The sequence below is a fragment of the Protomyctophum bolini genome (assembly GCF_963924005.1).
Source record: "Protomyctophum bolini genome assembly, chromosome: 17".
Classification (NCBI taxonomy): domain Eukaryota; kingdom Metazoa; phylum Chordata; class Actinopteri; order Myctophiformes; family Myctophidae; genus Protomyctophum; species Protomyctophum bolini.
Genome location: NC_137878.1, coordinates 8,332,936 through 8,621,293, shown reverse-complemented (window position 1 = coordinate 8,621,293; position 288,358 = coordinate 8,332,936). Strand labels below are relative to the sequence as shown.

At 43.2% G+C, this 288,358-nt stretch overlaps 12 protein-coding genes across 20 annotated transcripts in view; 6 read left to right on the top strand and 6 right to left on the bottom strand.

Moving 5' to 3' along the window:
- pals2b (protein associated with LIN7 2, MAGUK p55 family member b) overlaps positions 1-7,831 on the bottom strand; it is a 51,409-nt gene extending 43,578 nt beyond the window's left edge. Inside the window, exon 1 of the mRNA XM_080786891.1 lies at positions 7,633-7,831. The gene's annotated coding sequence lies outside the window, so the exon portion shown is untranslated. The remainder of the gene's footprint in view (positions 1-7,632) is intronic.
- Positions 7,832-11,229: 3,398 nt separating this feature from the next.
- npy (neuropeptide Y) lies at positions 11,230-15,266 on the bottom strand. The gene is made up of 4 exons (XM_080788364.1): positions 15,210-15,266; positions 14,259-14,443; positions 11,569-11,658; positions 11,230-11,390 (listed from the first exon to the last, which is right to left on the bottom strand). Exons 2-4 carry the CDS (start codon positions 14,441-14,443, stop codon positions 11,366-11,368), a joined length of 300 nt encoding a protein of 99 aa, XP_080644490.1. The 5' UTR covers positions 15,210-15,266; the 3' UTR covers positions 11,230-11,365.
- An 11,334-nt stretch (positions 15,267-26,600) lies between these two features.
- Positions 26,601-34,309, bottom strand: fam221a (family with sequence similarity 221 member A; the record flags this gene model as incomplete). The annotated part of the gene is made up of 8 exons (XM_080787064.1): positions 34,122-34,309; positions 32,498-32,671; positions 31,612-31,805; positions 30,735-30,808; positions 29,638-29,770; positions 28,683-28,772; positions 27,889-27,980; positions 26,601-26,696 (listed from the first exon to the last, which is right to left on the bottom strand). The coding sequence occupies exons 1-8, from the start codon at positions 34,184-34,186 to the stop codon at positions 26,601-26,603; spliced, it is 918 nt and encodes a 305-aa protein (XP_080643190.1). The 5' UTR covers positions 34,187-34,309.
- Positions 34,310-34,721: 412 nt separating this feature from the next.
- On the top strand, positions 34,722-44,455 carry ccdc126 (coiled-coil domain containing 126). 2 transcript variants are annotated; one of them, XM_080788089.1, is made up of 3 exons: positions 34,722-34,816; positions 41,004-41,527; positions 43,620-44,455. In XM_080788089.1, exons 2-3 carry the CDS (start codon positions 41,287-41,289, stop codon positions 43,880-43,882), a joined length of 504 nt encoding a protein of 167 aa, XP_080644215.1. In that variant the 5' UTR covers positions 34,722-34,816; positions 41,004-41,286; the 3' UTR covers positions 43,883-44,455. The 2 variants fall into 2 exon arrangements, with proteins under 2 accessions (XP_080644215.1, XP_080644216.1); XM_080788090.1 differs by lacking the exon at positions 34,722-34,816 and adding an exon at positions 35,006-35,024.
- A 3,111-nt stretch (positions 44,456-47,566) lies between these two features.
- Positions 47,567-57,320, top strand: tra2a (transformer 2 alpha homolog; the record flags this gene model as incomplete). The annotated part of the gene is given in 18 exon segments (XM_080787063.1): positions 47,567-47,602; positions 49,420-49,464; positions 49,467-49,511; positions 49,513-49,546; positions 50,075-50,127; positions 50,681-50,749; positions 50,751-50,849; positions 53,167-53,178; positions 53,180-53,206; positions 53,208-53,279; positions 53,281-53,313; positions 53,315-53,362; positions 54,800-54,823; positions 54,825-54,907; positions 55,616-55,691; positions 55,695-55,708; positions 57,052-57,102; positions 57,290-57,320. Coding segments are annotated over 18 exon segments (852 nt in total).
- A 9,581-nt stretch (positions 57,321-66,901) lies between these two features.
- Positions 66,902-99,183, top strand: igf2bp3 (insulin-like growth factor 2 mRNA binding protein 3). Of its 4 annotated transcripts, XM_080787541.1 has the most exons (16): positions 66,902-67,414; positions 68,377-68,437; positions 75,178-75,226; positions 78,701-78,752; positions 79,415-79,478; positions 81,418-81,696; positions 84,080-84,214; positions 84,677-84,799; positions 86,239-86,374; positions 87,564-87,701; positions 91,115-91,183; positions 93,136-93,258; positions 93,902-93,976; positions 96,411-96,542; positions 97,623-97,736; positions 98,245-99,183. In XM_080787541.1, the coding sequence occupies exons 1-16, from the start codon at positions 67,240-67,242 to the stop codon at positions 98,416-98,418; spliced, it is 1,899 nt and encodes a 632-aa protein (XP_080643667.1). In that variant the 5' UTR covers positions 66,902-67,239; the 3' UTR covers positions 98,419-99,183. The 4 variants fall into 4 exon arrangements, with proteins under 4 accessions (XP_080643667.1, XP_080643666.1, XP_080643665.1 ...); XM_080787540.1 differs by lacking the exon at positions 91,115-91,183 and having other exon boundaries at positions 79,424-79,478; XM_080787539.1 differs by lacking the exon at positions 91,115-91,183 and having other exon boundaries at positions 93,139-93,258.
- Positions 99,184-104,186: 5,003 nt separating this feature from the next.
- Positions 104,187-122,126, bottom strand: gpnmb (glycoprotein (transmembrane) nmb; the record flags this gene model as incomplete). Its single annotated transcript, XM_080787062.1, has 12 exons — positions 104,187-105,485; positions 106,361-106,454; positions 108,494-108,717; positions 109,223-109,337; positions 109,971-110,213; positions 111,379-111,438; positions 112,425-112,650; positions 113,803-113,900; positions 114,549-114,710; positions 116,757-116,942; positions 119,843-119,983; positions 121,115-122,126. 12 exons carry the CDS (start codon positions 122,124-122,126, stop codon positions 105,329-105,331), a joined length of 2,718 nt encoding a protein of 905 aa, XP_080643188.1. The 3' UTR covers positions 104,187-105,328.
- A 14,529-nt stretch (positions 122,127-136,655) lies between these two features.
- On the top strand, positions 136,656-152,171 carry LOC308332049 (polypeptide N-acetylgalactosaminyltransferase 15-like). 4 transcript variants are annotated; one of them, XM_080787661.1, is made up of 10 exons: positions 136,656-137,316; positions 138,338-138,504; positions 140,343-140,547; positions 142,767-142,937; positions 144,233-144,350; positions 145,881-146,078; positions 146,211-146,342; positions 147,670-147,771; positions 149,132-149,278; positions 150,611-152,171. In XM_080787661.1, the coding sequence occupies exons 1-10, from the start codon at positions 136,658-136,660 to the stop codon at positions 150,818-150,820; spliced, it is 2,109 nt and encodes a 702-aa protein (XP_080643787.1). In that variant the 5' UTR covers positions 136,656-136,657; the 3' UTR covers positions 150,821-152,171. The 4 variants fall into 4 exon arrangements, with proteins under 4 accessions (XP_080643787.1, XP_080643788.1, XP_080643790.1 ...); XM_080787662.1 differs by having other exon boundaries at positions 149,132-149,303; XM_080787664.1 differs by having other exon boundaries at positions 149,132-149,268; positions 150,611-150,643.
- A 361-nt stretch (positions 152,172-152,532) lies between these two features.
- On the top strand, positions 152,533-172,237 carry oxnad1 (oxidoreductase NAD-binding domain containing 1). The gene is made up of 8 exons (XM_080787360.1): positions 152,533-152,613; positions 153,034-153,177; positions 156,910-156,973; positions 157,134-157,237; positions 162,027-162,168; positions 163,498-163,758; positions 168,312-168,420; positions 169,549-172,237. The coding sequence occupies exons 2-8, from the start codon at positions 153,050-153,052 to the stop codon at positions 169,704-169,706; spliced, it is 966 nt and encodes a 321-aa protein (XP_080643486.1). The 5' UTR covers positions 152,533-152,613; positions 153,034-153,049; the 3' UTR covers positions 169,707-172,237.
- A 2,414-nt stretch (positions 172,238-174,651) lies between these two features.
- rftn1a (raftlin, lipid raft linker 1a) lies at positions 174,652-243,308 on the bottom strand. 2 transcript variants are annotated; one of them, XR_013965697.1, is made up of 11 exons: positions 242,970-243,308; positions 234,895-235,048; positions 206,924-207,107; positions 194,904-195,012; positions 189,483-190,287; positions 188,708-188,911; positions 184,260-184,369; positions 182,838-182,941; positions 176,945-177,020; positions 175,015-176,603; positions 174,652-174,943 (listed from the first exon to the last, which is right to left on the bottom strand). XR_013965697.1 is itself a non-coding variant. In XM_080788168.1 (10 exons), the coding sequence occupies exons 2-10, from the start codon at positions 235,040-235,042 to the stop codon at positions 176,148-176,150; spliced, it is 2,196 nt and encodes a 731-aa protein (XP_080644294.1). In that variant the 5' UTR covers positions 235,043-235,048; positions 242,970-243,308; the 3' UTR covers positions 174,652-176,147. The 2 variants fall into 2 exon arrangements, 1 of the variants encoding a protein (XP_080644294.1); XM_080788168.1 differs by having other exon boundaries at positions 174,652-176,603.
- A 2,782-nt stretch (positions 243,309-246,090) lies between these two features.
- Positions 246,091-253,925, bottom strand: dazl (deleted in azoospermia-like; the record flags this gene model as incomplete). The annotated part of the gene is made up of 7 exons (XM_080787061.1): positions 246,091-246,135; positions 248,732-248,824; positions 250,635-250,774; positions 251,603-251,669; positions 251,775-251,826; positions 252,004-252,095; positions 253,836-253,925. The coding sequence occupies 7 exons, from the start codon at positions 253,923-253,925 to the stop codon at positions 246,091-246,093; spliced, it is 579 nt and encodes a 192-aa protein (XP_080643187.1).
- A 22,286-nt stretch (positions 253,926-276,211) lies between these two features.
- LOC308331576 (inactive phospholipase C-like protein 2) overlaps positions 276,212-288,358 on the top strand; it is a 79,963-nt gene continuing 67,816 nt past the window's right edge. Inside the window, exon 1 of the mRNA XM_080787060.1 lies at positions 276,212-276,343. Within this exon, the coding sequence (XP_080643186.1) occupies positions 276,224-276,343 (120 nt within the window). The 5' untranslated portion in view covers positions 276,212-276,223. The remainder of the gene's footprint in view (positions 276,344-288,358) is intronic.

Sequence of the window (288,358 nt, the reverse complement as noted above, 5' to 3'; positions counted from 1 at the left end):
CTGAATAAGAAGATTGAATGCCAAGATAGACATCTTAGCAGAAGAACAACAACACTATAGTAATAATCATACATTTGCTATTGCTGTCATCGACGTTGCATTTGTTTGCCTGTAACCTGGTAGTTAAAGGACCACTTCACTACTTTTCAACCTATCTTCATATAATAGGTCCTCACTAATAATAATCAGGATAAAATGGCACACTTTTTTTTACTCTGTCTGTGTCTCATATAGGAGGGTTGTGGGCAGTTCAGAAACCCGTCCACCAGTGACATCATCGTTAGGCAGAATTTTTGTAAAAACAAGAAGTTTTTTACAATTATCGTGAGAACGATGCAGGATTCAGAGAAAAGAAAATCGTTTTAAGATGGCGGTCATTACAGGAGTCTATGCCATCTTGGTCGAGGCACCTAGCCCAGCCAGACATTTGTCTATAGCGATGGGACGCAGGACGCAGGACAGTGGATATCAGCGATTCCATTCTGAATCAATAACACATCAAAAGACGATCTTGGCGCTGAGCGCCATTGGGGAAAAAAAGACGTCAAAAGATGATCTTGGCGGCGAGTTAGTTTTTAATGTCTACTTGTGAACACTAGTTTGAAATATCCCAATAATATAATCCACCCATTATAATAAGATATTGTAACAAGAGTTAGCAGCACACATGTCTCTAACCAACGTTAATCTGACCATTCATATATTTGAATACCAACGGAGTCGCCCTTTTACCAACTCGTACCGGGCGTACAGCCGGCGGAACTGCTCAGCCTGGTATTCCTAAAGTAACTTTAGTACATTATGCTTAAACGGTTAAACCTAACCTTATTCCTATAACCTTAACCTCAGTAAAAACTGTTCCAAAACCTAACCCTATTCCTAAACGTAACCCCAGTAAAACTATGCCTAACCCTAAACTTATTCCTAACCTTATTCTCAGTAAAACAAAATAAAGAGAACCGGAAAAACCTGGGAAAAAAAGAAGGCAAGATGGATTATACTCCATTGTAGCCATTATACTCCATTGTACGGCGGTGCCGAAAGTGGGCCCGGTCCACAAGCTTGCCCGCTTGCCGCCGTATAGCTTTTAAATTGCCTATTCTCGGCGCGGCTACACTGCCGTGAACTGTTGTGCCATTGGTCTTATGTCAACACCAGTCAGCCTCAATACTATTTTCTTGTACAGTAATGCTGTGAGCTGCTGTGGAAGAGACAGCGTTCTATAAGCCTCTAGTCCTCCTCAGCCCATCAGCTGCAAGGCCATGCCGCGTAACGAGCAGCGATCCTAATGAGCGCATGTGAAGACACACCTCATTACATCACATCAGCAGTACGACGCGTGCTTCTCTCTGACCCCGTTACTGCTGACTGTGTTCTGTTAACCCATTTTGGGCGAGAACCCACCTTTTGGTGTTATAGCTATTGAAAAATAGCAGATCTACAAGCTCATAGGTCTGCTATTTTTGAAAGATCGTGAAAATGTGCCTCAAATCTTTGCATAATATATTATTACAGACTTACAGAGTGAACATTTTAACTCAAATCTTTGGGGTTCTTGACATGAAATATTGAGAACCTGCACCGATGCAGAAACATGAGGTTTTTCAGAAAACTGTCAGGATTTTGAAGACATTTTTTTTTTTATATTCGACGTCAGGCCTAACTGTGTTAATGAAGACATACAGATAGAGGTATGACAGGAGATAGAATTTGCTGTTGTTGTTATGAATGACTAAACGCAACATGTAAAATAATGTAAGCTAACATAACCTAGCAAGAATAGCAGAGCACATAGCAGAACTCAAACACATGGATCGGGGAAAAAAAGATCAAACCTATAAGTTAATTATATTACTTTTGATATGAATTATTATTAATATTAAATAATAACGGTGTCCTATAACTCTCTTTTCCTACATCTCTCCGTTCTTGTCACCTTGACGGTGACCTTGACCTTTTTTTCCCCCTATATAGTATACTGATCAGTGCCATCAACTTTAATCAAAAAGCCCATCTGTTCTCTATTTTGACCTTGGCCGTGACTTTTAAACTCTTCAACCCAAACAACCCCCCCCCCCCCCCATACACACACACACAGTCTCACACACACACACACACACACACATACACATGCACGCGCGCACGCAGTACCCTGCAATGCACAGATGGAGGCAGGATTATACAAAAGTGAAAAAAATTAGCATGCTGCTGGAGGAGGGGGGACAGGCAGCCAGGGGTGAATGAGGTGAAAGTGAAAGGCAGATCTATCTCTCCTCCAGACTGCTGTGTTACATAAGAAACAGAAGGGTGAAACCAGGCCAGCCAGTCGGCAGCAGCAGCCACAGTGCATGAAGCCATGGGCATCATTACCAGAATGTTCCAAGCCTTCTTCCAAGGACACCGTCCTCAGCACAGCAGGGTTAAAGCCTACAGTTCAGTGGTTGGTTCCCAGACCTTTTCATGTCAAGGACCCCCAAATTGACACTAATTAGCACTAATTAGACCCACCATTTATGAAAAAGATATGCCAGCGACCCTCCCAATGAGAGAAGATTTGTATGGCTCTATAGCAGAGATTCTAAACCGGTTTCATTTCAACGATGCCCCAGTTTGACATGCATTAGCCTACGGACCCCCCATTTAATGGCATTTCTATCTCTGGGACTGGGTGGGACCCCCAATTTATATTGTAACATCAATGTTAATTTAACTCTGAGAGTGTACAAATGGACCGTGTGGTTCCATTTGGTCCAGTTGGTTTCATTTGGTTCCATTTTGGTTCCATTTGTATACACTCTCAGAGTTACAGACCCATAAGGGTCCAATTTGGTTCCAAACTATATCATTTATCAGTGGGACCCCCTGGAACTCACTCACTCAAGGACCCCTGGGGGGGGTCCCCGGACCCCCCTTTGGGAACCACTGGCCTAGTTCACACAGTCATTCTCAGCGAGCCAACATGGTCATATGACAATGACTAGTATTACCCATGTCCTCCGGTTAGAGGTCATGTTCTCTATACTCACATAGAATCCAGCTACACGCCATTTTTGTGATTTTCCGTAAGCTGGCTGTCAAGCAGCTGCTCCGGTTATTATTTGTCAATGTCAATATGTGTTGTTTCTATATGGAATCAAGTCTGGGGGTCCTTGACGCGAAAAAGGTTGAGCACCGCTGATATAGAAACATAGGTTTTTCAGGAAACTGTTTGCCCATGAGCGATAAGACACAATATGACACATCAGCTCTGGTCTGACTGGGGGCAAAAACAAACAATAATATATAGCATAAGTCAAGAAACACTATTGATCTTGACAAGCTATGAATAATGACACCGCTCATTTGAATGAATGCTTCCCCACTGAATGGTCTGGAATCATTCTGTGGTTCCCAATTTTCATGTCAAGGACCCCCAAATTGACACTAATTAGCCCCGCGGATCCCTCATTTGAAAGGATATGCCGGGACCCCCATAAGAGAAGATTTCTACGGCTCTTGCAGTGATTCTCAACCCGTTTAATTTCAAGGACCCCCCCAGTTTGACATGCATTAGTCTACGGACCCCCATTTAATAGCATTTATATCTCTCTGGGACAATTTATATTGTAAAATCAATGTTAATTTAACTCTGAGAGTGTACAAATGGAACCAAATGGACCCGTTACAGACCATTTGGTCCATTTGGTTACAAACTATCATGTAGCTGGGGACCCCCTGGAACTCCCTCAGGTAACCCTGGGGGTCCCCGGACCCCACTTTGGGAACCACTGGTCTGAATCAATCATTGGTGCGTTCTCCTGGCCGCACAGCAAGGGTATGGTTAGTTAGTTAGTTATAGGTTAGTTATGGTTAGTTGCGGCAGTGGCTCAGGAGGAAGAGCGGCCGCTTGGGAGTCGCAAGGTTCAATCCCAGGCTCCCTCTGGGTTCCTGCCAAAGTGTCCTTGAGCAAGACACTGAACCCCTAACTCACTGGTCCCGATGAGCAGTGTTTTAGATTTTAGTTTTAGTCATAGTCTCTTGAATAGTTATTATGTTTAGTTTAAGTCACATTTTAGTTACATGGAACAGTCTAGTCTAGTTTTAGTCGACTAGATGTCATAAGACTTTAGTCGACTAAATCTACAGTTGATTTAGTGGACTAAAGTGCATTTTGGCGGGCCTTGATGCCGCCGTAATGACTGTTTTTGCTGAAAATAGCAGATCTACAAGCTCACAACGCGACGCGCTGCGACACGTTGTGAGCTTGTAGATCGGCTATTTTCAGCATGCAACCAAGTGTAAAATGACTTCCACTGGATCTCTTGTGCACTATAGTCCCTTCCTAACATTTTAGTCTAGTTTTTTATCTATTGACGTAATTGTCAATATATTTAGTCTTTGTTTTAGTCATCATAGCTTAGTTTTCATTTAGTTTTCGTCAGTGAAAAAAGGTAGTCATTTTACCACTTAGTTTTAGTTGACAAAAACAACACTAACATTAAATGCACCATTGACTCTTTATAACAAGTCCTCTCGAAGGAACAGACTTAGTTGGGAGAGTTGATTATGGGTGTGTGTGTGTGTGTGTGTGTGTGTGTGTGTGTGTGTGTGGTTAACAGCAGACATGACCAATTGACCATTGCCCTATGACACGTCTCCTGCTCATCACACACACACACACACACACACACACACACACACACACACACACACACACACACACACACACACACAGTGTCTGTGTGTGCCTATGTGTATTTATTGTCTTTCTGCGTATGTGTGTGTGCTGTGGCTTATCTCTCATTCCCTCACTCTCTGTCTCTCTCTCTCTCTCTCTCTATCATGCCACCATCGAGTTATCATTCGTTCCGCATAATATTATTCTAGCTGCGTAGTGCGTACTATTAAAAATGGAGGACGGTGTTGTAGGACATTTCACGTTAGGCCTGCACTAGAAGTGACTCACTGTCTGACCGCATTGGAACAATAGACGACATTCTGTCTAATGTTCCATACTGGGTGGAAGTAACAAGTAAGCTCCTTCTAAACTAGTAGTTCAAGTTTTAATTTCCTCCCACCTACTTGGTACCTTACACACATGAGGGTGGAAACACTCTTATTGTAAAAGGCTCTCTGTCGAACTCAACTCAACTCACAAGGTTCACAAACACATTATGGCATGACCCTTAAAACACTTGCCTATCCATAAGATAAACAATTCTATATTATTATGACCCCTGAGGAATGTCATGCTTGCTTACATTATCAGCATATACTGCAGATATCCGCTTTAGGATACACTTTTGAAGCGAACCCTTTTTCGTCGCATATACAACCTTATTTTTTTTTGCCACACTGTAACCTGACCTCGAACCTAATATTCCACTGACACAAGCACAATAACAAAGGTCACTATGGAAGTCAAAGTCACGTCTGAGCCTGGGCCGTGGCTCAGCGGTCCAGGCACCTTGGCTGGTAATCCAGTCTGGCAGTGTACCACGGGTTCGACTCCCGATTCCGACGGCCTTTATGTATCTCACCCCCCCCCCCATCTCTCTCCCCATTTCCTGTCGGCCTACTGTGTCTATCCCTCCATAAAGAATCACACCTGTGTGAAGTGAGGGGCGCTAATATATGAAAGTCTAACTCATGTTGATCAGGCGACGTGATGGTGATGTGAAACAAACGGTGCCAACACAAACATCAAACGCCATTAACAATAAAGAGACAATATGACGTGAACGACACATTATGACGTACATTTTCCCTTAATTGTCAATGCGTTTACTACACAAACGTTGAACTAAAGACAAACATTAAACCTGTGTATAGCGCCCCTCAAAAATATAAAATATAGGTGAAAACCACAAAAGAAACATTAAAAAAGTCACGTCTGAGTGACGCCCAAGCACCTTGACCAATATTCCCGTCGGAGAATCGCCGGTTTGCTGTAATGGGCCTCTGTCTCATTTCCTTCCTCCCGTTAATCTGTTCAAATCTAATTGCATCCGATTATCATGGTAAAAACGAAGACCGATAAACGACAGCTCAATCGCGAACGGATCTAGGACAGCCTTCTCAGGTAACAGGATGCGGTGCAGGCCTCTCCTATAAAACGTAGGCCCTTCCTTTCAAAGGATCCCCCCAAGGATGTTACGTAAGTAAGTGCACAGGCTCTTCCTCCCCCCCCCCCCCCCCCCCCCCCATCACCTGGAGCAGTTTGAAGTAGACTTTCTCACTATAATAAAATAAAACCTTTCATTCTATATGCGTTCAACTTGATTCAAAGTCCACAGGCGTTCCATCAATGGCCAGAAGGTCTTGATGGACGGTCTATTGCGCTATAAGTGTATAGTCTGATTAGGGTACTTTTATAAATTGGTTTTGCTATTGTGTAAGTGCATTGTCATTTCACGGGGCACTCATGCATCTCGTGCACGCACGTGTGTGTGTGTGTGTGTGTGTGTGTGTGTGTGTGTGTGTGTGTGTGTGTGTGTGTGTGTGTGTGTGTGTGTCGGGGGCTTTCAGAGGATGTGAGAAGCAGTGTGGAAGGGGGGCCAAAAAATCAATATCATAGACAGACTGTGCCAGGCAACTGGTTATCCGATCCCTTCTCCATCAGTTCAATATTACAAACAATGCTTTGCTGTTATTGTTGTTGTCGTCGCTGCTGCTATAGTGCATGCTGCTGCCTGAAAACAAACACATAATATGATAGACCCCCCCCCCCCCCCCATAGCATTACTATGTAAAGGAGGAGGTAAATCAATAATTTCATATCCGAGATATTTTTAAAGTCTATACCCTGCAGGAGTGCAGGTCCATGCATGGCGTGTCGCAGCACGCACGCATGCTATTCATTTCATTTTTGGGGACAGTCGACTGCGCTGGTCTGTCGACTGACTCCCTGCTGTCGTCCCGTCCCGTCCCGAACCGAACCGTCCCGGCAGCGGCGGAACAGCCAAGTCCACCACCAAAGATCATCCCCCCCCCCCCTCCCCCTCCCCCCGGGTAGAGTCCAGTCCAGGCAATTGTATGAATTAAAATTAAACACAATATAGATGCGGCCAACACACGTGCGGCCATTTTTGTTACCTATTACTCACAGCCATTGTGTGTGTGTGTGTGTGTGTGTGTGTGTGTGTGCGTGCGTGCGTGCGTAGCTACCCCCCCAAATAAATAAATAAAAAACGGTACCCTGCTCCTCCTCCAGTCCACAAAGCAGGAAAAGGAAGAGGGAAGCACCGTCCGTCCGTCCAGTTGGTTGGTGTCTGGCTGGCTGACTGCTGCTGCTAAAAGTAGCTCTCAAACAAATAAAGCCGCTGTGGTAAAAACCCCCGATGTGTTCGTCGCTCGCCGAAAATAGCCGATCTACAAGCTCACACAGCGTTGGTTGTGTGAGCTGATCTATCAGTTGTGAGCTGATCTATATCTACGGCTGTTTATTTATTTTTTTCCCCCCCGATTATTGAGGAATAACGGGGCTCCCCCTCCCTCCCTGCATCTCCTGTTGCAGTGTCTTGTCTAATTGAATCTCTCAAGCTAATGCGAGTGGTGGTAGAGATCAGAGAGAGGGAGAGAGAGAGCGACCTTGTAGCCTATAATTGTATTTATTTATAATAAATAAATGAAAACATGGACAGACTTACTTACCCCGTTAAACGTTTACCGTGCTGCGTCCGTTGAGTTCTTCCCGGTGGGTCCTCCACTCCTCCACACTGGCTGTCTATCTAGAGTCTAGACTGTCCCGGGTTGAATATTCGAACTGTGGAATCAAAGCCCCCTCCTCACTCAGCCCTCTCTCACTCACTTCACTCACTCACTCTCTCACTCTCTCAGCTGTATGTATGTCGCTCGCCTCCGTGGGACAACTGAACTAACTACCACGGAATATAACACGGTGCCAATCAATGCGGCATGCCCCGCCTCTGCTCCGTGACGTCAGGCACCAAAGACCAATGGCACTTATGGCAGTGACGAGATCCTACACCCCCCCCTCCCTTGTGTGTGTGCGCGCGTGTGTGTGTGCGTGCGTACGTGCGTGTGTGTGCCTTTTGATTGATAGAATTGTAAAACGCGGCCGTTCGACTGATAGAATTGTAAGGGGCGAGTTCTAAAATTGGCGTGCCAAATGCCACTTTTAGAGCTCACCCCTTATGGAATAAAGTGTGCAGTGCACACACATATGTTCACTAGGTTGGGCTTACATACTGTGGCACCGTATAGAACCTCTGTACTGTAAACCAGTGGTTCCCAAAGTGGGGTCCGGGGACCCCTATAGCCGGGGTACTTGAGGGAGTTTCAGGGGGTATCTATATAGCTCAATTAGAGATAGTTAGCAACCAAATGGACCCTTATGGGTCTGTAACTCAGAGAGTGTACACTCACTACACTGTCAGAGTGTGTCCATGAAATGAATATGTTTTGGAATCACTGCTAGAGCTGTAAAATTCCTCCCTTATCGGGTCACTGGCATAATGTTTTCAAATGGGGGGTCCGTGGCCTAATAAATGTTGATTTGGGGGTCCTTGACACGAAGAACTTTGGGAACCAGTGCTGTAAGCAACTGTGTGCACGTTCAAATAAATTGACAAAAAGACAGTTCTTGCTTCATATTGCTTTTTTCTCATGTTAGGGGAGGAAAAATATCTGGATTTTGGGTGTTGAGCTACTCTCCAGTTTAAAGCTGACATGTTTTTTGTGTTGAGTTTAGCCTGCCAACTGCAGTTTGTAACTTTCATGTTGTTTCTTTCAGGATACATTTTTTTTAAAGTGTTCAATATTTTTGCAATATTAAAATGGTTATCTATTCCAAGTGTACTTGGAATATAATATTGTAATCAAATAGTATTTTGTTGCCAAAACTGGAAAAAGAATATTCAGGAATAAATGGAAAGAAATATTTTTTTCCAAATTAACTCTATACAATTAATATTACAAGTGAAAATGTGCCAGTCAATAAAAACACAAAGTGTCAAAAAAAGGTTTCTAACCAGCTGATTGAGGACCAACTCAGCTGGTTAGAATTTGTTTTTGTCTCAGATTATCTATTCTAAGGCAGTGTATGGGGTAATGGCGCCTCCTAGCGTCTGGAATTACTATTACTACCTGTACATAATAATACTGTACTATTGTCAGAGTTGCTTGCTACACTAAGTGCATCTGCAACACTGTGGTCAGCCTGTCTGGGGTTGCCGTGGTCGGCGCGTCTATCATGCGCTGTATATTGACTGGCTGTTTGATTGCAAACTGTTTTGTGGTGCCTGTGCCCGCACTCTTCACAGTGAATGCCCTGCGTTCTACAATTACGCGCGACATGCCTGCCTAACAGACATACAACAGACATACTCTCCTATCCTCCACTAGGAGGATAGGAGAGTGTGTGATGTTTGGCAAAATGTTTAGGAGTAATTTAAACATGTTTGTGTGTGTGTGTGTGTGTGTGTGTGTGTGTGTGTGTGTGTGTGTGTGTGTGTGTGTGTGTGTGTGTGTGTGTGTGTGTGTGTGTGAGAGAGAGAGAGACGCAACATGGCCTGTTGTAGTCACCATGAGGCTGATTTGAAAACTGTCCGTGCATATGCACGGCTTGTAATAATAATACTGTACTATTGTCAGAGTTGCTTGCTACACTAAGTGCATCTGCAACACTGTGGTCAGCCTGTCTGTGGTTGCCGTGGTCGGCGCGTCTATCATGCGCTGTATATTGACTGGCTGTTTGATTGCAAACTGTTTTGTGGTGCCTGTGCCCGCACTCTTCACAGTGAATGCCCTGCGTTCTAGCCTACAGTTGTATGACCCTGTAAATTGACTGAAAGTTTGAAACCTTTATTTATTCTCGAAAAGAGCATTGAGGTTCTCCCTCATTTTCAATGCTGACGAGATCACATGAAACAATTTATAAAACAAAGACGGGTATACTATAAAGATGTTTGGACATTATAGGTCTGCTATAGGACATGAATAGAGTCAGACACGGCAGAAGGTGCATGGTCTGTATACAATTACTACAGGAGATGGCCCTATTTGGATCTTCAGAGCGAGGAATTCATAATAATTTTGGCTGAGTAATGGAGTCCAAGATTGACACAGAGAAAACTGATTTGACATAGATGACCACTCCCCCTCCTCGTTTGACCTTATCAACTCTAAACACATTATAACCTGATGTGCAATGACTGTATCACTTATATGTTGTTTTTTTAGCCAAGATTCACTCACTTCTAATATTTAAATGAATTATCCCTAGGCCATTTCTATTTTTAAAAGCGTCTGGGGATAATGGGATGGATGAGGTAGGCATATAGGTTTACAATGTATGCCTTTGCCTACTTCTTAAACATCATTCAACGCCATCCACAATCACAACACCAGAGAGAGCTCCACACATTTCGTTCAACCCAGATTAGGCTCAAACAAGGGGTTGGATTCATTTCGGTCCTATACCACAGAAATGTGGAATGCCCTACCAACAGTGTAAAGGACTCAAAGGAATGTTAACTAAAGTGTGGTTATAAGTAAGCAATCGAGCGACGCTCCATAACAGCCACGAGAGGGCGACATTGTCCACCCTACTTGCTGAGGACTATTCTCTGTGGAGAGCATTCGGGCATTTACGGATGGTAGACCATTATGTGCTCTCCTAAAATATACTTCTTCCAGTGTATATTTGTCTTGCTATGCAGACGACCTTCAACAATATGTAACTCCAGCACACACAACCTCTAATTCTCAAAACGTGGCTTGAGCTAAATCCATAAGGTAGAGTAGACTACCCCATAGCAAAAGGCTATACTCACACTAATGTGAAGTGAGCGTTGCCTTTTGAGACAAGCACATGCAGTTGGTGACATACTAGAATGCACAAGTAAAAATCACACCCGTGTGAAGTGAGGGGCGCTCTTATCATCGTACGTCATTGTGACATAAAATGTCAGACACTATACGACATTATAGCTATATAGGCACCACTCAAAAAAATAAAAAGTAATGAGAGAGGGTCTTTTATTGGACAGTTAATTAAATCAACAGGCTATACCCTGTACACCTTTGTTATCATTTCACTGACTTGGAGTACAGTATTATATACAGTATGGCACATCATGTATCACGAACAACAGTGGTTGCTGGGGGTGGGGAGAACAACAGTGGTTGCTGGGGTTGGGGAGAACAACAGTGGTTGCTGGGGTTGGGGAGAACAACAGTGGTTGCTGGGGTTGGGGAGAACAACAGTGGTTGCTGGGGTTGGGGAGGACAGACTCTGGAGTGAACAGTATACGTGTACAGTATACGACCATGTATGTAGAGGTCAGTATGTTGGCTGGAGAAGATATGAGGGCCTGTTGTGGGTAGGGGGGGGGGGGGGGGGGGGGCACAGGCCGTGATGGTTTCACCACTGCGATGATGTGTCGTATCTGAGAAGAGAGAAATCACATTGAGTTAGTGAGTTATAGTGGAAAAACAATGTTTTTCTTACAATGAATGAATGAACACGAACGCACGCACGCACAGTCGCACACACACACACAGGTGCATGTATCTGACCTCAAAGTCCACACACACACACACACACACACACACACACACACACACCTAGACTGTGGCAGTGTGTCTCTGGTGTCCTTCAGCAGCCGATCTGACACCAGTGTGTCCAGACTCTCAGGACTGGACCTCTTCCCATACCTGAACCCCGGGGAGGAGGACAGAGAAAGATATAGGGAGGGGGGAGAGAGAGTGACTATATATTTAACGCAATCAGAGCTACATCTTAGTAATAAAAATCACACCCGTGTGAAGTGAGGAGCGCTTATCATCGTATATCATCATCATACATACATCATCTCTTTCCGGGAATTTCCGGCCAATCACAATTTGCGCCCTCACCTTCTTCTTCAATGTCAATGGAATTTAATGTTTGTGTTATAGGACAAACTTTGTGTGTGTGTGTGTGTGTGTACACACACACACACACGCTGGACATATAGGAGGGGCTAGCACCCCTCAAAAAAGTACAAAAATAAGAACAAAAATAACCCCCCTATAAAACCTTTCATTCAAACACATTAAAGTATATCACTCATCATACTGCTGAGACAAGTTGTCTTGTGGGATTAATCGAAGGAGACCATGATACAGCCAAGAGGTGCGTCGTATAGGTGGTTACAGTCTATGGTACAGTAGGTGGTCCCATTCTGCTCCTCAGACGATAAGCCTTGGTGTCGCGTTTGAAAAGTCCCCACATGGGCTAACGCAGCATCCAAGCCAGCAGCAGTCACATTATGAAGAGAAACCAGAACATTGCAATCATCTTCGCCTTTTGCTTGTTTGGCCTTTTGGCAACTATTGTTTTGTTTGTTTGGTCATTGTTTCCATCTCGATATATGTAACGCGTCCTTGGTTCTCTTGAAAGGTGCTATTTAAATGTCAGCTTGTTGTTGTTGTTATTAATATTGACTCATGAATCCGGTTGCTGTTGACACCAGGAGACTATTATGACTTTCTGTCAACATCTCATCAGGTGTGAAGAAAGTGAGTTCATTAATCCATATAAATATGCAGGTTGGTATTCATAGAACAACGTGATCCCTGTGATCTCTGCATCACACTGACAGACATGCAGCTCCAACATGCAACAATGGAAAGGCACATTCCTTTATATTTCCCCCCCCATTAATTATCAGTATATCAGCTGCTAATCATATATAATCTCTTAACCCATTCTGACCGGGCACCCATTTTGGTGTTAGCATCATGTTATGCTTTAGCTATTGAAAAATAGCAGATCTACAAGCTCATATCGCGCCACCGAGTGGCGCGATACGAGCTTGTAGGTCTGCTATTTTTGAAAAATCGAAGAACGACTGACATTTTTAGAATCTGATCTCAGGTCATAATGGGTTCATCAGACCAGTGTGTGTCCATAGTGGAAACCTCGTATGAATCTGATCTCAGGTCAGAATGGGTTAACAGCATCTCTAAGGCTGGAATAATAAAGTGGAAAAACGATATATAACATAATATAGGTCATTAACTTGCATGACCATATTGTGACATTTCTGCAAAGAATATAATCCAAGCTATTTTTTTTTTTTTACAGTAGCCTATTTCTATCCAAGACAATAATTTCATTCAAAGTAATGGACATATTTAAAGGGTTGCTATACTCTTCTGCACTCATGACTTAGTTATCGTTAGCTTTCATAACTATATGGGTGGAACCTTGACATGGTCTCAGAATTAACTCCTGAATTTAGACTGGCTGAAATTGCAGGAATAGGTATTGGGATATAACTGAAAATGCAGCTCTCTCTCTCTCTCTCTCTCTCTCTCTCTCTCTCTCTCTCTCTCTCTCTCTCTCACACATACACACACAGCTGCTCTAAAATAGATCAACAGATCATTACAAGTGAACAGAACAGAACAGAATTGTCTTCTGTTCCTGATGGACTCTCTTCAGGACTGAAGAGAGGGTTGGAGTGCCCAACCCTTGAGCCTTGAGTCCTGCTGGGAAAAAAAACATTGCATGGATGCACCTGGGACGTATCCTCATTCCTCAGTGATGTATCCCAAGGTCATCAGGGTTTCGGGTCTCGCAACATCATACACTTCTCACTCAGGTGAACCCAGCCGGGGTCCCAGTATAGCTATACCCACGATCAGTCCCATTAGAGAAAGACCGGGGCCACACAGTCCGCCGCCCTCCAACTATAGGCCTACTCTGCCGGGCCTGGGGAGGTCCGGCGAATCGAAGGACTATAGCAGGGGTGCCCACACTTTTTTTGACTTGAGAGCTACTTTCAAAATGATCAACTCAACAAAGATCTATACCCACTGAAAATTATAATACCATTGCTGAAAATGGCTTTGGAATTAGCGGCGCTGGCATTACATGTGAAACAAATGCAATTGGAATGGGAAGGGATAAATGGATTATAGGTTGAAGATTTTGTATTTACCTTGTAATTCTACCGTCATTTAACACTCTTGAAACAACAAAGTATTGTTGTGGGTTTGAGATGACATGAGGCTTTTTTTTTTATGTCAATGAATCAAGTCAACTTAATTCAAGTGGCAGATGCAAAAAATAGTTTATATTTAAATTAACTATATCATGGCTGAAATAGACTGTATACATATGGACAAGCAAGTCATTTCAGAATGCAACTGGTTAGCTATAGTAGTTTATTGGCAAGAGAGATTATGTTTTTGTTATTGTAGTGCAGTTTATTGATTAAAACGAGTGCCCCAGAGCCATGCAGGGCAGCATGTGCAGGGCAGCTTACCTCTGTCGTGTGATGAGGTTGATGTAGTGCCGCAGGGAGGAGTAATACTTGGCCAGGTCCTCTGCCGGCGCGTCCTCCCCCGGGTTCTCCGGTTTGACCGGGTATCCTTCCGCCAGGGCGCCTATTAGGCACATGAGTGCCCACAGACAGAACCCGGCGTGCGACGTCCCCATGTTGGCATGCATCTGCCCCCAAAACATTGACCAAATAATAATGATGTTTTTATTATGACATTAAATACATATTTATTTACATGTATACCTGCACGTGCTCGTTGCAATGCCTTTATGAAAGTATATAGTTTTATTATATGTTGTGTTCTATAATGCTCTTGATGCAATTTATTAATTTAACTATAGCCTATACTGCATTGATGCCATTTAACTATAGTTTCCAGTTTCCTAAAATGCAGTCTATATAAGTCAATATGCTACAGTTTAAAATGGGGTTATAGGTTTTACAAATAATTCTACATTTCAACATGATTTCGTTTTGTCTCAGATAAGGAATATAGCCTGTCATTTAGTATAGCCTATATAGTGGTTTTCAACCAGTGGTCCTTAATGAGGAGGTTCCAGGTGGTCCCCATGCTAAATGATGGAGAGTTGGTATAACCAAATGGACCCTTATAGATCTTTAACTCTGGAGAGTGTAAAATTACCCATTTGGTTTCATTTTATGCTCTCAAGAGTACAATTATTGTTAAACATCTGCATTACTTCATTTACAAGAAGTCTACACAATTAGAGCATGTAGATGAATTGTTATTGCCTCTGGTCTGCCTCTGCCTGTTATCTCTCCTAATGGTATACCAACGTCAATACAGCATGGATTGTGGACAAAATAGTTTAAAATAGTGTGTCTGAGAGGCAAAATGTCAGTGTTGAAAACCACTAACTTTAACAATTTATCTTCTATTTCTTAAAACGCTATAAAAAAAGCTATACTTACAATGAATGCTAGGTTGGATGTTTGTTGGATTTCCTTGTCTCTTCTTATACTCCAGACTGCGTGTGTCAGTCAGTGTTTCTGCACTCTGCAGAGTTAGTGGTTTTATATCGCCGTGCGCCAGACCAGACAGACGCGCTTGGGGAGGGCGTGCGCTCCACGAAGCGCACGTCTGTTGCGCGCGTCACCATTGACGTTGTCATCACCGTTTTTCCTCACGTGTGTGTGTGTGTGTGTGTGTGTGTGTGTGTGTGTGTGTGTGTGTGTGTGTGCGTGCGTGTGCGTGTGCGTGTGCGTGTGTGTGTGTGCGTGCGTGCGTGCGCGACTGTGTGTGGCATGTATAGACTGAAAGCTGGCCAGGCGATGTAGGTTAGTAGGCCAATTAATGAACTCATTCTTTTTTTTTTTTTTTTTTTAATACTGTTTTTATTAGGCATTTTTTGTATGACATCAGAATATTATCGACAATGATAATGAGTATAGTTCAGTTAAATAAAATGAAAAAAATAACAGGCAATGTAAATGTTCCACATACAATACATACCGGTAATAAAAAAGACATAAATGAATGAACTCATTCTTAATGAGAAACGTGTTAAAAAGTGTTAAGTGTTGTTGTAACTCTAATTTATAGAAGTGAAACACCTGCAAGTAATTAATTTGTGAGTTAGGCGCAGAGGTGGACATGGACAAAGTCTCAACCCCAGTAGTAGCCATTTGCTCCTGCAGGTTGGTCAAAATAACGCGTGTAAATTGCTCAGTCAAATTTGTAGGCCTGATTAATGTACTGGAGTATTGCTTAAAATGTATAGTATCAATAACAATGCATTATGCCTTCCACTGCAAGTTTTGAAATTAAAGTAAAAAATCACACCTGTGTGAACTTATAGCGGTGCAACTATACATTTATTGTTAGTTACCCCTTTGGCCAATGGTTGTGGGCTTAATTCGCATCCTTAACGTTTGGCATGGCCCTCTGCCATATTTCCGAGTTTCACGAAAACCGACTGCACGGTTCAGCCAGAACTGCTATTTTTGGCAGAATGAGAAGAAGGAGTCCTTTCAGGACTGCTTGGTCCTTTAATGAAAATAGTAACATACGGTATGTACAGTAGTTATAGTACATGTGCAAATACGTTTGTTTTCCCTGTAGTAGCAAAGTTAGGTAAACGTTTTTGTGAACAGCTTCACAGTGCAACTCCATGCAACACAATTAGTGTAATTTGAGGCTATGTTCAAATGGGATTTTTCCTTGAGTCGTGACCCATAAGAATTGGTCTGTGACCCACAAATGGGTCGCGACCCACTGCTGGTCTACTCTACTACACCATGGGTTTTCAGCAGGTGGTCCGTGGACCACTGGTGGTCAGAGGAGGTATTGCATGTGGTCCCTGACCATGGATTTAGTAATGTAGGATTTGTTTTAAATGTTCTTTCCCTAGTTGAGAAACCGTGAACTAGTGACCTATGATGAGTCCATCCATAGTCATTTACTGACAAGTTGGAGTTCAAGAAATGGAGAAAAAACAGAAAAATGGAGTTAGAATCTCAAGAAGGGGGAAGTGCACCGGATTGTCTGGTTGAGTCATTATTATTAGGACATTTTACCAGTAGTAGTCAACAGTTGAGAAACAGTGGGATGTATACACATGGGATGCATAGCAAAGTTTTAACTTACAAAAGCACTAATCTGGCCCATATCCCCAGTTTCCCACCCAACACAATAGTGGTCCCCGGGTTGATTCAAAGTCAGGGTGGTGGTCCCTGGTTCACAATCAGTTGAAAACCCCTGGTCTACAGTAGTACCCACATAAGGCCACATATACCTGCTATACGTAGCCAATATTAAACCGAAGCACAAATGCTTGCGAGACAACACTTATTATGAGAGATTTATGGTTTCAAACCACGAGGATGCTTCCACCAAACTATAGTGACAAGTAACAACAACCAAAAGCTATTTGCTTAAACACGTCATGTAATGTTCATATTGTTTACATGGAAGGCGTAACACAGGAATAACACATCCTCAGAGAAGAGGGAACATAGTGATCTATGATTTATTGCTTGCTCTTTTACAACGAGGGCCTGTCCCTATATACACAAATCCCCAGTGTAAATGTAACTCTGAGAGTGTAAAAAAAAAAAAGTTTTCCCCTAATAAGTCAAACATAAAATGCATAGACACTCAAACAGCATGCATGGGATTGCACGCACGCATATACACAAAAACACAGACACACACCAAGCACTGACACTGAGGATTTGTTCATACACGCTCTTGTGTGTGATATACAAATATCACACACAAGAGTTGGACTCATTATTATGATTGTATACAGCCGTGAGATGAATGTTCCCATCTGCTCCTGCATGGATAACCTGCAATGAAATAGAGAATAGGGTATAAAGTCTCGTTTGCCTGTGACGTCGGCTCTGGTGCTCATGAATCAATAGAATTCAAATAGGCTCTTATAATATGATTCAATCAGCCCACTAATTGTGTTTCACATGCAGCTCATAATCCTTTTGTGAAGAGAGAAAGCAAAAAGGATTCTGGGATAAATGTGAACAAAAGGTGTGCGCTATATCGAGAGATATACAGAGCATCACGCGGTATCTAATATGTAATATTCTCTAATAAGATTCCACAATAAAACTTCAAACACGCCTTTGAATGGCTTTCTCTGCATCATTGGTAGGTTACTTCATTTAACCCCCATTCAGAGGCATATTTGTGTGTGTGTGTGTGTGTGTGTGTGTGTGTGTGTGTGTGTGTGTGTGTGTGTGTGTGTGTGTGTGTGTGTGTGTGTGTGTGTGTGTGTGTGTGTGTGTGTGTGTGTGTGTGTGTGTGTGTGTGTGTGTGTGTGTGTGTGTGTGTTCCGCCGTGAACTTTGAATTCCTATACATTTAACCCAGAGTTCTAAATTCAGGCTGCTGTTTATTGACTCCAAGCGCAGCCCTTTCATAGCATCATAATCTCCACCAGTAGACCCCATGTTGTCATGGTGGGTGGGTGGGCACCATAGACTGTAAAATAGGGCACACTGTGGGCCGCACAGACACACTTCAAAGGCTCTCGCCCCTCAACACCGGAAACGAGGAGAGAGAGAGAGAGAGAGAGAGAGAGAGAGACGAGGAGTGACATGCAGCAAATGTGCCCAAACCCGCAGGGCACTCCTGCAGTCAGGCGTCAGAGCCTCTAAGGTCAGAGCCTATAATAATATAGGCTCTGACCTTAGAGGCTCTGACGCTCGGTGGTACAATATGTGCTATCATGGCCACTCGGTTATTGGCGCCCTCGCATAAATCTGTCGTGTTATTCATAGATAATAATGGGACTGAGGTATGAGAATAAAAGAAAAATGTATCCAAGGCCTATTTTGCAGAGATCATTATTCTTATATAGACTACAACAGCATTTGTGGTATTATTATCGCAAATGCACTGTCTGGGACTAATTCATGTGTATTATGTTCATTCTGATGGCCGTCATGCACCAATGTCGTTATTATTTATGTAATAATATATTGTTAGACATTTTTTTTTCTGTCATTAACATTCTCCCTAAACCAATCAAACTGTGACCTGTGACCGAATGAGTCACATAGAAACTTTTCCTAATTTACTGACCAACTCTTGAGAAACACATTCATGTATTATAATTAAAGTGCCCTGTGTAAAAGTGAGAGGTGCATATTTCTGTGAAACCCGATAAAGTTGTTTGTCATATACTCCGACTATAAACGCCACTTTTTATTAAACGAGGGAAAGTCCCCGATCAATACTCTTAATCCTGATAGAAGATACACACAGGTTTGTGAGTTTACCCGTGCAGGTAAAAGAGCGTAAAATGTTTAAATACCAGGAAAAATAAATGATGTGGAAAGGTCTTTCAGGGAGGTCACAGGGAAGTCACAGTTTATTTGCGAATTACAAGGGCGCTCTAAAATGGCCTATAATCCTATAATGAAATCCTAAAAATAACCAATTAACGAAAAGAAAAGCAAAACAACTCCTTTAAAATCTCATCCAAGTCACTTGTGCAAATTGCAATTCAGTTCAATGGGAATTAGCTCAGAGGGGAATATATTAAAGTGCTGAGACGTCAGGGGGGAAAGCCAGCCTGGTGCTTCTGGTCAATATACTTCTTTTACACTGTGACACACAATAGGCACGCCAGTTCAACTGTTCCACAAAAGTGTACTCTATGCTTAACGACGATTCTGAAGACCGGTATAGTAGACAGCTGCGTAGACCGACTATACTTACAGACGAAGGCAGCAAGCTTTAACATCTCACACCTGCACTAGTCAAAACATCTCACTTTTAGGCCTAAACCACACCAATGCAACTCCTTGCAACTGCCATTGGGAATAAATTAGGTTGCAAGTAGTTGCATGTTTGCAACTCTGGTGTGGTTAGGGCTTTACACCCATGTCCCTATAGTGTCAAGCTGCACTTAATGAGACACCTCAGTTATGGCTGCGCCCAGGGCACCCCTTCATGGATTCGAATAGGTGAAAGTTCCTCCGTAAAATGTATGCTTGAGTTTACCTTTTTAATGAAATTGAATTAAATTAAAAAGTACATTTTCACTGTCCCAAGAAATCTCAAAAGAGTTTCCAGACAGTTTAAAAAACTATAAATATTATTAGCTATTTCAAATGTAGTGTAATGCAACGCATTGCGAGCCTATCTGCTATTTGCTAAGTAAAATATATGTCTTGGAAATATAGTGCATAAGGAAGGAAAATGTACTTTGTTACTGTCCACAACTGTATAGTGTAGCCTACTGTGTGTATACTGTATAGCATGCAACACTGACAGTAAAATTGTACTGTAACAATGTGTTTCGTAAGCAACCACTGTTATTATTTAGCCCCTGCAGGCAGCTTTGTGGGATGCTGCCTGACAAGAAAAGCGAGTCAAATGCTCCTGCTATCACGTTCACGAAGGAAGCTTACAGCTCACTGCAGGTGTGTGACTGATAATAGTTGTAAATACATCATTAGAAATAAGGAAAATGTCACCAGTGTGGGATGTGTACTGCTTTATCTCGGAGAAGGAAGAACACATCCTCACACTAGTTTTAGAGCTCAAAGGACTTTATTTAACATCAGGCAAAAGTAATTATGCATCAGGCAATATGCTTGTTTTGCCTGCATGAAGACCTGATAGGTCGGAATTGGATGGATGCGCCGATATGAAAATTATTTAATTTTAGCCGATATCCGATATTGATACAGATATTATGTTAATTCGTTTTTGTTGTTGTTTTTATTTACCCCTTTTGTGCCAGGGAAACTGTACATCTTCAACACAAGAAATACATGTTCAGAATCTACAGCTTGGTAGACTACAGATAACCAACACACCAACATAGAATCTGCAGTTTGGTAGACTACAGATAACCAACACACCAACATAGAATCTATATACAGCTATAGACTATACAGATAACCAACATAGAATCTGCAGCTTGGTAGACAGATAACCAACACACCAACATAGAATCTGCAGTTTGGTAGACTACAGATGTATGCTTATCAACAACAGATAATCATCGGCTACTGCCATCGGTTAATGTCAGTTTTATTTACCGATACCGATATTGACTGATAACAGGAAATATATATTGGCCGATATACCGATATGTGGACCGATACACATCGGTGCGTCACTGGTCCAAATGTTGCGGCTTTTTCCCATTTAAATAAAGTAAGTCCTTAATTGGCGCTCTAAATTATAGTGTGCGGATGTTTCTGCCTTCTCCTTGATTCTCGCCTTGAGGCCCAGCATGCACCTGGCCTAAATGCAGGCATAAGATGTGCATCATGTGCAACACAATGTGTACTGATTTATCTTTGGCACTCGATGTCCTTGAATGTGTTTTGTCCTGCGTTAGTGCAGGCTATTATAGAGGGCTGTATACTATTGCTCATTATGTGACGTTTTACGTTTTAAGTATCTTACAGTTTCCAAACTGGGGGTCCGGGGACCCCTAGGGGTCCTTGAGGGAGTTCCAGGGGGTCCTCAGCTAAATTATAGTGGATATGGGTCTGTAACTCTGCACTCTGAGTTAAATGAATTTAGATTCAATTAATTTAGATTAACTTAGATTATTAATATACATTGGGGTCCCAGAGATAGAAATGCCATTAAATAGGGGAAATAGGTCAAACCGGGGACCCTTGAAATGAAAATGACTGTTATAATCACTGCTAGAGCCGCAAAAATCTTCTCTTATGGGGGTCCTTATTGGCTATATATTTTCAAAGGGGGGGTCCCGACTCCCCAGGCTAATGAGTATCATTTTGGGGCTCCTTGACATGGAAGAAGTTTGGGAACCCCACTGTCTTTGAAGTACTCTTAAAGGAGCACTTCAACCTTATCTTCATATTAGTGCCTCACTAATGCTCATTGTATGATGGCCCATTTTCTGTATGTTCACATCAGTGTCTCAGGTGGACGCAGAGTGAGTGTATGTTCTCTCTCTCTCTCTCTCTCTCTCTCTCTCTCTCTGTCAGGTCGAGTATTCACATGCGTGGGGGATTGTGTGCGGTTAACCTGCGTACTTGTGGGATTTAAATATCTCACACGTCAATGTCACAAGTTCAAGTGCAGCTAGATCTAGAACAACATGATTGACGGGTGCAGAGTTGAGCGGCGTGGTTGCGTCCGAGCTGTGGCGCACCTGTGTCGGTCTCAGTTGTGAGCCTAGAAGGTCACAGGATCCATGACCTTTGGTCGTATCAGTATAACGATAATAAAAGTTGTCAGGCCGCAACCATGCCTTAGTTTAATTATGTCGCAAGCATGGTGTCTATATTAGTCTGTGTGAAGGACATGTGAGTTATTTTTCGTTAGTTTTTTCATTTCCGGACCAGAGTCGAAACAGTTGTTATAGTTGTCCCATCTGCACAGCAATATATTTCACAGATGTCCTGATTTCATAGTCAAATGCAAACTGCACCAGGAGCCACTGTGCTAAACTAGTCATATATGTATTCTAGTTTGACAGCGTTTTCCATTTTGACCTCTCTGAATATAGGGCCCTATATAAGGGTCCACTTGTACACTCTCAGAATTAAATGAACACCTGGGATTTCCATGTGCATATGAGCTCTGTGGTGATCACTTCAAAATGTTGCCTAATATACCCAATCCAGCCGTGTGCATTGCCAAAGAGCACTGGGTAGTGAAGGAGTGCTCAAGGTGCTTATAAGTGGGCCTATGAACTCATTAAAACCCACTCAAAGGCATTTAGAACTCAAGGGTGTGATACTCCATACCTGCACCTTCTCACCCTGCAAATTACGGACATTTTAAAGGTCAGTCTGAATTGGAACGCAGGGGCAAAGAAATAGGCTTCAGATATTTACGGCTTAAAAGAGCCGTCCTCTTATAATGACAATTGAAGCACTTAAAGCCAAATATGTTCCAGATTTAATTTATATGAATGAACACAATTGTCTATCTCTCTTGTAACATAGCTGACCTGCAATCTCATAGTTTAGGGCGGCTATTTGCCCCTTTGCTGAACTGGTTATAACGTACATATTTATATGATTAATAACAACAAACTATTTGAATTTGACCTCTCTCTTTTTCTTTCTTAGTACTCTAGTCTTATCATGCTCTGTTGTTGTACTTTACAGCTGACAGAAACATTACATTTTAGGTTTGATTATCAAAAGTTGTCCTGGCTGTCAGAAAATTGAAAGCAAGACTGGAAAAAGTTCCATTCTATAATAGCCAATCTACTATATGTAAGAAATGTAATTATCTTCAAATAAATGTTTTTACTGAAACAAGAACCTAAAACAAGGAAAGCATATATCCAGGCATGCTACAAAAATCTAGATATAGTACTGTATGTGAAAACTAGTCTCTCCACGGTAACAAGTGATGATGTACTAAAAATGCTCAGTGCACTCCAACCAACCAAGGTCACAGCTGGTGATGACCATATACCAACCAAATTCAAAACGAACCTAAAATAATTACTTTGGTCAAAATACAATTGAACTTAGACCTCATGTTTCTATCTCAGTGGTGCTCTATATTTCATGTCAAGGACCCCAGAAATTATATGTATTTGGCCGCCGACCCCCATCTGAAAATATGTTGCCCCAGGAACACACTTGCTTTTAATATTTATATTTTTCCACCCTTTCCCCCTTCTCTCAATGCCTCTTATTCTATTTTCGCGCCTCTGTTTCTTTGTGCCATTTCTCTCTCCAGTTATGTCAGTGTGTGCTTTTCACTAACTGTCGCTGTGGTAATTGAGTATTTACTTGCGCGGCATAATTGCCACTCTATAATCCTCATGTGTATAGTGGCAGATGTGTCAGTCAAGATATAGTTATGGTTCCTATGGCAGTGGGTGATCCATTTCAACTGGAGGACTAAAGCTGGTTCTTTACGTTGCTATGGTGAAATAATGACCTTAAACACTGTCTGTAATTGTGTCAGGTTACGATGTCCTTTGGCATCTAAATGATTTACAAAATGTTTACTTTTGTCTCTGTCCTCTCAGTCGGTCTCTACATCTGTCGCAGAAAAAAGGGTGCACTACTGCACTAGGCTATTCGGTTTGAAAAGCAGTGGGTATGAGCCTACAGAGGAAATGAGTATCTATCTATCTATCTATCTATCTATCTATCTATCTATCTATCTATCTATCTATCTATCTATCTATCTATCTATCTATACCTACCTACCTACCATCATCATGTACACAGGGTGAATCTGAAGTGGCAGCTTTCAGACCAAACGCTTTACTTTTTATACCTTCACGACTTGGCTCCGTGCTGGGGACACAGGTGCATCCATGGCAGCCTGCAGGCATATCCCTGGTTGCTTTACCTTAAGACCACCTGTCACTGTCATTGTCACACACACACACACACACACACACACGCGGCACGCACGCACGTCTTTCCCCCAGGTGAGCACTGGTGGTGTAGGCGTGTAACACAGTATCTCCGATACTGTCATAATAACGATGATCCAGGGTGACAAGGCTATAGCCCAACATACTTAGAACATATAATAAGTAGGAGTGAATGTTTCATATAGGCTCTTTTAATGTGATTTCCCACTTCAATACATTACACCTATATGGCTATGGAGAAACACCGCAGTCATCGTGCAGATTAAATGGCTTTCCTTCCTCCAGTGCTGATCTGCTGTGAGGAATGAGATTAATCAATCGAGGCAGTACATCTCTCTATCCGGGTCAATTAAAACCCTGGTCTCATCACCAAGCAGTACCAGACCCAGCTGTGATCCTGATGATGCTCTTATTTTGGTATAACAAGTTGAGTGGGTGCATGAATGACGTTTGCTCCATTGAAGAACCCTCTCTCTCTCTCTCAAACATACGTTCATGGAATGGAAAACCTATTTCGGTCATGTCGTCATTGTAAAAAAAAAAAAAAAAAAAGATAAAAGCAAATAAATCCCCAATTTAAAAAAAGCTAAATAACAGATCAACAAGCTCACAACGTGTCGCAGCTATTTACTTCTACCTTTTTAAGCAATTTGCAATAAAATAAGGGGGCCGCAGCCAGAGCGTATAGCTGTTTGGTGCAGTGTTGATTTCATCGATGACAAATGTCCGTCGACTTACCTTTTTTCACCGACGAAAACTAAATGGAGACTAAATGAAAACTAAGCTATGATGCCTAAAGCCTAAAGCCTAAAGCTAACAAATGAAAACTAGACTAAAATGTAACAGGTCTACAAGCTCACAATGTGTCGAAATGAATGTTTTGTGATGTAGTGGAGTAAAAGTACAATAAGTAATAAATATTGGAAATTGGAAATAATCCAGTACAAATAATAAAGTAAAGTACAGTACAGCGTAAGTATAAATGTACTTATAGTTACTTTCCACCACTGAAAACATTTTACCAGGGTCATAGCTCGCACGACTCGCTTTTAAACACCGAGCATCTTTACCCGGGTGCGCGGTCGCGTAAGTAACCTTACAGGAACATTTCTCAAAGAGGAAAAAACCAGCACTCGAGTGCTTGAGTGCTGTTTTTTTCTCTTTGAGAAAATGTCCCTGTAAAACACCACTGAAAACATCAAAGGGCATTTGGGTATTGGGATCGAAGAAGTTGCCATTAGTCAAGAAGGAGTGAGTGCAGCGTGCTGCGTGCATGCTTGGGTGTAAAACGGTGAGTGACTAGGCTAGTGCTCTTCAGTCTGGGGATCTGAGTAGTTCAAAGTTATCTAGAAAGATCTGAGGCACTCTTTATACATGCCCTGTTGAAGCCCGTAATGGCTGAAGCGTGTTGGCGTGTTCGTAACTTTGATTAAGCCGTGACGTGTTGCAAGCTTTGCCACATGTATTGCCACAGATGCTTTTCAATCACTTTGAAGTTCATATTAGTGTTGTCTGTACTTACGGTAAACCACATAAGTGCCAAGAACTCGCCTATATAAGCTCACACTGCCAGACTGGATTACCAGCCAAGGTGCCATAGCTGGACCGCTGAGCCATGGCCCAGGCCTCCCGTGGATATTATCATGATATTTTCAGTGCAAATACAATTACCACGGCCTGGTAACTGCATGAAGCTGAACATGTTGGAGTTTGAACTAGATTTCTAGCACAAAGTATATGTATAAGTATAGGCTAGTTAGGTTGGGTATAGGCTCGCTAGTTAGTTAAAACAAAGGTGGCTGTTCTCATGTTGATGGAAGTTTTCATGTCTTCTTGTTTGAGGGGAGCTATAATTAGTGAGGCTGCCAGTGCTTAATATAGGCATACTGGCATAGCTTTCTTCAAAGATATTGTATAGACAAACTTAAGATGATGGAATCATGTCCCACAATACATTTCATAATGGTTCATGTAAACCTGTGTAAATGGGAGGGAAAGGTATCTCCGTTTGGAATCTAGTCTAGACAACATATCCCAAAATCTTGGATAATACAATTTTTATGTAAAGTTTTAATTGATTGCTCTTCCATAGCTGTCACAAAGGCTATACACACACGTGCACGCACACGCAGTCACTCACACACGCACGCACATTGATTTGCTGTTTGTAATGTCTGATGGGCAGATGATGGGTGCCAGTTTAACACAGGATTGATTTCGTTGGCGTTGTGTGCTTGTGTGCTTTTTCTGTGTACGTTCTTTGATGTTCTTCAGCGTGTGTGCTGTATATATGTCACTGTTTGTGACATATGAAAAGAGAAGGGAACCCGCACACTCGTATGCTCCAGAAAATAACTTTTATTGACAACGTTTCGAGCCATTAAGGCTCTTCATCTGGTCAAACTCGAGTTTGACCAGTTCTTTTCATATGTTATGTTACTTTTTGAACCCAGCACCTCCTTGAAGTGATTAGTGATGTGCGTATTTTTCTATAGTTACTGTTTGTGACATGCCTTCTTGCCAGGTGAAGTCCTAGATGGTTTGGTGGTGGGAGCCCGGTTGGCCCGCGATGACATTTTCTCAGCCTTCAACTGAAACAGATAACAGCAGCAGCAGTGTTAAGGGATGTCACAATTTGTATGTGAGGAAAACAAAGTCATGTAAACTACAGCTGTAGTTCTATAGGTCTATTCTACTAGCCTGGCACGGCCAGACTCGTATGATTCACTGATGTTTCCTCCGTGCAATCGTGCATATATGATCATATGTCTGCCAGGCTACTATTCCATACCACAGTCAGTTGCATTCACCTGGTGTCCCAAACCACGTCTAAATTAGTCCTGGTTGGACAGAATGAAAACCAGCAGTATACCAACACCTAGATGTATATAGATCATCGTCAATCATTATTAGATTTATAAATCACTAGAACCGTGCCCGTTGGGGGGTGATCAGGTGTGATGAGATCAATTGGCTAACAAAGGGAGAGGTCGCGAGCCTCATTGTGATGTCAGAGCATGATCTGGATTTTCATGGGCCCGGTCCGGAGCCCCGGGGCAGAGGCTTTTTTGCTGGTTCTGGACAACCGTGGGTCCGACGGACTCGACACCGGGCACTGCACTCCCTGTGGTGGCGTGGGACGCTTGTGTCAAATTTGAAGTCGGTGGGGCGAGCGGTTCTCGGGTTATGTGGATTACAGATTACAGACATATAGCGAGACATTTATAGATTAGAAATGTATAATGGCCCTTCATTGGCAGTTAATTCGGCTTTGAGTATTCCTGATTCATCCTCTGTCATAGCATCGTGAGCTTGTACATTGGCCATTTTCGGCCCACAACACCGTTGTACAAGGGAGCATACATTAAGCATAAGGGAGAAGTGGTTCCACTATTGTGCACTATTTCTTTTTACCCTGAGCACAGCTCATCGTGACACTCTTCTGCACAGTGCTGTTCACTGCTCCACTGCCCTCTGCTGCCCTCAGGTGGAAGTTTCAGCCCAAACCACACCAGTTGCAACAGGTTTTTGACTGGGCCCCCCCTGGAAATGCTTTGGCCATGTCTCCTGGCTGACCTCCTATTGGTCCTATTATTCTATTGGCGAACAGTTGACAAAGGCCTGAACCGGAAGTTTACGGAATGCATTGGAGACTGGAGTCTATAGGCTTTTCAGTGTCAGTGAACCGCGTGACCAGGCTTTTTTCCGCCCCCCCCCCTCGATGTCGTAACTCTGTCTTACTCTAATGGCTCTGGGTTTGAGCTTTTAGACAGATATCCTCACCCTCTCCTGGTAGCAGCTCTCAAAGTATGCCATGTCTTTCTCCTCTCTTGTCCTCGGGTCTGGCAAGGACTGGTTCACCTTTGACCCTGGATCTGTGTGGATCAAATGATGGATCAAATCTCTAATTCTTTGTTGTACTATAGTTTTAAGGGTGATTTAATTATTTCCTATACAGTATTTCTGGTTCACTCAAAGCATAGCACATGAGCAGAGGCAGTTCGGAGGACGCACAGCTTTCTCGGTCTCGCATGAACTGTGAGACATGAGGCAGATTTGAGCCCATTGAATTGCGGGCCAGTTCAGACTTGGCATTAAGATGTATCCATGGGTGATCTGACCACAAGTGGACAGCTTTAAGTACAGGTGTGAACACACTCAATTTGTCCTCCACGTGGCCTGGATCACATGTCCACATAGTAGGCTATAGTGCGCTAATTCAGTCAGTGTGTCCCAACATAGTTTTTTTGTGTTTAACGAATAAACATTGCCCTAACACAAACATTGAATGCCATTGAAAATGACCCACAGGAACGCACCCAGGGGGCCGGGCTGATTCTGGCGAGCCGCCATGCGTCCCATCATATATACAGTTAATATGTGCGTGTGTGTTTGTGTGTGTGCGCACAGGTGGTGAAAAACAACCATGCTGTTTTCGACGCACCCACCCACCCACACACACACACACACACACACACACACACACACACACACACACACACACATAGGTACTTAAGGGAGTGGTTGCACCACTCAAAAATAAAGAGAATGATCGACCATTGAATGTGAAGACAGACCTCTGTGGACAGATGACGAGGTAGGTCCATATGCCTTCTCAAACACATGTGGATGGAAAGACCCAGAGTGCTCTGAGAGGGGAGGTGCACCTAAATACAAAATAAATACATGCACACGCACACACACACACACACACACACACACACACACACACACACACGGGCACGCAATTAACCGCTTAAACCATATATTGCAAGGTCAAAGGTCAATGTCATAATCAAGGTGCACTTTCTCACATCTCGGAATGGTACATCTTTTTAGTTGACACAGGTTTTCCAAGGGCTCTATTACTTAGATTCACTTATTTTTTCTCACACTGTTAAGGCAGACGGCTGGTTCCACGCGCTTGTACAAGGTGCCCTTTTTTTCATACGTGCACGGCACTGACCCAGCTTGAGAGCGGGATGTCTCGTCACCCTATGTACCTGCTCCGCTGTGGTCCAGTCTGAGGTATAGCCATCTGCCAGGGAGCTGAAACCTATACTGGAATACCGGACAACTCACCCCGGTGCTTGCCCATTTTTCCTCCTGGAATTTTCACCAGTGAGGGGGATAACTTGTATTGATGTAATATGCTATTGGCTGTTTTTATTCTTTTTGGAAAAAATACAAAAAGATACTCCTGTGGAAAGGCTATATTATTTTACTTATATTGACCCTATAAACAATTTAGTATTATTTAGTATATATGTAAGGTTTTGCCCACTCAAATGGTACCTCGTCAGATAGTCCCCACATATCCTACAACAACTTCTGTGAACAGACTTCACTGTATAGTAGTTTTTCATAAATTATATTTGTACTTATGGGCTGTCTGCTGTCGTGAAAGTTTATAGTTGGAGAAATTCAAAGTCCAGCCGTCTGCTGTCCAGCCTCTCCCATACCCCTCACTGGGGAACATTCTGGGAGGAAAACAGAAACGGGGTGAATTGTCTTGTTTACCCTATGCTGTACCTGCTCCGCTGTGGTCCAGTCTGAGGTAGCCATCTGCCAGGGAGCTGAAGCCAGTGAGCCCGCCCATGGCCATGTACGGAACATCTCCGCCCACCGGTCTACCTCGCATGGCCCGCTCTTGTCTCGTCTCAACCTACACAGGTTGAATAGTAGGGAAATCATTTACGGCCCATTTTTAAGTGGCTCATTGATTTTGTCATTTTATTTAACCTTTCAATTTCAAGGACCCCCCCCCCATTACTCAGAGAGTAACCTCTCAAGACAAATCAAAGCTGGAAAGAGTAGTACGTCGCGCATCAAAAAACATAGGATGCAGCCTCCCTACACTTTCCTCACTCTATTCCACCAGAATAATTAGGAAGGCAAATAAAATCATTGCAGACAACTCCCATCCTGCTCATCACCTCTTCAATCTCCTCCCATCAGGCAGGAGATATAGAAGTATCCGAGCTCCACATGTCGCTTCAGGGATAGCACTTACCCAGTAGCCATTAGACATCTGAACTCCTAGTACAGTATATGCATATAGCACTTTAAAAAAACTGAATGTAATTTCATATGCTGCTGGTTTTTGTATTGTACTGTCCTTCTTGTTTGTGTATATGTTGAGTATGAACCAAGACAAATTCCTATCAACTTGTTGACATGGCAAATAAATTATTGAATCTTGAATTGAATCTTGAATCTTGAGTGTATAACTGGAACCACCTGACCATGGTTCCATTTGCATGGACTTACAGTTACTATTTTTCTTTGTTTTTGTATAGCTGTCTCCAGAACAGTCTGGGTCTTTATATCCACATGTAAGGCATATGGACCACATCCATATGCCTTCCATACGCATCTGTCCACAGAGGTTTGTCACAATACCCTTTTCCTAGTATACACCTATAGCCCTAGGTCTTGCGCCACCCCTTTCCCCTTATTCCTTATTTGCCAAAAAGCTAAAAAGCTCATAGCGGGGCACTCGGTGCCACGCTATGAGCTTTTTCAATAGCTATAATAACATAATGCTTGAAACACCAAAAGGGGTCTGTCTGTGTGTCTTATTCTGGTAGAAGTTGATCCTATAGATATACTGTGCATGACATTCTCACCAGCGTCTTGTGGTCGGAGCTAGGCTGGCCGCACCCACAGGTGTATGGGCTCCGGAACCCAGAGCAGGAAGAGCCTGAGAAATAAGAAGGTATAATGCAATGCTCTTATATAAGTACATGTCGGGATGAGAATGTACAGCTATACTTAAAGGGTGTGAAATTCATCTGAGTAACACCTGAGTGGGCACACCTGCAATTATTGCTAATCTGACTCATTATAGTTTTCGTTTATTTTATGTAGACATGCACCTTTGTGTTTGGCAAAGGTATATATGGGTAATCCATGAAGGCCAATTATGCCACGGTAGGATGCACCTAAACTTTTAGGGGCATTAGAGAGCGCTGACTACAGAGTCTTTCATATATGGGGGGGGATTCCACACACTGTTGATTCCGTCGACTAAAACTAAGACGAAAAATGTTTGTCGACTACCTTTTTTCACTGACGAAAACAAAATGGAAACTAAATGAAAGGCTATGAAAACTAAGACTAAATATATTGACAATTTGGCCAACAAATAAAAACTAGACTAAAATGTTAGGGAGGGACAAGTGGACAAGAGATCCACTATAAGTCATTTTACACTTAGTTGCATGCTGAAAATAGCAGATCTATATTTGCAGCTTGTATTTTCAGCAAGTGTAAAATCAGCCATTACGACGGCGTCAAGGCCCGCCACAATACATTTTAGTCGACTAAATCAACTGTAGATTTAGTCGACTAAAACCGTATGATATCTAGTCGACTAAAACTAAAATCATTCCAGGTGACTAAAATGTGACTAAAACTAAACGAAAACTATATTCAAAAGACTACTATGACCAAAACCAAAATCAAATTCTGCTGCCAAAAACAACACTGATTCCACACACTCACACTTCATGCACGTGTGCCCAGCAGTCTCGCTGTGGTCCTGAGCTGTGTGCTTGCACCCGCAGCGGACAGGCCGCGCCCCGGAGACAACGGGCAGGTACTCGTAGGAAAGACAGCGACAGCCTGGGACCCGGCACGGCAGAGCCAGCGGTCGCTCAGACGGCACCACCTCAAAGTCTGTCTTGTGTTGCTTGTATCTATGAAACATAGATTAGATATATATATGCACACAGGGGTAAAATCTCCAGTATTGTTTTAACGCTGAGATTGCACCAAATAACGTATAACCATAATAGCCGCAGAAGAGAGTGAGATGGAGAGCTCTGGTGGACGCCCTATGCCCCTCGACGGGGTAAAGAGTATTAAGTCAAGTAAGTCATAATAGCCGTATAGTCTGACCGGCTGTCAGCATTGATCAATGTTTTTTTATAGGGGTCTACTGTATATGTGACCATATACAATTAACAACCTATATAGCCTATAAGGCAAAAATGTCAATGTCAACATGTAGCATGTGACAAAAACTGGAAATGGATTCGTGCATGTACTGCATGTGCACGTATTCTGGAGATTCACCACATCAGTTCACTATGTTCTCCACTATTTGTTGTCGCGTTGTGAGCTTGTAGATCGGCTATTTTCAGCAAGCGTAGAAACAGCCATTACGACGGCATCAAGGCCCGCAAAACTGTGTAGATTTAGTCAACTAATAAAAACGCATGACTAAAACTATATAGACTAACCACTAAAGCATTTCAGATGACTAAAATGTGACTAAAACTACATTTAATTTTTATCAAAAGACTATTATGACTAAACTCAAATCAAAAAATGTGCTGCCACAATAAGCAACACTGGTCACAGGTGTATAGTCTGTGTGTTTTTATACCGGTGTGTGCAGAAGCACTGGGTCTCGGGACCAGGGAGTTTACAGTCCATTCCTCCCGGCACGCCGTAGCTCACATACAACCGGTTCGTCGTTCTCCGAGGCACCACCTCCCGCTTGTACTTCTCATATTGCTCGGGAGTGAACAGTTTGCCGCCATCGTCGTCACCCACAATCCTATGAGAAAGAAATGAAACGCAGCCATGAATTGGGTGAGGTGAGGTGAGGTGAGGTGTGAGGTGAGGCGAGGCGAGGCATATTTTGACAGCAAATTTAGATTTAAGTTTTAGTCATTGTCTTTTTAGTCATTGGTTTTTTTAGACATTTAAAGACAACAACAAGACATTACACAACAAGAACATAATAACAAACAGCATAAGAAAAGAAAGAAAATAAAAGAAAAACAGCTCAGACACAACACACCATTATAAATAAAAAGATTGATTATACAATACAAGGACATGGCAGGAACAATGAACCATAATGACAAGTGGCTTGATAGTTTTGATAGACTCCCATTCAGGAAATACAATACATCCATGCAGTATATAAATACAAAGGCAGACAATACAGTCATCACAGGCACCAAATCATTACAACAAGAGCAGACCCATGCATGCATACTCCACTCAAAGGCACCCGGAATGTTTTAGTGTTAGTCTAGTTTTAGTCGACTGAATATCAAAAGATTTTAGTGGACTAAATCTACAGTTGATTTAGTCGACTAAAATGTATTTTGGCGGGCCTTGTGGCCATCATAATGGCTGATTTTACACTTGCTGAAAATGGCCGATCTTCCAGCTCACAACGCATCGCGCTGCAATGTGTTGTAGATCTGCTATTTTTAGCATGTAACCAAGCGTAAAATGGAGGCGAAGTGATCAAGTGACATGAGGTGAAGTGATATTTGATAAGGTGATAAGGTGATATAACGTGGTGACACGTGCGGCAAGTTAAGTCGCTGCAATCTAGGATCCGTTAAGATAGACAAGTTCAACTGAATTGCCATGACTCATCGCAGGTTTACAGGTGTAGGCTATATATAGAGAAAGAACAAGAGAAACAGGTCAGATATTGGGAAACAAACAACAGGTCATTGGACTATAGGAAAACAGGTCAGACTGACTTTTTGACAGTTGGCTAAAACACAAAGCCTATAGCTTTTGTAAAGGTTTATTTGCATGGGTGAGAAGAAGCCTACTGACCTAAATTACCACTGACCAACTGATCTTACAACTAAAAGTTAAGATATTTGATTGATTGATTGATTGATTGATTATTTTATTCACAGTTTGTAGAATGGGTACATTTCAAACTAAATCAATACAGGATAAAACCATAAAAATCACTATAATGACTTGTTTACATCACATCAGGGTCTTCCATTTTCAATTCATCAGAAACATTTAGAGATGTACAAATATAGACTTATATGGAGAAAGAAAAATCATAATACAGTTAAAGGAATTAAGATTCCCCATGCCCTGTTATTGTAAGCATACATGTGTCGCCCAACTCGCCTAATTGTGCTCTTCGAGGTGTTTGACTTGACCATATCTGAGCAATCAAATTCCAAAATTAGAGAGCTGTTGTAGGCCTATAAATATAACAATTAAACAACACAAACCTTCTGTACTCCAAATAGTCATCAACAGACTGTTTGGCAGTCTCATCAAGACACAGTCTTTCCATTTATCACAACAAATGTCGCCCAAATATTCCAGTTTTTACAACAGAAAAAAATGCTCTTGTTTGTTGCTCAGCTCTGCACCAGCGTCAGCGTTGCTATGGGTTACAGGCAGTGGGTATGCATATCCCACCACCTTCCTACATTTGCAGTTATATATCTCGCGTAGCCAGACAACTATTCCACAATCTCCTAATGCTATATAGAAGCATTTGAAAATTGCGAGAGGCAAGTGGGCAACAGTCTGGCGGCCACGCGAGACTATTTTGCAGGTCAATTATGCCACTTTTACATAGTCCTGCAGTGTGCACTGTGCACACTGCACACACACACACGCGCGAAGGAAGCTGTATACAAAATATTAAACCTAACTTTTCCCCCTTACAGCAGCATAGGCCTAAATATAAACAACTAATGTAGTCCGTCACTGATTCACTGTCCATGTTTCTTTCTTATTTTTACTCCTGAGTCCTGATGTTTTTGGAAACCACCTGAACTACGTTTCCCACAATGCCCTTCCAATGACGCCGGGCGGACGTACAGTTCAGGTCAGGAAACAGTTGACAGTCACGCTCCTTTCGGGCGCTCAAAGAATTCTCGCTGCCGACTTTTGCTTCCCTGTCTCGTCTCGATGCGTAAGTACAGAAGTCCTCTATGTATGTATCTACATTATGCTGTGTAAAAGCTCTGTACGTGTAGATGATCAGTGAATGCAGACAGTAAACAAGCCACCGCATCGATCCACAGTGACTGACTGACACAGCGTCAGCGACAACAACAACATCCCTGATAAACAAGCATCATTTTGTCAGCCGGTGCAGCTGGTAGTAGGCTACGATAACGGTACCAACCGTACCATTGTTATGTTGATACCAATGTTTTGGATCCAATGTAGATATTTGTACAGAATATAGAATATATATATTATATATTTGTTCTTTTTAAAGATGAAGAGCAATTGCTGTGGAAGCTCTGTAGTGTGGGGACTGTTATAGTTGCTTTTTCTGGAGTGTGATTATGCATGTTTCTTTCAAATCCAAATGAAGGTAAAACGCAGCTTTGCTCGACCATCAATAACCACGCAAAGTTTACATTTATTTTTAAATGTGTATTTACTCATTTGGTGACGGGCAAGTCTGTTTATATTCCTGTTGTTGTTGACGACGACAATTAAGCCTCTGTAAATGTAGCCATCAGGCTACACGCTATAGCTATCTGACTTTTAGTCGTTCCATTTGACACATAATAGGGCTGCCAATTGTGAGAATCCAGGAGGTTTTTGGGAGGGGTGGAACACTAACTTGACTGGGGAGACTCCCTAGCTCTGATCCATAGCTCTAATGCGTTTCATTTACGCATTTAGAGCTATGGACCAGAGCTAGAGACTCCCCAAGCAGAGGTCTGGACTCTGGAGGTCCTCCCCCCCAGATGTTCCTGTGTTCTGATGAATTTGGGGAGTTTGATAGGCTACTTTTATCAGGCTTGCTTTACTAGCATTGGAAAATGATGGGTATACAGTTTCAGCCAAAACTAGGCGTACAGAAATTAATTTGATATGATGGTTGAAGCAATCAAAGATCGATCTTTAATAATAACCATTTCTGTATGATCATTAATTGCACGCATTGCTCACACTGCGGTAGCCTGACACTTGGTGTAAATTTTCACTTCATTATTCATAATTTTTTGAGGGCCCCTCCTATGTCCAGCTTTTCCGGGTTACAAACATTAGCCTTTCGCCTTTATTTCATATTTTTTATGGAGGGACAGACAGTATAGCTGACAGGAAATGGGGAGGAAGACATGCAGTAAAGGCCGTCGGGATTGGGAGTCGAACCCGCAGCACACTGCCAGAAGGCTGGATTTCCAGCCAAGGTGCCTGGACCACTGAGCCATGGCCCAGGCCCCAGCCATACTCATCTGCGAAGAGAAAAGCCTGGTCACAAACTCACAATATAAGGCAGAGAGCGCATAGGGATAGGCGGAAATGTTGGGACGGAACATCCGTCAGATGTATTTCTCTCGGATACAATATCTTCGTTGACCGATCCCAACACTTGTCTCATTCACGGAGAATGTAAACAGATTTGTGAAGCGTCGACGTCATTTCCTTGAGCGGTACTGATAGCTATTTCGGGACTCATTTGTAGATCTGCTATTTTGTGAATTAATTTGAATGTGCCCTGTCACCCTGTTTTCATCTCACTTCTTGCCCTGTCACCGGGTTCCACTAACTGATGTTCATATCATGGCTATCTCTGCCCCGTGAGATATCTTCTGTATGCAACATTCAGTGACGTCTTGCATTATCTGACGTCTTGCATTATTTTGACCCTGTTGTTTGAGATGTTGGTCTGTGTAATGATTACAATAATGCTATACAATATGCTATTAACCATGTCCATTCTGGACATGGTGAGAGATCATTTTGAATGCTACCATCTTCTCTCCCGGTATAATGGGTAATATATCTGGTGGAAAATCCTTCTCTATCAGGTACTTCCGCCAAATTTCAGCTATGCACTCTTTTATTGTGCCCAGGGTGCACAGACATTGGCTTGTGAATTGGCTGATCACCCCATAGCGATGATTAGATGGGCCGAGCAAAGTACAATTTCAAGGTAAAAGTGGGGGGCGGAAAAGTGAGGACGCAAATTGTGATTTAGCCAGAATGAGATGATGTATGTATGATGATATGAGAGCCCCTCACTTCACATGGGTGTGATTTTTTTTTCAAATCCTCCCTCCATGAAGGTATATATCATTTCCTGTGTTCTGGTGAATTTTGAGTGTTTGATACCAATTTGACCAAATCACATCCATGTTGGTGTATTTATTGTTGAACATCTGCAGCGCAATCCTCATTTCGTTATGACTTTCAGATGCCATATTAGCTTCTGAAAGTGTGTGTGTGTGTGTGTGTGTGTGTGTGTGTGTGTGTGTGTGTGTGTGTGAGAGACTGCGTGTGTTGCATTCTTGTAGTAACCACAAACCACAACATGTTATCCTTATCTGTGTATCACAGGACATGATCTGAAATGCACTCACACCGGACGTGATAAAAAAAAAAAAAAACGTGTTGGTCATGAGGAGCACATCAGCACATTGCACAATTTGCACTCGCTTCTTTATTATTATGCAGTTTGAGTTGCAGGTTTATTTGCTCTGCTGCTGAAACCAGAGCTGACCGGTCTGACCAGCTGTTGAATAGCCAGTAGTATCACAGATGGCAACCCTGAGTCGTAAATATTTAACCTATGGGTTTAAGGATCTTTAACACAAAAGTGAAGACTGGGCTGCATATCTTATCTCAGAGGTCTTTTCAGGCCACGGACCCCTTATATGAGAGAGAGAGAGATAGAGCAGGGCCAGGGACCCCCATGACTCTTTGACTATCATCAGTGTATGCAAACTCATTGATGGGTATTTCGGGACTCATTTGTAGATCTGCTATTTTGTGGATGGAAGTTTACAGGTTCCCAAATGACTTAAATCTTATGCCCTGCGTCCCACTGAGGTACATCTCATCATTTCTGCCCCAACGTTTAGATAGTATTATTTATGCCCCAGCCGGCGTGAAGATAAAGGATTGTTTTTTCTCCTGTTTGCCAAAACACTATTGGCCCCTCGGTAACAACATGTTATTTTAGCCTTGGTGCTTTGCCCAGAGCAGACAATAGGGATGCCAGGCTGAGGGTTAGTGTAAATCACACTATCGCACAAAGATTTGGCGGCCCTGCTGTACTGACTTCGAGGACCCCCTAAGGGTCCTGGACTCCCTGTTGAAGACCCTTGTCTTCTTTTATTGGAATTCAGACCTGCCACAGAATTCCCTGTTTTTGTTTGAACACTAAACAAGTGGAACATTCATTGTCTCATCCCTGGCCATACAGGTGTGCCTTTCCTAAGAACAATGATGAAGCCTACTGAATAACAGGGTACAATATCGGAGACTGGACAGTGGAATTGTTGTGACAGTGCAAAGTTTCAGCCATATGGCTGTTTTTAGTGTGAATTTGATCCATGAGACATTTCGTGGGGAATGAGATTTCGACACTACATTCCCACAGCAAGGCCACTAGACAAGAGTGCTCGTCACATTGAGAGTTTTCATAGAATCAAAAAATGAAGCACAGAAATAAATGTGTTTTCTTTCTGTTACTTATTTGTCAGTGTTTGTTGTTCCTTCTCTGATGTCTGTGTAGCAGGCAACGATATATATCATAAAACGGTAAATGATTCAAACTGGTGACAATATGAATTAAATCATGTTTAAATCACAATTTTAATTGTGATTAAAATGAATTGTGGCCATCTTGGATCCTAAAACACAGGGAGAGAGGTGGGGCCGAGAAAGGCCCTTTAATATTCAATTCACAGCAGCTTCCTGGAAGGCCCAACCCTCCAGTAATTTTTGCTGACTGACTGTGGCCTAATGTTCATCAAACTGGGGGTTCTTGAAGTTAACTACTGTGACAGTGCTGTGCTGCAAAAATACCCCATCTACAATACTATTTTGGAAGTGGAATACTTTTGCCTGACATGCCCAAAATAGGGCTAATTATTTTTACACGCCTCGTAAAGCCTAGTGACGACTAGTTGAATACATGAAGATGTTTTTTGGTCGCATTCGTAAGCCAATCATTTGATGACCAGCAGAGACTCAATTGAGTCTCCTATTGACCGATGTGACAACAAACAAAGAAATCTCCATGCATTTTAAGGCTTCATGGGGTGTGTAATTGATGGGCCTATTAGGCTATTAGTATCAACTTGTCCATGGGTCATAGTGAGGACATGTGGCGGGTGTCTGGGTGGGCGGGTGCATCTAGCTGGTGGGGGACAACATCACCAACCGGATTCTGTTACCTCTCTTTTCATAATTTATTCCCCTCAGTCAGTCCGTGTCCCTTTCCTGACCTCAACAGGATATGCCACTCCCACGGCCACGAGTGCTGATAAAAAAAAAGAAAAAAGACAGTGACAGGGTTTTTGGAAAACCAAGACACACACACAATCATCTAATTTCAGTAGGCTATTTTCTACCATGCCTATACCATTGGACATTTCGGAGGTGTGGTTAGTAAAAAAGAAAGGAGTACTGTGTCAGCCATCCCCACCCAGAGCTGCAAAGAGGCTCCCCAGTGATCTAAATGGGTAATCAGGTTTCTGGGCTAAGAAGCACCTAAAAAAAGAGATGTCTTTATTGTCAGAGTGACCATTGACTGGTCATCTCTCGCTTGCTGCTGTGGTACCCTGGTTCTAAGTGGAGTCTCTCCTTTAAAGGGTTGGTTCTTATTTTTGGACATGAAGCTATGAGTATGAAATGCTTACCATAAATATCGCGGTTGCAAATTTATTAATTGACTGGCCGAGTCCCCTGCTGGGAGCGCTGCTCCTGTTTGTGGCGCAGTGATACTGAACACAAAGAAAATAGTACCATGTGAACCAAAGGTTGAACGAAAGTTGGTCTATAATGGTAGATATAGGTCAACGATACGAATGACGCTAGTTTTGTAGATAATGCGTGGCCCCCAGTGAGTAAGTGACCCTGGGAACTACTTGATATTCCCATAAACGGGAGCAGCACTCCCAGCACGGGACTCAGCCAGTCAATTAATACTTTTGCAACCGCAATATTTATGGTAAGCATTTCATACAGCTTCATGTCCAAAAACCCGAACCAACCCTTTAAAGAGGAAACGGCCTGGTAAGCCTTAGCTGACTGCCTGGAGCTCTCCTATGGGTTGGGATGGGATGGAATGGAATGGGATTATTTTTATCCACCATGTGTGATGTGGTCACTGGTCAGACTGTTTCAGTTTACCTGTAAGGATGACTGTTCTATTTATTTATCTATCCACCCCACATTCCAATGTGCCTTTGGTAAACTGTATAGTGATTGTGTATGCATGTGACTTTGTGTGAGAGAAAGATATTCTAGATTTAAGCCATGGAATAAATGCCAGAAGTCCCAGTGGGGTTATAAAAACGACATGAATCCAACAACTTTGAACAAGAGGGGCTCAGGGGATTTGGGGTTTTGCTGTCACTGGCCTGACTGTATTTGATTGTTTTGAGGGTTGTTTTGAACAATTGTGGGAGTTGTTGCGCATTAATTAAATGCTATTTAATATCTAATCTTATACCCAGTGCAAAGAGCAGCACAAGTATCATGTGATGGTGTACAACCGGTGTAGTTTGTCTCGTCAGGCAAGTTTATTGGTGTATTTGCTTTGCTGCTATCTACATGTCCCATCTAACTATCAAACTGAATTATAGAAACGCCCCAAAAACACTTGCACCGTCCATGCATTTTAGACCTTGTGCCTTGTTTATGTGGTTCCAAAATGTAGGTCATCAGAATACTGTGTAGTACGGAATTCTTGTATTGGATTTTGTATAAAGTTAAGAAAATAGGCATTGTAGCAAACAAAGACGTGTAATTATTATTATTACTTATTTTATTTTATTTATTTTTTACTTTTTTGCATTTCTGCTTCATTTCTGCTTAATGACAGCGAGTGAGACAAAGGAAAGGCAGGAGAGAGAATGGATAACATGCAGCCTACAGCTCTTACCAGTTAAAGGACCACTTCACCACTTTTCTATCTACCTATCTTCATTTAAGTGGTCCTCAACCTTTTTTTCCCCCCCTACTCGGTCTGTCTCATAAGAGCGCTGTGGGCAGTTCAGAAACGTGTCCACCAGTGACATCATCGATGGGGACTACAACAAGCTAATGGAGGCTTTTGGCGGGGGATTGTTGCATAGCACTTGTTTATTACATCTCCTATTCCTGCGTTTCTTGTGTTTCTATAGCTCTCCGAGTGAGGCAGCAATGACCCCGAGGAGTTCCGGGCTTGGGTGCCTGCCCTGTTTGCACCGTCGGTTTGATGCCTGGCATTTTGCAGCCGAGCCTGTGCGGAGCCAAGCCTTGACGACGTCCAGTTCCAGCGGGTGTCGGCTATAGACGACTTCCCTCCTTTTTGTACCTCCAATCGACCTTCAACTTGAATCACATTTGAAAGCTTTCCCCCTGCCAGTGTACCTGTCCCCTCCCTCCCCTCTCCCCTCTCCCCGTCCTCCCCAGCCCCAGTGTACCATGCTGGGCGCGCTCCTCCGCAGGAACATGTCCCAGCGGTTGAGCATGCTGCTGCTGGCCTTCGGCCTGGCGTGGGGACTCATGATGCTGCGCTACGCCGTGCAGCAGCCGGCGCGCCACCAGAGCAGCACCGAGCTGCGGCAGCAGATCCTGGAGCTCAGCCGCCGCTACGTCAAGGTGCTGACCGAGGAGAACCAGAACGCGCCGGGAGGGCCGCAGGGGACCTCCATGGCCGGTTATGGTGAGGACGGAGGAGGGGCCGGCGTTGGGTTATTATAACCCCTTCTGACCTGAGATCAGATTGAAAACTGTGTCAGTCGATTTTTCAAAAATGGCAGACCTACAAGCTCGTAGCGCGCCACTCGGTGGCGCGCTATGAGCTTGTAGATCTGCTGTTTTTCAATAGCTAAAGCATAACATAATGCTGACACCGAAATGGGTTAAGCATGTCTTTTGAATTGTTTTGGTCACATTTTAGTCGCCTAGAATGGTGTTGGTGTTAGTTGGTCTGGGTTTTAGATTTTAGTCGACTAAATCTACAGTTGATTTAGTCGACTAAAATGTATTTTTGGCTCACATGCTCACACGTTGGGAGCTTTTGATCCTGCTATTTTCAAAGTGTAAAATTGACTTTGTCTTTTACGTATACTGGATCTCTTCTCCACTAGTCCCTTCCCAACACTTTAGTCTAGTTTTTATTTGATGACGAAATTGTCACTATATTTAGTCTTGGTTTTAGTCATCGTAGCTCATATCTAATTCACTAGTTTGACACAATTTCTTAAATTTGGCATTCTGTACAGTAGGGAATCTGTAGGGAATCTGTGATGTTTTAAGTGTCAAACCTCTTAGTTATGAGTGGGTTAATTAAGTGTTTTAGTATTGATTGGTGTTGTATTTCAAGATGTTCCTGGTTGTGCTAGGGCCCTTCACACCTAGAGCGTGATCACTATAGTATAAATATGTCTTTTTAAACAATGTTCTAAATCAGTGAATGCCATTAATGCCATGGCCTGTTAAATAATTTGGCATTTGAGCCACGGACCACCATTCAATGACATTTAGACCCTCTCAGACCCAAAACTGACGGATATTTTGTTGTTGGATAAGATTTAGCCCACAATAGATGACAGAGGAAAATTGATCAAAATAACCAATTCTACATTCTCTAATATCTTGTAAATTAGGTAATGAAGATGTTTAACAATAATTTAACTCTTGAGAGCGTAAACCTAAATGGACCCATAAGGTTTCCTTTTACGCTTTCAAAGAGTTAAAGGTAGAGTAAGTGATTTCACTTAATTCAAATATCACTTATTTTTGATAATCATCTCTACTATAGAGTGTGCTGACCATATAAGGAGTTCCTCCCTGTCCCCAGATAACCCCTGGGGGTAAAAAAAACCTTAGGTTTCGTTTTTGACTCTCTATCCTGATTGGACGAAGGCTTAGGTCCCACAGCCAAAAACGAAACCTAAGGTTTTTTGAGTGAAATCACTTACTCTACCTTTAAAGAATTATAGTATAATAAGGGTCCATTCGGTTACCAACTCCATCATTTAGCTGGGGACCACCTGCAGTGACGGCGGCTCCAGAAAATCGTGACTGGGGGCTAATGCGTCTTGGTTTGGCCACTTGGATGATCCACTCGTAGAACAGATGTCCAACAACACTTTCTCTCCTAAGCACTGCATTTTATTCATACTAACTCATGTCAATTATGGTCTGGGCCTCAAAAAGATGATCCAAGGGGGCACGGTGGCACAGTTGGTAGTGCTGTCGCCTCACAGCTAGAAGGTCCTGGGTTCGATTCCCGCTCGGGGCACTGTGGGTGCTGGCGGCGTGTTTCCTCCTCCGCGTCATCAGTGCCCATACCCGAAGGCGGGGTTGGCGAAAGGGCCTTTCTGTGTGGAGTTTGCATGTTCTCCCCGTGTCCCCTAGGGTAGGTACCCTCACAAAAACATGCAGTAATCCTGGTCTCTAAACTGCCTCCCCCTGGCCAGCCGGGGCGCCTGATGGAGGGGAAAGGAACTGGTTGGAATAACGTGTTCCTTCCACGCGCTATGTCCAACCAGGGAAACTCCCCCCTGTCAGGTGTAAAGGAGCAACTTGGACACTCAAGCATGAAGGAAGCATGAGTTAAGTCCGTTGCTCTCCCCAGGTTGGCGGAGGGTGTGTAGAGCCCAGGATCACAGTAGATGATTGACACAGGGGTGAAAAATGGGTTACAAAATCGTGGGATAAAAAATATATTAAAAAAAAAAAAAAAGATGAATCCAAAGAGCGCAAAGTGAAATCCATAAAATTCACGCATGTCTCCTTTTCTCGCACAGCCGATTTGAAGAGGACCATAGCCGTGCTGCTGGATGACATTCTAACGCGGCTGGTCAAACTGGAGGGGAAGATCGACGTGTCGGCCAACGCCTCCTCCGCCAACACCTCCCATGCTGCGGCGGCGGGCGGCGTCCTCTCCTCCGCTCCTGCGTCTATACAGAGAGCCTCAAAGCAGGAGACGGTGGGCCTACTAGGGCAACTAGGGACTGCGCGCCTCCACCCACACACACCTAACAGACCTAGACCGCATCAGGCACCGTAGTCCTTAGATAGATGTAGGTTTTAAGCGCACCACACGTTTTTCCCCCAAATCCCGAAATTAACATACTAGATTGATGAAAAGCAATAGCAAGAGAGGCATGGACATCCACTGACTTAGAACATGGGAATGCATCTCAGAAATGCATCCGCTACCTCCTAAGGAAAGGAGGAAGACTGCTCAAGGCTTTCTTTTCCTTTCACGCTGATATTTATTTTTTTACAAGGAGCACTCTGTCCGTGCCCCTTTTTTTGATATTTACTTCACTAACTTAATTTGGTTTGAATTTCAGATACTTTTTATGATGATGGCATAATGGAAAGAGCTCCTGTTTGGGGAAAAAAAAAAGCATAGGGGTAAACACTTGCAGTGGAACATTATACAATTATTTACTTCGTGAAAACTTCTAGGAATGCTTAAGCGCATGTGTTTCCTATGAATTTGCAATACCGCTTTGCCCACAACAAAATGCTGAACACACACATGATCCAAGTGCTTATATAGAGGAATTGGGCCTCATTCACGAAATGTGTGTATGAACAGATTAAAGCACTCGTGCAACTGTTTCCATCAAAATAGACTGGTTCATCATTCTTCATTTTTGTAATTTTTTTTAGTACAACACAAAAAAAATTCAAAACACAACAAAAACCACACTCATCCAAAAACAAAACAAAAAAACAAATATATATCATCATACAGTCCTAATACATCATTCTTCTTTGGTTTATTCGTTTGTTGTACATACAAAGCCTGAAGGCAATTACAATGTCTTATTCTTTAGTTAAAGTAGTGCCAAACCTCATTTTTCAGAAAAAAAAGAAACCATTGTTTTTTTTGGAAGCATTCAGAGATGAACACAATTATGTCTCTCACTCACTGTATTTTCCATTTCTGTCATTTTGCAGGACGTAAGTTCAACGAAAATGACTGATCACCACTGACGAGACTTTAAACATATCAAAAAAGTTGTTTGTAGGTTTAAACAAAAGGCCTCAAAGTGCAAAAAACATCAATAGTCTTGGGACTAAGTCTGTCGAGAACTTATTTTGATAAAATAGAAAAGACTATTGCTGCAGTTGGTTAGTTTAAAACCCGTCACCTCCTAAAAAGGACGGCTGTACATGCTGGATTGTCTGGGTCTGATGCAGCAGGTGAAGAGCCGTCCTCCGCTGCTCCTGTCTCTACCGCGGTGACATCCTGTTGTGCTGCAACTTTGCTCTGTTCACGAGTAATTTCTGTTGCTGCAATTGCGACGATGCAGCCTGTTGACATTTTCAGGCCTTTGAATTCAATTTCGATCGCACTTGGGCCACCCTCCAGTCCAAATGGACGCACGCAAAACGCTCAACAAATGAATTTGCACTCCCTACAACCTAACACTGGTTTGTCTTAATTGCCTTAATGAGCTGCACCTTGCGCCCCCTCCCCAGTCGCGAGCAGACCCTCCACACCAGGCAGCCGCCCGCCTACGCAAGGCCAGCCGAGAAACCTCGGTGCCCACATATCGTTTGTTTAGGCAGATGGTAGCGTCACCAGTGGCTCCTCAGCCAAGCACATCCACTGAAGTAGGGTAAAACGAAGCCGTGTGATGATGATGCGAGACAGTGGATAGAATGGGTAAGCTGGTAAAGGAGGAAAGATCTGATCCCATTCCATATCGGATAGCGGTGTTCCAGTGTTCTGCATATCGAACCACTTTTTCATTTCAGTTTTTCTTTTGTCATCTATGTTTGTTTGGGTAGAACAATATAATGGGCCAATATTACACTGCCATGCTTTACTGATATCTCTGCCATGACCTTAAACTTTTCTTCTATTAATTTAGGCCTACACATAAGAGCAATACTTACATTTCGTAAACGTTCAGCTTATACTATATCGCGCAAGGGAATCCCTCGCCAGAAATGGATAGTGAAGTGTTGAGAGCGCTGTCTTACTATGGAGAATCATTTGGCTTTCCTCTTTTTGCACATGACCCGTGGCCCCTTTATGGTGTTAAACGGGCAATGAACTATGCAAATGATTCACACAGTGAAGTGTGCACTCCGTTTACAACCAAGTGGGATTCATCATCGTATCTTTGTATGTACTCAAATCAAGGCTGTGCACACGTTTCACAAATCTGACATTGGTCTTTACTTTGCAAGAATACAGTAAAATATAATAATATAAGAAGAGTTTCGTGAATGAGGCCCATTGTCTTTTAGCTCACAGAGAGAAAGAATCTATGGATAATTTATTGACTGAACTGTACGGAAAATGACCCAAAGAATATTATTTGCACACTGAAGGATGTTTAAGTGTATTTTTTACTTCAGATGCAAGATGTTTTTTTTCGTCTTTTCTGTCAAGAACATGGTAATTGTTTCCACTACATAGACGAATACAGTCGATGTCTGCTATATGTCTCAATTGCAACCTGATGTCTGTGTTCCTTGTCTTATCTTGGTAACTGTTGTGTTTGGATTTGGAATAGATCCGTAGCTCCGTAGTGCCGACATCTGACCTATCGCTTCCATGCGTTCAGGGTTCACGTTACGCTGTGACCCAGTGGGGATTTCCTAAAAATAGTAGGGAGGCTTGACGCTCGTCCAGCCTTGACTTTTGTGATATTTTAGGTGATGATATCAGACTCTTAACATATCCATGATTACAACTTTGCTGCAGGCCCTCTGTAGATACTAGACCTGAACCAATCTGCTATTTCCACAGGTTCATACACATTTCTATATTAGAAGGCAAAAACAGACGAATTAACCATATCTGTTTTTGTTAATATATATATATATATATATATATATATATATATATATATATATATATTCTTACTACTTAAATGAAAAACATGCTTTTCCTGCATGGACTGTGCCATTGCCAACACATAGCCAATATTTAGATTATTCCCATTAGACCACGAATATACTCAAAAGACGGAACAGAACACACAAGATAGTCTTACTAAAAAATATCAAATCAAATGTCAATATAGTGATTTGAAAGCTGTTGTCCCCCGTCTTTTTTAGGCAGTGGTTGAGATGGCAACTTTCATAGGATAACAAACTTGTCTCTACCACCGGTGACGACTGGTGCTATTCAACAGAAAATGTTGAAGCAGGCTGGTAGATTTAATCAGTAAAACCTCATCCATGAAATCTGAATTTAATGTGTGACGAAGCTTTCTTTGTCCAAAGAATGCCCTTTGCCTGCTCATTGAAAATAATTGTCCCAGTATTTTCATTTTATTCCATCTTGATTTGTTTTATTTTTGAAGGCGGATTGTTCAGTGAATAAGGCTTCCTGTGAATTAAATCGCAAGAAAAAAAATGTTTTGTTCATGTCTTCATGATCTTTCTTATCCATTATATTGGCATGGGATTTGGCTTCCAGATGTTAGATCCCATAGCTTGGGAGCGAGGTCGGTCGCGATGTGGCCAACTGGTTGCCGGGCAACCGTTGACGCTAGCGACTTGTTTGTTGTTGCCCTGACAACTTACCATCCACATGCGTGAAATGAATGACCCCCCGGGCTATGGGACCGGTCCGTTAATAACAAAAACAAACCTGCTGGTCGAGTCCAGCCGTTCGCCATCTTCTAGCTAAAGCACTGTGCGGACACAAAAGGGTGCCGAAACCTCCGTAAAACAGTATTTTTCCTATTTATTCACCGCTCAGAATATTTGTAAAATGAGTGACACTGAGGACGGAAATGATGAAGGACGGGTAAGACTAAGCACGACAACATTCACATTCTCTATTGCTTTTCTGCTGTGCGGCTGTATATCATTACCACAGAGCACCGCAAGTGCAACCAATTATCGTCAATAATATATTGAAGATTAAATTCACCACTCCATGTTGTCGGTCGCGTTTAGTGTGCAGTTTAATTGCCTGCAAACCTTTAAAACATTCATGTTTTGCTGAGCTTTTGCATGGAATGCAATGCGGTTTAGGCGTTTAGCTCCATGGAAATGGCTTCACCTACACCAGACAACACCACCGCGAAGGAGCACCATTGCTGTTCACCATAGCGTCTCTCTCCACAGTTGATTTGGCCCGTAGGCCTACTTTATAATTGGCTTTAATGGCACAAGTTTCCGCACAACGCTAAGACCTATAATTAATTTCCTAACGTCTTCTTAAAAGCCACTCTTCCTTCTCTGTTTTAGCATTAGGACTCCTAATTAGTGTTATATAATGCAGTGGTTTCCAAAGTGGGGTCCGGGGAGGCAGGGACCCCTAGGGGTCCTTGAGGGAGACAGGGAGTTCCCAGCTAAATGATAGTTATACCGGTAACTATCATTAACCAAATGGACCCTTATGGGCTTGTAACTCAGAGAGTGTACAAATGCAACCTGGACACTAACGGGTCCATTTGGTTACATCTGTACACTCAGAGTTAAATTAACTTTGATTTTACAAGGGGTCCCAGAGATAGAAATGGGGGGCCGTAGCCTAATTCAGGTCAAACTGGGGGTCCTTGAAATGAAAATGGTTGAATCACTGCTAGAGTAAAAATCTTCTCTTGTGGGGGTCCTTGCCATATATCTGGCCAAATCCATTTCTGCCTGGCCAAAATCCATATACACTGAGAAAAGATCAGATCAATCTGGTACTCCAAACATAGGGACGGACAAAAGAGAGGGCAAACGGACTGTTATTCTGAAACAGGAAAACTGTTGCCATAAAATTGGAAGCTCACATGCACTAGGGCTAATTTCTAAACTATAGAATGTCATGTCACTATCTGTAACATTAATATTTCCATTCACAATCAATGCAACCATTAATTAATATTCACTTTGCACATAATGGACAACTTTGACCCATATAGATTTCTATATATTTTTTTTAAATTGTCCTGTCTTTTAGTTTACGATTACATGAATTGTATCGTCACTAAAGATCTTAACCTTTTATTTACAAACCCATGATCTTTAATTTGTTTGAATGTTCTTTTTTTACCATTTAAGATTTAATATTGATCGTGAAGAATTTGAAGAGTTTTATCCAAGAAATATAGAAAAGATATCCAAGATAAAATAATGAAAAATGAACATTTACAAGCAGAACATAATTATAAGTGGGAGGAGGGGAGAATGGTGACGGAAGAATGGTTTCAGACGAAGCTCTTGCAATTTTCAGGAATCAGAAATTTAACTGAAAAAAGAAGAACGAGGAAGGATAGAATTGCTGAGGGAAGGCAGTAAGCGTTTTAAATAATCTGGAAGAAACAATGTGTCCGTAGGTTAAGTAAATTAATGATTTACGTTTCTATCTGTTCTTTACCATTCTCCCCTTTCTGTCAAATGGACATCTTAAAGGCACAGTATCTTTGCATTTTGACACAGGGCTATTAATGACACTGTAAACCAAGATGTTTTCTTAATTTAAATGCTAGATGCTACTACTAACCCTTTCCCCCACTGTGTGTGTGTGTGTGTGTGTGTGTGTGTGTGTGTGTGTGTGTGTGTGTGTGATATTGTTAGTGTCCTTGCCTGTATTTCCATAAGAGTGTTAACATGCTCCTGTGGCAATAGGACTCCTGCTCCCCTTCTAAATCGGACCGTGGGAGTCCAGCTCGTGTCACGTGACGTCAGAGAGCAGGTCCCGCTCTCCGAGTCCCTTCCGGGGCATCTAAACGATCCAAGTCTCCATCCCGCTCACGTTCAAAGTCTAGGTAAAGTAGCCTTGCCGAGCCATGAGGCCCATAGGGGCAGGAGCCTATCTCCTGTTTCTTTAGCGTGAGGCAGCTTGATGTACAAGTACACCCCCTGGACATGACGCTAGTATGTCGCAGGGACATACCCCCAATCCAACCCTTGATGCTGAGTGTCAAGCAGGGAAGCACTGGGTCCCATTTTTAGAGTCTTTGGTATGACCCGGCCGGGGATCGAACCCCGACTCGGCTCCCAGTCTCAGGGATGACACTCTAACCACAAGGCCACTGAGCTGGTAAAGTCTAGGTAGGCCGCGACCCCCCCCCCCCCCCCCAACCCAAAAGAACAAAAACAAAATGTATATAATGGTATATAATTTGGGTCCCTCCCAACCACTGATCTAGACTTGTATTTATACTTCCCAATGTCCTACTTTAAATAAGTTAATACGTTTCTATATAAAAAAAATTATTTGTCTGAATTTGTATTTATATTCCCTACATTCTACAAAATCCTGTTTCTCTTATGTGGCCAGATGTTATCTTCCTGTTGAAGCGTGAATCTCGTTTGTGTCCGAGCATAGGCATGGTAACGCCCCGCCGGCCTGTGATTGGACTACCGACACTGCCCATCTTGACTGTCCTCCGAGGTGGATATAATGCTGGATAGTCAGATGTGATCATGTGAGGTTACTCCGTGGTGGCAAATAAGTACGGTATGATACAAGAGAACTGATGGAATAATTGATTGAACATGCACTCCGTAATATGATTTGATTATGGGTGTATTCTAAAGTGTTTGTGTTGATTATTGTGTAATTTGTTTGTACGTGTAAACTTGAAACATTATTGCACTATAAAAAGGTCTGTTTTCGCTTCATCTTTATCCTTTTTAGTGTAATAGTATTAGTTAACTATAGTTAGATTAATACACGATAATCAACACTAACACTTTATTTAGAACACACCCAAATCACATTACGGAGTGCATGTTCAATCAATTACTCAATCAAAGCAAACGGCATACACTATTTGTCTGCCTCTTCTACAAAAAATAAAACGTATAAGTTAGTTACAAGGCTGCATTCTGTCGCGTGTGCCAAGCTGTCGTTCTCCTTCCCTCTATTCTGTCTCTTTTCCAGGTCTCTCTCTCTCTCTCTCTCTCTCGGCCGCGCCCCGACCGGTGCTGTAGTCGTTCCCGCTCCCATTCCCCACAGGAACACCTCCCGCTCTCGTTGTTACAGCCCGGAATATGGCCGCAGGAGGAGCCAGAGTACATCCCCCATATCCACCGGCCCCCCCGGGAGCAGGGTGAGTGAGCACGATAACCTTGGAACACTGGTATGGTTCTCCTCAACCTTTTTTATGAGTGCTGACCATTAGCATATTTGAACTCATTGGGCGCCTCTTGACGCCCTCTGTGCCGAGACGCCTATTTTAATATCAATTAATTACGGTTCACAACTGTGTCCTGTACGCGCTCATACCGGTTTCCGCTGCCTTGGCCGTGTATAGGCTATTACACGTCCGAGGCACCCCATGGTTTTGATATAGAAGTGGTGTATGCACGTCGTCAGAGGCCAAAATTGTGTTTAAATTAATAATCCCAATAATATTTTGGGATTCCTGTTGGCACTACCAATTAGTAGCCTAGTGAAACCACTCCCCCTGCTGGACAAAATTTGCATTCTGCCAGCGGGGAGAGTCTGGGAACTCTCAGGCAGAGACGATGTACTCCGGTCCGATTCTGTCCGGAGCGACATGCGGCTGAACGAGGCCGCTAGAGGCCGGGATCAACGCGAGACTTATGACATATTGAAGCGCTGCCCCGGCGCAAAATGTAAACGCAACCTGCTTGAGAGATCCCAGATGCAGGCAAGAGGAGGAGGAGGAGGGAACTGGGGAACTCAATACTGCCGCAATCTGGCAGAGTCAGGTTAACCAATTAGTGCACTAAGAATTATTCTCCTTGCGCTGAGGACCCAGGTTCGGATCTGACTCCTCTCAATCCTTGCATGTCTCTCTCTCTCTCTCTCTCTCTCTCTCTCTCTCTCTCTCTCTCTCTGCTGTCAGTTTCCTGCCTCTAATAGAGCCAGACCGATATATCGGTTTGGTCGACATATCGGCCATTATTTGACTTGTTTGATGACATCAGTTATCAGCAAATATGCTGTCCATGTGCCCCGATTGAAACCTGGTATAGCTATTTTATATTATAGGTGACAATTTGAAAGGAAAGTTTTTTTGTGTGTGTGTGTGTACAGTATATATATAGTTTTTTTGGTGGAGCTTAAGTGGTTAAATAAAAGGTTTTAGTGTATATGTTAAATATTCTCAAATAGACACAATTATCAAAATGTTAATGTAGTATAAAATGTTGCACTTTTTGACAAAATATAATTCAATACATTGGTGGTGGTCTTTGGACCACAAACGGGACCGGCATCGGACCCCATCGGCTCTACTCTATTTATTTGGCATTTGAGCCACGGACAACCATTTAATGACATACAGGGCTGTATTTTGCGTGTCTTAAAGGACCACTTCACCACTTTTCAACCTATCTTCATATAATAGGTCCTCACTAATAATCATGAAGAAATTGTGCAATGTTTTTCTACTCGGTCTGTGTTTCATAGGAGGGCTGTGGGCAGTTCAGAAACCGTCTTCCAGTGACATCATCGATGGGGAATACAAGCTAATAAAAACTGTAGGCTTTCTAGTCCTGAAAAGTTGCAATGCGAAAATGGAAGCCATCGTTCTCACGATAATGAAAATCTAAATATTTTTGTAAAAAAATCTTGTTTTAAAAAAGATCTGCCTAATGATGATGTCACTGGAAGACGGTTTCTAAACTGCCCACAGCTGTCCTATGAGACACAGACCGAGTAGAAAATAATTGCGCCATTTTTTCATGATTATTAGTGAGGACCTATTATATGAAGCTAGGTTGAAAAGTGGTGAAGTGGTCCTTTAAGCACCAGGTCTTATTCCCTAACTTGAGTAAACTAAAGACCTGGAGGCGTGATCAATGCCATTTGGCTATTCTGAGTGGCCAAAGACCATTGATCACGCCTCCAATTGTAGATTGCTATTTTCAGCATGCAGCCTATAGTGTAAAAATGACTTGGATACTGGATCTCTTGTCCACTACTAGTCCCTTCCTAACATTTTAGTCTAGTTTTTATTTGTTGACAAAATTGTCTACGGTATATATTTAGCCTTAGTTTTAGTCATCATAGCTTAGTTTTCATTTCCATTTAGTTTTCCTCAGGGAAATAAGGTAGTCGACAAACATTTTTGGTCACAGTATTAGTCGCCAAAATCAACACTGCGCAATAGCCATGGCGGAAGATGGCGGAATTTGAGAGCCCTCACAAGCGACGTGACTGGTAAAATAATACTATCTCTCTCTCTCTCTCTCTTTCTGGCACAACAGCGCCCCTACTGGTACGGTACTCATAGTCATACTGGTGCTCATGAACCAACACATACATAGGCACACACATAGGTGAACACAGACATTTCTGTTCCTTGGAGTGGTTGCACCACTCAAAAATTGACCACAAAACGAGGTGTAATTTAAAACGGATCTCGCTGAGAACAGTCTTATTGTTGGTCCTTGCAGGCGAACCCCGACCCCCAACAACTGTCTAGGAGTATTTGGCCCTGAGCCTATACACCACGGAGGAGCGTGATCTGAGAGCGGTGTTCTCCTGCTATGGTCCGCTGGCGGCAGTTAAACGTGGTGTACGACCAATGCACCAGACGGTCCCCGAGGCTTCGCCTTTGTCTATTTTGAGAGAATGGACGATTCCAAGGAGGTATGGAGGAATGGTGAATGTAATAAAAGTTCATAATGGTTTAACCCATTTTGTTATAATTTAGCTATTGAAAAATAGCAGATCTACAAGCTCATAGCGCGCCACCGAGTGGCGCGCTATGAACTTGTAGGTCTGCTATTTTTGAAAAATCGTTCAAATGTGCCTTAAAGCTTTCCGAAAATTGTCATGATTTAGAAAACATTTGTTTAGAATTTCGACGTCGGGCCTGAATGGGTTAATAATCACGTGTACTTAGTGTGTTGTGTAGAGCAGAGGTTCGCAACCACTGGTACGTGTACCACTGGTGGTACTTGAGCCCCCCCTCTGGTGGTATGCAGAGGAGTCTCCCCAAAAAAAGGAGAAAATAGACAAAAGTGGAATGAAATATTTATATTACTACATGTATACCGGTAGTTCTTCTGACCAAGCAATTGGTTGAAATGGGCTATCCAGCCGTGCTGAAATGGGCATGACAGCTAGCTGTTAATAGAAGATTTGAGAACGCATTAATCACATTAGAAATTGCAGTTGTGCTGATTGGACAGAGTTTTGTCAGAGCAGCAGCATTATTGGCTTAGTTAGGAATGGGACAACAAGGGCAGGTACAGGGCTCCTGTATTTTAACTAAATAAATAAATGCATAATAAATGTTATTTATTGAAGTGGTACAAAATATTTTCTTATGTGGTACATCAGTATAAAATGGTTGGGAACCGTGTAGAGAGCATATTAATATTTAGAATCCTTTCAAAATGGCCATCCTACAAGCACAAATCCATCACACCCAATGCAAGTCGTGAGTTTATGGATAGGCAATTTTTTTGGAAGAGAGAGATTTGGTGCGGAGACAAACAAAGTATATTATTTTAGTTTTAGTCATAGTCTCTTGAATAGGTTTCATTTAGTTTTAGTCTCATTTTAGTCACCTGGAATGTTTTCGTGTTAGTCTGGTTTTCGTCGTAATGGCTCACTTTACACTTGCTGATAATAGCAGATCTACAAGCTCACAACGCGAGCTTGTAGATCTGCCATTTTTAGCATGCGACCCAAGTGTAAAATTACATACTGGATCTGTCAATTTGTTGACGAAATTGTCAATATATTTAGTCTTAATTGTATTCATCATAGCTTAGTTTTAATTTAGTTTCCATTTAGTTTTCGTCAGTGAAAAAAGGTAGTCGACGAACATTCTTTGTCATAGTATTAGTTGACGAAATCCTTGATTACATGAAATATATGTATTGGGGTTTGTTTTTTTTTTACATTTCTGTGTTCACCAAAACATGCCACTAGATGTCAGCATTGCAACACATTAATGTTGGACCCTAATGCGAGACATCCCTGGGGTTTACTGTTCACAATGTCAGCCTTACACCACACACCTTATCAAGACATTTTGTTTGCAGCTTGGTCTCTTCTTCCCTAATTGCGTGCCAGGCAATGGAGAGAGCCAATGGAGCCAATGGAACTGGACGGAGTGGACTTTTCCATCACCAAGCGGGCCCACACAACTACACCCGGAATCTATATGGGACGACCAACACAGTAAAGAAGAACACACTCCCCAACCCATTTAAGAACGGGAGCGCTTCTGTGTCGCTTTGGCGTTTAGCCACTCGAACCATTCTTTTAAACTTTAGCTGTTGGAAAAATAGCAGATCTACATTCACGAGCTTGCAGATCTGCTATTTTTGGAAAATAGCATGGAGAAGCAAATCTTTGAATAATATGTATTATTTCACAGTGAACATTTTTAACTCAAATATTGCTCCTATGGGGGGGGTCCCAGGGGACAACATATTTTCAGATGGTGGTCGGCGGCCAATTACAATTTAATTAATACATTTTTGGGGTCCTTGTCATGAAATAGTTTGAGAACCACTGACATAGAAACATAGGTTTTTCAGAAAACCGTCATGATTTAGAAGACAGAATCAGGTCTTGGGTCTCAACAGGTTATCAAAGTCATTTCAACACATGACATGACATGAGCAAAACATCAAATGGAGGACTCCCAAGTACGCTTCCAGACGAATTAATGATCCAGAAAGTGCTCTTCTGGAAGTGAGTTGTAGTCGTAGATACCCCCAACCAAAGTTTTTGGTGTGGGTACCTGCATTCATTTTCATGGTTGACCAAGCAAACTTTTGGATTTTACACGTGGGGAAATTGTGAGATCTACGTACAAGATGGAAGTGTGTGCCTCGGTGGTCTTGGGTGTTGCTGACTTGTTGATTTCTCCTGTATCGCCAGTGGTGGCGGGAACAGCAGCAGTGGGAACAGGCGAAGCAGAGACTCTTGCTATGATGCTGGCTACGACAGATACGAGTAGGACTACAGGTATAGGTGAGGGTGAGGGCACATCTGTGTCACCTCGTAGCTTTGAACCACTTTAACCATTATTTTAAACTTGACCTTAACATAAGAAATAGCAGATCTACGTGCTGCGCTATGAGCTTGTAGAGCTGCTTTTTGTTTGTTTTTATCGTGAAAACATGTGCAAATCTTTGAATATATATTCTTTCCTAGCGAACGTTCTTCTGGGGGTCTCTAGAACAACATATTTTGAGATGGGGGGGTCTGCGGCCAATTACATATATTTCTGGGGGTCCTCCACGTGATACAGTTTGAGCACCACAGATATCGAAACATCAGGCTTTTCAGAAAACTGAGGATTTTGAAGACATTTCATCAGTTCTCAGGTCGAAATGGGTTACCTAGTAGTATTAACTAGTAATGCATCAAAGCAGCGATGGAACAAACGTGGATGTAACCTTTTTGATAGGTTATTAATGACCAAATATCAGTGTTTTCATGTTAATGGCTGGGGATTTCTGAAATGTTCCGATTTCCTTTTTTCAATCTCTACCGGTGGAGGTGCCTGTCAAACAATGTTGTGAATAGGATTTACATACGGTATATGTTATTGAATTATACATAATATCTTTCTCTGACTGTATAGCTGCTGGTTTTGGCTACTGAAATGGGAAATTCTCCTTCTAAAAGTAATTATAATTAGGATTAATTATGTATTTCACATGCAAGCAGGTCCACAATGAATTTAGGGGTGGAAACTGGATAGTGTCCTTTTCTAAGTAATCATTTTTTATCCCACAATTTTGCAACTCATTTTGATTTTAACCCAGTGTCAATTATCTAATGTAATCCTGGGCGCTACACTCCCTCTACCAACCTGGGGACAGCGACAGACAGACCTCATGCATGAGGAGTCCAAGCCGCTTCTTTTCACCTGACAGGGGGGGAGTTTCCCCGGTTGGACGTAGCGCGCGGAAGGAACACGTTATTCCAACCAGTTCTTTTTCCCCTCCATCAGGTGCCCTGGCTGGCCGGGGGGAGGCAGTTTAGAGACCAGCATTACTGCATGTTTTTTGTGAGGGTACCTACCCTAGGGGACAGCGGGGAGAACATGCAAACTCCACGCAGAAAGGCCTTTTCGCCAACCCCACCCAGGGTATGGACAGGAGAGAACACTCCCCTCTTGAAAACAAAACAAAAAAAACAAACACTTTTATATCCTTGTGTGACAGCCAGCCACGCTGGGTCACGTGTTGTGGAAATGCAACTCACTAGTCAGGTTTTGGGAGGGAATTACTGAAGCAATCTCTTATATATGTGGTGGAACGGTGGATCCCTGTCCGGAAAGTGTCATTTTTATCGTGTTTCTGTAGTCGCAGGCACTCTCGTTCACCCTACTACAGTCGCAACAGGTCTCGTTCACGGTCCCACGTATAAGTGTAAAGATAGTTTAATATACAGTAAGCATATTAAGTATTAAGATGAACACTGGATCTATCTGCATTCCTATCACTAACTTAAAACGTTGAATTGATCTGCTGGTGTGCCTTTCTAAACACCATTTTGCCATTGCTGACTCACAAGTGTGACTTCTGTTTGACTTCTCTGCAGGACGATACTGAACTTCTTCCTCGCCTCGTAGCCTCAAGAATCCCTCTCCCTTCACTTGTCAGAGGGAAATGTTTAAAAGTGTGTTAAGCTAACAAAGGTCCATAATATCACCAGAACTCTTTAACGAGGACATGTTAAAAAGAGAGAGAAAAACTGTTTACGTGCTGTATATGTCTTCATTTGTAGGTGTTTTTTTTATACATATACATAATGAGTGAGGGCAAATGACACTTCACGCATCCTTCAGTCGTCCTTACCATTTTCTGTATTTCAGTTTCTTAATCTATTGCTAATCTATCTAGTGGTTGTAAGGAGGAAGGACAAGGCAAGTGTTTCTTGGTGTCTCAAGGAATGTTGTAGGATCATCATGAAGAAGGGTAAGTCTTTATTTTTGCAGCGTTTTATTATGTCAGTGTTGATGAGAACATGAAAACTCTGTGGGGTCTCATTTGCAAGTATTGAACATTAATTTGTTCCCTGGTTTTCCAGTTAATTAGAAGTGAGCTGTAAAACAAATTAAGTTACCGTGGATTGGTGGTGGTACTCGTACTCTAGTCCAGTGGTTCCCAAAGTGGGGTCCGGGGACCCCTAATGGGTCCTTGAGGGAGTTCCAGGGGGTCCCCAGCTAAATGATAGTTTGGTTCCATTTGGACACTCTCAAGAGTTAAATGAACATTGGTTTTACAATATAAATTGGCGTTACAGAGATAGAAATGCCATATAATGGGTGTCTGTAGCCTGTTGCATATCAAACTGGCACTGCCAGAGCCATAGAAATCTTCTCATATGGGGGTCCCTGGCATATCTTTTCAAATGGGGGTCCAACGGGTCGGATAATGAGTGATTTTTGGGGGTCCTTGACATGAAAAAGTTTGGGAACCACTGCTCTAGTCTTGGTCTAATACAGCATTTGAGTACCATACAGAGGTTTTTATTTTCTTGTGTGTGTATAATATTTATTTATTGTTGTTACTTTGTATGGAAATATAAAAGAAACAGAATTATAAAGCTCCAAAATGTGCTTTGTTTTCTGCCTCGGATGTGAATGACATTGAAGTTCCGCTTCGTTTTGTCGATGTAATTGAGTGGAGAAGACATTCAATTTCACAGAACAGTATTACTCCCAACCTTGTGCCCAGGTTCTAAATCTAGATACATAATCGAGTTCAAATCAAATCATTTTGGTCTACAATTGGAGGTTGGGGGGGGGGGAGGAAGTAAACAACAATAAACTACTATAGGTGTCTATTTTGTTTTAGTCTTTGTCCAAACCGATACATAATATGGTCTTAGAATTTCTATGTTCATTACGTTTTATGTTCATAAATGAACATAGGAGTGATACAAAGCAGTTCTAAACAGACAACTCACTCCGTTTCCTTGTGTTGACTTTTAAATAAAAAAATGATTGAGGCATGATGATGCACGTAATCGCAACCCTAACATTATTACTATAACATATCTCGCAAGAGTAGTGACATTATTATTATCATGTTTACATTTGGGTACAGAGTTTCTTTTCTCTCCTTCTTCCTCGTGAACAAGATAGTGTTATCAGTTTCTCAATGTTTGCGTTGACCAAAACTTCACACTGAATAATCCAATCAAACTAACCACTTTTAACCCTATATATACTTCCTTGACCGGAGCCCAGAGGGTCTAGCAGCAGGCCCCCCCTCGTTTTCTCTCTCTACACCAAGACACTTTGTCTGGAAAAAAAAGACAAATCTACAAGCTCACGTGTTTCAATGACCCTGCTATTTCAGTTCAGTGTTCGCCACCCCAGAATAGAGATGATAGGGGTTATTGTGGTTAAGTCATCTTGGTTCTTATCTATTGCTGTGAGTTCTTTTCAAATCCTGAAAGTCTTGAGTGGCTAATAAAAGTCAAAAAGAAACACCTATGCTGAAGCTATCGGTGGGAGCTTTTCATCTATTGACCTTAGCCCTAATAGTAAGGCGCTTCACCATGATGAGGTTAATAATCACTGCTGACATATCCAGGGGCCCCTCTCGAGTTATGCATTCATTCACACTGACTGAGATAATTCTATAGGTTCCACGGTATAAGCAGCTGCACGTTGGCATGATTCAAAGGTCAAAGTATGAGTTCTTTCTTGCTCAATAGATTCTGCAGCCACGTAGTATATATCCCATTTCTGAAAAAGCTGTTTCTATGTCAGTCTTCAAAAATAGCAGACCCACAAGCTCGTAGCACGCCACTCGGTGGCGCGCTATGAGCTTGTAGATCTGTTATTTTTCAATAGCTAAAGCATAACATAATGCTAACACCAAAAGGGGTTCCCACCCAAAATGGGATATATATATACGCTGAAGCATGGATTTATTTGTGTGCATGTTGCACACATTTACAACTAGTGAACCTCAGTCACCCTCATGAGTCATGTTACCATTATGTTTTATTCTGAGAGTGAGGAATGAGTGGCCTACAATTACAATTTAGGCATTTGTAGCAGTATTCTGATTAGTATTCTGATTAATTGAAAATGTTGGACCCAGGCTGTTGCAAATAAGTGTAATGCCTAATCACGGATCGTCCACACAGTGACAGTTTTCGTGCTTTCGTTTTGAAATGTACCCCCATTCTGCATACTGAAGTAACATTTTCAATCAATCATATTATCAAGAGTGACTTAGAAAGTGCGTAAATGACATGAATATAGAACAATAGAGGCATCACACTGGATCATACTCCCATAGTGAATAGTGAATACAATTACATACTTGCCACCGATGCTTCACGAAACATCACCTTGTTGGTAACTGAAGATTCAATATATGGGAAGCATGATGCAGTGTGTGTGGACTCTTTTGTCCAGCACCTGAGATTCTATCTTTTGGAGATACGTGCTTTTGTAAACTTTTTTGCATGAACGAAAGTCAAACAAACGACAGAGTGAATGGTCGTGTACTGTAAATACTAAACGGAGTCAAAAGAAAACAATTAAGCGCTACAAAGTAACTGTACCAAACGCCAAACCTAGGCTGTGTAGCACCTGTCTAAACAACATGCTATCTAAATAACATTTTTAGAGTGTGTGCGGGCTAGCTAGCAGACGGTATACAAAAACAAGCATAACCTTAACATAATGTATGTGGAATATACTAACATCTGTAAAAGAAAATGGGCAACTAGAAGTGAAATGGGAATGGCAAAACATTTTCATTGGGCACCCTCTGATCAAGGACTGGCCAGTGGGGACCCCCCACTGGCCCACACCCTGAAGGACTTCCAGGGTGTCCTCAGACAAATTAGTATTAGTTTATTCACTAAAGATGTATTTGCTCTTCTACAAGCTCATGTTGATGCTTGTTAAATCTGCTATTTTCTGAACATTTCTGAAAAACCTTGACGAATTGTGGCACAGAATTTTACTTATAGGGGTCCCTGGTACAAAGTATTTTTAGATAGGGGTCCGCGCCTAATACATATCAGTTTGGGGGTCCTTGACATGAAAATGTTTGTGATCCACTGCCCTGATCTGTGATCCGTTATTGTCATGGTAGAGAACAGGTGCATATATGTACACCCAAATGCACTGACGTTATAATGTTAAACACTTTTGAGCCCTCCTTGGTGGAGAAGGGGTGACGGGTCGTCTGTGGATTGGATTATCAGAAGAATCTCGTGTATACAACTTGGGAGCTTGGCTTCCAGACATTGTTTGGGAACGGAGAAAAATCATAATGTCACATGTCCACAGGCGTGGCAAATACAACATAATCATGGTTCTTTCTTTCCGAACTGTTCTATGACAGTGATTTTTGTAAAAGATGTTAGGGGCCAGGTTACATGAAACAGAAATGGTTAAAGACAATCCAAATTGATTTACACCACACATACCCTATACTATAACCCTCTGATACCCTACACAGAAATGTTCTGTTAATTCAACTCTGAAAGTGTATAACAATTGACATGTATCTCCCCAGAGTTAAAGGAACACTCACACGTTTGGTTGTGAACTCTGTGAGGAGTATTAAAAAAACCACAGGACAGTGTGTGAAAGTTAACAAGTGACAACATGCTCTTAACTCTGAGTCGATACTTGATGGAATCCAAAGACTGAAAGCCTGGCCAAGATTGTGGAATGTGCTAATTAACTAATCAGATAGAAGTTTGCATGATGTGCCGAGAGTGATCATATCCCAGGAAAACCTGCAAACAGTTATACAAACCACATGAAATGGACATATTTTGGGGTATATCCTTTTATATCTTGAAGTATTTGGAATATTTTGACCAAACCATTGTTGCGAGATGTTCATAATGATGAAAGGAAATTACAATTTAGTATTTAATGAGGGAACAAGTGAGTTATTTTCTCCTTTCAATACACACGTTTATTTGTATAGCACATTTCAACAAGGCACTTAAAAGTGCTTTACACAAAACATTTGAGACCTTAAGACAGCATTCACACAAATGCATGTATCCAAATGCAATATGAAAACAATTCTACTCTGAAGATGAGGATATTTGCATTTCAGTAAATAGAAATCCACAGACAGGGTCCTTGTTATGCATTGGACATCACTTAAACTGTGCAGATTTAGGAAACCTCTCAAATGCATACATCTTACATTTATAATTCTATAATAAAATAAAAGTATTGCCATATGAAGGGGACAGAGGTTAAATCAATGTTAGCTGAGTGTATTTACTAAACCTGGACCATGTCACTAACAACTTGTTGAAACGTTTATACCTGAAAATATACCTAAATATTCAGCCTTCTCCACATTCAGTAATCATGCAATTTTTTGGTAAACAAACATAGGCTAGCCAGTAGCTAAGAATTCAAACTTGGAAGCACAACTAATCATGTTTTGCCCCTTTTCTATAAATCATCAATGCACCCACCATGGCAAAGCAAAAAACTTTACAAAAAGTAAAATACAAAATACATCAGCCTACTTTTGAATTGTCAAAAACCAGCCTGATCTCGGATACAGTAACCAATCAATCAATTGTATTACATGAAGTTAACAAACGGCAAGAAGGGAACAACACTTTGTCCAGTATAGGCTTACATGCTAAGAGACCATTATATTTAGGCAACGACTTGAATGTGTGACAAAGACAGCTAATATAGGCCTATATGGATACGTGACCACATGTGAAAAGATCCATGTTTAGGCTAGATTTGAATAGACGTTTTATCTAACTCATTCTACTAAAATATATACAATAACAAATTAATCCAACAGTGATAATGATTAATACAATTGCTTCATTTTACACAAATGTTCAAATCCAGAATAGTTAAACATATAGCCTATATAGTTGGTAAACAGGTGGAGTTTGCAAACAAGTATTTAATGTCATTTTAAGAAATACATGTGGTCAGGCCTACTGTAAATGGATACTGAGAGTCAAGTGAGGTATTTATAGGCATGGCAGGGCCCTACTAACTATCTGTCTATCTTATCTATCTATCTATCTATATATACACACAACACTCACACAAAAAATATAGTTCTTCATTTCTTCACATTTATATTTCAATATTTGCTTGGTCCTGATTATATGAGCAATTCACAACAAAACAGAGCCCAAGAAATCAACCATATCAATCTGTCTTTGTGGATTGCCTCTTTTACAATAAACAGCAACAATTCCATTTCCATTTTAACAATTTCCCAGTCACCATATAGTCTTTATTTAGCCTATACTAGGCCTACAAAAAACAAAAAGCCTATTCCTTGCATGTTTTCAGAGGGCACAAACCCGCCATTTTATAATGAGATGTGGGGGTGCCTGTCCTGCATAAAGGAGTAGAAGAATATGTGATAAGTTTATCAAATAATCTGATTACTCATAAGGCAGGTTGTGTAGGCCTATACGATCAGTTACTGTAGCTATAAAACCTTAATAACAGCGTCTTATTAATTACATCGATATAATGGCAACGTGCACGAAAGTTTTGTGGTGTTGGTCTTAACATTTCTATTCAACATGGCGTTCCACGACAATGTTCCATACGTTCTGACCAAGGCGGTGTCAATAGATCCGGATACAACTTTAACAGTGTGAAAGACACTGCGATCCCATCCGTCTGATACGAAATAAATGAAGGAATGGATCTCACCCAAACTTTTAAGAGTTCCTTAGTTCGAATCAAAGTATAACGCGGGTGTTGCCTGAAAGGGGGAGGGGGGCAAGATGGTTCTATTCTACACTACAGCCTGGCGTTAAACAACATAACACACAACGTTGGTGTATATAATATATGCTAAGCTACATTAATCGTAAACATAGTTTTTTCCTCTTCCTATAAATATCTTCGGTTTTAGGGTAAGTAAAAACAGACCGACTTTTTGCCCGTTCTCCCTTCCCTTTCATGAAAGCCGCTGAGCCGCCTGAACGCTCTCTCCACACGCAAAGCTGCTTGTCCCAAAACTTTATGTCAGTTTTGACCCTATGGAACTTGGCTATACGGAGGAGTCCTTGGTCTGGGGGGGCGGGGAGATCTTTTTTCTGTACATTCCTCAGCGATACATTCACTCCTCCTGCGCAGTGTTGGCTGCACACACTGGGAGCCACAGAGTCTTCTATGTGCACAGGCAACAAGGCCCCTGTGTCACACAAACATACTGATCGCTTTTTATCTCTTCGGATATTCACATTTAAATCGTCAACCAAGGACAGAAAGGCGTGCACCTTTCAGGCAAAACCCTTTATGCTTGCATTTCGTTATTTACGTCGCTCCGGGGGTTAATATCGCCGGATGAAATTAGTTATATTAAATTGTATAAGCATATATATAAGCATGAAGTTTACGCTAATTCAACATTTCGGGCATCCACGTGTAAAGAAAGCTACAAATCTGCAGCTGAGCAAAAGATAAACAGTATAGGCCTACTGTTATTTATGAAAATTTTAAAACGAATTACAAAACGGATGAAAAAACACAATTTGTTGATGTAGTAAACGTGGATTTTGGAAATACCCTACTCACTTTTTGCATTAATCTATTTTAGTTATCCTCATACTGCCAGCACAAATGATCTCTATCCACTCATTAAGAGCAGCTACAAAGTGAGTCAGCGCTTCATATTTCACATCTTTGGTTGGACCTAATTGAGAAAACATGGCGAAAAAGACGCATAACTCGCGGGCTGATTCATATAGAATGGGAGAACAAGGAGAGCCAATGAATGAGCTCGTTGAGGCCGAGCCAGCACAAGTAGTACGGAGCAAATCTGAAGCCACCTGATTGGTTAGCTGTCCCAGCCAATGAAATACCACTCTGTCTCACAGCGTCTGCTCGGCTGTAAAGGGAGTACACCGACTGCAGCTCTGGTCCTAGTAGTCTGTGACACTGCAAAAGGGCCCATTGCACAAATCAAACTTACTTCTCGCTTCTGTTGTCTATGGCTATATAGAAGTGTCTTATTTGTACGTCTCTAAATTATATGATGAATTGAAAACGGTGGACCCTCTTGTAAACAACTTGTGTAATGCTTTATGGTGTCGTCCACTCACAGTTAACAGTTTTTGTATTGAGTTGTGCTTGAAATGTGTAATTCTGCAAACTGTTAATACATACTTCAATCTACTTTACATGAGCAAGTAACAGCCTATTATTCCTTTAACTTTGGGAATTGCAAGCATAACCAAGTTCAATAGTTATATGCATGTGTGCATCTTAACAAAATAGCCTATAATTTCCCCCAGGACCTAATGTAAACAAGTTAAACGACTAAGCTTTTTGTGTTATCCCTTTAACATTCATTGTAAACCACCTCTGTACAAACTGTTGCAAACTGTTCAAGTATTAAATCAATAATACATTTTCTTTTTTAAAGCTTCAGATCTTAGGTATTTTCCAATCTTAGCTATGTATTATGAATTATGCACTGTTCAAATTAGTCCCTTAAGCAGTCTCTTGAAATAGGCCTAAACTGTGTTCATATTTGGAGGTGAATCAACTGATCCGGGAAAAACAAGTAATGGATTAAATTGACAATTTTCTCCACCAAAACAAAAAAAAATAATAGTTGCACTATAAGGCATATATGTGCCTTAATGGGATACTTATGGGGAACTTATTAAGTAAAATTAGGAACTACTGTGATCATTGTTTCACTGTAAACAACACTTCCTGTTTTTGTTGTTGTTTTTTGTTCCAAGTCATGTCAATATAGGCCTACATCTATAGTGGGGTTGTGGTGTAACCCTGGGCCCATGTGCAATTGTTTATGTTTTATGTGTTGGTTTAGGAAAAACTTTGAAAACTCCTCCAATGAAACTGTATCTCAGGCTGTGACTGTTCTAAAGTGTAAATAATAGATACAGGTATGTCTTTGAAACATGATAAACCCATCCCTCTATATAGGGGTGACCTGTGACTAACCTTCAGGTCCTTGGCTGTCATTTTCACATCGTCTTAATGGCAGTTGTGCAATCTTTTTCTAAACATGGATTCTACATTTGAGTCAACACACACACACACACACACACACACACACACACACACGGCAGCGTGGCAGGCAAACCCCTCCCTCTTGGAGTGCACGCACAGACTCATGCCTGAGGTATAGCAGAGCAGGTTCGCCATATGCATTCAGTCGGCGTGGCGGCGGGGCAATGCTATTTCAGTTTGTTTAAACTCCCCGAAAGTTGTGTCAAGAAATAGGTGGGGCGGCAGCACAGCAGCCTTCTTCTCACTCCGTAAACCCCCCTTACCATCATGTAATTTTGTGTGAACGAACACGCCGCCGGACAAGTCGGGGGCGTGCGGCTGGACTTTGCATTGTGGATCATAGGAGGGAAGGGAACCTTGTTGAAGAAGATGGATGCCATCATTTGAATAGTAGTAGGTAGTAGGCTACGTGTCATTCCCATATTGACCGCGGGGCCCAAGAAGCGACGCAGGGCCCTCCCTATCGTGCATTCTCTAAAAATCCGAGCGTGTTCATGATGTGCAAGCATACAATTTAACAATATAGTGCGATATCATTTATGAATGGCCCTACCCCCTTTCCCTTCTACACTACCGTGCCATCTGTAAAGCGCTCTTATATCACCATGGACGCGCTTTGGTGGTGCGCACAGTCACTCACAAGCCCCCGCAATATCATACCAGTCCCCTGCTATGGGTGTGCGTGCGCGCACCCCCCGTTTTACTATTTCGCCACCGACCAATGAGAATCGAGTATTCGGCACAGACTAGAGAAAGGCACACGAATGTGATTCTAGTAGGAGATACACTGGGTTCTCACGGAATCCCTTTACGCACATACATAGCTAGCCAGGTCCCCCCCCCCCCCCCCCAACACCAATCCACTCTTCCACTCCTTTTCTCCACCACTCCCCTCTGCTCTGCTGTCCCCACCCCAGATTCCCGTGCAATTTTTCCCAATCCCCCCCCAAACACTTAATTGAGCAATTGGGCTCCTCACGTGTGGGGTTGATTTGTAGTTTGAACACGTGGCTCATTCAAAAAAGCCGGAATAGCCGAGGATTTTTTTTCTTCTTCCCCCCCCTCTCCCTCTCTCTCTCTCAGTCTCTCCACCACCTTCTTCTTGGTTTTGTACTCAGAGGCGGGCGCGAGCCTTACCGTGTGTGTGACATTCTCTGGTCTATGTCTATTTGCCAGGGGGGGCTTGTTGGAGGAATACAGAAAAAAGTAGTTTTTCCTCCGTTTCACACAACGTACCATCGTTTGGAGACGCGGGATTAAAACATTGAGATTTTTTTTTACGCGACAGAAAGAGAGGGGGGCCAGGGAGTGCGAGCGCAGCAGCGAGGTTGCCAGTCAAATCTCTCTGTGGCTTTACCGACCTGGAAGCACGCCGCGGACACACAACTACTCCGTACTAGTGGTGGAGGCGATCCGAGCTACACCAAACAAACACTGCACATTCTAGTGGGTAAATAGCGATTTGTCCCAGCTTAAAAGGGTGTCCCTTTCGGCGCTGAACATGAATAAGCTATACATTGGCAACCTAGTCGAAGAGACGACCGCGGAGGACTTGGAAACTCTCTTTGAGCAGTGGAAGATTCCGCACACGGGTCCGTTTCTTGTCAAAACTGGCTATGCGTTCGTGGATTGCCCAGACGACAAGAATGCAATGAAGGCCATTGATATTCTTTCAGGTGAGATGCTTTATTCTTTCTTTTTTTTAATAAAGTATTTGAACGAACGACGCAAGCACACTGCTGCAAATTGTGGAGATCGCTTTACTTCAGGCCCCTATGAGAGAGATGCATGTAGTCTTGTAGGGTGGGGGTGTTACCAAACGGATATTTCTCTCCCACAACCTCTATTTGGCCTTTGACACCGTGGACGCAGATAAAAATACATGTATATTGAAATTATGTGGCCCCCGGTGTAATGTACTGTTGATCAGGATGTACGAGCAGCGAGCATACACACACACACAATCACGGGGATATGCATCATGCATGCCAAGGCTTCTTCTTATTGTGGCTTACGCCATTCAGAGTAGTAGGGCGCATAAAGCATGCTGGCCCAGTGGCCCGTGGACACCGTGTGGAGTGCGTGCTATTCGTAAAATATAAGCCACAGATCACTTTTAAAGGCACTCTCTTTGAACTTACCGCTTGTCCTGGTTTCAAAGTGTAGGGCCCCTCAAGTGGCCTAACTTGTTACATTGTAGCACACAGTGTAGCCAGTCTGTCCGCCCATGCTTACACACCAGGTGGTTTAATTGTGCTGGTAAAATGTAGGCCAACTACAAGACCTTTTTGTCTTTAAAGTGTGTTTTGTTTGTTAGATGTACCACAACGTGAATAAACCAATCACATATCTTAACATAGTCCACGTTAACAGTTAAATTAACCTCATATGTACAGTTTTACGAATGGGCTTGATGTCGTCTTATTAATATTCCGTTGGATACTCCAGCGATGTGTAGGCTACATTAGTGTTACATGATTTGATTAGTAATGGGCTACACACTATTTGACGACTTAGTATATGGCTCAGATATTTTTGTGCAATGGCATACAAAATAGTTGGACTAGCTACTAGCAAACGTGTCTCGTAGCAGTTAAACTCTTTGAAAAAATAAAATGGCTTTTATTTCCTTTCCTAGGTAAAGTGGAACTTAATGGAAAACTTCTGGAAGTGGAGCACTCTGTCCCTAAACGTCAGAGGTAGGTCCAGGGTTTACTCGTGGGGGGCTTCCTTCCAGGTTCCTGGTGGCGACATTTTTTTTTCTTCCTTCAGCCATTTTCTACAAGTATTGTGTTTGTCAAGTGGCAATTCTGCATTTGGTAAACGCGAGCTAGCTGTGGCAATTTTGTTATTCTATGTAGATGTATACCCATTTCTATTTTTGCCCAAATTAAAGCCCGTTTTAACGAATGCTTTAATTTGGGGTCAAATCAAAGGTTGTGTGATGCACTCCTCCCCCCTCGCCATGATGACTGCGTGTGTACTGTGTCCTGAAAAACCATTGTTTTTTGTTTATGACTAATGCCTTTTTTCTTCTCTGCTGCCCCGCCAGTTGGTAAATGATGTATTAACGTCAATGCACGGTATGGTCATACGTAGGCTAGGCTACTAGGCTATCCTGTATGTACATAGTCTATTGCGGGTTTTTTTAAAAGCCAGATATTGCTGAAATGTGCAGTAGGGCTGAGTGAGGCGTAGGCCTGTGTGAACTGAAGTCGTCCATTTGAGAAGGATCTGCCCGTCAGTCTCCCTGCCTGCCCTGAGTTTCCGCCCACCCTACACAACACGACATGGACTCCCAAACGCTAATGGGATGGCAGCTTTTGGGCCCTAGTCATGGAAACACCATACAGTGTAATCCCCTGTCTTAATTTAACTTCAAATGTCCAAATGTACCAAAAAGACCCCTTATGGGTCTATCTGGAACATTTGTAGTTTCAGTTACAAATGGACAAATTAACAGATTTGTACAAATGGTCACTGAAATTGCAATACTGTAACCAATTTCCATTTTATTTTGACCCAATTTAAGTTACACATTTGGCATTTGTCATTGTGTGCCTAATTGGCACATTTGCCATAATTTAATCATTCCTTGATTTTAAATGCGGTCAGTTTTCTTGGTAATCATTCAAAGGATTTTAAACAGGCGTATGTTTCTAAGTATTAATAATCATTTTGTGTTTTGATTGGGCAACCTGTTGATGTAGTAGTCAATGTAAGTGGAATACATAAGATAATAATTAAAACTACATTGAATGTAGAGCTGAGCACTTTGTGTATAATTTGTTTTAATTAATTTATATGGCTAAATGGTTTCAGTTCACACATTGATGTGAAATGAAAATGAAAAACCTGTGTGCATTAGTGGGGGAAATTAACTTTATGATTGGTGGGCTAAAATAGTGGAGTAGTGAAGAGGTTTTTCATGGATACATTCCAGATGGAAGGTGAATTTGGGGTTTAAAATCTGAGCTGGCTCTGGCGAGGAAATTTGACGTTGCTCTATTCTTGGTGTTATACAATATTATTGGCCAATGGAATGGCCACTCAAGTTTCAGCTATATTAAAAAAAAAAATATATATATATTAAAAAAAATGATGCCCTTGTTTAAACAGAAAAAGCACAACTAGTCAATGTTAGCAGTATACTGGCCACACACACACGCAGCTCACTCGCTAGTCGGATGCGTGTACACTGAGCCCCCATTTTGCATTCCAGCCTGCTGAGTATCAGCTGTGGGCTTGGCCAATCAACATAGCTTAACCTTTGAACCCTTCAGTAAGGGGAAGTCTTGCAGCAGTGAGGCAGTCTCGCGAGTCTCACTGTAATGTAAGTGCCTCTTACAGGTCCCATACAGTGCCATAGGATAGCATGTACATTGTACACACTTGGGGATACTGTGTAAAGAAGGCTCAGGGTGTGTGGAGACGGCATAACGTTTTAAAATATTTTTGAGGGGCACTAGCCCCTCCTATGTCCAGCTTTGAGTGTTTGTGTAAACCCAAACATTACCTAAACACAAACATTGAAGACGAAGGTGACGATGCAAATTGTGATTGGCTGGAATGAGATTATGTATGATCAGAGGGCCCCTCGCGTGATTTTATTTTCTTCCTTTACTCCATTTCTCTTGACTTTGCCATGTGTCTAGGCTTAAGGATGGTCAAATTGTGTGTGTGTGTGTGTATATAAAACGAATCACACTTGTGTGAATTGAGGGGCGCTCTTATCATACATCACATTCCGTGCTCAGCCAATCAAATCATCACAAATGTCATTCGGACAATCACTTTTGGCATCTACACTTTTCTGCCTTCACTTTTATCCTCTGTCTATGTACTTTGCTCAGCCAATCAAATCATCGCTATGGGGTGATCAGCCGCTGTTTGTGTTCACACAAACCCTCAAAGCAAAAAACAATTTGTATGATTGTTAACATTTCCAGCCATTTTACTGTCATACATTGACAATTCATGTCAACATGCTTTAGAAGCACAGATTGTATAAACTTGGAGGGACAATGCTGCCCCATCTTTAAAATGTAGGGGGGAAAACATGGGTGTGAACACAATCTACGGGTGTGAACACAATCTACAGGTGTATCTGTTTACATTAAAAGTATACATTATATTACCACATAGCTTTGGAAAAAAGTGAAGAAGATTGCTTGTTAGCCTGTTAGTGTTATCCTAATCATGCTGCATAAAACTGTAGCTATAAGTTTGTCTTGGCCTGTAGTTATTCACTCGGATTTGTTCATTTGCTCATAAATATGTAAATTCATCCAACATTTAGAATAAGCCAAACTGTTGTATCAGTGTTTTTATTTGGTGTTGTCTTATACACTTTGACCTGCCTTCCATGGTTATTACGTCTGCCTGGTTCCATAAAACTAGCTAGGCCCTCCTCCCCTACATAACATGGACACACATTTCCTGTCACTAGTGTGTAGAAAGTCAGAAAACGTATTAAGAGTATTAAGGGATTTTTTTTAAATATGCGCTTGAAGTTGACAGATGCCATAGAAGGACTAACTATGATAATGGTTTGTTGGTGCGCACACACCAACAAATGAAACACGGAAACAGAGCGAGCGTGTGTGTGTGTCAGAACAGTCCATTTAAAAAAAGTGGTGTTCTATAAATAACAGTAGAAATTAGTAACAATTGTCAATGTTTAGGTGGTACCAGGCTTTGTTGTACAATAAGTATTTCCTGGCTCATATTAGAAAAATTCTATGTCACACAGGGTCACAATGGGGCCCCACCTGCAAAACGGAGATTTAGGGCTGAGACTTGAGGAAGTGGCCCCATGTTTCAGTCAATCTGCAGGTCGAGTTTCCTCAATGATCCTTCACAAAAATATCAGAAATTGACATTGAGTCATCTAGTCCGTTTTGTGGGAGCGGGGTTTGTTATTTTTTTTTTTAGATAAATGTAAAAAATTAAAAAAACTTCCAAAAAATCTAGGTACATAATGGTTGAATGTAGCTTAATGGGCATTGGAGGGCCTGTGAGAAGGCAGCAGAAACTAGGGCTGCGTGGCGGTGAGTTATTCAGAACCTCTGCATGCTGAATAGTCAAATGGGTGTTGAGAACCGTTTTTGAGTGTTTGTATCTACTGGTTAGTATTGATGGACGGAGCTACACAGCATGGTTGGATAGCTGAGAAATGGAGATGAATACGGATGTGGCAAAGTCTCGTGCTGCCTGCTCAACATGGGATTCCTCTTGTGGTTTCATGTATGCATATACATGCTTGCGTACGTGTGTGTGTGTGTGTGTGTGTTACTGTGTTGAGGGTGTTTTACATACATACACTTTTCCCTGGTGCAGGCCCATAGATCTCAGCTGTGTTGAGAGAGGGGGTGGCAATGGGGGGAGGGGGGGTGGGCTGAATGTGTAGAATGCTGGTTGAATTTAAAAGTAAATAAGGAAGCCGGCCATCTCCTGGTCACACGATGAGCCTATGCTAGTCTCTCCCGGCCCTCCCCTCCTCTACCCTTCCCCGTTTTACCCCCCCCCCCCCCTACATGTTTCTGTCAGTGGACTTGTCCTGTGTCCATGGCAACGGGGCCCCACCCCCACAGGGCAGAGAGGGCCCTTGTTACCCTTCCCTGGAACAGGGTTAGTCCTCTCCACCCCACCCCCCCTTCCCAAATCAAAGGCTGGAACTGGGGAATGCACCCCCCCCCCCTCCCCTCCCCCCCCCATTCCCGGGCTGACTTCCTCCATGTGTGGAGCTATAGGTTAATCCAACTGGAAGTGCTTGGTGCATTTGCACATTTCGCACGGCGTTCCCACCGCAATGCAGAGCATACAGAAGGGGTGGGGGGGGGGGTGTAAGGGGGCTGGATCAGCTAGGAATGGCACAGTGGGCCGGAAAGGGCTGGAATTCCTCTTGGAAGCTCATTTGGGAATTTTCTTTACGATTCACTCATTTGGAATTAAGTGGTTTCCTAATGTTTTAAATTAAATCAAATCTGTATACACGCATGCAGCACGGCTAGCTTGACATGCAGAGGGAAAACATCTTTATTTTTTTAAAATACATTTTAATTAATGGCCTAGATGCTGCTAAGCTCCTTCACACACATGTGCATGCCCCTTCATGTGGAAGTTCTTTTTGGGCCTGTGTGTGTGTGTGTGTGTGTGTGTGTGTGTGTGTGGCTGTTGCATGACCCGTTGTAAAACCTGCGTTCTAATGCTTTTCTCCCAGCTTGCGTACATTTCTTAGTGTGTTTTGGGGGCTAAAGGTGAATTTATGATGTTTAGGGAATAGGGCCAGGTGATGGATGTTATGTGGAGCCTCCCATTGCTTTTATCTACCTCAGTGACATGCATGTAGCTGCAGACCCCCCCCCCATCTGAAAATATTTTGTGCCAGAGAGAGACCCCATACAAGATTTGTGTTATTAGATATTCCCAAAATATAAAAAAATTGTCAGTTTTTCAAAGATCTACTAGCATAATCTAAAAGCGTTGAGAGCGTGTAGATTGGCTGTTTTCAAATGGCCAATGCATGGTAATAATGTGGTTAAACTTATTTGCTATTTTTTGAGCAAGGACCTTCACTTTGAAAACCAGTGATCTACGTACCTAAATTGTCACGGATTGTGTATTCAACAGTTTGCACAAGCTGATCACCTGCATTTAAATATACTGTATGTTGAACTGGATTTGATCACACTTGAGGAAGATTATTCTGGGGTAAAAGGCTTGGAAAGCCTTACTCCATAGATGAGTGACAATAAGCCTCCATGAGCTCATTAGTTGATGTCTGCTGGGTACACAACAAAATCTGTGATTTATCCATTTCTACATTCTGTGTTAAATTAACACAAATAATGCTTTTATGGTGTACACACACATCCATATAGTCTACACCTGTAGGCTATATGGATGTCTGTTTATATGGCCTGTGTAGAACTAGGTTAGGGTCAGGGTTTTCCCCTGTACGATGTTTTTTTTTTTTTTTTTTTTTTTTTAGCATGTATGTGTGAGTAAGGGTCAGAAATTCTGCGTCAGTTCTCAGCTGTATGTACATTGTGTTCCTTTTAGCTTGGTGTGTCAGCAGGCGATGGACTTTGGAGTGGCCGCACACTTTTCCTCACATTTTACATAACATCAGCCACGTTCAAAAGAACACTCGTGAAACTTGCCTAATCCTATATGACTTCCAAATCAACAAGTCATATTGTCTGCATGACCTCCAAAACATATCCCGGCTTTGTACATCTTTTCTTCACTGGTATTCCAGTGGTGCGCAACCATATATAAATTGGGAACCAAAAAAAGAAGAAGAAGAAATGGATGAATTTGAAGTTTCTCATGCTGGATGTAGTCTGCATTGCTTAGTAAATTCAGTGACTCTTTAAATGGCCGCCTTCGTTTGGCTCTGGTATGTGTGTGTGTGTGCATATGCCTGTAGTAGTTGTTCCCCCCCCCCCCCCCCCCAAACGGCCAGTGACCTGGCCAAGAGAGACTCCCATCGCCTCCTGTCCGACTCCCTCATAATTTAATTTGGTGTCACTTAAAATCCCTCTCCTCTGCTCCTTCAAATTTCCCCCAAAGTGTGTGTGTGTGCTACTGTGCACGACCATCGTGTACAATGTCATGTTGAACATGGCATGAGTACAACTTAACTCTGCCAATGAGCAACATCTCACCCCCGTACAACACACTCAATGAGTACATGTCTTGGGGGGGAAGAAAAATAAATCTCATTCAGGGTGGTGTGAGTTTTAGTCCCCCCCCCCCCCACCACAAAAACACACAGAATTTTCTCTTGGATGCCACTCTCATGTCGCTCTCTCTCTCTCTCTCTCTCTCCTCTCACGTCTCCTTCCTTCTCGTCGTCCTTGTCCTCAACCCCCCCCCCCACCCCCTGTCTATCGTCGCCTCATCTCCCAGTGCTGTGTGGTGTGAGTGAGGCGGCTGGTAGCAGGAGTGCATTGAGATTGATTTTCCATGTTGACCAGGCCCATCTTGTTTTAAGCTATCCAGCAGTGACTTGAAGCACACCCCCCCCCCCCCCCCCCCCCATGAGTCTGTCGCATATGTTCCACCTGCTGGGTATGGGGAATGGCTTGAAATGGTTGGAAAAGGGATTCATCCACAGCTTCTCCACCTGTTTGTTTGATTATCTCTCTACCACCCGGCTGGAATGGAGAACAGAGACCCACTACTGATGTCTTCGTGGTCGATGCCTTTAGTTTGTCATTTATCGCACACACACACACACACACACACACACACACACACACACCCCACCCTCGGTGATACTGATTATCCTATGACTTGACTGCATTCATTTATTTATTTTCTCTACCTTTCCTCCACCCTTACCCCCCCAACACCCCCTTCTCCTCCTTTTGCGCTCTGTCTCTCTCTCTCTCTCTCTCTCTGTCACTCTGTCTGTCTGTCCTCTCTCCAGGAGCTGTAAACTGCAGATCAGGAACATCCCGCCTCACATGCAGTGGGAGGTGAGTGCTAACAGGCTGCTAACTGCTGCCAGGGCGGGGCACGCATCGCCAGCCGGCCCCAACTGGGCTCTCATTTAGACTTATGTCTAGAGCTGCCACAGCTGCCCTGGGGGGTTGAACTGAGCACCCTCAACCTATTCGAACAGAGCAGTGGGTGCTGGGGCTGGCCAGTCTTTCTTGATGTGATGGCGTAGAGGTCAGCCTCTAATTATTAACCGTTAGATTTTTATAATGTTTTTTTTTTTTTTAGACCGTAGCAGTGAATGTACTATAGGACAGAGGGGACAATGGCATGGAGAGCATTTGTAACGACTCGCGACCGAACCCTACATGTAGAGAGCAGCATCACAGGCATGAACAAGACCTCCCCAAGCCCTTTGTGTGCGCGTGTCTGCACGCGCACACACAGTCACACACAGTCACACTTCGAACCTTTCCCGACCTTACTGGGTATTTATGATGTATTTAGTAGTTTAGTGTCCGTTAAAATACCCCAAATTTTCATTGTATGTTCCATTTGCTAATTGCCTGCACATCCCTTATGCTTTTCTGTCCGTACTGTCCAGAATTGAATGGAACACGTCCTCTGATCAGAGCTAATTAACATAATTAATAAATACATTTTGTATGGTCACTGACTTTGCACATTGGTTGTGACTAGTTGCTCATGGGTTGGGAAAACGAAACACTATTGCTGAAAAGTGTCCCATGTGAGCATTGAGCCACAGTGAATGAGACGTATTTAATTATTTTGGATTTTGCAGTGCTAAATTACAAAATGTACACTCTTTAATATTCTCATGCATTTCCCGCGTTCATTTGATTAGGAGTACATAATCCACAGCTCGGTCAAGGAGTCATTGAACTGGGAGCTAGCTGGGAACGGGTGACTGCATTTGAGTTGCTAAAGTGGACTGAAGAAGTGTTTCTGTCTTCATCTTTATATTTAATGGTTCGACATCCACAGACACCAACTAAAATCAATTTAACTGGTGTCTGTGGTACAGGTGTACTGCATTGGGGTGTAATTTCCTGTCTTGTGTCATTGCCCTATTAAGTAACGGTTAAGGGTGTGTGTGTGTTCATACATTGTATTTATCATGTTTGTTTCCTGCACAAGACAGCAGATAGATAAGCGAGTAGACAATTTATAGTACAGGAAAAAGAAGATTGTCTTTGACTAGAGACAATGGTGCAGGCCTTTATTTATTTTGTAGAAAGCTTTATATATATATATATATATATATATATATATATGTATATATATATCAAAAAAGAGAGAAAACCTTCCAGGGAAGGTTTTTCTCTCTTTTTTGATGTCTATGCCTGCTAACTAGACTTGCACCTCCTACGGGTCTTTTTGGACGTGCAGGAGTCCCTTTTTTGTCTCATATTCATAGGTATATATATATATACCTAACAAAAGCCATGAAATGGTATAATTAAAAATTGTATGTTATGTAAAACTAAAGCAATAGTTTTTTTTCCCCCTCTCCTCCCACAATAAAAATAATGATGTGGTATTGTTTTGGCTTGCCATGGGTTTTTATGTGTGTTTAATACCATGCTAGTATTCTTACAAACATGGGACACATAACACTTGATCATTTATTTATTTCTTCTGCCTCTGGAAGTTTGATCTCGTGAGACATTGGATGTATGCATAACATTAGATCCAGTAGCATTCGCTACCCTTGATGATCAAATGGCTACAGGCTCTGGTGGTCCAGCGTTTTGTAATGGTGGGCCTCGTTATGCCTACGCATGATGTCTCTAACACGCTGCAGTTCCAGATCCACCCCATGTTGCTAGTATGTGGCAAGCCTTAAGCTCTCAAAGGTGACATGGAAGGGTTTTTTTTTTTTTCAATCCCCCCCCCCCTCCTTGGGAGGGGGAAGGGTTGGAAGAATGGTGAGAATAGAATGAGATCTTTGGCCTTGCATGTAGCTTATCGGGTAGATAATGTGTCTCGTATGTATAGCCACGGAACGCCAGGCTGTAGTAGTGTGTGTGTGTGTGGTGTGTGTGTTCACCAGCCATAGTGGGGTGGGTGGGTGGCCCTGGGACTCGTCGTCTCCTTCCCCTTTCGCCTCCATGTGCTGCCCGCCCTGCCGACTCACAGAATGTGTAGCATGAACTAGCGCCCCTCCCCCAGCCAGCCACCACTTCCTGCTGGAATGCAACGACCCCACCCTTTCCTGAATGGCCTGGCTTTCCATTGGCCGCCCCCCCCCCACCCCCCCCCTGGACAGATGGGCGGCTCAGCCAGCCAGCAACCGGCAGCTCTTTGACTTCAGGGAGCTCTCATATCTGTGCAGGAGCAGCCCCCAATGATGGGAATTGGAGATGGCAGGGGGAGGCGGGAGGTAGTATCGTTGGTGGAGTAGGGGGGGTGGGGGGGGGGGGGGGGAGAGGGTGAAGCAGCCTGGTTGGCTAGGAAGGGGGGTTGAGCTGCCGGGGGTGTGGTTGTCCATTTTGACTGAGCATGGGTTGCAGGTCTTTGGCATGTAAAGCTGTTCTTGCGTCTTGGAACCTTTCCCCCGTTTTGCCCTCACTTGTGATCACATGTGAATTTGAATCCTGTCACTGCCATGTTTTGACCGGGTAATAAAATGTGATTAAACGAGACACTGTCGAGGCCCCCCACGTATGCATTAAATATTGGGATTTATATAACTAAATGCGATCCGTCATCACTTGTTCACTCGTCTGTTAAATGACTAGTTGTCCAAAATGTTCTGTTCTGTAACTAATAATTTTGTTACATTTTTATATGCGCTGTTTAGTGGCGATTCACTGACCCCAGAAAATAAAATAAAATGAACAGAAACAGAAATAAAATCCAAAATGAATTGAGCACACAGACACTAGTCCATATTCAGTGGGTAAACAGTCTGCGAAAATGGTGCAATGTGGCCCTCTGGAGTGAGTCGAAATATAATGGCCCTCTCCATTGTCAAAGTTACCCCTCCCTGCGCTGGTCAATGCAGTATGTAGGGTTAAGCGGTTTATTTTTTTGTTGGTTTTTTAAAAAGATTTTATTGATGGTGAACGGCAGACATACAGGACATGGGGCAGAGCGAGAGAGATGGGTAGTGACACGCAGCAAAGGTTGTCAGGATGTCCGCATCGGCAGCCATAGGTGCCCGGACCGCAGATACACCTGTCTGTGATTTCTAACTTTTCAAATGAGGGTTTCGGGAGTGTCTGGATGTGCTTCCTGCCAGTGAGCTGGGCTGTGGTCCCCTTGCAGATAAGCTTTTCGCTGTTGTGACAGTGCTAATGCTTACAGATGAGAGCAGCCTTGTCCAACACAAACCTCGTTTCCTGGAGCATTTCAATTTGGCCTTTTTGGATTTGACCGTGTATTTCTTGTAATGTAGGTGATGAAGCTTGTGCTTGCAGTTTCACTTCATCAACTTGATGGGCTAAATGTCTGAATGTCTAATACGGTAATGTCTTTGTTTCCTGCAGGTGTTGGATGGTATGTTGGCCCAGTACGGTGCAGTGGACAACTGTGAACAGGGTAATTATGTCTTTCTCTTCTTAACCCATTAAGACCTGAGGCCGATTCTACAAAATGCCTTCTAAATCGGTAGTTCTCACACTTTCAAGATTTGTCAAATGGCAGGTGAACAAGCTCAGAGCGTGGTACGAAGTGACAAAGCTGAGCTTTCATATCTATTTTTTTAATAGCAAACGCTAAAATCTAAAATGGGGACCGCATGTAATTCAGACGGGGCATTAGTCCGACATGCATCCGCATGTCGAACTAGCGTCTGCTCCCGTGCTTGCAGTTATGGTTGGGTTAGGAGATGAGGTGGGTTGTCATTTGTCGGACAAATGACTAGTCTGATGCTTTCCTGCTTTTACCTTCTTCACACATCTTCACTACCTTCAGATTTGTTGTGTGTGTGTACTGTAGGTTTGGGCATGTGTTAATTTTGTGTCCACCCGGTAAATCTCCTGTAGTCTAGTTTACCAGTCGGGTGGAGCAAATGAAGATAAATTGAATGACTTCAGTTATAAATTGGGTGAATGGGGGAATTAAACCCCCGTTGTCAATGGAGACCCTCCGTTTCCTATGGGAACTTCAGGTCCCGCACAACAAGCTAAAGCCCACGAGTGTGTTTTCCAACTGGTATGCCATTGGTGTTCTTGTATTGACTACTCCCTGCTCTCACGCAGTGAACACAGACACGGAGACTGCAGTGGTCAATGTTCGATACGCAGCCAAGGATCAGGCCAGACTGTGAGTCACACTCTTTCACACGCGCAAACACATGCACACTCTTGCCTCTGCCCAACTCCTAACATCCAACTGTGTTGCCTTGATGCATTTAGCCTCTTGTGGCTTTTTTTTCTGTGTATCGTCTAATATTCCCAATAGTCTTAGAATTAGCTACTTTTATGTAGTTTCTCATGTAATGCACCTGATTCCTGCTTCCGCCTCCCTCCCTAAATCTTATTTGATATGTCATGCAATAAGCAGTGACAGAAAATGCCCATTTGGTGCCCCCTGGTGTACATGCTATACACTGCAGTGGTGTGTTTCATACATATGCTGTCATGGAAGAGCTTCCATGCCTTACTGTGTAGTTATTAACCTTGACCCCGCTGTGAGAAGGCATGGCTCAAATGTCGGTCCTTGAGTCTGAGAGAGATGAGTCTGTTTAGTATTTATATATGAAACTTATATACTTTCCCTATTTTCAACTGCTTTATTATAAACTTGGCACAAAGTTTGGAAACATTACAATTTTGGTCTGTTATTTCTCCCCTTTATTGCCTTTAATAATACCCTTGTTTTGAGTTGCTTAGCAGATGTGAGAAACTACACATATTATTACGCTTATTTTTACGCTTTTATAAATTTTTTACACTGTGTGGAAGACCCATACACGGCCACAACAGCTTGGCACCTCCTCCTCTAACGCTGGTCACCAACCCTAGCCACATTTGTGGGATGTGGCATCCCATTTGTTGCAAGTCGGCCAACGGGGTTCTGTCGGTCACTAGCACGCACCGCATGCCCACGCTGATCCCACGAGTGTTCAATTGCGTCGGGATTTGGACTCGCGTGCAGGCCATTCCATCCTTTCCACTCACCAGATTCTGGAGGTACTCCTCCAGAACGATCCTGGCTGCAGCTGTGGGTGGCGAGCATTGTCATCCTTTTTAGGGTGGCGTTACGTCCCTATATCCTATATCTGAAGATATAGGATCGCTGCTGGCTTTAATATCTCATCCCGATATCTCACTGCATTGAGATTTCCTTCAATCATGACATGTTCGGTCTTGCCTGTGAGAGATACCGCCCCCCCCCCAAGCTGTTGTGGCTGCGTATGGATCTTCCAGATGCTACTGAGTTTCCTAACACTGGGTGTATAATTAATAAAGTGTAAAAATATAAAATACTTTTTATTTTTCCTTAGTACTGTGGGAGAGTGCAATCATCCAATCCGCTAAGCAACTCACAGCAAGGGTGAATGCCAACCATTGCCATTTTGGCAAATGTTTTGGAGGCGCTACCCACACGTTTAGCTCTGCTGCTCATTCCAGGAATGCCAGATCCTTACAAGCTATACCTCGTTGTAAAGATGCCTAATCAACAATAGAAACGATATAAAATACAATACCAATTGGCATTATTAAAGGGGAGAAATAGCCAACCAAAGTTATGTTTCGGAACTTTTTGTGCAGAGTTTATTTTGACACTTGCTTTGGCAATGTAAAAGCTCCTTTTGAATTGAAAGTTTAGTCTTTTTAGCTTTAAAGGATTCAGGAAGCAGTCATAATTTATAAGTGCTACACTCAGCTATACGAGGGGTTGGCTTTTATTCAGAAGCGCTTGCCTCTCAGTGTTCTGGCTCGGTTACTCGTAGCTTGTGTATTCTTTAGCCTTGACTGGTTGGACTTTAGTGTTTTCTTTCAGACGAGGTAAAGGGATGAGAGCCACATAATGAACCTTAAACTTGCTGATTGTGTGCATTGAAGCTGATCTTGTCATATGCTGTTTGCACCGATTGCTTTCCTTCTATGAAAGTCAAGCTGGTTATATATTATTTTCTCTCCTTTTGCTACCTGTGAATCTGAACATCTTACCAATATTTGCTAGAACAGGGCAGAACACTTTGCAGTGACCTCACCCTGACTGTCGATGTTAACGACCTCCTTTTTTTGCTCACCAGAGCCATGGAGAAGCTGAACGGATTCATGATGGAGAACTATGCCCTGAAAGTGTCCTACATCCCGGACGAGACGGCAGCGACAGATGCCCCTCCGATGGGGGGTAGGAGAGGATTCCCTCCCCGTGGCCCCCCGCGCGCCGGCTCCCCCGGTCTGGGCGCACGGCCCAAACTTCAGTCGGACGTGCCCCTGCGAATGCTGGTCCCCACGCAGTTTGTCGGCGCCATTATCGGCAAGGAGGGAGCCACTATCCGTAACATCACCAAACAGACTCACTCAAAGTACGTTTTGAATCGCAGGTGTCTTGTTTAGTTGCTACTTGGCAATGTAAGACTGAACAATGTTGAGCACTGGGTACCCACAGTGGTGTTGGCATAACTCTTGTGTGGTGTGAGACGAGTCCAGGAGTGCCTTGGGATATTTTGTGACTCCCACACATTATTTAGTCTTGATTTCGCAGAGAACAATCCTTGATTCTGTGGCTGACGTTGAAAAACAGCCAGTTAATCAAGCAAAAATGGATTTAGTTTTAATTATCAAGTAAAATCCTTTATGAAATGGATACTGTTCATTGTAATACCATTCTGAAACAATTTGTAACCCAGTAATTGAGTCAATGTTACTGGTTTCAACATTTTCTTTGTCCCTCTTGGGCAGATTTATTATGCAGCATAAGTTCAGGAATTGCAACAAAAACATGCCATTTATAAAAAATGTTTTGAAACATTATGCCTGTAGCTAGCTTTCATGCTGCCAGTGACTGTAGAGACTCATGCTGAGTTCGCTGTGCAAAGCCTGCCTTTAGAACCTGCCTTTTCCTAAACTTTATTCATACACACAAAGCGGCACATGCTCGCACGTTGCGCACTATCCCCATCGGACTGCGAACTGGATAAACCCCCCCCCCCCCGACAAAACAATTCTCTGCCATTCTGCTTGATTTCTGCGCTGTGCCGAGAAATCTGCATAATATTGTGTATATACATATATCGCCCCCAATTTTGGAGAAACGTAGACCACAACTGTTTGTGTGATGACAGTGGAATTAAAGTCCTAATGGTGCTCATTTGAAGAGGCTTATTCTTTAACCCATTCTGAACGGGAACCCATTTTGGTGTTAGCATCATGTTGTGCTTTAGCTATTGAAAAATAGCAGATCTACAAGCTCATAGCGCGCCACCGAGTGGCGCGCTACGAGCTTGTAGGTCTGCTATTTTTGAAAAAAATCGAAGAACGACTGACATTTTTAGAATCTGATCTCAGGTCAGAATGGTTAATCAGACCAGTGTGTGTCCAGTGGAAACCTCGTATGAATCTGATCTCAGGTCAGAATGGGTTAATGCAAAATGTACCTGATGCTGAACTACGGAAGAGCATAAGCTCATTGACATGTCCACAGACTGTCAAGAGGCACATTTATGAAACGCAGCCTCGTTGTGATGTTCTGGGTGAGTTGTCAGGCAGAATTCCCAGAGCTTACTGTAAAAGGTAAAATGTACATGGCTAGGTTGGAGATAGAAAATGAGGCTCTGTCCCTGTCTACGACTATAACCAGGAATAGTTTGACTCTGTGCAAAGCTAATCTTGGGCTTCTTTAGCCCACCAGTCGTCTCCGGGTTGATCCCTGGTCCTTGTTCACATTCGGTTGAAAATGAAAAGGGTGTTGAGTTTGCATGTTCTCATCGTGTCCCCTAGGCCTAGGGTAGGTACACAGAAAAAAACGTCTCTATACTGCCTCCCCCTGGTCACCTAGTCAAGGAACTGGTTGGAATAACCCCCCCCGTCAAGTGATAAGAAGCGGCCTGCTCACTCCTCATGCATTGACCGAAGCATAAGCTCAGTTTGCGGCACAGGTTGGTAGAGGGAGAGTAGCACCCAGGATTACAGCTTAGGCACTGGAACCGGGTGAAAACAATGCGTTACAAAAATTGTGGGGAAAAAACTAACTAATGACATCAAATGACGTCAATGAAACGAGTTAAAACACGAGCGAGTGCAACCTACTCGGGAACAACGCAAGTTGGAAATGCATGCCCCCCCCACCCAGTTATAAAATACTTGTCGTTTCTGTCGGTGTACCCGCCTGCCGCTTAAAGTCCATATATGGCTGTCAGTCTGTCTCTTTTGCCCATATATGGAGTCTAGGCAAGTCTATCATATCGATGACATCCGCATACTCCATATATGGGGATTTGTGAATTTACAGACAGACGGTGAACTACACAGACGGAAAAGTTGCATCATTTTATAGTAGGATGGTGAGGATACCGTCTCACCAATAAGGATATTTTCTCTGTGAATGCACCTGTACCTTGAGATCTTTACGTGCCCATTGGTGTGCCTTGGGGGTGCAAAGTGTGAAAACCACAATTAACCCATTCTGACCGGGCACCCATTTTGGTGTTGGCATCATGTTATGCTTTAGCTATTGAAAAATAGCAGATCTACAAGCTCATAGCGCGCCACCGAGTGGCGCGCTACGAGCTTGTAGGTCTGCTATTTTTGAAAAATTCGAAGAACGACTGACATTTTTAGAATCTGATCTCGGGTCAGAATGGGTTCATCAGACCAGTGTGTGTCCTAGTGGAAACCTCGTATGAATCTGATCTCAGGTCAGAATGGGTTAACACGGTCCTCCTCCTCCTCCCTTTTCATGCTCTCCAGGATCGACATCCACAGAAAGGAGAATGCGGGCGCAGCGGAGAAGCCCATCACAGTCCACTCCACCCCTGAAGGCTGCTCCAACGCGTGCCGAGCCATCATGGACATCATGCAGAAGGAGGCCGTCGACACAAAGTTGTGAGTTTTTAAGCACACGTGTCGCGCACATTTTCACGTTTGTGCACAATAGCAAACGGACCCAACTTGCACACACACACAACTCAAATGTTCATGATTTGCTCAACCGTCATGGAAGCAGTTTTTTTTCCCTTCTCTATATTGATGGCTTCTGTATACTTTGACCGCAGTGCTAAACCTTTTTGTTCCTGTAGTAAATGGTTCTCCAGTGGATTAATTACCTAAATAAAATGTGCTTTAGTGAGTGATGGCTCTTACCAATTACACTCCCAATAATGCAGTTGAGAGCCGCAGCAGACAGCTGTGTGTCTGTTTTTAGGCACAGTAAAGCAATCAGATTTTTTCTTCTTTTTCCCTAAACTTGACACCAATTATTCTGTCAGCCTGTTATGAATTATGCAAGAACACTGGTGAAGACGCATCATTAACTAGGAATGTTATTTGCATGTTTGGCCTTTGCAGTACGGAGGAGATCCCATTGAAGATCCTGGCACATAACAACTTTGTGGGAAGGTTGATTGGGAAGGAAGGCCGCAACCTCAAGAAGATTGAGCAGGACACGGAGACGAAGATCACCATCTCACCGTAAGATGATCTCAGACACACAAACCTCTTGGGGGAACCACTATGGCTTCTCGGAATGTTTGTACTTTTCCTTTTTACGATGAAGACTATGGTTTATATATAGACCAAGACAAAAAAGAACCAGGTAAAAACGCACTTTGGTAGGTGTGAAACCATGTAATGTGTCGTACACGTTATATACATTTCTGATATTATTATTCTTATTAACACGGCAACATAGCAAAGTTCGTCGGTATCGACACACTGTCATGCTGGATTACCAGCGACTGTGCCTGGACCGCTAGACTGCCGCTTTGACAACGGCCATTCCAGAAACTGCTGCAGTGTGGGGAGGGCTTTCAGTCTGAATAATTAAGTGAAACGAAATGGAAATTCAGACTTATCGGTCGGTAGTTTGAGGTAGGTCTAATGACAGTCGGACCAATAGTTATGTCTGTACTAAAGCCTGTACCCGTACACTAGTAGTATTAACCAATACACACGCGTACACAAACTTGGTTTGACCTCATTGAACTTGGTTTGACCCCCATAGTGGATGCATTCAACCTGCACACTAATATGCTCTTACCTCTTAAGGCAATACTCATTAAGACTATAGCAGATGTCCTGGTAACCAGTTTATACTTAATACCCACTCGGGTATGACTTAAGACTATAGCAGATGTCCTGGTAACCAGTTTATACTAAACACCCACTCGGTTATGACTTTATTTCAAGTCTCCAATTATCGCACGCTAAATTCATTTATGTTTGTCCTTGTCCATATAAACCGTGGTCTTCATTGTATTTAAATGTGTGCCCCCCAAAAAAAACCTTCCTTGAAAATTTGAGATTTTTCATCTTTTCACTTAAGACTGACCATAACCAGAAACACTGATAATGTTTTACATTCACCTAATGCTGAGATGGCGGCAGGCTGTTTATTCAGTATGCAATGCAATATTATCTAACTATGTAAACCCACTTTGGTAGGTGAAACCATTGTAATGTGTCGCACACTTTATATACATTTCTTATATTAAGTTATGTACAGTGTGGGTACAGTGATGTAATGGATCCTATTATCCCATTTTTGGGCGGGAGCCCCTTTTGGTGTTTTTAAACATTGTTATAATTTAGCTTTTGGCGTGCTATGAACTTGTCTGCTATTTTTGAAAAATTGTTCAAATGTGCCTCAAATCTTTCAGAAAATTGTCATGATTTAGAAAACTTTTTTCTTTTCTTTTTTCGACGTCGGGCCTGAATGGCTTATTGATGTATGTACTTTGACGTTTTTATTTACTGCTTTTTCATAGGCTCTATTGAATGTGAAGGAGGTACTAGGGGCTGCCATACTGTGTATAATAGTGTATACATCCCAAGCATTGAATCATCGCCAACCACTCACACTATATCACACTATCTCACCATAACCGTAATCTTTTGTCATGTGTCTCTAGTCTCCAGGACCTGACCTTGTACAACCCTGAGCGAACCATCACCGTGAAGGGCTCCATCGAGGCGTGTGCCCGGGCTGAAGAAGAGGTGATGAAGAAGATCAGGGAGTCGTACGAGAACGACGTCGCCGCCATGAACGTAAGGGTGTAAAAAGTTGGGACTGGTTTTGTTTTGAAAATCATTTCTCCTCGGGTTGGGGAAAACTCAACAACATTTTGTTCATGTGTAAAACGAAAACAATTGTCTGTATTTGTAATTCTAAGACATAAATTGCACAATATCAGATAACGCCTCGGGATCCCCAGGAGGAAGTTAATGATGTTGCTCGGGAGAGGGAGCTCTCTGGTAGAGCTGGTGCCCCTGTGACAGATAAGATGGATGGATGGATAGATCGATTTTCTTTTTTGTTAATTCTGTGTGGTTTGTGGGTGCATGCTTGAGTTGTTGTGGTGGTTTTTATTTTTTTATCCCACGATTTTGCAACCCATTTTTTTTTTCACCCAGTGTCAACTATCTAATGTAATCCTGGGTGCTACACACATGAATCCACAGAGCGTCTAGCGTCTTACTTTAAATGCTTGGTATAAAGTACAGGCGCCTTGTGTTCATACAACAGAAAGATTGGGTAAGACTGACGTTATGCGTCTTTCAGAACATTTCACTGCTTCGTCTCAACCGTTACTCTATATGGCTCTGGTCTCAGCCACCCCACCGCAGTGTATTGTTTTTGACATTCTGTTTTCTCTCCAAAGTTGAATGTTGCCCACTACTGTTGGAGCAGCCCATGAACTACACAGGTTCACCCTGATGTTCTGGGCATTTTTGTAAAGTCAGTGTTAGTAAAAAGCAGGTAAAAGAGTAACGTTTGAGGCAGACTAACATCAGTCACTTTCCCATTCAATGTAGTAGAAGAGCCGACTGTTTACGCCGCAGATATGTCGTCTCCGCCTACAGGAAATATGTTGCCTGCGACCATGGCACCCGTTTCTGAATCGGTCTTTACAGACTGTGTAGGGTCCCCCTAACTAACCCCAGCTCTTCAGTTGTGTGTTTTCAATAAGAAAAGCACAATTAAAACCGGATTCATACTTTGTTGTGAATCTGTAGCGCCACCAGAAATTGTATGATGCATGCATTTGTGTCGGGAGCTTATAGATCTGCTATTTCCAGCGTGTGGCGAGTGAATATAAAGCCCATTCTTCATTTATAGCTTCCCCCCCCCCCCCCCCCACATTGTTCTTTAAAATATATATATTTTAAATCTTTCCATAGCCCACTACTCTGCATTGTTTTTAACTATGTTTGAAACGTTCTGTCCTCTCTGCAGCTTCAGTCCAACCTGATCCCAGGTCTAAACCTAAATGCTCTGGGCCTGTTCCCTGGTGGAGCCCCGGGTATGGGTCCCTCCATGGTCAGCAGCGGCCCGCCTCCCGGACCCCCAGGTGGTGGCTACTCATCGTTTGGGGTGAGTTTCCTGGTCCTGTGCTGTTGATCATCGCCCCCTGAGTCGTCATGTCACACGTCGTTTGTCTAATTTCACATTTTGTTTATTTATTTTATGTCGTATTTCGTCACAGTCGCTGTATTTTAGTCAATTATGAGCTTGTACAGTTGCCATGTGTGCATTTGAGTCCTGTAAAGTCCGTTTTGTACGCACAACTGCAACCACACGGTGGTCATACTGTAGCTGCAAACCCAGCTGCTTGTCGGCAACAAAGTGGCACTTTCCACTCCACTAGAATGCCTCGTCTCGTGTCCCATGTTGAGGTCCGAGTGGAATAGTAAGAGTGGCGACACGCTTTGATCTCGCTGCAAAGAGGGTGCCTATGGGCTATAGTTCCAAACATTGGTAGTACCAATGTTTGGAACTATTTGGTACCAATTTGGTACTAAGAGAGAAGGAAAAAAAAAAAATGAGGAACGTCTTTTATGAAATTAAAAAGACAACTTCCCAGGTTTAATTTAATTGAATAAAGGCGTTCTTCATTTTTAACTTTGTGTGCCCCGATCCTTCTCTTTTTATCTGTCTTGATCCCGCTTTTGATTCATGTGAGCACCTTTTTTTTAAATGATTTTTACGTTTTTCTATCTCCATTGAGCACCTGGTTAGTTCCTCTTTTTTTTCTCTATTGGTCCTATCCCATTGCGATGGAATGAGCACTTCCGAATTCCATTGTTACAATGGGAGTCGACGCTACTGTCGTCACTCTCGTACCATTCCACTCGGGTTCAGATATACCCTCTGCGCCCCATAAACAATGTCGCTGTTGGTGTATTTGTTAATTGGAGAAATGCTGATTGTCAATTCAAAAGTTGTTGTCTACAAAATAACCTTTTACCAGGTTACCAATTTGTTCTAATGGAAGACTGCACCCATTTCAACCCATCTTCATATAAATGGTCCTCTCCTCACACACTGCTCATGATGATATTTTACCATTTTTCTTTACTCTGCCTGTGTCTCGGTGGGGGAGGGGGTGGCTGTGGACAGTTAAGAAACTCGCCAATGGGTAGTATCGTTGGGCAGCTAGTCAAATTTGGACACCAAATTTGGTGTCCAAAATGTGCAAGCGGGCGCTCAATGTTAAACTACAGCCGCACAGGGTTTCCTCGTCGTAAATCCATGGGTCAACCTGCAGTCCCACCTCTTGCCCATAGGGCCGAGTGCTTCAACGTTGGAGAAGCCTCACTGGGGGCGTTTGGAGTGGGCCCATTCACTTTTTTGGCTGTAAAAAAAAATACACTGGGGAACCTAAAAAACACCCAAAATCTTGAAAAATGTCAAATTCATGGTGTAGCCTTAACTGCTGTGCCGCCTCTAGGAGACTGATCCCCCCCCCCCCCCTGCGGGATAATAAAGGTATCCATGTATATTGACTAGTAGACAAAAATGGTACCATTTATTATATGTATAGCGTGTAGCTATACACCTCTTGGGTGTATAGCACCAAGAGGTGCACGCACATCCAAACATTCCGACGGGTCAAAATGGTTAAACTGTAAAGGGAAAAAAAGCTCTGCACAGCCTTTACGCTCCCAAAATAATACATTAACAGATCGGTAAAAACGAAGAAAGTTTCGGCCTCTCTGGCCTTCGTCAAGTATACCTGGAAAGTAGTATTTTTTTCCAGTCGACAAGCAAAACATTTTAAATTGTTTGACGGCACGCTTCGATGGAACCTATTCTCTTGTGGCATTTAGTCATCACCCAAATAGTTTTTTTTCCATTGACATGACTTTACCGGCCAAGTATACCTGACAAAGATCCTGTTTATTTTGGGAGCGTTAAGACGGACCTTGTATGGATCTAATCTTTATTTACACCATATTATGATGAGCATTAGTTAGAGGACCAATTATATAATGAAAATGGGTGAAGTTGTCTTTTTTTTTTTTTTTATTACTTGCCTGGTTAAATTATATACAGCTCCATCTCAAAGAATTGGAATATTCTGCGAAAGTTCATTTTCTTCCGTATTATAATTCAAAACGCTTATATTCTCAATTCAATGTGCGTAAAAAGTGAAACATTTAAAACCCTTTTGTTTTAATCTAGATGATTATGGCATGACGGCTCATGAAAAAAAAAAAATCCTATCAAAATATTAGAATATTTCATTTTGGCAATTCAGGCAGGTGCCAAATCCAGCTGGAACAGGAGAATCAGCATCTCTATATAAAGCCTGTCGACATACAGAAGCTCCAACATATCCTGATCATAAATGGCTGTGTTGACTCTGGACTTGATACAACAGTGGACCGACACCAGCAGATGACATGCAGCCAGATAGAAAGCTGGCCTGACCCATGAATAATGTGGTGTGGTGTGGCGTCGCATGCGTGCATGCAGGCCCACCCACTCCTGGGCAGGCCCACCCACTCCTGGGCAGGCCCACCCACTCCTGGGCAGGCCCACCCAGAACTTCAGTACTGGCTTTGCCACTGATGACATGGCACCCCCAAATCATCACCGACAATGAAAAACGTCACACTGGAGTCAACGCAGCCAGCCATCTATGATCTATCAGGATATTTTAGAACACTTTGTGCTTCTTTCCTTTCCAGCTCTATTTGGCACCTGCCCACAGAGCCAAAACTACTAGTAACTGGTGTTATTGACCATGGTATTCCTGTGCTTAACTGGCCTAACCAAAAACCCATGGAGAATCTATAGGTTGCATTGTCAAGAGGAAGGTCTGAGACATGAGACTCGACAATACAAATTAACTTCCGTCTGTTATCAATGCAAACCTGGGCTTTCATAACTCCTCAACAGTGCCACAGGCTGATCACCTCCATGCCACACCCCATTGATTAATAATTTGTTCAAAAGTATAGCCCAGACCAAGTATTGACTGCATACATTAATATACTTTTCAGATGGTTGACCTTTCTTACATTAAGAAAATCATTTTTTTTAGTGGTCGTAAAATATTCTATTTTGATATAGGATTTTTTTTCATCAGCTGTATGCCATAATCAAGATTAAAAAACAAACGTTTTAAATATTTCACTTTATGCGCAATTAATTGAGAATATATGAAAACCTTTTGAATTATATTACGGAAGAAAATGAACTTTTGCAGAATATTCCATTTCTTTGAGATGGAGCTGTATATAGTGTGTATCGTAAGTTTCCTTTTGTGAGGGCACATGAGGAGAATGTGCTTGCACAAAGGAGAATGAGGCGTTCGAAAACAGTGATTTTGATGCGAGTGGAGGCAAGGTCCATTCCTCCTCACAGCAGTTATATAGTGCTGGCCACCAATCTGGGCCTTTTTACCAGTCAAGTATGTCTTAACATTCATTCATCCATAATCATGGCAGCCATCTTGGGGTCCACGGAACTCAGTTTCATGTCATTCTTTTCCCTTGTAGAGCGGTCCCTTTGGCTGCGAAGGGCCATTTTGGGCCTCTCTGTTGTCTGTGAGCAGCCAGCCCCTCGCTGTAAGTCACCCGTTCCCCTCAGTGCTTTGCACGGCTTGAGGCTGCTCGCTACGGGGATTAGATGGCAGGGCTTTGCCACATCTACGCACCTCCCACTGTCCAGTAAAACCTTTGTGAGAAGGGCCCAACTCATCTTTTTATGGCCAAACGTTTAGCATCTTTTTATGGCCAAACTTTAGTCGTTGGAGGTCAAACACCACCTGTTTTTTGTTTTTTTTGGTCAAACACTTGAGAGGAATCTGCATTTCTGTTAAAATGTGCGTGGCCGCAGGGTCTTTTCGAACGATTTTTTTCCTCCCAAACAAGCCAGTTAAAACATCATCCTCATTATTGAAATCTCCATCTTCATTCGGAGCCTGCCAAAGCAAGTTATTTGTCCGCCCCCTGCTGACATATCGACTAGTTAGTACATTGGGCCTCGTCCAAAACCAACAGTGCTACTTGTTGTTCCTCTTGCACGATGCTGCCTCCCACCTCCTCTTCCAGACCTTTATAGTCCATCACGCTCGCTCCGGTAGAAGCTGCGGTTAGGCATCTCTTAACCCATTTTGGTGTTTGCATTATGTTATGCTTTAGCTATTGAAAAATAGCAGATCTACAAGCTCATACGAGCTTGTAGGTCTGCTATTTTTGAAAAATCGAAGAACGACTGACATAGAAACATAGCTTTTTCAGGACGTAGAAGACATTTCTTCGCATGGGGATTCAGAGCAGTTAGTGCAAAAAAAATTGCATCGATGCATCGTGACTGATGTAGCGATTCAACTGCATCGATTTTTGGTATATTAAAATGGATTATAGATTTTTATTATTTCTCTCCACCAAAATAAAGTTTGAGTGAGATGTTGCTTCGTGAAAATTAATACACTTGAAGCTTGCTATATAGCTTGTTTTTTGTATTCCCCTTATGCGGAGTAAATACTGTCATAGACTTGAGTGAATTCAGTGTAAAATAATCAAATTTGAGACGTCGTGCAAAGTAGTCAAACTGTCTAAATCAAATCGTTGAGATTTACCCTCCTCGGGCAGAGCATTGTCTCCATGTGTTTTATTTTTTTAATTTACTTTAAGCTGGGGGCATAAAACTCATGCATGTGGAAAGTTCTGATGTTGGCTATTGCTGTTGCTAGACTATATACACATTTACAGTAGGTACCCTTCTCCTTTTGCTAAATGTTCAAATATTTCACAGTTGCAGTGTCCATCCAAATAAATGGATGTCTAACAGAAATCAGAGCACTGCACTTCCTTTCATTGAAATATAACAAAAATAACTGCTTTTTTTTCTCCTTCTGATTGACTTGCGGTGTATTCGCATCTGCCTTTTATATTAGGAGAGCCATATTTTGATACATTGCAAGTTTGCATACTTGTGGAAACTATGAAAGACTTGTGGAGCTATAGTGGCAATCACATGATTAATTGTATGAAGTAGAACAATATTTCTTGGGATATACTGGGTCATGCTGCAGAGTAAAACTAACATCAATGTTCCCGTTTGGCAGACCGTGGATCCAGGGCGCATGCCATGGATAATCAACCATGCATCGTTGTGTATCTCATCGCTGTTAAAATGTACCGTTACACCCCTATTAGCTATTAGTACATTTGTGATTAATTGAAGTCTTTCGGTTTTAACAAATGGACACGGGGAAAAAAAAGTTTTTTAATAATTGATTTAAATCACAGCCTATTTTATGTAGTTGTGTGACCATGTCAAGCTACAATTATACACTCAAGCGTTGAGCTTGTGAGCGATTTTGAAAATTGACATTGCATCGATTCATTCGATTAACTATTGCACCCTAGCTGAATGAACTTGGTAGTAAGGCTCACTTCCTTTGCTTTCTGCATAATCTCTATTAAGATCAGCTGGTCAGTAATGGCTATACCTGCTCTTGTATGTATCTAACCATGGCCGTGTGTGTGTGTGTGTGTGTGGTTGTAACCAGCAGGGGCAGCCTGAGTCGGAGACGGTTCACCTTTTCATCCCAGCACTGGCCGTCGGAGCCATCATTGGCAAACAGGGTCAACACATCAAGCAGCTGTCGCGCTTTGCCGGGGCCTCTATCAAGGTGACTGATGGTTGACATTGAGGTTCACAACTTGACCTGGCTGTCTAGCGACCGGTGAAATGGGGCTAGATGCACGCAGAATAATTATTCCTACTTCCGGGCAGCTTCCCTACTTCCGTCACAGGTGCCAATTAAGACCCTGTTCCTTTTAGCTATTTTTTGAAAAAATCGAAGAACCACTGACATAGAAACGTAGCTTTTTCAGAATACTGTCAGGTGTGTTTCCAGTGAGCCAACATGCACAATGGCAGCACCCTGACTCTATTTGACCAGAATGGAACAGAGCCTTCATTAGTATCATTAACACTGACTCTGTTTGACCAGAATGGAACGGAGCCTTCATTAGTATCATTAACACTGACTCTGTTTGACCAGAACGGAACAGAGCCTTCGTTAGTATCATTAACACTGACTCTGTTTGACCAGAACGGAACAGAGCCTTCATTAGTATCATTAACACTGACTCCGTTTGACCAGAACGGAACAGAGCCTTCATTAGTATCATTAACACTGACTCTTGTTTGACCAGAACGGAACAGAGCCTTCATTAGTATCGGCCGTAACGCCTGCATAGTGCATATAGAGCCCATTGAGAGGTCGAGGGCTGACCTGTTTCTTATGCCGTCTGTCTGCCTTCCTCCAGATCGCCCCAGCGGAGGGAATGGATGCCAAACAGAGGATGGTCATCATCGCTGGACCACCGGAGGCTCAGTTTAAGGTATGATATGGACACAACTGCGGCTTGTTCATAGTATCGGTCTGGCTCGTATGACCTTATGGATTCAGAATGACTAGCGGTGGCCTGGGCATAATTGTCTCCTCCAGGCCAACGGTGTGGCAGAGACTATGTTGTCCATGCACACTCCATTTCTTTGTCCTAACAAACAATTAATGCCATTGCCAATGAATGGAGAATTTGCGTCGTATGTAGACGAGCACATCTGTATTTTAGTTCAATCCCATTGACAATGAATTGAGAATTTACGTCATATCTGTCCGAACAAATTGGCTATTTGATCCTAACACAAACACGCGAGGATACGGCGGAAGCATTTCCGGGGGTCCCCAGACCAACAATGTTGAGAACCCCCTGCACTTGACCGCCGCGCGCCCCCTCTGAATGTTCCATTTTAAACAGCTAGTTGTTTAACACTTTAATATTGACTACATCAATCGTCCCACACGGCAGTTCATCTCTACTTATTGCAAGTGGTGCAAAGTGCACGCCCACGACACCGGGTTATGGTGGCGAAATGGGCTGTTGTGATTGGCTGCTGGAATGTGTGCCATTCTGCGCTGTGATGGGCTGAGCGTCGCATAACGGGTGTGCTAGTTACTTGCATGAGCAGAGCACGCAAGTACCGTGGTATGCATAGTATGCGTGATTATAATTGGCTGTTGATGGTGACGTAATTAAGATATTCTCAATGTTGGGTATGTATTCATATAAGAAGGGTGGTCCCTTAGTGGCTGACGGTGGCGTAACGAAGGTACAATTCAAGATAGCTCTGGTCCATAGCCTTCTACTGCTTCTACGATTCTGCCCTGCTCAGTAAGGCTATGGGACTTTCCTTTTTAAATCTCAAATCGAAATCAGACCAGCCTCTCCTCTTTGGCGTAAATAAAAATAACATTTTAGCCACTCACCAAAACAAAGGCGGGTTGTGTCATTAGAAAGCCTACTTTCCTTAGTGGACGCACTCTGAGCCCCCCACCACACGTATAAACGGAACTTTTTGGCCGGAAAGGGATTTATTTTCACCGGAGGAAAAATATTCTCTATGAGGCAGTTCTCTGTGCAATATCAGTAGAGGGCGCAGCGGAGTAACTTAAAATATTTCTTTTACGGTGTAAACAAAATCCCCTTTTGGCCAAAAAGTACAGTTTATACGTGTGGTGGGGGGCTCAGAGTGCGTCCACCAAGGAAAGTAGGCTTTCTAATGACACAACTCTCCTTTGTTTTGGTGAGTAGCAAAAACGTTCTTTTTATTTACGCCAAAGAGTAGAGGCTGGTCTGCATTCATGCGAGCGGCGGAAGTTGAGAGTAACATAGCTCTAAATGAAACGCATTAGAGCTATGGACCAGAGCTAACTCCAAGGTAGGTATATATTTTATAGAGGGGCTGATCATAAGTTCGTAGAGGTCGGCAGTACATGGCCTACTTGTGTGCAATGTGCAAGTTGGCACCTCGACAGAGTGCATTTCTAGTTATTAATTTAAAACGTTTATTTTATTTAATATTGGTATAAATATGGAGTTTCTTCTGATCGATGATGATACATTTTCTAGTGACTGTTGGATGAATCTAGCGGATATGGGACTGAGATCAGAACCTCCTTAAAAGGACTTTAAAAGTTCTTCAACCCATTTAGGACGGTAACCCTTTTTTGTATTTTTACCCTTTTTGTTTCTTGTCTTAATAAATACGCATAAACAAATTGCAATGTTGGTGTAACCAATAGTTTTGTCTGGTTTCTCGTTTTGTTTTATTTTGCACTGGCAAACCAGCAATTACCAGCCTAACATGACCACTCTTTTGGAACATAATTGTGCCCCAGCTAACACCTGTGGTTCATTTGCTCTGCTGTTCTCTTCCACTTCACGCAACTTTGACCCTTGAGGAGTGGAGAATCTCTTCAATAAACATCGTATACATGTAAACAATACCTACTGTATTCCGCAACTAGACATTTCATTATTGTGAAATTATGTTGCTGGATTTTTGCGGGCAATATTTATTTTACGTGGATCATGTAGTCAGTGGTTGAGTGTTTCAATAGTGTGTCTTGGCCAGCAGGCCATCATGCATACTTTGGGGCATAGTATCAGCATTATTTCAATCCCTGCATCAGGTCTCTGGAACAACATATTTTCAGAGAGGGGGCCGGTGGCCAATTACATATAATCTTTGGGGTCCTTAAACTTTGTGAACACCTGACGTAGAAACAGGTTTTTCTAAAAAAATAAATTGCCTTTATTCTTTTTGGCAAATAAACACGACTACAAACACAATGTGTATGTGTCCTCTTCAAGCATCTTTTGGGCATCAAGTTGGTACTGTAGTGTACACTGTAAATAAGTCCTAAAGTCTGCATAACGTGTAAACGATGGCAAAGCATAAACAAACATCACCTCTTTTGCTCTGCTTCAGGCTCAGGGTCGTATCTTCGGGAAGCTGAAAGAGGAGAACTTCTTCGGGCCCAAGGAGGAGGTGAAACTGGAGGCTCACATCAAGGTGCCCTCCTTTGCTGCTGGACGGGTCATCGGAAAGGGTGGCAAAACGGTGGGTGCCCTCGGGGAAACAATTGCCGTTTCCCTCATAACCCCATTTGGTGTGTCGATCACTTATCGACACCGACCACATTGAAATATTCTGGGTTCACTTCAAATTGGTACTTCCCCCTCCTCTCCTCCCTGTCTAACTCCACTGCTTTATATTAAAGGGATAGTTCAGATTTTTTTAACTTAAGCTGTATGAAATACTTGCCAATAATATAGTGGTTGCAACTGTATTCATTGATTGCCCGAGTCCCGTGGTGAGAGTTCTGCTCTGGTTTTGGTGAAATATTAAGTACAGTAGTTCCGGTCATTTTGTGGGGGGCACACCTGGGGCCACGCAGTAAAAGTACATTAATTCACAAAACTAACAATTTGTATTGTTGACCTATTTCTAAAATATTAGCGCAACTTTCGTTCAACTTTGACCCACGCGGAACTATTTTTTTTATATGGACACAAAACACAGTTCTGTGTGATAGAGGTGTCAAAAATTAACGAAAGTTGCACTAATATTTTAGAAATGGGTCAACAATGCAAATTACGTTAGTTTTGTCGATTAATTTACTTTTTTACTGCGTGGCCCCCTGTGCTCCCCAGAAAATGACCGGAACTACTTAATATTTCACCAAAACCAGAGCATAACTCCCACCACGGGACTCGGGCAATCAATTAATACAGTTGCAACCACTATATTAATGGCAAGTATTTCATACAGCTTTAAGTTAAAAAAAATCACACACGTGTGAACTGAGTGGTGCAATTTCCCCCACCCCCCCTCTCTCTCTCTCTCTCTCTCTCTCTCTCATTAGAGACACAGCACTACCCCTTTCTCTGTTTCTGGCGCCCCCTGCTGGTATAAATAAGTAACATACTCGTACTCATAGACACACACACAGGTACCTACACAGGTACACGGACATTGCTGGTTGTAGGAGTGGTTGCACCACTCAAAAATCTGAACTATCCCTTTAAAGCAGAATTGTCTTCCAAAAAAAGGTTAAAAAAGCGAAGGTTTTGGAAGTCTCATTAAATGTTTTGTATTGTTATTCATCGCCACCGTCTCTCTCCCATTATTGGCTTTCAGGTGAACGAGCTTCAAAACCTCACCAGCGCCGAGGTGGTGGTTCCCCGAGAGCAGACGCCAGATGAAAACGATCAAGTGATTGTGAAGATTAGCGGACACTTCTATGCAAGCCAGGTCAGTGTCTTGTCTGTTTCACAAGCCAACACAGACCTGTTTAAACAAGCTCAAGTTTTACTTTGAGCTCCTTTGTGTGGGACCCGTTAGAATCCAACGGGCCGTTTCACCCGCGTTTGGTCGAGAGTTATCGAACCTCGACACGTTGGCTTGTAGATCTGCTCTTCTGGGCGAACGACACCGCCGTACTACAGACATATAAATTAAGGTGTAGAACTGCGACTCAGAATGTGCATCTATCTGTCTGCTGTGTCAAAGCCTTGTCTTTATCACGAGTGAACGGTCAAATTGTCTAGTCGCACGGGTCGCTACAAATTCCATTTAACAATTAGCACGGTACTATTTTTTACTAGCAAATGTGAGTAAAAAAATAGTACCGTATTACTCCTATTATAACCACGATTAGCAGCGTTTTTCCTCAATCTTTTCTCCATCCATGCCTGGATTTGAAAGAGTTCTAATGAATTATTCCGATTTTTAAAATAAAGTCATCATTTTTGTCCTCCAGCTGGCCCAGAGGAAAATCCAGGAGATCCTGTCCCAGGTCAGGAGGCAACAGCAGCCCAAGCCGGTGCACGGTGGTGGTGGTGGTGGCGGCGGCGGCGGGCCCAGCCCCGGGCCCAGCCCCGGGCCCGGCTCCGGCCCTCAGCCTGGTGGACCACCTCCTCCCCGTAGGAAGTAAAAAAGAGCCTCCCCTCCAGTGACTTGACCTGGAGGAAACGGTGACTTCTTCCCCCCCTGAAGACATGGGACGGGTGCAGCGCGAACTCAGGGGGGTGGGGGGGTGGGGGGGGGGGGGGAGAACACACAGACAGGGGGGGTCGTTGAGGGGGGTGGCGGAGGGGTGTCGGTCGTCATGCTCCCCCTCAGGGCTCGAAGGTCATCGTCGGAACATGACTGAAAAAACCTGCCCCTCCTCCCGCTCTCTCTCTCTCTCGTTGATACAGACGAGAGACCCTGATGATGCCACCCTTCTCTCTTCCCCCCCCCCCTCCCCCACACCCACCTCGCCTCGCCTCGCCTATCTGCATCTCTGTGAGAATGTACTTCTGAGGATGTCACCCGCCCTCTGAAATGTGCACACACCCCCCTTCGCCTAACCCCCTCCCCCCCCTCCCCTCCCTCCCTCACGGGTGTGTATACTTGATGATGAATTCGTTTTTTTATTTTTCCGGTTGGTTTCCCTTTTTAACACTATAGAAACACACAAAAAGAGGAGAATGACGATCCTCCCTCTCCTATCACTTGGTTGGTGCGGTTCTGTAAAAAAAAACCCACGCACGTTGACGAGATGTTCGATTTGACGTCAGTTTTAGTCGACACTTATTTTTCTTTTTTTTCTTCCTCCCTTCTTTTTAACCCCATGGAATGGCGTGTTTAACAGTTGAATTGGTTGATGAAGCTTTTTCTCTCCTTTGAGTTTTCTTTGGAAAGTGAAAAAAAGGCATTGCGATCCGAGTCCTTGGAAGGACCCCAAGAGAAAGGTTGATTTGGGGGTGGGTGGGGGGACGTTGGGCCTAGACTGGGTGGGCCGGGGGGGTTTAGGCGTATGATTCTTGTTTTGGGGACAGGACCCCCTGAAAAGGGTGGATATATGGGGGCGTCCTGCCCCTGTATCGATAGTGGCATTTTATAAATTCGGATGCATTTTATAGATATACCTATATACGTATATAAATATATATTTAGAGAGGTGAGAGAGGGCAGACGACCGGCCGGTCGGCACTTGAGAATGGTGCCTGAGCGGCCGCTCACTGCCCGGGAAAACCAATTTAATATGCATTTTACTGAACTACCTCAGGATCCTAGTACCTCAGAAGAGAAAAGAAAAATGATTATATATATATGGAGAAAAAAAAATGTTCCTTTTCTTTTTTTTTTTATTTTGCTTTTGTGGTATTTTGTATACTTTATAAAAAGCTGATAGTTCTTGAACATTTTTATTTTTTTAAGAAAAATTTAAAATTTGGTCGGCTGCCATCTGACCTTTTGCCTTCAACTCTGGTGCTTTAATTAAGGCGAGCGTTGTTGTACATGTGTATGTATGACTCTGATGATCCTACTGTACATAATGTCTTGTACATAGCAGCCCCAAACCGGAGCAGCGAGAGTTGGCGCCCTTTATCGGCTGGCGGCTGACGGGGAAATATCGAGAAAATCACCTCAGTTTTTTTTACCTGAGGGTCCACCATCATCTTCTTTAAAAAAAAAAAAAAAATTATTAAAAAAAAAAAAAAAGGAAAAAAAAAAAAAAGTATAGAGCTACACTTATTGGACATGCCGAATTAATGCCAACCGTACATAATTGCAGCAATGCCATTTAGTTTTGGGATTTACTTACATAACTTGTTGACGGTACACTTTTGATTTGTCACGTTTATTTGTACTTTGTCGCCTTCCTAGAAGGGCTGTGGGCTTCAGCGTGGCGGCCGTTCGCCCGCCAAGTTTATCTGGCCAGTGCAGTGCTTTAAAGGCTCTCCCAACCGCCTCCTTTACATTGCAGCCTTTTGGCGAGGCCCCCCCCGTACCCCCGATTTGTCGTTCTTTTTAACGGAGCGAGCTTCATCAGTTTGCCGTGGCCCTCATAGTCAGGCCACGGAGTCAATGTTAGTGCAATGGCACGTTGGTTGGTAGAGGTCTGGATTGTGTAGATGGCTTTTCGTAATGTACCTAGTCCTATAGTTGGTGAGATATCTTGCGCTGTTGCTCCATTGATTTTAGAAATTTGATAAGTCGTACCCTTCGTTTGTGCTAAAAGAGTTGACTTTGACCCCCTAACCCTACAATGTAAAGTGGATGACAACAGAGCAAGGTATCTTGCCATTTTGGTTGGAATTGTTGCATCATAACCAGTCCAGAACACAACCCAAACCTCTGACCAAAGTGTTGGAGTCACACTGATAGATGCGTTTTTTTTGTTTTGTTTTTCACTTTAGGATCTGAAACCGAAAGGACCGTTTGTGTAACCTGCAGCAGCTTTGCTATAGGTTGATTGAAGTGATGTTTTTCATTGGGTGGGGGTGGGGGGGGGGGGGGGCAAAAAAAAACGGCACAAATTTTCCGAATTAATCTTGATTGGAGAGTAATATCCAACAAATTTAGCCTAAAAAATATACCGAGTGGAGTTTATTTCCTTTTTATTTTTATTTTTCGTTTTGGTTCTTTGATGCCGAATGTAAATATGCTGATTGTGGTAAAAAAAAAAAAAAAAAAAAAAGTGCTAGTGTATCCATGCTTCCACAATATGGAACGCAGTCTACCTCAGCTGAGGTGGAGGGAGAGAGAGAGGAGAGCGAGGGTGTGTGGAGATAAGGACGTTGCGGGCGTGTGTGTGCATGTGTTACACGGTGTGACACGCCTCTCACCCCAGCCCCGCCCTCTCCACCACCCCACCCTCCACCTATAGCGCCATCAAAAAAATAGCAGACCTACAAGTTCATAGCGCGGCATGAACTAACCTGCCGCTATGAGCTTGTAGATCTTGCTATTAGCGCGGCCGCGGCGATACCTCAGTCCCTCTAGGAACACTGCTCTCCGCATGGCGGGCGCGACGTGCCTGCTCGCGCAAAAATCCAACAACCGCGCGCTTTAAACCTGAGGGGCACAAGTGATACTTAAAAAAATAATAATCCCCCTCCGCCACCTTTTCCCACCTGCCCCCCCCTTCCCCCCCCCTTCTCTCCCTACTCCTCAGTGTTTTTTGATCTACCTCTTTAGACACGTATTTGAATTAGAGGCATTCTATCGATTTAGATTTTTAGCCCCCCCCCCGCCCCCCTCTCCCCCACTCTCCCTCCCCCCCCCCACCTGATCTTCCTTATTCCCCCAGATATGAAAGAAAACTTAACTAAAAAATCATGTACTCTTTAGAAATGAAAGATTAATCAAAAAAGTTGATCAGAAATATTTCCTTTGCCAGCGTATATTTATATATATACTCTTGTAGCTCAATTGATTAAAAAAAATCATCAAACATGATGCTTTTATTTTCTTTCTGCTTTTAATTTTTTGGTGGTGTGGCTTTTTTTCTTGCGTTTTTTTTTTTTTTTTTTTTTTTTTGTGAAAAGGTTAAATCACCTTTATTTTGGATTTTGCATTCAATAGATGGAAGGATAAAAAAATACAGTAAAAAAAAATAAAAGGGCCTACCTTGTTTCTGGCATGTACGACTATAGGACACAGAGTCAACTCATTTATTTTTTTTCCTTAACCTTTTTAATGTCTTCTCACAGATGCTACATCTGCTGATTTGGTAGCCATTTGTTCTGTTAGCATTTCTTGGCTGTGTATCGTGGAACATCAGTTGGTATGGAACAGATTCGAGGGACTGGGTCTCAGTTTTTTTTTTTTTTCTTTTTCTTTTTTGAAAAGTGGTCAGATTTCAGCATGATATCCCCTCCTCTGTGACCATGCTTGTGCCCCTTCACCCCTTTCACACAGCTCCACTTGTCAAATGCCTCTGAATAAATGAAAGAAAACATGAAATGGGCTCCCATGTGTCCTGGGATTTATTTTTATTTTTTTGAGTGGTGCAACCACTCCTACAACCAGCAATGTCCGTCCGTGTACAGTACACCTATGTACCTATGTGGTCATGAGCACAAGTATATGACTATTAGTACCAGTAGGGGGCGCAAGAAACGGAGAGGGATAGTGCTGCTCTGTTGCCTGCTAATGAGAGAGAGGTGGGGGGTAGTTGCACCACTCAGTTCACACGGGTGTGATTTATTTATTTATTGCATTTGTTTTTTTTAATACCATTTTCACTCCAGTGAGTTTGGGGGTTCTATTTGGACGTGAAGCCATCGGTGGTTAACTTCATATCTGATCTCTCATCCGACAGGTGCATCTAGACTAATATATGTATTATGGAAAAGTTCATTTTCTTACATAATCTATTTCTTAAAGTGCGTGAAACTTTCATATATTCTATAGAGCAACTTTCTTTCGACTTTGACCCCCTTGTCACTTTGCTTACTGGTGTAGTGAATACTGGACACAATGGATGGTTCCATGTGACAGAGGGGTTGAACGAAAGTTGCTCTACAATCCAGTGTTTTTGGCAGCAAATTTAGATTTTAGTTTAGTCATAGCTAGTCTTTGGAATTAGTCACATTTTAGTCACCTGGAATGTTTTAGTGTCAGTCTAGTTTTAGTCGACTAGATCTACAGTTTATGATGGTGTTGGAATGGCTGATTTTGCACTTGTTGAAAATAGCCGATCTACAAGCTCACAACGCGGCGACGCGTCACACGACGTTGTGAGCTTGTAGATCGGCCATTTTCAGCATACAAGCAAGTGTAAAATGACTTGTCTTACTTTATACTGCATCTTTTGTCCACTAGGCAGGACCCCTTTTGGTGTTGGCATCATGCTATGCTTTAGCTTTTGAAAAATAGATCTACAAGCTCATAGCGCTCGCTACGAGCTTGTAGGTCTGCTATTTTTTGAAAAATCGAAGAACCACTGACGTAGAAACATAGCTTTTTCAGAAAACTGTCAGGATGTAGAAGACCTTTTTTAGAATCGGATCTCAGTTCAAATGAATGTACATCTCTCTGGATGAACAGAGTCTGCTAAATGCCTAAATTGTAAATTCTAAGGTCAAGGTTCACGGTTGTACTTTATTCTCACGAGTAAAACTTATTTTGGTTTCCAAAAAAAAGTATATAGCTTTTCCACAATATTCAAATGATTACCTACTAGTATTCTCTGCCCTAGTGCACCACATAAGGCCAGTCCCAGCCCATTAATTGACTTCAAAATGCCAGATCCTCTGCGACTATACCGAATTTGATATGGACCGTATACAAAATCGGATGCGAAGGTGGCTACACAGGGTGTGTTTGAGTCACATTTTGGAATATTTGACAATCGAGTGTCCCGGCCATCGGTAGGTGGGAACGGAGTCGGTGGTGGAAAGTAGTACATTTTTCAACTACTGTACTTTTGGGTACAATGTCATGGTACTTTTGCTTTACTTGAGCAGGTTGGATACTTCTACTCTACCTCGGGCAAATGTTGTAGGCTGTACTTATACTCTACTACAGTTATTTGACAGCTTTGGGTTACATTACAGACTGGATTATGAATGCAAAATATACTGTACATTAACTAGATGAACCCTATTCTGGTAAATGGCCAAATGGCCGGAAAATAGCTTGTATATCGGCTATTTTGGTGAATAAATGTCCAGGCGGTAACGCCCCATTAGCTTCCGCGGTCGGTAGTCTTCTTAGGTTCCACATAAAACATATAAGGTTCTTTATTTGTCTCCCGAGGAAGAAATTCGTCTTAGACAAAGGGCCCGCATGCAAGCGTATAGCTTCGTATATGTATCGTAGGTTACGCTTCCCAGCAGCACAAAGTAATTGTAATCAAGACCCACCAAGGACTACTTTTGTTGTTTATTGTAAGTAGCTATCAATCTTTATTTGTGTAGACTCATGGGTCCATTAAAAAAAAACGACCATAAAAAAACACTACGTACAGAAACACCCCTATACTATAAAAACATCAGCTATTACAGGAGACAATCGCACCAGTGTTTCCATATAAAGTATCATTTCATGCCAGTACTTGGTTTTTACTCTTACTCTTACACTTTTTTTAACAGTATTCCTACATTGTGTCAAAACAACATCGGCTTACTGCTTCCACCACATGCTTCCATGCCTTGTCGGACACAAAAGCAGTTCGTTCACAACTTTTATTAAAACTTCAGATCAATCCGGTCCGATCATGGATCGATCATCTGGTTCGATCGTGGTTTCAATCGATCCCACATGCCCTAGCATAGTTGACCCGTTCAGATGAATTAAACTTTCCGTATAAACGCATGAACACATTCAAGAGAATATTAATATGTATTAAGACATTAAATATCTATCATTCCTATTTTATATTATACTAAAAAGAGAGAGAATATATATGTTCATCCCAAATAACTTTACCATGTAGGGGTTATGGCCACAAGCCACAGTCCAAAGAGGGAACAATCTTTATAGTTATATAGACTCGTTGCATTCCCAATGCAACCACCTCACCCAAAAAGTAGTAAGACTTGACAGCTCCTTTCACCGATCCACATGCTAATTACACACTTAACTCATGCATAAATCACTCGCTCTATCATACACTGTGCCAACAACGACATTAATCGGCAGTATAAAGTAATTAGTAGTATTTAATATTTCTCGACAAGACATTAAATATGTGGTTCATGCCATTTTGTGACTCGTAAAAACCTTTGATTATTTTGCAACAGTCGTCACTTGATTTCTCGACATGGCCCCTATAGCTATTATATTTCAGCCATGCCCGAGGGAGTGAAGCGGTGGCGTTCGCGCAATAAGGACTGTCTAAAAGAGGACGAGACGCGAAGACCGTATAAGGGCGCCGCCATGTTGCTCACATGGTGCTCCATGGAAGGAAAGAAACGTGGCTTTTATGCAGCCAACACTTCCTCGTTCAGCTTCCTTGGGTCTCAACTGCTAGCATGTTTCTTTCCTTTCCATGGAGCGCCATGTTGCTCCTTATACGGTCTTCGCGTCTCGTCCTCTTTAGAAGAGTCCTTGGCGTCGCGTTGAGCCTACAGAGGCCGCGAGGAGCGGGTCAGGAGGTGACGGCTCTCCTCGCTGGTCGGGAAGAGCGTGTCTCTCAGCCGTCCCATGCGTCCTCCGCCACCAACGTGGATGGCGGCGTCCTCCACCAATGACCTGCGCACGGGCCGGTAGACTTTGTAGCGCCTGGTGGAAAGAAAGAGAGAGAGGGGGGTGTCAGGCATGGTTATAATGGTCAACGAAAACTAGAATTAAAGAAACATTTTAGTTAACTGAAACTAATAAAAACTAAACTTGGACGATAACTAAACTGAAACTGTATTGTGTGTCCTCAAAACTAACTGAAATTATAGACAAAATACCCTTGGTTTTAGTTTTTATCAATATTTATATGCCTTTCGGATATTTATAATATAATCCTTTCAAATTCATTAGATTAATTTCCTCATTTCTCCAACAAGTTTTACGGCATTTCTCAGCACCGTACGGCTGCATGTAGCCACGCTAATCCTAACCCACAAATAAACCAAAGTACGAAAAAGAAAAAAAACTAAACTAAAACTAAGCATTTTCACCAAAATAAAAACTAGCAAACCCGCTCTAAAAACGAGCTAAAACTAACTGAATTAGAAAAAAAAATGTCAAAACTAACTAAAACTAAACTATAATGAAAAAAAACAAAACCATTATAACCTTGAAGGCCGGGTGTGAGTGGAGAGAGTTGTTGTGCAATGCAAAATGAATAACATGGCGGGGAAAGGAGAAGAAATCAGACATGGGATATGGAAGATGAAAGTGAGGAATTTGCCTGGGATACCCTGAACTGAACATTTCTCCAAGAAATGCACCTTGTCTGTGGGCATGTAGCCTACTGCCAGTATGTGTGCCTGCCTCTCCCTTTTACTGTCGATGCGTTGTTCTTAAGGATACCCCTCAGGGTTCCTTGAGGGGGGGGTATTAATGGACCCTTACTAGACCTTCTGTGACTCTGAGAGTATACAAATCGCCCCTCTGGTTATGGGTCGTGCGTGTGCGTGCGCGTGCGTGAAGACTATACTCACTTGTAGACCAGGAAGGCAATGAAGGCAAAGACGGCTGCCAGGATGACGGTGGAGGTGAGAACCACCTCAGGAGTATGAACAGAAGACTTGGAACCTGCTCGGAGAGATGGGAGAAACGTTATGGAAAGTATCAATCCTGTTCTCTATCTAAAGGTTATTGGCTGTTCACAACTTGTATATTGACAGTTTCAATTTGTATCGCAACTCATTTGTATCACAACTTGTATTGACAGTTTCAAAAACTCTGTAGTCATGCGGTATGAATGAACAGAAGTATCTAGATGTCACCTGCACGTTGCATGTAAATATATACTTTCGTATATCGCAATCCGATCTTTTGCACATTGATAATTCGGCTGGATTGAGGGTGGGGGGGGGGGGGGGGGGGTAATGCCTTTAGGGCACAAACATAACACGTTTATATAAAATATAGTTTTTAGATAAAGTATGCAAATTAGGTACATCTACGTACTAGTAATCTATGCACTCTTTATAATGAACATCATGCATAGATTGAGGCCACTGTGTGCCACCCAAGTCGCGGCCTCTCCTATACTGGCCAGAAATTGCGAGTTCATCCCAACGGCTTCAGCGAGACCAGCCTACGGCAGCAACAATTCAGCATTAGGAATTTTAACTGCGGACCCCCGAGTTCTACGGGAACCTAACCAGCTGGGACCACCAGCAACGCCAGGTGGAGAAGGGTCTGTTCGATCCAACTCTGAGTCCCAGTGTTGCATCGACGCTGGACAGCGCCGGGACCGAGTGACCTTCATTTTGGACCTTTTGGATAAACGAGTACTGCTCACATTGGCCAGTCTCACTGCTCTCCATGGATTGCTCTAACTATCGCTTTTTTTGTCTGAGGGTCATATAATGTTTGGGTCTTTTTCCACGGCTAGCAGGATCATTTGAAGAGGTCTAACTTATAACCATACATCTGGAAAATGTCTGAAGCGAGATAATGGATTATCCCACACCGGAGGACAATGGCTGGCCGGCAGACAGACAATTGTCTTGTCCCAGTGTGGTTCTCCTGTTCACAGTTTCCACGAAGCCTGTGCAGAAAGTGTGGAGAGGAGGGAGCTGATGAATCGAGGTCGGAAAGTGAAAGAAGGAAACGGCTTCTACCTCCAAAAAAGAGGCAGACAAAGGAAGATGCTGTATTCTCTAATGAAAATCAGACGCAGTCGGAAACTTGGACTAAGATTTTTGTCAGTTGATTTGTCTATAAAATGACATTATCCTATTGAATTACCTTATTTTTTACCTAACTAAATTCAGGCACTAGTGCATTTTATCATAATGATGCATGTAGTCTGGGAGCCTATACTGGCTGTGTTTGGCATTGATACAACGTTCGAGTGAAAATCAACCTATAACTCCCAGTATAGGTTACTTAATACTTATCAAGCCGACCGTATCGGTCTACTGCCCATGCTGGGAGCCTACTGAAGACGACAAGCCTCCTCATACCCTCACCTAAACATAACCGCAAGCGCGTATCGGCGCGGTCCCAACCTTAATCGTCGTTTTTGTTTTATCAATGCCAATCGCAGCCAGACTATATGCAATGGGTCGATAAGATCGGCTTGATAAGTAAGTAACCTACTGGGAATTATCGGTTGATACCATTCGAAGCGGGTGCGCTTTCTTTCCATGGACTACAATTCCCATAATGCTTTGGTGCACTGCTCCTCCTTGTGGATAGGGGGAGGGCTGTCTTACTGAGACAACATGTGGTCCGGGAAGGAAGTGAGACCAGTTGACGGCAACAAGGCCCGCCAAAATACATTTTAGTCGACTAAATCAACTGTAGATTTAGTCGACTAAAATCGCATGATCTTTAGTCGACTAACGCTAAAACATTACAGGTGACTAAAACTAAAATTAAAACCATTCAAGAGACTATGGGCGCCATCTTGCACCACCCCTTACCCCTAAACTTATTTGCCATTTTTTACTAAAAATGAAAATGAATTTTCGGGGGAAGACCTCGCGCGTGCGCACTCGGCCCCCCCAGCCTGGTATACGCTAGTCAAAATATGGCCCTTGGAGGAAAATTAATTGGGGGAACCCTGCTGTATACTGTATGAGTGCAGAGCGCGTGCACACGTGGGACGGTATGTATACCAGGCGTGTCGTCCTGCGTCTTGCTGATGGTGACGGTGGTGGTGGCCAGCGCCATGCTCCCGGGGTCCACCAGGGTGATGTTGACGCAGTACGTGCCCGGCTCCCGGAAGGTCCTCTGCAGGCGCACCTCGCAGCTGGGCGCCGGCGCCACGTCGTTGCACACCACGCTGCGCACGGTGCGGCAGGTGGCGTCCGACACGATGGTGCACACGGAGGTGGGGTTCCTGGGAGGGGGCGGAGGGGACAGAGAATCCACCTTTATTGAACCCAATAAGGCCTGTCGACTATCTTAAGTCCTATAAGTCTATGCCTCCCTACTTGGCACTCAACGGTTGGATCGGGGGCAAGTCCCTGACTGTGACATACTATAGCGTCACGTCCAGGGAATGCACTTGTTGTATATACACAAAGCTGCCTCGTGCTATACAGACACAGGAGCCACATGGCCTGATGATGCTTATTTATATTGGGAAATATAGCTCATCTTACAAGCCGTTTTTTGCAGATCTGCTCTTTTCGCAAAATTTTGAAAAAAATCCTTTGGATTATTTATAGAACGTTTGCTGTAATCAGATGGGGGTGTGTGTGTGGCCCAAATGCAATCAATCTGGAGGTCCCTTGACATGTTCTAGTGCCCCTATATGGCTTAACCTTACTGAGTAAAAGCATTACTAGCACACTAGACTGGTACATACTGTTTACTGATCCAAGCGCAGCCTCGCTGCTCACCTGCCCAGGCATTTGACCACGAAGCTGACGTCGGTGTTGGTGACTTTGGCAGCAGAAACGTCCAATATCCTGTTTGTTGCCGTTTGTTGGCTGAAGAATGCGCTGTGCTTGGGCTCTGTGGAGGGCAACAGTTATACACAGCATGCAACGTTGTCTTTTTTAATAACGTTTAATTATACTATACACGAGATCTTGTTAAATATTTCATGCCTTTCATCATGCCATTGGAAAGGCAAATCTACAAGTTGTACCTGTATATATCGTCACTGTTGGGGCAGAAACCTCGTATCTCCATATTACATTAAAGGGATTGTGACATAAAATAATATTTTTGTAATTAAAAAATAATAATAATCTGAGCTCAATTGCACCCCAAAAATTGCCGCTTTTTACATTTTTGGTCTAGTGTAGTGCCGAAAAGATTTCGACTCGTCAGACATTTTCAATAGCACCGAAGAGTCGACTTTAGGGCGGTACCCCCCTCCCCCGAACCTCAAATGACGTCACATTGTAGGCTCTACAGAGCCTATTTTTATTCGGCTCTAAAATAGGAGTATGAATCGGCCCTTATAGTCTGTGTGGGTTTTATAAACATTACCCAAAAAAGAAAGGTATAACAAGCTCCTGCATGTGACTAAATAATGGAACTTTATTTTTCCCCCTGAAAACAACATCGTTTCCTCCATTCTGAAACCCTCCACCTCCCCCCCCCCCCCGCCCATGCCGCCACAACAACAACAAACCTTACCAACAATGGTGATGTTGCCCGAAAAGTAACCATAGAGGTAGTGGAAACACTCCATTTCGCCATTCTCGGCCGTCGCCACCAGGCTCCGGCGGCTTCGGACTCCGCGCAGCTGGGCGGCGGAGGGGGGCGCAGTGGGGCGGGGCCCCGGGGTCACGTCGGCCACCGTGTCGGGGAGGGGCTCGGTGGTGGGGAAGCCCGTCGTGGTGGGAGCGGTGGAGGGGCCGGGCTTGGTGGTGGTGGGGGCTGGGAGGGAGGAAGGAAGGTGTCACGATATCTGTCTGTTGTATACTTTTATTATTGTAGTCTTGTCCTATAGTGTTTCCTGTTTTCCCTAGTTACTGTTTCCTGTGTTGTCTCACCTCCCTGTGATTACTAGTTTTCTCCACCTGTGTCCCGTTAGTCTCCCAGCCTATCCCAGTGTTGATTGTTATAGTTCTGTTCACCTGTGTATTGTCATCCCTGTGTCTACTTAAACCCTCAGTTCCTTGTGTTCCCTGCTTGAATATATATATATATATATATATATATAACCTTTATTACAGGCTCGTGGCCCACAAGGTAAGACAGTACATCACAATACAGTACAATATATAGTTTATGTTATGGTGTGTCCAGCCCATGTATGTCCTGTGTTGGTGTTGGTAAATAAATCGTCATTTAAACTTCATCTGCCTGCCTTCCTTTGTGGTTCTGCATTTCGGTCCAACACCTGTCTCATACCGTGACAGGAAGGAAGGAAGGAAGGAAGGAAGGAAGGACTCACAGGTTTATGGCGTCAGAAGCCGGGGTGAACATGGTGTGTTCCTTTTATATACATTTAGACCTTTTCGTCGATTCTAAATCCTGACAGTTGTCTTCTGACGAAACCCATGTTTTCTATGTGAGCGGTTCTCAAACATTTTCATGTCATGGACCCCTAAAAAATATATGTAATTGGCCAACGACCCCCCCCCCCGTCTGAAAATATGTTGTTCCAGGGACCCCCCTCCCCCATTTAGTTAAAAATGTTCACTGTGAAAGAAAGTATTTTTTTAAAGATTTGCGCCACATTTGAACGCTTTTTCAAAAATGGCAGATCTACAAGCTCGTAGCTTGTAGATCTGCTATTTGTTTTTATTCGATAACCATGAGGTCTCTCTCGCTCTCTCTCTCTCTCTCTCTCTCTCGCTCTCTCGCTCTCTCTCTCTCTCTGATTGAATTGAATTCCAAACCTGAAAATGACTTTTACTCAAGAGCTGCGGAGATGGGGAGACGGCTGTTACTGAACAAACACTCTATCAATGATTTCTATTTAACACTTGAACACCACACACACACACACACACACACGCACGCACGCACACACGCGCACACACACACACACACACACACACACACACACACACACACACACAGTAATCTCCCTCACCCCGAGTGGTTTCCATTTGAGCAGTGATGGCGTGGGTGCCAGGCGGAGGTGTGGGGGCAGCTGGAGAGAAAGAGATTGACAATAAAACACTTGAAATTAAGACGATACAATACAGTATAGTGGACAGTTATGAGGTGCATTTAGTCGTACTTTAATCCTGTACAGTATACACTAGGAAATGTGTAAGTTGTACTTTTGAATATGAATAGGCTACTTAAGAATTTAATCAAGCATGTGCGCATTGAGATTCTTCAGTATTTCTTTAAGCAAGTATAAGCACAGATTTGACAGAGCAACTTCCACTTGTTGAGTAATATTTGAACGGCAGTATTTCTATACTTTGACTACTGGGGTTATTAATTGTCCACCACTGTACACGCATGTTGTGTCCATATAAGAGACCATTTCCAAACTTTGCCCGCACGCAAGTGGTTTAATTTCCCTTAACGCTAAATCTAATCCTATAACCCTAACCTCAGTCTTAACCAGACACTTATTCCCCCTAACCTCATATCAGTTTTAACCAGCCATGTATATCAGTTTTAACCAGAAAACGTAGTCTGTGGTTGTAGTAAAATCAGACCCATCTGAACTGAGTGGTTCAGCAGGGGTTCCAAACCTTTCTGTTGTCACGGACCGGCACACAGTTCATAAAATGTTTGCGTAACGGCACGGGGAGGCATTGTTAAATAGGCCTTAAATATAGGCTACCCGCTGTTAAATTATTATTATATCACAACATAATGTTATACCATTGACCTAAATGGCGTTATATCAACAATGATAGTATGATTAAAAAAAAAAAAGCTTAGGCTTATGTCTTATTTATTTTGTATACCTGACTTTTTACTTGTAACGAAGTAGTTCTATACATGAAGTATTGATACTTTTAAAGTATTTATTCCTATAGCCTCGTGTAGCGATACTAATATCAACAGCGCTCCGGTTTCCGGTCTCTCTATCCTTTATATAGCTCTATGACAACAACAGACACAACAACATAAGCCCCCATTGCGGCAGCAACCGTATATATATACTGTATATACCTGTGGGAGGCTGGGGCGGCACGGGCCGCGGCGTGGGGGGGGCGGCGGGGGGCGGGCACTGGACGCGGAAGGCCGCCTCCACGGTCAGCTTGACGTTGACCGTGCCCAGCGTGCTGTAGGCGTGCGTGGCCACGCGGCTGTGCGTCACCAGCTGATTGCCGTCCCGGAAGTCCCAGATGTAGTTGACGCAGGCGGCCGTCTTCAGGTAGTCGCTGGGGTCGTGCACCTGCATGCAATTATTAATTAATTTTAGTTTTTTTTCTAGTCATATAGTCTTTTGAATAGTTTTCGTTCGGTTTTAAACAGTCACATTTTAGCCACCATGGAATGTTTTAGTGTTTAGTTTAGGTTTAGGCGACCAAATGTCAGATTTTAGTCGACTAAATGTGCAGCTGATTTAGTCACCTAAAATATATTTTGCCGTTGTAATGGCCGACTTTACACTTGCTGAAAATTGCAGATCTACAAGCTCACAACGCAGCTTTTTTTCTGTGTAAAATGACTTATAGGCTATACCAGATCTCTTGTCCACTAGTGCCTTCCTAACATTCCAGTGTAGTTTTTATATTCGTATTCGTATGTATTCAGTCTTAGTTTTAGTCATCATGGCTTACTTTTCATTTTAGTTTCCATTTAGGGAAGTTGTATTTATACAAGGTATAGTTTCGGGAGAAGAGGCCTCCTTCCGCTCGACCTTAACCACTCCCCCCTCCTTATCAATCACTCCCCTCCTTATCAAACGCACCTGCCTCTCGTTATCACCTGGCCAATCCTGCCACAATCACCACAGTATAAATACACCCGTGCGCCGACATCTATACCTGTTCTCACTGCCTATACGTGATCCCTCCGTCCACCCTTTCTACCTCCACATCTCCATAATAATCACACTTCTCTCCTTCTCTTTCAGGAACCCATGGCAAGGTTCCCGGAGCAGAGATAGACGCCCCCGCTCTTCCGAGCCCGCGTACACGGCGTCCTCTCCCGAGACTACACACCCCCATTTTTCGTTGTGGTATTAGTGGACGAAATCCACCACTGACCTGCACGTTTGAAGACCACCTCCTCGCTCAACCACTGACCTGCACGTTGAAGACCACCTCCTCAACCACTGACCTGCACGTTGAAGACCACCTCCTCGCCCAACCACTGACCTGCACGTTGAAGACCACCTCCTCGCTCAACCACTGACCTGCACGTTGAAGACCACCTCCTCAACCACTGACCTGCACGTTGAAGACCACCTCCTCGCCCAACCACTGACCTGCACGTTGAAGACCACCTCCTCGCCCAACCACTGACCTGCACGTTGAAGACCACCTCCTCGCTCAACCACTGACCTGCACGTTGAAGACCACCTCCTCGCTCAACCACTGACCTGCACGTTGAAGACCACCTCCTCGCCGCGCAGGTACACGCTCTCCGTGAGGTTCACCGCCGCCTTCTGGGAGACGTTGACGTTGAACGGGATCTTGTCTTGAGTCGGAAAGATGGAGTATTTAGTAGAGTCATTTATTTACTTACACTGTCCGTATTTGTTTGTATAGTGCATTGACTATATACCAGTGGTGTCAAGTAACACCAAGTAAGTTCATGGCGTTTATATATACTTTACGTGAGTATTTCCAATTCCCAATGCGTTTACTTCTACTCCACTATACATTTCAGAGGCAAATGTTGTATACTTTTACTCCACTACAATTATAGTTGAAGACTTTAGTTTAGCAACAATAACCATGATATATTTTTTTTGTTCCGTTATTATTAAAATCTTATAGTGTTTCGCCAATTCTTTGGGGGCCCATTTGCAGTATATCCACCAGTGGATCGCCCCCCCCCCCCCGGCCCACAGGTTGAGAATCATCACTGCTCTGCCTGGGGCTCTGTGTCACTCCATCCATCATTTGGAATATCGGTGTGTCATGTGCAGCCAGGAGATTTACTGTACATAAGACCTATTCTAAAGGCCTATTCATACTGTGTTGGGGGGGGTGAGCGCTGAGTCGCTTTACCATCGCGGCGTGACGTCATGTTGTAGCTTTCGTAGGGTCACCATTATCAACCAAAAACTGGAGTATGACTGTAGTGACTAACAGTGTAATCATATATGTGTGCTTTCTCCACCTGTGACAAAGAAGACGGCGCTGTCGGTGGAGAGGGGCGTGTACTTTCGGCGCTCCTTCTTCCTGTAGACCATGACCTCCATGACCTCTGACCCCAGGGGCATGACGCTGGTGTTGAGGGTGATGCTGGAGGACGAGCCGTCGCACGTCTCGTAGTACTGACCTGCAGGGAGGAGGAGACGGGGTTAAGAGTCAAGCATGGAGTTATAGAGAATATACTAGAGAGCGGACCGAGAGGCGACAGCCCCTGCATGTTGCACGGTAAGACTATACGGTCATTATTATTAGTGTGGTTGCCCTAACAGGGCAACCAGACTCTTGTTTTACAACTCTGAATACTTTGGCATGCTACTCCTCCCACAGTTTTTGTCGCACACACTCGAGCCATATGTCAAAACGACGGGCTACATCGGGAATCGTGTGCTTGTACTTTGCTAAGACATTTGATGGATAGTTTAATTGATATGAATTAATTAGAATTTCCACATAGACATGAATGGGAAAATGGGAAAATGCAAAAACTCACTTTCAAGTATTTTTTCCTCTGAGACCGTAAGGGCTATACTTACAAGACTTGGAGAAGAGATTCATAATAATTACTAAAATTAATTACCTTAGAAGTATACCGGTCGGCCTCATGGTGGCGCTATAACAGCCAACTTTACGTTTTTGGGTATAACTATTTTTACCCTGGATTCCTTGGGTCATGACGCATCTCCCGTATAGGCCACGCCCTTTTCCGCCATGATGGATTTTCCGCCATTTAGAATTTTGTCCAAAACACACTTTTTGCTTTTCCCACTACAGATTTTGTCCAAATGTCACAGAAATCGGCACACGTGATCTCTGGACCCATCCGATTAAAAAACAGACTTCAGAATTTCGATAGTGCGTGTCGTTCGGCCGTAACCGTCGTCCGAAGTTAGTAGGAGGGGCCTATATCACGAAAAACGCCATAAATCACGCACGGAATGTCCAATCCATCCGAAATTTGAATCGCATGCCCGGGGTGGTTCGTTCGACCGAGTTCCAAAAGCAATTCCATTTTCATCCACAGGGGGCGCCGCAAACGCGATAAATGTAACCGTCTGTCGGGAAAACATGAATTTCGGGGGTCAAATCCCCTCCGAATTACTTACACGCGAACTGAGGCGTGACTCGAAACTGTAACAGGCTGGCAATATCAGCGGGAGAGGTATATATGTAAGCCGCTGCGGCAACCACACTCTGCAATTTTTTTAAATTGCGACCTTTCTAGTTATTATTGCCATCACCTGGGTGGGTCAGGCGTGTGTGTGTGTGTAACTTTCCCGACGCCAAGCCGTGTATATGTTCAACCACACAGCCATGCAAAATAATAAGTAAATAACATTGACGGCTATGATGTGGCGAAAATCGCTTTTTTTTGGGTGGGTATTTAGCGAAGGGCTAATTATATGGCGTTTATAATATATGGTGTGGCAACTCATAACATAAAACAGAAAAAACGGGAAAAAAAAAAACATCCAGCTCAAGGAGGTTTAGGTTAGGAGGTTTTTGTCGAAGCGCTTTTTAATACTTTTCATTGGTTCAATATACAATTTTTAACCAACACACAGATAAAGGGTGTTCAATAGCACTGATTTATGAAAAAACGGGTGGAGTTAGCTGGTTTGGCAGATAGTTTGAGGATCCAATGGTGTTAGGAGTGTTTTTGCAGAAGCACTTTTTAATTATTTCCATTGGTTCAATATGTTCATCCTATGTCCAGCTTTGAGGGTTTGTGTAAACACAAACATTGAATGCCGTCGACAATGAATGGCCGCGTTTGTGTAAACACAAACAAACGCAAACGAACAAACACAGACAAAAGTGAGGACGCAAATTGAATGAGGTGTTCAATAGCATTGATTTTTGAAGAAAACAAATAGACGGCTAAAACGGGTGGAGTTTGACAGATAGTTTGAGCTGGATCCAATGGAGTTTTTTTTTGCTGAAGCACTTGGTTCAATATTCTTTTAACCCATTTTGGGGTGGGAACCCCTTTTGGTGTTAGCATTATGTTACGCTTTAGCGCGCTACGAGCTTGTAGCTCTGCTATTTTTGAAAAAATCGAAGAACGACTGACATATAGAAACATGGCCTTTTCGAGAAAACTGTCAGGATGCAGAAGACATTTTTAGAAACTGACCTCGGGTCAGAATGTTCATGTCATGTGTTCTCTCTTTACCCATGGTGTGCCACACGTAGACGTAACCCTTGCGCCGCCAGTCGTTGCTCTGGGGGAAGGGCTTCCCGTCGGGGAACACGTTGCACCTCTTCAGGTCTTTGCACGGTCCGAAGCCGTAGTCGTCGAGCCAGGTCGGGTCCGCGGCGGTCTCGTTGAACACGTAGCCAGAGTGGACCTGTCCGTTGGCTGCATGGGGTCAGAACGAAATGTTTAAAGCAACAAAGATGGGTTACCAGTACCACGAAATGACAAACAAGATAAAAAGATGAACAGAATGCATGTCAAACCTTTTTTTTTTGAGTGGTGCAACCACTCCAAGGAACAGCAATGTCTGTGTCCGCCTAACTATGTGACGTTAACCCACCCATGCGCCTATGTGACTGTGAGCACGAGTATGACTATTAGTACCAGTAGGGGCGCTGTTGTGCCAGAAACAGAGAGAGAGAGATAGTGCTGCACTGCTGCCTGCTAATGAGAGAGAGAGGGAGGGGGGGTTGCACCACTCAGTTCACACGGGTGTGATTTATTTTCTTTTAGGGGACAGGAGTGGTTGGTAAGTCATTCTGGGGGCCTTAACTACTGTAGCATGTCTGAAGTGAAATCAGACACAAGTAGCATATATGTGCTTAAATTCACATTTTATTTCAGATGTCAAACATGTCTGAGATGATAGAATGGTGATAAAACGGTCAAAATGACCTCTCAGACATGCTAGTGTTAACAATATTGTCTGATGCAGACAGACAGACAGACAGACAGACATAAGGCCTGCTAATACAGAACAAGCCCCACTGCTTCAGTGTACCTTCTTGAAAGGTGGGGATTTTCGTATATAGTTTGTCTACACTGTATAATCAAGATCAAAAGATATATAAGCTCAAAGGTGCACTCTGGAATGTTGCGGCGTATACTTCGACGTCGAGCGCTTTGCAGAGTAAATCCCAACACAAACACACACATTACAAATTACAAATCCATTTTGACACTCTTAAGGCCCTTTCGGATCAGACGGGGCAGCGAGTGAAGCAGGTGCTAAACCACAATCCAGGTCGAGTCACACCCGCGGCGGGCGCACGCGTGCGGGCGCGCGCGTGCGTGCGCGCGCAACTGATTTTTCACGAGACCGCGCCCGTGAAAATACCCTTGCTTAATTATCTGCGCGTCCAAAGTAAACGAATAAAGGTGTGGTGCATGCGTGACGCGTGGTGTAAATGGGAAATGGTGCATCTATATATAGCGCCTTTATACCCAAAGCACTTCACAATGTGCAGTGTACATTCATTCACCAACACATACATTCACACACTGATGGCAGAGGAGACCATCCAAAGGCACCCAATAACCTGCCAGGGGGTTGTTGTTGGGGTTAGAACCGGCAAACCTTCCAACCTCCCGAGCCACTCGTGTGTGTGTGTGATGTGGTGGTGGGGCATTGTGAGGTGTTTGCGTGGCATTGCGTGGTGTGGTATGCCATTTTATGTGGTGTTTTGCGAGGAGCTGCATTTCATCATGTGTTTCAACCCTTTTCACATCAAGGCCCAGTATTTATTCGCCATTTGAGCCGCACGGGCCACCATCTGATGCATGACATGTTTAGCCTCTCAGACCCAAGACTTTGAATATTTGTTGTATCGTTGGATAAGATTTTGTCCACAACTGTATTGACGTTGGTATACCATAGGAGAGATAAAAGGCAAAAGTTGATCAAAATAAGAATTATTCTACATTCTCTAATTAGTGTAGACTTAGTGTAGAGTTTCATTTTACGCCCGGATTTAGTTCATAAAGTTAACATAACTGTAACTATAACTAATAAAAAGGGTTATTTTTCAGGATTCCAATAAAAAAATGGCCACATTTTTTTTCAGGATTTCACTTCAGATACCGGTATAGCAAAAAAATAGCTGATCTACAAGCTCAAAACGCGTCGCGGTGCAACGCGTTTTGAGTTTGTAGATCGGCTGTTTTTGCTGCAACAGTAATATGCAACGTGGGCCCTCTGGGGTTAGTGTGTAAATATAGTGGCCCTCTCCATGGTCAAAGTTGCGCCACCCCTGACCTGAGGCCAGTTTAGTGTGTAAATATAGTGGCCCTTCTTCTCCATGGTCAAAGTTGCCCCACCCCTGACCTGAGGCCAGTTTAGTGTGTAAATATAGTGGCCCTTCTCCATGGTCAAAGTTGCCCACCCCTGACCTGAGGCCAGTTTAGTGTGTAAATATAGTGGCCCTTCTCCATGGTCAAAGTTGCGCCACCCCTGACCTGAGGCCAGTTTAGTGTGTAAATATAGTGGCCCTTCTTCTCCATGGTCAAAGTTGCCCCACCCCTGACCTGAGGCCAGTTTAGTGTGTAAATATAGTGGCCCTTCTCCATGGTCAAAGTTGCCCACCCCTGACCTGAGGCCAGTTTAGTGTGTAAATATAGTGGCCCTTCTCCATGGTCAAAGTTGCCCCACCCCTGATCTGAGGCCAGTTTAGTGTGTAAATATAGTGGCCCTTCTTCTCCATGGTCAAAGTTGCCCACCCCTGACCTGAGGCCAGTTTAGTGTGTAAATATAGTGGCCCTTCTTCTCCATGGTCAAAGTTGCCCCACCCCTGACCTGAGGCCAGTTTAGTGTGTAAATATAGTGGCCCTTCTCCATGGTCAAAGTTGCCCCACCCCTGACCTGAGGCCAGTTTAGTGTGTAAATATAGTGGCCCTTCTTCTCCATGGTCAAAGTTGCCCCACCCCTGACCTGAGGCCAGTTTAGTGTGTAAATATAGTGGCCCTCTCCACGGCCAAAGTTGCCCCACCCCTGACCTGAGGCCAGTTTAGTGTATAAATATAGTGGCCCTTCTTCTCCATGGTCAAAGTTGCCCCACCCCTGACCTGAGGCCAGTTTAGTGTGTAAATATAGTGGCCCTTCTCCATGGTCAAAGTTGCCCCACCCCTGACCTGAGGCCAGTTTAGTGTATAAATATAGTGGCCCTTCTTCTCCATGGTCAAAGTTGCCCCACCCCTGACCTGAGGCCAGTCTAGTGTGTAAATATAGTGGCCCTTCTCCATGGCCAAAGTCGCCCGTCCCTGACCTGAGGCCTCCAGCTCCGTACCGTCTTTACAGTGCTGGTCCCAGACCAGGTCCCCGTTGGAGTCCTCCTTCGTGCACGGAGGATACTCGATCTTGGCGGTGAAGGAGATACTCGAGCCGTTGATCGCCGGGCTGTCACTCGTGAGACGAATGGTAGGTTTACCTGAGAGAGAAAAGCATAATTATACAGGGTACAACATCAACATTTAATTTGATTTAATTTGTATTTTTGTAGTGGTGCGTGCAACCACTCCAAGGAACAGCAATGTCCGTGTTCACCTATGTGTCCGCCTATGTGTTAATGAGCATGAGTATAATGAGTACCAGTAGGGGCGCTGTTTGCCAGAAACAGAGAGAGGGATAGTGCTGCACTGTTACCTGCTAATGAGAGAGAGAGAGAGAGAGAGAGAGGAAATTGCACTACTCAGTTCACACGGGTGTGATTTTTATAATATATAATGACATCATTATACGAGTTACAATTGAAATGTATGTATTCTTTCTACATTGAGTTTTGCCTTCTTTTCTCCTAAACCCTTCATTTACTTGCTTTGCACCGCTGATTGTATTGGCAATAAGCCATATAAATGAATAGCTAAATGAATTAAAATCCTATAAGCCCAAACCACACCAAAGGGTCGAGACGGGACGAGACGGTTTTAGCGGTGGTCCCAGCGGGACTGTTGCACGTCGACCACAAGTGATTCAACTGGCTCAATTCAATGGCCCTTGTTGTCACGGACACGGTCTATAGTGTTCCTTGTTCTCGGTTTGGGTTTGACTTTACACTTGTGTGCTTTTATTTTGCAGTCTGTTAGTGTTTCCTGTGTCGCTCATGTTACCTGTGTTGTCTCACTAGTTCCCTGATTACCCTATAGTGTTTCCACCTTGTCTTGTCAGTCTTTTTAGCCAATCATTGTGTTGATTATCTGTTGAGTTCACCTGTGTCTTTGTGTATTTATACTCCTAGTGAATTCCCAGGGCATTTCTAGTTCATGTTTGCAGTTTGCCTCGTGTTCCGGCTGTTCTTGGATTTTCGGTAATAAACCTTCTGCAATTCCACTACTTTGCCTCTCTGCCTCTGTCCTGCACTTGGGTCCGAAAACGTCCTGCCTCGTATTATTGTGACAGCCCGAACCACACCAATGGGTCGCCTGCATATACGTCTATACTCGCAAGCGTTTGGTTTGCAAGGAGTTGCATGGCGACCCATTGGTGTGGTTTGGGCTTAAGTGAACAAGGAAGAGAGACTAATTTCGTGATGTACAGTAGAAATGACTATGAGCCATACTACCTTTATGGTGCGTCAGTTCCTTTGGCTTTGGCTTCGGCTTCGGGAAGAATGGAAACGGCGGGTAAAGGCCGTCGTCCCAGGGATTGCTGTCGGGGAACCAGCCTGGGAACGGCGGGATGAATGGGATGGGCGGGATGGGAAAGGGAAACTTCCCCTTCCCCAGCTTGTCTGGGTGCTTCTTGTCGGGTTTTTTAGGGTCCCACTTGTCGGGGTGTTCTGGGTCCCACCCTGGGATCGGAGGGAGCGGTGGGATGGGATACGGTGACTTTTCCAGCTTGTCTGGCTTCTTGTCGGCTTTTTTAGGGGTCCACTTGTCGGGGTGTTCGGGGTCCCACCCTGGGATCGGTGGGAGCGGTGGGATGGGATACGGTGACTTCTCGAGCTTGTCAGGGTCGGGTTTTTTAGGGGTCCACTTGTCGGGGTGTTCAGGGTCCCACCCTGGGATCGGAGGGAGCGGTGGGATGGGATATGGTGACTTTTCCAGCTTGTCTGGCTTCTTGTCGGGTTTTTTAGGGGTCCACTTGTCGGGATGTTCTGGGTCCCACCCTGGGATCGGAGGGAGAGGTGGAATGGGATACGGTGACTTCTCGAGCTTGTCAGGCTTCTTGTCGGGTTTTTTAGGGGACCACTTGTCTGGGTGTTCGGGGTCCCACCCTGGGATCGGAGGGAGCGGTGGAATGGGATATGGTGACTTCTCGAGCTTGTCAGGGTCGGGTTTTTTAGGGGTCCACTTGTCTGGGTGTTCAGGGTCCCACCCTGGGATTGGAGGGAGCGGTGGAATCGGATATGGTGATTTATCGAGCTTGTCAGGCTTCTTTTTGTCGGGTTTTTTAGGGTCCCACTTGTCGGGGTGTTCAGGGTCCCACCCCGGGATCGGAGGGAGCGGCGGGATGGGATATGGCGACTTCCCGACCGGTGTCGGGATCTTGTTAGGGTCCCATCCTGGAAACGGTGGGAGCGGTGGGATGGGATATGGCGACTTCCCGGGCAATGGGTGCTTGTGAGGGAACATGTCCCTGTATGCTGCAGCGGGAGGAAAATGAATAGAGGTATATTGGGTTAGAAGGTTATAGAACACCAGAATTGGATTAGACTTGGCAAGTGATTCTCAAAGGAATCCCACAAGGAAGCAGCACACCCTTCCAGAGCTATACAGTGTATATAGTCCCCATGCAGCAACATGAAGAAGGAAAAAGAAGAAAAGAATATAATGAATTTCATTTGGAAGTACACAGTTTTAGAGAATATATATATTAATACGCAGGATTCATTTTGAGATTAAAGTCCACAAAGAAAGGACACAATGGCACACTTTATATATGTTTAGAAGCGTCTAACAAAACCTCACCAAAATAACAATTGCTTCATTCTCGCTATCGAAAATGAATTGATATAAGTTATCGTTTTAAAAGCTATTTTTAAAGCTTATTTTCGACGTTAAACCAACATATCCGTCATCCAGACCCAGCTGCAGTGCACGCGCGCCCTAATCAAGCTCATGGGACTCTGACTGGCAGACAGGCGCACGGTCACTGCCTGCATAAACTATTATAAGGCCAATATTAGGAGGAAAAGTGAGATAAAGAAAAATAGTGCAACGTAATTATATGAGCCCTAGCTATAGCTGTGTCTTGCCATATCCAAACATATTATGACCCAAATTAAATATAATAAAATTTGAATCCTTAATTTTATTTTATAATTTAAACAATGAGATGTTACACAGCATATATATATATAGGCCTGCCGCGCCTATAATGGTATAGAAACACATTTCTTCATTCAGGCTTAAACTGAAAGCTATATAGGCCTAAGTGTAAAATAGGCCTATACCGATATGATAATCAACAATTTTGAACCATATAAGAAGGACTTACTTTTCTGCGTCTTCTGCCCATCAGCCTGATAAACGAAACATGTGCATGCCAGCACAAGAATATATTGTAAACATCCCATGTCAGTCGTTAAGGATATATATTCTTTTTAAAGTCGATGAGAAAACATTGACAATGCTGGATTTCTTTTCTTTTTAAAGATTCAAAAGAAGTTTCTCTTCGCATCACCAACGTCGGTCGACCCACCAGACGAACTTGTACAATGACATCCCGCGGTGGACCAAGAACTCCTCACATCCATAATCGAATCGCGTGGCCGCGCGGCGCGCATGAGCATGTGATGTTTCTAACGAGATGCAACTCATCCCTCATTAGCTTCTATACTAAAGGTAGCCTACACACACACACACACACACACACACACACACACACACACACACACACACACACACACACACACACACAGAGAGCGTGATTCACTGTCCGTTCCATGGCGCAGGCCTATATCTTTTTACTTAATAGCGCTTTTTGTCTCAAACGCATTGAATAAAGAAATGTCTGAGTTTGGGTTTAATGAGTCCCTATTTTTAAGATGGAAATCAAGTGACTTATAGCCTAATTGCGACGTCCTAATAGGATACAGGCTATAGGTCTAAAAATCCATATCTATGCAAGCTATAATTATGTTGTATTTTAAATCAAACAATGAAATAAATCAACCAACGTATACAAGAGCTCAATGCCAAGGGCAGGGACTTGAACTCTTGAAGCAATATTTCTCAGCATTTTTGTATTGCAGAAACTTTCCAATAATTTTGTCAACTAATTTCTCTTTTCAATAAACATATCCGTGTAATTGAATTTATAAAGGGAATTGGCTATTGGCTAGCCTGTCATTCACTCAGAAATATACCTATACTCGAATTGAAACCTTGATTTTAATTGATATAGGCCTACAGAATAAGTTTCGTTCTGGATAAAGTTATTTAGCCGAAACAATTATAGCCTGACTTGCAATACATCTTTAGCCTCGCGGTTTGACATTTTATGGTTTTATATGTGCCATCAAATCTAATTGAGAATTATGAACCATGCAGAACAATCCTGCTAATTACTTATTGCCTTAGTGTTTTAGCCAACAATCCGTCCTGGAATTAAGGGACATTACAAAATGGGCAGCTGTTGAAACAGCTATAGGACATGCTGACTTTTGTACAACTTAACACGTGATATGATATGAGGCCGGCTACTGTACATGAGTTTGGACATTTGCAGCACAGGCTGCACAGCTGTGTAGCCTAATTTGAAATATCAACAATGACAATGACCATGCAGATTTCGATCTTGTTCTTCAAAACGACATATCTCTTTGGACGTCAAGTGAACTGTTGTTTTAAGTATTCCATGTGGAAATCATTTCTGGTAACATAACCGTGAAGTCCATTCAATCACCTCACAACATCTTCTCAAAAATAGGGGGGGGGGGGGGTAAATTAAATGTAGACATATCCATTTATTGCTTAGTAATTCCATGACTGATAACAATTGATTGAGACCGAGGAACACAATTAAAACACAACACAACACATTTGTAAACTATAAGCACATTACTAACCCTTAATATTATAGGAGAATATATATATCTATAAACACCTTTAAATGCTTCAAATATCTGCATGCTCCTTAAAAACGCTTTTATTTAATTTTTTATTTAACTCTTTTCCAAATCAAGGCTACTTGAGATAGCCTATAGGCTAAGTGATTTCGTTAAATAGTGCTGCATGTATTATTTACTCATAATTTCTTTATTGTTTATACAGTATATGGCATCATGTATATGCATAGATAGACTGGTTTATTTGTGAGAGTTTACGTGCATAGAGCTACACAGCGTTTCCTTATTATGAAAGAATCTCATGATGTGTGTGATTTGATAAAGCCAATTAACCTAACGAGCAACGCAAGTCAAGGCATGCAACTGACTGACTGACTGACTGACTGACTGACTGACTGACTGACTGACTTGGCTGACTTTGACTCTTGACTGACTGAGTGACCACGGCTAGGTCACATGATATCCGTTCAGTGCAGTACAGTAGGCTAAACTAAAGTATAAATAATGTGTCTTGTATTAGCGAGACAGAGAAAATGTAAACACTACTAAGCTACGTCCAGTAGAGAGCAGCACCATTCTGCAGTGTCTCTCTCTCTCTCTCTCTCTCTCTCTCTCTCTCTCTCTCTCTCTCTCTCTCTCTCTCTCTCTCTCTTTCACTTTGTCTCTGTCTGTTCTCTCCCGGGCCGTGGTGATGGAAAAAGTACTCACATGTTTTCTTAAAAGTATCAACAGGGCCTGCGGCAATGTAGAACTACTCCATAACAAGTAAAAGTAAAGGTAATCAAGAATTACTTGAGTAAAAGTATTGGTATCAAAATGTACAAAAGTAGAAAGTATACTCGTTATGCAGAATGTCCTATTTCAAGTTTTCAAATAGGAAGAAGTGGTTATAATATACTAGAATTTCGTGCGCGCTTCGCGCGCACTCATCCCAGAGCTACTTCGCCACGCACTATGGGAAGAAATAAATGGCGGGAGTTGACTCCACATGTAGTAACGGATGGGTTATTGGAAATGTACCATTGTTTTGTCCTGAATATTTCCACAGCCTAATTACTAAAGGATTGTGACTGTGGGACAGACATACAGTCTGACATACAATAGGCTACACGTGTGCACAGTGAATAAACAATGACCTATATGCCCAGAGTTCTTAAATTAACATAGTTGGATTTTAACAGAAAGACAATGCCATAAATCAGTCAAAGTAAGTGACAGACTCAACAGTAGCACACAGCATGCAAGGCAGCGATGCATGCATGCAAACATGTTTGTCCAGCTGAGATTTAGTGTCTCCATCTCTCTGTGGAAGAGGTTGCACATGACCTGTACGGCCACACTGAGGCGCTGCAACACAAACACAGACACAAAACAACACCACGCTGTTTGTCCAGTTGACCCAAATCAACACCAATACCTAGCCTGTTTGTCCAAAACACAGTATCTGCTGGCCACGTTTCTACTTCGCCACAACCTAATGTTAGTAACAAATGTAGGGGAGAGCCGCCAAGGTTGTAACGCTTCACGGTTGTAACATGGACGTTATATCTTGATTGGTCAACGCCACCATGACGCCATCGCGTCAGTATGTGTACAGCAACGTACTCTACGTGGCCAGGAAGTTTGAATTGTTTACCTTCAAAATGCGTATAATTTTACACCTGGAGTATATGTGTGCTACAATTTTTGTCTTTGGTGTTGGTGAATAAAAATCCACATGGATGTGTTCATGCTTATGTTCTTCATTAGTTTGCATCGTGTTTAGACGGAATTCACGTTCATTCTGGTCTGTAAGCAACTGCAAAGAAAACTTGCAAAAGCGGGTCATTTGTAACATGTGTTACAAATGGTCCGCTTCCATTCAATGCAATATGTAATATTTACATATTTGACATATTGGCCAATATTATATGTTCTGAAATTGTATTGTATTGTGTAGTGTATTCTAGAAGTAGTTTAGGGTTGTATAACATTGTACAACTCAATCAATCAAACGTTTGTTTAATCAATGTATTGCCCCATTGAAAAAAGAGAAAAGGCCAAACTGGTACACCCGATACTATTTAATATTTCCCTTATGTTTGATATTTTCTTATCACATCCATGGTATGAAAACAATGCTAAGGAGTTGCTTCAATGAAATATAATTGCTTTAAGCTGAAAACGGGTTATTAGTTATTATGTGTAGTGTAGTGTAGTCAACATGTTAAGGCTCATACACACAGCCCGGTATTTGCTGCGATTATGCTTTCGGGGAGCATTGTTGGCGCTGGCCGACGAAAAACCCTGATCTGACGTTAAGTGGTGCCCAAATGGTAGATCACGATCTACAAAGGCTTTGCAGGTAGACCACATGACATGGCAGTAAAAATATATATAATTTTAATATAAAAAACGTTTTTTGCATCTTCCGCTTTAGATGACCTGAGATTACTTGAGTGATTGACATAAAAAAGGGCCTGTCAGCTCAAACACACAATGCAATACTTGTTGTTGCTTACAATCATCAGTAGCAAAGTCAAATACCAACAAAAATAAAAGCCTACGATTTGCATTTCCCCCCCTCTATTTCCCATTCCATGTGCGTTTGTCTTATATGTAGCCTATATGAAAGGCCCCTCAATTACATTTTGTCACTATTTTCAGCAATGGGATGATAGTTTTATTTGGTGGGTATGTTGAGCTGGTCGTTTTGAAAGTAGCTCTCAAGTCCATAAAACAAACTAACATAGGCTACTTCTCTATAAGCAGAATCATGAATAGGCCTATTTAATTTATACAAAAGGAGAAGAGAGAGAGAGAGAGAGAGAGCAATGTGTTTGTGGCTCAAACTTTGTCTAATATTGTTTTAGAGCAGTGGTTCTCAAACATTGTCATGGCAAGAGCAAAGGAGGCCCAATATTTTTTCAATCTACAAAAATAATCCCAAAATCGCTGATAAATTAAATTACATTACTTACTAATGGCTTATTTGGCAACACTGGTCAGAAACGACCAGTTGCTTTTTGTTGCAGCTCCGTGACTGGGAGATGGGAACTTTCTGTTACAGTTAAATCAATCTAAAAGTACCACACAACTGAAAAGTATCGCGACTGTGAGCGCAAGTTAGAGACGTGTGTGGCTATAATGACGCACAGCTGTTATGTAATCGCGCATCTATAAATTCTAAGCGTGTGAGCCGGGACTGTGTGTGTGTGTGTGTGTGTGTGTGTGTATATACATTCCGTCGGTAATTCCCTGTAGGCTTCACGTGAATAATGTTGTGTGCGCGCGTGCGGAGAAATAGTTATTTAATGAATCGCATGTTGGTGTGTGTGTGTGTGGGGGGGGGGCCTTACAGGCGTGCATGTGCGTGTGTGTGCGTGCAGGCGTATGTATACATTAGGGCTGTCACGATTCGCCTAGTCCACGATTCAATTCAATTTTCGATTTGCAGCTCACGATTCGATTCGATGTTCGATTCGCTATCACGATTCGCCTAGTCCACGATTCAATTCAATTTTCGATTTGAAGCTCACGATTTGCTTCGATGTTCGATTAAATTTTTTCAATCTATTTTTTTAAAACCTTCTTTTTCAGCATTGAGGGCTATATTCATTATAATTTAGGCCAATATCTTGGTTTGTAAAGAAAAACACTTGTTTCCCAATAAGTCACATTTATTTTCTATAAATAACAAATCAGAATGAGAATAATAAAAGGTTTAACAACTTTGGGTTTTATGCCCTAACATTTTTTAAATGTTTCTTTAAGATGAGATGACTTGTAACATTCTTGTTAAGCTCTAAGTAAGTAAAAGAAAGAAAGAAAAAAAAAGACAAATAGTATATAGACCCATCTGTTGTTAGTTCAAGTATTAAATACTAATTTAAGTGTTCAATTTCACTTATACACTACCTGGTTATAAATAGCTGCAGTAGGCTACACCATTTTATGCAGTATTTTATACTATTTCTATTTAGTGTACATTTAGTGGATGTGGCTTACATCCGGTCTAAAGCCCACCCACTGTATGCGCTGATTTCCATACACAATCCGTATCCTCCCCTCACCGGATGTTGAATTAACAGTACTAACGGCCATATATTTGACGATCTTTTACACAAAACGATTTGAACGGGCAACGTTTCACATGTATTATTAGTTTTATACATTTTAGGAGTGAAAACATGTGTGACCTGCATGGCATTTTGTAACGTGGTTCTGCTGTTCTGCAACTCTCATTAAATATTGAAAGCCAGCGTTTTCCACCACTGATAGTGGTCGCATGTCTGCAGCTATGCAGACCGCAACTCCGTGCGTTAATTGTTTTGCACGGGGCGAATTAGCTGAGAGCTTTTCTCTATAAGAATATAGTTGGCTGTGTTGTTGTCTTTGTACCATCGTCGTTGGACAGATCGATTTCTTTGTGATGTCTGCTAAGATGCTGGCCCATATTTGACGTGTTGCCTTTGGGATACGTTTTCTTTTCCACACTTATTTCCGTGTATCATCGTCGTCGCTGTCTACAACAGCACTGGCCATGGTGAAACGCAACAGCCGTCTCGTTCTCTCACTTGTCAACTCCTCTCTGTGTGTGTGTGTGTGTGTGTGTGTGTGTGACTGACTGTGTGTGTGTGTGTGGCACTGCTCCGATACAGCTGGATTTTCGACTCTTTTTTTTCTCCATGCATTCGCATGGGCGGAATGGCCCGGCCGCTCGCGGAAGTAAATTGGCTGTGTGGCGAAAAGAGGCAAAGTGATCGGTGTAAGGGTGATATTTTGGCCCAATCCGATTAATGTCAAAGAACAATGTTGATGTAACTAAGGGAATCGTCGAGTCATTTATTTTGTAAATAAAGAGATTTAGATGGAATAAGCAAAATAGCGATCGTATAATCTGTCCTCTTCCTTCTTTCTCTCATCAATGTCCTGCGCGAGATCAGATTCTGTGCTGCGCGAGATGAGTTTATCTGTGGGGGCGGGCCTGGGAAGAGAGGGAAGCCTGGCTCCAGGTTGCCAGGTTAGCGAATTCTAAGCGAGTTGTAGTGTGTGTAATTGCATTGGTCCAAAGCAAACGTCAATTGAAGTAAAATAAATGGTTGTTCATTTTCAGGTCATGTACGCTTTTCATGAGACAGAAATAAATGTGAAATGCAATGTATAGGCTATTGTAAAATCCCAGGGTGATATAATACCCAATCCTGTGTGATTGTAAGCCAGTTGTAATGTATGTAAGTGGCGTGGTTAAAGGCCTTGTTTTCTGGGCGTGTTGGGCTTGTTTGTGTCCCTGTGTTTGGCAACAGCATAGGCAGCATTGATTCCGTGTTGCGTGTAGGAAAGGCTCGGGGATGTGGGTGTTTTGGTGTTTGGGCCGAGAATGTGTGTATTAAACAAATGCGTTGGCGGCGTGAGTGTGGAAGTGTGGCATTATTAGTGGCAATTCCGAGACTATTCTTTGTGGGCTGGTGCTGAGTTTTGTCGAACGACGCTTTTTGAGGAGATAGGGCAGGACCACTGCGAAGGCCTACGAAGGGTAAGTGTGTGACGTCACTGCCGTGTGAGTGTGTGTGGGTGTAGTGTGTAAGATGGTGTTGTGGGTGTTGCAATAGCGACGTAGCTGTTGTGGCTTTGGGTTTTTTTCTTCTGTATGGGTACGACTTCTCACTTGTATAAATAGATGGTTTGTAATAATAATCCAAATCTACAAAGTAACTATTTAAACTAAAGTTTCCAAATAATTGCAGTGGAGTAAAAGTACAATATCTGTCTCTGAGATGTAGTGGCATAGAAGTAAAAGTAGTAAAGTAAAGTAAAATGTCCTAAAAAGTGTACTTATAAGCATACTATAGTCTACAATGTCTACACCACTGTCGTATACTCCCTCCCCTTTGTCTCTGTGCACACATTTACTGAAAAGTGTGTGTGACTGTGTGTGTGTGTGTGTGTGTGTGTGTGTGTGTGTGTGTGTCAGTGTGTGTGTGTGTCAGTGTGTGTGTGTGTGCGTGTGCGCGCGCGTCTGCAATAATTGGCAGTCGCCAGAAGAATCAGAATCAATCTTTCTTGTCACATCACATTACAAGTGAGGCGGGTGAAAGACTTGGTTGTGCAGGTTCATATTGCAGTGAAAAAGGTAGAGAGAGAGAAGAGCATAAAGTGCCATATATGGAGAAGGCGATATGCTTCCTGTATACCCGTGATCTGTATCCTGAAGCACTTTGTTTATACAGCTTTCCAAGTTTGCGCATCCACTATTGGTGCACTTATTGGTGCATCCACTCTTTATGGGGCATGGTTTTGAGGGTCTAGGGAGTCGCTCAGTGCCTCAGTCGCATGCTTTTTGAACGCTGTTGGCAGGGCATTCATTCCACATTATGGTGGCATAAATATTGTCGAATGAGTTCATCCCCATGCATGCATGTTTCTGCCGAATCTGGGTGGAATGAGATCAGTGGAGTAACGGTTACCTTCGGTGTTGTTGTGCCCGTCTGTGTGTGGGCCTCTTCTTTCGAAGTACCGTAGTTAGTTATAGACAGCTAGGTACATGCAAGGGCACTGGTGGTCCCTTGAGTTAGTATCTTTAAGGCCCATTGCATGTTCGCAACGCGGGGCTAACCCTGAGCCACATCCCACCCAGGCCTACAGTAGCTAGCACAGGAGTTCCCAAACTGTGGTGCGTGCACACCTTGTGGTGCGTGAACGGACGCCCTCAAGGGGGTGCGTGACATGAAAAGGGTAATGTCGGTTTCATGGCGTTCACGTCATCTATATGTCAGGAGGTAACAGGGGGTGCACGGTCAAAAACAAATAATGAGCAGGGTTTATGACTAGGAGCTCTCCTATAGTCTCGAGACAGACTGTTCAATTCAATTCAAAGGAAAAGAGGCCGTTGGTGGTCGAGCGGTGGGGTCGAGCGGTGGGGTCGAACGGTGACGAAAACCCTTTTCGCAGTATATACCGTTTCCAAAAGGTTGTTATCAGAACCGAGCTACAAGATGATAAACTTAACACAGGCACGTCAGATTTTAAGTCAGTGGTGAAACAACCTTACAAAGCGGTTGTTTGTCAGCCAGTATGTACAATGTTTTCCTAATGCAATCTTACGGAAGCAGTACTGCGCATACGGACGGGGGGTCGACTGGACGAAAGTTTTATTTAAGCCTGATTTAAGCAGTTGTTTCACCCCTGACTTAAAATGTTACGTGCCTGTTGTTGTAATACTCTAAGTACTGGACCCTCATCTGGTTTGACAGACAGGTGTGGTGTGCCGGCAGGGTGGTGTGTGCCGATCCGGTTGAAGTATCCCTTGGTCCGGTGGCGGACGGACGGACGGGCCCGGGAGAACAATAACGCGACACGAGGCAGTATCACGCTAAGAGGTTCACAAGATCTTATTATACAGGACAATGAGGACATATATAGCTGTTGGATCCTAATGTCCTTAATGACGTGACTAACTGTAGACATAACAATCGGCTAGCTGCAGCAAGTTGACCTTGCTTTCCGATGATTACAGTAGTACACAATACATTATCCAAGTACACAGCCAATGGGCAGTCAGTCAGATCATATCACGTATCAACTGTATATCGGTTCTGCTATACCTCAGTGCATATACAGAGATCAGATCGACGAGGAGGAGATCCTGCCCAAAAAAATCATTTTCTTTGGTTCTTTGGTTGAACAAGCGTGTGGCGTGTGCGCGCATGTGCGTGTGTGAGAGTGCCTTAGATTAGAATGTGCAGTTGTGTTATTCTGTGTATGTGCATTCATATTGTATGCATAATATACTGTATGCACGCATGCAAGTGTACAGGCCTACCTGCCTACATGCAACATATGTGTGTGTACTAATGTATATTTGTGTGTGTGTGTGTGTGTGTGTGTGTGTGTGTGTGTGTGTGTGCTTATAGTGTATGTTATTAGGTATGCATATTATTTATATATGTGAGTACAGGATCCATGCATGCATTGTCAAGTATAGGCTATACTTGTTCTCATTTCCAGCGTTGGCCTCCACAAGAGTGAGGAATGCAGGCACACATTCCTGAGGATGCGTGGGACTGCACCGTGGTCCTGCTGTGATTGTGTGAGTGTGTGCGTATACAGTATGTGTGTGTGTGTGTGTTGGCCCGGGACCCCGGACTGTGTGTGTGCGCGCGTGCGTGCGTGTGGTAGTCTGGAAATGTGCTGGCAGTGGAAATTTCAATTCAATGTGTTTTGGCCCAGAGGACAGGCCATATGGGAGTGTTCACTGTGTGTGTGTGTGTGTGTGTGTGTGTGTGCAGTCAGGGCTGGAAATACATGTTGGCCAACTTGTCGTACTCAGAACATGTGCCCTGTAACATTAACATTCCCGGACTGTGTGTTCCCTTAAAGTGTTTATGTGTATTGTTTTAGACTCTAGTGTGTTTGTGGAGAGGGATGGAGGTGCGTGTGTGTGTGTGTGTGTGTGTGTGTGTGTGTGTGTGTTCCCTCGTGCTAAAGGCTTCCCGTGCCCCTCTGTCATTATGCTTGTTGTTTTGTTTTTGTTCACGCCATCCATGGCATCCTCTTCTTTCTTGATTGATTGATTGATTGATTGAATACTTTAGTAGTCGGAAAAGTAAACTTGTTGTTTCCATCGTGGCCCTATATGTATTCATTCAATTAATCAACATATAGCGTAAAAAAATGTCATCAACAAATATGAAAACACCATACCGGTATGTGTACAAAGGTATACAATTGTGGTCCTATATATATGTCCTTTTTCACAGTTCTTTGAGTTGGTTGTCGTTTTTTTTGGTTGTTATATATTTACATTGTGTATATTTGTCCCGATCGGATCACGTGATTGGAAATCGAGGGCCGATGGGGTGATCGGGGATGGAAAGATCGGAAATATCGGATCGGGGGACAAATCGGTATCGGCAGATTATCACAATCAAAATGACGGGAAGCGGATCGGGAGCAAAAGAACGTGATCGGGACTATCCCTAATAATATTTATATTTACTTTCCCAAATTCCCATATCTATTAGTATATTTCTCTCTCTCTCACACACACACACACACACACACACACACACACACACACACACACACACACACACACACGCACACACCCTTCCTGTCTCCTCTAGTCTTTCAACTTCAATCTCTCTCTCGTGCTCCAGGTGTCTCCGCCCCCTGTATACTGTAATCAGTGCCATCAAAAGCCACTGTTTGATCTGCCCTGTCATCTCGTGCAAAGAGAATGACACACGTGCACGCACGCACACACACACACACACGCACACGCACGTACATGCGCACGCACACACAGTCAGGGAGCCCCAGCCTAACCCCACCTCCTCCTCATTCAAGGTAGGTAATCACAGACACCAAAACAAAACAGGGGGTCTCTCTCTCGATGCAGCCAAATTGGCTTCAAAGCCATGCAGTGCTGCCAAGAGTAGCAGGCGGTGGTAGCCAGCAATGGCCTTTCACAGCTTAAGTCAACACTGACCCGAAGTCATTACAGCGGATCCCGCTGACCCATAATGTTGGCACTTAATTTCCCCCAAACTCGATGGAAATAGCACTATTAAACTCAGTGTTGATTTTGTCGACTGAAACTATGACGAAAACGTCTGTCGACTACCTTTTTTTTCCACTGATGAAAACTAAATGGAAACCAAGCTATGATATGACTAAAGCTATAAGATTAAATATATTGACAATTTCGTCAACACATCGAAACTAGACTAAAAAGGAAGGGACTAGTGGACAAGAGATCGAGCTGTATAAGACATTTACACATATTTGCATGCTGAAAATAGCAGATCTACAAGCTCACAAGTTCACAACACATCGCTGCGAATGCTGTGTGAGCTTGTAGATCGGCTATTTTCAGCAAGTGTAAAATCAGTCAATATAGGCATCAAATCAACTGCAGATTTAGTTGACTAAAACTAGACTAACACTAAACTATAGACTAACACTAAAACTTTCTGGGTGACAAAAAATTACTAAAAGAAAACAGTCTAAAACGAAATGAAAACTATTCAAGAGACTACTAAAATTTGCTGTCAAAATCAACACTGCTAACTTAGGTTTTATTCGGTGTAGTTTTTCTTTTGTCTTGAAGGGGCATGTTTTGCACAATAACATTAGTCTTTTCTGCCCACGATCTTTTTCTATGAATCTGTGACCTGCACAGTGTCAGCCGGGTCACAGATTCCGCAGATTTTGTAACAGTGTATGTGTGTCAGGCTGACACCCATACACTGTTACAAAACGAAAAGAAAAAGATTTTTGAAAAGAAAACGTTTTATTCTGTGTTCAAACTGGCTGCTTGGAGTCCAGTTCCCTGTCTCCATTCCCAGTCTATGCTCCATTCAGAGGAAAACAACAGCGGAGGCTGCCAACTCTCTCTCGGTACGAGGTCGTGGCTGCTGTTGCGGCCGCTGGTGTTACTCCGAAATGTGCGATCTATCGAATTGCGTGACTGACGACATTCTGTCAAATTAAAGTCATTACCGCGCAAGCGAGGATCAAATGCATGTGCCATTTTTTCTTCACTATGTAGGCTATATCATTATCAAGCATGAAGAAGTCAGTCCTTTTATGATGACTTCCTGTTTTTTTTTGTTATATAGAAGTGTATTTGTACGTCTCTAAATGTTCTGATTAATTGAAAATGGTGGACCCTATTGTTAAACAAGTGCAATGCTTTATGGTGTCGTCCACTAGTTAACAGTTTTTGCTTGAAATGAAATAGCCCTACTGTTTATGTTAATAAATACTTAAATCAATCAATGTTAAATTCCCTACAGTAACATATCATACATGTCACCTGCAAAGAAAACGTTCTGTATTGTTACTTGCGAGTCCGACCTCTGGGGTGACGGAATTTAATAGGTTACACATGTGGCTGTAACAGCGAGGCTTTCAGCGGCCCAAACGGTCATGGGACCGTCGAGGCCCGCCGCCAGCTGGCCACAGAGAGCATCTTGGATATGACGCGCCAGTAGGAGATCAACTCAACTCTCTCTCAAATACAATGAACAGACCCTACGAAATTAAATGTACGGTACGGTAGCTTAAATGATGCTTGCTTGGTGAGATGAATAATGGATATATGATCTCAAGGGAACGATATACTTTTTATGAACAGGAATTTAACATAATGAACTAAAAAAGCAGTGGTTTTCAACCCTTTTCATATCAAAGCCCATTATTTATTCTGCATTTGAGCCACGGACCACCAATTGATAATAGGCTACATTTAGCCACAAAACTAAATAATATTTTGTTCTCGTTGGGTAAGATTTTGTCCACCATCCATTCCGTATTGATTGGTAGCCTGCCATTATAACAGGCAAACATTGAACAAAATACTTCATTGACAATTAGTAAATTAAGTAATGCCAGATGTTTAACAACAATTTAACTCTTGAGAGCATAAAAACGAAACGGGTCCATTTGGTTTCATTTTACGCTCTCAGGAGTTAAAGATCTAATTAAGGGTCCATGATTCGGTTACCAACTCTCCATCATTTAATTAGCTGGGGACCACCTGGAACCCCCTCAAGGACCACTGGTTGAAAACCACTGAACTATATAGTCTACTCTACACACAGACAGGAACTTGTTGCTGGACATCAGGTGCTGCCTTACATCAAAGAGGCCTGCCGGGTCTTTAGGACCGCGAGGAGGCGCTCCGGATGAGAGAGACCTGGTGGTGGAGGTGGTGCACCTCTGTCATTAAACACCAAGATGAGGGTGTCTTCAGTTCAAACCACAACAACAGCAGCTTCTATCACGCGTTATAATGGAATGCTCTTCAAACGGTTAATAAATGGACGCTTGGGTGGGTTGTGAGGCTAAATCCACAGTTTATAGGATAATCTCTTCACAATGCCGTCGATATCAGTGAAAGAAAGGGACAGGTCAGCCAGCGGTCCGGAGTAACATGGTGCCCCAGCAGCAGCAGCCCCACTAACTTCTCCTGCAAGTGCTCTCTGGGAATCTTCTCTCTCTCTCTCTCTCTCTCTCTCTCTCTCTCTCTCTCTCTCTCTCTCTCTCTCTCTCTCTCTCTCTCTCTCTCTCTCTCTCCTGCTGCACTCCCATCCATTCCTACCCACAGTGATGGGGCTACTGCGGGGCAGAGTGCGAGCTCCCCGGCGACGCATGTGCTGCTTCCTCTGGCTGCTGCTGCTCGCCATCGCCCTGGCTGCCCTCGGCCTCTCCTCCGAGCTCGTCTATCGGGACCAAAATAATAGTCACCACCAGCATCATCCGCATCGTCAGAGAGCCCCGAGCCTTTATCCCGGCGGTGGCGGCGACCGTCCACACAACCAACGGATCCACCCCGAGCCGCCGGACCTCGAGGTCATCGTGGACTCTCGGGATCCGGCGGCGTCGAAGGTCCGCACGGGGCTCCTCTCGCCCCTCACTTCTCTCCGAGAGGACCAACTTTTATTCGTGCCGGCGGCTTCGGCGCAGCAGCAGCAGCAGGGCAGCAAGAACCCGCCGGTTCCACCACCACCACCGCAGAGAAAAGGGAGTTACAAGATGCTTATGCCGGGGCCAAATAAGGACACCACCACCACCACCACCGCGCCAACAACACCGTTGACGCGCGGCGCTATGGGGAAGGCGGTTCGGCTAATACAGGCGCAGGAAGCAGGCTTGGAGGAGGAGGAGGACATGATGGAGCTGGCCGCGGTTCAGAAATACGGTTTCAACGAGGTGATTAGCGAGCGGATTTCGTTGCACCGTGGACTGCCCGAAGCACGCCATCCTGCGTAAGTGACCTGACCAGTACCTACGTGTGACCACCCTGTGCAATGAATGGCCTAGCGCGCAAGACGAAGGACAAGACTGCATGCACTTTGCATTGATTTGATTGTAAACACAGGTCAACTCCTCTCCCCTTGTAGCCTACCGTGTGTAGCTTATTTATTGTTTCACTTGTGCAGAGGTGAAACGTGTTCTAGTAACAATACTAACAATAGGCTACTGTTTACTTTTACTTTTTTACAATTTTGAGTTATTTGTAGCCTACCTTACTTCAGTATAGCCTACCTAATTCCAATTTCCAATTACTTCTACTCCACTATACGTCTCGGAGACAATTATTGTAGGCTACTTTTACTCCACTACATTTATTTGAAAACTTTAGTCACTAGTTACTTTGTAGATTTTGATTATTATTACAAAACATACAGAATAAATAATACTAGAATAATACATGAACCATTTCAGTCCCATAGATATACTTTGGTCATTGGAAAATAGCTGATCTAAAGCGCACAATAGATTTTTTAATACACATTTGAAAACTTGAAATGGGAGTGGGGACATTCTGCATAATGAGTACTTTTACTTTTGGAGCTCCTGAAGTACATTTTGATGTATATATTTTGATTTCCAGACTTTTTATACTTGTAACAAAGTATTTCTATATTGCAGTATTTATTGATCATTTTACTTAAAGCAATAACACTGCACCCTTTTTGCTAAAAAAAAAATACATGTTAATGACATTTAGAAGATTTAGAACACTTTCCTGGGAGGGACATAAAGACCCCAGGAAAGTGTTCAAAAATCTTCTAAACGTCATTAACATATATCACTTTAGCCCATTTTGGGTGGGAACCCCTATTTTTGAAAAATCGAAAGAACGACTGACATAGAAACATAGCTTTTTCAGAAAACGTTCGGGATTTAGAAGACATTTTTAGAATCTGATCTCAGGTCAAAATGGGTAATCATTTGAGTGCTTTTTTTCCTCCCCCCACCACCACCACCACTGCGTGAATACAGGTGTCTGGGGGAGCAGTACAGCGAGTCTCTCCCCTCCGCCAGCGTGGTCATCTGTTTCCACGACGAGGCCTGGTCCACGCTGCTGCGCACCGTGCACAGCGTCCTGGACACCGTGCCCCGCCAGTACCTGCACGAGGTCCTGCTAGTGGACGACCTCAGCCAGCACGGTGAGTCAGGGACGTCGTGCAGAGAGCGTTATACACAGAGGCAGGGGCTATACTTTTGGATGAAAATAGCCGATCTACAAGCTCTGTCTTTGAGGCAGCGGTGGCCGCACGGTTTGCGGAGCGGTCTTGATATCGGAAGGTCGCTAGTTCGTATCCCCGTACCGGCACGTTAAAATTACCACCGCTGAAGTGCCCCCTTGGACAAGGCATTGAACCTCTACCATGAAAGGTTCTATGAGCAGGGCCTGGCTGTAAACAAGTTCTTGAGCTTAGTCCAGTTACCCTGGGTAAACATAGTACCTTTCCTTTCCTTTCCTCAACACGTCACAACAGATCGGCTATTTTCCAGGGGGGCGCAGACCCCGCCACACTCGTTGGCTATATACTGGAGATGCGATGATGATGATGACATGGATTTCTATAAACAAATTATTTCGGCGTGAAATGCTGCGTTGAACATCAGGAGAGTTCAGGGGAAAAAAAAGCAATTCTCGTGTATGGCATGGAAAGGAGAGGAGGAGGGCATTTGGCATTAGTATAAATGCTGCATTCATAGTCTGGAGAGGGCAGTTGTTTTACAGACGGGTAAAAGGGTTAGGCAGGGGCTGACGCCCCCCTTTGATGTCTATGTGTGCACGGGCCTGCTGTGAGATATATATATATATTTTCTTCTCCAAATGAGTCTAGTGCTGGGAATCTGGTGCAACGGAACGCACAGGTCCTGCAGGTGACCCTGGTGAGAGCAGGAGAGGACCTGGTGCGACATAGGATGTGACTGATCGAGGGTAGCTACTGGGACGTATGTCGGGTCTTGATCACCCCGGCTGGGTCACCCGAGTGAGGGGTATGATGTTGGAAGACCCGAAACCCCTATGACCTTGGGATACATCACTGAGGATGAGGATACGTCCCAGTTGCCTCCTAGCGATGTTTCTTAGTTCCTATACCCATCCATCCATCGATACACTCATCCATCGATCCATCCACCCACCCACCCACTAGCCTGGGCACCATTCCATTTCTGATTCATGAACTGGTCGGGAGTGCATGATATCACTACGTCATGTTAGTAGTATTGTTTTGTAGTCACCCTCAAACCGATTTTTCTCAATAAAATCTACAGGCCATACGAGAGCTTTTATTGTTATTCTTCCGGTTTGAGGGAGAAGGAAGTTCCGTTTGATTGTTCCGGCCTGATGACTACAAAACAACACTACAACATGACGTAACGATATCATCCGTTCCAGATCGGTTCACACGACACTTTTGGAACAGAGACCAGGCTTTTCTCCGAGGTGGAAAGCCTGGGGGTTACCCATCCACCCACCCACCCAGTTAGGTGATGTCTACTTTTAGTTTTTGCTTTGTTCTTAGGTAATATTTGGCCCCATGACATCATGTTTAAACAATGTAGACAAGAAGCGATCAAGAAATAAATGTAATCCTCCACGCTGGCACAAACACGTCGGTCTAAAAGTGTATTGATACCTGCCAACAAGCGCTGTCCTGGTAAACAAAAATTACGCTTTTAAAGTGACGGTACACATATTAACCAGTTAACAGTTTCTTTAATATTATTTTATTGGTAAAAAAAAAAGGTCAATTGCTTTCCGTCTGTTCTGTATTTGAATAATAATAATAATATTTGATAATTTATTGTCTCTCGTCTTTCCACAAAATAATAGAAAATGCTCGACAAGTGGGCTCGATAAGAACCCGGCTCGACAAGCCTGATTGATAAGGTGCTCGTTATCAAAAACAATTAACAACACTGAACACACCTGTCCTTTTGCTCTGGCTGTCTCTGTCCCCCGTGCTGCCCCCCCCCCCCCCCACAGGTCACCTGAAGAGTGTGCTGAGCGAATATGTGGCTCATCTGGACGGGGTGCGCTTGATTCGCAGCACCAGGCGCCTGGGCATCGCTGGCTGTCGCTTGCTGGGTGCAGCCAGGGCTGCCGGCGAGGTGCTGGTGTTCATGGACTCGCACTGCGAGTGCCACAGAGGCTGGCTGGAGCCCCTGCTGGAGAGAGTGGCACAGGACAGGTATACAATTACAATATGCAGTGTAACCTATCACTGTGCGTTGTGTTTGTAATGTTGCATAGCTGTTATGCTTAAAAGCTGTCCTGAATATTGACAAAACAAACGGATGCCAATACATATGCATGCGTTGAGCCGCAGCCCGCCCAGTATAATCCCGTTAGTCTTAACTACTATGAGCCATTGAGAGGTGATGTCTTTGCCTGGGTTCTACCTCATCATTGGCTCCCGGTGGTTTTTTTAGGGTTGATTTTAAAATTATTTTACCAAGCCCTAAACGGTCTTGCACCTTCTTACCTCCTTGACTGCCTACCTAGATATGTCCCTCAGGTCCTCCACAGCTGGTCTGCTTGAAGTGCCTAAAAAAACAAAAGTCTACTAAAACATGTGGTGAGGAAGCTTTCTTTCTGCTGGGAATAAACTCCCTTTTACAGCTCAGACACGCACCCTCTGTAGACATTTTTAAAGATCAACTCAAGACTCACCGGACCTCTTGCTTCTAGTTGGGTTTTTAAAACATGGCATTTTGCCTTTATTTTATTTTTTATTTTTTGAAGAGGGATAGAATCACAGTAGGCTGACAGGAAATGGGGAGAGAGATGGGGGGGGGGGGGAGTCGGACACTGCCAGACTGGATTACCAGACAAGGTGCCTGGACCGCTGAGCCACGGCCCAGGCTCTAGTTGAGTTTTTAATATCTGTGTTTCTACTCTGTTCTGACTGACTTGCTGCGTGTTTTTCCTTCTTCTATGCTTTTATGCTTTTATTTTATGTTTTACTGTTTTAACCGCTTGCTTGTGTTTCATTGCTATTTTTTTGTTCTGCCCTGTAAAGCATTTTGAGCTGCATTTATGTATGAATGAAAGGTGCTGTATATAAAGTATATTATTATCCAACTCCCTCAACAAGAAGATAATTAGAATATATCACTTTAACTTTACAAACATCAACTGTACAGATATCCTCTTCAAAGTATTTTACACGTACTGTAACAGCAGACAGTGAGAAGGGAGACGTGTGTATATATTCATTAGTCAGGTGGGAGAGGAGTGCGTGAACTTGTGCCTCGGGCTCACCTGATTTGGCTCAAACTGCCTGTGGACTCGTGTGGAGTGGCTCTAATTAGGTAATTAGGCGTGAAGTCTGCAACCACTCATTTCATTTTTGACCCTTTGTCTCTTTTTCTTTTCTCGTTTAACCCCTCTTCATTCTTTCCTTTCTTTCTTGCCATCATTCCGCACAGTCATTCTTGTGAAAAGAAAGAAAAAGACAAGCGCAAATTAAAACAGACCACAACAACGGATAGTGTGTTTATGTCGAACTTGGCTGCTGTATTAAAACACTTTACGCTGTGTAAACCCGAAGAGAGTGATGCGTGCAAGCATCCAGAATAGTCTCTCTCTGAGTCACTGACAGACACACAGATATCAGCTTTAATGATAAGGGGGGGGAATGCACGAAGCATGGAGAAAACCATAATGAGCTGGATAACAATGTAATTGGACAGCCGTAGATGGTTGTGAATCAGAAGGTCGCCAGTTCAACCCTCGGTCAAGTCTATAAGGGCGAAGTGTCACTGAGCAAGACACTTCACCCCAAACATTACTTGAGAGGCCTGAAGTGAATGCATGCCTTTAAAAGAAAAGTGGATTTGAGTGTTATCAACCAGTAGGTCTGACGTATTGCTAAAAGTATTTTAGCAATTTAGGCTTAGTGTTACTTTTAGTAGCAAATTCTGATTTAAGCTCAGTCTTTGAACATACCATTGGATTTTTAGGCCTGCCTAGGCTATACTTAAACTATTTAGTTTCAGTCTAGTCTTAGCCAACTAAAAATTAACACTGGCATAAAATAAACTAAAACACAATTGCCCAGACTCTTCTTCAACAAAGATGGCGAAAGCAGACATCCGTTGTTATGCACTTACTGTATACATTATACAATTGTATGGTACAAAACACTGAAGTCCTTAAACCGGAAATCTAACCCTATAACCTCAGTCTTAACCGGCCACGTAAGTAAACATAAAGCGAAGTTGTATAGCGCCGTTTCACAATGTTTTCACTTCCGTGTGACCTAATAGCAGCCATTATTATAAAGGCTCCAGTTGCATGGTCTTGATGAGTAACCTACTGGGCATTATGGGTTGACGATAGCATTCGAAGCGGGTGAAATGTGCCAGTTAAAATGCTTCTCTGTGGTGATTCTTTGTGTCTATATAGGACCCGTGTGGTTTCCCCTGTTATCGATGTGATAGACTGGCAGACCTTCCAGTACAATTTAACCCAGTGGCCAGTGAGAGGAGTGTTTGACTGGAGACTGGACTTCCGCTGGGAATCATTCCCTCGGTCTCAAAACGCAGACCAAGACGACTCGGCCATCAAACCCGTCCGGTGAGAGAAAGGTTTCACCTGTTTTCCTTAACCGAGCAGTTGTTTCCAACCCTTTTCATATCAAGGCCCGTTATTTATTTGGCCACGCACGGACCACCATTTGATGAGATTTACCCTCTCAGACTCAAAACCAAAGAATATTTTGTTATCGTTGGAATAATTTGGTACACAATTCCATGCTGTGTTGATGTCTGTACTGTTAGGAGAGATAAAAATAACAAAATAACAATTCTTCTACATGCTCTAATTGTGTAGACTTCTTGTAAATTAAATAATGCAGATGTTTAACAATAATTTAACTCTTGAGAGCGTAAAATGAAACCAAATGGACCGGTAAGGGTGCCCGTATGGGTCCATTTGGTTTCATTTTACACTCTCAAGAGTTAAAGATTTAATAAGTGGTCCATTTGGTTACCAACTCTCCATCATTTAGCTGGGGACCACCTGGAACCACTGGTGGTCCCCGGACCACTGGTTGAAAACCACTGTTACAGTATGCAATGTGATACCTTATAAATTGTTCACGGAGGTGGGAAGTAATAAAGAACAATAACCATGTTATTGTACTTGAGTATAATGTGAAGTATTTTATACTGTACGTGAGGATTTCTGTCACAGAACAGTTTATATAGATCTATTGTTCTGTCTGCATGCCTATCTGTCGATCCATTTTTTTAAATACCTTTTTTTTTTAAATCATTATTCATAATTATTATTTTCTTTTACTTGAGTAAGGCATTTGAGTCCCCTTTGCTATCCCTGGTGGGCCTCTATGACAATTTCCTTCGCTAAAGTTTTGTTCCTGACAAAACAAAGTGATTTCTGAAATTTGAATCTCATTCTGATAGGAGCCCGGCCTTAGGAGGTGGAGTCCGGCCTTAGGAGGTGGAGTCCTGGTCATTGACAGGCACTTCTTCTCATTCTGATAGGAGCCCGGCCTTAGGAGGCGGAGTCCTGGTGATTGACAGGCATTTCTTCTCATTCTGACAGGAGCCCGGCCTTAGGAGGTGGAGTCCTGGTCATTGACAGGCATTTCTTCTCATTCTGATAGGAGCCCGGCCTTAGGAGGTGGAGTCCTGGTCATTGACAGGCATTTCTTCTCATTCTGATAGGAGCCCGGCCTTAGGAGGCGGAGTCCTGGTCATTGACAGGCATTTCTTCTCATTCTGATAGGAGCCCGGCCTTAGGAGGTGGAGTCCTGGTCATTGACAGGCATTTCTTCTCATTCTGATAGGAGCCCGGCCTTAGGAGGCGGAGTCCTGGTCATTGACAGGCATTTCTTCTCATTCTGATAGGAGCCCGGCCTTAGGAGGCGGAGTACTGGTCATTGACAGGCACTTCTTCCAAAGCGTGGGAGCCTATGACCCGGGCATGCTGCTACGGGGGGCGGAGCAGATTGAACTGTCAATCAGGGTAAGGGAAAGCTGGGAAATGAGGGGTTATTTATGTACTGTATTCATGTATGTTCATGAATAATGTCCTCAATATATTGGTGGGGGGGGTTCTTAAAAACATATTGCTGGCCACGTTGGCCCAGCCACCTCACGATATAATAAGAATAATAACTATGCACAAAAAAACAATTTCACCCACTTTTGTACCTGTACTGTGATGTGACTAGAGATGACCATGTAACTAACTTTCCGCCCGGAACCCCGGTTTCCTGAGCAATTGCTGACGCATTGAGCTAATAGAGCCTGCCTGCTTGCTCAGGGGATAAAATTGAATCTTGACCATCGGGTCAAGATTTGTGTCAGATCCTGTGTAACAAATAACGTTCTTGAACCTCTTACCTTCTACATTGGGGGCGGCAGTGGCTCAGGAGGAGATTAACCTCGCCTCACCAGGCTTTCCACCACCTCGGAGGAAAGCCTGGTCTCTGTTTCAAAAGTCCGTGTGATCCGGGCTTGAGCGGATGATATGGTTACGTCATGTTTGTTTTGTAGTCGCCAGACGGGAACAACAGGCGGCGACAACTTCCTTTCCCCCCTCAATAAAAGCTCTCGTAGCCTGTAGCTTTTATTGAGAAAGGGAAAAGGAAGTTGCCGCCGCCTGTTGTACCTGTCTGGCGCCTACAAAACAATACTACAACATGACGTAACCATATCATCCGCTCCCTCCCGGATCATATACCGAAATGAAATGGTGCCCAGGCTAGGAGGACATAGATTGGCCACTTGGGAGTCGGAAGGTTCCCTATCTCTCCCTGTAGTGTCATCTCTTACAGTAGTGTCAAAGTGTCCTTGAGCAAGACATTTAACCCCTAACTGCTCCTGATGAGCAGGTTGGTGCCTTGCATGGTTTCCTCCGCTTGTCGGTGTGTGAAACTGTGCATGTAATGCTGAAGCGCTTGGGATAAAGGCTGTTCCATTTGCCAATACAAATATGCTCAAAGTGCTTTCAAAGTGCTTTACATTGAGGGAGAGGAATACAGTTCTCAGTCAAATCCTCAGCCTTATATTGTATAACAGTGGTTTTTCGATCATATTTGCAATTTATTCTGCATTTGAGCCACGGACCACCATTTGATGAGATTTAGACCAAAAACGAAAGAATATTTTGTTGTCGTTGGACAAGGTTTTGTCCACAATTCCATGCTGTATTGATGTTGGTACCATCAGGAGAGATAACGGGCAAACCTTGATCAAGATAACAATTCATCTACATTCTCTAATTGTAGTAGACTTCTTGTGAACTAAGTAATGCAGATGTTTAACAATTATTTAAGAGTCAAACATCTATAAGGGTGCAATTGGTTCCCAACGCTGCATCATTTTAGACCACCTGGAACCGCCTCAAGGACCACTGGTCGTCCCCCGGGACCACTGGTTATAAACCACTGTAGTATAATAATAATAAGCACACACAATCTCGTCTTGGTTGGTCCTTTGATATAATAACATTCATAATAATAATACACTTTATTTATAATAATGATTATAGGTGTGGCTGTGTGGGGGCTCTATGGAGGTGGTGCCCTGCTCGCGCGTGGCCCACCTGCACCACCGCCACCTGCCCCCCACGCCCCTGGCCGACCAGGAGCTGCTTCAAAAGAACAAGATCCGCGTCGCAGACACCTGGATGGACTCCTACGGCAAGATCTACTACAGGAGAGACACTCTGGCTCACTTCATTAGGCAGGTGTGTGTGTGTGTGTGTGTGTGTGTGTGTGTGTGTGTGTGTGTGTGTGTGTGTGTGTGTGTGTGTGCTTGTGCTCGCACGCATACATACATATAGGGAGATCTACAGTGAATTCTTTATTTCCCCGAGCAGTCCGAGAGCCCCAATATCACAGAGCGCGTGAGACTGAAGAGAAGGCTGGGCTGTCGTACCTTCCACTGGTTCCTGACTACCGTCTACCCTGAACTCTACATACCCCAGGACAGAACTGCACTGTCAGGAGAGGTAAACGCTCTCTCGCACGCACACACACACACAAACAGTGCCCCCCCCAGGCAGTGCCCCCCAGTGCCCCCCCAGTGTCTCCCCAGTGCCGCCCCAGACAGTGCCCCCCCAGTGAGCCCCAGTGCCTCCCCAGACAGTGCCCCCCCCAGTGCCTCCCCAGACAGTATCCCCCAATGCCCCCCTCACTGTGCCCACCCCCACCCCCCCAGTTTCCCCCCAGTGCCTCCCCAGACAGTGTCCCCCCAGTGCCTCCCCAGACAGTGTCTCCCCAGTGCCTCCCCAGACAGTATCCCCCAATGCCCCCCTCACTGTGTCCCCCCCCCCAGTTTCCCCCCAGTGCCTCCACAGACAGTGTCCCCCCCAGTGCCCCACCAGCAAAAAAGAACGAGATAGAAATTCATGAATGAGTTCAATACAAATCAAAGTTATCTAGTACCTCTAGTCTAGAACAAAAGCCAAATCAAATATGATGTAAAATCTCAAATAAAAATAAACTTTACATTTTTCTACACTTAATTTGTGTACTCATCTCATTCAGTAGTCATTCAGTTGTGAAAACAGACACTTGTAAAAGAGTATAGGCTATTTATTGATTGATTGAATACTTTATTAACACTTTGGGCCACGCAGGAGGGCCTATAGTCTTGTTTCCATTGTGGTCCTCTGTATAATCTTGGAATCGGTCAGAATCGGTATCGGCAGATATGACCCTGCAAATAATCTGAGGTCGCATATCGCTCATAATTTCATACTCTTGCACCCCTACTAAAAACCAACACATTTGCATTCCATACAGACACGCATGCATTCATGCATATACATTGCATGAATGCATGTTCACTTTTCGGTGGTCACCATCGACAGCCAGTTATATATATATATAATACGTTTCTTTAAAGGTTTATTTGTTGTTTTAGTATTTCATTTCTACTTCAAATTTCAACTTGCACGCTCTGCAAGTTGGCACTCGACAGAGTGCAGTTCTAGTTTATTTATACAGCATTTTGAGCCACGGACCACCATTTTGATCTCATTTAGCCTCTCAGACCCAAAACTAAGAATGTATTGTTGTCGTTGGATAGGACTTTGTCCACAATTCCATGCTGTATTGACGTTGGTACCATTAGGGGAGATGACAGGCAAACGTTGATCAAAATAACAATTATTCCTACAGTCTTCTTTTCACGCTCTCAAGAGTTAAAGACCTTAGAAGGGTCCATTTGTTTTACCAACTCTCCCATCATTTAGCTGGGGACCACCTGGATCCCCCTCAAGGACCACTGGTTGAAAACCACTGATCTAACGTAACGTGCTTGCGTGTTTGCAGCTCTACAACGTTGGCACCAGCTACTGTGCAGACTACCCTCGAGGGCGAGGTCTGCAGGGAGGAGGCATGAACATAGCGCCCTGCAGCGGCACTGGCAACCAGGTAACCCATCATAGGCGGCGGTTCCTTTTACCTTTGGGTAGGCTATAGAATTGCGTTGGGGATTCTGGCCGCCGTGGATTTATTTATTTATTTATTTCCAAGATGGTCTAAAAATGAGTTATTTAGCATACTTTTACCAATGAATTAGCCTATACACAGACAACGACTTTTGGGCGTCTTTTTCTCAAGTCTCGAGTCAGTCAGTGTAGATTACCCGGCGGTGTTGCTGCCCCTCCGGGAGTCGCGGCTCATGGCTCTTCACAGACGGCACAGAGACAGCAGTCACTCCGCTGAACGTGTCAGTGTTGCTGCAGTGGTGTGAACTGTGAACCGTGCGGGCATTGAGTTCTGACAGCCGACCCACAGCTTCTTCTTCTGAATTAGGCTACTTTATCTTTGCCTTGAAAAATACATTTTGCGTTTTGCTGTTTCCCAAAACAAACCAGCGCGCGCTACTCTTTGCTACAAAGCGACTGAAAGGACGAGGTTTACAGACATACCAATAGTAGTCAATCATATGCTGATTAGGCCAGTTGCTGTATAGTGTATAGCCTATCCGATCAGCGATCACCAGGGGGCAGCGACAACACACACACATATATTATATATATTTAAAAAAATACCCAGCATAATTTTTGGGAAGGCTAAGCCTTCCCTAGCCTTATGCACCCGCCGCCTATGTAACCCATCCATGACAAAGATGAGGATAATAACAAGATACTAATGGCACTCGCATACAAGTGGAGGTTAGAAAGTGCTTACGTTTTGACACACAAACAACGCGGTGAAACTATACTTTTATTGTTATAGTTACTGTGTGTGTGCGTCTGTGTGTCCCAATCACAGGGTTGTAAAGACCCTTCCTGACCCCAATCAGCATGCTGCATGCAGGGGTCAAAGGTCCTATACTCTAAACACCCATACACTCACATAAGCATCCGTAGGGACAGACGGACGGACACAGGGAGGGACACGCGTAGCCATTTTGAAGGAGCGGTGTGCACCGCTCAAAATGGAATACAAATGAAAACGTGTCTACGCATAAAGACTGATGGAGGGGAAAGGAACTGGTTGGAATAACGTGTTCCTTCCACGCGCTATACGTCCAACCAGGGAAACTCCCCCCCCTGTCAGGTGAAAAGATGCGGCTTGGACGTTCATGCATTAAAGGAAGCACGAGGTCAGTCCGTTGCTCTCCCCAGAGTTGGCGGAGGGAGTGTGGAGCCCAGGATTACATTAGATAATTGAGACTGGGTGAAAAAAATGGGGTTTTATCCAAATCGTGGGATAAAAAAAAAGAATCGGAGAATGGATACCCCAAAGATGTGTATACTGTATCTCTTTCACCATGTTGTTGCAGCACTGTGAGCTGAACTCCTTGGGAGAGGTGAGATGGGGTCCTACGGGCATCCTGTGTTTGGACGCGGACAGAGGAGACGGGGTGGTCCTGTCCCCGTGCACTGCCCCGCAGCCAAACATCAGCGCACTCCAATGGAAGTTCGTGAAGGTCAGCCTGGGGAACAAGGGTCAAGGTTTTACCATATTATAACCTTGCACGAACTCACTTATTCTATCCCTAAGGCGTACATAACATAACCCAAAGCATAAGTCTTGGAGTGAAATTTCGGGTTGATGTTTTTGGCAAACGCAGATTCATGTGTGTTGTTGTAACTCAGACCTTTCCAGACAGAAATGGTAGATGTTTGTTGAGTTGTTCCCATACTAATCAAAACAAAGAATTCAGCCTGTGCTTTTCTCTCAGACTCGGTGGCTAGGCTAGCTAGTTTCTTGGGACATTTGTGGTCGCATCTGTCATTGAAAAATTTATTTTTTTCCGGCAATTCTCTTAGTTTTAAGGGTAACTCCGAGGGTGTTCTTATCGTCATTAATGCACTTCTGCGATACCTTTCGGAACTTTCGGAGTTCCTTCCTACAGCACCGCAGACGTGCATTAATGACAATAAAGAACACCCTCTCGTGTAATATTGGTTAAGTATGCTAGCCTATGCCATTCTGATAACATAATTTATCACAGGATGATGTTTCATTTAAGGTCATATTTTGAAGGCTTCAGTTGATGTTGCACGACTATTTTATACTCTTTAGGTCCCTGCACACTGGACGCGTTTCCGAAAAACGTGTCTAGTGTGCAACCACCTTTACTGTAGCCTACTATTTACATTATTTTAATAATAACTTGTAGCAGCACTTTTAACGAAGTGGAATTTGATTGTATTGCTAGATCAGTAGTTCTCAAACCTTTACAGGAGACCTACAAGGCTCGATTTGGAACCCAGATCCTTACTTTTCCACTTTTTTTGGAAAAAGTACTCAGTTGTTTTACTTAAGTAAAAGTATCAATACTGCAATGTTGAACTACTAGTAGAAGTCCTGAATAAAAAATGTTACTTGAGTGAAAGTACAAAAGTATTGGTAGCCTATTTGGTATCAAAATGTACTTAAAGTACCAAAAGTAATAGTACTAATTGTGCAGAATGTCTCATTTCAAGTTTTCAAATGTATAACAATCTTTTGAAAATAGCAAAAAGAAAAAAAAAAATAGATCGGCTATTTTCAAATGGCCGAAATGTATAACAATCTTTTGAAAATAGCAGATCTACAAGCTGACAATGCGTCGCATCACGACGCATTGTGAGCTTGTAGATCGGCTATTTTCAAATGGACCGAAATGTATATAGGGGCTTAAGTGGTTAATGCATGTTTTGTATTATTAATCAAAATCTACAAAGTAAACTATAGTAACTATAAAGTATTCAAATAACTGGAGTGGAGTAAAAGTACAATGTTTTCCCCTCCCTCCCTCCCTCCCTCCTTCCAGCTGAGTGGACAGCTCGTGCATCTGCAGTCCCAGCTGTGTCTGGAGGCTGTGAAGAAGGAAGCCGCCCCCCAGGCCGAGAGGGGCCATGGCAGGGGAGGTATTAACGGCACCAAGACGGAGGAGACCACGGGCCTCTTCCTGCGCTCCTGCAGCCATCACTCCCGGCAACAGTGGCACTTTGAGCAGCTAGTGGCTCCCAAGTTTGCTTAAAGGACAACTTTGGGGGGGGGGGTTTTTCCAACCACGGTTCATGTTTTAGGTTATTAGAGAAAGTAAAATATAAATGGTAAAATGGTGCCTTTATCCAAGGCACTTTACATAGATTGTGCATTACATTCACACACATTCATATGCCAACGGCGGCAGAAACCATGCAAGCCACCAACCAGTAACCTGACGCTGCCAGATGAGGGCGGTATTGCGGAAACATATTCCCCAACACAACACTCATCTGGGATCTCTGACGGAGTTGAGCCCTGAGTCAGATCTGCTTCGTACCGAACCAATCAGCGTGAGCTAAAGGCGGGATGCGGATGTGACGGTATATAGACACGTCGATATGATTGGTTGTGTTTGCACGCCCACACGGTGATAGACAGACGCTCCCATCCAATCATCTACCATGTATCTTGAAAAAAAGGAACAGCCCCGTCATCGAATTTGCTTCCGCGATCCCAGATCCAAATAAGCTGTGAAACAAATTTGTGTAGCAAGCTTTTTGGATCTGGCAGCGTCAGGTTAACCAACCAGCACATCAGGAGCAATTAGGGGTTCGGACTTCAGAGTCTTGCTCAAGGATAATTCAACACTAACTCTGTGGGGAGCCCGGGTTCGAACTGGAAACCTTGCAGGTTACCATCCGGCCACTCCACCCCTGAACCACCACCGCCCCTTCACATTCAATAGATCCTGTGCGGTCTTTTTTGGCCAGATTACATTTTCTGGGGTCTAGTAGGATTATAGTAATTCATAATTAAGACATTTCCGTATTTAAAACAAAAACAAACACATTTTGCCACTTGTTCGAATGCCCCCGTCCCTTCTGTCAAAAATAGCTAAAATCGCAAAAACGAAATAAAGCAACAGTCATCTTTTACTTTCTCTAATAACAACCTAAAACATGAACCTTGGTTGAAAAAAAACCCCCAAAGTTTAAGTTGTCCCACAGGGCTCGGTGCTAGTGTACTTTCAGTTTTCTGCTGTGGGGAAAGCTTTCGCTGAAAATAGCCGATCCGCTATTTTCAGCAAAATGCTTTGACCCACAATACGGATGCTGGGATTTAAGTGGTTAATGTAGAAAGCACAGAGGGAATGGTGGATTTGTTTGTCAGACATGATGGAATCCAAGGCACATATTTTGTGGGCAAAATATGTAGCAATACTGTATATGATATCCCCATGATGAGATTGTGTGTATATATACTTTGTCATCCTCCAATTAGCCACTAATACTATATAATTCTTGTTGTTCCTGTTTTAAGGATTGCAAATGCAGACTGTGTGAGATGTTAATAAATGATGGACGATTGAATACAAACTGAATAAAATATGTTTGTGCTTATGTTATGTAATTATTATTATTATTATTGTTGTTATTATTATTATTGAACAACAATCGGGAAGCCATGACAATTTCGTAATTTAACATCCAATTTGTCAAGAAAGACCCTCCACCACATGTAATCTAATCTTGCATGGAAATTGTCCTCTCTGATATGGGGAGAAAAAAAAACGATTGGCAATACACGTCTGCATATTACACCCAAATAACATTTCAAGAGGAAAACTGAGTGATTATTAACTATGTGATAAACTACCTTTTACAAAATATGCGCTCGCAGACTGCATCTGCACATATTCTGCGCAACACATATGCGCAACACAGAGAGAGCCAGAGGCACCAATCACTTCCGGGTACAGAAGAAGTCATCCAGTCAGTATGTTATCTAATAGAGCATTAGCCATTAAACCATGAAGATCATCTGAACTTTACCCTGTTTTTGGTGAGGACAAAACAATAACATTAATAAAAACAACAGTTTAGTAACGCTATTACGCTGTTTTGGAGTGTGTACATAAACAGTCTATGAACGTAAAGGAGGCAATCATGGGAATGGCAAGTTAATTGTAACCGAGCGACAGCCTGGTCTTTGACAGCTATTTTTATTTCACATTATGCAGAATGGGTACACAACATGACAACACGAGTCAATACAAAAACGGTTACTGTGGACGACAGACACCGTGATTAAGCATGATGACATTACATTAAGCATTACCATTTTCACGTAGTCGACGTGTCACTGTAGTCATTGTCTTTCAGTTACCTTCTCGATTACGGACAATATATCCCACTCTCTCACATATAGCAGGTCATGCTTTTGTTAAGTCTTTATGTTTACGTGGTTGTTGTTGTTTACTAGCTGCTGTGTGGGACCCATGCTGCTGCCACAGGCCACGATGAGCGTCCCCTGTGTCCTGACCACAGCTGCTCGAACCTTCACCCTGGCAGCAGGTGGTCTGCTCCGTTCCCGAATATTGTGCCCCGCTTGCTACACCATCACAAGGTGGGTTACTGGGTTTTATATGAGCATCTAGAACAGTGGGTTTTTTAACCTTTTTCACGTGAAGGCCCACTATTTATTACCATTTGAGCCAACCATTTGACGAGGTTTTGACCTCGCATACCCAAAACTAAAGAATATTTTGCTGTCGTTGGATAAGCTTTTGTCCACAATTCCATGCTGTATCGATGTTGCCTACCATTAGGAGAGACAACAGGCGAACGTTGATAAAAAAGTAACAATTCCTCTACGTTCTCTAATTGTGTAGATTTCTTGAAAATTAAGTATTGCATATGTGTAACAATAATTTAAGTCTTGAGAGCGTAAAATGAAACGTGTTTCATGTTACGCGTTCAAGAGTTATATATCTATAAGGGTCTGTTAGTTTTATCAACTCTCCATCATTTAGCTGGGGACTACATAGCCGCAATTTGCAACTACAGTTGCAATACCCTCCACTGAATCCCCATTCCTCCAATTTGCATCTGCGTTCTGCTTGTTTTAAATTATGTTAAACCCACCAACATTGCAGCTGTAGTGTAGGCCAAGCTTGGAATATCCTCTTTCAATCTGCAAAGCGTTTGTTTCATAAAAATACACCATAGACATGTTATCAGCTACTTTCTGTCAAGAAATTCTCTGCCGTGATATTTCTTCTGTTGGAAGCACTAGTTTTTATTAACAGGTCTTACTGCTGACTCCATTATGTGAAAATTCAAACGTACGCAGGGGCGTTACCGTTGGTGACTTCAACGAGTGCTTCCAAACTCCAACAGAATCACCTGCACTTCAGGTTCAGGTTCAGGTTCAGGTTTATTTGTCGTGTGTATAGATACAGAGTATAAATACAATGAAAATTATTTTTGCTCAGAGAACTCTCAGTCGTACATACACAACAGGACATAAACAAACATCTATAGTGCAAGAAAAAGACAAAAAACAAGTGAAGTGACAAAACAGTGCAATACAGTTCAAGGTCAGCTGTTCAGCAGCCTGACTGCCTGGGGGTAAAAACTGTTACTGAGACGGGTGGTACGAGATTTGATGCTCTGGTAGCGTTTTCTGGAAGGGAGTAGTTTGAACAGGGTATTTGCGGGGTGGCTGGTGTCTTCAATGATTTTTATGGGCTTTTTTCATACAGCGAGTGGTGTAGATGTTATGGAGACTGGGTAATTCTGTAGTGCCGATGACTTTAGCTGCTGTTTTAATGGTCCTCTGCAACCTATTGCAATCCTGAGCGGTCGTGTTACCGTACCACACTGTGATACAGCCAGTTAAGACACTTTCAATTATACAGCGATAAAAGTTCACTAGTCCTTTTGTACTAGTGAAAGTACAGTCGCTGCTGCGCCTTCTTGAGGATGTACTCGTTGTTGAGTGACCATGTGAATGTGTCTGTGATGTGTATGCCCAGGAATTTAAAGTTATCAACTACGGTATGTCGACAGATGACCCTTTGATGGAAATGGGGGTGTGGATACCTCTGGCCTTCCTGAAGTCTACAATGATTTCTTTGGTCTTATTGGTGTTAAGTGAGAGGTTGTTGTTATCGCACCATAGAGTTAGATCCTCTTGACAGAAAGTAGCTCACAACATCGTCTACGGTGGATTTTTATGAAACAAACGCTTTGCAGTTTGAAAGAGACTAATTCAAGCTTTCCCTACAGCTGCAATGTTGGTGAGTTTAACGTTGTTTAATACAAGCGGATCGGAAATGCAATTTGGATCAATGGACTGTCAATGGAGGGTATTGCAACTCTAGATTCATCCCATTATAAAAAAAATCTAGAGTTGCAAATTGCGGCTAGGTACCACATCAAGGACCACTGGTAGGTACTGGTTGAAAACCACTGATCTAGAACATTTCCTAGCTTTGTAGCTTTGCTTTGTTCCAGTCTGGTGCACAAGTACAAGCTACGGTAGTATATTAGCTTTATTCCAGTCTAGTGCACTAATATGGTACAATGTAGTATAGTTTTTCTATTTTATTTTTAAGGTAGTATTGTAGCTTTATCCCAGTCTGTTCGCACTAGTACAAGGTAGTATAGTTGCATTGTTCCACTCTAGTATTGTATTGTATTCAATTGTACTACTAGTACAAGGTAGTAACTAAAGATTAAACTAGGGTCCCTTTTGGGACCCTAGTTTACCTTTTCTGTATTTTGGACGTTGGTAACTATGTCCCGGACTCCCGAATACAGAAAAGGTAAACGAGTGTCCCGGAAGGGGCTAATATACATGACACTACATCGCAGCAAGCAACTAATACGATTATATCGAAAGAATATCGAAACAGGTGGTACGCAGGACGTTGAGTGATTTACAGCGAGTGCTTCCAAACTCAAACACGTAGAAAATTTGCCATGGCAATCAATTGGTTGAGGCAGAGGCTGGAAATTGCACAGGTGAGGGGACTTGGCCTCATTAGGTCCACTGGCAGAGCCTGACCAGAGTGCATGCCACCGACTCAAGGCTGGGCATTGCACTCCCGGTTGTGGTGTGGAACGCTTGTGTCAAGTCGGTGGGGCAAACGGTTGTCCAGTTACGTGCAACCGTACACACACACGCGCTCACATACACACAGAGATGTGGTGCATTTATAGTTGGATAACAATAATAAAGGCGAAAGCCGCAAAAATATCTGGAAAAACAATATATTATTATTATATTTATTATTATAGTCTAGTGTATGGCAAACTGTATGTCAATGTTCTAAGCGGTCTGTCTGCTTGCCTGCCTGCTTGCCTGCCTGTGCCTGTTTGCCTGCCTGCCTGTCCATTGACAAGACTACAGCTTTTATTGTGAAGTTGAAGACCATGTGACCTAAGTGACAATGATGATGATGATGATTTGTTTGTGGGCATCCCGGGCAAAAACGAGTGATACAAACAGAAAACGGGAGCATTGTTCCTTTTTTTTTTTTTTTTTAAGAAAATATATTTTTTACGGCTCTAGCAGTAAATCTCAACCATTTTCTTTTGAAGGGCCCCCGGTTTGACCTGAATTAGGCCACGGTCCCACATGTAATGGCATTTCTATCTCTGGGACCCCAATGTACAGTATATTGTTAACTATGAGCTTGTAGATCTGCTATTTTTTGCAATAGCTAAAGCATAACATAATGCTTACACCAAAAGGGGTTCCCGCCCAAAATTAGTGTAAATCAAAGTTCATTTAACTCCAAGTTACAGACCCACGAGGGTCCATTTGGTTCCATTTGTAAACTGTCTGAGTTACAGACACAAAAAGCGTACATTTGGTTCCTAACTATCATTTATCTGGGGACCCCCCTGGAACTCCCTCAAGGACCCCTAGGGGTCCCCGGACCCCACTTTAAGAACCACTGACCTAAACTCCTACTACCTTACCTTATAAACTAGTATACTGGTAGTAAGTAGTAACTTTGTTACAGTTTGGTGCACTAGTTAAAAAATACCAGCACACTCTCGGACTCGGAGTTACACATTAAGGTTCCATTTGTTTGAGGACTGTCCTGTGCACTAGTACTAGCTATTGCACCGACCCGGAAGTACTTGCCAAGTTTGAGCATATCATTTACCTGGAGTTTGTTGGAGCAAGTTGACAGCGAGGTAAAAGTCCACTTGTTTTTTTTTTGTTTGCTGTCCGCTACGAGAGCATGTGAATCTGCTTGTCCGTTAGAGACATGTGACTCTGTTTAGATGTGTGCCAGGCCCAGCAGCAAACAACAACAACTTGTCTTTTTATATTTGGCAGGAAAATGTCATCTGAAAGACAAATGGACCATTTAGAAAGAACCGCCAACAACAACAGACAAAATGTAAGTTGATCATTTTGTCACGGGATAATGGGGGTAATTTGACAGTATCGTTAAACAAAGATGGTTATTTGTGAGGTTATCTGTTAGTTTTAATCTATTAATTCCCGTCCCTACGTGTACACTTACAGTAAGTATTGCCGGTGTGTCTTTCTACCCTCAGGCTGTGTACACGGCAAAGGTGTGTGGCATGATGAACGAGTCGGACACAGTGAAACGCTTGAGGCTGGCTGTTCACCCGGACTTCAACTTCAAAGCAGGACAATGGTGAGTATAGGCATCGACTTTTGACTGCTGACTATATCTAAAGATATAGACCACGAAATAATTAATACGGTACAAAGTCAAATAAAACTCAACGGAAAATCACTTTTAAACAAGGATTTATCATCACAGAGCCAGGACTCAAAATCATTGATTTGGTTGTACTAGACCAGGGTAGCCGCAATTTGCAACTCTAGATTTTTCTTTACAATGGGATGAATCTAGAGTTGCAATACCCTCCATTGACTCCCCCACTCATCCAATTTGGTTCGTGATCTGCTTGTCTTAAACAACGTTAAACTCACCAATATTGCAGCTTTAGTCCGAGCTTGAATTATCCTCTTTCAATCTGCCGAGCTTGTTAAGTAATATTAACAAGCTCGGTAAGACAGCCAAAGAAGAGACAGACGCAGCGCGACGCCCCGTCACGCACAGCCGTTCTATTAAACAAGCGCTCTCCCACACGTCTTGTTTTTACGGCAGGTTGAAAAAATACAAAATGGCGTCTCGGAATATCACTTGTGGATATACCAGGGGTGCCTGCACTTTTTGGACTTTCAAAATGACCAGCTCAACAAGATCTTACACACGCACAAAAGGTATTATGCCATTGCTGAAAATAGCAGCACTGGTGCAGTGGCGTCACATTATAAGACAAACGGAATGGGAAATAGAGAGAGAGAAAATAGAATTCGTATTTATTTGAATATGACTTTGTAATGCTATTATTGATGTTTGTGCGCAACACTATTGAAAGCAACTTATTGCATTGTGTTTGAGAGCTGACAGTCTCTTTTTGATGTCGAGCAATCAAGTCACCTTAATTCAAGTGGCAGATGGCAAAAAAAAGAGTACCTGCAAAGCCTTTGTAATCTACTGGTAGATCGTGATCTACCTTCTGGGCACCTCTGTACTAGAGAAACTACACTGGTAAAATACCATAGTGAAGAGCAGTATTTCTGTCTTGCCCTGGCCAGAAGCAAGAAAGCCATGTAATATAAAGTTGAGTAAAACGGTCTGTTACTCTTGCACAGTCCACTGTGATGCTTCTCTTGGCCACAAGGGGGAACCATTGTCTTGGAAAAAAATTGTATTTCCTATTCCATCAAACAAAATCAATGTCAAAGAAAGTAAACCTAAGCAGCAGCTGCAGTTCTCCTTATGACTTCTGTCTGCACTGTGGTGTCGAGTGATGAGATCTCCGTCAGTGTGCAGTATCAGATAAACAATGACACTTAGCAGACGCTCTTAGGGCCGATTCATACTCCTATTTTACCGCTGTTTCGGCGCTGTAGTACCGAAATGATTTCGGCTCGTCAGAAATTTTCAGTAGCACCGAAGAGCCGACTTTAGGACGGTACCCCCACCTCCCCCGAACCTCAAATGACGTCACATTGTCTGGTGTTGGGACTCTGGTGCAACGCACAGGTCCTCGGCTCTACTCCTGGTGAGAGCAGGAGTGGACCTGGTGAGACGTAGGAGGGGCCCCAGACAGGAGACAACCCACAGAGCCTATAGTCCCTCCATGTGCCAGAAGTGTATACCTCCCAGCCCCGGCAGAGTAGTTCTGGAGTAGTTCCTCCAACGGATTGTGTGCCCCTTGGTTTTTCCCTCAGTGGGACTGATTGAGGGTAGCTACTGGGACGTAAGTCGGGACTTGATCACTCCCGGCTGGGTCGCCTGAGTGAGGGGTATGATGTTGAGAGACCCGAAAAACCCCGTTGACCTCAGGATACATCACTGAGGATACGTCCCATGTTTTTTTATATATGTATAAGTGGCTTGCCATAAGCACATAATAATCAACTTTTAATATGTTATTTATTTAATTTATTTTGGGTCAAATATTAGATTTGACTGGCCTGTGATTGTGCTTCTAGTTTTGTCTTCATTGCTCAAACAGAACCCAAAAGAAAAGACATTATGATATAGGGCCTAGGGGTGGCACGGTATCCTAACCCATGTTGGTGTTAGCATTATGTTATGCTTTAGCTTTTGAAAAATAGCAGACCTACAAGCTCAAAAATAGCAGACCTACAAGCTCGTAGCGCGCCACAGAGTGGCGCGCTACGAGCTTGTAGGTCTGCTATTTTTGAAAAATCGAAGACACTTTTAGTTAATCTGATCTCAGGTCAGAATGGGTTAACAATGAAACTGCCAGGATGTAATAGACATTTTTAGAATCTGATCTCGGGTCAGAATGGGCAACGGCGTTTCTGTTCACTTCAGTAACGGAAAAGGTCACCCGGACGGTGGTGAGTGGCCCGGCCAGCACAGGCACATTCTGTTGGACTGCCCCTTTGGGCAGGACACCGTGCAGTCTGCCCCTTGCTCACGTATTGTAATTGGCTCAGTTTTAAATACCGAAAACTCACCCACATTACCCCACATTACTGCCAGTCAAATGAAATCGACTGCATCTCAAGTACATCGCGGGCACTCCGCCTTCACGGATGTTCGAACACACTTCCCGTTTAATTAATGAACGTACTATCCGTGTGCATCCATCCATCCATACAGAAGACCGACGTTGGTGACTTTCCAGTTTATATACGAGAGCTCTGAGGATGAGCCCCGCCGTGTTGCTCGAAACGTCACCATTCTTGCAGATTAAAATCCTTTTAACCCATTCTGACCTGAGATCAGATTCACACGAGGTTTCCACTGGACACACACTGGTCTGATTAACCCATTCTGGCCTGAGATCAGATTCTAAAATTGTCAGTCGTTCTTCGATTTTTCAAAAATAGCAGACCTACAAGCTCGTAGCGTGCCACTCGGTGGCGCGCTATGAGCTTGTAGATCTGCTGTTTTTTCAATAGCTAAAGCATAACATGACGCTAACACACAAAATGGGTTCCCGTTCAGAATGGGTTAATAGGAGCTATACTTGGCATGCAGATTTATCCGTTTTCAATTTTCGAAAAAGTACAGCAAGCCCCCATACTGTGGGTGGGCGGGTTGTGTGAGATATGCAACAGCCGGTCAGCTTGCTTGGCCCCCGCGGCAGCTGGTAATAAATGGAAATGGATGGAAATCCTAGAGTTTATCTCCGCGTCTCTGAGAAAGACGAGAGTTTTGCACTCTCCGTCTTCCAGGTGCGAGGAGGTGGGCGGAACATAATGTGAGCATTTCCCCCCCCACCCCACCCACTGCAGATCCATATTTATGATCCCTCTTGAGGGTTCTTACTGTACAATGGTGTTCATTGTGTTGGTGGTGGAGCCGTGCCTCCGAATGCTTTGCATTGTTTCTATCCCTCTGGGGGGGCTCTCTCTCTCTCTCTCTCTAAACTACGGAGAACGTTGTTTTGAACATGGTTCTTTTTTTAGCCAGTGGTTTTCAACCAGTGGTCCCTGAGGGGGTTCCAGGTGGTCCTCCTCACCTCAGCTAAATGATGGAGAGTTGGTAACCAAATGGACCCTTTTATAGATCCTTAACTCTTGAGAGCGTAACATGAAACACAAATGGACCCGGGAGAGTTAAAAACATCTCCATTATTATTTAGTCTTATACACAATTAGAGATGATGTATAATGATGTTGTCTCTTCTACGGTATCAATGCAGCATGGGCAGCATTTTGGACAAAATCCTATCCTTAAACGATAACAAAATATTCTTTAGTTTTGGGTCTGAGAGAGGGTAAATGTCATCAAATGGTGGCGCGCGTGTGGCTCAAATGCAAATAATGGTCCCTGTCCTTGATATGAAAAGGGTTGAAAACCACTGTTTTTAGCGATCAGAATCACAAATGGCAATAGAGGAATCTGCGGACACTATCACAGGTTCTTATCAGCAGGGTGGCAGTATAATTTAAAAAAAAGAGTGCATCTGGTGTTGGCATGTGGGGGACAGGGCCAATTAGGCAATAGGGGGGACACAGTGCAAGACGATACACATGGCAAGTCTCAGTGCTTAAGTGACGGATGTTTGGAGTTTGTGGAAGTAATAATACATTTTTGAGTGGTGCAACCACTCCAAGGAACAGCAATGGCCGCGTCCGCCTATCTACAGTATGTGACGTCAACTCACCCACCCACCCATGCGCCTATGTGACTGTGAGCACGAGTATGACTATTAGTACCAGTAGGGGCGCTGTTGTGCCAGAAACAGAGAGAGAGAGAGAGACAGTGCAGCACTGTTGCCTGCTAATGAGAGAGAGGGGGAGGGGGGCGGGGGAGTTGCACCACTCAGTTCACACAGGTGTGATTTATCTCTTACATCATACTTGGTGTGCTATGCAAAAGTAGCCGGAAATAGCCGATATAATATACAGGCTCACAGCGTGTATTAACAACAGCTCGTCACTAAATACAATAGCAACTACTATTTATCCGTTTCCTAAAAAAAGTAATAGTTTTAGACACACAGTGCAATGTTTCCGCCCATCAGCGGCGATATATATGAAATGGGATTATGCCGCTGACCGAAACTGACCCCTATATAAATAAAATAATTTGAATCTGTGAAATGGGATTTTGGGCCGCTGACTGACTGACCCCCATAAATAAAATAACGATATTATGAATCTGTGAAATGGGATTTTGGGCCGCTGACTGACCCCCATACATAAAATAATAATTTGAATCCATGAAATGGGATTGGGGGCTGCTCACTGACTGACTGACTGACTGACTGACTGACTGACTGACTGACTGACCGACCCCTATACATAAAAGAATGATTTGAATCTAAATGCATTTTGAAGTAAACGCACACATTATTATATAAAAACGGCTATAAAACTTTCAGTTTCAGTTCAAATGCATTGTTTTCCTCATACATGTGCAGGGTGGACTTCTTCGTCCCTGGAATGGAGACGGTGGGGGGCTTCTCCATGTGTTCCAGCCCAGGCTTGCTGCGGAGAGAAGGAGTCATTGAGCTGGCTGTCAAGTACGCCAAACACCCCCCAGCACACTGGATCCACACCCAGGTAAACAAACACCCCCGCCACGTAGAAATACATAGTAAGTAGCCTTGCCGAGCCATGAGCCTATCTCCTGTTTCTGTAGCGTGAGGTAGCTTGATGTACAAGTACACCCCCTGGACATGACGCTAGTATGTCGCAGGGACTTACCCCCCCCAATCCAACCCTTGATGCTGAGTGTCAAGCAGGGAGGCATTGGGTCCCATTTTTTAGAGTCTTTGGTATGACCCGGCCGGGGATGGAACCCCGACCTCCCAGTCTCAGGGACGGACACTCTAACCACAAGGCCACTGAGCTGGTACGTGCCGTAGGAATACATGCTGTGACAAATATCACCCTCCCCGCCCGGCTTTCCTCAACACAGGCCAATTACGTTCAGATGTGGACGCCCAGCGAAGCTGGATTAGAACCCACAACCTCCGTGGTGGTGGGCAGGGACGTTACCACCACGACACCCGAGCGCCTACATGAGCAGGTGTTCCTATTTCACTCGGGGGAAGTATTTTATTTTGGAATGATATACTCTTCAAGCCCTGGCCTATTTTATGTCCAGCTCTGAGGGCTTGAAGACAAAAGTGTGTACTGTAAACGGCAAACATTGAAGACAAAAGTGTGTACTGTGTAAACGCAAACATTGAAGACAAAAGTGAGGACGCAAATTGTGATTCAGGCATCGTTTTACTGAGGTTACGTTTAGGGAATAAGGTTAGGTTCAGGCATAGTTTTACTGAGGTTGCGTTTAGGAATAAGGTTAGGTTCAGGCATAGTTTTACTGAGGTTACGTTTAGGGAATAAGGTTAGGTTCAGGCATAGTTTTACTGAGGTTACGTTTAGGGAATAAGGTTAGGTTCAGGCATAGTTTTACTGAGGTTACGTTTAGGAATAAGGTTAGGTTCTTCAGGCATAGTTTTACTGAGGTTACCTTTAGGAATAAGGTTAGGTTCTTCAGGCATAGTTTTACTGAGGTTACGTTTAGGAATAAGGTTAGGTTCTTCAGGCATAGTTTTACTGAGGTTACGTTTAAGGAATAAGGTTCGGTTCAGGCATAGTTTTACCGAGGTTACCTTTAGGAATAAGGTTAGGTTCTTCAGGCATAGTTTTACTGAGGTTGCGTTGGGGAATACCTGATGGCGACCGTTCCGAGGTTGCCAGATTTGACCCGGGGGCGAGCATGTTTTGAGGCGAGCGGTATATCATTTTATGAAAGGGTATAATCGGGCCCAAACGAGGGGCCTTGGCCCCCTGGTCTGAACACTTTATCTTTGCATTTGTCTACATATATCATTTGCTTATCGCTGTCTTTAACCCCTTCTTTTTGTCTTTTTCCCTTTCCAGTGTGAGTTGGGCTCCCAGGTCGCCATGAGGGTGGGCGGCGACTTCTTCTTCGACCCGGCGCCCTCGGAGCCCTCCGTGGACCTGCTGCTGGTGGCGGGGGGCGTGGGCATCAACCCCCTCTACTCCATCCTGCTGCACGCCGCCGACCTGCTGCGCCACGCCCACGCCCACTGTGCTGGGGGTGGCGGGGGGACGGACTACCACATAGGCTCCACCCACCTCTGCTACAGCGCCAAGAACACCCCGGAGCTGCTCTTCAAGGTGTGTGTGACGTTGTTTTCCCCCACATCGTTTTTGTCATTTCGTCATTTTTTTCAAATCCTCAAAAATGATGAAAAACGGCGCGCTATAGTATGCCGTACGACATGGGCTATAGCCCATGGTCCAAAATGATGAGAAACGAGGCTAACTTTTTTTTTCAAAATTTCAAAAACATGGGCTATAACCCATCGTTTTTGTCATTTTGTCATTTTTTTCAAATCCTCAAAAATGATGAAAAACGGCGCGCTATAGTATGCCGTACGACATGGGCTATATAGCCCATGGTCCAAAATGATGAGAAACGAGGCTAACTTTTTTTTCCAAAATTTCAAAAACATGGGCTATAACCCATCGTTTTTGTCATTTCGTCATTTTTTTCAAATCCTCAAAAATGATGAAAAACGGCGCGCTATAGTATGCCGTACGACATGGGCTATAGCCCATGGTCCAAAATGATGAGAAACGAGGCTAACTTTTTTTTTCAAAATTTCAAAAACATGGGCTATAACCCATCGTTTTTGTCATTTCGTCATTTTTTTCAAATCCTCAAAAATGATGAAAAACGGCGCGCTATAGTATGCCGTACGACATGGGCTATAGCCCATGGTCCAAAATGATGAGAAACGAGGCTAACTTTTTTTTTTCAAAATTTCAAAAACATGGGCTATAACCCATCGTTTTTGTCATTTCGTCATTTTTTTCAAATCCTCAAAAATGATGAAAAACGGCGCGCTATAGTATGCCGTACGACATGGGCTATAGCCCATGGTCCAAAATGATGAGAAACGAGGCTAACTTTTTTTTTCAAAATTTAAAAAACATGGGCTATAACCAATCGTTTTTGTCATTTCGTCATTTTTTTCAAATCCTCAAAAATGATGATAAACGGCGCGCTATAGTATGCCGTACGGCGTACGACATGGGCTATAGCCCATGGTCCAAAATGATGAGAAACGAGGCTAACTTTTTTTTTCAAAATTTCAAAAACATGGGCTATAACCCATCGTTTTTGTCATTTCGTCATTTTTTTCAAATCCTCAAAAATGATGAAAAACGGCGCGCTATAGTATGCCGTACGACATGGGCTATGGCCCATGGTCCAAAATGATGAGAAACGAGGCTAACCTTTTTTTTCAAAATTTCAAAAACATGGGCTATAACCCATCGTTTTTGTCATTTCGTCATTTTTTTCAAATCCTCAAAAATGATGAAAAACGGCGCGCTATAGTATGCCGTACGACATGGGCTATAGCCCATGGTCCAAAATGATGAGAAACGAGGCTAACTTTTTTTTTTCAAAATTTCAAAAACATGGGCTATAACCAATCGTTTTTGTCATTTCGTCATTTTTTTAAAATCCTCAAAAATGATGAAAAACGGCACGCTATAGTATGCCGTACGACATGGGCTATAGCCCATGGTCCAAAATGATGAGAAACGAGGCTAACTTTTTTTCAAAATTTCAAAAACATGGGCTATAACCCATCGTTTTTGTCATTTCGTCATTTTTTTCAAATCCTCAAAAATGATGAAAAACGGCGCGCTATAGTATGCCGTACGACATGGGCTATAGCCCATGGTCCAAAATGATGAGAAACGAGGCTAACTTTTTTTTTTCAAAATTTCAAAAACATGGGCTATAACCCATCGTTTTTGTCATTTCGTCATTTTTTTAAAATCCTCAAAAATGATGAAAAACGGCGCGCTATAGTATGCCGTACGACATGGGCTATAGCCCATGGTCCAAAATGATGAGAAACGAGGCTAACTTTTTTTTCCAAAATTTAAAAAACATGGGCTATAACCCATCGTTTTTGTCATTTCGTCATTTTTTTCAAATCCTCAAAAATGATGAAAAACGGCGCGCTATAGTATGCCGTACGACATGGGCTATAGCCCATGGTCCAAAATGATGAGAAACGAGGCTAACTTTTTTTTTCTCCAAAATTTCAAAAACATGGGCTATAACCCATCGTTTTTGTCATTTCGTCATTTTTTTCAAATCCTCAAAAATGATGAAAAACGGCGCGCTATAGTATGCCGTACGACATGGGCTATAGCCCATGGTCCAAAATGATGAGAAACGAGGCTAACTTTTTTTTCCCAAAATTTCAAAAACATGGGCTATAACCCATCGTTTTTGTCATTTCGTCATTTTTTTCAAATCCTCAAAAATGATGAAAAACGGCGCGCTATAGTATGCCGTACGACATGGGCTATAGCCCATGGTCCAAAATGATGAGAAACGAGGCTAACTTTTTTTTTCAAAATTTAAAAAACATGGGCTATAACCAATCGTTTTTGTCATTTCGTCATTTTTTTCAAATCCTCAAAAATTATGAAAAACGGCGCGCTATAGTATGCCGTACGACATGGGCTATAGCCCATGGTCCAAAATGATGAGAAACGAGGCTAACTTTTTTTTTCAAAATTTCAAAAACATGGGCTATAACCCATCGTTTTTGTCATTTCGTCATTTTTTTCAAATCCTCAAAAATGATGAAAAACGGCGCGCTATAGTATGCCGTACGACATGGGCTATGGCCCATGGTCCAAAATGATGAGAAACGAGGCTAACCTTTTTTTTCAAAATTTCAAAAACATGGGCTATAACCCATCGTTTTTGTCATTTCGTCATTTTTTTCAAATCCTCAAAAATGATGAAAAACGGCGCGCTATAGTATGCCGTACGACATGGGCTATGGCCCATGGTCCAAAATGATGAGAAACGAGGCTAACCTTTTTTTTCAAAATTTCAAAAACATGGGCTATAACCAATCGTTTTTGTCATTTCGTCATTTTTTTCAAATCCTCAAAAATGATGAAAAACGGCGCGCTATAGTATGCCGTACGACATGGGCTATAGCCCATGGTCCAAAATGATGAGAAACGAGGCTAACTTTTTTTTTCCAAAATTTCAAAAACATGGGCTATAACCCATCGTTTTTGTCATTTCGTCATTTTTTTAAAATCCTCAAAAATGATGAAAAACGGCGCGCTATAGTATGCCGTACGACATGGGCTATAGCCCATGGTCCAAAATGATGAGAAACGAGGCTAACTTTTTTTTTCAAAATTTCAAAAACATGGGCTATAACCCATCGTTTTTGTCATTTCGTCATTTTTTTCAAATCCTCAAAAATTATGAAAAACGGCGCGCTATAGTATGCCGTACGACATGGGCTATAGCCCATGGTCCAAAATGATGAGAAACGAGGCTAACTTTTTTTTTTCAAAATTTCAAAAACATGGGCTATAACCCATCGTTTTTGTCATTTCGTCATTTTTTTCAAATCCTCAAAAATGATGAAAAACGGCGCGCTATAGTATGCCGTACGACATGGGCTATAGCCCATGGTCCAAAATGATGAGAAACGAGGCTAACTTTTTTTTCCCAAAATTTCAAAAACATGGGCTATAACCCATCGTTTTTGTCATTTCGTCATTTTTTTCAAATCCTCAAAAATGATGAAAAACGGCGCGCTATAGTATGCCGTACGACATGGGCTATAGCCCATGGTCCAAAATGATGAGAAACGAGGCTAACTTTTTTTTTTTTTTTAATCAAAAACATGGGCTGTAACCCATCGTTTTTGTCATTTCGTCATTTTTATCAAATCCTCAAAAATGATGAAAAACGGCGCGTTATAGTATGCCGTACGATATGGGCTATAGCCCATGGTCCAAAATTATGAGAAACGAGGCTAACTTTTTTTTTTTTAGGCTTGATATCACGACGACAGTGTTGATTTTGACGGCGAATGTAGATTTTTTTTTTTTTTAGTCACAGCGCTGTATTGTGCGTGTACCAGGTCTTATTACCTAACTTGAGTAAACTAAAGACCTGGAGGCGTGGTCAATGCCATTTTGGCTATTCTGAGTGGCCGAAGAGCATTGATCACGACCTCCAGGTCTTTAGTTTACTCAAGTTGGGTAATAAGACCTGGTACTTAAGACACGCAAAATACAGCCCACAGTCTCTTGAATGGTTTTCATTTAGTTTTAGTCACATTTTAGTCACCTGGAATCTCTTAGTGTTAGTCTAGTTTTAGTCGACTAAATATCATAAGATTTAGTCGACTATTTTGGCGGGCCTTGATGCCGTCGTAATGACTTTAATGCAGCGACGTGTTGTGAGCTTGTAGATCTGCTATTTTCAGTATGCAACCAAGTGTAACAACATGTTTTCAGGTGGGGGTCCTCCGCGGCCAAATTCAGATAATTCTGGGGGTCCTTGACATGAAAAAGGTTGAGCACCACTGACATAGAAACAGGTTTTTCACCGCCACACACACACACACACACACAGAGAGAGAGAGAGAGACAGACACAGTATTTGGTGGGGATCGAGCAAAGCAGCAAGTGCGTGGGTGAATACCATATCTTAACAGAAGAAACTAATTTACATAAATGCCTATCTTCGGCATGCGTGTACTGATGTATGAAGTTTGAAGTAGCTTATGTCATGCATGCATAAATTGAACTGTGTGTGTGTGTGTGTGTGGGTGCGTGTGCGTGTGTGTGCGTGTGCGTGTGCGTGCGCGTGCTCTCAGAATACCATCATGGAGGTGTGTCAGGAGTTCCCTGACAAGTTGTCCTGTAAATTCCACATCACGCAACAGAGCACGGATTTCGAACAGCAGCTCCAACCCTATGTCAGCCGTAAGTAACGGGCAATGCACAGTAACGCACACACACACACACACACACACACACACACCCTATCGCCACCATGCACAGAGCGTGGGCGCGGTGTGCAGGTCAGTGCCGATGACACGTGCACCTGGCAGCCTTCGCTGTTCAGCCGCCCACGACAAGCCTGACTTGATGAGAATCAGAAACATCAAAGACCCACACGTCGTCCACATAAATCTCCATCTGAACCTGAGGAATATTATGTGGGAGCTGTTAGAGGCAGTTCAACTGTTGTTGTTGTGGTGCTGCTGCTGACGCTGACAGTGAATCCCCTTGGGGAACAAAAGCCTACTCCCGCACACACTTTCTCTGCTTTAACTATGCTAATTTAACCAAGTGTACGGTACTTTTTTTTTAACGCGCACCCACACTACACACACTACCTACAGTACTACTGGTCCTGAGTTTGATTTTTGTTTTCACGTGTAAGCATGTAAGCATGACAATTAAAATGAACCGTGATTTTGAAAAACGGAACAAGGGTGTGATACTAGTTTCTAGTAGTCTTGTATGAGGTACAATTTTATACGCTATTTTAATCATTTATATTATAGTTACGTTGTTTTAGATGTTCAGTTTATTGGCCCTAAATGGATAGTGGTTATTTTATGCCCAGGTTTGTGTGTACGCCATAGCGATGATTTGATTGGCTGAGCACTGTGTGAATGTGTGTACCCACACAGACACAGAAAGCTGGCTATGGCTTTCTTTCTATGCCCAGCTTTCCGTGTTCGTGTAAACACAAACATTGAAGGCACAAGTGAGGACGGCAACTGAGGACGCAACTATGTGCAGCTGCACGACATGAGACTAATTACTTAGAGCGACAGAGAGAGAGAGGAGTGTGTGTGTGTGTGTGTGTGTGTGTGTGTGTGCGTGCGTGTGTGTGCGTCAATTTAACAAAGGTGCAGACGATCAGAAATCAGCAGAGAGTGAGCAATGTTTGCGCTACTCTATGCCGAATTGAAGTGGACTTTTTTTTCCTCCCTGGAAATAAAAACGTCTACCTGGCTACACAGGGATAGGACCTAGTGAACACAGCCTTGCACTGAGCATGAGGGCTAATCGGTGTGTTTCCTCACTGTCTTCCCCCAGGTGGGAGGATCACCGAGGCGGAGTTGCAGGCTCACGTGGACCCCCAGAGGACTCTGTGCTACCTGTGTGGACCTCCACCCATGATCCAGGCCCTCTCCCAGACCCTTACGGACCTCGGCCTGCCCAAAGACAGAATCATCTTTGAGAAGTGGTGGTAGAAGCACGACCACTATAGAAACCGATGGAAATACAATCAAAACAACCTGGCCCTGTAGTCCTCCGGGGCAGTCCAGCGGGCAGTGACGTGGAGTTAAGTGTCGCGTGGCAGTGCTGGCGACTGACGTGAATGCACACTTCCATAGCAAGGCTTCCATAACCTTCCATAACCTTCCACGGCTCACCAGTCCTGCATTCACAGAACAGTGGGCCATCTTCTCCTTGGCTGTTACCCAACAGACTGACCTCTGCTTCTGAGACTGGATGATCATTCCCTTCCACCTCTGACATTCTGACGAGACTACGGGCCCCATTTTGCGCGTCTTAAGTACCGGGTCTTAAGACCTGGAGGTTTGGCCAATGCTGTTTGGCCACTCAAAATAGCTAAACAAAATTGGCCACGCCTCCAGGTCTTAAGTTATAAGTCATAAGACCTGGTACTAAAGACATGCAAAATAGGGCCCTAAGACTGAGAACATCTGTTGTTTTGCGTGCACAGGACTTTTTTCTTTCTTTCTTTGAGTGGTTGGCCGTGCTGTTTGTCACCCTGTGGAGTATCGCAACAGGCCTACACAGCTGTGGCATATAACTTCATCTGTAGTACCAAATGGTCAACTCTCAGTCCAATGAGAGGAAACTCCAATAAAGATGGACCGAGAAGACTATTTATGAACTCACCTTGAAACTCATACGAGTAATAAATACTCTTATATTATATTCACACACCCACGGGCCAAGGCAACCAACCTCATCGGGAGCCGTTCAGTATCTTGCTCAAGAACTCCTCGACACAAAGCCAGGACAGGAGGAGTCGGGGGTCGAACTATGGAACCCTTGGTTGGTTCCCAGATGGCCGCCATACGTCCCGAGCCAATGCTGCCAAGAGTATGTTGAGGTCAATACGAATAACCGCAAAGTGTTCTTTCACACCGCACACAATGTCTGAAGAATGACTTGTTTGTTTCCATCAAAACACATACATGCTCATTGGATAAATGCCGGGGTAATTTTGCAAATTTTTTGAGCAGTGCTAACCGCTCCAACTTGTGACTTTGTTTGGGTGCGTCGATGCATTATTATTCTAACCTGACTCTGCCAGATGGGGGCGGTATTGGGTAACCATGTTCCCCTAAAACAGCATCCATCTGAGATCGCTCAGGGGATTGAGCTAACACCGAACCGCTCCCGGTTCGAACCAATCAGCGTGAGCTAAGGGCGGGATATGTGCGAAACCGGATGTGAGGCTATATAGACACGTCAATATGATTGGTTGTGTTTGCACGCCCACACGGTGATAGACAGACGGTCCCATCCAATCATCTACCAAGTGTCTTGGAAAAAAAGGAACAGCCCCGTCATCGAACTGGCTCCCGAGATCCCGAGATCCCAATAAGCTGTGAAACAAACTTGTGTAGCAAGCTTCTTGGATCTGGCAGCGTCAGGTTATTATTATTCCTCCCCCCCTGTGATGTCATGTGGGTCTATACATCATCATCATACATACATCATCATGATAACAAGGCACCACTCACTTCACATGGGTGTGATTTTTGGAATGCCAGCTATATTTAATGATTTCTGTACAGTCATTTGCATTATTTATTTACAGCAGTCTAACATCATCGTGTGACTACTATTTTATTAGGAATTTTAGCTTTTAAAGGCAATATGGTGAAAACACCGATATCCAAAGTGGTCTGCATTGTGGACTATCATCTCCTGGCTGAGGAAAATATCAATATACATTTTCAAAAATGTTTCTTGCGTATACAGTGGATAATGATTTTGTTGCAGTTGTGCTGTTTTTGGAATTGTTTTATTATTTATTATTTTAGAGTATTCGGCACTGCATGTTCTTGTTCCACATCTGGCGTTTTTATGTGGTCGCTGGGAGTTCTACTAGACATGCGTTGTCAGCTGAGGGGGAAAAAAAGTCTTTGGTGGACTAGCAGTGTTGTTTGGACCACAGAATGCTATTTAAAGGACAGTTAAAAACTGCAGAAAAAAATCATTACCATAGAACTACTACATCATTGGAAAGCACAAAACATTGAACATTGAAAGTGGATAGAGTGCTGCTGAAATAAATCACGACGGAATAAATATATCTTTAAAAAAAAAGGCTTCCAAAAAAACTAAATGGTCCGTTTCTGCTTTCTGAGTCTAGTCCTAAACCGGTCCTGCCAACAACAAGGCGGGGGGCATCCTTTTGCTTCTGCATCTCTCAATTTTATGGCTATACTGCTGCTACTATGGCACTCGCTTTTTTGCATTGATGTGCAACATCTGGTGTTTTTATCTGGTACACGCTGATGATGGGAGTTCTAGGCATGCATTTTCAGCTGGGGGGGGGGGAAAAAAGGCTTTGGTGGGACACATGGCCTAGCAGTGTTGTTGTTGCCAATGCAATTAATGTAGATTTAAATTACACTCATTCCATTTACAAAGACTCCTGGCTGGGCTACCCAACGCTTACCTCACCGTGCCGGGAGTGTGTGTTTTGTGTGCCTGCTGTCTTTCCTTGGTTCTCAGGCTCCCTTAATTAACCCATTCTGACCTGAGATCAGATTCATACGAGGTTTTCCACTGGACACACACTGGTCTGATGAACCCATTCTGACCTGAGATCAGATTCTAAAAATGTCAGTCGTTCTTCGAATTTGTCAAAAATAGCAGACCTACAAGCTCGTAGCGCGCCACTCGGTGGCGCGCTATGAGCTTGTAGATCTGCTATTTTTCAATAGCTAAAGCATAACATGATGCTATAACACCAAAATGGGTGCCCGGTCAGAATGGGTTAATTAATGCTAATGATAGCTTTCCTATCCTCCACATCCATTGCACACACACACCAAGAATGACGTTGTTTTTTTCTTTTGTTTTTCCCCCCCTTTCTTGGCTGTTTTAAATGACTGTTGGATTCTAATTTAGCACTCATGAAACCCCTATTACTAAGCAGCCCAATTAAATCCCATTTAGACCCGAGGACGATTTTTACAAATGCCTTCTAAATCATGACAGTTTTCCGGAAAAAACCCATGTTTCTATGTCAGTCGTTCTCAGACATTTTCATGTCAAGGACCCCTAAAGATATATGTAATTGGCCGCCGACCCCCCATCTGAAAATATGTTGTTCCATAGTGTATAGCATCGCAGTATAACACTATAACACATTCCTTCGAATGTCTAGAGTATAACATTCAAAGGATTTAGACCCTTCCTCACCCAGGACTCAGCCCAGCTCCTTATCCAGACATATCAGTCATATCAAAACTCTCCTTACTGGCCTACCGGCATGTGCACTTAAGCCTCTCCTCAACCCGGGTGGCATTTCCAGGAATTACATTTTGGGCAAGCAAGATGTGTTAATTGTCATCCCCCCCGCACACAACCGTAGCACTAAAGGTTTTTCAAAGAGATATACCTGCCAGACGAGGGCTGAAAGGCGTGCATTGACATTCCAATGGGTCGCGCTCTACCGCAACGGCCAATCGGCTGTCCGATAATAGTTCTCAGGTCTTGTTTTTGTCCTCTCTTTTTTGAGTGGTGCAACCACTCCAAGGAACAGCAATGTCCGTGTTCCCGTGTTTACCTATGTGTTGGTTAATGAGCACCAGTATATGACTATGACTATGAGTCTGTCTGTCCATGAGTAGTTATTTGTCTGTCTGTCAATGAGTAGCTGTCTTACTGTCTGCCTGTCTATGAGTAGCTGTCTGTCTGAAAATAAATTGTTATGGCTGAGTAAAATAAAATACAATAAACACAATTTGCCTGAAAATAGATTACCCAGCTATGACCTTTTTCATGAAGAAAAATGAGTAGTGATATGGCTGACTGAGTAAAATAAAACAATCTACCTGAAAATAGATAGCTATAAGTGAAGAGCAATTTCCGCAATTACCATTTCCGCAATTTCTGAAATTTCCGCAATTTCCATTTCCGCAATTTCCGCAATTTCCTCAATTTCCGCAATTTCCACAATTTCCATTTCCACCATTTCTGCAATTACCATTTCCGCAATTTCCATTTCCGCATTTTCCTCAATTTCCATTTCCGCAATTTCCACAATTTCCATTTCCACCATTTCCGCAATTTCCGCAATTACTGCAATTTCCGCAATTACCATTTTCCGCAATTTCCATTTCCGCAATTTCCACAATTTCCATTTCCACCATTTCCGCAATTTCCGCAATTACCATTTCCGCAATTTCCATTTCCGCATTTCCGCAATTTCCTCAATTTTCATTTCCGCATTTCCGCAATTTCCGCAATTACAATTTCCGCAATTTCCATTTCCATTTCCAACTATTAATGGCAGCTGGGTTTCATCATTCAAATAAAATAGAATTCTGTCCGTTTAGCTATAAAATTATGTCAGGGAATAGGGATACACAGTATATGTCTTTCATTTGCATTGCATCTCCCCCCCCCCCCAAGCTTTTATTTTCGTTCGAGTAATAGTACAACTCTAATAGTATTACTTATAATAATGTAATTAAAGATAACTTCATTCAGATTTATTTATTTGCCATTCTCACACATAAGTATGCTGTCACACATGGACACCCTCAATTCTCCAACGAGTAAGGCCTACGCACGCACGCATGCATGCACACACACACACACACACGCACGCACGCACGCCAGTGTGGGCCGGTGGTGGAGTATCCCACAGTGCTCTGTAATGGAACCTACAGGAGGTCACTGATTGGCCCGGGATCACCACCACACACATCTCCCAGCGATGGCGTGCGAGCGAGCTTGTTCGTTTTCATCTCCCAGTGGGACGTAATTGTGTGCATCATATAGGAACTCCCGTTTTGAGTGCCTGCCACACCTAAACGGAGGGGGGGGGGGGGGGGAGAGAGAAAAAAAAACACCGGACACGGTTGCACAAAATATGTGTTTATTGACCCCTATAAAGACTTTTCTATATCACGGCACTCACACACAAACACCGGGTGGTCCAGGTCAGTTAGAAACACACAGCGGAATTGTAAATTACACATTTCCTTTTTTTTTTTTTTTTTTTTTTTACAGGAAACCAGTTTATTTTGTGACAATAGTGTTCCAAGGTCCAGTAAGTACATTATACCACCGAATAAGGTCACTGTATCGCTTCATATGCCCATTTTGACCTGGGAACAATTCTACAAATGTACTCTATACATCCTGACAGTTTTCTGAAAAAGCTGTCAGTCGTTCTTCGATTTTTCAAAAATAGCAGACCTACAAGCTCGTAGCGCGCCACTCGGTGGCGCGCTATGAGCTTGTAGATCTGCTATTTTTCAATAGCTAAAGCACAACATAATGCTAACACCAAAAGGGGTTCCAGCCCAACCCCTAAGTTCTTCTCCCATTACTTCTTAGCAGAAAGTAGTCAATACAAGCACAGGGTACAACTATAGGCTACTGAAAGGACAACTTTAGCCAAGGTTCATGTTTTAGGTTATTAGATAAAGTAAAGGATGAGTGTTAATGTTTTTTTTCCTTCCATTTACTGCTTTCTTTGGTTTTAGCGATTTTCGTGATTTTTATCCTACGAGGGGGCTTACTGTGTGTGTGATAGGCTCAATCGTCAATTTGTCACCTCCCCCTTCACATTCACTAATTCCTGTGATCTTTTTTTGGCCAGATGTAATTTCCTGGGGTCTAGGACTATAGAAAATATTAATAAAGAAATCGCCATAAAATTCAAGAAAAAAAAGAAAAAGAAAATCGCTAAAACGAAAAAAACTAAAGTTGCCCTTTATGGCGTAGACTGGATGTTTCCAATTCATGTAAGGACACATCAAAACTGACCAACATTCTTGACCCAAAGCAGGGAACTGACCTGCTCCTCGATTGCACGGTGAAATGTTAAAAGAAGCACTCCGATTAGTTTTACTTAACCAAAAGGTAGCAATACACAACGAATACTGTTAAAAAGCCTGAATTCAAAATGTCACTACAGCAGTACAAATCTAAAATGATCGGCATGAAAATATACTTACATTACTCATTATGCAGAATGTCCCATAAAAAAAAAGAAAAGGCAATATATATATATTTATCTGCTATTTCCGAATAGTCTAGGACAGATAGGCCTATTCCACCTTACAGTATCATAGACCACTTATCACCGTGATGAAGTTGTACAGTTTGTACACAAAACAGACTCAACCGTTGTAATAGGAAGCATGTATTCAATAACATACACTGAAATTAGCCTGTTCAGTTTTCTTACGAGCTTATAGACAGTAGACTATCAGTCAGTAGACAGTGAAAGAAAGCTCACTCTTGAACTCATGATTGTGTGCGTGTGTGCGTGTGTGCGTGCGTGCGCGCGCGCATGCAAATGTATTTCCCCAGGACAGAGAGATCAATGCCTATATCGTCTCTTCCATTTTTAAGACATTTTTAGACCTTACTCGGCGTTTAGCTTTTCCCGTGTCGCTAGATCAACAGACGCCAGAAAAGAGCGCTCTCTCGCTCAGCTGTCGTTTGACTCTCTCGTGCGTCTTGGCGTCCTCACCGTCTTCCTCTCTCTGGCACACGTCTGTCCATCTCACCGTCTTCTCCCTCTTGGCCGACGATGGGATCATGTCGTCGATCTCGGTCTCCTCCTCCTCTTCCTGGCTTCCGTGGCGAGCCCCGTCGTCGTGCTCTGTGGGCGCCGACAAGTCCCTCGCAAAAGCCACTCCGCCGTCTCTCCGGGGGCTCGTCTCCTCTCCTCTCCCGCTGTCCCCCCCGTGCCTCACCTCTTCCCTCCCATCCTCCTCCTCCTCCTCCTCTCTCGCGTCGCTCCGCAGTTGCTCCATCTCCGTTTCCGTCGCGGGGAGGGAGGACACGTTCTTTCTCTCCCTCTCCGGCGTCGCGTTTTTCTTTGCCTTGTTGCGACCCCGGAGGTTAGGCATCTGAAGGAGGAAAACAAGAGGCATTTGATGCTTTTCTGCCTCTGAGCCGCATCTCTCTCATCCCTTCCATCTCCGCGGGACGCCTGACAAGACACCACAAAGCCCCTTCAGCCTTTGATGCGTCCCTCCTGGTACAGTTTGAGGCAAGACAACAGACTCTTTATCTATTATTAGACCTTTTCTGAAGTGTTCAAGTTGAGAGGATTTATATTTACAGTGGGCCCCATATTTAGCAACTTGATATTTTTTGGTGACTTGAGCTGAGACATAGCCTAAAGACACAGCAGGGGAAGAGTGACAGCTGTGTCAGGGAAAGTGGAAAGGCGAGGCCAAACGCGTACCTTGAAGTCTTTCCTCTTGCGCTGCAGCGTCGGCCTCTGAAGAAAGAGGATCTGCTTTGTCGACAAACTGCCATCGCTGTAAAAGAAAGAGCGGCCACTTTTACCACGGTTATAATCTGAACAAGCTCGCATACACTGTACATTAGGGGTGCAATGATATAGTAACTGTATCGAAATATCGATTTAAAAATGATTTTATTTTAACGTATGTCGGTAAATATCGGTATCGAATCGTTTTGTAATGTAAATAATCAATTTAATCATAGATACTGAGTACTTGTGCATTGTACTGTATTTAGCAATTTTAAGAAGAAAAAAGAAAAAGATGCGTTTAATTACTTTTACATTCCATATAGCTACACTTGGTCTATCGATAAATGTGTGTATTCTCTGTGTTCATGTCAAGGGACGGGTTTGTCCATTATGTGTTAAATTCTATGAAATACTATGAAATACTATGGCACGCCGTTTTTCATCATTTTTGAGGATTTAAAAAAATGAAAAATGAAAAAAACGGTGGGTTATAGCCCATGTTTTTTGAAAATTTGAAAAAAAAAGTTAGCCTCGTTTCTCATCATTTTGGACCGTGGGCTATAGCCCATATCGTACGGCATACTATGGCACGCCGTTTTTCATCATTTTTGAGGATTTGAAAAAAATTTAAAATGAAAAAAACGGTGGGTTATAGCCCATGTTTTTTGAAATTTTGAAAAAAAAAGTTAGCCTCGTTTCTCATCATTTTGGACCGTGGGCTATAGCCCATATCGTACGGCATACTATGGCACGCCGTTTTTCATCATTTTTGAGGATTTGAAAAAAATGAAAAAAACGGTGGGTTATAGCCCATGTTTTTTGAAATTTTGAAAAAAAAAGTTAGCCTCGTTTCTCATCATTTTGGACCGTGGGCTATAGCCCATATCGTACGGCATACTATGGCACGCCGTTTTTCATCATTTTTGAGGATTTGAGAAAAATGAAAAATGAAAAAAACGGTGGGTTATAGCCCATGTTTTTTGAAAATTTGAAAAAAAAAGTTAGCCTCGTTTCTCATCATTTTGGACCGTGGGCTATAGCCCATATCGTACGGCATACTATGGCACGCCGTTTTTCATCATTTTTGAGGATTTGAAAAAAATTAAAAATGAAAAAAACGGTGGGTTATAGCCCATGTTTTTTGAAATTTTGAAAAAAAAAGTTAGCCTCGTTTCTCATCATTTTGGACCGTGGGCTATAGCCCATATCGTACGGCATACTATGGCACGCCGTTTTTCATCATTTTTGAGGATTTGAAAAAAATGAAAAATGAAAAAAACGGTGGGTTATAGCCCATGTTTTTTGAAATTTTGAAAAAAAAAGTTAGCCTCGTTTCTCATCATTTTGGACCGTGGGCTATAGCCCATATCGTACGGCATACTATAGCGCGCAGTTTTTCATCATTTTTGAGGATTTGAAAAAAATGACGAAATGACAAAAACGATGGGTTATAGCCCATGTTTTTTGAAATTTTGAAAAAAAAAGTTAGCCTCGTTTCTCATCATTTTGGACCGTGGGCTATAGCCCATATCGTACGGCATACTATAGCGCGCAGTTTTTCATCATTTTTGAGGATTTGAAAAAAATTACGAAATGACAAAAACGATGGGTTATAGCCCATGTTTTTTGAAATTTTGAAAAAAAAGTTAGCATCGTTTCTCATCATTTTGGACCGTGGGCTATAGCCCATATCGTACGGCATACTATAGCGCGCAGTTTTTCATCATTTTTGAGGATTTGAAAAAAATGACGAAATGACAAAAACGATGGGTTATAGCCCATGTTTTTTGAAATTTTGAAAAAAAAAGTTAGCCTCGTTTCTCATCATTTTGGACCGTGGGCTATAGCCCATATCGTACGGCATACTATAGCGCGCAGTTTTTCATCATTTTTGAGGATTTTTAAAAAATGACGAAATGACAAAAACGATGGGTTATAGCCCATGTTTTTTGAAATTTTGAAAAAAAAAGTTAGCCTCGTTTCTCATCATTTTGGACCGTGGGCTATAGCCCATATCGTACGGCATACTATAGCGCGCAGTTTTTCATCATTTTTGAGGATTTGAAAAAAATTACGAAATGACAAAAACGATGGGTTATAGCCCATGTTTTTTGAAATTTTGGAAAAAAAAGTTAGCCTCGTTTCTCATCATTTTGGACCGTGGGCTATAGCCCATATCGTACGGCATACTATAGCGCGCAGTTTTTCATCATTTTTGAGGATTTGAAAAAAATGACGAAATGACAAAAACGATGGGTTATAGCCCATGTTTTTTGAAATTTTGAAAAAAAAAGTTAGCCTCGTTTCTCATCATTTTGGACCGTGGGCTATAGCCCATATCGTACGGCATACTATAGCGCGCAGTTTTTCATCATTTTTGAGGATTTGAAAAAAATGACGAAATGACAAAAACGATGGGTTATAGCCCATGTTTTTTGAAATTTTGAAAAAAAAAGTTAGCCTCGTTTCTCATCATTTTGGACCGTGGGCTATAGCCCATATCGTACGGCATACTATAGCGCGCAGTTTTTCATCATTTTTGAGGATTTGAAAAAAATTACGAAATGACAAAAACGATGGGTTATAGCCCATGTTTTTTGAAATTTTGAAAAAAAAGTTAGCCTCGTTTCTCATCAATTTGGACCGTGGGCTATAGCCCATATCGTACGGCATACTATAGCGCGCAGTTTTTCATCATTTTTGAGGATTTTAAAAAAATGACGAAATGACAAAAACGATGGGTTATAGCCCATGTTTTTTGAAATTTTGAAAAAAGAAAAGTTAGCCTCGTTTCTCATCATTTTGGACCGTGGGCTATAGCCCATATCGTACGGCATACTATAGCGCGCAGTTTTTCATCATTTTTGAGGATTTGAAAAAAATGACGAAATGACAAAAACGATGGGTTATAGCCCATGTTTTTTGAAATTTTGAAAAAAAAAGTTAGCCTCGTTTCTCATCATTTTGGACCGTGGGCTATAGCCCATATCGTACGGCATACTATAGCGCGCAGTTTTTCATCATTTTTGAGGATTTGAAAAAAATGACGAAATGACAAAAACAATGGGTTATAGCCCATGTTTTTTGAAATTTTGAAAAAAAAAGTTAGCCTCGTTTCTCATCATTTTGGACCGTGGGCTATAGCCCATATCGTACGGCATACTATAGCGCGCAGTTTTTCATCATTTTTGAGGATTTGAAAAAAATGACGAAATGACAAAAACGATGGGTTATAGCCCATGTTTTTTGAAATTTTGAAAAAAAAAGTTAGCCTCGTTTCTCATCATTTTGGACCGTGGGCTATAGCCCATATCGTACGGCATACTATAGCGCGCAGTTTTTCATCATTTTTGAGGATTTGAAAAAAATTACGAAATGACAAAAACGATGGGTTATAGCCCATGTTTTTTGAAATTTTGAAAAAAAAAGTTAGCCTCGTTTCTCATCATTTTGGACCGTGGGCTATAGCCCATATCGTACGGCATACTATAGCGCGCAGTTTTTCATCATTTTTGAGGATTTGAAAAAAATGACGAAATGACAAAAACGATGGGTTATAGCCCATGTTTTTTGAAATTTTGAAAAAAAAAGTTAGCCTCGTTTCTCATCATTTTGGACCGTGGGCTATAGCCCATATCGTATACGGCATACTATAGCGCGCAGTTTTTCATCATTTTTGAGGATTTGAAAAAAATGACGAAATGACAAAAACGATGGGTTATAGCCCATGTTTTTTGAAATTTTGAAAAAAAAAGTTAGCCTCGTTTCTCATCATTTTGGACCGTGGGCTATAGCCCATATCGTACGGCATACTATAGCGCGCAGTTTTTCATCATTTTTGAGGATTTTAAAAAAATGACAAAATGACAAAAACGATGGGTTATAGCCCATGTTTTTTGAAATTTTGAAAAAAAAAGTTAGCCTCGTTTCTCATCATTTTGGACCATGGGCTATAGCCCATATCGTACGGCATACTATAGCACGCAGTTTTTCATCATTTTTGAGGATTTTAAAAAAATGACGAAATGACAAAAACGATGGGTTATAGCCCATGTTTTTTGAAATTTTGAAAAAAAAAGTTAGCCTCGTTTCTCATCATTTTGGACCATGGGCTATAGCCCATATCGTACGGCATACTATAGCCCGCAGTTTTTCATCATTTTTGAGGATTTGAAAAAAATGACGAAATTACAAAAACGATGGGTTATAGCCCATGTTTTTTGAAATTTTGAAAAAAAAAGTTAGCCTCGTTTCTCATCATTTTGGACCGTGGGCTATAGCCCATATCGTACGGCATACTATAGCGCGCAGTTTTTCATAATTTTTGAGGATTTGAAAAAAATGACGAAATGACAAAAACGATGGGTTATAGCCCATGTTTTTTGAAATTTTGAAAAAAAAAGTTAGCCTCGTTTCTCATCATTTTGGACCGTGGGCTATAGCCCATATCGTACGGCATACTATAGCGCACAGTTTTTCATCATTTTTGAGGATTTGAAAAAAATGACGAAATGACAAAAACGATGGGTTATAGCCCATGTTTTTTGAAATTTTGAAAAAAAAAGTTAGCCTCGTTTCTCATCATTTTGGACCGTGGGCTATAGCCCATATCGTACGGCATACTATAGCGCGCAGTTTTTCATCATTTTTGAGGATTTGAAAAAAATGACGAAATGACAAAAACGATGGGTTATAGCCCATGTTTTTTGAAATTTTGAAAAAAAAGTTAGCCTCGTTTCTCATCATTTTGGACCGTGGGCTATAGCCCATATCGTACGGCATACTATGGCGCGCAGTTTTTCATCATTTTTGAGGATTTGAAAAAAATGACGAAATGACAAAAACGATGGGTTATAGCCCATGTTTTTTGAAATTTTGAAAAAAAAAGTTAGCCTCGTTTCTCATCATTTTGGACCGTGGGCTATAGCCCATATCGTACGGCATACTATAGCGCACAGTTTTTCATCATTTTTGAGGATTTTTAAAAAATGACGAAATGACAAAAACGATGGGTTATAGGCACAGTATACGAGACGATAAGGTTTCTACAGACGCCGTGTTTGATCACAGCTCAGAGACAAAGACTACAAAAACAATCTCACGTCGGGATGAACATTAGGATGCCAATCTGTCAGATGTAATGCCATCTGTTCTGCACATGCAGTCACAGCGTCAATCAGTGCTCGCTAAAGATTATGCACTACATGGAAACTACTATCGGAGAAAAAAATAACTTCGGCATCGGTTACTAGAGAAACAATAAATTAGGCAAGTTCAATGCCGTTTCCGTTTACAGGCGTAAATCTAAATGCTGTATTATGCAGAGTGGATTATCAATAGAGCGTCGCAGTCCCGCCCCCCCCCCCCCCCTACCAGGGCCCTAGGAAATGATTGTCCGTTCATTTTCCTCATAGGCTTTTCAGAATAGTATTTATTCAAAGACGTTTACGCCGCGGACAAAGCCAACTCTTTGACAAATCATGACAATAAACACAATGTTTTGGGCCAAACAAAGAATTCGAAAGTATAAAAGAACGGCAGGTTACAACACTTTGTTGTTGTTTTTCTTCTTTGTAATTGTTTGTTTGGTCCAAAATATTGTGTTTATTGTCATTTATTTGTCACGACTGGAGTTTGGCTTTGTCCGCGGCGTTAACCGTCTTTAAATAAATACCTTTTGAAATGTCTATGGGGAAAAATGCATTGGGATTCATTTCCTGGGCCTGTAGGCGTCGTCATGACAGGGGGGGGGGCGGGACTGCGACGCTCTATTGTGTCAGGCTGGGGGACAAACCCTAAAAACTCACGAGTTGCAGCATCGCGCGGCGTTGTGATTTTAGCGTCATTGTGTATATTATACCTGTTGGTCCTGACGATGGGTGTTGGCAACACACACATCAGCCTCCACCCGAAGGGAGCCAGAGACTGAAGGAGAGGAATGTAGTCGGTCTTCACCACCACACCCTGGACAAGGAAAGAGACGGCCGCACAACGCAACACTAGGGATGGAGCTCGATACCCAATACCCGGGGAAAAAAAAGAAGATAACTGAAGCTGATTGAGTACCCGTTATCAGTAAACTTTGGGCTTATCAAGCCTGTTATCGAGCATATAGCGGCCCATGACGTCATGTTTAAACAATCAAGACATGCTGGCACAGACTTGTCGGTCTAAAGGTGTATTGATACCAGCGCTGAACAGGTAAACAAAATTACACTTTTAAGTGGTTCTGTTCAGAAAATGATAATTTTGTGGGATAATTCTTTCCACAAAATAATAGAAAATAGTACTGAGCATTAAAGTATGAGGTTTAAAGTACAGCAGCCTTGTGTTCCTAAAACAGAAAGATCGGGTATTGGGGTAAGACTGACGTTATGTATCTTCCAGGACCTTTCAATGCTTTGTCTCAACCATTACTCAATGGCTCTGGTCTCAGCCACTGCGGTAGATCTTTTGACATTCTGTTTTTTTTATTTTTTTAATGTTGCCACTACTGTTGGAGCAGCCATAAACTACACGGGTTCATCCCGATGTTCTGTGCATCTTTGTAATGTTAAGGCTCATACATAGTCTGGATTTTCGGTGGTGAGGTGACCACCGAACTACAACATGACGTCACTGAGCCGCGGTGAAGAGCAAAACCACCGCCACCGCTCCAGCCCTTCTCTCTGTTTTTACTCACCACCGCTCAACGTTATTTCAGCTCCGGTTGGTCAGCTCACCACCGGAGGGCGGTGGTCACCTCACCACCGAAAATCCAGACTATGAATAGGCCTTTATTAGTGTTAGTAAAAAGCAGGTAAAAGAGTAACGTTCGAGGCAGACTAACATCAGTCACTTTTCCATTCACTGTAGTAGAAGGAGGTGCGGGTTTAAACCGCAGATATGTCGTCTCCGCCTACAGGAAATACGTTGCCTGCGACCACGAGACCCGTTTCTGAATGGGTCCGGTCTATAGACAGACCATACCCTGCCACTAGGGGGCGCAAAAAAGGCCCTGACCGCCAGTTTCGTTATACACGTTTTAAAAAGGCGTTAATGGCGTTGTTGGCGCTATGGGAGTTGATAAAAAAGCAGTTAATTAAGTCCTCGGCAGACATAAAACAGGCAGCTAATCCAAAATACATGCACACGCACACACGCACGCACGCACGCACGCACCACTTTCCCCCTATCCCCCACACGTACGCAACATGGTCGATTGAACAAAGCTTACGGCCCGCAATTGCAAAGTATATATATACTGTATCTGAATCCTCAGCCACGGATCGACGACACCTACGTCAACAACCGTCCACTGCTCGACCACGATGGCGTCATAGGACGTGGCCACGGTCTCCTCGGCACAGCTCTGGAAGATGAACACGCCGTCCACGGACAACACGCCATTGTCTGCATGCAAAGAGAGAGAGAGAGAGAGAGGGAGGGAGGAAGAGTCAAAGAGAAATACAAATTACAAGTGCAAGTGTTAGTATTTGTGGTGGCACACACACACACACACACACACACACACACACACACACACAGGCCTTTGACATGGGCTTGTATTCTGTCACCCTTTGGCTGTTATGTTGCTGTAAGCCTTGCTACATATAGCTATAGCATGTCACTGCCCTAAATAGAGGCCGATTAACTGATGAAAATAATGGCATTTCAATACAGACTCTCAAAATGGGTGCATTCCCTTTAAATTGTGATAGCACATCATTGGCGCGGTTTTTCGTGCATTTATTTCGTACCCTATTTTATATAACAATTAACCTCTCAAGGGATATGTGTTGATCCCCACACAATGACTCAGCTTTTTAAATTGTGACAATATTGGCGTCATTTTCTGTACATGTGTTTATAACAACCTCTGTGTGTTAAAATGTGTTACTGTCTTGTGTTGATCCACACACATGTTGAAAATGACTCAGCGGTTCAGTGGTTAAGCAGTTCCTTATAGATATACTTGCCTCAGACACTAGAGTTAACATTGTTATGAAAGACCCATTGTGCTGTCTCTCATCAATGTTATCATGCTAATGGCTGTAGACCTTTATGTTATCTATAGCCTGCACGCACGCATTGCACACGCGCACGCACGCACACACACACACACACACACACACACACACACACACACACACACACACACACACACACACACACACACACACACACACACACACACACACACACACACACACACACACACACACACACACACACACACACACACACACACACACACACACACACACACACACACACACACACACACACAGGACGGACGGCCAGAGGCCAAACACATAATCTCCGCCTTCCGGTGTTTCTGGCCTGGTGGAGATAATGACATGAAGTACAAGACAGATTCATATCAAGGTCCATTATTGATTTGATGAGAGATTTAAGACTCTCACGCCGCAAGACTTTGGATATTTGGTGTGCTTGGATAGATTTTGTCCACGATTCTATGCTGTATTGATGTTGGTACCGTTGGGAGAGATAACAGTCAAACATTGATAAAAAAAAAAATATATATTTTACATTCTTTAATTGTGCAGACTTCTTGTAAATTAGGTAACGCAGCTGTTTAACAATAATGTAACTCTTGAGATTTGACGCTCTCCAGAGTTAAAGATCTATCTATCTGTCTATTTGGTTACCAACTCTCCCATCATTTAGCATGGGGACCACCTGGAACCCTCTTCAAGGACCACTTGGTGGTCCCCGGACCGCCGGTTGAGAACCACTGAGTCGTAAGAGACAATTGGAAACCTATAGAGACAGAGGGAAGATACTTGTGACTCTGAGAGGAGTTAAAAGCTCAACTCCCCTTTCAAATCTCTTAAGAATTGATCCCCAATCCTCTGGGCTTAGACCTACTTATATCACGGCTGACTGAACAGGGACTTTGGCTGTAAGACACGGATTTAAAACACGTATCACCCACACATGTCATCCATCACCCCAACCCCAGCCCTGAAGAAACTATCAAACAACATACGTTATTATAGTGTTTCCGTATTGAGACCGACAATAGGACAGCTGAGTGGGAGACGGTGAAGAGGAGGCACAAGATGAAGGTTCAATCCGAATACCAACAAAGTCGCCCTTTTTAGCTCTATAATCTTTATCCCACGATTTTGTAACCCATTTTTTCACCCCTGTGTCAATTATCTAATGTGATCCTGGGCTCTACACACCCTCCGCCAACCTAGTCCCCCATATATGGGGGACATGGGGAGAGCAACAGACTTGAACTCATGCTTCCTTCATGCCTGAGTGTCCAAGTTGGTCCTTTATACACCTGACAGGGGGGGGAGTTTCCCTGGTTGGAAGGAACACGTTATTCCAATAGTCTTTGGAATAAAAATTCATTTAGTTTGTCATTTTTTTAGTCACCTGACACCTTGACTAAATCTACAGTTGATTTAGTCGACTAAAATGTCTGTTACTTTAATATACTGGATCTCTTGTCCGCTAAGTCCACAGTCTAGTTTTAATTTGTTGACGGAATTGTCAATATATTTAGTCTTAGCATCATAGCTTATAGTTTTAACTCTGTTTTCTCCAGTGGAAAAAGGCAGTCGACAAAACGTTTTTCGTCATAGTTATAGTCGACAAAATCAACAGTGAATTTGATATGGCTCTGGAATGGAAGACAGTCAGAGGCACCCGGAAGGAATTGGACTGAAAAGGGTTGTTTTTGGCAGCAAGTTTCTATTTTAGTTTTAGTCATATAGTCTTTGGAATAGTGTTAATTTAGTTTTTGTCATGTTTTAGTGTTTAGTAGTTTCAGTCGACTGAATGTCATGAGATTTTAGTCGACCAAATCTACAGTTGATTTAGTCGACTAAAATGCATTTTGGCGGGCCTTGATGCCGTCGTAATGGCAGATTTTACATATGCTGAAAATAGCAGATCTACAAGCTGACAACCCGTCGAGCTGTGACACGTTGTGAGCTTGTAGATCTGCTATTTTTCAGCATGCAACCAAGTGTAAAATGACTTACACAATAGTCCCCTCCTAACATTTTAGTCTAGTTTCTATTTGTTGACGAAATTGTCAGTATATTTAGTCTTAGTTTTAGTCATCATAGCTTAGTTTCATTTAGTTTCCGTTAGTGAAAAAAGGTAGTCGACGAACATTTTTCGTCTTGGTTTTAGTCGACGAAAACAACACTGGGAGGGGCCAAACCCGAGTTCCTGTTCAAGACAAAAAAGGAGGTCTTGCCTCCAGAGGCACAACCTTTTTTTGTATTTCTTCACAGCGAATGGGTTCCCAGATTGAGGTCATGTGTGTGTGTGCCATTCTCATGAGTGTGATACCAGAGGATCGCCTGGAGGTAATTTAATTACATCTGACACAAATGTCCACTCGGACTCAAGTGATGAACTGAATAGAACGTGGCGGTCGAAAAGGTCAAGGTCACTATGACCTTATAGTCACAACTCACAACACATTAAAACATTAAATTGTTTCAAATTCTTCCGTCACATGAGTCTGGACAGACATGGAGGTAGACTGCAACTACTGTGGTTGGAAGAAGCATACAGCCTAGTATTATGTTTGTTTCACGCATAGATATTAAAACATATAGATGCCTCACTGGCCGCTGCAGTTCACTGGAGCGACGCGTCTCCAATGAAGGCAGGGAGTCAAGCGGAAGTGCAGTGCTGAAGGATAATCTTTTCAAAACTCATGTTTATAACAGTCATGAAAATACATTACAATACAAAACAAACAAACCTCACTCGCTGCCCGAGTGACGTCACTCACACGACTCCTCCATGTCTCTGTCGCTGTCACTCAAGTGACTACTGCATGGCCAATCACAGCGCGTCTTTTTCCGGGACGTATGTTACATATATACGCACGCGGAAGCTTGACATTGAATGGAAAAAATGCTTCGCAAGGAATCTCGGGGGAAATTGTGCCTTCAATTCCGACACGCGCCCCCAGAGCCGGAAGAGAGAGCGTCTACCCTGTGCTGCAGGCACGCGTACACATAGACATCAAAGGGGGCTTGTAGATCGGCTATTTTGCACACATTTTGAACTTGTGAAATGGGGCCTACTTTTACTTTTAGTACTTTAGGTACATTTTGATGCGGATACTTTTGTACTTTTCACTCGAGTACATTTTGAATACGGGACTTCTCCTTGTAACGGAGTACATCTACAGTACATTAGCAGTATTGATACTTCTATACACTTCTACACTACAAGTACAACATTTGAGTACTTTTTCCACCACTAGCCAAGCAACCGATGCTAGGACAGGAGATTGAAATTGATTGATTGACATGTTCATTTCACACAGCATGCATAATGGGTACATATCAAAAGGAAAGCAGGAGTCAACACAAGGACCGTTACCGCGGACGACACCACGATTAACCCATTCTGACCTGAGATCAGATTCATACGAGGTTTCCACTGGGACACACACTGGTCTGATTAACCCCATTCTGACCCGAGATCAGATTCTAAAAATGTCAGTCGTTCTTCGATTTCTTTCAAAAATAGCAGACCTACAAGCTCGTAGCGCGCCACTCGGTGGCGTGCTATGAGCTTGTAGATCTGCTATTTTTCAATAGCTAAAGCATAACATGATGCCGACACCAACATGGGTTTCCCGTTCAGAATGGGTTAAGCATTGCACTTGCTTACACAACAGGGTCCACCGTGTTCAATTCATCGGAACATTTGGAGACGACGTGTATACTGTCGTGTACATACCACTGTTCTCCACCAGGTGGAAGAAACCGTCGACGAGGTGAGCGCCGCTGGTGAAGTGCTGAGTCATGTGGTCCAGCCAGTGGGCGTCGACCTCAGTGGCCAGCCCCGCCTCCTTGAGTATGCGCAGCGGAACCCTGAGCGAGTAGAACCTCAGAGGACTGTCCGTCTCCTCCACGTGGTTGTAAAGGGCAAAGAGCTGCAACCCTGGGGGTGTGTGTGTGTGTGTGTGTGTGTGTGTGTGTGTGCACGAACTCGCACGCACATGCACACACACACACACACACACACACACACACACACACACACACACACACACACACACACACACACACACACACACACACACACACACACACACACACACACACACACACACACACACACGGCATGGAGGAAGATGAGTTATAGACATATTACAGACGTCACAGTCATAGAAGAAACGAAAAAAAGAAAACTTACAACATAAAGATTTGCATCAATATAAATAATGGGATAATTATTTATATAATCCATTATTTATATTGATCAAAAGTCAAACTGGAAAGGAGGTGGTTGGGGGGCATCTGGTTAGGATGCCTCTCGGGTGTCTCCTATAGGGAGGTCCTCGAGGCACGTCCCACTGGGAGGTCGGAGCCCCCAGGAGGAAGTCTCTAATGTTGCTCTGGAGAGGGACGTCTGGAACACTCTCTTGCCCCCCGCGACCCGACTACGGATAAGCGGTTGAAGATGGATGGATGGACGGATGAAAAAAAAAAAAGGAAACTCGCCAACTTACTTGCCTGCCCCGGAGGCGACGTCACGTTCTTCTTCTCTTTCTCGGAGCTCTTAAGTCGTATCGTGTGGTTGTTGTTATTGCGGGTCAGACTCATGGCTCTGGTCTCGTTGGACTCCGTCGCAGGTCCGTGGCCGTTGTGGTTCTGGTTCAGCAGAGGGGAGCCGGCCCAGCTCTCCGAGCTCCAGCATCGCCTCAGCTCCCCGGGGACGCCCGCCGGGTCTGGACCGAGATACGTCGTCTCTCGAGTCGAGTCTCCGAGCTGAGGTTCGGCGTCCGTCGGCTCTGGTGGTGGTGGTGGTGGCGGACTGGGAGACGACGACCGATCCCCTTGAACGTGAACGGGGTTTTTGTCCTGCACCGCCGGTCCCCCGGGGCTGACATCCGAGGTATGGATCAGAACATGGCTCTGCGTTCGTTCGGTCGCTTCCTCCGACGACCCGAGCGCTTCCGAGTTCTGGGCGGCTTTCAAGGGGTCCGGTAGTACTCTGTCCCGCGTCGTCGTGCACTGTTGTTCAGGACTCCGGTCGTGGTGGTGGTGGTCCCGAGAGTCCCGAGGTTCCGAGGGACGGCGCTCCGAAAGGTTCTGTTCGGGTTGTTGTTGTTGTGAGACATCGTCGCAGGAGCGTGCAGGTTCTTCCTCCGGACTGGCGCCGGCACTGAAGGGGTGCCTGTGTATGGGGGAGGGGCTGGAGTGCAGGGAGGACAGCTCGTCGGTTTCCCAGGGGCCCAGGAAACAGGGGGGGCCCCCACCGGGCTGCTGGAGAAAGCCCACGAACATCACTCCTTGCTCTGCCATGTCCTGGATCTGCAGAGGTCAGCGCGCGCACACACACACACAGTCACACACACACACACACAGCAGATGTCACAATCACTGGAGGTGACTATAGGATCACTCTCTCCACTGGACCACGGCCATGCAGGTTCCAGGCAGTGTTGATTTCGTCGACTATACTATGACGCAAAAACGTTCGTCAACTACATTTTTTTCCCCACTGACGAACATTTAATGGAAACTGAACGAAAACTAAACTATGATGACTAAGACTATATTGGGATGGGATGGGCAAGCTGTCTGTGGCACTGTATTTCCAAAAGAAGAATTGGTGGTTAAACTGCTTTCTATGAATAACTTTTGTTTTGTAATGTGGATTCTGAAATAAGACAATGATTTCTTATAATAATAATATTTATGTTCACTACTATGTATCTCTTTAATAATGTGACACGGCTGTATATATAGTCCCTTTTAATTTAACAAAAAATTCTATATATCTATGTCATTTCCGTTTGCTATACTGCCAATTTTGACACCGACGAAGAAGGCCTGCGCGCCGAAACGCGTTAGTCTGTCTGATATGCTGCGGAGCACTATCTATATTAATAAAGACTCTTACTCCACTGGAAGTGCGGATTTAATTCCTTTTCAGCTGTCTTGTGGCGTCGTCACAGAAACGTCCAGGAAGTCAGCAATGCTCAGACGCTTTGTTTGAAACGTGCTGTATGCATTGGCCCATTCTTTCATAATGATTGGCATTGAAAGGGGAAAGGTATCCTGGTAAAACCACTCCCCCTGCTGGACAACATTTGCATTCTGCCAGCGGGGGGAGAGTCTGGTGTCTCTCATGGGCAGAGACGATGTACTCCGGACCAAATCAGACCCGGAGCGATATATGCAGCCGTATGCGGCCGCTATAGAGGCGGGATCAACGCGCGACTGATGACATAATAGAGGCATGGTTTTCCCATCAGGACACGCCCCCCTCATCTAGACTGAGTGGCAAAACATTGAGCAGCATGGAGTGTTTGGAGTTTGGAAGCGCTCGTTGGAAATCACTCAACCGTCCTGCCGTACCACCTGTTTCTAAATGTCACATAATGCAGGAGGCAGCAAAAAAATTTGTGTCACTGAAAACAAGTAGTTCCAAACTCTGACAATAATCAAATGCAGGGCATTTCCTGACAGAAAGTATATAGCTCATATAACGTTTCTATGGTGGATTTTTATGAAACAAAGACTTTGCAGACAGAAAGATGATAATTCAAGCTTTTTGTATACGGCTGCAATGTCGGTGAGTTTAACATTGTTTAATGCAATCAGACAGGACGTTTCTGTTTGGATGGATGGGCTGGCAAAGCCAGATAGTAGTTTTTTGCCACTCAGTGGGCGTTCTCGCAAAACTTCCAGGTATACGATGATGTCACGCGCATAGACCCTCTATTGAAGCTGTGCCACAGCACAACTGTAAACACAACCTAACAAGACTACAACTCTAATGTAAACACAACCTAACAAGACTACAACTCTAATGTAAACACAACCTAACAAGACTACAACTCTAATGTAAACACAACCTAACAAGACTACAACTCTAATGTAAACACAACCTAACAAGACTACAACTCTAATGTAAACACAACCTAACAAGACTACAACTCTAATGTAAACACAACCTAACAAGACTACAACTCTAATGTAAACACAACCTAACAAGACTACAACTCTAATGTAAACACAACCTAACAAGACTACAACTCTAATGTAAACACAACCTAACAAGACTACAACTCTAATGTAAACACAACCTAACAAGACTACAACTCTAATGTAAACACAACCTAACAAGACTACAACTCTAATGTAAACACAACCTAACAAGACTACAACTCTAATGTAAACACAACCTAACAAGACTACAACTCTAATGTAAACACAACCTAACAAGACTACAACTCTAATGTAAACACAACCTAACAAGACTACAACTCTAATGTAAACACAACCTAACAAGACTACAACTCTAATGTAAACACAACCTAACAAGACTACAACTCTAATGTAAACACAACCTAACAAGACTACAACTCTAATGTAAACACAACCTAACAAGACTACAACTCTAATGTAAACACAACCTAACAAGACTACAACTCTAATGTAAACACAACCTAACAAGACTACAACTCGAAATGATTATGGAGATATCAGATTGGTTGTCCCGCTGCTTCCGGGTTCATCGTTTACTGCTTGAGATATCCCAGATGAAGGCAGGAGGAGGAGGAGGAGGGAACTGGGGAACTCAATACTGCCACCATCTGGCCGAGTCAGGTTAGGGGGAAAAGGTGCATTGGACCGACGAAAGAGAATTTCAGTATACGTATAAAATTCTTATCTGGTCTTGGGAAGAATGCACCAATTTAAAATGCATATTACTGGTCGGTATTTCATGCAAAATAGCCCAAAATTACTGTATAAATAGAGATAAAGAGACCTGTAGAATATAAATGATGTGGAGAGGTATGAAACCGTTTTGCTCAACATCATTTTTATGCATATACAACCTTGATATATATTGCCCATGTACTGGCAAATATACAGGTACACACACGCACGTACGCACTCACGCACCCATTCACTCACGCATGCACGCACGCACGCACGCACGCACGCACGCACGCACGCACTCACGCACTCACGCATGCACACTCGGCAGAGCATATGTGTGTGCCACTCGAACCAAGAACCTGAAAGGTAAATTATAGACAATCTAAATTAAATAAGCAATTAAATCCAGAGAGAGAGAGAGAGCGGTGTATACAGACATAGTATCAATTTAACAATAGGTTACTGTATATTTGCTAACCACAGTGTGGCAAAAAAAAGGAGATTAATTACACAGCCTCATTTACAGACAAACAAAGGATGACAAACCCAGTGTAGATGCAAAAGTAACCAGCCCGCCTAATCAGCCGCGAAGATCAAATATTCAAATGATCTCATTATCTCAATGTGCGTGCGTGCTTTGCGTGTGTGGGTGCGTGCACCTCCCCCCGAGGCATGTTGGTGGTTAATTGTCAGTTGATATTTAGCATGACAGTCACAGACAGACTCAACAGAGGGAACAAACTAACAGTGGACAATAATGAGACACATCACTTCCTATTAACATGACACTTCACTATACACACACACACACACACACACACACACACACACACACACACACACACACACACACACACACACGTGCATAATATGCAAGCAGGCACACTCGCACCCATGCATGCGCAGTCGCGCACATAAACACACACACACACACACACACACACAGACAGAGCGACACACCTCTATGAGGTGAATGTCTGAGTGTATTTCAGGCAATGGAATGTGTCAAACTTAGATGAAAATAAGTAATAATTCCAAATACAATATGCACGCACGCACGCACACACACACACACACACACACACACACACACACACACGCACACACACACACGCACACACCAGAATGAACCAGAAAAGAATATATAAAAAAAAAAGCTTGGGAAAGTCTAACCTGTTGTTTTATTTCTTAGCTATTGTCCATGTATATATTATTACTGCTTCAATGTGTGAAAAATAAAATAAAAAATATTGCTTTCATGTACTCCAAGATATAACAATAAAAATTAAAAAAATCACGAATCTCGCAAACACATGCATGCATGCACAGCCGCCTGTCAATTCGTCTGTCATTTCATTCTGCTGTGGTTTTTGTTGGCGCGCTGTTATCACGGGACCGTCTGGCAAAGCCAAGTGATCCGATTGGTTATTCATGTCACGCCAGCCGGAGCCTATCATATTATCGTCAGCGCATCCAATCAGGTTTCACCCTTTGTACGCCCTGTGGGTGTTCAGATGCAAATCTATTCAACGGAGCACATTTTCATTTCCCCATTGTGAGACTGTTGGTGGAGAGAAGTGCAGGGTTTTTTTTTAGTTTTTTTTTTACATGCGATAAATGTCAACGATGATGCTGTGAATGGCAGGCAGCGTTTCAATAGCCCCCATCGCTGCGTCCTTTCAATTCTTTATCTATGCTTCTTGCTTTTGTTCCTTCAGCATTATAATCATTGAGAGTATGGTGGGAATAGGACAGCTTTTTGTGGGCCCGGTGTCTCTTTCTATGAGCGCAGTTATACACTTTCTTGACTCGGTTGCCGTTTCAGAAAACAAGATTCTATATACCACAGGTCGTTTTACGAGGAGGCAATCTGATTGGTTGAAACAGCAATTCTATAGCCGTGGGTTAAACCATGCACCGTTCAACCACCTAATCAAAACAAATAATTCAGCCGCTCGCTCTGTTCTCCCAGAGCGCTATAGCAAACTCGGTGGCTATATAGGCTAGCTAGTTTCTTGGGACATTTGTTGGTCGTATAGTGACTACATCTGTCATTAAAAAAAATATATATCTTTCAGCGATTTTCTTAGTTTTAAGGGTCACTGTTGTAGAATTGCAATATCACACTCGAGGGTGTCATGTTGTAGTTCGGTGGTCACCTCACCACCGAAGACATTGGACTATGAATGAAACGCTTTAGCGGCCCCTTTAAAAAAAATGATAATAAATACAAAATAAGACAAATATAAACTCACCCTCTTCACATAGTTCTGGATGGCCTCCGGGTCCGGGGCCTGGTGACCCGCCACGCACACGTCTGTCTCCAGGCGCCGCCCGGCCCACTTCAGCTGACCCTTCTCCGAGCTACGGACGGAGGAAAGAGAGTAAACATTTAACCCAAGTACTGTACTTTAACCCATTCTGACCTGAGACCAGATTCATACGAGGTTTCCACTATGGACACACACTGGTCTGATGAACCCATTCTGACCCGAGATCAGATTCTAAAAAAATGTCAGTCGTTCTTCGATTTTTCAAAAAATACCAGACCTACAAGCTCGTAGCGCGCCACTCGGTGGCGCGCTATGAGCTTGTAGATCTGCTATTTTTCAATAGCTAAAGCATAACATGCAATGTTGAGGTGTATTTGTACTTTACTTGAGTATTTCCCATTTCCATTACTTTTACCTTCTACTCCACTACATCATCAGAGGCAGATATTGTACTTTTACCTCCACTACATTCCAGGGACGTCTCGGTCACGTTTCTTTGCTCCCGATCCGATTCCGATCCTTTCATTTTGAGTATCTACACAATTTTTCCCCGATCCGATATTGATGATTAACAATGCTGTGAGAACCCACTGTTAAACAAGCAAGTGATGCAAGACTATACATGACGCAAGTACATTGCAAGTACAAGTACATGGCAGGTACATGAAATTGGAGCACTTCTGTGTATCCATTGAGCTATAGTGTCACGGTGTGTCCCTGATCTGGAAGTCAAAATTAACATTCCCCATGCCTGCACATTCCACCGTGTACACTACGATATCCTAAATGAATACTTGAGGATTTATTGCAGTGAATTAATTCTGACAATTTGCACTGTGGCATTTATTTCCCCAGACATTATAGGGGTCAATGTAGTCTCCCATAGCCAAGACAACTATATTCCACAATCTCCGAATACTACTATAGGCCTATAAAGTCTGGAACTACACCTCCTGAAATCCGAGTATAAGGAAGCTGCCATTTCCCTTCACAAAAATACAAAATGTTATTTTATTTTTTTATTTCTATTTCTGCTAAGCAGCCAGCTACAGCATATTATGATTAGATGATTTCGATTCATATTAGGATAAAATGTGCCGACTGTAAAGACTAAACGGTGGGGAGGAGGAGGCTTCAATTCTTTCTTTATATTTTACTTGTGATAGAACTTTTGGAAATGGCGAATGAAGGCAACAGTCCATGGCAACAGCGAGTGTCAATGCAATTTAGCTCTCCTCCTGTATTGTCAGCTTATGGTCTTGCTGTTCTTGTTTCGTCGCATTACCGTCTCCGTTACGTTACTGGTCTTTTTTGCCTTGTCTTTTCCTTTACCTTGTCATAAGTCCTTTGTTGCATTACTACTTATATTTTGGTCATTAGGCTAATGCAGAATTGGACAAATCACCATGCTCCGGGGACCACCATAAGGGGCACTATAGCCCCTCTATATATTCAGTTATCTAAATATCTTTTCATCCCACGATTTTGTAAGCCATTTTTCACCCCTGTGTCAATCATCTAATGTGATCCTGGGCTCTACACACCCTCCACCAACCTAGTCCCCATATATGGGGGACAAGGGGAGAGCAACGGACTTGAACTCATGCTTCCTTCATGCCTGAGTGTCCAAGTTGCTCCTTTACACCTGACAGGGAGGGAGTTTCCCTGGTTGCACGTAGCGCGTGGAAGGAACACGTTATTCCAACCAGTTCCTTTCCCCTCCATCAGGCGCCCCGGCTGGCCAGGGGGAGGCAGTTTAGTGACCAGGATTACTGCATGTTTTTTGTGAGGGTATACCTACCCTAGGGGACACGGGGAGAACATGCAAACTCCACACAGAAAGGCCCTTTCGCCAACCCCGCCTATATATTCAGTTATTAGTGTAGATTTTCATCTTACATTAACATACACAAACATTACATTCCCATTGACAATTAATTGACAATTTAACGTCATAGCAATATGCTTAGTGTCTAATTTACGTCATGATGATGTACAGTACGACGATAAGAGCACCCCCTCACTTCACACAGTGTGATTTTTTTTGTGAGTGGTGCAGCCACTCCATTGCGTAGCTATGTGTGTGTCTGTCCCTCCCTATGTCTGAGCAACGGACAGCAGAAACACATCCCCACTGGGATGGCACGGGTTGCTATATGGATGTCAATGGGACTTGGATTCTTGACAAAATGTTTGCATGGATGACGTCATCGGCTATAGACTCTTTGAAGCAGTGACGTAGAGTCTGTGGGGGCCGGAGGGCCAGGGCCCCCATGAGGACTTTCGGGGGAATTACACCCATCCGCACTGAAGACAGTCAAGACACTTGTCCAACACCGCCCTCCCCTGGCTAAACCAGGCATGGGCCCCCAATGAGGATTATGAAAACTATTCGTTTCTGCTTTGAAGTGAATGGAAGTCGAATCAGGCTGAAACCTGGTCCAAAAAATGCCATGAGTCCGAGAGCCACATGAAGCTGCACTGTTACATAACATTGAGCATCTTCAAATGTAGCGTGATAACTGTAGTGTAGTAGTGTTATTTCCACAGTCTTAGCACTTCAGAATTTGCTTAAATTAATACCGTAAAGTGCGTTAGAAATAAATTGTATTATTATAATCTCCAGTGGTAAACGTTATCATGCACTGTCCTACAGTCAAACCGTTACACAGGATAATGAGATGGCCTACCTCCCCACACACGCATATATCTACATGTCCAGTTCTTGAAAAAGCAGGTTTTCGTAAGAATAATAATAACCAGTGGAATGGGGGTCGGATCAAGTTATGGAATGAATTCTGCACAGGCCGTATATGGAGCGTGTCTTGAGTGGACAGGGTTTGATGAGGTCAGATCAACATAATGGAATGTCAGAACAGGTCAGCTCCATATATGGAGATCTAAGGGTGGCAGCGGGGGCAGTGTACAGGGTTTGAAGAGGGCCCAGGAAGTGCCAGGCCTTCATTTCCGGGCCCGTTGCCTCTAGACTTTCGCCGGCTGCCGGGCCGGCGACTTTAACTAATAACTAATAACTAATAACTAATAACTTCAGGGCGGGCCGGTCAAGAGTTTGAATGGACAGTTATCGGTCAAAAGGGAGACATCGAAGAGGAAGGACGGGTGGGGAAGGATGAACATATGGAATGTCAGAACAGGTCAGCTCCATATATGGAGATCTATGGGGTTTGAGGTCAGATAGTAGAGTTGCTGGCCAATATCGATGAGATCAGGGATCTCCATCCCTGGTGATGTCACCGTTGTCACGTTACGTCATGTTAATATTAATATTATAACAACAACAAAACTAATTGACAGTTGAGTTTGTGAGTTTGGTTTAATGTTGGAGTAAAAAAACTGTGTTTTTTTTCTCTCATTGACTGATGTAGCAGATGTATCATCGCAGATACCAACTGGGATATCTCCCCATCCAGATGGCTCACTGAACGAAGACACACTAGAACACGACATGTCCAGGACTCAAACCAAACGGCACTTCTGATTGCACTGCCACGGTCTGCACAATGTGGGTTCTCTGGGTTCAGGGAGACATTTTCCTTCACAAAAAGGTAATTATCGCTGGCCATGATCAACATGGGCCTATTATTAGCGAGAGAGAGAGAGAGAGAGAGAGAGAGAGAGAGTATAGCAGGGGGGAGTCTTTTGTTCACATTGTAAGGCACAATGATGAAAAGGATATTCAGATATCGTTGCCGTCGGTCAGATACCCTCGTATCTCCGTATTTCAAATTTCTATGTCTTCGCTGTCCGTCAGTCCTTGAGTCTGTGTGTGTGTTCTTCCGTCCAACCTCTGTGCCAAATAGTTCACATCGGCCTGTGCCATCATGAGCTCGATATATTTGGCTATATTCCATCCCGATTGGCTAAAATTGGCTATTCCAAAGTTTGCAAGAGAACCTGGTTTTTGTACAAAATGTCTCAAATCACGAACGCAGCGTCGTTAAAAACCTTCACACACATTTCCACCAGGCCAAGGAAGAAATGCCACTGTACATTTTTTGTTTTTAAATGGGCTTCATGGTGGTGCTATAACAGGCTGATTCGCGACATTAACTGGACCAAGTGTGCGTGAAACGTCACACTCCCTAGAGGAGGAAGAAATGCTACTATATACACTTTTCAAATCGGCCTCATGATTCATGTTTTGGCCTACAACTCACACCGGTGTTTGATTTCGTCGACTAAAATACTATGACGGAAAATGTTCGTCCACTACCTTTTTTCACTGACTGAAACTAAATGAAAACTCTTTAAAGGGGGAGTGTCAAAGCCCGAGATTAACATTGCTGATAAGGTACATCACGTGGTCTGAATGAAAACAGTTTCAAACGACACGTGACTATATCTCAGGCTCTGACGTGACCTAGCATCTAGCCGAGCTGAGTGGCTAGCGCAGTAAAGGCTAGTGGTTTTGAGGTGGCCTTTTGCGTCATACTAGATGAAAGTGTAATAAAAAAAAATATTTTATTGCTCGAAAAGCTTCCTTACAATGACATTGAGTTGACGTGTAGGTCTTAGGGTAAGCTGTTGCATAATCGCTATTTCGCACTCGGAGTTCCATGCTGCGGCAGAGAGCTGGGATGCAGCCCTGCTCACGTCCGTTTGTCCCCTCTCACCCCTGGGGCACAGCCTAGTGCGCACACGGTATAGCCTCTGGTAGTCATGCAGGCTGCTCTCAGCCGGTCGGACTCTAAATGTGTGAAAATAAAATGTATATAACGTACTCAAATGTGTTAGTTTTACCAATATTGTTTGTTCATGTGAAATGTTTGTTTATGCATAATGAATTGATGAGAAGGCACATCAAAACGGGGAAATTGCCGTACTCTTTGAGTGTGTGTAAACGTATGTTTTCTCATGCCAATAAAGCCCTTTGAATTGAATTGAATTGAATTGAGTGTGACTCTGTACCAAATAATAAATTGCCTCAACTGATCGTCTGACCTGTCCTAGATTATAAGCCATGAAAATATTCTGCATTCTTTCCCATTCTGCAGCAAGGGGCGATATAATGCTGTGATTCATTCCACTTTACTGACCGTTTCATTGCCTATATGTCCGATTGTCCGTCATGAGTGACTATACTCGTCGCCATAATATAAGAAAATGTGTGCTGTAACTGCAGACCCGAATAGTTCTGATGATCCTCATGGGGGCTATCCGCAGCCCCGCCTCCCCCCCCCCAGCGGTGAAAAAAAAGAAGTTGATGTTTTCTCGCGTTTACGCTGATATAATGACGTGAAGCTAGCGGAAAGGCATTTACGTGGATTTCATGTGTCCCGACCTAGAATGCCTGTGATCATTTAATTATACTTCGTACTAGTCTATATATATGATATATAAATGCCGAGTGCACTTGCATGCCTATGCATGCATTCTAGAGGCAAGTCCCATAAGGAAACTGCCCCTGCAAGCGACACCTTTTTATTTATTTATTAGGATATTTCTATAGCATGCGCGATTGCGCTGCTCACTTGACAGCCTTCTCTAGGCTACTCGCAGTGCAACGCGTTGTGAGCTTGTAGATCGGCTCCCGTGGACTCGCGGTGCATGTTAAAAAACAAACTCACAATTATAATAAGAACATAGGCCTACACTTATCTGCATTCTGCACTGTACGAATCCAACGTTGTTTAGTGTTGTTTAGTGAGTCAGTTCTCTGACTGTCGGTGTGTGTGTGTGTGTGTGTGTATGGAGGGGTATAATATTTGATATACATAAAATGATCACCCATACAAGTTGATCATTATAGCCTAAATAACGCTATGTCAAGTTTCATCATACTTCTGGTGGCTATTTGGAGAGCTCCAAGTTGTGCACGGAGAGAGAGAGAGACCGCCCCCCCATATCGGTGTGTGTGTGTGTGAGAGAGAGAGAGAGAGAGAGAGAGAGAGAGAGAGAGAGAGAGAGAGAGAGAGAGAGAGAGAGTGTGTGTGTGTGTGTGTGTGTGTGTGTGTGTGTGTGTGTGTGTGTGTGTGTGAGAGAGAGAGACAGAGAGAGAGAGAGAGAGAGAGGGGCTGACACAGGTTAGGCCGGCCGCTAGAGTAGTCACAGGCAGTGATAACGTTACGTGAAGCTCCAGGGCTCCGTGAGCCCTGTTCAGCACTTAGCCGGCTGAGGGCGTGTCAGCGGGGGGAGACAGATAAGACAAGATAGGTACGATGGAACCCGTCACGCGAAATTGCGATTATGCAACAGTTCACCCTAAAACTTACACGTCAACTCAATATCATTCTAACGAGATTTTCGAGCAAAAAAAATAATTTTTCCACCAAACTTTTACCCAGCTATGAAGCTAAAAGTGACCTCAAAACCACTAGCATGAGTTGATAGCCACCAGGAACGCTAACTCGCAGAGCCCAGAGCTATGCCCAGAGCCGCTCTGACATTTAGACCAGATACAAGATCAATTTCATTGGTCAAATTGAGCTGGCCCGACTTTACGTCACAATCTAGATGCTAGCGTTAATAGCCTTAATAGCTTCCCGAGGGGCGTGTCATCCCCGCTTTAAGAGACTATATGGACTAAAACAAAAAATTAGGTGTCAAAATCAACACTGAAATCAATGAAATAAAAAAAGAACACAGGGTTCTTTTTTTTTCCTGGAAAGAAACTATTTTGGACATGCAAGGTTTACACCAGACTGACGACGACATCTTTTTTGTGTTCACACTGTAAGACACAATGATAAAAAAATGAATATTCAGATACTCGACGGTCTCTTCATATCTGGATTGAGGTCAGTAGGGGAGACCAGAATCATATTAAGCTCCAGGGGGTGTCATTGACAATCTCAGATAAAAAAATAAAAAAAACAGGATTCTTTTTATTCTTCTTATTGTAAATTCTCATGTTTTAGGGGTTTCTGATTCAAATGGATGGCATTGATGCGAAGATAAAAGCAGGGGGGGAGGGGGGGGGGGGGGGGGCTGAGAGGACAAAAGAAACGGGGGATGGCCGTGACTTAAGAGATGAAAGGATGGAGAGATGGTCTCTCTCTCTCTCTCCTCCCTCTTTCTCTCTCTCTCTCTCTCTCTCCCCCTCTCTATTCAACGGATCAGTTTCTCTCTGGCAGACACTGATGATGCAATCAGTGGTCTCCACGGTGACAGGTGCCAGGAAGCAGCAAGCAGCACGCCTTGGCAGAAGGGGCATCAAAAGAACGGCAATGGCACCCACCTGTGTACCAGCGTGCGTGCGTGCGTGACCATGAGGTATTATGGTTATACTATAGGAGGAAGATGTTTTTCAGAAAAGTGTACAGAAAGTGTTAAACATTGTTGTGTGTGGCCACACACACACATCAGTTCATTGAAGTATACCCGGTCTTCACCTTAGCACCACCCACCTGAACTGAAGCCTCAGGTCAAAACAAGCTGCAGCTCATTTCTCTAAACGATAGGATCCTCGCTTACAAAAAGTGTGTTTTGGGTATGTTTTACTTCCTGACTCGCAGTTTCCGGCCAAATCTTGCTTTCAAACTAAAGGTGCTCGTCATTTAGTGCTCTGAGCCACCCACCAGATGGCGCTGTTGGCGGTAAATAAATAAATAGCAGCCTGGTCCTCAAGAGAAATGGATGTTTTATGGTTTAAGATGATTTCTGGAGGGGCCTCACAATTAGGAAAAGATTCACGTTGGGGATAAGAGTGATGCATTTAGACTAGACTAGATGGTTATGGTTTAGATTAGGTTAGGGTTGATAGCCAATCAACAAGCACACACTATACGGCCAGTTCTTGGCTTTAGAAAATGGTGAAACATTCAAAGAAATAAAATAAAAACAATTGCTGTTCTGAAGTGTGTGTGTGTGGGGTAGCATTTATATAGCGCCTTTATCCAAGGCGCTTTACATAGAGAGAGAGAGAGTGAGAGAGAGCGTGAATGAGAGTGAGAGGGTGTGCTTGAGTATACAAATATCTTGTTATATCACATCTAGCTTCTCAACCCTCCTGCAGTTTTTCAAATGTGTTTTTCGGGACTCAAATGGTGGACAGACAGATGGAATGGCCAACCGATGTCATCATCCTTAAGCCAACTTCTATGAATCAGTGGTTCCCAAAGTGGGGTGCGGGGACCCCTAGGAGTCCTTGAGGGAGTTCCAGGGGGTCCCCAGCTCAATAATAGTTTGGAACCAAATGGACCCTTATGGGGTCTGTAACTCTGAGAGTGTACACATGGAACCAAATAGACCCCAACAGATTTTCTTTCTCCATTTAGTTCCATTAACATTGATTTTACAATATAAATTGGGGGGTCCCAGAGATAGAAATTCCATTAAATGGGGGGTCCGTAGTCTAATGCATGTCAAACTGGGGGGTCCTAGAAATTAAACGGGTTGAGAATCACTGCTAGAGCCGTAAAAATATCTTCTCTCCTGGGGGTCCCTGGCTTACCTTTTCAAATGGGGGTCCTCGGGCTAATTAGTGTCAATTTGGGGGGGGTCAAGTTTTGGGAACCACTGCTATAAATGATACTAACCACTCAGAGTGAGTGAAGTGAAGTGTATTGGTAGACGATGGTCACGGTAGCACGACTCACTAGGCCGAAGCTGCCAAAGACCTGCTGTGATGATCTTCCTCCAATTATAAACGTTGCCTTACACTGAGCCTTATAATTCACCCTGTGTGGTTAGTATCATCTTTCCATGACATGACATTTTAAGCTCGAAGTATACTTAATTCAAGCTAAATTAACACACGTATACCAGCTCAGTGGCCTTGTGGTTAGAGTGTCCGCCCTGAGACTGGGAGGTTGGGGTTCAATCCCCGGCCGGGTCATACCAAAGACTGTAAAAAATGGGACCCCAATGCCTCCCTGCTTGACACTCAGCTTCAAGGGTTGGATTGGGGGTGTATAAGTCCCTGCGACATACTAGCGTCATGTCCAGGGGGTGTACTTTACTTGTACATCAAGCTGCCTCACGCTACAGAAACAGGAGATAGGCTCCCCTTCCTATGGGCCTCATGGCTCGGCAAGGCTACTTACTTTAATTAACACACGACGGTGTTCGCACGCTAAAGATTGATGATTGGAATGACCTACAGCTTAAATGACCCTAAAGATCTGCAAAGCGACGGAAATAAAATCAACCAGGTGCTCGATGGAGATGCAATAAAAAGTGTAAATGTAAAGGATCAGTGGGACTGGAATACTAAAGCAAAGACGGTGATCCGAGCACTCAAAAGATAAAAGAAATGAGGAGAGTATAGGGTGGATAAAAACTAAGGTACTTTATTTAGAAAAGTTAAAATACGGTAAGCCAACATGTTTCGACTCCAACTTCATCAGGGCAAGTATGCCTCATATACTACAGCTCTAGTTTTAGCTTTAGTATCCTAAACATCTGTTCTCCCATAACGTATACGGCCAATTTAAATCTTTGATTGCAGACCTATATATACAAACACATGTCTGCAACTGCTTTCATTGATGTGAATTTTGATGTGAAAATGAAATTGTGTACCGTCGTCAATGTCGTGATATATATCGACAAGTCGACGACACTGCAAATGAGGGATAGTAAAAAAAAATGGCTAATACGTTTAGGGATAAGGGTGGAGATGGAGTCCGATATATACACATTTATTGCGACAGCAGTTCGCATTTAGACTATATACTCAATTCTCCTAGACCAGAGTGCCACAGTAGGCAGTGGTGGAAAAAGTACTCATATTTAGGCATACTTAGGTAAAAGTATCACTACTGCATCACTAGACCTACTCCGTTACAAGTAAAAGTGCAGAATTCAAAATGTACTCGAGTAAAAGTACAAAAGTATTGGCATCAAAATGTACTTCAGTAATGTCTAAAAATTAATTTGAAAATAGCTGATCTACAAGCTCACATGTGACACATTGTGAGCTTGTAGATCGGCTAATTTCAAATGGCCGAAATGTATATATAGGGCTGAAGTGGTTAATGTATGTTTTGTAATGATACTCAAAAGCTACAAAGTCACTAGTAACTAAAGTTGTCAAATAAATGTAGTGGAGTAAAAGTACAATATTTGCCTCTGAAATGTAGTCGAGTAGAAGAAAAAGTACTGACAATTTGACATACTCAAGTAAAGCACAAATATGTCAAAATTGTACTTAACCCATTCAGGGCGGGAACCCCTTTTGGTGTTTTAAGCATCATGTTATACTTTAGCCATTGAAAAATAGCAGATCTACAAGCTCATAGCACGGCACTGAGTGCCGCGCTACGAGCTTGTAGATCTGCTATATTTTTTTTTTAATCGAATCAGATTCAACATGTTATGAGCCAGTAGAAGCTAGCTTCAACATTTAAAAAAAATAATATATATATATATATATATATATATATATATATATATATATCTTAATGTATGCGTTTGGGTTCAAGTGACACACCTAATTTCTCGTTTGGGAACGTTTTTGGATACTTCCATGCAACGAGGGACTGAGATACAACACAGTCATTCATTTGTGTGAAAATGAAATCCAGCCTATGGGGGCGTTGCATGCGTAGTTAACCCAGATTTGCCAGCATGAATCAAACTGTTCCAATTCATGGTGAACAAAAGATTTCCATTTAGTTAAATGTCCATAGTATCTTTAGAGTTGCGGGCTCTCCTGAGCCCAGCCTTTCATTTCTTGGAAAGTGTATTTTTCACCAGCAAGTATATTCATTAAATATTCATCTCTTTCCAACCATTCTTGAGACATCCAAACTACATCTAAAACGCTGCTCCTAACACTGTATTATTATTATTATTATTACTTGTTGTTATAGTTACTAGAGCGGTGCCCGTTGGAGCCTCTACAGCGGTGGCAGGTGGCCCCGTACTTGGAACGGTGCAAGTTGAAAATGCATGCCCTAGGGTAGGTACCCTCACAAAAACATGCAGTAATCCTGGTCCCTCTAAACTGCCTCCCCCTGGCCAGCCGGGGCGCCTGATGGAGGGGAAAGGAACTGGTTGGAATAACGTGTTCCGCCCACGCGCTATACGTCCAACCAGGGAAACTCCCCCCTGTCAGGTGTAAAGGAGCAACTTGGACACTCAGGAGGGAAGGGAGCATGAGTTAAGTCCGTTGCTCTCCCCAGGTTGGCGGAGGGTGTGTAGAGCCCAGGATCACAGTAGATGATTGGCACAGGGGTGAAAAATGGGTTACAAAATCGTGGGATAAAAAATATATATAAAAAAAAAAAAAAGCATGCCCCGCCCAGATATTATGTCTGAGTCTATATGCAGACGTCAGAATGATGTCAGAACAGGCCAGCTCCATATATACACAGTATATGGACCATGGGCAGCTAGGGGCCCGGTCCAGAGCGCGCGCCCGGGGCAGAGAGGCCTTTTTGGGGGAGGTTCTGGACAAACCGTGGGTCCGACCGACTTCGACACCGGGCACTGCACTCCCCCCTGTGGTGGTGTTGGAACGCGTCACACGCGTGTGTCAAATTTTGAAGTCAGTGGGGCTAACGGTTCTCGAGTTACGTGGATTACAGTACTTACTGTACAGTACACACACAAAGACTTGGTGCATTTATAGTTAAGACTAGACCTGTAACGTGCCCGTCGGCCATCGGCGTTCTTGAGAACGACGCGACCGTCCGTGTCCCACATGGAGACCGTGAGATTAAATCCAAACGGACGGATCCATTTGGTTTCATTTTTTACACTCTCAAAGAGTTTATCGGGAGCTTAATATACCAAAATGTAGCAAACGTTTAGCTTGTTTGGCTAAACGGCCCGATGTAATCTATACCTAAGACCGGCCGAAATCCGTCGGCAGAAGTCACTGAAAAGCTGGCAGAAGTCACTGAAAAGCTGCTATTGGGCTGGCAGTCCAGGGGGTTAAGTTATGACTGTTTGGTTTTACAGACCCAAGTGCTACGCTCACTCGTGTGCGCATAGCACTTGGGGTCACACGCGCGTGCGTGCGTGCGTGTGTGTGTGTGCGTGCGTGCGTGCGTGTGCGCCCGTGTACGTACGTGCGTGTGACTCGGCGTCCTTACCTGTGAGTCTCGCGCACCAGCACGGCCCTGTGGAGCTGCCGCTGGACGCGGGCGTGGCGCGGTCCGCACGGGTGCACGAAGGGATGCACGGCCACCAGCACGAAGCCCTGCGCGTACAGCTCCTTCACCTGGACGGGCAGCTCGCGCACCGACGACAGGCACAGCACGGACGACACGGGCACCTCTGGGAAGGGAAGGGGAGCGGAGAGTCAAAGTCAAAGTCAAAGTCAAACGATTTGTCACACACGTTACCGCAGTGAAATTTGTTCTCCCTGCATTTGACCCAGGGGGGCAGTCAGACAGATTTTTTGTGAAGCCACTAAGGAAATGAAAGTTCATATAATGGCCTGTTGTGGCGCTATCATTGGGCTCAAAAAAACCCATAGCCCCATAGAAGTCCATGTATTTGGGCCCAACTTCACCTAGACTGTATTACCTTAATAAACATGGTCATGAATACTTTTCGCTTCCAGTCACTAGTTTAAAGTCTCATTTCTAATGTCATAATATTCTTTTTGGAAAATGATGGCCCCATTTATAAAATAAATGACCATAAAGTCGCGCATGTTCTGAGGGGCGTGGCTACCGTTACAGTCTATGAACGGGATTCCCCACCCACTCGAGTCAAAATAAAAACCAACGAAGAAGAAGGGGGGAAGTCCCGCCTCGTTGTCTGGGCCAGCCAATGGCCAAACTGGGCTCAAACGGATCTTGAAAGATGGCGACTTACAGTGCAAGGGATTTCAGGCTTCATTTTACGTTCACGTTAGACCCGGGGAACGCTTTGTCCATATTTTTTACAGTCTATGATTTGACCCCATATCTCTTGGAGCGGTGAGCCGCAGCCAAGGAGCGCTGGGTGAGCTGCAGCGTGCGCCGCGCTCGGGAATAATTTGATTAGTGTAGATTTGACCCCCCCCCCCCTAAATCCAACCCTTTGATGCCGAGTGCCAAGCAGGGAGGCATGATTGGGTCCCATTTTTACAGTCTTTGGTATATGACCCGGACGGGGATCGAACCCCCGACCTCCCAGTTTCAGGGCGGACGCTCTAACCACAAGGCCACTGAGCTGGTAATGGACTAGAGGACGGAAGGAAGGCAGTGTTGATTTGGACAAGCACATTTTACAGTCTCTTGAATAATATAGTTTTCATTTAGTTTCGGTTACATTTTAGTCACCATGTTTTAGTTGTTTTTCGGTCGACTAAATATCATAAGATTTTTAGTGGACTAAATCTACAGTTGATTTAGTCGGCTAAAAGGTATTTTGGCAGGGGGGCCTTGATTGATGCCGTCCTTTGATCCAAGGCGTTTCACTAGAGATTGTGCATTACATTATACACCCATTCACACACACGCATTCATACACACCGATGCTGGAGGAAACCATGCAAAGGCACCAACAACCTTCACATCGCGAGCAATTAGGGGTTCAGACTAAGAGTCTTATGCTCAAGGACACTTCGACACTATAACTCTGGGAGAGACCCGGGTTCGAAGTGCAGGAACCCCTATCCGGGTTCACTCTACCCCTGAGTCACTGCCGCCCCTTTTTGTGTTAGCATCATGTTATGCTTAACCATTTAAAAATAGCAGATCTACAAGCTCATAGCGCGCCACCGAGTGGCGCGCTACGAGCTTGTATAGGTCTGCTATTTTCGAAAGATCGAAGAACGACTGACACATAGAAACATGGCTTTTTCAGAAAACTCTCAGGATGTAGAAGACTTTTTTTTTTTTTTTTTATCTGATCTCAGGTCAGAATGGGTCAAGAAAAAGCTGAAAAATAAGTGGAAAGAGAGGGATGAAAAAGGTAATTTGAGGGAGCGGGAACAGGTGACGGCCGGGGAGGCGCAGAGAGACAGATCGGGGGGTGGGGGGGAATTAAAAGATTTCAGTGCACTGTGCCTACACATGTCGCGACCGCAGGTCGCGACATGTGTAGGCACAATGCAAGGAATAAATGCATTCGCCATGTATCCGAAGGAAGTCTGATCCAATCACTTTTAGATTTCTCCAGTTTAATCCTGAGTTTAAGTTTTTTAGTGTTCAAGATCTAATTTTAGGCATGTTTAAGCCTCGAGGAAAATCCGTGTTGAGGTTCTTAATCCACTGTTTTTCATTAAAACGTCTTTGTCCTACTGTCCAGTTAGGATTGTGTTGAAGTCCAGCGCATTTTAGAGCTCCAATGCCGTGCGCCATAAAATGTTGCACCAATCTTGTGGTTGTCTTTTTGGCATTGTTAATATTGTATCTGTGTCGTCCCAGCCTAGTACCTATTGTTTTACCTGTCTCTCCGACATATTGTAAACCACATTTTTCACATGTGATTAAATAAATGCAGTTGCTGGTTCTGGCTGTTATTTGTTGTTTAATCTCCAAGACGCGTTTTGTGGTTCTATTTTTTACTAATTGTTTGGGTTTGAAGTATTCTGGTCCCTGGCGTGCTGGTGTGTTGATTTCTTTTAGTTTGCTGTGTACTAGATAATCTTTAAGGTTTTTATTTTTTCTGTAGGCCGATATAATTTTATAATCTTTTAGAAGATCGTCTGTTCGGTTCTCAAAATTCCTTTTTATTCTGTTGTTGGCTAGTGTGCTCTGTGTTGAATAACTGGTTATCAGGGCCAATTTGGGGCCTGTATCTCGCACTTTTATTTCTAAGAAGGTTTTTTGGGCTTTCCGGAGGAAGGTCCTAGTGTATCCTCTTAGTCTGAGGGCATTAAATAGAGTTTTACAAGCTATTTTGAAATCACTTCTTTGCGTGCAAATCCTATGGAATCTTAGTAGTTGTGATTTGACTATTCCTGTGTAGGAGTGTGTCGGGTGGAATGACGTTTTGTGTAATAGGGCGTGAGTGTCTGTTTCTTTAAAGAATACTTTTAAGTCTAGTTTCCCATTTGTGTTAAAGTTTGGGCCCTTGAAGATTGTTACATCAAGAAAGTCAATCCTTTCTGTGTGTGTCACATATTTTATCGTTATGGATCTATGATGGCTATTTAAAACATCAATAAATTCCTGGAATTCTTCTTGGCTATGTTCCCATATTCCAAATATATCATCTAGAAATCTATAGTAATGTGTCGGTTTAAGTCTGCATTTTTCTAGTGCGGTCTGTTCCCATATGCTCATGTAAATGTTTGCATAAGATGGTGCAAATCTCTTTCCCATGGCCGTGCCTTTGATTTGTAAATAGAATTTGTTGTTAAAGGAAAAATCATTCTGGGTTAGATTTAAGTCTAGTAATTGGAGTATTTCCTCCTCTGGTCGACTTGTGTCTGGGTATTTACTAAAGACTTCTCTGACTGCTTGGAGTCCTGATTCTGTTTCAATGTTTGTGTAGAGGCTGTCTATATCTATTGAAAATAGAAGGGCCTCCTTTCCTACTTTAATAGCTTTAATTTTGTCCACAAAATCGTAAGTGTCTTTTATAAAACTGGGGTGTTTTATCGACAGTGGGTTCAGGAAATATTCAATAAACTCTGCTGTCTGATACGTCTCGCTGCCACAGTCCGACACAATTGGTCTCCCGGGTGGAATTTCATATGGTATTGTCCATGAATCCGGGCTTTTGTGTATTTTTGGTAAAAGATAAAATATCCTAGCCCGTGGGCTATCCTGTCCTATTAAGTATTGGTGTTGTTTGGCGTTTATGTGCCTTTTGTCCTTAAGACTGTTTATGATGGCTATGGCCTTCGTAGCTGTCTGCATGTAAATGGGTTGGTCTAATTGCCTATAATGGTCCTGATTGTTGAGCTGTCTCTCACCTTCTAAAAGGTATTGATGTCTATCCATAATGACTATGCAGGAGCCTTTGTCTGCTGGTTTGATAATGATTTGTTTGTTGTTGATTAGTTCCCTAAGTGCCCTGGTTTGTTCTATTGTGAGATTATCTTTTTCCTTAAAGTGTCCTGGTATGCGTGTTACCGTATTCATGTCCTTCTGCATCAGTCGTTTAAGACTGCTTGGGATTAAATTCTCAGACGGTTCCCAGCTTGATTTTGGTCGAAAAGGCAGTATCTCCGTTCCTTGGTCCATTCCAAAGTGTGTAGCTAGTTTCAATCTGCGGTGATACTGAGAAAGGTCTTTCTTTAACCTGTTGGTTTGTTGTTTATAGATATCCAGTGTCGGGACAAAGGAAAGTCCCTTTTCCAGCAGTTCGGTCTGGTGTTGATCTGGCTGGAAGTAATGGGACAGATTAATTATGTTTGACTTGCCCCCCCTCCTTTCTGGGTTTATGGGGTCTATAAGTTTAAACTAGTAAGCCAATTTACAAGCATTGCTTTGCCTGTCTCTGTTGTCCAATGTACGTTATCAGGAACCACTTTAAACTCCCTGTCATCCAATTTAGGGAGGTAATTATAGGTAATAATATTGCGATTTAGCTCTCTCATGTTATCCTTATCCTTTATTGAGAAATTAGTTGAGTAGTTGACTAAAGGGACATGGATACTTGCAGTTGGGAATGCGTTCTGTGCTGCTGCGATGGCCTCTCTCAATGCCCTCTGCGCTTGTTTTGGAGCGTGGCCTCTCTCGTTTATCCCAACCGACAGGATGCAATAGGCTACAGTGGTGTTGCTCGGTATCCTCTCTAGTAGGGCCTTCGTATGTTGGAAGCCCATTCCTGGGTAGCAATCCACTTGCAGATCTGGTCGTGTCAGAGATGGAAGTTGGCTCATGTTTGAGTCTCCTATGATGAGGATGCTTTTCTTTGGGTATAGTCTCCAACGTTGGTTCTTCTTCCCGGTGTTGATGTGTTTGTAGACTTCCCCTGGGGTCCTTGGCTCGTCTATTTCTGGTTCATCTGATTCCTTTTCTCGGTTCTCTCCTGGGTCTGTCCTGGTCCTCCTAGGGGCTGCTTCTGTGTCCTGGGTCCGGTCCTGTGTAGTCTTCTTCTTTGTTGGTTCCGTCCTGTTGTGGTCAGTCCTCTGGGGTTTTGGCGTGCCATTTGGATTGGCTCTCCTACTTCGTGTTTGCCTCTGTGGTGGGCTCTTCTGTGGTGGTAGGGTCAGGGAGGGGAACTCTACTTCCGATAGATCCGTTCTAGGGGGGACCTGTACTATGGTTGGTAGTATTGTCTTGGAAATAAGTATGGTGGGGAACATGGGGGGGGTCGAGGTCAGAGAGGGTGGGGAGAGGGGGGCAGTGGATACACAAGGGGGGGGGTTTTTTGGAGAACGATGGGGAGTGGACACAGGTATATCAGGATCAGAGGAAGGAGGAGGAGGGGGGGGTGGGGGTAAAGTGGGAATAGGCAGAGAGACAGTAGTAGGAGGGGGAGGGGTAGAAATGACAGTTCTATTTGATCTGAGCTGTGTGATCATAAGTTGAGCTTTGTTTATCTCCAAATGTGTTAGTCTTTTCCCTAAGTTTTTTCTAGCCCATCTGATTGCTATGGTAAAGGCTTTTTTCTCCTCGTCCTCTGTTAAGTTATCTGTTAACTCTTGTTTGGTTGTGTTTAAGACTGTGGTGTAGTGTTCTTCTAAGGCTAAGATGGTTGTGTGACACCAGTGTCTGGATATCCCTTCGAGTAATAGGGTGGTTTTAGCCGTTGGTAGAGCTGGTTTTATCAAATTTATGAGTTCAAGGGTTTTCCTTGCTATACTCGCTGGTGGTCTGCTAGAAGAATTTACATTCTGCAGATGATGTGTACTTATGATCAATTTGTTCATGGTTCTGATGGCTTTTAAGAAGTCACCTCTTTCTGTGTGGTGTGTGTGTGTGTAGGTATGTGTGTTGTATCTTACGGGACCCGATCGGGTCTGGTGTTGAGGTCTCTCTCCGGCTCTTGGGTGAGGTACTGACTGCTGGTTTTGCGGTCTCTTGTTCAACCAAGGTTGGTTCTGTCTCCGGAGGACCTGTGGTCTGTGGTCAGGCCGTTGGTTGTGTGGAATTCCCTGTGACTGGTGGGGAGATCTCTGTCTGGGTCTGTTCTTCAACCAGGGCTCCTCCAGTCTAGGGTGGAATTCTCGCCTGTCTTCCGGCGGTATGGTGTTGATTCTCTCCTGGTGATATGGCTGGTTTCCAGCCCATCGTCCCGGTGGAGGGTCTCGTCGGTGTGGCCCGTCCTCAGGCCATGTAACTTCCGTGGTTCTGCGGTGGTCTCTCCATTGGTTCTTCTGATGCATGCTATAGCTATTTCGGACTGGTATGGTCCTTCTTCAGGCAGGATTCTGTTAGAAGAATGATTAGTTGTGCTGAAACCCTGGTTTATATGTGTTCCTAATGGTGGGCGTGACTGATAGTCTTTGGCCAATCAGCTTTGTTTGATAGGTGTGGCTTACTTAGCCATTGTTTCACTCTGTCCAATTAGAATCAATGGGTGTGTGTTCTATTGTTCTGGATTTTTTCAGTTGTGGTTTGGTTTTAGTAGAGACCAAATGTCTCTAATGGAGAATCAGTAATAATTATAAAAGACTTATCTCCGGTTTCCAGGTACTAGCTCAGGGGGGAATTAAAAGATTTCAGTGCACTGTGCCTACACATGTCGCGACCGCAGGTCGCGACATGTGTAGGCACAATGCAAGGAATAAATGCATTCGCCATGTATCCGAAGGAAGTCTGATCCAATCACTTTTAGATTTCTCCAGTTTAATCCTGAGTTTAAGTTTTTTAGTGTTCAAGATCTAATTTTAGGCATGTTTAAGCCTCGAGGAAAATCCGTGTTGAGGTTCTTAATCCACTGTTTTTCATTAAAACGTCTTTGTCCTACTGTCCAGTTAGGATTGTGTTGAAGTCCAGCGCATTTTAGAGCTCCAATGCCGTGCGCCATAAAATGTTGCACCAATCTTGTGGTTGTCTTTTTGGCATTGTTAATATTGTATCTGTGTCGTCCCAGCCTAGTACCTATTGTTTTACCTGTCTCTCCGACATATTGTAAACCACATTTTTCACATGTGATTAAATAAATGCAGTTGCTGGTTCTGGCTGTTATTTGTTGTTTAATCTCCAAGACGCGTTTTGTGGTTCTATTTTTTACTAATTGTTTGGGTTTGAAGTATTCTGGTCCCTGGCGTGCTGGTGTGTTGATTTCTTTTAGTTTGCTGTGTACTAGATAATCTTTAAGGTTTTTATTTTTTCTGTAGGCCGATATAATTTTATAATCTTTTAGAAGATCGTCTGTTCGGTTCTCAAAATTCCTTTTTATTCTGTTGTTGGCTAGTGTGCTCTGTGTTGAATAACTGGTTATCAGGGCCAATTTGGGGCCTGTATCTCGCACTTTTATTTCTAAGAAGGTTTTTTGGGCTTTCCGGAGGAAGGTCCTAGTGTATCCTCTTAGTCTGAGGGCATTAAATAGAGTTTTACAAGCTATTTTGAAATCACTTCTTTGCGTGCAAATCCTATGGAATCTTAGTAGTTGTGATTTGACTATTCCTGTGTAGGAGTGTGTCGGGTGGAATGACGTTTTGTGTAATAGGGCGTGAGTGTCTGTTTCTTTAAAGAATACTTTTAAGTCTAGTTTCCCATTTGTGTTAAAGTTTGGGCCCTTGAAGATTGTTACATCAAGAAAGTCAATCCTTTCTGTGTGTGTCACATATTTTATCGTTATGGATCTATGATGGCTATTTAAAACATCAATAAATTCCTGGAATTCTTCTTGGCTATGTTCCCATATTCCAAATATATCATCTAGAAATCTATAGTAATGTGTCGGTTTAAGTCTGCATTTTTCTAGTGCGGTCTGTTCCCATATGCTCATGTAAATGTTTGCATAAGATGGTGCAAATCTCTTTCCCATGGCCGTGCCTTTGATTTGTAAATAGAATTTGTTGTTAAAGGAAAAATCATTCTGGGTTAGATTTAAGTCTAGTAATTGGAGTATTTCCTCCTCTGGTCGACTTGTGTCTGGGTATTTACTAAAGACTTCTCTGACTGCTTGGAGTCCTGATTCTGTTTCAATGTTTGTGTAGAGGCTGTCTATATCTATTGAAAATAGAAGGGCCTCCTTTCCTACTTTAATAGCTTTAATTTTGTCCACAAAATCGTAAGTGTCTTTTATAAAACTGGGGTGTTTTATCGACAGTGGGTTCAGGAAATATTCAATAAACTCTGCTGTCTGATACGTCTCGCTGCCACAGTCCGACACAATTGGTCTCCCGGGTGGAATTTCATATGGTATTGTCCATGAATCCGGGCTTTTGTGTATTTTTGGTAAAAGATAAAATATCCTAGCCCGTGGGCTATCCTGTCCTATTAAGTATTGGTGTTGTTTGGCGTTTATGTGCCTTTTGTCCTTAAGACTGTTTATGATGGCTATGGCCTTCGTAGCTGTCTGCATGTAAATGGGTTGGTCTAATTGCCTATAATGGTCCTGATTGTTGAGCTGTCTCTCACCTTCTAAAAGGTATTGATGTCTATCCATAATGACTATGCAGGAGCCTTTGCCTGCTGGTTTGATAATGATTTGTTTGTTGTTGATTAGTTCCCTAAGTGCCCTGGTTTGTTCTATTGTGAGATTATCTTTTTCCTTAATGTGTCCTGGTATGCGTGTTACCGTATTCATGTCCTTCTGCATCAGTCGTTTAAGACTGCTTGGGATTAAATTCTCAGACGGTTCCCAGCTTGATTTTGGTCGAAAAGGCAGTATCTCCGTTCCTTGGTCCATTCCAAAGTGTGTAGCTAGTTTCAATCTGCGGTGATACTGAGAAAGGTCTTTCTTTAACCTGTTGGTTTGTTGTTTATAGATATCCAGTGTCGGGACAAAGGAAAGTCCCTTTTCCAGCAGTTCGGTCTGGTGTTGATCTGGCTGGAAGTAATGGGACAGATTAATTATGTTTGACTTGCCCCCCCTCCTTTCTGGGTTTATGGGGTCTATAAGTTTAAACTAGTAAGCCAATTTACAAGCATTGCTTTGCCTGTCTCTGTTGTCCAATGTACGTTATCAGGAACCACTTTAAACTCCCTGTCATCCAATTTAGGGAGGTAATTATAGGTAATAATATTGCGATTTAGCTCTCTCATGTTATCCTTATCCTTTATTGAGAAATTAGTTGAGTAGTTGACTAAAGGGACATGGATACTTGCAGTTGGGAATGCGTTCTGTGCTGCTGCGATGGCCTCTCTCAATGCCCTCTGCGCTTGTTTTGGAGCGTGGCCTCTCTCGTTTATCCCAACCGACAGGATGCAATAGGCTACAGTGGTGTTGCTCGGTATCCTCTCTAGTAGGGCCTTCGTATGTTGGAAGCCCATTCCTGGGTAGCAATCCACTTGCAGATCTGGTCGTGTCAGAGATGGAAGTTGGCTCATGTTTGAGTCTCCTATGATGAGGATGCTTTTCTTTGGGTATAGTCTCCAACGTTGGTTCTTCTTCCCGGTGTTGATGTGTTTGTAGACTTCCCCTGGGGTCCTTGGCTCGTCTATTTCTGGTTCATCTGATTCCTTTTCTCGGTTCTCTCCTGGGTCTGTCCTGGTCCTCCTAGTAGTGTTGTCACGATACTGGATTTTCAACTTCGATACGATATTTGGAAAAGTATTGATATTTCGATACCATTTTCGATACCACGCAACCACAGCGATTTCTGAGGGTTTAACATTTATTACAAATAAAAGCTGTGCAGTATTATGCACTTTCATATTTTTTTATTTTTTTTAAAATTGTATTATTAGGCCTATTATTATAATAATAATAATTATTATTATAACTAACTATGGATTATAAACCACTATATGCCTACACATTAAAGTAAAGTTGTGAAGCACAACAGCATTTAATTTATTTCTGACCAGTCAACCACATCATCTTGGTTTCTATTCCTTATTTATAACTATACTTTATACTTTATAATCTTTATCATTTATAATTATAAAAAATAAATCAAAATAAATAAAGTTTGATAATCTATTCAGATATTATTCAATGCATCCTGTCTAAGGCCAGCCTACTCAAACTATTATTTTTATTAGTAGTATTATTAATATCCAGAAAAACGCATGCACGCACGCACGCACGCACACACACACACACACACACACACACACAGCAACCGATTGCAACGTTAGCTTGCTAGCTAGTAGCTATATTCTGTTGACTGTTGATAGCTTTAGCTAGTTAGCTTATCGCTATGACAGCAACAAGTAAGATTATTGTATGCGGGCTTTTGCAACTGTCCTCTTTAGCTCTCTGTGTACATCGGATTCTTTATCTTTAAACTTAAAGAAATACGAGCGTTAAAAAAGTTAACACAGCGTGGAGAGAGAACGACACAGTGTAGTAGTGTCTGTGAGTGCTGCTGCGCTCATTTGCAATGTGCTCTGTCTGAGGAGGAGGATTCAGGACTGACGGTGACGGCCCCTCCCCTCCCTCAAGGCTCAGTTTGGAGGGGGCTGTAATCTTTGTGTGCGCTGGGGAGCATGGTCTCAACCAACGAGAGCACGGAGCGGGACAGTATCGATAGTATCGATACTATGGAAAAGTCATATCGAACCGTTTTAATTTTCCAGAATCGATATTTATCGATATATCGATATTTTCGACAACACTACCTCCTAGGGGCTGCTTCTGTGTCCTGGGTCCGGTCCTGTGTAGTCTTCTTCTTTGTTGGTTCCGTCCTGTTGTGGTCAGTCCTCTGGGGTTTTGGCGTGCCATTTGGATTGGCTCTCCTACTTCGTGTTTGCCTCTGTGGTGGGCTCTTCTGTGGTGGTAGGGTCAGGGAGGGGAACTCTACTTCCGATAGATCCGTTCTAGGGGGGACCTGTACTATGGTTGGTAGTATTGTCTTGGAAATAAGTATGGTGGGGAACATGGGGGGGGTCGAGGTCAGAGAGGGTGGGGAGAGGGGGGCAGTGGATACACAAGGGGGGGGTTTTTTTGGAGAACGATGGGGAGTGGACACAGGTATATCAGGATCAGAGGAAGGAGGAGGAGGGGGGGGTGGGGGTAAAGTGGGAATAGGCAGAGAGACAGTAGTAGGAGGGGGAGGGGTAGAAATGACAGTTCTATTTGATCTGAGCTGTGTGATCATAAGTTGAGCTTTGTTTATCTCCAAATGTGTTAGTCTTTTCCCTAAGTTTTTTCTAGCCCATCTGATTGCTATGGTAAAGGCTTTTTTCTCCTCGTCCTCTGTTAAGTTATCTGTTAACTCTTGTTTGGTTGTGTTTAAGACTGTGGTGTAGTGTTCTTCTAAGGCTAAGATGGTTGTGTGACACCAGTGTCTGGATATCCCTTCGAGTAATAGGGTGGTTTTAGCCGTTGGTAGAGCTGGTTTTATCAAATTTATGAGTTCAAGGGTTTTCCTTGCTATACTCGCTGGTGGTCTGCTAGAAGAATTTACATTCTGCAGATGATGTGTACTTATGATCAATTTGTTCATGGTTCTGATGGCTTTTAAGAAGTCACCTCTTTCTGTGTGGTGTGTGTGTGTGTAGGTATGTGTGTTGTATCTTACGGGACCCGATCGGGTCTGGTGTTGAGGTCTCTCTCCGGCTCTTGGGTGAGGTACTGACTGCTGGTTTTGCGGTCTCTTGTTCAACCAAGGTTGGTTCTGTCTCCGGAGGACCTGTGGTCTGTGGTCAGGCCGTTGGTTGTGTGGAATTCCCTGTGACTGGTGGGGAGATCTCTGTCTGGGTCTGTTCTTCAACCAGGGCTCCTCCAGTCTAGGGTGGAATTCTCGCCTGTCTTCCGGCGGTATGGTGTTGATTCTCTCCTGGTGATATGGCTGGTTTCCAGCCCATCGTCCCGGTGGAGGGTCTCGTCGGTGTGGCCCGTCCTCAGGCCATGTAACTTCCGTGGTTCTGCGGTGGTCTCTCCATTGGTTCTTCTGATGCATGCTATAGCTATTTCGGACTGGTATGGTCCTTCTTCAGGCAGGATTCTGTTAGAAGAATGATTAGTTGTGCTGAAACCCTGGTTTATATGTGTTCCTAATGGTGGGCGTGACTGATAGTCTTTGGCCAATCAGCTTTGTTTGATAGGTGTGGCTTACTTAGCCATTGTTTCACTCTGTCCAATTAGAATCAATGGGTGTGTGTTCTATTGTTCTGGATTTTTTCAGTTGTGGTTTGGTTTTAGTAGAGACCAAATGTCTCTAATGGAGAATCAGTAATAATTATAAAAGACTTATCTCCGGTTTCCAGGTACTAGCTCAGGGGGGAATTAAAAGATTTCAGTGCACTGTGCCTACACATGTCGCGACCGCAGGTCGCGACATGTGTAGGCACAATGCAAGGAATAAATGCATTCGCCATGTATCCGAAGGAAGTCTGATCCAATCACTTTTAGATTTCTCCAGTTTAATCCTGAGTTTAAGTTTTTTAGTGTTCAAGATCTAATTTTAGGCATGTTTAAGCCTCGAGGAAAATCCGTGTTGAGGTTCTTAATCCACTGTTTTTCATTAAAACGTCTTTGTCCTACTGTCCAGTTAGGATTGTGTTGAAGTCCAGCGCATTTTAGAGCTCCAATGCCGTGCGCCATAAAATGTTGCACCAATCTTGTGGTTGTCTTTTTGGCATTGTTAATATTGTATCTGTGTCGTCCCAGCCTAGTACCTATTGTTTTACCTGTCTCTCCGACATATTGTAAACCACATTTTTCACATGTGATTAAATAAATGCAGTTGCTGGTTCTGGCTGTTATTTGTTGTTTAATCTCCAAGACGCGTTTTGTGGTTCTATTTTTTACTAATTGTTTGGGTTTGAAGTATTCTGGTCCCTGGCGTGCTGGTGTGTTGATTTCTTTTAGTTTGCTGTGTACTAGATAATCTTTAAGGTTTTTATTTTTTCTGTAGGCCGATATAATTTTATAATCTTTTAGAAGATCGTCTGTTCGGTTCTCAAAATTCCTTTTTATTCTGTTGTTGGCTAGTGTGCTCTGTGTTGAATAACTGGTTATCAGGGCCAATTTGGGGCCTGTATCTCGCACTTTTATTTCTAAGAAGGTTTTTTGGGCTTTCCGGAGGAAGGTCCTAGTGTATCCTCTTAGTCTGAGGGCATTAAATAGAGTTTTACAAGCTATTTTGAAATCACTTCTTTGCGTGCAAATCCTATGGAATCTTAGTAGTTGTGATTTGACTATTCCTGTGTAGGAGTGTGTCGGGTGGAATGACGTTTTGTGTAATAGGGCGTGAGTGTCTGTTTCTTTAAAGAATACTTTTAAGTCTAGTTTCCCATTTGTGTTAAAGTTTGGGCCCTTGAAGATTGTTACATCAAGAAAGTCAATCCTTTCTGTGTGTGTCACATATTTTATCGTTATGGATCTATGATGGCTATTTAAAACATCAATAAATTCCTGGAATTCTTCTTGGCTATGTTCCCATATTCCAAATATATCATCTAGAAATCTATAGTAATGTGTCGGTTTAAGTCTGCATTTTTCTAGTGCGGTCTGTTCCCATATGCTCATGTAAATGTTTGCATAAGATGGTGCAAATCTCTTTCCCATGGCCGTGCCTTTGATTTGTAAATAGAATTTGTTGTTAAAGGAAAAATCATTCTGGGTTAGATTTAAGTCTAGTAATTGGAGTATTTCCTCCTCTGGTCGACTTGTGTCTGGGTATTTACTAAAGACTTCTCTGACTGCTTGGAGTCCTGATTCTGTTTCAATTAATTTGAGGGAGCGGGAACAGGTGACGGCCGGGGAGGCGCAGAGAGACAGATCGGGGGGTGGGGGGGGGGGGGGGGGTGGGGGGTGGGTGAGAGCGAAGTGTGAGAGAGACAAAGAAAAAGGGGAGAGAAGGGACAAGGCGTGTTTCAGTCTGATAATTCTGAATGGAACAGAACAGCAGCACATGGCATCTTCACGCCGAATCTGAAACTAATTACAGCACGACTATTAGTCCGCGCGAGCTCCCATAGCGGCATTGTCTGGCTTTGCCGGAGATACCAAATAGACACGCGTCGCGCACGCACACACACACACACACAGTCACCGATGCCGACTAAAATATGCACGAATCAACACATGCATTCATAAACGTCTCGTTTTTCTCATTCGTTCACACACACACATTCCAAAACCTTATACAAGTGTGGATTCAGACATGTACCGTCTTTCGTATTCACAAACAACCATACACACACACACACACACACACACACACACACACACACACACACACACACACACACACACACACACACACACACACACACACACACACACACACACACACACACACACACACACACACACACACACACACACACACACACACACACACACACAGTATGAGAAACAATGCCGCTTGTCACCCTGTGTATCAAAAGACAGAAACTCTCAGTCACTCTGCAATGGAGATGGGTTAGAATAGCTTATTGTGTGAAAGCTTAAATGTACCCATACATATATACATATACACATGCCTCACTTCACTTGCTCTGTTCCTCTACTGTGTGGGAAGTCAGGTGTGGTAGAGAAGTATAGGGAGACAAGTACACAGGGAGAGAGAGAGGGGGGGGGGGGGGGGGGGGAGACAAAGGAGTCCCTGAACCGGAGAGACTGGAAAGAGGGAAGTGGAGAGACATGAGGATGTAAGTGAGAGGAGAGGAGAGGAGAGGAGAGGAGAGGAGAGGAGAGGAGAGGAGAAGGAGAGGAAGAATGTGGAAAAGAATGACATACAGTGAGTGAGAGAGAAGAGTGGGAGATGGGAGGAAAGAAGAGCGGAAATGGAGGAGAGGAGAGTAGAGAGGAAGATGGAGAGAGAGAGAGAATGGAGAGAGAGAGAGAATGGGGGAAGAGAGAGAGAGAGATAGAGAATGGAGAGAGAATGGAGAGGGAGAGAGAGATAATGGAGAGAGAGAGAGAGAATGGGGGGAGAGAGAGAGATAGAGAATGGATAGAGAGAAGAGGGAGAGAGAGAGAAAGGGAGAGAATGGAGAGAGAGTGGGAGAGAGAGAGAGAGAGAGAAAATGGAGAGAGAGAAAATGGGGAGAGAGAATGGGGGAGAGAGAGAGAGAAAATGGAGAGAGAGAGAGAGAGAGAGAGAGTGAATGGGGGGAGAGAGAGAAAGAGAGAGAGAGAAAAAGAGAATGGAGAGAGAGAAAGAGAGAGAGAGTGAATGGAGAGAGAGAGAGAGAGAGAGAGTGAATGGGGAGAGAGAGAGAAAGAGAGAGAGAGAATGGAGAGAAAGGGGGAGCAGAGGGAGATAGAGATGAGGCTGTCGGTTTGGTGACTTGAATGCTTGTCATCCTTTTTCCATTAAATCTCATTTGCATGGGTCTGGAGAAGAGAAAATAACCTGAATAAATTAACTAGACACACACACACACACACACACACACACACACACACACACACACACACCCATGGACTCGTTAAAATGTGCGCACACATACACGCACAATGACAAAGACGTGTTAGCCAATCTCATTTTCAATCTGCTTCCCATAACATCATCTGGTGTGTTCACAAACACAACACACACAAGACAGACAGACACACGCACACACCATAACAGCAATGAAATGGCCTGTAACGACAGACACATGAAAAACACACACACACACAAGACAGACATGCAGACACACGCACACGTGCACACACCATAACAGCAATGAAATGGCCTGTAACGACACACACGCACACGCACACACACACACACACACACACTCACACACACAGGAAGAAAAATAAACTCTGTGACAGAATTGTACATCCTGGGGAACAGAAATTGACTATCACACCAGCATGCCTACTGTACACGCGCCTCTCAACCACAAGAGGCGTCCATTCATTCTGCACTGTATACGCTATAGCACCAGTGTCTGTCTGTGGGGACTGATGAAAAGCAGTCCCCCCCCCCCCCCCCCCCCCGTGATAATAACAACAGTAACAGCTGGAGACGGCAGGGCGTTAACAATGGCGCTGTCACAGAAAATAGTCATTAGCCTTCATTAGCTTAGCGCGGCGGCTATAGTGCCAATCTACTACGGGGCAAAAAAAGAAGAAGACCGGGTTGACGGTTATTATTATAGGGAGAAGAAGACACAGAATGAAGGCATTATAGGGCTAATTCAGCCAAGGCACACACAGGAGTTATTAGGGGTCTAATTCGCTGCCCGTAGGGGCCACGAGGAGGGGTGGGGGGGCGACTATACTTCATTTATGAGTCTGCCACAGCGGGTCTTAAAGGGAAGCTGGCATTCCACTCTCGCATGGGAATATGGCTCAGGGCTGAGAAGAAGCTGCATGGGTAGAATTTTACAATGTCAGTTTACCGAGGGTGGAGATTGTTCACTGTGCGCGTGCGTGCGTAATGATATTTAGATAGCATGTTGTTTAGAGGGATGTGTAGGTTTGATGTTTACCTGGTATAGTTATTTTGAGGCACTACAACTAACCTCCCGTGAGTCCGACCGACGACTAACACTTTACCTTAACCGGCCAAGTATAGGTCGCCAACCCTAACCTCAGTCTTATAACCTCACTTACTTACTGTATACAGTATAGGTGAACACTTAACCAGTCTTCTGTTGCCTATAGGGTTCATGCTTTCTCTTCCTAATGCTATTTCACACTGGTAGGTCACTGCTGGCAAATAGTGCAGAAGAAGATAAAGTGTGTATGTGGGGATATGTAGGCCCTACAGTACACATGCATTAGTGCAAGAGCACAACTCATGTTAGAGAAAGCAGGAATACATACATACCAGATAAAGTTAGTCAGAGAGAGCGCATACAGAGTGCGCGCATCCCTGTGTGTGTGCGTGAGCATGTGTGCGTGTCAGAGCCAGTTAGGGAGGAAGCAGTGAATAAAATGTTCAGGAGTTTATCACCGCTTTTCCATTTCCGTCCCAGCCAGAAGCTGGATCCACATGACGCCATGCTGTGTGGTGTGTGTGAGTGCATCCTAACTTGCTGTGTGTGTGTGTGCCGTGAGTCCATCCTAACTTGCTGTGTGGTGGAGTGAGTGAGTGCACTTTAACTTTTTGACCCCTAGATTTCTCAAGCATTTCATAAGAGTGAGAGTCACATATACTCTGTAACAACTTAAACCCTATCTTCTATCTTATCTATAAATGCACCATGTCTAGTCTGTATACATCTGTAATGCACATAACTCGAGAACCAATTAATTAATTAATCTCATGTCGCGCAGCTGCGTCTACATTCTCCCGGCGGATCCTGCCTGGAGCTGCCTATGCCATAGAAAGCATAGGTGGACCCCAGGCTAAGGTGTGTCAAATCCAAGAGACAATTTTCTTCAAAGCCTTCAACAAACAGGTTGCAGATGTACACGTGTACAGTAAATCTAAAATACACAGGCCAGGGATTATTAAATGTTTGTTGCATTTACCAAACTGTCTTTTTAGAGGGAGAAATACAGAAGGAAAGAAATAAAAAACAAAGGAGCAAAGAATAGAGCAGTGTTGATTTTGACAGCACATTTCAAGTCTCTTGAATAGTTTTCATTTGGTTTTAATCACATTTTAGTGTTAGTATAGTTTTGGTCGACTAAATCTACAGTTGATTTAGTCGACTGAAAATGTATTTTGGCGGGCCTTGACGGCGTCATGATGACCGAGTGACACTTGCTGCCGATCTACAAGCTTGTAGATCTGCTATTTTCAGCATGCAACCAAGTGTAAAATGACTTGTACAGGATCTCTTGTCCACTATAGTCCCTTCCTAACATTCTAGTTTCTCTATAGTTTTCAAAACTGTCAAGTATATTTAGTCTTAGTTTTTAGTCATCATAGCTTAGTTTTCATTTAGTTTCCATTTAGTTTTCGTCAGTGAAAAAAGGTAGGTTTTTCGTCAGTATATTAGTCGACAGAATCAACACTGGAATAGAGAGAAGGAGAGAGAGAGAGATGAGAGAAAAAGAGAGGGTTAAGCCGTGGTAGGTGATGCATGGGGGATTATTACTCACAGCCACAGCTGCGAGTAATAATCAGAAGCTTATATCCCAGTGCTTTGCTTTTTATTTAAATGGGCCCCGTTGGTGACGAGGAGAGTTTGTATAGCCAAAAACAGTATAAAATAATCAACTTCCCGGAGCCTCCCCAGAGCTCCCCAACTGGGCTGGGTTCGGGGAATGTGGGCCGCCGGCGATGACCGACCGCTTGCCGGTCAGGGTCTGGGGCTGACCACACAACACATCCCTGGCTTTAGGGGAGGATAATTGGGAAAGAGCGCGGGGTTCAGAGAGATGGCTTAACACATTCTGACCTGAGATCAGATTCATACGAGGTTTCCACTGGACACACACTGGTCTGATTAACCCATTCTGACCCGAGATCAGATTCTAAAAGTGTCAGTCGTTCTTCGATTTTTCTAAAATAGCAGACCTATGAGCTTGTAGATCTGCTATTTTTCAATAGCTAAAGCATAACATGATGCTGAACACCAAAAGGGGTTCCCGTTCAGAAGGAACATGCATTTCTCAGAGAGGTGTTTCTTTTTTTTTTTTTAATATTTTTTATCCCACGATTTTGTAACCCATTTTTCACCCCTGTGTCAATCATCTACTGTGATCCTGGGCTCTACACACCCTCCGCCAACCTGGGGAGAGCAACAGACTTAACTCATGCTTCCTTCATGCTTGAGTGTCCAAGTTGCTCCTTTACACCTGACAGGGGGGAGTTTCCCTGGTTGGACGTAGCGCATGGAAGGAACACGTTATTCCAACCAGTTCCTTTCCCCTCCATCAGGCGCCCCGGCTGGCCAGGGGGAGGCAGTCTAGAGACCAGGATTACTGCATGTTTTTGTGAGGGTACCTACCCTAGGGGACACGGGGAGAACATGCAAACTCCACACAGAAAGGCCCTTTCGCCAACCCCGCCTTCGGGTATGGGCACTGATGACGCGGAGGAGGAAACACGCCGCCAGCACCCACAGTGCCCCGAGCGGGAATCGAACCCAGGACCTTCAGAGAGGTGTTTCAATGCTCAAAGTTCCAGAATGGTTGCCATGTGTCTTGGCCATGTTCGAGGGTGGGAATCCTAGAATGGTTGCCATGTGTCCTGGCCATGTTCGAGGGTGGGAATCCGTCAAGGGAGAGCGACCTCTGTCGCTGCACCAGCGACCACTGTTGCCATGTCTGATAATTGTATAAGCAACTCTGCGCTTGTTTTTCTGTAAAGCTGCTTGTGAGCAGCTTTTAGTGTGACCGTAGGTCGCAGATTACTATGAAAACCTGCATAACCTGTCAGTCAATCCGTCAGTCACCATGTATGGCCATCAGTCATCAGCCAGCAGTGACAGTGAACTCATCAAACCCTGGATAGCCATACATGGAGAAGACTGGATCATCACCTAGATCTGCATATATGGAGCCGGCCAGCAACTCTACATCTGACCTCAAACCCTTATAGATCTCCATATATGGAGCTGACCTGTTCTGAAATTCCATTTGTTGATCCATACCGACCAGTCCTTCCTCTTCGATGTCTCCCTTTTGACTCTAGACGGGCGTGCCCCGAAGATATTAGCGCAGCTGTGCCCGGCAGCCGGCGAAAACTAGTGTTCTCAACAGGCCCGAAAATGAAGGCCCGGCTTTACCTGGGACCTAACTGGGCTGGCCCGAGGCCCCGCCTGGCCTAACTAATTAGCACACATTTTACGCCCTATACCCGGCCCGAAAACGTCAATAAAAAAGGTCCATATATGGGCATTCCCAGACCTGTTGTTCCAGCGCCCCCAGGGAGTCTTACTGGTATACTCTTTACTTTTTTCTTGGAGTTATTACTACTAGTATTATTACTTAAATAAACAAGTTGTTCTCAAATATTTTCATGTAATGGACCCCCAAATAAATATGTATCGTACCAGGTTTGTGTTGTACACACACACACACACACACACACACACAGTCTAGAAACAGAGATGTCGCGGCTGTGTGTGGATTGTATTAGCTGCGATCACTATCAGGATGATGCGCTCACAAACAATCACACCCGTGTGAAGTGAGGGGCGCTCTTATCGTACATCATCATAGAGATCATCTCATTCCAGCCAATCATCACCTTCGTGTTTACACACGCTCAAAGCTGGACATAGAAGGGGCTATAGCGCCCCCTCAAAAACGCAATAGACATATATAGTCACTTCAAAGGGAATGTTCGCAAGAGCTTTCTACACACGTAAGTAAAAGGCACAGGAAGACGTGATTTGCCAGACTTTCCGTTGTGAGGGGGAACGCCACGGCGCAGAGGTCTGCGAATGCACGCCGAGCCCCGACAATGAACTGAAATCCTACAGAAGCGAGAAAAGGGGAGTTTTAGCATCTCAAAGCTTCACCGCCGCGAGGGCTGAGGGGCTCATCATGGCACACAGCAAGGAGGGCCGTGACCGCGTTGGCAGGAATATTGCCTCCCTCCTCCTCCCTTTAGCCTAACCGTTGTTATATTAGTGTACCTGGGCTGACACACGAAGCTGAAATGTAAACAACAAATCCATTAACCCATTCTGACCGGGCACCGATTTTGGTGTTAGCATCATGTTATGCTTTACCTATTGAAAAATAGCAGATCTACAAGCTCATATCGCGCCACCGAGTGGCGCGATACGAGCTTGTAGGTCTGCTATTTTTGAAAAATTCGAAGAACGACTGACATTTTTAGAATCTGATCTCAGGTCAGAATGGGTTCATCAGACCAGTGTGTGTCCAGTGGAAACCTCGTATGAATCTGATCTCAGGTCAGAATGGGTTAAAACTGCCACAGCAGGATAAAGGAAGCTTGGTGGAGCTACACAGTACTATCAGTTTGTCATTGTCAAACGTCTATACTTGGGGAAACAAACTAAAATGATTAATCTGTTGACTTGTTGAGGAAGAGAGTCGGCGCGGGAGAAATCTTCACAGACTGCTGGATTTGTTCATTTCTCACTCTCATAAGCAAAACATATGACACACCTATACTGTATTCTGAATGAATCACCTCCTCTGAGTGAATACATCACAGCTGCTCCGATAGCATAAATGCATCACGTGGGGTTGGACCAATACGTCACATTTTGTCAGGTCAGTGTATTTCAGACATGCGCACGCACGCACGCATTATGTATTTATATATAGCAATGTGCATTACCTATTCATTTTTTATCCCACTATCTTGTAACGCTTTTTTTTTTCTCACCCCGTGTGAATTATCTAATCCTGGCCCAACCTGGGGAGAGCGACGGACCGCTTCCAAGCCGCTTCTTTACACCTGACAGGGGGGACTTTCCCTGGTTGGACGTAGTGCGTGTGGAAGGAACACGTTATTCCGACCAGTTCCTTTCCCCTCCATCAGGCGCCCCGGCTGGCCAGGGGGAGGCAGTTTAGAGACCAGGATTTTTGAGGGCATCTACTACCTACCCTATAGGGGACACGGGGAGAACATGTAAACTCCACACAGAAAGGCCCTTTCACCAACCCCCCGCCTCGGGTATATATGGGCACTGATGACGCCCACAGCGTCCTCAGCGGAAATCTACAAGCTGCGAGCTTGTAGGTCTGCTATTTTTGAAAAAAAATCGTGAACATATTTATTTCAGAAAACTAGAGGATTTAGACGATTTTCTTTGAGGTCAGGCCTAAATGGGCTAACTTAACACAACGATGGAGGACAAAAACTGCATGCAAGGCAAAAACCTGCTCATGAGGAGAAGTTAGGTTAGGGGTTCAGTGTCTTGCTCAAGGACACTTCGACAGTATTACAAAAGGGAGCCTCTTGTAATACAAGAGGGGGAGAGTATGCCAGACATATGGCATATACTCTCTTTGATATACACACACACACACACACACACACACACACACACAAGAAACACAGTGCATATATACTGTAGGTTTTAATGAGCTGAGAGCGACTGTCTCCGCAGGGCTCGGCACAGCGTGGCTTCTCGCTGTCAACTTCCTGAGACCGGTCACACGGCGTCACATCACACCTACGCCTGAGCACTGATTTAACGACGAGCGTGTCAAAGTATATGGAGAAGAGCCTCATACACGGTCCATTTTGACACTGTCGAAGAGTTAAATGAACCCTCAGGATTTCGACGGTGTAACTTCTGCATATATCTCTCTCTCGCTTTCTCTCTCTATCACACACACACACACACACACACACAGCCTCAGGTTCCCCGCTCTTGCGCGCTTCATCTCACACCTCTTGACTCAATATGTCGCTCTCTCTCTCTCTCCGAGCGCTTCCCCACCTCCGCTCTTGCAGAAGAGAGTTTCTTTCTTTCTTTAAACCAAACTATCACTCCCCCCATTTCTCTTTTCACCACATTTTGCCTTTGATTCTCTCACTCAGTTCTTACACCTCCTCTTCCTCCTCCTCCTCCTTTTCTGTCTGCTCTTCACTTCCCTTGATGCCCCCCCCCCCCCCACCCCCCAGTACCACTCCTCTCCCTCGGTGCTCATTATCAGTGCATCGATTTGACACAAATAGGGGGTTTAAAATGTCACATTGCCAGCCTCTCACCTGGCTGACGATGTTCACATGTCACGCCAGACACACACACAGTCACACACACACAGTCACACACAGACAGAGGGGGTTGGGGGGGAAGGCGCTAAGACAAAGCATATTGCGGTTAAAGAGGAATAAGATGACACTATTTCAGAAGGTAATTCGGGAACAGAACATCTTGGCTTTTATACAGTATAGGTCACGGGGGGGGGTGAAATGGAAATAGCCTGCACAGAGGCTGAACGAACGAACGCCTCACTGACTGGAATGCGTTCTCTTTTTTTTTTGGTCCTGGTCCTCCCTGCAATAGGGTCAACGTGACCCTGTGGGGGGGGGGGGGGGGGGGGGCTGGCCATGCTTAGCAAACGAGGTAATAAAAAGGGTACGGCTGACTCTCTCCAAAACCACGACAGTCCTGCTAAAAACCAGTGATTCTCAGCCCTTTTCCATTTCAAGGACACCCCAGTTTGATATCCATGATTCAGGGCCTGCACGGAACCCCCATTTGACCCCCCCGATTTGTCTGGGACACAAACCTATATGCAGTATAAACTATGAAATCCTCAGTGATAGTTTAACAGACCTGTAACCCTTCAAGGACCCCCTGTTGAGAACCACTGTGGGCCTTTTAAGGACGGAGGTCTTCAAGGTGTTTCCAGGCCAAGGACCCCTTTATCTGAGAGAGAGAGAGAGATGAAGCAGTTAACTCGGAGTGCATGAGAAATAAAAAACAGACCCGTCTGAAGTGAGTGGTGCAGTCGGGGTGTCTGAGTATTGGTTGTCTGACCAATGTTTGTTGTCTAGACTGGAACTGATCTGCTGCTTTCTATGACTCCCGGCAGGATCTGCCGAGAGAAACTAGACGCAGCTGCAGGACATGAGACTAATTCATTAGAGCGACAGAGAGAGAGTAGTGTGTGTGTGTGTGTGTGTGTGTGTGTGTGTGCGCGCGCGCACACATCAATTTAACAAGGCAGACTATCAGAAATCAGCAGAGATTTCCTTCCTGGAAATTAAAACGTCTGGGTTTCCGAGGCTATTGGTTGTCTGGCTATTGGTTGTCTGAGGCTGTCGGCTCTCGGCTCCCCCAAAAACTCAGCTTCCCATCATGCACCTGTGCACAGTGTGAAACTGATACGTATCAGTATTCAGTAGCATTACAAAGTTACATCCTGTTTGTCATGTTATGTAACGCGCAGAGCCAGTATTCCAAAGCCCCCTCAAGTACATTCTTAACTATTTTCAGCAAAGTCTGGGCACCCGTGCCCTAAACAGACACAGGGACACACACAATGCCGTTCATTGGAGTGGCTGCACCACTCAAAAATGAAAGAGAAGAAACTCCCTGCACACTGTCTTCAAATGCAGTAAAAATAGTTTACTTATAGGGAACCAGCCTTGAATTTGGGAATACAGCCCGATATATACAGATATACAAAACAAAAACAAAATGTAACCTAAGTGAACACTAAGACTAAGGACTGTTACCGTGTACTTTATAGCGTCAGACAGTCCCAATGTCTACTGGGTTTCATTACCCCATGTGGGCCACAGGTCACGTTTGAAATCACGTGGGATTATATTATACCTCTGGAGACACTGAACTCCCGTTATACCTGCATGTAGTACGACATTAACGCAATAAACAGACGTCTGTGTACGGTTATCTCTGTGAGCCACTGGCCGGGGTATTTATTTTTCATTACTATGTGGGAGTCATGAAGTCACGCAAGGGGGGGGGTGGGGTGGGGGGGGGATAATATTATTAATGGAAACTAAATTGAATTAAAGAGCAGATTTGACCGTGGGTTTTTCTCAATGTCACACACTGACATACACAGCCGTGCTATCTGCCTCCCCCACACACACACACACACACACACACAGTAAACAGACAAACCATACAGTACACAGACTATATACACATGCGTGCACGCGCGCGCACAGTCGCACACACACACAAATAAATCTCATTGCTGGGAATGAGGTCTGTCTATCTCCACAAACAATCAGATAATCCTTCAGGAATCCTTCACTTCTCCTGGTCTCCATCACTGAGAGGGAGCACTCACTCACTCTATCTCACACACGCACGTGCACACACGCACGTGCACGCACGCACGCACGCACGTGCACGCACACACACACACACACACACGTGCACGCACACAGCTCTATTACAAATTGAGAGGGAGAGGTAGAGAAAAGGACTGAATGAAATGAAGAGAAAGACAAACATCTGAGCACACACGCACACGCGCACACGCACACACCTTTTCTATATCACATGAAAAGCGCACAATGCACATGCATTTACATTTGCAGTGTTTCTTCTCAACATGGTCGTCTTAAGGAGCTGAGAGTTCACCATACGAATGACCACGAAGCAACTCTGGATGAGTTTATTAAGAAAATATTTTGCATGCGTGTCCACGGCATGCACAGCTCATTGCATGATCAACTCCTTTGTGCAGGTGGTGTGCGTGCATGCACGCACGCATGCAGGTGACGGTGTGCGTGTGTGCGTGGCGTGAATGTGCCGCCTCCCACTCTCTGTTATAGGAAATGAGTGGTGTGTGTGTGTGTGTGTGTGTGTGACAGAGAGAGTGGCGTGCATGTGGGCATGTGGTCCATGTTTATCGGCCTATAGCGATCTATCCGTTAACGGCACTTCTAGTGAGCCGGGAGCAGTATAATCCTTGGTTGGTCGACCACACCACACCACATCCATCCCGGTTGCCAGATCTTTCCCTTTTCCAGCTCCGTATAGCCCGAACGGCATGCCAAACATAATGGGAGCCGGTTGGCTCAAACCACGGCAGGAGTCAGGACTGCATGGCAACCGCACAAACTGCTCCATTTGGCTGGAGCAGATAAGAACGCGGTCTGTTGCACTGCGATATCACAAACTCATCGGTGGGGGCGTCGCGTGACCAGATTCTCACACCTATACGTCCGTTAAGGTTTACCCCCCCAGGCGGGATGGCATAACGCTTTCCCTGGCTTTTCCCCCTCGGAGGCTTTCCGTGAGAGGAAAAAGGGATGTTAAATACTATAGTTCTCACCATGAGATTCCATTTCATCCATAACCTGTCAATAAAGCATTTATGTTTGTGGTAACTCTAGACAAAGCAAAAGACAACATCTTCGGGGCATTCTGAATAAAATAACATTTCCCTGATGTTTCATCGATTCCCTGTCCAGAATAAGAGTTTTCAAATTGCCAGACAGCATGGAAACTATAGGGTTATACAACCACTACCAATTCTTATTCTTAAAGGGATTGTGACATTAAAAAAAAGGTTTTGGAATTGTTCTTATTTTTTTTAGGTTTTCTAATCTCAATTGCACCCAAAAAACATGAACTTTTAACATTCAGTAGATTTTCTGTGATCTGGGGTTTTCTGGCTCAAACAGGTGCTCTGATTTGCCGGCAGTTTGTGATGTAAGATCCTGCAAATCCCATATATGTCAATGGGATTTGCCAGCAGATTTTCACTGTTTTGCCTGTTTTCATTGTAGCTCAAAAGGCTTCCAAACCCCAAAGGAAACTTCAGACCACAGAAAATCCACTGAATGTTCAAAGTTGAGGTTTTTTGGGTGTAATTGAGGTCATAAAACCTAAAACAAAAAACAAAAACAAAAATAAATGAAAATGAATGTCATAAAACCTTTAAAGCTCGCTCTATGGTTTTTTTATGTATCAACTAATCGAAGAAAATAAATCAATTTCCGATTTTATGATCGACTAATTCAATTCCGTTTTATTATTAGCCATGCAAAAATAGCAAAACAAAATAGCTCAACCACAAGCTTACACAGCGCGTTGTGAGCTTCTTTTCCTTTTTTCCAGAATTAGTATATTTAGATAGAAACCCAGAAGCTTCACTCCCAGACGCCTCGTAGGGGAAATTCAAACGCACGCATATGCGGATCCCAAAAAACGGCAGCTTTAGTATACCGTCTCATCATGGTGCGAGCGTGAGGCGGCATAGAGGCAGCTTAGCTGAATCCGAGTATTAGAAATCTCTTCTTTGAACTCTCTGCAACAGGGCCTATACACATTGACACAACTTCGGTTCATATATAAGCTACTTTTCTCCCAGCAGACACTCGCAGGAGAAAGAAGAAGGCTCCGCACAGTTGCCGACCCAAACATTTTGTTCTACCGCTTAAAAGGGTTGGCAGCGACATACGCAGGCACACACACACATGCACGCACAGTCGCATACACACACACACACACACACACAAAAGTAGCAGAAACACAATACAAAACTACTTTAAATTCTGTTAGAAAAATGTGCTGATCTACAAGCTCACAAACATGTCACAAATGTGCGATGCATTGTTTATAAAAGTTTATAAGAGTTTATAAAAAAGGACATAGGATTAGGAAGGGAAAAAGTAGTTAAAGGACCACTTCACCACTTTTCAACCTATCTTCATATAATAATAGGTCCTCACTAATAATCGTGATAAAATGGCACGATTTTTTCCTACTCAGTCTGGGGCTGTGGGCAGTTTAGAAACAGTCTTCCAGTGACATCATCATTAGGCAGAATATTTTTTACAATAATGTTTAGATTTTCATTATCGTGACAACTTTTCTGGACTAGAAAGCCTGCAGTTTCTATTAGCGGACACCGACACATCTCTCAGAGAGAGAGAGAGAGAGAGAGAGAGAGAGAGAGACTAGTCCGTCTCTGCAACTCGGTGGTGTCTCTCGTGGCTCAAGTTGTTGGAAGAATAGTGGCCGCAGCCGGATTCGAACCCGGGAGGTGTGGATTGAAAGTCTAGTGACTATAGCCAGTCACGCTACCGTGTTGGCTGCCAGATTGAGGTTTTCTAGCCGAATTAGAATGTGAGAATGCTCCGCTCGGCAGGCACCCTACTATTTCCTACTAGTAGTACAACTAGTAGGAGGTAGTAGTATACTACTAGTAGGAGGTACTACTACTAGTAGTACTACTATCAGCCTCGGTGCAACTCGAGAGGCTGTAACTGGAGTTGTATACCAAAGCCGAGATGAGCGCTGTTCAGCCGGCAACAACGACGCAACGCCAGGCCCGGAGACAACCCACAGCGCCTGGGAGCCTCCTATAGTGTCGCCCACATCTCATCAGCCATCTTCCCCACTGACTGGCTGGCTACGCAGCCCAAGAGACAGTGGGGGGCTGTAGCACGCCACTTGGGACACAGGCCGGGTCGCCTGGAGGAGGGTGTATGACTGTATGTTTTTTACGTAGAGTTATAACAGGGATAGAGGGAGGACCGGAGCGACACACTGTTCATTTCAATAGGAGTTGCTCAGTGGCGTTTTGAAGCACCCGGAAGGACTGCCGCAAGTACCATTATAACTCAATCTCAATGGCTCGAGCGAGCGGAGGAGCAGCCCGGACCTCAAATTTTAGGTCCGGGACGACGCACGTTACGCACGTGGACGTCCGTCCACCTCCATGGACGTGCTGCAGTTCACGTAGGTAGTGGCAGCTTCAACGCTGGATATAGCCTTACTGGTGTGGGGGCTTGATGTCGCAAGACCCAGAAACACCCAAAGATTCCAGGAAACAACACTGACGATGATGTACAGTACCCTGTGTGTTATTAACTACAGTGCACGTGTATTGTATTGCGTACCTTCCTTCCCCAAAAGGAAGTCCAGGAAGTGGTAGGTATAGGCCACGCCCACTTTGGTCTCCACCTGAGGCCGTCGGAGGGTGGAGTAGATCTTCCCCGGACTCCGCCTCTCCTCCGCCTTCCGCAGCTTGGGGAGCCTACAGCCCATAACCGCCTGGGAGGACAGACAGACAGACAGACAGACAGACAGACAGACAGACAGACATTTTTACTATACAGTGTTTGATTATATTCCCCTACCGGCTTTGAAGCTACACCAGTATTTACCATTTTGTGTTTTTGTTTGGTTTAAAGCATGTCAAACTCAAGGCCCGGGGGCCAAATCAGGCCGGTGGATGAATTATCTTTGGCTGGATGATATTAATATTAGAACTGGCCCTCTGGTTGGAATAACGTGTTCCTTCCATGCGCTACATCCAACCAGGGAAACTCCCCCCTGTCAGGTGTAAAGGAGCAACTTGGACACTCGGGCATGAAGGGAGCATGAGTTAAGTCCGTTGCTCTCCCCAGGTTGGCGGAGGGTGTGTAGAGCCCAGTAGATGATTGGCACAGGGGTGAAAAATGGGTTACAAAATCGTGGGATAAAAAATATATTAAAAAAAAAAAAAAAAGAACTGGCCCTCTGGTATATTGCACGGACCACCATAATACTACAAGTCCTGCTTCGTGACGATCATAGAACAGGAAACTGAGCTTAATAATAATGCATTTTCAGTTTTAAATGCATTTACTTTTTTGCCATTTGCCTGGGACGTCCTCCTGACCGCGGTGCCCCGTGTGTTGAAACACAGTCCGGCCCTTGACTTCTAGCAATTTCTTCAGGTGGGATGCCACGTTCATATTTCCTGCTTAACCCCTTTTGAGCGGGAACCCCTTTTGGTGGTTGCATACATTAGGTTATAATTTAGCTATTGAAAAATAGCAGATCTACAATAACTTGTAGGTCTGCTATTTTTGAAAAATCGTTAAAATGTGCCTCTAATCTTTCAGAAAATTGTGTCATGATTTAGAAGACTTTTTTTAAATGTATTTTTACGACAGGCCTGAATGGGTTAAAAAGCCAGAGACCTGTCTATATAGCAATGCTTACCATCAAGACGTAGAGCTATTTATAACATACTGGTATTTGAACAACAAAAACACTGCACCTAATTATTGCACCCGATCGGGATCACTATCTGTGTGTTGTTCCAACCATTGAAGACCATTTGCCATCTCACGGGAATTAACTAAACCGCAGCAGAAGGAGAAATATCGGCACAAAAACAATACAATACAGGTTCAGCCCTTGCAGGCTTGAACATGAAGATGTGAGATGTTAGAAGATGAAAGCAGCAGGGGAGAGAGAATAACAGAAAGATTGTGTGTGTGTGTGTGTTAGTGAGTGAGTGAGAGAGAGAGGGAGGTAGACGAAATGCAGATAAGAAAGATTTGAGTGAGAAACATGCGACTGAAATAGTTTCTAAATATACAGAAGACATTAGCACTTCCAACAGTGTGTGTGATAGGCTTCCACGCAAAGCCTAGATCTCACCGTTGACGTGTGAGAACTATGGGGAATATCGTGCATAATACTGTCTCTCTGCATCTCATGTACACACACACACACACAACACATGCACTGATGAAGCGCGCACAGTCTAAAAAGCACACCCGTGTGAAGTGAGGGGCGCTCTTATCATTATACATCATCTCATGAACAACTGAATTTATGCGATTGGTTGGTTAGATTTACGTCATATTTGGCAGACATTTGACCTCATTTCTCCTTTCATTGTCAATGGCAAATATGAGACAAATGTGGGGACAAAATATGTATATAGGAGGGGCTAGGCACCCCTCAAAAAAGGTGAGGGGGGCACAGTGTGGCTGCCACACAATTGCATTTGTGTTCACATTGGCCACATGACATCTTGCGTTGTTAATTAGTAAAACGGACATTAAAAGTCCATAGACTTTTTTTTTAAAGCGCTTCAAACGTTTAAAGTCCATAGACTTGGCTGCCATATGAGATAATTTCAAAAGCCATGCATTTGGAGGGTCTAGCACGGCGGCGCACGTCAAAGATACGGTGTGCTGTGTCCGACATTACCTGCTTTGATACAGGAAGCTGCTTATCAAAAAAAAGGGCAAATTGGGAGCGACATGTTTGATCATAGAGCGAATTAAGGCAGAAATGAGAGTGATTTCCTGGTCTGACAAGCAGAACCGCACAGGGAGCAGGAGAGAGGAGAGGAGAGACAGGGGCAAGGTGAGGAAAAAAAGCAGAGGAAACAAGAGACATTTTGGAATAGTAAAAGGCAGAGTGGGGTGAGAGTAGAAGGTGATAATCCTGATAGACCTCCACAAAAACAAAGAAAGCTTGTAGCATCCCCTCCCTTTGGATGGTTCGCATCTCACCAGACAACAGACCATATCAGTGGCTTTAGTGGGGAAGTGGGGATGTTTCCTTCTTTTTTTTTTAGACTTGCCCCCGACATTGCAAGACACGCTCCGGTGACCACCGGTGGGGGAGAAATGAGAAAAGAAAATTGGGATCAAATGAGGGATGGCTGGACGGATGGATGGATCAGAGAGAGGAAAGGACAAGAAGATGAGGGGAGAGGGGAGAGAGAGGGATGGAGCTGGGCAGAAAGCGTCAAGCTAATCTGATATGACAGTGTAGCTATCTCTGCCAATCCATCGACGGCGTTACACTTAATGTCCCTGTCAGGCTGTCAGCCACGGCTGGTTAAAGGCACTCGGTGAGGTGTGTGTGTGTGTGTGTGTGTGTGTGTGTGTGTGTGTGTGTGTGTGTGTGTGTGTGTAAATGTGCGCGAGTGTGAGACTGTCGCTTCCCCCTTATATCTGTTTAGGGAGGCAAGGAGAATGACACAGTTAATTCCCGTTGGGTCGAGAGCACGGACATTACCTTAACTTAACGGTCCTAACAGGCTGCACGTGTGTGTGTGTGCGTGCGTCATAATAGACTCACCCGTGCACATGTGATTAGACTTCCAGCCTCTAGTAGTGGATTGTCCATGCTTTGTGTTAAAGGTTAAAACTCGTATAAGGTGTCCAAAAAAAAGAGATGGTACAATCGGTCATTTAAGTGCACAAACACAAATGCAATTTTAGGAGTCACTATCGCATTGACAAAAACAAGGAGAGACTGAGACATAAACAGTGGGGCTGGGCAATATGGCAATGTTTATATTGTGATATGAATCGAGAAATATTCTGGATTATGGATATCCTAATATTGTAATATGGCTAAAAAAAACAAAAAAAACCCCTGTATTTAAAAGATAATAAATGTCTGAATTGAGCTTAAAAATATTTTGTGAAAACACCTATAGTAATCCACACAATATTGATACGTTTATTTGTTCAAATCAAAACTATTGTACTGTGCCTTTTTCATGTCGCCTAGCCCTATAGAAGAAAGAGAGAAGTTGTAGTACAAAGAAAAATGAATAGAGTGAAACACAATGAGAGGGACAGAGAGAGGGAGAGACACCACATGGAGATATTATTAATCTCTTAGTCTTCTGTTGATGAACACACCTCTACGCCCTCTCCACACACCAACTTTCCCCACCGTACAGAGTTACAGACACCCCCCACCACCACATCCCTTCTCACTGTGGTTCTCTCTTCAAAGTGCATCTCTATCGTGCCATCTCCCTCTAAACCCGCTTATCTGATGTCGTGTGAGCATGTACTTAAAAAAATCGTCATCAACCTTGCCTATATACATACTCATCATTCATAATTTAGCCCTGCACTACTTTGGTGTATTTTATGCCACTGTACACTTTCACATAGTACACATGCATTACATTATGAAATTCAAATTATGAATTTATACAATTCCAACTATTATAGGAGCAGCGGGTATTAGTACCGTAAGTGGCCGACCGGGGCCATTTGGTCCCCAGATAGCCTCTCTACCCGTTCAGCATATGGCCTCCCTTGTATAAACTCTTAATGCATGTCTTGCAGAGGGTTATTCATTTCTCTGGCTTGATATTGATGTCACTCTGCTTATATAGGATCAACCTCTTGCCTCTTTGTCTTTCATTCCATCTTACCCCCTCTATCATTTCTCCACCCCCCCCCTTTATCTCTCCATTCCTCAATCTCTTCATCCCTTCTCTCTGTCCATCAATCTCTTACTTACCTACCACCCCTCCATCGCTCAGGTTTGTCTTCCCTGCCTCCCTATAGTTCTTTCCATTTTTACATCGCCCCTCTCTCCCCCCCCCCTCCACCCCCCTCTTCCTCCTTCCATTCATATTTCTTTCCCCTCACGCTCCCCATGCATCATCTCTCTTCTCCCTCCCTCCCTCCCTCCTTCAACGTTCCCACTCCTCCCTCCCTCTCCGTCTCCGTCTCTCCTCCGCTCCATGTTTTTAACCCTGCCCCACATGCATCTCCCTCTCACACCCTCCTCCCGTCTGTCCCTTGTTGCCATGTTCCATAATTCCTCCTCCGTCTCGTCTCGTCTCTCCCTCCACCTCCCTCCCTCCCTCCCTCCCTCCATCCGGTTTGACGGTCTGGTGCCCTAGCTGCAAAAGCGCCCCCCTGCTGAGCATGTTATTCCCATAAACTATACTACCACGTTTCCAGCCAGACGTATACAGCAAACCAAAACAGCCAGCCCAGTAACAGCCAGCCCAGTCAGTCACAGTCTGCCATGCAACGAGAACAGCCGGAAAAAAGTGGTTCCATCATCCTTATTCACTACGTTCGCCACCAAAACTCCCCACCATACCACCACCTCCACCACCACCTGTGGATGTTGTATTTGACCCCGGTGCCAAGACTATCCTTTGAGAGTGTCTGTCTGCCCGTCCATATATAATGTATAGTTGTGCCTTATATAACGGTATAGTATGTGTGTATATATATTTGTATTATTAATATTAATGTATTTTGATGGTCGATAGAATGACAGCTGGACTGAATTCACCAAAACTTTCCTCTGATCGCCACAAACATCACAAATGGACCAGGGAAGCACAAATGTTTGGGGCACACAATTGGCAGGTGGTGTGATTAATTACCCAGCACCATTCAAAACGCACCCGTCAATTGTGTGCCCAAAACATTTGGGCTTCCCTGGTCAATTTGTGATGACGTTTGTGGTAATCAACAGTTTTGGTAAATTCAGTCCATCGATCATTCCAGGCCCGTCGCCTAGAGTGAAAGTGGAGATATTTGACTAAATACATGTCATGTGCCAGAACTTTCACATGGATATGAAAGTAGAGAAGCATATCTTTCTCTAAGTCTTTGGAATTATTTAATGGGCGAGTACAAACGGAGCGCCGATCACATTTATGCTGTCCATGTCGCAGCGCTCACTGGAAGCAGACAGAGGTGTTCTATGGCTCTGTATGTGAAATATTTGGCAATGTATGCAACAACAGAGACATTCTAGTGCTATGAAAATCACATCCCTTCGCAACATTTCTTCTCCATGGATAATTTCTTTTTACTTTTGAAATGTTTCAAACTCAGAGTTTCGCCTCCAGGCAAGTAATTATTAGAACCTCCCTCAAAGAGACTTTATTTGCCCTGGCCTGGGGCTGGGTTTTGACATTTGCCCTGGCCTGGGTTTTTGACGTGACTAGCCTACCAGCCATCAAACACCGTTTGATACAATCTCTGAGGGCAAATCCTCTCGTTGTGCACTTAATGCAAAGACTTCTCAACAAGACCTCCCCTCAAAAGAGAAAAGGGAATAAAAGCGCAACTTGTAGTAATGGAAGTTAATTCATGATTTCTCATACAAATGAGTCCCTTTGGTGGAAAATACTATGCCTTCACTAAACTGACCTACAAACAGAATATTTGATATGCTCTCACAGAACAAACACTCAAAGAAAATAGGGTGGGCGTACAGCACAAAATCCATTAAGGGAGGGGGGGGGGGGCGATTAAAGGAAGACAACAGGAATAGGGCAGATAGACTGGGAGAAGAGAAGGTTTCTCATTAGAGGCTCTTGCAAAAGAACAGTTTTGGACTGACAGCGCAACCAAGCGCGGATTACACACGAGGATAATCCGTCTGCTGTGCGTTGCTGCCGCTTCTCCACTCTTCCTCTCGCTCTCTCCGAGTCTTTTTCGTTTGTTGTTTCCTTTGTTGGGTGGGAAAGCAATTAATCTGCCGCAGAGGGAGAGCAAGGAGATGGGCACCGGGATGAGAATATCAGGCACTAAATATAGAAGTGGATGACGAGAGGGGAAGAAAATAAAAGAGTTCTGGGTTGAGCGATGGAGAGACGGGAGAGATTGCGAGCGCACTGGGGAGCACATCAAGTTGCTTGGGAGGGGAGGTGCAAGATCCCCTACTCCCCACAGAAACAAAGTACAGCCCACCTCAAACGGTGTTCTAATGGGTCTGCAAGGAGAGAGAGGGTAAAAACCAATTGATGACATTGATGTATTGCTCTGTCGCACAGCTCCGCGCATAACCCACTTTCCCTATAAACAGCGCACTTATCCGATGAACAAAGGAAAGCCTAGCCTATACCGTCTGTGGAGAGGAGTGGAGTCAGTGGGCGCTTTGTCAGATCCACGCGTCTGTCTGGGTCAGAAACTAGCCAAATTGTCCGAGTTACAAATGGATAAAGTATTAAGTAAAAATGTTGCGGTCATCAGTCATTAGTGATTAATTACCACGTTATTTCGGTCACGAGTAGGCTAGTCAGTGGTTTTCGACCAGTGGTCCGGGGACCACCAGTGGTCCTTGTGGGGGTTCCAGGTGGTCCCCAGCAAAATCATGGAGTTTGTATAACCTCTAGCGTAAAATCGTTTTTAATTTTACGACAACAAAATATTCCAAGTTCTGGGTCCGAGAGGCTAAATCTCATCAAATGGTGGTCCGACCGTCCGTGGCTCAAATGCAGAATAAATAATGGACCTCGATATGAAAAAAAAAAAGGTTGAAAACCATTGGCCTAGTGGACGGGAAATGATTAATACGACAGGTGACAGGTCGCTTACGCACCAGATCGCTCAACTCTCTTGCACTCACATCTTCTCATCATCGCTCTTCCCAGCTGCGCTTGGCACATTTAAATAGGCTGTCACGCATATCTTCAGTTCACTTCAACCTCTGACAGTCAGTGGTAGGGGCTCTGTACTATAGATAATAGCTGTATTATATAGCCTAAATACCAGTGATTTCAACCAGTCTGGAGACCCACCATGCAGTGGTCATTGAGGGAGGGGGTTCCAGGGCAGGTGGTCCCCAGTTAAATGGGGAGTTTGTAACCCAATGGACCCTTATTAGATCTTTAACTCTTGAGCACCAGAGTTAAATTATTGTTAACAATCTGCATTACTTAAAATTACAATAAGTATACATAATTGAAGAGAAATGTAGAATTATAAAAAAGGGTTTGCCTGTTCCCTCTCCTAATGTTACCACATCAACACAGGATGGAATTGTGGACAAAATCTTATCCAACAAGAACAAAATATTCTTTAGTTTTGGGTCTGAGAGGCTAAATGTCATCAAATGGTGGCAGGTGGTCCGTGCATGGCTCAAATGAAATAAATAATGGACCTCGATATGAAAAGGGTTGAAACCCCCTATTAACATGCATGCATATAATATGTCGATTGCATCGCGAGAGAACGTTACACGGCGTGTGGCCCGGGGATTAATCGAGTCTCTGAACCTTGACCTAAATGACAAGGGTTCATCAGTTTCCCCAAACAGTCCGACTCTTTCACATATAGTGCTTCTACCTCGGTTACTATTAAACTGACAACTGTTGTCATATTAACGTAACTTTGAACATTTTTCATTTGTATATTGTGTAGGCTATATTTCCAAACATTGGGCGCACATTGGGCGTTCATGTACGGTATGAAGAATGCCACAAAAATAACGTAGCCGCAGCTCATCATCACGCATATAGCCCATTACATTGATTAGAAATAGCCTATGTTCAACAGGCTTTTAACGAATAGGCTACCGGCGAAATTGCCCAATTAACACGTGCAGCCACTCATCCCATAATCTATATATGGCCTATTCTTTTTGTTTTTTAAAGAGGAGAAAAAATCTTAAAACTCACCAGTCGTTGAGTCGATCAGGTCTTGTGCGCTGGGTTCAGGGAACTTGAATCAGTTGCTCTGTGGTGGGTGGGTGCGACCCTCTTAATGTCTGGTCCTGTCAAACTCCTGTGTGGAGTTTGGACATCACGCCACGGTTGATGTGGTGCCTGGTGGTGGGGCGCACGAGAGAAGTCATGATGTTGGGGTCTTTAGGGGGGAGAGGGGGGAGCTGGAATCTTCCTTTGGGAAATGCTGCTGCTACCGTGTATATAGGCAACATGCGGTTCCAATGTCAGAATGATGAAACACTCGCACCCTCCCTCTCTCTACTCTACCCCACACTCTCAACCAGCGTGTGGAGCGACAGTGTTCCACGCTGCTCTCCTCCCTCTTCTCTTCTCAGTCGCTACTGGAAACGGAGCGTGTTTAGCTCCGTTTGTAACCTCACATCTACGCTTTAAACAGCTCCGTTAAGAGGGAATTATACGTATCGGGATATCCCAGCATCGGTCGAACGGGGATTTAGCCGTTCAAAAGCAGTGGCAAAAACCCTTTTCGCAGTATCGTTTCCAAAAAGGGAAGGTATATCAGAACCGAGATACGGATGATAAACATGGGACTGGAACATAACAGTTTAAGTCAGTGATGAAACAACGGCTTAAATCGGGCTTAAATAAAACTTTAGTCCAGTCAACCCCCGTCCGTATATGCGCAGTACTGCTTTCGTAAGATTGCATTGGGAAAACATGGCACTGGCTGACAAACAACCGCTTTGTAAGCAGTCGTTTCACCCCTGACTTACAAGTTTACGTCCTAAGTTTATCATCTGTAGTTCAGGTTCAGGTGCCTTTCCTTTTTGGAAACGATACTGCGAAAAGGGGTTACCGATGCAGGGATATCCTGACACACAACCTTTTCTCAAGTGTAGATGAGGTTATACAAACGGAGGCAGACGTGGAGAGCAATTAAACAAGGCTGCTGGCAATCAAACCGTGACAAGTTGTACGTCCGTCTCGTTCCTATAAAGCCTTCCCCAATTAAATGAATAAATATGCCAGTTTTATGTTCTTAAAAATGAAGAAAGCTTATTTAATTCCAATGTGTCAAACGTGTGTAGCCCACCGTAGTATAGCCTTTAATGCAAGCGCGCATTCGTCGCTCTCTTTTTAGGGTTTGTTAAACAAGTGGTTTGTAGGACCGTTACTGTAGGTTCTTGAGGATAAAGAATTTCCTGTTCATTTCTAAAATATCAATCTAAACTCATCCATAATTAAGGAACGTACGTCTGACGGTGTGGGTGGGTGGGTGGAACAGCTAGGGCACGCTAGAGAATTCCATCACACCAAGCAGACCTGCTAAGATATATATAAAAGAAAGAAAACAACAAGAGACAGCAGGCCTTGTTGCCAAGGAAGACCAGTCAACCTCCTCGTGAGCAACAGCCCACACATAAGACAGTCTAACTTCTATGCAAATGAGCATAGAATTTATTGGGGCAAGACATTCCTTCTCACAGATGGTCATACCTAGTTTTTTTTTTCCTTTCTGCAGAAATGTTAAAGTACAAGAGCCAGGTTTACAACCTACTCAGTGTAGAGATAACATGCATGTAGCCTACTGTATAATTATAATAGACCCAAACAGTGTCTTTTTTTTAAATCGTCGGATTGAAACAAGAGAAAGCAGCATGGACAATGGACATGCCTCTGGATATCCCATGACATAAGAAACGCCACATTCACAAATGGAAATGGAAGGTTGAAATTGAACAATTTCTCATTTAATTGAGAGTGATAACAACAACAACATGGTCTCAACTTGAACCATTATAGACCAGCAAGGGAACCCTGAAGTCTGATGTATAGAAAATACATCATTTAATACGCCGGACAAAACTATAGCCTCAAGCGAGATGCTGCTTTTGCGATCTGGAGTTGCAATCAATACAAACCCTTGACAGCCCACTCATCCAAACAGAAACGTCTGATCTGATCCTATTAAACAATGTTAAACTCAGCAACATTGCAGTTGTACAGACAGTTTGGATAATCTTCTTTGTATCTGCCAAGTTTTTGTTTCATAAAAATCCACCGTAGTCATGTTATGTGCTACTTTCTGTCAATTGCAGATTATTTTTCTAGTGTTCGAGTACCACCTTAGTTTAGAAATTGCATGTGAATGCAGGAGGCAGCATGATGTTACATTATTTAAAACGATTGCTTCCAAACTGACACTTAAGGGGGAAAAAAATCACCTGCACAGAATGTATTGATAACATGTCTACGGTGGATTTGTATGAAACAAAAACTGGGCAGATGCAAAGACAATACTTAGACCGCAATGTTGGTGAGTTTAATACAAATCAGACTTTTCTGTTTGGCTGTATGGGCTTGTCAAGGGGTTGGTGTTGCAACTCCACAGCGACAGATAGCACATAGCATTCAAAACTATTGAATTCAACATGAATTCAACTATTTACATTTTCACAGTACATTTATAAGGTAACCATGTAGACTCAAGTAAAATACTATTTGGTATTAAAATACAATACAATACAGAGACCTCTTGCAGAGGACAGCAAAAAAAAAAAAAAAGAAAGACCCACATTTAAAAGAATTCCAAGATCAGTGCATTGTAAAATACTATTTGGTATTGCATACATTTGACCAAGATTTGACAGTTGATCAGTTTGACACTGACAGCTAAAAGGCTTAAGGTGCCATCACAGCATCACTACTACAGTAAATAATTCTATTTACAATACAGAGACCTCTTGCAGAGGACAGAAGAAAAAAACAAAGAAAGACACATTTAAAAGAATTCCAAGATCAGTGCATTGTAAAATACTACCGGTACTTGGTATTGCATACATTTGACGATTTGGCAGTTGATCAGTTTGACACCGACAGCAAAAAGGCTTTTAAGATTCCATCACAGCATCACTACTACAGTAATAATTAATGATTCCATTTACATACAGAGAGCTCTTGCAGAGAACAGGAAAAGAAAACCCCAAGAAAGACCCACATTTAAAAGAGTTCCAACAAATACTAAAACATACCCCCTGCAAAGACAATAATTTGGAAAAAAGAAAAAAAAAAACTAGTACTAGTACTCTACTAGTACTCTACCTGGTATGGACTACAGCAGAGTGAGCACAGTCTGAACTCCACAGTCTGCATAGTCCTGCAAAACATAAAATGAGGGTGTAAACATACAGAAACTGATAAAAAATAATATATATACATATACACACACACACACACAGTAGATAATCATAACTATGCTCAATTAAGGTTTAACTAGGGAGGTTAAAACAAAAACAAACTGCCAATTCAAATATGTTGTTTCGAGCTCAATGTCTCTCAACTAGTTGGGGTTGGGACTCAAAAGTCAGTTGCAGATTTATCCGACTGAATTTAAATATTGCGTTATGAAATATTGCAGAAGCCATGGCTGAGTTTATGGTGAATGCAAAAAATGGCCTGGTGTGAAACCATTTGAAATGCTCTGCTCCAGGGAACACAAGGACAGTACATACTTATGGTCAACCATTGCCATCTAGTGGCCATGCTTGAGCAATGCAGGCAAAAGGCAGTTGACATTTGGAGCACAAATGGAGTAAGAATGCGAACTAACTTTCAACTTGTGTTTTGAAGTACCGATCACACAACTGAATACAAGACACTTGGATTACACTATGAGAGTTTAATCAATGTTTGACATAGTTTTGTAGTTGTTGATCTTGGACAATAATGACTACTACTCAACTACTCAATTATTTTATTCGTTTTTTGGATTCCTCATTCACCACCACCATTCACAAACGTTATGGAGATTGGGGCATTTCACGGCTGCAGTGGGGAAAGCAGTACTGCGGCCAAAAATGTAATTTCGATTTTTGCTCCTATGCCACCAAAATGTGGAACGCCCTACCAACAGTCATTAAGACATGCGAATCCCTTGACTCCTTCAAAACCGCTCTCAAAGGGCAAACGGCTGCAATTCGAAACTGGCCCCCTTAAAATCTGAATCCCCCCCCCCTCCCTCACTGTATAAGTTTCTTTTCCCTTTTTTATGATGAAATCCTGTTCTGTTTTTTGACTATATAGAAGTGTCTATGTGTACGTCTCTAAATGTTTTGATGAATTGAACACGGTGGACCCTCTTGTAAACAAGTGTAATGATTAATTGGGTCGTCCACTCACAGTTAACAGTCTTTGTATAGAGTTTGTGCTTGAAATGTACTGTAATTCTGCAAACTGTTAATAAATATTTCAATCAGAGTACTGTAGGACTACTCTGTATGAAATAATTGGCTGACATCCGAGCCAATCCACGCCTCTCTACGGCATACAGGCAAAACTCGCAAAAACTGCACTTGGATACTGCCCAAACTTGCGTCACTTCTGGGATTACTACTGCTGTTACCCATGTAGTGAAGAGTTACCTGATTGATGAGCCTTGGCGGTGTCCTCTGTTCTGCGGGCCAGTGAGGTGCAGAATACTGTGGGGGAGAATACTGTGGGGGGGGGAGGGAGTCTAAGGTCAGACAGATTAAAAACACATTTGACATGCTTATATGTGCACAGGGAGGGGGCACTGGGTAAATGAGTAGATGTATAGTAAAGTAAAAGAGAAAGTGAGCCATCTCTCTTCCCTTACAATCTGATGATGGTTGCACAGTAGCGACTGCAAAGCAAAATATGACACAACGATTATAATATCAAGAACAATATTTATTTTTAAAAGACCTATGTATTTGAGTTCAGAAGAGGACTGTTCCTTCTCTAGACTGACACATGTGTAGCTATTCTTTAATCAAATGTATGCAGTATGTCAGAATAAGCCTAACGACACCATGAGTTGCTTTAATTTCAATTTAGTTTGTCTTTTATTTGAATAGCAGCCTAATCAACAGCTAATCAAACTACATTTTGAATGAATTATATATTTTTGTTAGTTAGAACAAATAACCTAAAATATATTTTTAAGGTGATAGCTAAATAAGTGTCATAATCCGATTAAATAAATTGGCAGATGAATCGATTATGAAAATAATCGATTCATCTTCATATATATACACTCTAGGGCAGGGGTTCTTAAAACCCTTTTCGACCCCCTGAAACACTCTGAAAAAATTAATAAAGGGAGGCTCCGCATACTCAAATCTGTGCACAATCATTTATTGCAAGCTTTCGGGTCTATTGACCTTCTTCAGGCATCCCCAGTTTCAATCATTTAGCTCAAGGAACCTCTGGAGCCCTCTCAAAAGGACCCCTTAACCAGTGGTCTAGGAAGCTTCATCTCTCATGCAAGACCATTATGTACTCCAACCGCAAGACCAGGAGATCAGCTAGGATCCATGAGTGGGACTGCTCAATGATAGAAAAGGGGTAAAAATCCTGCAAAGTCAGGACCTTGCATTTTTTTTCAAGAGGCTTTAGGTTTAGGATGAGAGTATGAATTCAGATTGATTGTTCCATTCAAAATTAACTGCCAATGGAAATCTGTCCGGAGTGTAGTCCAATCTAAGCACAATGCTTTGAAACCCAATCATATCCCCAACCCCAACATGAAAGACTGCCCTAAAGACTTTATTACATGCGGAAGCAGAGCGATGCAACTGCACACAAGTAGGCCATACATGGCCTACTTGTGTGCAGTTGCATTTGGCATCTTGACAGTTGGCATCTTTTTTTCCCTCCCCGTTTCAGCAACAAAAGCAGGTAGACAGCTTTTTTGTGTGCGTGTGTGTGTGTGTGTGTGTGTGTGTGTGTACCTGGAGGTTGTAGGCGTCTTGTGCATAGCTCGGCGCATAGCTCATGGGCATCTGTGGGATCATGACCCCAGGAAAGCTGGAGTAGGAGTAGGTCTGTGGAAAAGGAGAAACGTATTATAAACATCTCGGTGTGGGAAATCGAGCAGTGCTTTATGTAGCGAGCCGTTTGCCGAGCAGATGTTGGGAGATCACGGCAACCACCTCCCCATCCATCATCTTTCAGAGGACTAGGGGTCAGCGATAATGGAGACAGAAAAAAAAAAAAACACTTGGCTGTTTTTATAGTAGAGGAATGCAAACCATGTTCTCCGAATAACACAGATCCCATAAATGCACTGTTCAGGTAAAAGAGTACAATCCTAAAACTACATAAAACGATAAGAATGCAATAACGAGATAACATGAAGAGTATAGGACAGTTAGTGTTAAAGCAGTCATATTTTATACATTTGATTGACATTTCCGCAAAAAATAAATATATTCAAACATTTTACCTTGGTTTGTCATAAAATCCGTTTGTCATTTCACATACATGACTCAGATAGGCAGTAGCCCCATCCTATCCCATGACCCAATACAAACTCTAGCTGAACACACAAGACACGTGTTCTATACAGGTTCAACTATTATGCAGCATTAGCTAAGCTGCAGTTTAGAAAGGCTTCAGTTAATAAACCGGAGCTTTGCGGGAGGGTTACATGTTTTGGGTCAATACCAAATCCCAAGTGAAGAGTGAGTGGACTGGAGTAAACCATTATGTGTGGGCCGCTGTTTAAATTAAAAAAGTTAAAATAGACCCTTTTCACGGCAGCCATATTGACATACGATACTGTACATACGTAGTTGTGAAATGCTACTTCCCGTTACCAGTGATACTAATAAAAGTTCTATTCCATTTGATGGAGCAGAGCCTCCACAGCACAGTAAAGAATAGTAGTACTCATTTAGTTTTTAATCTATATGTATGCAAGAAGAGCTTATTCACCGATCTGTCAAAAGCAAATACAGAGCATTTGGTTATGGTGGTGTCCTGTGTCCCAATCAAACCAAGATTGAACCAGGGCCAAACATCTCATTAAAACAGCTGTAATATTACTAAAATGTTTAATAAAATGTGTGTGTAACCCTCCTAAGATCGGGGAGTCCACAGCCCAAAAGGTTGAGAACCCCTGCACGATTAGACAACAGGCAAATTCACATCTTGGCCCAAAAAGTCTCCCTAAATATTTTCACCCAAATGATTTTCACCTGAACTCTTAGTGCGGGCAGAGCCATTGTATTTCGGTGAAGAATATTTGTGCCCATCTTGGTGGCAGAACTAGTACATTTGGTAAAAGTTTTGTAAAACGATTCCACTGAAATTTAACTTTTAAACATTCACAACCGAGAACATCAACATGACCATTTCATGAAATGTCTTGAAATCCAGACCACCCCTTTACAAAATAGAAAATGTGCCCAACAGGGCACAGATCAAGGTGGCAAAAAAATGTGTTGCAGTGGCAGTGTCCCAGGCAACGTCCCCTTTTGGCAAATATTCTGTAGCGTCATGATCACACGTTAACGATTTAATTTGTTTGTTCTGGGCCCTTTTTTTTGTAAAGTAGTTACAGTGTTACATGACCGGTTATGTCCCTTTTTGGCATTTTTTTGGGGTGAAACGCTAATCGGTTCTTCGCTGGCCCAGGCCAGGACCAACCGTTTCATCAATGTATGTGCTAATCCACAGCACAGATCGTTTGTCATGCACAGGCAGTTTTAGCTTATTAATCATACTGTATATTGCCACGGTGTCACCCACATGCCCAGATTCACCTCACCTAGAGTCTCTCTATCCACATTTTAATTGTAAGCTTATTAGAGATGTTACTTAGGGCGTGCTGAGTGTATGGTGTGTTAGTACCTGACCGTATGGGCTGCCATCACCAATCATAGGTGAGGGTGGAGCCATGCCACCTCCCATAGGAGAGCAGCAGCTGCAGTAGATGTACTGGGGTGGGCTCATCAAAGCAGGCCGGCGAAACAGACGCGCCTGCATGGAACCTGAAGGCAAAGCGAGACATGGATGTTTGCAAAATACTGCATATAATACCCGTCTTGATTACCAATGCTGTGCCCGCTCTTTTCTTTCTTTTAGTATTTGAATTTTGAAACGCTTGTCATTTTCTTCCCCTATTTTAGATACCGTCAGTTACCCCCGTGTGTGTGTGTGTGTGTGTGCACGGCTGCACGCACGTGTGTACTGTGACCCCCGTCGCTGCAACTGTTGGGAGTGTAAAGGCTCATACATAGTCTGGATTTTCGGTGGTTAGGTGACCACCGAACTACAACATGACGTCACGAGCCGCGGTGAAGAGCAAACCACCGCTCCAGCCAGTCTCTCTGTTTTTACTCGCCACCGCTCAACGTTATTTCGCGGTGGTCAGCTCACCACCGAAAATCCAGACTATGAATAGGCCTTAAGGAGGGAGAGTCTCTAGACAAGAACGTCTCCTCCAATACACATGGGGAGTCCCCAGGCACTTCCTTTCACCTGAAAGTGAGGTTTTTCAGCGGGAAAGCATATTGCGTGCAGAGAGATTCTCACAATTTCCGAGTTACCCTGAACGACAAGGCAAGGACAAGGACACAATTCCCTACTGGCTTTCCTCCCATGAACACACATGGAATAATGAATATTAAAGCTTCATCTTAAGACATAATGCTTAAATCTGAAATCATGCAAGTAAGCCAGCGGAAAACAGACAATATGCATGCTCAGTGTTAAAATATACAGGTTTGCAAGACAAATTATGCTGTCGACCTCAATACAAAATGCCAAATTGTTTGGGGAAGATCAAATAAAAAGACTGATCTCAGTAGTGTACATACGATTGGGCCTCTCTTTCATGATGGCAGGGCCCAGCTTGAGTGTCTTCCCATTAAAAATAACCGGTTGCTGTGGTAAAGAGGACACAGAGGTGGCGTTAGAACTTAGAACATACACATGTATAAACAAATCAAACAAACTACAGAGTGATACTGTAAGGAATACTTAACTTACATCAACAATAGATGGGATGTCGACCTCTTCGTCAAAGTACACGAATCCATATCTTGAGAAAGAGAGTAAGAGACCAACACTTAGTTTTCAAAATACCAACTATTTGACATCAGTGAGTTAAAAGAATACATTTGACATCAGTGCTGATAAAATAAAATGAAAGATATAATAATTATAATACTACAGGTCATTAATACAGCCCCAATTATTTGGCAAATGTAATGCTCACCCTTTGCAGAGCCCTCCTCGGTAAGTGATAAGTTTCACCTCCCGGATCAGGCCGAACTTTTTGAAGAGAAAATAGATTTCACGTTCTTCCGCCTGACAAATATGAACAAATACAAATAGTACGTTATAAGCAGGTTAACTGAAGGCAGCCAAAACCTGTAGCTGAACTGTCTAAACTTGTCTTTTTAAGTATTCATGCATCGCCCTACTCTGGGGGCCAACATTTGGTGAAAATAGCAAGCCGATCTACAAACTTGTGACAATTTTCTGAAAAGAGATTTGCTACAGAGAGATGGGGGGGGGGGGGGGCTCTAGTGCAGGGGTAACCAACCAGGGGTTCGCGATCTACCTGTCGATCGCGGGAACGTTTCCAGTCGATCGCGAAGTGTTAGACCCATTGGAATAATGTCAGTGCCGCTCGTCACATGCAAATTAATTTTGAGCAGAGCGCTGTGGCTCTGAGTTTGAGAATAGACCCCATCGTCCAAGGGTGTGTGTGCGTGTGTGGTGGGAGGGGTGGTATCTTAGCAACACTGAATGACCTGTCCCATTGGTCGTGTGCTCGTATCATGAGCCAATGGCTGCAGCTCTGAGCTTCCCAGACCCAGGTTCACATACTACACTACACAAGCCTAAAGAGAACTGACAGGTCAGCCACAGGGCTGCTACCATATTAGCAGCTGTGAGCGCTCTTCTCTTCTCGTGAAGAAAGCAGGACAGAGTTGTCAAATAAATCCCGCCGTCATTCATACTGTATTTATTCTCCGACCCGACATTAAAATACGGAACAACGTGCGTTCATTACGGGGCTCGTGACAGGCTGCAGACACAGATAGATAGATAGCGCCGCTGCTCCTTCAGTTTTCGTTGTTCGTTGTTATAATATTTTTTATTATTGGGATTTGATCATTGATGCAAATTCTAAACATATGGATGCAGCTGCAGAAGTTGTGTTGCTTAAAGGAATGCATAGTTGCGTTCTCCTCAACTGCTGCGCACTGTGCGTAGCAACAACAAAAATATAAATGAGAAAAATATACTGAATATACCAGTCTGCAATGCAAACTAATAGGCGAGTGCACTCCAGGGCATATGCAAAGGGAAAGAATGACTTCTGTCCGTGACAATAATCAATGCTACAGTTTGAATTCTGTACACATGCACACAGAGCAAAAAATATGATAAATATGAAAACTTGTTGAAGTACAACGCATGAGTCAAGTAGCTGCTTTTGTATCAAACCCTTTCCTCTTTACTGAGCCTACTGTCATTGAACTGCTGTCCGATAAAATGCAGGATGTGTTTGCATTAACTTCAGATATTTAAATGGAGATTATTGGATTAGTAAGTAATTTAAGCTTTAGTCTTTGTGTGGATGTGTGCACATGCATTGAGCCTGTCAGAAATAGCAAAAAAACAAGTGTTTTTTCTAACACGTTTTAGTGGTAGATCTTGGCTTACAATTGGGAATAAAATGGGCTCTTGGGCTTGAAAAGGTTGGTTACCACTGCTCTAGTGGGACCACGATCAACTAAATCATACTCAAATACTGTAGCATCTACACATGTGCATACTTAGTGTAGCGTAATTATCCCATCATTAGGAACTTGGGAAGGAAACATTTTAGAGAACAGCAAGAGCACAAATTTAATCCCTAAAACTATTCAGTTTATCCTGTTGAAGACAAGTGCCCTTGATTAAGACATCTAGAGCCACCTCTACTGTTATGTTCAAATATTCAGCATATCTACATAACTCAAATGTAATGCACACACGCGCACGCGCACACACACACACACACACACACACACACACACACACACGCCATCTCACCTGCATGTCAATCCCTCCAACAAAAAGAGTGTTGGGGGTCTGCTTGCCCTTTGGTAGAACAAAGCCATTGGGCATCATCTTGGGCATCATCTTCTTTAAAGGATATTTCTGGTAACGACTCTGGATTCGGAAGTCGTTAAAATAAGAACAAATAATAATAATAATAACAAAAACTGAATTAAGTGAGTCAAGTGACTCATGTCAAAAAGAAAAGAGCAACATTAGCAAAATAACATATCCATATATTGTCACAAGATGCCAGCCAACAAGTTCAAACTTCACAAGTTCACAGGCATTACATCTGAAGGGGAATACTAATCTATCCATATAGACTCTAGCCTACACTTAATTTATTGTTATCTAATAGAACTGAACTTGCCATGTCCTAAAACAGTGGTTCTCATTAAGCACTGTGGTCCGGGGACCACACGTGGTCCTTGAGGGGGTTCTGGTCCCAGACTCCCCCGAAAAGAGTGTGTGTGTGTGGGTGTGTGGGGGTGGGGGTGGGGGGGGACAAGCAAAACCGGCGCCTAATTCCGGCTTGTCCACAACAAAATGTGGTTGGAAAATCGAGTTAAGTCTGATTTCTAAACGTTGGGAACCTTAATCACAAAATGTGATCACAAATCGGTCAAATAAGATGCATTTGGAGTTAGCCTCGGTCGGTCCCAGGCTTACTTATCGATTTGGAGTTGCATTTCCCCAACAACAATTTTGCCCGCGTTTTTGCACGGTTTATAATCCATAGTACGGGCGGTGTTGCTCGCCCAAAATAGCAGATCTACAAGATCACAGTGCGCCTGGAGGCAACGTGTTGTACGGCTTGTAGATCCGACACTTCTGGTGGGCGACACGTACCCTCGTACGAACGAAACCTAAATCATCGGGCCAGCATGCTTCATGGCTTCATCAGGCACGCTTGATCTGACCAAACCATAAAGCGGCTAAGTTTCACCTTAAAACATGACCAAACAGATGTTTTAAAACGTTATGGCATCTTACATGTAACTACAGACAGTAAGTAAGCTCAAAAGTTATCGCGTCTACGCCCTCTCAGTACTCTGTAAACGTGCCAAATAAATAATCGACCAACCGACCGTCATCTATCAACATCAATCGATCGTTGATCGCGCATGCTGTGTGATCAGTGTAAAAGTATTAAAAGCGTGTCACTCACTCACCATTCTTATTTTAAAATGGATTAAAACACAATAAATAAAGGACACTGCTGCTGCAACACGGCCTCCACTCGATCTGACCCCTGAACTGATTACTGAAAGATGGACACGCCCATAACGTGATGATGATGGTAGTCTGCACCTGCTGCACAGCATGGGAAACTTTTAGACCACAGAACAGAAACGTGAGGAATCATTTATTTATTGTTAATAAAAGTGTCTGTAGTCAAATAAAACAAAACAGCCAAAACTATAAACATATCATCATATATGATATTATTTTATTTGTAATAAATTGGAGTGTGGTGGTGACTGGGGGGGTGGTCAATGTAGGGCAATTTAACAGAACTGCTACCTGGCATGTTTGTCATTTTTTCCTTCCTTCCTTCCTTCCTTGAGTTCCTTCCTTCCTTCCTTCCTTCCTTCCTTCCTTCCTTCCTTCCTTCCTTCCTTCCTTCCTTCCTTCCTTCCTTCCTTCCTTCCTTTCTTCATGTTTCAAATGTAGTCCTATACTACACCTGCCATGTTGGTGACCAACACAGCTGTTTCAATTTGTCTGATTGGTGATGAACAGTGATTTTCAACCAGCGGTCCCGGGACCAACAGTGGTCCTTGAGGGCCCCAGCTAAATTCTGGAAAGTTGGTAACCAAATGGACCTTTATAGATTGAGAGTGTAAAATGAAACGCGTGTTTCATTTTACGCTCTCAAGAGTTACAGTTTTGTTAAACATCTGCATTACTTATACAAGTAAGTTTAAGTCTACACAATTAGAGCATGTAGAAGAATTGTTATTTTGATCAACGTTTGCCTATTATGGCTCTGGGATTTGTAAAATCTTATCCAACGACAACAAAATATTCCTTAGTTTTGGGTCTGCGAGGCTAAATCTCTTGGCGGTCCGTGGCTCAAATGCCGAACAAATAATGGGCCTCGAAATGAAAAATGTTGAAAAGCACTGCATGGTGTAGAACATAATGCTAATCAGACAAATTGAAACACCTGTGTTGGTGCCCAACATGTCAGGTGTAGGACTAGGAATACATTTGAAACTCATGAATAAACTCAAAGACTTCCCTGCTTCGCTCAAGTTCAACTACTCTTTCTATGTATAGGCCAGTGTTGTTGTTTTTTCAACCAGTGGTCCTTGAGGGAGTTCCAGGTGGTCCCCAGCTGACCTTCTTTAAGACTTTAACTCTTCAGAGTGTAAAATTAAACCAAATGTGGTCCATTTTGGTTTCATTGTACGTGCTCAAGAGTTAAATTATTGTTAAACATCTGGCATTACTTAATTTACAAGAATGTGGAAGAATTGTTATTTTGATCAACGTTTGCCTGGATGTAAGGTCATGGAAGGCTGTGTAGGCTAGAGAAAGGTCAGATATAGGCTATACGTCGTATTCTATTGGGTATTGTTATATTGTATTGTTTGTACTGTTTATGCATGTACCGTATGTTTGTCTTGTTTTAGTTTTTTGTTGCTTGTGCTGAACAATTTACCTGAATTGTCTGTAGGCCTGGCCTACCATACTTAAAAAATACTTGAAAAAAATGGATTTGAAACTGATTAAACTCTCTCTCTCTCTCTCTCTCTCTCACTCTGGATGATCAGGGAAATAAAATACATATAGCAGCCTTTCACTCCCACTGCTCTGCTGTTTCTGAAGATAGCCACTAGATGGTAGTAAGGGCAAGCCCATTGCCCATTTTCCAGAAATTACTATTTTGTACACAACTCAGCAAACTGTGCTCCAGGGCCATCATTTCACACGTTTGGTATCACCCCAGTCCAGTGTCTATCCCTCCAGGGGCACATAATGGATGTAGTTGTTTGGGCAAGGTCATGAATCTGAGGATTTAACAGTGTAGACCAGGGGTGCCCACACTTTTTTTTACTTTACTTTCAAAATGACCAGCTCAACAAGATCTACCCACCAACAAATGTGTCCCATTGCTGAAAATTGTTTGAACATGTACCGGAGGGGGCTTTGGAATATAGTGGCTGCCTTTAGACAAATACACTTGAAATAGGAAATAGAGAGGGTAGCCTACAGAGGGGGAATTGTTATGGTATTTTTATTTGTATATAACCTTGTAATGCTACTGCATGTTTATTAAAAGTATAACATTGTGGATTTAAGCGGACAGACTATTTTGATGTCCTTGGAGAAAGAAAAGTTGACATTCACTGCTCTATGGTACTGACCGCATGTTGTTACTTACAGCAATATCATATGATATTGTTCACATTTGATATGACATTTCACATGATATTGTTCACATACTGTATGATATTGTTCACATGATAGAGTTCACATTTAGAAAACGTGTGAACTTGATGAATTTATTCCATTAACATTAATAGACACCATTACATTGATAGTGCCATTCCTATTTATGCATGATATGGAGATTCCTGCATGTGAATATCAACACCAGGAGACAACTATAACTGGCTCAGAGGACAATTCTTATTTAATTCATTTTTTTTAATGTTTTTAGTCAACTTTCAGCATGATCACAGGTTTCAAAAGACAGGTGCCATTAAAAACACTGAATTATTTTGCAGATCACAAATATAAAACTTCAAATCTAAAATGCAATAGCCTATCTAAAAATCCGTAAAACTCAAATCTAAAATCCACCATCATTTCGTCTCCATTTCTTGTTTGACGTCCAGAGATCTCTTTCCTGAGAGGAGGTAGCCAGCTAGCCAGTTCCTGAAGTTCGATTTGAACAGCTTCCTGGCGAAGTCAAGGCATAGGTGGGCGCGCCTCTCTGCTACAGGGTTCACAATGTGAGGGTGCGGAGAGCTCCTGTGTATCCCGAGTACATCCGGCCGAGTATGATTCTGCAAGCCCGTCTTTGGACTCTTTCCAGACTTTGAGTCTGGCTGGCAGTCTTAAGGAACTGTGCCCGACTGGGGCTGCATATTCCAGCACCGGGCGCACGTAGCTCCGGTAGATTGAAACCAATTCAGGGTCATGGACCCCAAAGTTCTTCAGGCGACATATAGGACAAAGAGCTTTCTATTGGCTGAGGTCAACATAATTATGGTCTACCTGGCTGTCCCATTTCAAGTTCGCTTGAATGACGACCCCCAGAACCTTTACTGAGTCACACACACTTCTAGTATGTTTTGGTCAATGGAGAGTGTTGGGAGGGCCGGTTTCTGTCTCATGCCAGTGAGCCATGTATGACTTTGCATTTTCTTGGATTCAGTTTCATTTCGTGCTCGTTTACCCAGGTGTCCAGACCATTCAGGGTCTTTTGGAGGGTGCAGCAGGGAACCTTGGGCTTCCACGACTGGGCCATGGTCATATCATCCACATATTTCCAGTGGTATGTGTTCCATCCCGGAGGGCGCTGTTGATCAGCGCTAGGAAGATTATAGGCCCTAATACGGTCCCCTGTGCGACTCCACATGTGGGGTATTCCCAACCAATCAATCAATCAGACAGGTGTCCTTGGTAGCGCACCTTTTGTTGCCGATCAGTCATGAAGCTGCAAATCCATGGAATCAGACCTGGTCTCACTCCTACATCAAGGAGACACTGCACTGCCACTGTGTGGTCTACAGCATCGAAGGCCTTGTAATTACTGTGCACACTGAGCCAGCAACATATGACTTGTTGGCCTAAGGTTATATACACCCATTCTTTCCCTGTCTCTTCTCCTTTTCCTTTTAGGCTATGTGAATCACCTTGTGATTGTGTGTTTAAAATGTGTTAGCCTACATAGATATACTTTTTTTTATTAAGATATTCTTTTGGCTTTTAATGATAGATTTTTACAGTATTACGACAGGAAAGGAGGAGAGAGATGTTGAGGAAGACATGCGGCAGAGGTCGTCGGGATCGGGACTCGAACCCATGACACGCCGTTGTGTTGCCGTTGTGTTGCCGTTGTGTTGTGATGTTTATTCAACAGGGACAATACAAAAAACAATGTATCAAGTTGTAAAACACCTGTTTACAAGAGGGTCCAGCATTTTCAATTCATCAGAACATTTAGAGACATATAAATTATATACACTTCCATAAAAACAGGAAATCATAAAGAAAGTAGTAGTACAAAAGTAAGGAGTGTTGCTGACACAACATCCCTCTGACACAGTACAGATAGATAGATAGATAGATAGATAGATAGATAGATAGATAGATAGATAGATAGATAGATAGATAGATAGATAGATAGATCTTGTACAACGAAATTAAAAGTGCCAACCAATCAGTGCACCATATCACAAAACAACATGAAGCTAAAACAAAACACACATGACTTCCTGTTATTGCACAACCCCTGTAGCACTATAGGCATATATATTGCACAAACATGTAATTGTAGCTGTTATCGCAGCAACAGATCATTTCTTAGCAGCATTGAGAGCAACTATACCGCTGTGGGATAGAAGCTGTTACTGAATCTGTTGGTCCCTGACTTGATCACTCTGTACCGTCTGCCTGATATGGCAACAGTTCAAACAGTGAGTGACTGGGGTGGGAAGTGTCTTTCATAATGTTCTTTTTTAAGACAGCGGTCTCTGTGTAGTTCTTCCAGTGTGGGGAGAGAGAGGGCAGCCAACGATCTTCTGTGCTGTATTTATGACCCCCTGGAGCTTCTGTGCCACTGTACAGCTGGTGTATACCACACACATATGCAGTATGTCAATATGCTCTCTATGGAGCACCGATAGAAGTCTCTGTGTGATGTTGTTCCCCCTGAGCACCCTCAAGAAGTAGAGTCTCTGCTGGGCCTTTTTCAGCAGCTCAGAAGTGCTCGCGCTCCAGGTCAAGCCCTCCTCCATGTGGACTCCCAGAAAACGGAAGGAGGACACCCTCTCCACACACAGTCACCCAGTGAAGAAGAAGAAGAAGAAATGCGTTCTGGTAAATCATGTTTACCAAGGGTAACTCGACTAAGCATCAGATACTTGTTTACAGCAAGGCCCACATGGAGCATTTCATGGTAGAGGTTCAATGCCTTGTCCAAGGGCACTTCAACGGTGGCCTCCTTACTTATTTGAATCAAAAGAAACAAACCAAAGTCGAGATAGCTTTTATCTTCTTTTTTTAGATAAAGTAATTGCATTCCGGAACACTGAACCATTTAGCCTATTTTGTTTGGCATATACCCTTGAGGCACTGCTGCTACTGTATCTTTGTCATTTAGCCATGAATAAAGCCCACAGAAATGTGTCCCTGACACCCTTGCGAAAAGCAATTTTGCCAACTGTGATGCGTATCAATGCACGATTTTCATCTCATTTGAATATCAGAACAGTGAGTGGACCCTCGTGGTAATTATGGTAATTATAGGTTTAAATAAATAAGCTGTCTTTAAAGTCACACATCTTAACAGTCAAGATTAATTTATCTGGGTATAGGCCTATATACTGTATGTCATGCATGCAAATGAGCCTAGAATCTAGACTGTTCTGGTATTCTACCCACAATTGTTTGCCCATTTATTAAACTAGGCTGCAGCTGAGACTCATTTGTCAATTTTGTCGCTGTTTTTTTTTTGTTTCCGTTTTAAAACAGCCAATAAAGTTTGGTGATGGAAAATGCAATATGCCCGTGTGTGCACATTGCATATGGGTTTGGGGAACGGAAAAGCACTCGGCTGTAAAATTGTGCTTTGACAGACGACGTTTTCCCTGCACTCTTAACTCACAGCTGTTTGCAAACTGACTATCTTAAAGGAGAACACCACACCAAAACACACTGGCCATGCATCTACCTTCATCCCTGTGCCATCATCCATAGTGCCCTTGATTTTTCTCATAGATGCCCCCTCCTCTACATCTCCCTCTGACTCCCCCCTCCCCTCCCACAGCTTGCATTTGCGCATGTTGTCTTCCTTCTAATGTGGGTATTTAGATAGCTCCAAACTTTTTTTTTTTTTCACGCATCGTATTATAATAGTAAACATGAGACTCACGCATGCGCAGTTTTCACTCTAGGCCAGCCGTTACATGTAATCCGAGAGGTAGTCGATTCCAGACGAGATTCTCGCGAGACGCGCGAGACTTCAAGCTGGAGCGCTCCTTTCAACTGTGATCCGCTATCTCTCCCAGCAGTGGCGGAAACTCCGTGGGTTCAGAGGCGCGATTGAACCCCCTGGCATTTTGGCAAAGGCGCGACTGAACCCACTGGCATTTTGGCAAAATATATATATATATCTATATGCACTGCAGTAAATTATGCACCCACTGACTGTCCACTGAAATGTCCCCTCCCCAGTGGTCATGTTGTCATGCACGTAGGCACAGTCACATACCTTTACGAGGGGTTACAACTACAAGATAGGTGTTGCGCCGCCGCCCATGCCGCATTCAAATGCTAATAAGGTGGCTTTTGTTTTGCTTGCCAGGTAGAGAGTACAAATGTCGGAAAACACCGCTGGGGAGGGGGGGGGGCGTGACTGCTTGAACCCCCTGCCGTTATAAGGACTCTCCCAGTCTCCCTCTTGTTTGTTTACATGCAATCTGATGACTGATAATGGCCGAAGTTGAAGAAGATGTTGAGTATATGTCTGAAGATTTTGAATATGGCGACGAGCCCTACTTATACGAGCCAGAGTATACCGACGAAGAAATGCGTCTAATGGAGGAGGCACGGATGAACGAGGCAGCAGGTGGTTCTACTGTTCCCCTTCCAGGCGTACGGCAGAGAACCGAGGATTTATTTTGGTGTTCATGTGGAAACTGCGATTTAAAGCCATTGGAAGTAGAATGTAAATGCTGCAGAGAATGGGAAGAGTGGAGGTCGAAGCCTGATAGTGATGATGAAAACACAGAGACAGTAGGTGTTTCTCGTCGTCGCTCATGCATCACAGACAATGCAGATCTACCTCTACCCCATCTACTCGACAGAGGAGTATTGGAATTCTTTTTTCTGACCAAGAAAATAAACTGGGACAAACGACCAAAACCAGAAGGAGAAGACGGGCACCTATCCGTTGAGTAAGTATAGTCTACAACAACGTAGCCTACTATTATAATTACTAATAGCTACAATGATTATACATAAGTGAATAACGGATCTAAATCTAATCATTCACCATTACATGACTTGTATTTATGAACGTTGACATTCTGGAAAATAAATAAATGCATGCAAGCAGGGAGGCTATTCACCCCCTCCCCCTGAATATTATACCTCAGATAGAGGCCTATATCTACCAAGCATACACATTGTTGTAAATTGTAATCCTTTTCTAAAACTTTTCTCTTCGAACACAGGCAATGCAGACTAGCCTCCTATAGGATTGTGTTGGAGTTCGTCCTCCGTGGAGAAACGCTTGGGAAAGGCAACAGAATTGTTTTGCCATCATGTTTGGTTTCCAAAATAAGAAGCATCTACCCCTCACCATCCGGGCTGTATCGTGGATTTTTAGAGGAAGCAGGAGATATCAGTGTTGGTTTTTCCTAGAGATGAATAGCCTAATTTCTACAATGTTTCTCTCCCTTGTTCATTTCAATCCATTTTCAAACATTTGAAAGTAAATGACAATATAACGACTGGCTTTTATAATGTTGTCATTATAATTAATAAATGTCACTGTTATAAAAACCTATTTGTATTATTTATAATTTCCTTCCATGTGACTATAACAGTTGCCATAGAAATTCATGCTGTTGGCTCATTATTTATCTAATCTAAATGCCTGTGTTATTTCAAATAGAATTCATTATATTGTATTTATATTGATACTATATATATTTTAACATTGTACTATTGACAAACCTTTAAAATAATGTCAATCATACATACTATTTTGGGGTGCATTTTTTAAATGAGTCACAGAATGACACGCTTCAGCCAATATGCTCAATTCTTATTGGAAGTAACAACAATATAGTGTTACACAGATTCAATACAGGAAAATGAATGAAAAAAAAATATATATATATAATATGTATGTAGATAAGTAACATAAGTCTGGAGTAGGTAGTTATAAATTGACGCAGCACCATTTTAGCAGTAGTAATTCCCACTAGTTTGGCATTTACATTTTTTATTCAAAGTGTGCAGTGTGAAGTCAATAGTATGTATCGGCACGGTGGCATATTCAGTAGTGCTGTTGCCTCACAGCTACAAGGTCCTGGGTTTGATTCCGGCTGTGGGTTCTGCCGGCATTCTCTCCACTCTAGGTCATCAGTGCCATACCCCAGGTGGGGTTTGTGAAAGGGCCTGTAGGGTAGGTACCCTCACATGTTCTCCCAGTGTCCCCTAGGGTAGGTACCCTCACATGTTCTCCCTGTGTCCCCTAGGGTAGGTAACATGTGTGTTCTTCTAATCACTCCAATCCTGATCTGGTAATCTGCTGTGATGTTTAAATCGCTCTGAAGAGTTTGCCTGTAGTTCTGATTTATCTGGCATTGGGGTCTTGGCTATATTTGGTCTTGGCAATCTTTTACCCATCGCTTTCTTCTTCTTTATGGTTATCGACAGAGGCTCCTGATGTACCTTTATCAACAAACGATCCATAAGTTTACGGCGGAAGGGCAGCTGTTGTGTTTTCTGAAACGCAGTCTTCGCAGCCCACCGTTTTGTAACCTTCGGTTCAACATACTTGTACATTTGCTGTCCTATTATGTGAAAGAAAATAAGCACATAGAAGAACATATATATTCAGAGGTCAATATTCACTGGAATTCCATTGAGTTTGAGGCCTACAATTTGGGCTACGGAAACGTCTTTGTACGTACACCATGTCGTACTTAGCAACATGTGAAATATTTAAATAATAAAGATTCTGTCTGAGTTTTACCCGTCTTAGTTGTCGCTTGCTGTCTACCAACATTCAAGTTGTTGTCCAGGACCGCAAGCTTCGTTCTCGCCAACATGGATTCATAAAAGAAATGAATCCTTTTAGGGGTGTACTTGAGCATGGAAGAGTGGAACACTTCTAAAGATCCTGAATTACAAAGAAAATGTAAAAAATAATTAAACTTGGTTGCAACTTCATATCGTATTATTTGCGCCCATTGTATTTAAATAATTATATTTATTTTAAAGACACTGCTCAACTGCCGATAGTTAGGTGAGGTGCTGGAGTCACAATGGTATAGAAATGTTAAAATAAATGGAGGCTCTGCACACTCAGGTATTTATTGCAAGCTTTCGGTCTATTGGCCTTTTTCAGGCATCCCTTTAATTTTTCATTTCTATATTGGATATCATACAATAATATTTACCCCTGAACCACAAACTTACCTGTGTGCTTGAAGTGTGCCATTTGTCGTAGGTCACGAAGGATATTTGGGTCCATCACTATGCTCTTCAGTGCATTGAAGGGGGGTGTGTCGGGTTTGAGCCAGATCTTTTTAGCTTGCTCCTCAGCAGTGTACTCTCTGTGCTTGCATCTCTGCTCATGGCCGTCCTCCTCCCATCTATGTGTCCCACAAATGTGGTGTAGCAAGGACTTCCATTGACTCACAGCCGCCTGGCAAATTGTGTAAACAAAGAGGACAAACAACATATTTTACTAAAGTCAACATAGAGAAATATATTTAAAAAAAACTATTAGAAACCGTTGTAGCCTATTGTTTTTAAATATTGAATACAATGACAATTTCTCTTTACGAACAATTTATGACTATTACTATTTTTTTAAACATTTAGCAAGACTAAAAATCATAGGACGATGTCTTTCCACCTCTTGAGAAAGACAAATACTAGCATAATTTAAATGAATTACTATGACCTCTAAAAGGAGTCCTTCATTACCTCGGGATCTCCTCCACTTGACTCACAAGACCAATACAAATGGTTGTTTATAGCCTTGATCCAGCGCTGGAGCATTCTGTTAGGAGCCTTGATTGCTGCAGCCATCAACTTCTTCTTCACACCTGGAAACAAAAAATAAAGGGAACATAACTATATTTAGATAATTATATATAGAAGATGGATACAAATGTTTAATTTTATTGTTTCTGATACTTACTTTTGCCAACATGCCAGGCATCGAACTGATGCTCAATCACACCTTTGTATTTAGTATCCATGAGCTTTCGAATTGATGGAGATCTGTCAGTGGTAATGAGACTTACATCTACACCCAAATGAAGCAATTGCTCAAGGCCTCTCTCAAAACCCATGACCTCCATCGCTACAGAGCTGGAAGCCTCATTTACCTAAAGCCCCCCCCCCAAAAAAAACACAAAAATTAGGCATGAACTGTATCAAACTATATCAATGGGGCGGCAGTATATCAATCTGATTGATTGAAGTATTTATCAACAGATTGCAGAATGGTTAGATTTCACATGAAAGCACAACTCAATACTAAAACTATTACTGTGGACGACATTACACTTGTTTACAACAGGGTCCACCAATTTAAATTCATCAGAACATTTAGAGACATACAAATAAATACTTAGGTTGTTGCATTGCATGTTTCCCTCCACCTTCGGTGTGTGAATGGGTGAATGTAATGCATCATCATCTATGTAAAGGGCCTTGGATAAAGGTGCTATATAAATGAAACCTTTCACCATAGGCATTTTTTATCAAACTAGTTATTCACATGTGATACATATTGAATAGCTGAAAATATTACCTGCACCAACTCAAAGTGCACAACCTCTTTAGTCACATCGTCTTGGAAGGAGTACGTGGTGTATTTCGCACTGAAACCTTTATAACAAAAATCAAATTTACTTCATTTTCATGAGTCATTTCAATTCAAAGAGTACAAATTAGTTAGATTTTTTCCTATTAAATCAATGGCATAAACTTTACCTGGACTATCCGATCTGCCATCACCACAGAGTTCTATCCTTTGACCATCAGCGGATCTCTTTATGAGGCGTTCAATGATTTTGCTGTTATGATCTTTGTATGCAGCATGGATGACAGGGATGAGGTAGTCAGATTGGATGTTGTAATAGTGTGTTTGTTGCGGAATCTGTAGGCTGATCATTTGTGCCCATTCAAATATATCCATGTATGTGGCACCAGTATAAAAAATACCAGCACTGATATAGATGTCATTTTCTGCAGTGCGATTGTGGTATTGAGGGCCTGAGGTCCAAGAAGGCTTTATGCAATCACCAAGACACTGCCATTTGACCTTCAGCTGGCTGCTTTTCGGAAATGTACATGACTTCTCGATGGGATTACCACAATAGATACAGAATTTAAACAATTTATGGAGATGTGACTCATTTACAATCCAACGCCTTTCATGATCCCAGTCTTCGTTGTCATTATCGTCTTCAGAGCTAGTGGAGTCATCGGGACTAGGGGAATTGCTGGGTAGGTAATCAGGGTCACGTTTATCCTCCCTCTTCCAGACATCTACACTGGCGACACTCTCATTGGCAGCTGGGTCAAGTGTATCCAATATATCCATCTCCCCAAAAGAGCTGCTGAGGTCACACACACCGGCACAAATTTCTGCATCCATATCTGTCTTTTATAAAGAAAAGAGTAGTATAATTGTAGTATAATTCGTGTACTAGCATCCTGATATACATATGGTTACAATTAATATGTGTTAGAAGTTATGATAATATAAACATACTTGTTCTAATCTTCCAAAAGTATTTGTGGAGGTTGATGTACTCAAAGCCCATTCCTACCAAGAAAACAAAAAGGCTGTTAGTGTCATAATAGCTCTGGTCAAGGTTTTAATAATATTAATACAACTTTATTTGTATAGCACCTTTCATGACATGAAATGCAGCTCAAAGTGCTTTAACTAGCAATGCAGAAAAAGAGAAAAGAAAACCAAGGTAGAAAGGTTTAGGTATATTCAATGATGAGCACTGAATGGTGTGTGTGTGTGTGTGTGTGTGTGTGTGTGTGTGTGTGTGTGTGTGTGTGTGTTTGTTTGTTTCTGGAATTGTGCATTCAATGGTTCATGTACCTTTTGTAAGCATGTAGCTGGCCTCGCCATGTATTCCCCTGACAGCGATGCCCTAGTGCTTTGTTTCTGCTGAGGTGGACTTGTGAGATAGAAAGAAGCATGCTGCTTCTGACGACAAGACGGTGATGTATTGTCCTTTGGTCTGGGAAGACACTGCCTAGGAGTATCATATGATGTGCCAGCTGCATCCTGTCCTTGGGCTCCCTAAATTGAAAAAGGATGAATAAACTAAATGTCTTACTGTAATATCTTGTTCCATTGCAACAAGTAAAGCATGGTCTCACCTCTTGTGTGTTTCCAATATCCCATTCAGTCATGAGATCAAAGGATGAAAACGGAATGGCAGTCTGTGATCTTTCTCCCCTTTCCAATGGTACAGACTTAGTTGGAGTGGAGAATTTGGGGCCTCCAAAGTATGCAACATTGTTTGAACTGTCTCCAACCTCTGCTCCCTAAAATTGTAAATCAATATTTTGTTTCAATTGAAGGTCCACATTTATTTCAATATGTGTTATTATTTACAGTCTTTCCACATTAGTATCCATTAAATTCCTTATTTGTCCCTCATAGTTGATCATTTCTGGTTGACACACAAAGGAACATTGAGGACCACTCACCAGGGACAATTCTCCAAGCATAGGTGTAGACAATTCTCCAAACGCTTCGCCACTCAACTCCTTGCAATAATAACACAATACAAATTAGAGTCATTACATTTTTTTCCCCATTTCTATTATTAATATTTTTTTATGATTGGGGATCCATATAGATCAGCTGTAGTGTGTACACATGAACAGTGGACCTTCTGTGTGTGTGTGTGTGTGTGTATATATATATATATATATATATATATATATATATATATATATATACATACATATAGTACACACAATCACAATGCAGTGAGTAAGAGTGATGATGAATTGAAAACGGAGGACCCTGATGTAAACTAAACAAGTCATGCTTTTTCATGGTCCTCCAGATTTTGTATTGATCTATACTTTCGTTTGAAATGTATCCATTGTAGGCTACTGTAAATGTGTAAATATAAATTACAATCAATCAATAAATGGGTACTACTAAATACTTGCATGTGTCAGACATTGACACCGAATCTGGCGATGCCTGCAGACTGCATAGAAAGAAAATAAAGTAAATAGGCAAACGTCGTAATAAAAATTTACCTTTGGTTTAGCAGTCTGTGGAACTGCGTTTGCCTGCAGTCTAGTCCGTTCTATTTTTCGCTTTGTTTTTATTTTCAATCGTCTCAGACCGTGACCCTTCTTTTTATGTAGCGAGGCAGAGGCAGTAGTTTCTTCTTCTTGCTGTTTTGGACGAAAATCATCTGCCTTGAAGTGATCGCTGCAAATAATGCGTCCTTGAGTCTGCTCATCTGAGCTATTGAGATCCATCTGTAGTGCTAGAAGCCAACGTCTCCTCAAATCAAGGTTCTTCAGAGTAGGAATCGCATGAAAACTTTTTCTCTTTAGTGTTGACTTAGTCTTTGCGGTTGAACAGCCTGGATATATACAACGAGGCATGTTGTTGCTCAAATAAATAAATAAATGATGTTGCTAGTAGGAAAGCTTGACACGCGTGCGAATGTAATTAAACCATGTAAACACAAGTGGTAGGCGGCGGCGTGGAAGAGCAGAGCACAGAGTTGAGTTGACAGGAGCGCGCATAGGAAGGAGCGCTCCAGCTTGAAGTCTCGCGCGTCTCGCGAGAATCTCGTCTGGAATCGACTACCTCTCGGATTACATGTAACGGCTGGCCTAGAGTGAAAACTGCGCATGCGTGAGTCTCATGTTTACTATTATAATACGATGCGTGAAAAAAAAAAAAAGTTTGGAGCTATCTAAATACCCACATTAGAAGGAAGACAACATGCGCAAATGCAAGCTGTGGGAGGGGAGGGGGGAGTCAGAGGGAGATGTAGAGGAGGGGGCATCTATGAGAAAAATCAAGGGCACTATGGATGATGGCACAGGGATGAAGGTAGATGCATGGCCAGTGTGTTTTGGTGTGGTGTTCTCCTTTAAAGTGTCCCTAGGCTTATTTAGTGACTTGCTATCCTAAATGACCTCTTTACTCAAGCTTCCCTGCGTGTGACCTCCTATAGGCCGAAGTGTTATGTGTACAATTATGACATATGTTGAGAGGCATAAGCTATCAAATTATACATCACTCTCCACCAAGAGTGCGCAAAAACAGTAGCTTGGACTTGCATTTAAGAAGTTCAGAGCATTCTTTTTGTCTCTGGCTTTCATTGCAGTCAGTATGTCCGAATTCATCCATGGCTCTGAGCGGGTTTTGACCCTGATGGTTCCTCAAAGGAGCCATGTTGTTTATACGTTGTTATACCTTTAAAACCAGTAAAACTTTTTAAATAGTGTACATGACAACACTTTCTTTTTAAAATATAACATTCTGAAAACTTAGGTTCTTTTTTTATATATATATATTTTTTAATATCGTCTAAATCGATTTGAAGTGAACTGAAGCTTTTCAGTAACTTCCCAAAGGCAGAATTAGACAAATGGCTGCGCTAGACAATTGTAGAATGTCTCAAACTTTAACTCCCTGTAGCGCTGCTGTTATAATGTCCTTGGCTCTAACTCTTAAAGTATCTCGTCCCAAAAAAATGAAATGTGTAAGTGACACGGCACGACTTGTTTATCATAACACCATTTTACGGAGTGGTGGGACCTACATTTTTGTGTTGTCTTGGTGATATGTTTTTCTGTGTTGTTTTATTGAGGGTGTTTTGAACAGACTGACGGCGGATATCCTTCGGACCCTGCGAAAATGTATATATATTTTTTCTGTGTTTTAGGGCAAGACTGTTTGACGACGGAGGAAGCAGATCACCTGGTTCCATCTGCAGCACCTGGTCTGACTGAAAGTGACTGAAAGTGAGCCGTTCGTCATGGCTGGTCCAAGGATTGGTCACACCTTCCGTCATGGTGGCCTAGCACGAACAGGATTAACCCATTCTGACCTGAGATCAGATTCATACGAGATTTCCACTGGACACACACTGGTCTGATGAACCCATTCTGACCTGAGATCAGATTTTAAAAAATTCAGTCGTTCTTCGATTTTTCAAAAGATAGCAGACCTACAAGCTCGTAGCGCGCCACTCGGTGGTGCGCTATGAGCTTGTAGATCTGCTATTTTTCAATAGCTAAAGCATAACATGATGCTAACACCAAAATGGGTTCCCGTTCAGAATGGATTAAGCCCTGCAATTGTCAACATCTTGACTAGAGGGACAATGGACACTGCAGCGGTCCTGACAATAAATGACTGTCCTCCTGACCATCATGCAGCCGGTGAATAGAGATATTTTTCTAGCAATTTCTGTTAGGAGGCCGCAAAATGTTGTGTTATTTGAAAACAAGCACTTCCAAACTCTGACACTTACACAAATAATCAAATGCAGGGCATTTCTTGACAGAAAGTAGCTCATAACATTTCTATGGTGGACTTTCATGAAACAAAATCACTGCGGATAGAAAGAGGATAATTCAAGCTTTTCGTACAGCCGCAATGTCGGTGAGTTTAACATTGTTTAATGCAATCAGACAGGACTTTTCTGTTGAATGGGCTGTCAAGGCCAGAAAGAATAGTTTTTTGCCACTCAGTGGGCGCTCCCACAAAACTTCCAGGTACGATGATGTCACGCACGCCCTCTATAGCTAAATAACAATATGTTATACCTTGTTTCATACTAGAATTTCGCCGGCCTTCGGCCGGCGAATCCTAGTTACATTGCAGCGCAATATGGGAAGAAGGAAATTCTCAGTAGTGTGCCCTGCACATATGTAGTAACGGATGGGTTATAAAGTATTAATAATAACAGAAAGTGTTTTTTATTTCTCATAAATACGCAAACATGGTGAAACAACTACAGTCACAGAGAGCAGTGCCAAGGTAGCTGCTGCCTGCTAACGATGCAAACAACAGCCTTGCCTGTCGTGTGTGTGTGTGTGTGTGTGTGTGTGTGTGTGTGTGTGTGGGGGGGGGGGATAGCACTAATTTTCGACATTTTACTGTGTCATAAATATTTACATCTGTAGCCTATATTGTGATTACATTTGACCGTACATTTGACTCTTGTGTTATATTCTTGTGAAATATTCAGTAAAGTATTGTGGTGAAATATTCACCCCAAGTTGATAAGATATGCAGAGAATATAATACCAAGAACCCCCAGTTTGAAATGCATTAGGCCACAGACCCCCATTTGATACCATTTGCTCTCTGGGAAAATCAGGGTCCATTTGGTTCCATTTGTATGCTCTTGGAGTATGATGACTGCTAACAGTATTATCATAAAATATGTCTCAGTTTGAAGATTCAAAAAAACATATTTCATATGTGTGAGCTTGTAAAGTAGAACGTTCAACCTAGAGACAGTGTTGCCAAGTCTGATCATTATAAGCTACTTTGGACTTGTTTATCTATTGGTAGTCCTTGACATGGAAATGTTTGAGTTCCACTGCTCTGAAACAACATTAGACAACAAAGTTTGACAGTCAACACTATAATTGATTATTTTAAGACTAATTTCCGGACCATTTCTGATTTACCTACTTTGAACTGGCCTATTAACATTTTTATAGACCTGGTTGCTTGTTTCACTCTCACATCCACGATATGTGGCAACCCTGGTTTGTTTTGGTTTGCGTGTGGATGTGTTTTTGTGTTGCTTTAGCGTCTTTATCACAGTAGCTATCAGAGGTTGCAGCAGCTGCTGCTGTCATGAAAACGCAAGTTTCTGTCCCAGAAGCTCACGTTAGGTCTGCGCACACTGTATGTTGCTATGGCAACCTGTCATCAAATGCTGCTAACGTTGTGGTCAGCACTGTTAGCATGTGTGCTATCAGGCAAAAGCTGAGATAGATATAAAACTACTGGCCAAGATGTCATACAAAACACAACAACTAAAATCGGAATGTAATTGTGACCTACAGACCATCATGATTTGCTTGCTGGACCTATAATTAATTTATTTGCATTAAATTGCCACTCGCCCATATAAATAAAAAGCAATAGCCTGCATGTGTGTGTGTGTGTGTGTGTGTGTGTGTGTGTATGTGTGTGTGCGCGTGTGCGCAAGACAGACGTGCGTGTGTGTGCAGGCTGAGAGCTGGTGACTGTGATTGACGTGTGAGCTGGATAAATCAGTGAGAGTTGGAAAAAGCGCCCGCAGAGCCAACTCGCAGGCAGTGCCTCAGGCCAGATGCCCGAGAATCGGTACAGGAATCTCTGGGTCACCAGTTTTGGTGTGACACACACGGCTTCCACATTTAGCTTCATACTGGGTGAAAGTGGCGTTCCAAAAATTATTTTTCCCCTCGGAATTCTTATTCACAATGAGATGGAGTTGAGGTGTTTGTGTTTGCTTGCTGGAGCTATAATTAATGTATTTGCATTAAATGTCCACTCGCGCATCGAAGTAAAAAGCAAGATGGCTGCCGATTGCGAGCGGAGAGACGGTGAGAGTAGTGACGTGTGAGCCGGGGGCGGGCCTCTGACAACAGCATGAACACAGGGCAGTGTTGCCAGGTTTGCGAATTGTAAGCGAGTTGTAGTGTGTGTAAGTAGCGTGGTTAAAAGGCCTTGTTTGTGCCGCTGTTGGGGCAACAGAACATGTCGACCAGTTTCTGTCAACCGCTTTTGGTCAGGTGACCAACTCCACAAATGTTAAATTAGATAGGCACGGTACCAGGACGAGGAGGCGAATAAAGACCTGCCGACAACGAGGAGATGGCAGCTGAGAGATGTGTGAGGGACATAGTGAGTTCAGTGCGTTTCGTATAGATGTAATGGAAATGTGTGAGTTGCGCCGTTGCGGGGGTGTTGTTGAGAAGGACAGGAGTACTTACTTTTGGTAATAAGGCGAGTTGGTGGCCTTGTGTTGTGCATGGTACGGCGTCACTGCAGTTCGCTGTGGAGTGAAGGGTAGATGTAATGGAAATGTGTGTGAGTCGCGGGGGTGTTGAGAAGGACAGAACAGAAGTACTTACTTTTGGTAGTAAGCGAAGCGAGTTGGTGGCATTGTGCTGTGCATGGTCGGCGTCACTGCAGTTTGCCGTGAAGTGAAGACCGGGGTGGAGGTCGGGGGTGAAGGAGAAGTTCACGTATAGTTAGCGTTGTAGAGGAGGATAGAAGAGCAATTAGAAAGGAAAGGTATATGTGGCGACAACGCGGAGGAGTAGGCTACGACAACCTTCAACATACGACATTGTTGTACTATGCCTATACAATCCTTTTCAACATATACTGGCCACTGAATTCGATGGAGAAATGTTGCCTAATGCCTACCATCCATCGGCAACTATAAACTATGACTAATAAACTCAACTTAAATTAATATAATAATGATATTATTATAACAATAATAAACTACTTCAAACAAATACATGATCGTAATATTAATATATTAATAATAATACAAATCTAAAGCCTAAATGATTTAGCCTCGATCATGTAACACTTGCCGTCATCATAGCCTACGTCGTTGCGAGGCAGCGCTGACAAGGAGCTGACAAAATCACTGTCGCATGCATAAACGTAGCACAAGAAGGCATCAGATACCATGCACGCAGATTGAAGACACAATAGTAATATCTAAATGCCATCTCAACTCTTCACACGAAATATAGCATGTCTACAACAGTCCAAAAACATGCTGCATGCATATGCACATAACAATGACAGTTTACCCAATTACTAAATGTATTACATTGTTTAACTGTATACTAACTGTCACTGTGTAGGTGAGGTAAGGACCCAAACGCAGGGCAGCCAGCCATGTAGTGTTCAAAACCATGAATTGGTGATTTAATTCACAAGACAGGTGAACATGAACAACTTAAATCAGACAGGATACAGGTGACAGGATACAATGACTCAATGAACAAGACTGATCTACACATGAGGGTTGATTACAAAATGAGACACAGCTGGAGCAAACAAACATAGAACCAAGAAAACTAGAAAACATAGAAAAACATAGAAATACAAGACCTAGACTGTACAATAAATGACAAAAGTCTGTGACTGTGACACTAACGGGTTATTGGGGTGAAATTGGAGATTTACAAGATCATGACAGAATGCAACTGTTGTGAGCTTGTAGATAGCTGTGTAGAGGCTGGGACACGTACAGACTTCAGTCACGCCACCATATATGGCCGTCAGACCGTGACACGCCACTCAGCCATATCTGGTCGATGTTCCATATATGGCCGTCTCCATATACAATATTATGACAACTGCCAACTTGGCTATAGGCTATACTGTATAGTTTACCTTATTGTCTCTCTTGCACCCATAATGTACGTTGCCTATCCAAAAGAACAGACATACAAAACCATCAACATGCCGCTCAAGGGCGTGTCGACAGCTTGCAGATCTGTTATTTTGGGCACACAATGAGGCTACGATGGACGTCGGCTACAATACTAAGCATTTTGGAAACCAAATAGCTGTACAGTGGACTGTAACATTGCGTGGTCATCATGTAACTAATCTTACGTGTATGCAAGTGAACATTAACATTAGCGCTTATATGGAGCATTTGATTTACAGTACCATGGTGATTCGGTTTTTGGACAAAATCTGGAGGAGTAATATTTAAAGAATCACACCAGTGTGAAGTGAGGGGCGCTAATATATTAAAGTCTAACTCATGTTGATTAGGAGATGTAATGGTGATGTAAAACAAACCGTGCAAACACAAACATTAAACGCCATTAAAAATAAAAGAGACAATATGACGTAAATGACACATTATGAAGTAAGTTTTCCCTTCATTGTCAATGCGTTCAACATTGAACTGAAGACAAACATAAAACCTGTGAGCATGTTCATAGAGACAGTCTGACAGATACATGTAGACCGGTCAAATAAAGATAATTAGGATGACAAAAATAAGAAGAATAAGAAAACAAATGAATTAACATAATTAAATATCCTGAAATGATTAAAACAAAAATGTTATTGGAAAGAAAGTAGAATCTGGCTTTGAATGTTGCCTTTAGCTGCCACCTAGTGGTGGCATCCTAAAACTATCATATTATTTGAAACCATATCTGCAGGTTCACGTCATAGTAATATAGACAGAGGATGGGTTCTCTCTCTCTCTCTCATTCAGAGCAAAGTCAGCAAACTAACTAAACAATACATGATTTATGCAATATTGACTTTTCTCTGAGCACACTTCTCTATTCTATATATGATCCCATTTGTTCTCCCTGACACAACAACGTCATTCTGGACCTCATGTGTACACTGTCCCCTCAAGCTGCAGATGCGGTTCTGGGACTTCCTGACAGATCGAGGGCACTTCGTGTGGCTTATTAGCCAGGCTATATACATCTGGCCGCTTGTCCATAGCAGGATTTGTAGTTAGTTATAGTTAGTTAGTTAGTTAAGTGTACTACTAGTATAGGCTATGCTTTCAACTTTATAGGTGTAACGAACTCGGGCCTCCCGCGTGAAAATCCAACATCTTAGCCACTATCTAGAAGACCAAAGGGATTTCTCAGTCTCTGGACCGGGGAGAAGCAGTCCTTCTGAAGACGACACAATATAATAATAATAAGGCGGTTGTAGGTCTATTTATATTTGTAGTATTATAAATAATAACTTAATAAGCTCGACTTGAACGCAAAGCGCGTATAGCGCGCACACGCGATATTGGCAGCCTCATGCTGCAGGCTGCAGTGGCATGGCACTCTTTCCCCCGGCCGTCATGTGGTAAAGCAACTAACGGTGCGCACTTGTTAGGTTAGGCACGTCCGTTAATACCACGTTTCCTGACGTCTATTCATGCTTTCAGCGACAGGAGCATCACCACCACCACCAGCCAGCCGCAAGCAATAGATAGAGGCTATAGAAGAAGGCAGAGCTCTGTCGGAGACGGAAGGAGAGCGAGAGCGAGAGAGAGAGAGAGAGAGAGAGAGAGAGAGAGAGAGAGAGAGAGAGAGATTCTTCAAGTTAGGCTACTTTTGTTCTTGGCGCACGTATATTGATTTCTCCGTCCACATGAGCCACGGTGGGGATCTTTGTCGTATATTATTAGGCTACGGTACAGTTTTAGTCTGTATGCATCTTACATGCAGGGATCCGAGCGGTCGTTCTATAAAGCAGGTGACATCCAAGTCAGCGTCTCATGGCTGAATTTGGAGAGAAGGGGGGTCCGCCGCCGCCGCCACTCGCCAATAAGGAGTGGAAAGCACCGCCGTCGGGACTGGGTCGCTGCATGGAGACGCACCGAGAGGAAGCGGCCGTGTTGAACGGAGACTGTAGCAGCATGTCAGACGGCGTCAGGAAGATCCAGCGTGATGCGAGCCCTGGGTCGCCAACCCCCGGCAGCCCTGGAGCCGGTGCCGCCACGACAAAACCTATCCCTCGGAGGAGCAGTCTGATCAAGGTATACCAGTCTGTCCTATATAGGCCTACAACAAGTATAGGCTACTATAGTGTCTGGCAATGTGGTGGGGGAAACAGATAATACATAATATATATAATAATACATATTAATAATAATATATTATTTCATTTTAGTATAGTGCTGCTGGTGATGCTCTCTGATCTGAGGTGATCAAAAACCTCCATTCATTCATAGCCATGCATAGCCTCAGAATCAGATCCTTATCAACAGGTATATGCCATATTGGAATATATAGGCTTGCAGCTTTAACAAACAAATTGCAAAAAGCAAATGAAAATCTTTCATCTCCATAATATATAGGTTCAATGTTACATTTTGTGTACACAGCCATCTAGCATCAGTTATTGTTGTTGTTGTTGTTGTTATCGATAATAGACATACCGTATAGCAACATAAAGATTAGACATTGAATGTGTTTGCATGTTCTTTTGCTCAAGGTTCTTCTTCTTATACGCAGAGCACAGCACTAGTTCCAGTAAAGTGACCCGTGCCAGACAGACACAGTGTGTCCTTGGCATTGTTCAACACACATTATTTTGTATGAGTGATATCAGCGTCTCTCTCAAGCATATCTTTAGTTTCTCTGGTCAGATCAGAATCGTGCATAATATGCCAGTGTGGCTCTTTTTCATATATATAGTCTGTGGTTGTATAGTGGGCTAGACTTTGTTTCCTTGATTGTACAGTACATTGCATCATTACATACAGTATACAAGGCTTGATGTATAATCTTTATATCAGTCCTATAGCGAAGGTGAGAGTGTGAACTGAAGACGGGTTGTTTCTTTTTCTGGTCTGGTGGGGATCCTTCCTGCCGAAACACAGCACTTTATGAAATCATCTTTACTGTATCTGACTGGCAGGCAACCCCCCCCCCCCCCCCAGCTAGACGGGAAGTTGCACCAGTTGGTCAATTTCCTGGGGCAGCTCGTGTCGCAACATAGCAGTTTATACGTTTATGAGCCGTTGGAGTTGACGCCTGTTGGCTCTTTCACACACACTATACTTACTATACTATTTATCCCTTCCTCAGTCATGTCACGGTGTCCTCCACACGCGCGCGCGCACACACGCACACGCACACACGCACACACACACACACACACACACACCTTGTCCCATGTCCACCCACGTATATACAACACTACTGAATGACCACCCCATTTCCGGTGATAAGCGTATAGACTTTTTTTTACAGGGGGCCAGCTGCCCAGTTATACAAACTGCAGCCACCTGTCGGAGGAGCTCTTTTATAGAATCGATGTAGCGCTTTTATATAGTTTTCACAAAATATCAGTCAAAATGGGTAAAGAGTCAGACACAAAGGACTCTCCAAAAAAATTGGGTTTGTCTTATAGAGATATGAGGGACAATACTAGTGTACACGACACAGATCTATACACATCCAGAATTATTGACCCCGGGCCGGGCCCGGAGACATTATACAATCATGTGGTCGATGGCATGCACCAGCCAGGCCACAATGTGTTGGCTATTTAATAATGGTTAACCCATTCTGAACGGGAACCCATTTTGGTGCTAGCATGACGTTATGCTTTAGCTATTTAAAAATAGCAGATCTACAAGCTCATAGCGCGCCACCGAGTGGCGCGCTACGAGCTTGTAGGTCTGCTATTTTTTTTTAAATCGAAGAACGACTGACATTTTTAGAATCTGATCTCAGGTCAGAATGGGTTATAATCAGACCAGTGTGTGTCCAGTGGAAACCTCGTATGAATCTGATCTCAGGTCAGAACGGGTTAATAATGGTTAATGGATAGGGGGATTGATTCATGAACCAATAACCCATTCCAATCCGTGTCGACAGGTTGATAGTTGGAAAGCTGTATACTGACCTGTACTGTCTCTATATACAGTATGTGTATGTGTTATAGTCTGCAGTAAACTAGTAGGCATGATCGGTTTCTTTTGCCCTTTTGAACCTCAAGTCTTGACTATATAGTCTAATAATCAAGTCAATGGCAGCTGTAGATTCTTTCATTCATCATTTCAGAACAACCATCCCTATCCAGGCTATAGGATATATAAGCGTCCTGTCAGGCCGTGGACCTGGACCGTATATAGACTATAGACAATCGCAGGTGTGCGGTGTGGTGTTGCTGCATGAGCCCTGCTTAGCCTTATAGTACTTTAGCATTGATGGTCATCGCCGTCGTTTTACAATATCTCCACGTGCGCGCGTGCGCGCACACACACACACACACACACACACACACACACACACACACACGCACGCACACACACACACACACACACACACACACACACACACACACACACACACACACACACACACACACACACACGCACACGCACACACCAAGCCACAACTTCTACCGAGAGATGATGTCCACTGTACCAGTGCATGTTCCGTCTTAATACGGACTTGACCATTCAACATGTTCAAGTGGCACTATACCTGGTAACTCATGTATAGACTTTATATCCGATAAACGTCACAGTATTATTAGGCTATTATTATTAGGGCATGCCTCCTGGTGGAGATTTGCGCTCCTTTCTAGTATTGCATGTTGGATGTTGGATATTTATTCACTGCATTATATCAGTCAAGTGTTTATTTCCCTTTTCAGCCACTTTGTAGCAGCTGTTTTTACAAAGCACATAACATTGTTTAACGTATGATCCCCTAGGAAGCGAATGGTCCACCTGTCTATACGTTATATACAGTATATATCTTGCTGAAGTCGGACTGTATGCTTACTGTGCTCGGGCCCAGACAAACTATGCATACTGTAAAGCTCATGTCAGGAGGAGACTCCTGACAATGGGAGAATGAATCCTCCGGGCGCAGCGTAGTATAATGTAGGCAGATAAACAGGAAACATGACATTCCAGACCAGTTTAACGTTAGCCAGGGGATTTGGGATTTTGTGCAGAGATAGTTATGTCATGTCCCGTGGGGGGGGGGGCTGCCTGTCGGCTGAGGCTATATACCCTACCTTTCTTAGCATTCCATAGTATTGCTTGTGGATGGCCTTTTGCCCTCCTCTGTTTTGTGTGTATGCATGGTCTCCCACCACCACCACCACCACCACCACTGCATTGACTTGTCTTGTGTCTGTCTCAAGTTCACCTTGATGGAGATATAGCCATCTTGCACGCACGCACGCGCACGTGTGTGCGTGTGTGGATTGCACTTGTATGTTTGCGCCTGTGTGTGTGCACACACACAGCCCGCGGGTTGTTGTGCGAGAGTAATAAAGAGTCTCATGACCTGACCAGGGGGCGAGAGGGAGAGAGAGCAATTTCTGAGATTAAATTAGTTTTTTTTGTTGACACAGTTTGGATAGCTCAGACGGTACGGTACTATAGACTCTCAGGTGATTAATCTCATATAGTCCGGTTTTCAACTCCCCGTTTCAGGTTTTAGGCTTTGTGCAGATTTAAAGTTGTTTTTCTCTGTCACCGGCAGTCGGACACCAAATTAATTATTCCATGCTCGCGCACGCGCGTGCGTGCGTGCGTGCGTGCGTGCTGTATACACGTGTCATGTGTTTATCTCACTTTGTACAGACAGTACTGTATGTGTGCGTGTTCGTCCACATACTGTATTATGTATGCATGGATAAACGTTTGTGCACAAGCGTGGGTGCATGGGTTAGTGGCACACGCGCGCACACACACACACACACACACACACACACACACACCTCTTGTTGTTTGCCACTTTCTGTGTGTGTGCTTACTGTACTTATCTGCTGATGTACAACTGTGTGGGCTGTCTAAATAGGCATGATTTAGTGAGTGTGTATATGAGGGTCTACGTATATATACACACACACGTGTCCACGTGCTGTTTACGGGACCGCATGTGCGTCAGTGTGTTTGTTGTCGTGTGTTTGACGCTGAGGGTACTATGCTAGCCGGGGGGGACTTAATTGGCACATTGCACACAGCTGGGGATGAGGTTATGGCTATATATACTTAGTCACTCGCCGGTGTCGTCGTGCGCTGGAAATAGGCGATATACAAGCTCACGACGTGACGCGACCATACGGTGCGTTGTGAGCTTGTAGATTTGGATATTTCTTTCGCCACGCAGGATAAATCTGTCAGGACGACTAAAAAGAGCCTCAGACACCTTATATAGCTCCGTCCTCACGCTGACATCTTTATCCGGCTTTATCCCAATCAGGACGGGAACGCCTTTTTGGTGTTTTAAGGATTACGTTATTTAAACTATTGAAAAATAGCAGATCTACAAGCTCATAGCGCAGAACCAAGTGCCGCGCTACGAGCTCGTAGATCTGCTATCTTTGATTAAAAAAAATAAATAAATAAATCTTTCAGATGGGGGGTCGGCGGCCAATTACATATAATATCTGGGGTTCCTTGACATGAAATAGTTTGAGAACCACTGACGTAGAAATATGAGGTGTTTCAGAAAACGATTGCGTCATGATTTAGAAGACATTTTGTAGAATCTTATAGCTGGTCTCAGTCCTAAATGAGTTAAATCATTTTTGAACCTGACAGAGGCACTATATACGTGGCAGACAACACACAGAGGCAGAATATTTTCACCCTGACAGAGTCGGGGTTTTTACGCCTGCTGATAAAGGGACACAGGCCAGGGCAAAGATGGATGGAGAGCACACCTGGCATGGTATAAATAATTATGTGCAGTACACTACATACACACAAATGCACGCACGCATGCACACACACACCTTCTGATCCCTTCTGTTGCTATGGGATCGCCTTATGTGGTGAAGAACCTGTGTGTGTGTGTGTGTGTGTGTGTGTGTGTGTGCACGCCTTTATTGGTGTATTATCTGAGCTTGTGTCTGACCAAGGTTGCTGTGGAGGCATGCAAAAAATAACACAATAGTCTATACGACGGCCTCTCATTGGTGCATTCCTTGTTCTACGACGGCCTCTCATTGGTGCATTCGGTCTACGGCAGCCTCTCATTGGTGCATTCATTGTTCCAGCCATCTATACGGTTTGAGTTCAGTCTGCTTCAGCAAAGGATGCAATCTGTGAAGTTTATCAGCCAATCAACTTGTGGCCGCATCTCCTCTAGCATGGTGAACTTTTGGCCCCATTTAGACTGCGGTCACAACCGGTCAAATCGGATTTCAAATCAGTTTTCTTTCCTCCAAATCCGATCTTTTGGCCCGACCGTTTGCAAGGGACCACCTCCGATCTGTGTGTTCAGACTGGCAGCCAAGCCGGAGTCAGATCTGTGCCACATCCAGATTAGAATCTGATTTGTTTAACCCATTTTGACCTGAGATCAGATTCTAAAAATGTCTGTTTGAAAATGACAGTTTTCTGAAAAAGCCTATGTTTCTATGTCAGTCGTTCTTCAATTTTTCGAAAATAGCAGACCTACAAGCTCTTAGCGCGCTATGAGCTTGTAGATCTGCTATTTTTCAATAGCTAAAGCATAACATGATTGTTGCATTCAGACTGAGACAGATCTGACCTGAAATCAGTTTCTGACGTCGAACACTGGCATATATGAATACAAATTGTATTTCTGTTTGGCTTCTAGACGTTTATTGGAGTTGCACAGGGCAGATATAAACTAAATATACAAACAAAATGACATATGTAATAACCTTATATTTTCCCAAAAAATAGTTGCGATCATCATCACAAATAACTGTGATTAGAGTAGACGATTAGGTAATAATTGTTGACAGGACTGTGTGAGTGCGTGCGTGCGACCGTATGTGCAAGATGTGTGATCACATCTGTCTGTGTGCGTGTGTGTGTGTGCGCTCGCGTGTGCGTGTGTGTGTGTGTGTGTGTGTGTGTGTATATAGAGCATCTGCACTTCTATTCCATCACTAGGTCAGCTCAGTGCTTTTGCAATCTGGTTCATTTAGCAGCGTGTTGCTGGAAATGGTTTCCTCATATCTCTGTCTGGAAGAAACCACCTAACTCCAAAATGTTCATTTTTCAGGAAATGAAAAAAAACAAAAAACAATCCAGCTCAAGTGGAGTTAAGAGGTTTCTCGTCGAAGTTTCCATTGGTTCAATTTGTTTTTCAAAACCAACACACAGACATAAAGGCTGTTCAATAGCATTGAGTTAAGCCTCAAAAATGGAGTTAGGTGATTTATTCTGGACAGCAACGGTATATATAAAGTGCAGCTGAGAGAAAATAAGTATATGGCCCCGCTCACAAACTGAAGCGCCACTTCATTGTCACATCACACGTTTACACATGCTGTCGCTATACAAGGGAGGGGGTGAACACTTCCTGTTTCTCATTTAGTAGTGATTTCCTGTCCTGTATAACGCAAACACAGGCACACACAGGCAGGCACACACACACACACACACACACACACACACACACACACACACACACACACACGCGCGCACACGCACACACACACGCACACGCACACGCACACACACACACGCGCACACACACACACACACACACACACACACACTAAGCAGAGAGGCTGTGGATAATAGCTTGAAAATGTACCTGCCAATGACATCATCATAGAGATTGCTAACTAGATAACTAGAAAGATGAAAGAAAATAAAAACCCTATACTGAAACAGTCATTGCAGAAGGCTGCCGCTCGCCTCTTAACAGGGGCACGAAGTATGATCACATCTCCCCTCCACTGGCTCCCAGTTGGTTACAGCAGCAGGATTCAGTTTGTTTTTGAGGGGCGCTATAGCCCCTCCTATAAACAGCTATAGTGTAGATTCTGTCTGGACACATAAAACATTAAATGCCATTGACAATAAATGGATAATTTACGGAGAATTTAGGTGTCTGACCTGAGCAAATCGGCAAGTGTATCTGTGTGTGGCCCCCCCTTTGGCCAATAAGGGACCACCAAACCAGTGGTCTGTACTCCCTCACACTGAACACAGAAATAAGATCACTTAAAACATTGCTTTCTAATTGAATCGCTGAAAAAGTACACCTGCAGGGCACATATTTAGAGCTTCTCAAGCTTGCCAGACAAAATAGAGGTAGAAAGAGTGCTTAGATTAGATTAGAACTATACTCAAGATAGATCAGATCAGCTCCTGGCTAGTATAGACAATAGGCTGTCTCTAGATCTTGGCAAACTCTTCTCTTTGTGTCTAACACTATAAACTAAAGAAGTCCCCTGGGTTAGTGGTTGTATAGTTGGTGACTTTGAAGTTTCGGGCCAAGGATTCAATAAAGTAACTTGGCTGCCTGTATGTATATTAGACAATAACCTGTCCGGAGAGAGCTGGCCCTGCACGACCATAAATAAGGTTAAAAATAAGGTTATGCCAAAACATATTCATAAATAGAAATGCTCTAGAAATGTTGGCAGGGGCTCTGGTCCAAATGTCATTTTGATTATGCAAGCTCTTCAACACAGGCATTTGCATAAGCTACAAACGTCAAAAAACAAACTATGCAGGTTAGCTATATAAAACTCCACCCCAGAACACACCTTCTCCTGGCTCAAGGTTTCTTCGACTATGCATGCACCCAATGCTACCGCAGCACCTCAAAAGGCCCTTTAAAACAAAGCTCCAGACATCAACCAAAACAAACTGGTCGGGCTACCACTTAGGCCTCACTCCCCGAACCCACCTCACCCCCACTCAAAGGTCTTCGTCAGGGTCTATCTCTGGGGTAAAATTATTTTCGCTCCTATTATGCCACTAAAATGTAGAAACGCCCTACCAACAGCCGTTGAGAAATGTGAATCCCTAGACTCCTTCAAAAGTGCTCTCAGAGAAGCACTTACGGGCGGCTGCAACCCTCATGTAAACAAGTCTCAGTGCTTTTTCTGCGTGGTTTTATCCTCTTAGCAGATGTTGTATTGACCTGTACTTTCGTTGAACTGCACCCATTCTACAATCTTCAATCAATCAGTCAATCAATCAATCAGTCAGTCAGTCAATCAATCAATCGAACTCAGGGTAGATGATAGAGTTTCATTAATAAAACAGGGGTATGGTCCCCAGGATACGAAACGAGGTCACTCTGAGATACCTTCATAATTACTTCTCTAAAAAGGTTAGTGACATTCATAATCATTTTAATTTCACAAGACGTATAAGTATAGCGCCACCGACCTTGTAGACCTGCTAAATTTAGTAGCTGTTCATGCTCTGTGGAACGGGGTTAACCCAAAAGTCTTCAAGGACAACTTCACCACTTTTCAACCTATATGTTCATATAGAATTGGTCCTCACTAATGTTCACGGTGAAATGTGTCTCATAGAATGGGCTATGGGCATTTCAGAAAGTATATCGACGACCGTATAGTATTTCCAAATGTGTTATACGATTGGATTCAATGCTGTAAGGCTGTGAGGTTTTCAAGGTTTGCACTGTTTAGTGTTTTGTATTGTCCATGTATATGTTGTACTTGTATGTACAGTGGCTTTGTCTTGTTTACGTGTACAATAATGGTTGTGACATGTATCCGTGTTGGGAGCTCCTCGGGTCTTTTTTCCTAATAAAGAAACTTGAATCATCAAAGCCACCGTCTTCCAGTGACATCACCGATGGGGAATGCAAGCTAACGGCAGGCTTTCTATTCCTGGAAAGTTACAATGCAATAATGGATTATGTCACTGTAAGACAGGTTTCTGAACTGCCTACAGCCGTCATATGAGACACAGACCGAGTATAGGAGAAAATAATTTGTGATATTTTATCATGAACATTAGCGAAGACCAATTATATAGAAGATGGGTTGAAAAGTGGTGAAGTGGTCCTTTAAGTCCTCCCTGAAGATATGGCTGAATAGCCGCTGGACCTGCTATTCAGCCAGTTCTTGAACCTTAACCCTCACCGTAGCTTTTAACCACTTTAACCATTGTTTTAAACTTTAACTGCTGAAAAATAGCAGATCTACAAGCTCAGAGCGCGTGGTGCTGCGCTATGAGCTTGTAGAAAGGGCCTTCCCGTGTGGAGTTTGCATGTTCTCCCCGTGTCCCCTAGGGTAGTTATACCCTCACAAAAAACATGCAGTAATCCTGGTCACTAAACTGCCTCCCCCTGGCCAGCCGGGGCGCCTGATGGAGGGGAAAGGAACTGGTCGGAATAACGTGTTCCTTCCACGTGCTACGTCCAACCGGTGAAATTCCCCCCTGTCAGGTGAAAAGAAGCAGCTTGGACTCCTCATGCATTGAAGGAAGCATGAGCTCAGTCCCACAGGTTGGCAGAGGAAGTGTAGCGCCCAGGATTACATTAGATATTTGTCACTGGGTGAAAAAAACGAGTTGAAAAATCGTGGGATAAAAAAAAGAAAATGATCTGCTATTTTTGAAAAGTAATGAAAATGTATGTGTAATTCTTGGAATATATATTCTTTCACATCAAACATTTTTTAACTCATAATTTTGCTTATGGGGGGGTCAGTGGAACAACATATTTTCAGATGGGGTCGGCAGCCAATTATACATATATAATTCAAGGGGTCCTTCGTACCAATGCAACTACTCACAACGCCTTGCAACATAATGCAACTACTTGCGACAGACTACTCGCAACCATTATCCCCAATGGCAGTTGCAAGGAGTTGCATTGGTGTGGTCAGCCTTAAAACTGCCGCACATGCACGCACGCACGCATGCTCACGCACGCGCGCACACACGCAATACAGTACATAACATTGCTGTTCTTCACATTTTCGACTATACTACTGTATGTCCCCATTCCCAAGTGGTTGATTAACATGCAAGCGTATTGAAAACAGATACAGTACGCTCCACTTCAGATCCATGTGCAGTGAATGACAAAACTCTTTGTTACGTGTGTGTGTGTCACACACACACACACACACACACACACACACACACACACACACACACACACACACACACACACACACACACACCATTTTAACTTGAAAAGAGAAATAAAAGGACAGAAAAATTAATTCCCCCTCTTAGCGTGCCACCGAGTGACGTGCTATGAGCTTGTACGTAGGTCTGCTATTTTTGAAAAGTTGTGAAAATGTGGCGGAAATCTTTGAATATATATTCTTTCAGAGCGAGTTTCTAACTCAAATCTTTGCTTCTGAGGGGTCTCTGGAACAACATATTTTCAGATGGGGGTCGGCGGCCAAATACATCTAGTTTTGTGGGGGTCTTTGACATGAAATTAAATGTTTGAAATGTTTGAAAACGACTGACACAGAAACATCGTTTTTTTTTCCAGAAAACTAGAAGGCATTTGTAGAATCGTCCTCAGGTCAAAATGGGTTTAAGTAACGGTGGTTTATATTTTGCAATGGAAGTATACGCCTACTATATCTGGTAAACCTTTCCACACACACACATACATGCAAACACATGCCGTTTCGTGTCCGTTCTAGGCCGGAACTACTGTACTACACATGCAATGGGAATTGACCCCAGTCAGCTAAACTGTTTAGCCAAGTCAAAGTCAAAGTCAAACGATTTGTCACACACGTTACTGCAGTGACATTTGTTCTCCCTGCATTTGACCCATCTCTCTTGGAGCGGTGAGCCGTACAGCCAAGGAGCGGTGGGTGAGCTGCAGTCGTGCCGCGCTCGGGAATCATTTGATTATAGTAGATTTGACCCCCCCAATCCAACCCTTTGATGCCGAGTGCCAAGCAGGGAAGGCATTGGGTCCCATTTTTACAGTCTTTGGTATATGACCCGGCCGGGGATCGAACCCCGACCTCCCAGTTTCAGGGCGGACGCTCTAACCACAAGGCCACTGTCCATGTTACCAGCTTTGTTATAGTTCAGCATGATAAATACATTAACTGCTTCGCTGTGGTGCTGGTTACAACAACGCTTATGTAACTATTTAAAAAACGATAATAATAGATAAGTGCATATTATATATACATACAGACAAACAAATTTTATCGCAAAGCTCGCTGGCGGACATAACATGATAACAATACTATCAATGCTGTCTCTAAAAACCTTGGACGCATACGGTATGACAGATAATAATGCACAACGTTAATATTTAGACGAACGAGCATGACAACCATAAGTGAACGGGATACTAATTAATTAAAGGACTTACCAGTTTAGTCTCTCACTGTCGTTCGACTCCCGATCCAGACGGCCTTTTACTGCATGTCACCCCATCTCTCTCCCCATGTCCTGTCAGCCTATAAAAAATAAAGGATTGATGATTAACTTGTATGTTGTATTAATATACGTACAGTACATACAATGTGCCACACCTTGGACTCGACCGGTGACACACACCGGTTGGGAACCACTGCCCTAACACATGCCAAACGGACACAGATTGCTTGCTCATGAAACTACATACATGGGCAACTTCTTGCAGCCCCCACCATCACTTAATGTGGCCCACAAGTTAATATCAGAGTACTGATATGTTATTGATTTCAGCTGTTACAATTCCAAACATGCAAACATGACCCGCTTTAATGACTTCGGTCTATATTATGTAGCTTATAATGAATAGTATTAAGATGTTATTGTCTTTTTGTTTACGTCCAATGTATTTGTATTTAGTTCATAAAGTTAACTAAATGCAACAAAAATCACACCCGTGTGAATTGAGTGGTGCAACTCCCCCACCTCCCCCACCTCTCTCTCTCTCTCTCTCTCTCTCTCTCATTAGCAGGTAACAGTGCAGCACTATCTCTGTTTCTAGCACAACAGCGCCCCTACTGGTACTCATAGTCATAACACTGGTGCTCATTAACCAACACAGACACACATAGGTGAACACAGGCATAGGTGAACACGGACATTGCTGTTCCTTGGAGTGGTTGCACCACTCAAAAATGTAAAAATAGTAAAAAAGGTGCTCCTGGGATCAATCGGGATAACACATCTATATATAGAACAAAGCACATTCAATGTTAAAAAGGATGAAAACTTTATCGAACCGACATGTTTCGACCTATACGGTCTTCAGCAGGGCTGCTGCTAACTAAAAATATTTTGAGTTTAAATAAAAAAAGGTTACTTTTCGGGATTCCAATTCAAAAATAGAAAATTAAAATCAAT

What these genes read in the sequence shown, in the direction of transcription:
- igf2bp3 (XM_080787541.1), top strand. Translation starts at nt 67,240, where the DNA reads ATGAATAAGCTATACATTGGCAACCTAGTCGAAGAGACGACCGCGGAG. An exon ending in TCTGTCCCTAAACGTCAGAG is followed by an intron (nt 68,438 to 75,177) that starts GTAGGTCCAGGG and finishes TCCTCTCTCCAG; the next exon opens with GAGCTGTAAACTGCAGATCA. An exon ending in ACGAAGATCACCATCTCACC is followed by an intron (nt 84,800 to 86,238) that starts GTAAGATGATCT and finishes ATGTGTCTCTAG; the next exon opens with TCTCCAGGACCTGACCTTGT.
- LOC308332049 (XM_080787661.1), top strand. Translation starts at nt 136,658, where the DNA reads ATGGGGCTACTGCGGGGCAGAGTGCGAGCTCCCCGGCGACGCATGTGC. An exon ending in TCGGCCATCAAACCCGTCCG is followed by an intron (nt 142,938 to 144,232) that starts GTGAGAGAAAGG and finishes TCATTCTGATAG; the next exon opens with GAGCCCGGCCTTAGGAGGCG. An exon ending in AGATTGAACTGTCAATCAGG is followed by an intron (nt 144,351 to 145,880) that starts GTAAGGGAAAGC and finishes TAATGATTATAG; the next exon opens with GTGTGGCTGTGTGGGGGCTC.
- rftn1a (XM_080788168.1), bottom strand. Translation starts at nt 235,042, where the DNA reads ATGGGCTGTAGGCTCCCCAAGCTGCGGAAGGCGGAGGAGAGGCGGAGT. An exon ending in CTTCCTTTTGGGGAAGGAAG is followed by an intron (nt 207,108 to 234,894) that starts GTACGCAATACA and finishes TTCCCTTCCCAG; the next exon opens with AGGTGCCCGTGTCGTCCGTG. An exon ending in GTCGCCTCCGGGGCAGGCAA is followed by an intron (nt 188,912 to 189,482) that starts GTAAGTTGGCGA and finishes ACACACCCCCAG; the next exon opens with GGTTGCAGCTCTTTGCCCTT.
- npy (XM_080788364.1), bottom strand. Translation starts at nt 14,443, where the DNA reads ATGCATGCCAACATGGGGACGTCGCACGCCGGGTTCTGTCTGTGGGCA. An exon ending in AACCTCATCACACGACAGAG is followed by an intron (nt 11,659 to 14,258) that starts GTAAGCTGCCCT and finishes CCCGGGGTTCAG; the next exon opens with GTATGGGAAGAGGTCCAGTC. An exon ending in GACACACTGCCACAGTCTAG is followed by an intron (nt 11,391 to 11,568) that starts GTGTGTGTGTGT and finishes CTCTCTTCTCAG; the next exon opens with ATACGACACATCATCGCAGT.
- oxnad1 (XM_080787360.1), top strand. Translation starts at nt 153,050, where the DNA reads ATGCTGCTGCCACAGGCCACGATGAGCGTCCCCTGTGTCCTGACCACA. An exon ending in GCTTGCTACACCATCACAAG is followed by an intron (nt 153,178 to 156,909) that starts GTGGGTTACTGG and finishes TATATTTGGCAG; the next exon opens with GAAAATGTCATCTGAAAGAC. An exon ending in AACTTCAAAGCAGGACAATG is followed by an intron (nt 157,238 to 162,026) that starts GTGAGTATAGGC and finishes ATACATGTGCAG; the next exon opens with GGTGGACTTCTTCGTCCCTG.
- ccdc126 (XM_080788089.1), top strand. Translation starts at nt 41,287, where the DNA reads ATGCTGGGCGCGCTCCTCCGCAGGAACATGTCCCAGCGGTTGAGCATG. An exon ending in GACCTCCATGGCCGGTTATG is followed by an intron (nt 41,528 to 43,619) that starts GTGAGGACGGAG and finishes TTTCTCGCACAG; the next exon opens with CCGATTTGAAGAGGACCATA.